Source organism: Aphelocoma coerulescens, chromosome 1A (assembly GCF_041296385.1).
Source record: "Aphelocoma coerulescens isolate FSJ_1873_10779 chromosome 1A, UR_Acoe_1.0, whole genome shotgun sequence".
Taxonomy (NCBI): Eukaryota; Metazoa; Chordata; class Aves; order Passeriformes; family Corvidae; genus Aphelocoma; species Aphelocoma coerulescens.
Genome location: NC_091014.1, coordinates 46,799,486 through 47,047,256, shown reverse-complemented (window position 1 = coordinate 47,047,256; position 247,771 = coordinate 46,799,486). Strand labels below are relative to the sequence as shown.

The 247,771-nt window shown below is 39.7% G+C and overlaps 6 protein-coding genes, 1 long non-coding RNA gene and 1 other non-coding gene across 12 annotated transcripts; 3 read left to right on the top strand and 5 right to left on the bottom strand.

Moving 5' to 3' along the window:
- Nucleotides 1-21,864: 21,864 nt before the first annotated feature.
- Nucleotides 21,865-112,457, top strand: CDK17 (cyclin dependent kinase 17). 4 transcript variants are annotated; one of them, XM_069000489.1, is made up of 18 exons: nt 21,865-21,981; nt 59,464-59,612; nt 64,016-64,054; nt 72,743-72,907; nt 79,064-79,197; nt 95,841-95,966; nt 99,899-99,955; nt 101,923-102,037; nt 102,560-102,654; nt 103,282-103,344; nt 106,022-106,145; nt 107,134-107,254; nt 107,784-107,881; nt 108,137-108,242; nt 109,021-109,063; nt 109,932-110,022; nt 110,254-110,331; nt 110,751-112,457. In XM_069000489.1, the coding sequence occupies exons 2-18, from the start codon at nt 59,495-59,497 to the stop codon at nt 110,786-110,788; spliced, it is 1,611 nt and encodes a 536-aa protein (XP_068856590.1). In that variant the 5' UTR covers nt 21,865-21,981; nt 59,464-59,494; the 3' UTR covers nt 110,789-112,457. The 4 variants fall into 4 exon arrangements, with proteins under 4 accessions (XP_068856590.1, XP_068856600.1, XP_068856596.1 ...); XM_069000495.1 differs by lacking the exon at nt 21,865-21,981 and adding an exon at nt 25,863-25,880; XM_069000491.1 differs by lacking the exon at nt 21,865-21,981 and adding an exon at nt 27,638-27,713.
- Nucleotides 112,458-117,828: 5,371 nt separating this feature from the next.
- ELK3 (ETS transcription factor ELK3) lies at nt 117,829-153,908 on the bottom strand. Of its 2 annotated transcripts, none has more exons than XM_069000477.1 (5): nt 153,482-153,908; nt 135,933-136,141; nt 126,921-127,715; nt 121,886-122,008; nt 117,829-119,444 (listed from the first exon to the last, which is right to left on the bottom strand). In XM_069000477.1, exons 2-5 carry the CDS (start codon nt 136,137-136,139, stop codon nt 119,346-119,348), a joined length of 1,224 nt encoding a protein of 407 aa, XP_068856578.1. In that variant the 5' UTR covers nt 136,140-136,141; nt 153,482-153,908; the 3' UTR covers nt 117,829-119,345. The 2 variants fall into 2 exon arrangements, with proteins under 2 accessions (XP_068856578.1, XP_068856585.1); XM_069000484.1 differs by lacking the exon at nt 153,482-153,908 and adding an exon at nt 134,476-134,522 and having other exon boundaries at nt 135,933-135,952.
- A 36,389-nt stretch (nt 153,909-190,297) lies between these two features.
- LOC138104683 (uncharacterized) lies at nt 190,298-196,342 on the bottom strand. The gene is made up of 3 exons (XR_011148218.1): nt 196,260-196,342; nt 191,965-192,083; nt 190,298-191,096 (listed from the first exon to the last, which is right to left on the bottom strand). It is a non-coding gene; the product is annotated as an uncharacterized lncRNA (long non-coding RNA).
- TRNAD-GUC (transfer RNA aspartic acid (anticodon GUC)) lies at nt 196,205-196,276 on the bottom strand. The gene has a single exon. It is a non-coding gene; the product is annotated as a tRNA-Asp (tRNA).
- Nucleotides 196,343-196,502: 160 nt separating the features above from the next.
- Nucleotides 196,503-211,442, top strand: LTA4H (leukotriene A4 hydrolase). The gene is made up of 19 exons (XM_069000456.1): nt 196,503-196,700; nt 197,664-197,794; nt 199,941-200,061; nt 200,527-200,595; nt 201,279-201,383; nt 203,629-203,681; nt 204,320-204,392; nt 204,710-204,850; nt 205,066-205,089; nt 206,068-206,138; nt 206,252-206,363; nt 207,199-207,343; nt 207,424-207,527; nt 207,881-207,951; nt 208,182-208,236; nt 209,080-209,175; nt 209,692-209,774; nt 210,507-210,611; nt 210,919-211,442. Exons 1-19 carry the CDS (start codon nt 196,554-196,556, stop codon nt 211,037-211,039), a joined length of 1,827 nt encoding a protein of 608 aa, XP_068856557.1. The 5' UTR covers nt 196,503-196,553; the 3' UTR covers nt 211,040-211,442.
- A 2,045-nt stretch (nt 211,443-213,487) lies between these two features.
- HAL (histidine ammonia-lyase) lies at nt 213,488-225,506 on the top strand. Its single transcript, XM_069000440.1, has 20 exons — nt 213,488-213,844; nt 214,278-214,338; nt 214,507-214,534; nt 214,827-214,901; nt 215,000-215,072; nt 215,157-215,223; nt 215,412-215,449; nt 215,534-215,659; nt 217,033-217,172; nt 218,626-218,673; nt 219,278-219,425; nt 219,502-219,597; nt 219,713-219,771; nt 220,532-220,612; nt 221,232-221,297; nt 221,398-221,563; nt 223,702-223,836; nt 224,410-224,518; nt 224,612-224,681; nt 225,108-225,506. Exons 1-20 carry the CDS (start codon nt 213,598-213,600, stop codon nt 225,255-225,257), a joined length of 1,983 nt encoding a protein of 660 aa, XP_068856541.1. The 5' UTR covers nt 213,488-213,597; the 3' UTR covers nt 225,258-225,506.
- Nucleotides 225,507-229,066: 3,560 nt separating this feature from the next.
- Nucleotides 229,067-238,247, bottom strand: AMDHD1 (amidohydrolase domain containing 1). Its single transcript, XM_069000465.1, has 9 exons — nt 238,078-238,247; nt 237,431-237,537; nt 236,113-236,177; nt 235,239-235,516; nt 232,294-232,519; nt 231,201-231,325; nt 230,257-230,350; nt 229,700-229,860; nt 229,067-229,323 (listed from the first exon to the last, which is right to left on the bottom strand). The coding sequence occupies exons 1-9, from the start codon at nt 238,212-238,214 to the stop codon at nt 229,209-229,211; spliced, it is 1,308 nt and encodes a 435-aa protein (XP_068856566.1). The 5' UTR covers nt 238,215-238,247; the 3' UTR covers nt 229,067-229,208.
- Nucleotides 238,248-243,450: 5,203 nt separating this feature from the next.
- SNRPF (small nuclear ribonucleoprotein polypeptide F) lies at nt 243,451-245,017 on the bottom strand. The gene is made up of 4 exons (XM_069003914.1): nt 244,908-245,017; nt 244,593-244,718; nt 244,148-244,212; nt 243,451-243,568 (listed from the first exon to the last, which is right to left on the bottom strand). Exons 1-4 carry the CDS (start codon nt 244,908-244,910, stop codon nt 243,502-243,504), a joined length of 261 nt encoding a protein of 86 aa, XP_068860015.1. The 5' UTR covers nt 244,911-245,017; the 3' UTR covers nt 243,451-243,501.
- Between the last annotated feature and the right edge of the window lie 2,754 nt (nt 245,018-247,771).

Here is a 247,771-nt window from a genome sequence, read left to right as displayed (position 1 = left end):
ATGACTAATAAAGCACTGGCCTCTTGGGAAAGGTGGCCTGTGCCACTCTAAGTATTGCTGGTGGCATCCGTTTCAAGTTCCTATGAAGCTCTGAGCTAGTTTGCCTCACTAGATGGTGCTGCATCCCAAAGGGCTGATGTTCACATTCATGGAATGCAGAGAGTGCTGTTCTCAAACCAGCAGTGCCTAGAAGCTTCAAGAGGAACTTGAGAGACTGGAAAAGAGACTGCTGAGTAAAACTTTACATATCTCTAATATTTGGGTAGCAGATGGTGGAATGAATATAACATTTGCAATCTGCATTCGTTTTTCAGCCATAGAAACAAGCTGAGTCAAGGAAAACAATAAAGGGAGGATAGCCATTCCCCAAAGGGCAAGATTGCAGAAGTGTGTAAAGATAAGGCCTTAACCACTGGGAGGTTAACCAGGGCGTAGCTGGTCAGCCAACTCATGAAGAGTGATCAGTCTAAAATTCCTGGGTGAGAGTTCAACATGATCAAAGTATGCAATCCCTGCTAGGTGGAGGTTTAATGTATGGAGGGCAGTTCTCAGCACCCAGGGTGGACCATAGCAAGGAACTACACTGCCACAAACACTATGGTGTGTATGTTATTTCAGTTTTGGATGCTTACAATATTGATTCCTATTTTACTGTTCTGGGGAAGACTCAAGTTTAAACTTCAGATAGTCTCCATCTAACATTTAGTGCATTGAACATTTAATTGGGTCCAAAAGTCAAAAAGGCTTATAGATAAATTATTAGAACCTTTTAACTTCAGAAGGAGTATAGATTCTTCAGAAACATTCAGCTTGTATAATCTGATCTTTACAGAGAAAAGCCTGGTGTATACAAAACAGTAAGAGAGTGATGGCTACTGAAGTTGCAATCATGATAGGATAATTTCCTCAAAAGATAGAGCATACCTGTATGACTTAGAAAGTTTATAGCAATTCTTTGAATTACATTACATTAGGGTCCCTACACCCTAAAAAAATGTGTTCTGTTGATTAGAAAGCTAACAATTTATTCATCATTGGTAGGTGAACATTTAGATAGCAATTTGAATTACAGTAACATTAGGGAGAAGGTAGGATAGATTATAAAGCATTGGCATGGACAGGATCCCAAGAAATGGAACTTGAGGAAATCCCCTAACCCAAGCAGAGAGGGTATAGCAACCTGTGTTTAATACCACCAGGTCAGATAGAAGGAAGCTGCCTCAGAAATAGAAGCACTCGCAAAGAGTTAACTTAGTAAAAACCCATATAGGAAGTGTCTGCTCTCATGGCTATGGGGCTAAGAGTATGCTTGAGCTGGAAAGGAGGAAAACCTTGCTGTTAACTCATCAAGCTGCCTGCTTACTTCTCATGTGTCAGTTCCACTTGTGTGAACAGCAGTGGTTACTAAGAGCAAACAAAGGGGGGAAACACTCTATGCAGAGTGTGCAGTGATACCTGGGTATAGGGGCTGAGGTAACGTCTGCTGCGTGCTATCTAGTACATCAAAGTTTGTTTCCTCTGGATAATTTGGAGATGCATGTTCAGATCCCTTTCTAGGATGCTTGCAGCAAATGTACACTTGAATTATGGTGCCTATAGACTTTGATATTCAGAGACAAGAGGCAGCCAGAGATGCTGTGTTACCAGACTTCTGCAGGGTAACTTGACAGTCCACAGAGATTTGAAAGGGCTACACTTATCATCTCCTCCTTGATGCTTTCAGGAAAAATAGTCTGAGCTGAAATGATTCTCTGCCACCACTTAGAATCTCAGGCTGATAGGCTAATGAAGACACGAGAATTTAAAATAATGATTAACACACTTATGTACTACATATTCGAAACTGGAATCTGAATTTACTCTACTTGCAGTATGCCTGCCTGGTCCTTAGAGCCAGTGGGAATCCACTTTGTGTAGGGTGTTCCCCTTTGAGTAGGAGTGAATTGTTGGATTCAAAAAGCAGAAGAAAAGCTAGAGAAAGAAGCAATAGCAGATGTGTACTGATTCTTATGGAGAAATTCAGTTTGTGAGTTAGTCAAGCAAAACAAGGTCAAGGAAACACAATGTCTAATATGACAGTACAGTATTTGCTATTCACATGCTATAGGGGAATCATATATGATACAAAGTAATAGCTCTAAGTTCCCTCATAAAGGTCCATAAAAAGCCATCAAACACCTGGAAGAAGTGAACTAAGTTGCTGAATGCCGGGAGCACTGGCACTTTACAAATGTAAAGAAGTAGTCCAATGGCAGGGGGAAAAGGAAGAACTTGTACAGAGTTTACAAGAGGCAAAACACATGGTAGAATTAATGTACCTTCCAAATAATTAACTGTACAGGAAGCAGAGAGGTGCAGCAGACCTGCAAGCTTCTTGCTACCACCTCCTGTGGCACTTGTCTATACCTACACTTATGAGACAGATACGGGAATACTGGACCTTTATGGGCAGCTATAAGAGATTAGAGTCAGCATTTCCTTCCCACCTCCTTGCTTCTGGGCTGTTTTTGGTAAAGCTGCTGGTGGCTTACTGATAGTGTCTTTAGGCTCAGATGCCTTACTTAAATCTGCCTTTACACTCAATCAGAATTTGTGGATTCCTGCCCTTATCTAAGGGCTACTTAGTACCTTCCCACAGGAAAGTTAGTAAGGAGACGAGAGTCGTGTTTTGAAAGGATTTGTGGTTTTTTGGTGCACCATGAAGAAACATGTTCTGAACTAGGAAGATACATGTCTGGTTGCAAAGGTAGGGAAATGTGAAAAGATGGTGGGAATGGCTTACTTAGGACACCATACAGCTTTTCAAACAAAATAGCAGTTCTTTACTGAGACAGTGACACATATTTGTAAAATATTTCAGTACTCTTCCTGTCAGTGAGCAGTGTACACAATTTATCCGAAAATGGCATGGTTTGTGAACTCTGGAACATAAATCAACAAAGTACCTGAGGTATGTGTGTCTTTTGACAAGCAATCGATGGTCTTTAAATATATAATGAAAGCAGATCTGGGACAGTTTTAATGCAAGTGAATCCTAAGAGAAGGAAAATGCTAAGTTTTTTACTTGAAAATGGTTCTCGACTTCCTTTCTGATCTAGTTTGTCTATGTTGTAAGAGGAAGGAAAAGGAGTGATCAACACAAGAAAGAACTGCAATGGCTGAGAACTGTGCCAGTGCCAGGTTCTTACGGAGCTGCGTTCAAGCTTGGGGTGACAGTTGTCTCTGTGTTTTTGTTGAATCATATGAAAGGCTTCAGTGCCAATCTCTAAAGATGAAGTGAGAGCTTTCAAGGTTATAATATATAAAAGTTGTTTTTTTTCTTTTAAAATCTGAGTGTGAATGCTCACAGAAAGCTTTTCTTGGTTTCCTTTTATCATTGGGAAAATATTCTTAGGCATATAAATTAATCTCAGTTGACTTGCAGAAAATGGGAGAAGTGATCTTGTTCAGCTGATTTTTCCCCCCACTGCAAAGAAAGTGTAGGAGTGTGTAATGTTTGTGTGAACAATCTGTGAGATTTGACTCACCCACTCAGGTTGTATCGTTATGCATTGAGTGGGTTAAGCAGTCTCTGGGGAGGGAGATACAGCAGGGGTTTTATATAGCTGCTTGAGTTTGTAAGAGGTTTAAATTGAAACATGACAGATTCTGAGATCTTCATTATGGACTTAAGTACCAAAGGTACCAAAGGAAATACGAAAATCCATGAGAGACTTTCCAAAAATGGAAATACTGCTTCAAGGAGAGAGTTTACCTACAGTTCATGTTATTTTCTTAATTTTTTAATGATATACTTTATTCCAGTTTACAAATAAATTCTACTCAAGTAGACATCAACTGATGATGAGGTTATTTTGCAAAGACTTCTAGGAACCTGCAAATATTTAATCTGAGAATGTACTATTTTCAGTTCACTAGACAGACCATGGAGGAAAGTTCGTGTCTCACTCAAAGATCTTGTCTCAAATCTCAGGAAGCTGTAGGGGTTCTTCTGGTGCAGAAGCTACAGCTAAGGCTAGTTTAGAGCAATAGTAAAGATGTCTTGCAAAAAAGCCCTGTAAATCCCTTCCAATCATGAAAAAGTGAAAGTATGCACAAGATTTTTAGTGATGTGCATGGAACCTGCATTTTAGAAAGACACTAAAAACGTGGAACACTTAGGTGTGTGTATAAAAAAGCTAGAGAGAGTCCTTAGCTAAAGACAACATCCACTTTATTGAGCAGAGATGGCCAAGGTAGTTTTTTGCCATGGAATGTGAAGTAGCAGAGATGGAGTGTGGAAATTATTTCTATTTTAGCTACATTCAGCTTAAGCTGATTGCTAGGAGGCCATCTAGTAGTTAGATTTGATTTTGGAAGAAAAAGTGATGGCGTGTTTTGTTTAAAATATATTTTCTCCATTTCATAAATATTCTCAAGACAAACATTAAATGAGAGAAAGTATAGCCTATTCCAAGAAATAAATTAGTTCTGAAGATCTTCCCAAATTCTCCTGAAGCCAGGTATGACAGTGCATTTTTATTCATATTCTCCTGATGCACATTTGCTGTTTATAATTCTGAGCTGCTGCAAATGCTCTAGATAGAAATGATCCTGGGGAAATTACACTATTGTTTGTATATATAACTCCTGAGTAGCCAAATGCATCCTTATCATAACTCTTTCTCTGTTGTGCATTTGGTCTGGGAGTATTCACAGGATCAAAATAGACTCTTCTAGGAATTAACTACTGGCAACAAAAGGACACCCAAAATAACCTGGTGATGCCCTCTAATATTTTTAGATCAATGCATTTCTGTTCAGGTCTTTTCTTACTGCATTGCAGTATGAATTTTGAAACTTTTTGACAACATTGCTTCCATTTTCCATTCTTACTAGTTTTGCACTTGCTTGCGAGAATATTTCACTCTTAAAATCAAAATATCTGCTGATTGAGGTTTTTTCAAGCAGCTGACAGAAGTTGTTTTGGATAATAGCCTGACCTTGGACTAGGAGATTTAGCAGCCTGGAAGTCAGCAATAGAAAATGACACAATGTGGAAGAGTAGTTATTTTTTGGTTATTTAGCATTGCTTATTCAAGGAAGTAGAAAAAAAATACTTGTTTTCACACAGTTATTTGGATTTTTCATATTTTTCAATACTTTTAAAAAATTATATGTAATTATATTTTCTAGTTTATTTTTTCTAATACTATAAACCATTCTGATCTTTTGATGTATGATTTCTAATAATTATATATGTGATTATGCAATTGTGAACTTTTATCTTAGTACTTTAGAATTTTAGAAAATTAATGTTTAAGAACAAGTAATTGTTTTGCATTCTACATACATGTGAAAAGATTAAAGAAAAATAAAGTTGTAATCTTTACCCTTTTCTCCCTCAGAATTTCAAATTAACAAAAGTGAAAAATTGTCTTTTCTCCACATGATGACACCTTAGGAAAACCAGAAATTGCTATTAGCACTTTACCATGTTTAATTGATGCAACAAAAAAAAGTGGTTAGATCTTGGCCTCACAAATGTAGATGAAACTTTCGCAGCAAGTTTTGAAAATGTTACTAAAATGCTTTCAGGTGGACATATGGCTCTTCATCTGTTAGCTATGGATACATTAAAATGGCCATTTGTTAGCTCAGTGGGTCCACTTCATATACTCTGGCATATTTATTACATTTAGAAACAAAACCATGGTATTTACCTTTGTAGAATCAAAATAAATGGGCTAGATTGTATTCCTTCTTCTGTATTGTTAGCAATAGACTTGCTTCATAAATTATCCTTAAAGAAGAAAATTTTGTTAGGTTGTACCTGTATAATTCCATTATAAGGCTGACAGAATGGTTCCTTAAAGAAGGCAGACAGAACTTCTGTGAAGTAAAGCATTATACATCCATCTGGGTAAGCACAATAAATAATTTAGATATAATTTTGTCATCAGAAACATAATCACTAGGTTTCAAACATGAATAAAAAAATTCCATGAAAATTTGGAGGTGCATCTACATTAGCAATTTGGTTGTGATCTTTTTGATCTTTTTGGTTGTACACTTTTGTAGCATCCCCAGTTCTGCACTTGTTCTGCACAAGGACAGAATGACCTTGAGTGCAAGGGTTGGACTCCCTCTGAAATGTGCTAAGCTGAAATGTGCACTCCACAAGCACATCTGACATCCCCCAACTGATACCAGAGATTCAGTCTCTAGAAACAGACTAGGTAAAACCCCCAAAATGTGTGTTATGTGAATATCCAGTCTCTGTGACTAGTTGTTTCACAGTACACATCTGCTCTGATTACTCTATTTTTCTTGTTAATATAGGTATGGACTACTTTGCTAATTGGGAAAATAATTTCTTTTGAAGCAGGATGAAAATCAATGATGCCATTTCTGGAGAGCTGTTTTTTTAAAATAGCTATACTTGAAGACACAGCCTAAGACACCACTGCTATCTCCACTTTTCTTTGCAGACAGAGGTGAGGGAAATGCTTACAAACTTTAAGCCACAAGTTAAAAATTTTCTACTTGTCACAGAACTACATCTTCTGTCTGTCTTCAAGAGCTAAAGAGAAGATTTTTAATGTCTCCTCAGTACCATTAACATAGAGAACAAAACTGCAGTGATTACAAATACCTAACAAAACGTGCCAGTGCATTGTGTATGGTACCATATCAGTTTCCAGGTTAAAGTTTACAAATAGGGCCTATGACCCTGGTTTGTAGTTTGTCTCATGATTGAGTTAAGAAAAGGACCACTTCTTTAAGCTCTGCTACAAAAAGTGTTCTCCAGCTCTAGAAAAACAACATCCATTTCTTTATATCTTTGGTGTATTTCCTTTAAATGATAAACTTAATGCATCATGTACTTTCCTAGGAGCCTCCATTTTTTCTAGGCTACCCTCCTTAGGCCATCTACATGTAAATGCTGTCCCTCAGCCAGAGACCACTGTGTCTGTGCAGGTCGGCTGATAGGCAGCAGATCAGTCACTGACTGTAGGACTCAGTGTGATGGCTCTGTTCACACTGTTTCATTACAATCATTTGCAGGGGCCAAGAGAATAGAGAGTCTGCCCTTATCATGCAGCAGATATGCCTTGTTCCTCCTGAGAACCCATAATAATTTCTTTAAAACACATACTAAGACACATGAGAGTAATGTTTATCCTACTATTATAGTGCTCCTCCTGTTTGTTCAGCAGTCCCAGCAGTACCCACCTAGCCCTTTTTACCATTTATATGATCTGTAGTTTGTAGGAATCTGATCATTCAGGGACAGTGAAAATTGGTGTGTTTTCAGGAAGGCATAAGAAGAAAAGGAAATGAGTTGATCAGTGCCATAATGCCAAATCCCAATTTCAGTGAGAGGTCAGATGACTCTGTTTCCAGTTCTGATCTGACACAAGATGTAGCATCTGAGCCAGCTCTAAGCAGGCTTAGCCACTTGGCACAGGACTGATCAGTGTGGAAATACCAAAACAATGTAATTACAGCAGAAGGATGTACCAGAACAGTCTGTCTCTGAAGTCAGTGTATCTGGGATCACGCTGTGTATTTCTGATTGGGTGCTACTTTGCATAGTGTGGGTGCACATTTAATGGCCAGTATTCACAGTACCACAGGTGCAACAGAGTGAAGGATCTGAGAATGTATAGGCATGGAGATGACAAGAGGGGAGAGACTATTGTTAATGGAATGCAGAAACTGTGATTTGCCTTGGAAAGCTCAAGGCCTGTAAGATGTGGCAGCTGGCATTACAGGGAGAAGGAAGTAAATAGATGATAGTACAACTTCTGTTGTAGTTGTACAGGATGGAAAAGGGCATGTGACTAGTATTCTTTTTTCAGGGCAGAAGAGGAGGAAGCCCAGACAGAATAAAGGTATTCACAGAAAGCACTGGACAAGAAGGCAGAGACAGAAAAAAAGAATGTAGGGACATGAGAGGAAAGGAAAACGGTCTGCAGCATCCTAAGTGCCTGTGATGTTTAAGAGTAGGGTCCTCAGGAGGAAAGTCTTCCCTTAAGAGGAAAAAAAATCATGCCTTTAACACTGATGGAAATAGGTCTCTCAAGTACACCTCCAGAGGTTGCGCAGGATAGTGAGAGACTGTCTGGACAGAAGATGAAAATACATAAAAAATTAAAAATAATACCTTCTTCAGAATCCTTCCTAAAAGAGATACTTTCATATATGTTTGTTGTGGTCAGGGGTTTTTGGGCAGAGAAAAGGATAAACTTAGCTGTGGCAACTTTAGTCCCTAGCCTCTATTTCTCAGATCAAAAGTTGGGCCAACTCACCTTTGATAACAGCAACACTGACTAGTATCTAGCTCCAGCTCCATGCCTGATAGTGATGCTGGCTGCCTTCAGACACTAACAGGGGAGTTCCAGGCTCATTTTCTAAGGAAAAGAGCCTTAATTCTCGAGGTGGTTTTTTGGTGTTTTGTGGGGGAAGGGAGGAGCTGGAAGGAGGGCTGTTTGGTTTGTTGGTTTGGGTTTTTTCCCTTTTTTTTCTTGTCTTTGGAAAAGCTTTTGCACTGTTTAAAAATAAAAATTAAGACTTCCAGCAGAGGCAAGGCTGGTGGCTAACCTTACTGCTTCTACAGTTTCCATTATCTAAGCTTTTCTTTGGAGCAGTAACTGGAAAAGAGTGGGAGTGCTGAATGGGAAGGTGAGGGGCCCTGGCAGATCTCTGCAGTGCAGGTGGAGCTCCCTCAAGCCTCTGACTTACATTTTCTGAGTCAGAGAATTCAAGGTTGATGGTGGCAATTATGTACGCTGGGTACAACAGAGATCTGAGATAAAGAGATAATGGTCTTACTTATAGTAAGAGAAAGGCAGTAGCTGAGAGCAGTAGAAGAAGAAAGCAAGAAGAAAGGAAAAACATTAAGTGGGAGTAAGTAGGTCAAGGCATATATTTTAGCAATGGTGCTGGAATTTCAGGTCTTCAAACTTCTTCAACAGGTGACACTTCCCCCCTGGGACTCTGTAGCTATTAATATGGAAGCGAGACATTAAAATGTAGAGAGACAGTCTGGCGCTTAGCCCCTGAGAAGTTTGCAGACAGGGACCTGTTGGAAACTTCCTCAAGGAAAAGTGTTTTGCCCTGAGGCTACAAATGGTGGAACATATTTGTAGGGTTGTTCCTTAGCAAAGGGACCCAGGGAGGTTCAGACCAAAATGATCTTCTCTCCCTAAGTAAGCTGTAAGAGGTCCCAGTGTGTTTTGGAAGGCTTGAAGACGTTGCTGTTCATGTTACGGGATGAATTTTCAGGTTCACCCTGTTGGAGCCTGAATGATTTGGTAACGCCTACACTACACTTCTCTTACAGCTTAGGGATATCTCTGTACTTTATTAACTTTCTCAGTAATACTTTTGTTATCCAGCTTTGGCCTGGTGACTGCATTTTGTGTTAATTTTTTATTTAATTTTATTTTACTTTTCTATTTTTTTTTCAAATGTTGCCATCTAATGTGAAGTGGTTACTGCAGTTTAATAACTGAAATTACTGTAGCATTTTGGAAGTAAACACTTGATCAGTAGTTAGGCTGAATCCAACTCCCTTTAAAAGGCCAGTTACCCAATGACAGGTCACCTGTGGAGTTAAAGAATATCAACAGTAGCCTGAAGCAATTCAACACTGTACTATTCAATGAGTAGATAAATCTGTTAGACTTCAATACTAATAGTTCCTCAGGCATCATTACTATATATAAATTTATTCCTTGGGGTTTTTTCTGTTCTATGCATTTCTGTAGCACCTCTATTACAATAATTTAGTACATCTCCGTCATTTGCTTTGACTGTTATTTTCAAGAGGTAACACCTCAAAAGTAGACACAATTAGATTACTGAATAATGCAAGCCACAAGAGACATTTATAGAGAGGAAAAAGAAAATACCAGCTAATGGCTAGTTCAACCTTCATTAAATACAAAATGTAACAATTATGGTAAGGTTTCCAAATTCCTTAAGTGTCCTATATTGCCTAAGGCCTTTTTTTTCAACCCTAGAGCTGTGCAGCCCCTGCATTTAATATGCACAAAAACTTTTCAGAGGAAAGGAGATTTTTGCATTTGCAGGTGCATATGCATTAAGTAAAACAGTCCCTAGCAAGTGGTGAGTAAAGTTCTCCAGATCATTTCTTCCTCAGTATGACCTGCAAAAGTTAGAAACACACTGATTTCTGAATGCCCCTGTAAAAGTCACTGTGATGTCAGAATTTTATTTTATCTCAACTCAGTTTATCCAGCTCAGCACCTCAGGCATCTTCTCTTTAGTAGTTATTTGACATCCATCATTAGTACACACTATCAGGATGTCCTAGTGCAAAGCACTAAAATGCATTATGGTGAATGATTGTATCACTCCAGAAGATATTATCACTGTCTTTTAAAAAACCCTTCACTGCACCTGCGACATGAGTATGTCTTAACAGGATAAACTGAAGCAAAAAAAAAACCTTTATTTTAGTTCTCTAGTTTCTGAGAAACAGGAACTACAAAAGGAAATTAGAACACCCAGCACTCTTGGTAATAATTATCATAGACATTTGGAAAACAGTCACACAGAAAAGAATATGTGCAGAGTCAGAGACTGCACTGACCTCCCACACTGCCAAGTTCTTTAGAATTGCTGAAATTATAAACAAAGTAAAAGCTCTTCTTTCCCAAACAGCCGCCTCGATGTCACTTGTTTCCACATTCCGGCTTCTGTCGCTGCAGCCCACACTTTCTCTGTTGCTAAGTGCTTTAGGCTTCTGCAATATGTTCCAGCAGCTCCCTGTTTCTCTCATATCTCCAAACGTGCTATCATCTGAGAGCAGAATATCTAGGTTTATCTGACATGGCAAGAAAAAAAGATTAAACTGTACAATTTACAGATCCTTAAAGAGCACTAAAATTTTCCATATGAAAAAATGTCTTTGTAATCTTGCATGTCGTTTCATAACATTTTGTTAGAACATGTTTTCAATTCACAGTAGGATATGTGAGGGATGAGGGCACGTTATGGCTCCTGGGAGCAGCTGTAACTAAATCTTGACTGTAAGTGACAATAGCAGCACAGAGCACCGGGTACTTGCAGACGCTTACATCAGTGCTGCCACTGAGCTATGCAAATAAAGAAGCCCATAAATAAATGGAAATCACAGGGAAAGTGGGAAAAAAAAGACAATACAGCAGTTAAGAGTTTATATAATTTTGTAATGATATTGGTAAATATAGACTGTTGCATTTTTTCATCATTCTGACTCAAACACTGTTTGGTTTCTTTTACCCTAATAGCAGGGACACAGTAGCTTCCATTAAGGAGAGAATGTTATTGTCACAGTTATTCACCCAGCTATGTCCGCCTTTTTTTGTCTTGGTGAGTAGGCATCTTACTGAGTGCAGTTTTCAGCCTGTGTGCCTTTACCCACCCTGGGGTACAATTCCACAGCTCTCCCTGTATCCTTGGCTACAGTACCAGCATACCTACTATTGTGATTGCTGGCAGATTTTGCTGTATCTTTCATTCAAGTTAGGATGAGCAACATTAGCTCTTTAATAGTGATTAAAGAGCTGTCTTTAGTGATTAAAGAGCTAACATATGTAATTAAACTGTGTGGGCATCCCCCTTATGAGATACAAGAAGCATTCTAGGTACATTTTTAGGTTAGATTTGGCATTTCCCAAAGCCAGGTCAAGGTACAGAAAAGTAAGCAGTATTTTCAGGAGAAAGTAATTCAGCACATAAGGACTGGATTGGTAGAATGGAATAGTTGATACTAAGGCACCTCATTTTTCCATGATATATGTTTTGGGGGTTTATACTGGATTATATTTAGCCTGGTCACTGGAGCCAAACACCTCCGCTACACATGTTTCAAAGCTTTCTGAGATGAAGTGTTAGGTATGTACTAGAGGACCTTGTGATGATGCAGCTCACACGCTATTTTGGAACCTCTTGTCCTCATTAGCACTAGAGTGCATGTGGAGCAGATTTGAAGCAGAGCTTCTGTTTTCATTTCCTCCTGAAGGAATTCAGTTTGTATGCACCAAAACCACTTTGAGAACTGAAACACCACATGGTAAGTGGAGACAATGACAAGATTTTCCTTCAAACCACACTGTTGCTTTGAAACCAATTGCTAATGTAGACGCAGCCTTTTTTGACAGTTGATGAGGGAGCAATCTGCAGGTTCTGCTAGGGCCTAGGAGACCAGATCAGCTGCTTTAGGCTGAATCTCTTCCCTCCATATAGACCACCTTTCAATATCACTGCAGGCCTTCCTGCTCTTCTGTCAGTGCTCTGTGTTATTCCTCTTCCCACATCCATTCTCATGCTGGAAAAGGTCCCTGGCCTGCCCCAATTACCACCCACATGGAAGGTACAGGAAGTGACCTGTGGCTGCAGAAATGATGCAGGCTGCAGAGTGAGGACAGACAGCTGCCTGAAACATGAGCATGGAGATGCCATAACCAAAGAGAAGTGACCTAAGTGTATCTCTAGGGTTAGGTGGGCATACATAGGTTGGTAGAGAGGGGTGTCAAAGCCCACATGACTTCCAAAGATCTGCTGTGTGGAAGCTGACAGCTGTTCAGAAAGCCTCACAGACATCGACTTGGACGCAATCACTATATATCCTTGAGAACTTGATTTGTACCTGTGAGAAGCCTAGTATCAACAAGAAGCAAGAAACCATAAACAACTGATGAAGAATGCACAGATGTTTTAGGGAGGCTGTTGCTTGCTTAGATTTGTTTTTTAATGGGTGTTAGCTGCAAGTAACCAGTAGTTTTGTGGGGTATTAATGTAGAAGCCAATAGAGACATAGCACGAGTGTCTAACCACTGTATAAAAGAGGCTTTATAGAAATAAAGCATGCATTTGCATTTGCCACTGCCTGGAGTTGTCAGTGTATATAGTGTCATGACCCGTCTCAACAGCGACACTGCTGCTTTTTTTTTTACACCTCAGCCTCCTAAAACATCACTGGCAGTTCACAGTACCCTGACACTTCCCTGAAACAAAAAAAATCCCCCCCTCCCAGTGTCCCCATTTCTTATTCTGAAGTAGTTCACTTGGTCCTGCTGCAAATTTAGATTAACTACACAAATACAAAATTTCTAAAACCATGTTTCAGCAAGATGCTTTCCCTCTGCCTCATTGTCCCCACACAGAGGGTAAGAGAAATTCTTGTTAAATCGCTCTGGTTTCTCTGGGTTCCTGGACCTCTTTTTTGCCTCCAGACATGTTCTTTTAATAACTGTGTGCTGAGACAAGAGATATCTTGCCTCTGCCTTCATTCCCTCAGTTAGTCTATGCCTGAAACCAAAGCTGATAACTACTCTTTTCCTTAATCAAAACCTGGGATGGGATATTCTGTTGCTTGACATCTTAAAAGCTTCTTGTGGAGGGCTGGGCTCAGGACACACTCCACTCTACCCTAGTGTTAAATGGCTGGGTTTATTTTGAAGCAGAGAAGAATACCAGTCAAGGCAGGCAATATGCAGCAAATAGCAACTATAAAGCAGTGTAAGAATCAGCTGAAAAGCATGCTTCATCCCCTTCTACCCAGACAAATAAATGGCACGGCCCCCAACAACCATGTAAGGAGGGGGACACACAGCCCCTGCATCACTCTACTTCCTCCTTCTTTTCCCCTGAAGCACTGCTTAAACTAAGTAGATTTTACAATGTAGTCATATGCTCAACTTGCTAATGATCAGCTCAGTGTAAATATCAACACATTGCTGCAGAGAAGCTCAAATGTCATCGTAACCGCTCCCTTGGATCACTTCAGCTTGGTGAGGGACAGAGAGAACAAAGGTGCCAGAAGACAAACAGGTGCCCTACAGCAAGCATGGAAGAGTAGAAAGCAAAGGCAAAACAATGAGAGAGCTGGTAAAGCCAGGGTCACCTGGAGTGTAGAAAAGTAGTTCCCCTACAGAGCAGCTGCAGATCCACACAAGGTGATACCAGCAACACAGTTTTCAAGATTTTTCCATGTAGAAAGATCTGAGATAGAAAAAAAAATACAGGAGCAGTAGTAAAAAGTTTTGAATTCAGCTGACAAGGGCCAAAGGCAAGAAGTGTTCACATAGTTCATCAACTGGCATCCAATTAAAACAAACCAAAAAGTAAACCCCCAGCTGTAAGGGACAGCCATTTGACATCTTTGCTGATATGCTCCTATGAAGGGCAAGGAATAAGGGGCAGAAGCGACCTGTATCTCATGCGTAAGGAGATCAATGTAGGAAGCACTGAGATGTTGTATTGCAGTGCTGTGCTTGCTACAACTGCAGAAAGAAAACTCTCACCTTTCCTTGTAACAACTACAAATGTCTCTTTAAGGGCAGTATATACAGATGCAGTGTATTCCCTGAACTCTATTCTTGTTATGTTACTAAGATACAACTGTTTCTACGGAGAGCTTATTGGTGGGCAAAATAAACTGTTTTGATGAATTATAAAAAAAGCTAAATTAATTTTTCAAAATAAAATATTGCATGAGAAGGCTAATGATATAAAATCACACCAATATAGAATTTCAAGTACATAGTTACTGCCTCTTTTTTTTTTTTAATTTCTAGTAGAGATTCATCCTAGGTTTTGTATGGTCTATAAACTGATATAAATTACTATCTGTAAATACTTAACTAACTCTAAAGCCATGCATGTAGTGGCTACAAAAGCTCCAACTGAATTTTTGTTTGTTTTTAAAAGGTAAGTATAATTGTGCAGCAATTTACTGTGGAGTATAAGTATCTGCATGACCAGGAATATGCCATGTTGTGAAGTGAATAAAAGAGCTTTGAAATGTAGAATGGTAAAGCAAAGAAGGAGAGAACAAATAAGTATGTTAAATAAAGCTCACCATTTAATTTTAACATGCTTCTCTGTAACAGCTAGACTCTACAGATGACAACTAATAGATATGTGGGGGATTGTGGCATTCCTGCTTCTTTTCTGTTTATAGCTCTAATTATTTTATAGTGTGCTGAAACAGATCTTGAAAACTGCTGTGCTTGACTTAGAGAATAGTTTAGTTGATCAATCGGCGATTAGGCAAAGCAAGCAGCTACACAAAAAGTAATTGGTGAGGAATTCCACACTTAAATCAATTTGAATTTGACTGACTTCTTTTTTTTTATCTTTACATCTGTAGAAATTATTAATCTCATTTGAAGATGCACTTTGATATTTTCAGTGTCAGAAATGTTCTGTAGGTTACATATCAGTTTAATCAATTGTCTTATTCAACATTAAATGCACATGTAGCTATGTAAAATTTCTCACTAGCACCTAAGAGGAAGTATTTCTTTCAATGAGCAGATAGAAGCTGCCATCTATATTCTTCTGGTTTTATGCCACCCTTTTTTCTCTCTCACTTGGATGGAGAATTCCAAATCTAGCACCAACATATAATACCACCATACATGACTGCCTAAAGCAGGAGGATTCATAGGACAGCAAGAATTAGTTAAGAGAAGTCTGACAGAGCTGTCAGACTGATTGGCTGTGCCAATCTAAAAAATTATTACAGACCTCAGCATTTTGTCCCTCCCATGTGCCAGAGGGTAATGTCCCTAGGAGGTGCATCAGAAGAAACTGTATGCATCTGACTCACCTGCCTCTATGTCCTCACTGGTGGTTAAAGCTAATTGCCAATCTATCCATGGAAATAGGTATGGTTCCATCTCCTCTCCCTCAGGGTGTAACAACTTTCTGCAGAAGGGTAGGGCAACTGGCTGGGGCAGTTAAAAAGCAACATCTTAATTCTACCTATCTCCCCAGCATAGTTAGTGTTGTCAAGATTATAAGACAGTAGAAGCCTTTGGCCTAGACTGACAGATAACGCCCTATATCTACTTGCTTCCTAGTTTCCTGCGTTCATTTTCCGTGTCTTCTCTCTTGCATTCTCTTTCATCCATCCCAGCTTGCCTCCTGTCCCCTTCTCTATCTGTAGTGCTTGTTTTGCAAAGGCTATCTCCTACTGACATATCAAAAGCTACCATTATAAATTTCAAAGCAATCAGCCTACCAGCTGCCAGTGCACAAAAAACTCCAAATTGCAGTTGATCTGAGCGTGCACAGGGATCTCTAGAATACATAAGAAAGTCTCTGCATATGAACAACATATCATATACCCTTGACCTGTGGCATACAGAACAATATTGTGCAGTACTCAGTTTTCAGTGAGGTAGCCTATGTTTCCCTCAGCCCACTTCATTCTGTCCTAGATTTCCTGTGTCTCATTTTATTCCCAGCATTCACTATGCACACTGGTTCCATTTTCATGTGTCTTTTCTCCTACTCTTCATATTCTCTACATCAGATTTTAGCTCTGGTCCCACTTCTTTTTATTCCCATGTCTCTCTATACCTGTCCAGCATTAAAGAGAGAAATTTGAGAATGATCTGGTTTCATCTTCACTGGAACAGATACCATCTTTGCTAGAACAAACAAGTTTTATGTAACAGGATTACAAGAAAGTAACCAGCTGTCATGACTGAAAGCAATTTCATTTAAGTCCGGAAAAACTCTGGAGAGAGCAACCATTACAATAAGGAAAAAACAAGATGTTTGACACCTATAGTGTTGTTACTGCATGAGTCTCTGTGTATTTTGTGCTTTAATTTCAAATCCACTAAGTAGTTTGAATTGGCAATGATACAAATCTGAGACTCAGTGCTGGCATTTCTAATAAATTCAGTGAATAATGACTCCAAATTTCTATGAAGCAATTTACTTGCCATGAAGAAGAGGAGATGCTTGCTATTCTGTCTGAGACACTGAACCTGCATGAAAGAAACAGAGAAGAATAGGAGCCTCTTCCCCTGCCATTTCAGATTTCTGTTTCATAAAGGCAGAAGTGTATCCCTGAATGGTACCTGAAAGGGACAAGCAGCAGAGGTGTGCATATACAAGCGACCAGCTTTCATTACCTGCAGATCTTCACTGTTTTGCTCCAATTCTTTTCACCAGTTTTAGTCTCCAACACAAAATGCAAACAAAATATTAAAAAAAAAAATCTTTCTTTCACTAGGCTAGAGTTTTATAGTGATCTATCATCTAAGGCACAAACCTCATTTTTAGACAATATACAGAAAATACCTCACCATTTCCTATCTGAGTATGGTAATTGCCCTAGTTGAAGTAGGCTTAATATCTTTTGTTTTGAAAAGCAGGATGTCCTGTCTTTCAGAGCAGTAATAGAGAAATAAAGGAGTGTCTAGTGTTTGTTTGCAAACCCAGGCAGAACTGTACAAAGAGTCTGTCTCCATGCTATTAACTTCCTTCTGCAAGGACTAAACTGACTCTTGCTGAAGTCAATGGAAAGACTTCATTTACATTAGCTGGAGGAATCTCCATCTGGAGAAAAAAAAATAGTCAAGAAAAAACAAGCAATGAAACTAGATTTTCCACTAAAACAATGCTCCAGATTAAAAAAATATACACAACTGGTAGACACTTTGTATGCTCAAATGCCACAAATGCCAGATATAAATAAAAGCAGCAATTCTGATATTGTAAAGATACTGAAATTATTATCTACATGACTGATAAATATTCTTCGAAATTTGGAGATACAAGGTGTAAGGAAATGAGAAACAATATTTAAGTAGCATTGTGATAGGATATTGTGAAGTTACATACAGGAACTAAAAGGTTTAGCAATATATAGGAAAAACCATTACAATGACATGTCATGTATATGTCACATCATATATTACAAATATTTATATGCTAAAAATGACAATATAGAGATAGGAACTAAGCACAGGTAATCTGCTTAGTCTTCTAGTAATTTCTGCAGCAGTTAATCAGTCTCTAAACACCTTTATAGCTACACAAATGAAAATCTCAAGTGTAGATATTGAACACCCCACTATTTGCACTTTGAGAACTCTTTCCTGCTTGCTAAAAGCAAGTTTTACAAGGACAAATAGTAACTCTCCCTGTTTCTATGTGAAATATTCACAACTAAAGCACACTAAAGTCCTACTAAAACAATGACCAGCTACCAGTTACTGATATCATGGTAGAAATAGCTACAGCTCTTGTTAGCATAAGTATATCACATTTTGCTTCTTACAAGGGTGACCTCCTTCGTGGTACTACTTCCTGCTTCCATTCATCAGAAAGGAAGGGGTTTGGTCTTCCAGTGAGGTAATAGAATTGTACTGTTTTCAGCCTAGAGGCCTTGTACTAAATCCAAGTTACCTGGAAAACACTTTATATGACTATCAGCTTGGTGTAAGAAAGCAATAAACTATCTTAATTTGATTATTTTAAATGGATTGGAGTTTTGTGTAGGTGGAAGACTATCATTACAGAAAGGAGCACTACACAGACTAATATATAAATAGCTCGTGCTGTGAGGAGAACAATAGCCCTGTTTCTTTTCTCAGAGCACAGATACAATTAGTTAGAGGATATTGCATTCTTCAGAAATTTTTGGCATTCAATAGAAAAAAACAATTGCATTTCAAAACAGAATATTGTATTTGGAAATCATTTCCTCTTTTAATAACCTGCCAAGGCTTTCAGTCTTTCCCCTGCAAACGAACACATCCCTTGTAATTTAGCACAATGCTTTCCCACACTGCCGATTGCGAGGTCGCTGACTCCTGATGCAGTGACACAAAATCCTGAGCTTGGCTCTTGGCAGGAAAATAACTGCTTTCCACATACATTGTGTTAAAAATGCATATGTTTCTGTAGGGTTTCCATCTACTGTTATGTGAACTCCACTGATTTAATTCCCATACTTTTACTGTCACAGACTATCTAGATACTTTTGTTGAAGAAATGTAGAGGCAAAGTCAATATGTTCATTTTCAAAGCAGGAAATCTCAGTCCCCTGACAGCACTGTATTCCTACTGCTGGATTTATATTCTAATGGCTGATGTAGATTTCATCAGATTGTCCAGTGGCAATAATTCATTCCATGTAACCTGGGTGTATTCCATTCTCGCTGGCTTAGAGAGAAGACCTATTGCACTCACCAGCCAATCCATCCTAAAGCTAGTTTAAAATATTAATAATCATGGTTAGCTAGATGGAAATATGATTGATTGCTACATAATCAACTAAATAATAAAACAAATCAATAGCTATAGTTACAAAACTAGACCCATGGGATAAATTAATCAAAACCAGTGCCTACATTTCAAACTTATGTCTGTCACTCTGTCTTCCTTCTGCACTGTCTTTTGCCCAGATGTGAAAATCTTTGCCTGAGGTCATGAGGTAGTGGCAGATACAAAGGCCAAATGGATATCAAGTGTTATACTGTTACAAACTCTTCCCTCTTAACAACTCATTATTCTCCCCATTACAAGTGGAAAACCCTAAAATACTCTAATTACACTGCAATCAGTGGTGACCCCTTATTTCTTGCGTGACTCATCCTATCTGCTCATTTTTTTAGTTTCTTCTTTTATTTGCCATAATTACTTTTCCTGTAATAACAGAAGTATCAACAGCAGACAAGAATATGTATCAAGTAAAACAAACATATTTTACTAATATTCTTAATATCTAAAAACACAGCTTCATAAACTTCCAACCCACCTTCTCTCTGTACTTCATATGTGAAACAGCATTTGCTTTGATGTGCTGCAATAAATGGACGTGCTGCACTCGTTGCTCTGCTGTCTCAAAAACTTGTTTTACAAACCATGCATATAATAAACTTGCACACTATCATTTATAATGTTACTACTTACCCAAAATAGCCTTCAAATTGAATAAGACAAAACAAAACATCCATCACCTAGTTAGCATTCAGAGATCAGGAGAACTGGTAGGTCTAGCAAGAACTGGTAGGTCCCGAGCTTTAAAGGAGATCTGTAAAGGGTATCTTTGCATTACCAGAAAGTTCAAAGCTTGAGTGTCTGCTTTCTCTGTGTTATTAAAAATCCCACAAGTTTTGCAAATGTAAGGCAGCTATCCTACATCTTGAAAAGATGCAAAAATACTTTGGTAATCATGTTTTGTCTGTATAAACAAAAAGTTTGTTTCTGAGTCATACTTACTTATTTTTATGGTAAACCGATTTCACTAGAAGTCTACCTCAGCATGAGCAAAGTCAATTTCTGTGCATTTAAGAAGTGGTTTCGTGCTTGCATTCCTTTTTTAGGCAAGAGCAAATGACTTCTGTTTACTGGGAAACATACTTGTCTGTTGGTTTGCTTGTGCTGTTGGAAGGGACAACAGAGCTGGAAGCAGGGGAATTTTCAGCTGGCACTGCTCCTGAGAAGGCAGGTCCCACTTGGCCCTACTGTGGAGAAGGCCTGGCTCAAATAAGATGCACATGGAGTTCCTCAAGATCAAGGATTTGCTTCTGAAAATTAAAATATACTCTAGTTTCCACCTAGACACAGCATAGTGCAGACCTGCCTGCAGAATGAAGGAGTTTTGGCCTCACTCAGCATCCACAGGAGTGTGGTGAAGCAAAGACCCATAACCCTGGTCTGCATGAAGATGGGAAAAGGCCCCATGACATCAAATTTGAGATGACAAAGCAAGAGAGAAGGTAGGCAGCAAGGATCAGCAGATGTCCAAAAGGAAAAAAACCCAAACAATTTTCCACATTCTGGCCCAAGTGTACCTATGCCCTGATACTTTAAGTTCAAACCCATGTCACTAAAATCACTCCAGATTTAGCCTTCCCGATAGATCTTATTCTTTGTGTGAGGGAAATGAGACAAAAGATAGTACCGAATAGGTGGCTCTCGAGACCACCTTTCACTTTATAGGTCTTGTTCAGTAACGCACAAAGCCTCAGAAATTTAGGGCTGGAAAAGGCTGAGAAGTGGGGAAACACAGACTAGATCATTTTGAGCGGAAAAAGATTCTATGCACACGAAGGCAGCGCGGTTGGCCCTGTCAGAGCGACCAGGAGGACAAGGGGAATGGTACGGGGATCGTGAATGCAAGAGACAAAGAAAATACCACACGAATAAATACGGAAAACATGAGTTAGAAATTGATCTAAAGAGACATCCGGCTTCCCTTAACTTCGGTTACTGATGTGTCAGCCGTAGGAAGGGGGAGCAGGGGAATGCCTCAGAGATGAGCTAAATCGCCCTGCAAACCCACGAGGAAACGCTGCCAAGGAACCGGAAAAAAGGAAGCGAGCAAACGCCCCTTTTCCACCATGCCCTAAACGAAACCGCTCGGGGAGACCCCTCGGACGGCCAGCACCACGCAGGGCCTCGGAGCGTCTTCCCGGGAGCCTCTGCCGAGGACACCCACTTCCTCCCGCGGGAGGAGGCGGCCGCGCAGGGCCGCTGAGGAGCAGCGAAACGGCAGCAGCGCCCCACTCGGCTCGGCGCGGCCGGGCTCCCCTCCAGCGGGGAGGGCGGCCCAGAAAAGCGCTGCTGCGGCGGCCCCCGCTCCCCGCGCCGCCGCCCGGGGCATTCCCCGCGCTCCGCCCTGACCCCCCCGTTCCTCGCGCAGCCGCCGGCTCAGCCGGGGCGGCCGCGGCCGCCAGGTGTCGCCGGCGCACGGGCGTCCCCGCGGCCCCTCCTGCGCCCGGAGCCGGCGGGGCTGGCTCAGTGGAGCGGGCGGAGGCGTCAGCCCGCAGCGGGGACGCGCAGCCCAGCCCGGCTCGCCTCGGCTCGCCCCAGCTCGCCCCTTCCTCGCACACCCCCGCGGCCCGGCTCGGCTGACGCTCTCGGCACCGCCAGCGGCCGGCCGGGCGGCTCCCGAGCACGGCCTGCGGCCGCTCTCCGGTGGCGGGGAGCCGCGGCGAGGAGAAAGCTGCTGCTGCGGCGGCGGCGGGGGGAGCAGCCATGTTGGAGCGGGGAATAAAGTGACTTTCCTCAGGGAGAGAGCGCGGCCGGTGGTCCGGCGAAGGCTCTCGGGCTGCGAGGGGAGGGGGGGGGGTTCGGCTCCCGGCGGCCGGATACCGCTCCTAGGCGGAGGAGAAAGGGAAGGAGAAGGGGCAACGGAACCGCCCCCGGACCCGCGAAGCTCCGGCGCTGCTGGTGAGTTGTGGCTGCTCATTGTCTCCCGGCCCTGGGGTGCGGGTCCGGCTCGCGGTGGGGTGTTGGCTCTCGGCCTGCGGTGCGTGGGACGTCGCGGGGGGTGAGGTGACAGCGCGGCCGCGGAGGAGGGGGGAAGTGATGGTGGTCGTGGGGGAGAGCCCCGCGAGGGGGCCGGGGGCTGCCCGGGGAGCCCCGGGCGCGGGGAGCACCTCTCCGCGCCCCCGGGCAGGAGCGGGCCGGGCTGCGGGGGATTTCCGCTGCCCGGTGGCGGCTGGGAGCGGCTCCGCGGCGGCTGGGGGGCAGCTCCCGGAGGCTGAGCCCTCTGCGAGCGGAGACGAGCGAAGCCGGGCCAGAGGGGTGAGCCGGGGATGCAGCCCCTGAGCGCTGCCGGATTTTTTGGTGATCCTGCGTTCGTCACCGTCCTTTCCCCACCGCCTCCTCCTCTTCAAGCGAGGCAGCGTTCTCCTGACAGCTCTTCTCCTCGCAGCCTCCGCACGTATGACACATTCGCTCCTACTGCAGGTCTCCCCCCACACGTACACCCAAAATATGTAGGTTTAAGTGCTTGGCATTAGAGTTTTTCTGCTCTGAGCTTTTGAGTTCGAAGGTGACAGGATACGTGAACATTGTCTGACCCTGAACTTCTGTGAACTCCTCCCTCCCCTTCCTTGCTCAGATATGTAATGGCTTGAGACTGGTGAGAGCAAAATGGTTCTCTTGAAAGGACGGGGAAAACCAGGTGAAATCATGTATCTTTTACATTTGTTGCAAATTTATTACGCCCCACCAGTGCCAATACCATGTTCATAGGAGTGGATTAGCTGTTGTGTTAGAAGAATGCTGACCTTGATCTCCTTTGTCTCTCCTGCAACAATTTTGGTAGCTGGCTGTAGTTGTTTTAAACTCATTGCTGTCCTTGGCACTTTGCTAATGGTTGTTAACAGTGTTGTGGGCGTTATGAGCAAAGCGGGCCTGACTTATAATCCAAACTCAGTGATTTAAAAAGCATTCATTTCGTCTTTAAATTTTTGCGAATAATTTCTATTCTTCTGTAGTTTAACAGAAGATCAGTAGCAACATTCTTGTAGGTATCACGGTATAGATATGAGAGCAAGCCTGGTTTGATGTTCTTCCATTACTTCTCTCCCCCCCACACTTCTTTTTTAATTGTATTAATTGAACTGGAAACTGTATCACCAAAGGTTAAATACTGGGAAGATGCAGGGCAGAAGAAAACATTTATGAAATTAGACTTAGTACCAGATTCAGATTTGTTTTTCTTACTAGAAATGAGAAAAAAAGGCAGTAGGTGATCTGGTATTTTAGGTGCTTAAGATGTTAAAGAAATTGCCATATTGCTTTGTTATAAGAATTCTCTGTATTCACACACAGCTCTTGTTATTTACATCTGCACTTCAGTAAGTGACATGAGAGAGGCTTGTTTTGAATAATTAATGTAGAAGTAACTGATATGAAAACATAAAATCACATGCTTGAATACATGGTGAAATTTTCCTTAAAAATTGTTGGTGCTTGAAAGAACAAACTGAATTTACTTCTCCAACATAGATAAGCCATTATAATGTTAACTTGGCATTAAAAGGGCCACTTAAATTGGAAAGATGAAAGCATCTTTTGCTGGCATTATTTAAATACTACTTTGACAATAATGAGTCTGACTTACAAAAATCTTTAGGAAGGATAACACAATGAGGTTCATACCTTGTATTTGCATATTGTGCTGTGTAGCCCTGTGTTTACCCAGGATGGAGCTCTATGCAAATCATGAGGTGGGTTCTGCCTGCATCCATACTGAAGAGTTTGCAAATTAAAGCCCTTGTTGTCTGAAGCAAATTATAGTTTGAATGTGGGGAGTCATTTATTTTAAGCTTGGCTAAGAATATAGTGTATTAATTAATCTTTTTAATATGTAAAATGCCACTAGCGTATAGTGAAATACTTAATTTATAATTGCAAATATAATTTAGATTGAGAAACAGGTCACGGCTGTGTATTTCCCCTGAATGGCTCTGGCTTCAGTTTCTGACACTGCAGTGTGTAAATATGGAGTAGCTTATGACAGGGATGTTAAGATGCTAAGTCTGCATGTGTTACTGTTATGATGTGGAGCTCTTACAGTAAAACTGTGCAGAATTTTTTGAATGGCCTAGTAACATACAAAACCTTCTAATTTCTTAAATGACTACCTGCTGCTAGGAAAAAAAAAGAATGTTTTGCTCATCTTAATAAGTTTCTGTCCAGCAGTATATTTGAGTAATTGCACCTAAAAAGTGCAGTTGGGAAGGGCTTTGTTGACATCTGATTCAGTCAACAGTCTACATTAAAATCTTTCAGTGAGTTTTCTCTTGACCCTCTTTTCATTTAGTAGAAGCTGTTGATATTCCATGTACCAATCAGCTTCTATTTTTTGTCCAAGAAAGCTAATGAGCTGTATTTTAAAAAGTTGTATATAGTAGTTGTGTGTTTATTGAATGCATTATATGCTATAATGTGAAAATGGACAAGATCATGTCTAAAAATCAAGCTCAATAATGATAAAGCTTTTCTAGCGTAAACTCTCTAAATGTTGCTTACAGTTCTTAAGTTATGGGTATCTTGTTAGCTGGATGATTTCTAATGGTTACTCTTTATTTCTGCAGCAAGCCTTGTATAGCTATTGAGGCAGCTGGATACCATCGTAATCAGTGGCAGCTCAGAGTTTTATATAATACACTACAAGTTTAGCATGTAAAAAGGCTATTAAAATGCCGAATGTTTACTCAACAGTTATGGTTCACATCTAAAAAACAAACTAAACCACTCTATTGTTAGCAATCACTGCCTTATTCTGCAGTGCACATAATCATAGCAATGGCTTTTTCCTTCTGAGTGTAAGAAGTGGGATTTTTTTTTTTTGGTGCCATTCCACATAGTGATATAGCAACTTGGATGATAGAGGTAAAAGCATTTTATATTTACATCTTTTGATCACTAGACAATAATTTGGTTTTTAAAAGTAAGTCTAGGCCTAGGGGGCTTTTAAACTTTGAATATTTTCTATCATGTTTATTCATTCCTTTGGGATCCTAGTAATGGTTTTCAGGGCTTTGTCCAGAAATGCACTCTAATGCTGTGGGATGGGGTTTTTTTCTGTTTATTTTGTGAAGAGTCATGATGCGCTTTTGACAACTTTTATCTGAAGAATCAAAGTTAATGCTTGTTTGGACAAATGACTTTTTATAATTCTGTATTGAATACAGATTTATGTATACTCATTCTTAACTAACTTGATGGATTGGCAATTCTTCCAGAGTTGTTGGTTTCCTGAACTTCTTTTGGCAGTGATGTCAACTCCAGAGTTTAGTAGAACTGGCTAATTAGAACATTTACAAACAGCAGTGTAAACCACTGATAGTCACAAGGAATAAACAAGACTGGTACTTGAGCTGATTTGTCAACTTGGAGCAGAAGAACATTGGGAAAGAAAAAAAAAAAGAGTTCTTTAGTTCTGTGATCCCTTTATGTGGAAAACAATGACCATAATGGGTGCATAAATCAGGTAATTTGCATTGGATCAGCTTTTGATACATCCATCCTTGGATAGTAAGGCTTTAGCCACATCCTTGGAAATCATTATACCCTATACCTGTATTATAAAATACAATAGACAAATTGATACTGGAAATCGTTGTAACAGTGCTTTACTGGCATATTTGGGCTTTTATGGTGTAGTGCTTGCTTTTAAAGGATTGGAAATTTCATTCACTAGGAAACATCAGTTTATCAGGGGTGCTGTGCATAAGCACGAATGTTGGAGAAAAAGGAAATGTGATAGAGCAGCATTGTCAATGCAGCACCAGAAGAAGCAGCTGTCGAGTTGCGTTTTAATTTTTCACATGGTAAGACAGAATTAGGCAAAATGACTTTAAGAAGACAGAAAAGTACCAACTTTTTAACATTTTTAACTAAACACTCAAAGGCTTCTCTGAATTTCAGGACAATTTTCTGCTTGCTTATTTCAGTAATACCTTGAAAATGCTGTAAGCTGAAGGACAGTTTTATCTTATGTTTTGATTATGACCTTTTTGGTTTCCTTTTTTATTTATATTCTCTGGAACAACTAGTTTTGCATATTTTATGGTGATCAGGGCTGTGTTATTATACCAAAACAAAGAAATGGCGTGTCTTTCAGTTGCACTCCTAGCCACAGTTCTTGCCTATCTTTGATTTTAGGTTGAACTTCTTAGGTATATTGCGTAAGTGAATGTTACTCTGTGCCCTCTAATCATATTGCATTTAATTATTTTCTATACCTCCTAATTATACTCCTTTCTCTGACTGCTGTTGTTTTCAAAGGTTTGGTAGAGTTGCACGATGGTCTCTGATTTTCAACATCTGCATTTTGTCGGCTTTGCTAAGGATGCTTGGATGCTTTCAATTTGTATTAAAGTTGTCAGAATCATGATCTCTTCTTTGCTTGGTGGATTAGAGCATTTTGCAGGCATGTAGCTGCACTGAGACAGTAATATCATAGTCAACTGTCATAACCTGTATAGTCTTTCAGAAATGTCTTTTCCCAAGTATTTCTGACCTTCTGTTCTTATCTTACTGATCTGGAAGTATCTTTGTTTGGATGTTATTCAGGTATGTGCAAGGGGTCTTTATACAGCAGTCATTAAAGTTAAGATTTTGTGAGGTTTACAGTTAATTGGTGTTCACTGAAATAAATATCTTTGCAAAATACGGGTTACTGAGAATTATCAAAGAATATTAGTCATCAGCAATACTGTTATCCTGTAATTGAGAGAAAGCTGTTTGGATTAAAAAGTTACAATGGTCTGTAGCTTAGTTTGCAAAAATGTGAAGAAGCCAGTTTACAGAAATGTAAAGAAATTGACATTGAGATCAATTGATAAAGTTTATAAGAGAGGCTAAAGGCTGTGATGAGGAAAGCCCATGCTGTCACCAGCTATTACAATTAGGTGTATTTTAGGATGAAATTGAATTCTAACAAAGCCATTAGACAGTTAGAAAAGCTAATGAAAATGTTATCATTTGATGTTCTTAGAATAGGTTGATGTTCATGAACTAGTGTTATATTCTAAAGTAAACCAGCTGATAGTCATATGTGGTTCTGAGGCATTTCCTAAGAGAACCTGAAGGTGTTAAACAGCTGTCACTGAAGTTGTGTGGTAGGAATTGTACAAGGGCAGTTTCTGGAGTGGAAATGCTGGTCATATATCTTGGTATGTCTCAGAACACTGAGAAATTATGTAATTTCAGCACAACTAAGGTTTCTTTCAGTGATTTTAGAAGTTAGTTATATGCATAGTAATGGATATTGGCAGCGCGGGAGATTAAGCAAAGAAAACAACTGTTGCTCAGCATGTATTTATAGAGGACCAATCTTGTGAAATTAGCGTCTGGTTCTCTTGATAAGATTAAATACTTCGTGTGGTATGTTGTTGATATTGCAGACAGGCGTCACTGACATTTTTTATTTGGTTCTTACGTGGCGTTTTGATTATGGAACTAAAATGGTAGATCAAGTGTCAACATATGAAATGGTTTAAAACCCAGTGGATAATGTGAATCAAGTGGTTAACTATAAATAGTTGCCGTTACATAACTGTGTGTGATGAGGGCTCCTCATCATCAAAGTACGTTCCTGGAGGAGCCCTGGGAAACCTGCTCAGTGTCAGCTGTTGGGCATTGCCACTAATGAAGTGAAAGTCAGTGAAAATTGCTCATTATTTCTGTAGCTCCAGAAAATTGGGAAAACAATAGATACTGAAGAATGAGTCATTAGCGCAGGGTGGATGCTTGGAAAAAATGGCAGCTTCCTGTTTGTTTACTTTATGTAGTATTTTATATCAGGCTTTAAAAGATTGAATACAGTGTATTAACTTTTAAAATAAATTAGTTATATTTGGTAACTATATCAAATATATGCAGCTATTAATATTAGTTTTTAGTTGGGTATTTATTTTGTGAAGGTTTGGCATGGTTTCTCATGTATAATACAGAACAGATACTAAGTGTTGATCTGCATTCAGTATGTAGGGTTTAGGTAGAGCTTTTATTTTGAAGATATAGTAACCAATAATGTAATTCGTGGTACACAAGAAGAGGAAAAACAGTTATGAAATAATAGATTACATTTTATATTTCTATCAGTTTTCTGTATATGTTGAAATGAAGTTGAGTTTCTCAATGTAGAGTTCATAAATATTCTGTGTAGGCCAAAAAAGAAGTCTGTATATACATTTAACTGGGGAAAATGAAAAGTCATTTTTTCAGTCTGTTGTTAGTTTATTGCCAGTGCAGCTTCCTCTGTCCTTTCTCTCTTTGTTGGCATGTGGTTGTCATAAACAGCAGTAGAGTATCTACATGTGCAGGAGGCCTGTTGCCTGCTTAGCTGCTATTCAGTCTTAAAGCTATGTCATAAATATCGTACTAAATGGTTCAAGCGTCTCCTTGTAAAGCGTGAAACTATTTCATAATTCACCTTATTTATGTTTGCTCTGAAACCCAAATACAAATTTAAAGACTTCCTATATGACTATGGGAGACTAAGCTTGAGCTGCTGCTGCCTGTGAATAACTTAGTTGCACCACAGAAGTTCAACCTGGCATAACTCTGGTGCTATCACTCAAAGCCACGGTGATTTTCACCTTTGCTGGCTGCCACTCTCATCCCCACACTCCTGCCTTTGTACCAGCAGGTGTCCTATGCTTCTGTCAGGGAACTGGTGCAGGTTACATTGCGTGTTTGAGTTCAGCTTTACTTTCGTGTTTACAGGTAAATAATAGTCACTTTCTGCAGTATCAATGGAAAAACAGCAGTTTGTAATTATTTATTTTTTTAAATATCCAGAGCAGATGGGAGGGGAAACTTCCTGTGTAGAGAGGAAAAGAGGTGCTCAGCTGCTAAATATATCAATCATATGTGCTGTATTAAAGTCTTTTAAAAATGAAGTGTAAAACAGCAGCTCAAAAACTTAGTTTGGTACTGGCTAAGAAAGGACAGTGTGGAAAAAATTACTGCTATATCTTATAAAATATATTCTTAATTTTTAATATGGGTACATGTTTGAGGTGAGAGTTACGAATTGAAATAGGATTTTTGGTGTGGAAATCAGTGTTGGAAGACAGACATCTAAGAAAACTAAAAATACTTTTTTTTCCCTAGTAAATAATATTTAAACACTGAACTAAATAAGCTGAAAATAAGCTACACTAGGAGTTTGAAAATATTTGGAAGATGCAACAATAAAAAAATGACTTCATAACTATAGTGCTCATATTTTAAAGGGGCCTAGTAGTGGAGTGGTGCAGGGTCCTTGTTTGTTTCTGAAGAATTGATCACCTCTAGAGAGACGAGATCATTGGCATCACTGAAGCCACAGTTTGAATTTAAATCCCTGAAATTCACACTCAGTGTTCTTGAGAATAATGACCTGTACAATACATAGGTAAAGGAATTCCAGAGGCAATTGCAAAAATTTAAGGTTTTTCATCATGTTTCATTACCTTTTTTGATAAGATTCAGTAGGTTATGGCAAAGAAGCAAATTATTTTGAAGCTTATGTTATTTACCTTCAGGATTAAACAAGATAAACAGCTTAACAGTGTTCCCATTTGCACAAGTCACAGTATTTTTAAACCTGCTGCTGGTAATTCTGGGTTGTTTATCAGGGAATACACTTAACCTAAATGTTTTTGGAGGCTTGTTTTTGATACATCTCAGTATAATTCTCAAAACCAAAAATGATTGATCAATAAGACAAGAAATAGCTTTAAAATGTATTTAGTCAAAAGGTGGCCTTTGGCTATTAAGTACAGTCTTTTTTTTCTTTTTTTCATTTTCCCTTCTGAGCTGAGGAGAAACAACAGAATGGTGTATAGTAATTAGTTTGTTCAGTAGGTGTATGCCTTTCTTCTTGAATTATGCAATTCTAGTATTTTTGAAGCAATACAAAGTAGATTATGAGTTCTGAAGATATGGATTTGATATGCTTTGGTAGTAAGCTTAATCACTGTATTTTAAAAGGTGTTTGAGTATGGTTTTGTGTATAAAACACAATGTGCTGTTAATTAAGTGTTCTGAATCTACTTCCTTTAAAAGGGGCTTTTTTTTTTTTTTCCTTTTTTTTTCTTGGTGGTCTTACATAATAGGAGTTTTGGCTTCCTGGTGTTTGGGAATATTTCTGGTAGTGGAAGAGATAGACATTAGTTGAAGGATTTAAGTCATTAGTTGTTTGCCACTGTTAAAAATTAATTTGGGCATGAATGGACAGCTAGTGATCATTTTGACCTGTAGCTGCACCTTACCAAAATACCTATATTCTTCTTAATCATCTGTTTCTAACAGTGGGTAGATAAAATCTAAATTTTTTTTCAGTAAATAAGTTATTTGCATCTAAAGTATGAATTATGCCAGATTGACGGGTGTGCACTGTGCCTTTTTTTTAATGCATATCTCTGTAATCAGTAGAAAGAAACAGATTCAGAGGGTAATCCAAAGATCTTATTACAGAGCTGTCTTTCTTTCCACGTTTACCTTGGAGGGAGCCCATAAGAACCATTGTTTTTGTATTACAGCATTACAGTTTGTGTTGAATTAAGTGCTTATTTCAGAATAATTTCTGTTGCATCAGTAAACTGAAGAGGTTTCCACACCTGTCTGCATTACAAAGTTGATGGTGAAGAAGAAAGAGAGAGACTGGCTGGGGGATGGTGCCAAGCATTTTCTTACTGGTGGTGGGAAACTGTAATGTCTCCAGCACTGGCATGAAACTTTCCCTTAAGTGCCTCAGGTGCCTAAAGATGAAGTGTGTCAATTCACGCCCCCTTCCACCTCCCCCATTTATGCTTTTAGGTCTTTTAATATGTAAGCAATAAAACATGCAGATTTTTCTTTATTCATCACTCTTGCTTGCAAGTGCTTAGCATGAATTAAAATTCTAGTCATGTGAGTAGTACTGATAGTATATTTTAATATCGAAATAGGTTCTTGAATGAACTGTGTTCATGTTATGTCTTCTGGCAATTTCAGAAGCTAGGATTGGAAGGACAAATAAAAGTGATCTGGTTTTTTGTAGTAGGAGAATCTTATTCTTTGAATATATGTGCTCTGTGATAAAATAAGGGAAGATTTGAGCATATGTTACACCTGCAGTTGATGTTCATTCTTGACTTTTTAATGATGCTATACTGCATTAAGTTAATGGTAAATTTACATCTTCACATGATTGGATTGTCATATGTGCTTTTGGTAACTGAAATTGTATCTTAGTTCAGAGTTTGTTGTTTGTTTTTACTTGGAAGATAGGATGTGGAATCTTCCTTCTATTTATAGAGAATTATTTCCATGGGTTGGTTGACGTTATTTGCCAATTTCTATGCTAGTTTGGATAACTTGTTGAACCTTTTTTAAAATAGAACCGCAACAGGTTTTGTGTGGTGACATTGGCCAGTTCTCATGAAAAGTAGGGTATCACTAGCTAAAGAAGTATGTAGGAATGGATTATGTAAATTTTTGGTTATTTAACTTGAGGCTTCTTTAAGATACTGATCTTAAGGGTATAGGTGCTGAGGATGTTTTGAAAATCAGCCTTAGTGGGGTTGTCTGCAGAGACTCATTAATAGAAATAATACCCTGACAGTGTCTGAAAACCTAGTGGCATAGATTCTGGTAAATATTTCTAAGAAAAAAATGAAGGTAAAGCAAAGATAATGTATCTATAAAATACTGCTAAGCCACCTTTATACAAACAGAATGGCCTAGCTTTTCCTTTTTCTATGGCTAGATGTTATCTTGCTCTTGTTCTGTTTATACCAATGTAAGTGAATTTAACCTGGATTATTTAATGTACATTAATGCTTTATGTCTCAGTGTAGTTAATTGCACGGGGCCTCTTCCAGTCATATGTCATACAGAACTAACATAATATGTAACCTCACTGCTTCCAGCCAGATCTGAAACACAGACTTGGAAAACAGCCCCATTAACTGTCATCGAGGGAATGTTTTCTCTTGACTATATTTGATATGCAGGGCTTCCAGTAGCAAGCTGTTTTAAAAACCCCCACAAAGGTCTTTGTCACTGAAGGAGGAAAAAAGCCTCAAACGTCTGATAAAGCACAGGAAGCAAAATTGTTGACAGAGAAAATTCCTTTTCTGTATAGTCACTTCTATGAGAAGAGCCACACCCCAAAGGTAATACATTTAACTGTTAGTGGATCCTGGTGACATAATAGATTTTTTTTTTCTCTTGTATTCAAAGGTTTAAGAGGGATAAAGAAAATTATGTATGTTAATATTCTTCCAATGTTTTTTGTGGTATTTTGCTGTGTTGTGCTATGTTCTAGTTTATAAATGTTTGCCTCTCTATGATCATAAAAGGCTTTGGAAGAAAAACATGTTCTGTTTCGTGCAGAAGGGGGAGACATATATGATAGTCTTTTCATTTTGTTTAACTCCTGTCAAAGCTCCTTCCACAGTGTGCACAAGCCTTGCTTTTTCTGCTAGATAGTAATATTATTCCAGTTGGATTGATTTATCATGGCTCTTTATTAGAAATTCTGGGAAGCTTTCTGATTAAGCAGTCTGAAATACAGAAAAGCTGCACTGTTTCACAGCATAGAAATACATTTTTATTTTTAGTAATGTCCCTTTCCCATCTTTGGATGAGTGGCTCTGTTGTATTTTTGAAACAAACCCTAGGTTTAGCAGTGGTTTTGTTGGGTAGCAAAGGGGACAGGTGTCAGAAATGGGGGAAGGAGTGCATAACCAGGACCAAAAGAGAGCTTTTTAGGTAGGGCATGGTGTTCTGTGCACTCATCCAGAATTGGGTATTACTGGAGTGTGTTCATGTGAAATACTGGGAATCTGCTGGGGTGTTGTTTCTTGGTTTTTTTAGGTTTTGTTTAACTTTTGGTGTTTGTTTGTGTTTTTTTTTTTTTTTTGTTTGCTGGTCTGGTTTGGGGTTTTTTTGATTTTAAGCCAGAAGACGACCTAGGGGTTGTCTTAGGGCTCTGCTATCTGTGCAAATATCAACAGTGTTTTGATCTAAAAAGTCAGACATTGATGTTTATCTAGTGAAACACAAGTACATCTGCTCTCAGATCCTTGTAATGCAAGTTTTCTTTGAGAGCTCATGTGTACCGTATTATTCATGATACATGCTGATTATCTCTTCTAAGAATAATTAAATGTTTTGAACTCTAGTAGGCTATAGGGATGTATCCAGGTATTCTTTTTTCTTCTCTTTTTTTTAGATTACTGTCATGAAACACTGTAGATTGAATAATACAATGTTGTAGAGAAGCTAGAGGTGATTACTGAATGATGTTGATTGATGTCAAACCCATGCTCTGCAGCATCAAAAGTTTTATGACAGAAGAGATTGAATTGACGCTAAGAAATGGTTCATGTGTGCTAATGCATTGTCTTACACTGATATTGGTTGAATCTTATCCAGGGTTCTGGCACAATTTTTGGTTGACCGGCCCTTTAGTAGAACACTGCTCACTTCTGCATCTCTACCCACGAATGGAATGCTGGGCTCAAGATTAGGTTATAAAATGCCTTGTACCAGTTCTCTTTTTTCAGTGCCTTGAAGCTTTAAGGATATGAAAGTTAGATATTGGGAATTCCATTAATAAGGCTTAAAATGCCGAAAGGCGAAAAGCAGATTTTCTCCTTATCAGTTCTGCTACCTTTTTTTGTCTGTCTGTATCTTAGGAAGTGCTGTGTTTCATCAGTAGGGGCATACTATATAGTAATTGGAGGTTTTTATATAACTAAACCTTTGCAACTTACCGGGTTTTTTGTCCTTGTCTTTTTTAGAATTTGGCTGCTACTGGAAATGACTAATATTTGAATGTGAAATTTAGATTTTTAATTTTAGAATTTTGAAGAGCCCTCTGAATTTTTTTATCTGCCATGTTGATCACAGATCTGATGGTTTTGATGTTACTTCAAGCATCCAAAATCCTTGAGAGGCAAAGTGAATTATAGAGTCTTTATCTCAGCCCAGGTTTTTCTTACTCTTTTCTGGGTTTTGCTACATATGTTGTGCAGAAAATTATTTATTTAAATAATTCCATGAGATTAGCTGTAAGAATTTGTACTGTTGTAATAAAGATGGAAACTTGCAGCTTCTGATCAGGGAAAGCTATGTGTGAAAACAGTACAAGATTGCCCTGTAGAATTACTTAGTTCTGTGTCATTTCAAAACACTACTGAGGGACAGTCCATCTATTACATTGAAGGGGAGTTTTATGTTGAATTTTGTTTTTAAAATGGTGTGCTATCTAACGCATAAATTCAAATAAGAAAAAGGAGGAAATACGACATAGATTAAACATTAATTAAATCAATAGAAAGAAGAAATGCAGATGGATAGAAATTCTGACCTTGTAGAAAACCAAAAGTATTCAGCATTATAGTAAGCATTAGTAGGCCTTTGTATGCTTTGCTTATGGAGTCTGAAAGTAACTCTAATAAATGTGACCTATTTTTAGATTTTGGACTATTGAAAATCCTACTTACGATGTATTTGAAAGTGGTCTTACTTGAAAGGTGCAATGAAAGTTTCAGGTATTTCCTTAGTGAAACTTTTTGTGTATTTTGAGAGGAAGAGGTTTAAAATTGCAGTCTTATGCCTGGGTGAAATTTGTATCTAGCAAATGAGATGTAAAGAAAGGCAACCACATATTCTTCACACATGCAAGTGCATGTTCTGTAAGCAGTTTCTGCAGTTACTTTTGTTGCACACTTCATGATTAGTTAATGCATGTTGGGCATGTTATAAATGCATGTCTGGCATATCGGAATATGATTTATACTGTGTAAATCATAAATACTTCATTCAGTATTTTTACTGCTCATTACACAGAATTGTCTAGCAGCACTTGAGAGAGTAAATGAATTCTCTTAAGACCTAAATGCTGTCATTAGCAATATCTCCATGTTTACATTCTCAGCTGCATGGACCACTTTTTGAAATTACCCACTGTGCAGATAAAGAATACCAAAGTCTTTGTCATGCTAAAGTAGGAGTTTAATACAAGCACTAAATAAATTAAAAATACCATTCTTTTCTGAAAGAAATTGATGTCACAAATTTAGATATCCAATCTCAAAGCAGCAGTATTAATCATCTAGTTGAGTTAAAGAGAAAGTTGCTCTTAAACAGCTTTTGGTAGTTACTCAAAGTTAATTGTGTATTTTAAAGGGGGAAGTGAACTTTCTTTGTATGAAATGGTGTACAATGCAGAAATTAACCTGATCTGTAGCATGTCATGTACTGTTAAACAAAATGATGCACCTTAATTTAGAATTGTTTAAGAAAATAGCAATGTCTTCTAGGTGTTTTTATTTTTACAATCGGATCAACATTAAAACCAAAATTTGAGTCTTATTCACAAGAGGTCGTGCCTCTCTAGAAATACAGGTATGTGGGAGTGACATTTCTGTCCTGGAAGGTATGAGTCTGGGTCAGGGCATGGTGGGGACCAGGCTCCTCATAGCCTGGCTGTGCCATGGGGGTTATGTGGCCACTCTGGCTTCCCTTCTGGTACCTCTGGTAGGTGTATTCTTTAATTATAAAACTAGCTTGCTACTTTAAAACTCAGAAGAGCGCCTTAAATGGTTGCTTTAATGATTTTTTTTTCAACTAGTGATGTCAGGTAAATTCTTGAGTTCTTGTTCCTGTGTGAATTCTCACTAACTTGCTAATTTCATCTTCCTAGCTGGCAGACATACACTCAGTTAAAACTTAATGTTGGTACCAATGTAAAGAGATCTCTAGGAAAGAGGCTAGGTTGAGAATAGTGTGAGCTGCAGGAGAATGAACCTTCATTTGCAGGGTATTCATCTATTTGGAGCTATACTTAAGGATAAAAAAAAGTTGTGGTTTAAGTGTAGAAAACCTTTGAAGTAAATATGTATTTGCTATCACCTCCAAATGTCTTTACTGACTAGGTTATGTACCAATGTGGAAGGGGTCCCACTGTGATTAAATGCTTTCTTAGTTAACTCTACCTGTCCGTAGAAAAGGTAGCAAATCTGTGTTACTGTGACTTCTGGGTTTAGTTCATAATGCTGTAATGTGAGGCACAAACAAAAACATTGCTGTGGTACTATAAAAACTGTTCTTGAACTGAGGATTGAACTCTAGGAACACTACCTGGTGTTAGCCCCAGCTATTCTACAGATACAGCACAAAAACTGATTCTAAGCCTGCTCTAGTAATGGTGGTAAATGTCTTTATATACAAAATCTGGATAGGGGTGTGCATGTGTTTGTTTGTTAGTAAAAGACTGTTCTGAAGCTGAACCAACTTGAGTAAATTCTTTTTTTCCTCTGCTGCACTCTGCCTGACGTTGAAAATAGCTTGCTTTAGCCTAGTCCCTATATTGTGTTTTCCATCAATGTGATGGTTGTAAGGGTGCAGTAGAAAGATGGCCTGTTCCATCACCTGATGCTCCAGGACAGACTTCCTTCCCTGCTGACTTCAGAGGACTCCCATGGTAGGGGGATAGCACACAGGGTGGTAAATACGCTGTGATTTTCTCTCTGAGTGGGAACGTTATTTAATGGCATTTAGAAGAGTTCATGTTTGTCATCTCATTTTGTTACATGAGTTATTTGCTGCGAAGCTCTTTCTTGTATATGCTCATTGACCTAAGCATTAATGTGTCAGACTGCTGTTCATCAGACCTGCACATTCCAAAAAACGGCACATTTTTGATTTGTCCTCCAAGATGCTCTGCAAAGTGCATGTAGTGTACTGCAAAACAAAGGGAGGTCCTTAGGTCTTTTAGCTGACTTGGTGATTAAATTAGGTAATTCTCATAGAGGATACTTTGGTCATAAATGAAGTGATCCCGTGAAACCTGTTCATTACAAGCCTAATTAAAAAGAAACATTTATTCTACCCTTACACCTCATGCATAGCCTCATCTTGTTTTAATAAATGTCAGCTAGTATAATACATAATTAAACTGTTTTGAACCATTTCTCAGTTACCATAATAAATTGTGAAACAAATAATGTCGATCCCTTAAGTCATATCAAAACAAGTGGTTTTGGGCTTGCTGTGCTGTCTTAAGGAAATATGTTCAATGAAAATTTTTGCTGGTGGTTTGCAAAGCATGAACTGCACAAGAAATTAAGCTTCAGAAGTTTGTTGAGCTGTAGATAGAGTAATACTGTTTTGATAGTATCAGACTTTGGTCCCTATTCTTGCTTTTATTTTATTCTGAAGACTCAGTGTTTGAGTACAAGGGGTTCAGCATGGTATTTACAACTGGACTTGTTTGTTACACCTGCGAATGGAAAGTTTACCTTTAGATGTCTTGCTAGTAATTATGACAGGAAGTATCTGTTTCGGTTCTTGCCACCCTTTTTTTTTTTTTTTTTATGTTCAATTTGCTCTGTATTCCTGTGAAGAAAATGTAGTAACATTTATTTCAAAGAGTTGATACAAGATATTTCAAGTGTTTATAAATCCTCAGATTTGGCTTTTAAAATTTACTTAGTCTGTATATACTAACTGCATCAGGATGCCACATGTATGTAGCTTAATTTACTAATCTTTGGATTGGGGATTTTTATCTCATAAGTCTTCTACCAAATGAAAGTTTACTACTGCATTTTGATATTTTACATCATCTTGCTGGGATACTCATGAGCATCTGTAAGGTTAATTTTCTTTATATTAGAATTTCTAATCAACTAAAAGTATTTTCTGCTTGACTTCTGTACTTGTTTATAACTCTGTCATGTTTCAATAGTAAGCAAGAGCTAATCTAGTGTGGAATGGAGCAGGATACCTGGTTTATGTATAGGTTTCCACAGCATGCAGAGAGTATGTGTAGCAAGAACAGGCTTTAAAAGAGTTGGTCCCAACCCTTCTTTGCTTTGTAAATCAGATTTGAATGTTTAAAATGCAAATTTAACTATAAATATAAATTCCAAACCAAATCAATGGTAATTGTATTAACCCTGTAGAGGGGAGAATCTTTAATAGAATTGTATCGGTTTTTATTTTGAAGTCTTGTTAGAGTGATCAAGAATGTGGACGATGGATGTGGGAAAAAGGGCAGCTCATCTAGATCAGTCAGTCTTACTCCTAGGGCATCCTGACTCTGTGTGTGTCACTGACATTCAGCATGTGAACTCTGCCATTTTTTTTTCTCTGATGTCTAATTTGACACAAGTAGCTAATTTTAATTGGTTTGAATTCGAAGTTTAGAGCTTTTTCTAGCAGGTTATCCGGTAGTTAGTTGTATGTTTAGTTACTTTATCTCAGAAGTTAACTATGTGACTATGTTAATTGTTTCTTGTTGAAGGGGGAAGTTGCTTTTTGGGCACTGCTTTTTCAGGTGCAGTATAAATGTATCTGCATGCATGCTGCCCTCTACACGCATCTGAGATCTGCAAGCTGCCTATAGTTATGTTTGCAGGTTCAGTATTTTTTTCTTAGTCTCTCATACTTAATGAAGTTCTTCAAGCTTGTTACAGGTACAGATTAATTCTTGGGAAGGCAGTTGATCTGCACCTACAGAATTTATGTTGCATGTGGGAATCATATTGTCTTTGTTATAAGGACCTGATTACAGTTCATGGAAGCATATAATGGGGAATTAGGTGTTGGGAAAAGAGGTCCCTCTATGCTTGGTTTGTTTCAGATTTGCTTTGGTAATGTTTGACTGTCTTTGCTTTTATGCTGTCAAAATGTCATTATTTGGATCTTTCCCAATGTTTTTATTCAAGTGATAGGAAACAGAAGGGAAGGAACTAATTGGTGCATGTCTCGGAAGCATGCTCTGAATACACGTGCAGCATTTGTGCTTTCTTATCCAGATTTCCAGCATGTGAGATGTATGATGGCAGAGGCATCGTCGACAATGTAGTTACAGCTCATGGGGAGTCCAAAATGTATTTTCATCCCTGCTGCCACTAAAGCAAAGTGTGTATATTTCTCCTTAGTGAGGTTCTCTTAAATTCTTGCTTTATAATGAGGAGCTTGTTTTGTTAGTTCATGAGTAATGGCTACATCCTACCATCTCTTTTGTCAGCAGAGGGTAGGATTTCCTCCTACACCGAGGAAAAAAGAGAAAATTAGAGTGATAGAAGGTAAAATCAAAATAAATGTGAGAATAGATAGGCCAGATTAATCACTGATTCTGTAAGACAGCAGTTCTTTCTTTAGGTGAGAAAATTACTCTATTCTTGATAGTGCTATCTTTAGGGGGCTGGGCAACACTGATGTTGCTGGGCAGAGGATACTTCCATGTATTGATGTTACATATTTGATTAAGGCAGAATAGAAAGCTACCTGCAGTTCTGAAGCACCTGATACCTTGGTTGCTTCATTGCAAGAGGCTAAGGCACTTTAAAAACTCAGTAAAATCCTAAACTGTAAAAGCTTATAATTCTATTTGTGCCTCAGCATAATTGTGAGGGTAGTATAGGTGGCAACAATTTAAATAAAAGCATGAGGGGAAATAGTTTGTGGTGGATTTTTGTGGGCGGTCTTTTTTATTATGTTCTCTGTGTACTGCAGTCACTGCAGCAGTGATACCTGAGCTGGCTATGGAGTAAATGGTATGCACATTGCTACTGACAGAAGCTTTTTGTTGGAAGTGGTTCCAAAAAATATTATAAAACTTTTTATGAAGTCTTACCAGTCAGCTCCCTCCATGACTTGAGGTTTTTTATTTCCTGCAGGTTAAAAACCTTTCACTTTTCAATGTTCCATTTAACTTCAGCATTTGGAGACTGAGTCAACGTTTTTTTCAACAATTAAACTGTTTCGTGATTCACTGACAGCAAGTGGGCAGTGAATGTTTATTTCCCCGTCACCCCAACAATTTGAAAATACAGTCTAAATACACAGAATAAAAATAGTTCATGTCATGCTGAAGTTGAGATGTTTGCTGAAGCTGTGCAAAGCAAGAGCTTGTTTGAAAACAGTGTATTTTTTTGCATTGTCATCGCCTGCTATCATATTTCAAGTTTTCAAATCTAAAATGAAAGTATTCCATTGTCAGTCCTGAAATAAGCAATATCATAATATTACCTGGGAAGTAATATTTGACAATCCTTCTGATATTCCTTTCTCTCCAGTGTTGTTATGCTAATAGGATTTTTTTCCAGTGGGGGTAGACAGCTTAAAACATCCCTGTCGGGGAAGTGTATGAGCTGAAGTGGTTATGAGCTTAAGTGGTCACAGTCTCCATTTGAATCACTGGTAAGAGTTATGTTAGAAAACAGGTAGTGTGGCATTGCTGACACTTCATTCTACTGAATGAGAAAATTGCTTGTAACTTCTTGCCTGTAAACCAAGCTTTCCCTTCCACCCCCCATCACATCTGGAAGGCCAGGTAATTGTTTTTTTGTCTTTTTTCTTCTTTATTTTTGTGTTAGCTTGGTTATTTTGTTTTTCGCTAGCCAACAGTGTCCTCAAGCATAATGACTTAGCTTTAGTTGACTTTCATATTGTCATTCTAGTGGCAAGATTTAGATGTAAGTTTATATGGAAAAGACAAATAATACTTACCAAAAATAGAGAGGGGAGAAAAAGTAGTCTTTTTTTAAAAAAAATTTTTGGTAAATATTTAGATTTAGAAAACTCCTAATATTTTTAAGGTTAAGGTGAAATATTAACACATTTCTGTTGATTTTCCAGTGTATATGATAATTATTGATTCTTGGGAGTCAGCACTTGGGCTGAATATTTTGATGGTTGATAAATTGATTCAATATTTCAGATTTGCTAAATTGCAATTTGTTAGATTTGCAAGTTACAGATTTTCACCAGAAAAATTAAATCAAATGTGATCTTTATTTTTCAAAAGGATTTGATTGTGTATATCCTTCTTATAATCCCTGTTAATTTCTTCAGCTCTTTTTTACAATAACTTACTTGATTCAAGTTTGGGAACTTCAGAAAAATGATATGATTTCTTACGTATTTCCTACGTATCCTGAAAAGGGTAGGATTTCCTACGTAATTCTCTCAGCATCTCTCAATACTAAAAATAGATCTGTGAAATTCTTCCCATTTTTTGGCAATTTTTCATTTGTGATTGTGCAATTTTGGTTATTTTTATTTCTAATAAAAATTTATAGCAGCACAAAAGTGGGAATTTTTAAAATCAAAGCTAAAAGTGGGAAAAAAAAATGCTAAAAACATTTCTCAAGATTTCAGCATTAGAGTAGTTAATTTCTGATGCTTTCAATAGAAGCCTCTCACAGATTACCATTTTGTTCTTTTTGTTTCAAGTCTTCATTGTAGCTTTGCTTATTTGACTACAACTATGTCTTTACTTCCAGAAAGGTTACCTTCAGCAGTTCAGGAGAACTTAATCCCTCGCCTATCTGGTGCAATCAGAAATAAGCTTTGACACACAGGGAAGAGTAAGCTAAAGAGCAGAAATGCATATTAAAGTACTCTTACATAAGGAGAGTATTTTTAAATGATGCTGGCTTAGTGGTGTGGATTTTGTAAAAGCACTCATATGGTCTTGTAAACACATGCAGTTAAAAAACAACACTGTCTTAAGCATGAGAATTTTTCTGTAGGGATCATGGAGGGCTGAGAGACTAAATCCATTGTCAATATTCTTTCTCATTTTACTTGGAAGGTTGGAGGGTTATTCACTGGGTTTTTTTGTTGTAGTTTTTACTTCACAGCAAGATTCAACTTGCACGCAATTTTCAAGAGCTTTCACAATTTCCTTTTTTGATGTTTTTATTAAAAGAAGAAAAAAAGGAGAGAAAATGATGAACACACGAAAAAACTCACTACCTCTAAGGCATACTCAAGAGTCTGAAAATGCTTTTCTGAGCAGTGTCCATCATAATGGAATCTGAATCAGACTAGGAGTAGCTGTAAAATCCATTTACTTTCTTCCATTGTTAGAATAGCAAGATGTGAACTTCAGCTGTGTCCTGGGCTGCATCCAAAGCAGCGTGGCCAGCAGGGCCAGGGAGATTCTGTCCCTCTGCTGTGCTCTGGTGAGACCCCACCTGCAGTGCTGCATCAGCTCTGGGGTCAGCAGCTCAGGAAGGACATCGACTTGTTGGAGTGAGTCCAGAGGAGGGACACAGAGGTGATCAAAGGGATGGAGCAGCTCTCCTACGAGGGAGGAAAGGCTGAGAGAACTGGGATTGTTCAGCCTGGAAAAGAGAAAGGCTCTGAGACGACCTGATTGCAGCCTTCCAGTACCTGAGGGAAGACAACAAGAAAGGTGGAGAGAGACTGTTTCCAAGGGCATGCAGTAACAGGACAAGGGAGTGGATTAAAACTGAGAGAAGGTTTAGGTGGGATAATGAGATGAATCTATTTATTGAGAGGATGGTGAGGCACTGGAACAGGTTGCCCAGAGCAGCTGTGAATGCCCCATTCCTGGAAGTGTTCGAGGCCAGGCTGTATGGGCTTTGAGCAACCTGGTCTAGTGAAAGGTGTCCCTGCCTATGGCAGAGAGGTTGGAACTAGATAATTTTAAGGTCTCTTATTCATAGAATCATAGAATGGCCCATTCAGTACACCTAAATGTGGCTTTAATATTTGTTGATGCTATTAAAAAAAGGTAAAATAATAATAAATTAGATAATGGGGGAAAAGATGGAAAAAATGGATTCTAAAAGATCATTCATATTTTATGCTTTGATGTCAGGCTAGTAGCTGAATTTGTAGCTAGGTTAGCAGTCCTCAAAATTGTCAGGAAAAATGGGTGTGTTTTTGTAGTATTGACTTCTAACCACTTTATGCTGTTCTCTGTTTGATTTTGATCCATAACTATTCTGAACATGTTTCGTGTTGCAGTTCTTGAAAGCTTTCATCCTAGCATTGAATCCCAATTTGTCTACTGGATGACTTAAGTGATCCCTACAGAGAACTGAGGATTGCTACACACATTTATCCAGAGCAACTACTTCTTCGAAGATTAGTTTATAGATGTGTTGTTTATATTACTTTATATCCAGAAGTATTGTTTTTGATGGCATACTTTTCAACAGTGGGAATGCAAGTACAGTGCAGTTACTTTTTTTTTCATATTAATATTTTTCTTGTTAAATTTATCCATTTGTGGCAATATGGTGAGACTGTCCACTTCCAGAGATCCGGTAGTTGGTTAATATGGCTTTTTAAATTTTATATCTATATGGCTATATATTTTTTCCATCTATTGTTTAGCCATACCTGCTCTTATATATTATGATTGAAGGCTGCAAATGTTTTCAGTAACTGTACCTTCAGTAATAATGCATTTTTTTCCAAGTAGTCTTGTTGCTCCTTTGCTGAAAGTTTTATAAAATGTGAAGCACTGAGAAAATGAACAGAAAAATCATCAGTGATTGCCATACAACCTTTAGCTGTAGTGTATTACTTTTCACAGTCAAGAAGAATCATTCTTTCTTCCAATAAATCAATTCCATTATTAATATGTATGCTTCAGCAATGTGCTATTTTGCAACTGTTAGTGTATTCATATATATGTCATATTTTATGGATTCAAACAAAAATTCGTTGTGGGTCAGTAGCTTATTGTATCAGAAATTTTAGTTGTAGTTACTTCAAAACCAGATAAAAATATGCATTGTGACAATGTTGAAATTATGTAAAATATCAAATGTGCCTATCAAACTGGCTGAGTCACATATTTATCTCAGCTTTTCTTTTTTTGTTATTTCAAATTTAAGGAACTGTTTTGCAGCATACAAGACAATTAGAAATAATAACACACTTCGGTATTTTTTCTTTGAATAGTTTCAACTGCATGAAATTTAAGTTGGCCATCTAAGGTAAAGGACTGGACACAGACAGCAGAGTAATGGCTGGCTAGTGATCTACTTCATAGTTTAAAGGAGTACTTTAATTTTACAGGCAAGGAAGTCTAGTTTTAAAAACAGACTAGAAGAATTAATTTTTTAGAGCAAGCAGTTTAAGAGCAAAAGGATACATGATATTAAAACAGAATAACTTCCAAGTGCTTTGCCTTTGCTTTAAAATATATCTGATTTACCAAAACCAGTAAATTTATTTACAGTACACATTGAAAATTTTACCTAGGCAGTGTAAGAGGTTTGCATACTGCTCTGTTTCTTACTTTGTGTAAGAGTTGGCATTTGTTTTTGTGCTGGCATCCTCATAAATCACAGCATTGGTCTTTTGCTGTTTCTGAAAAGGAAAGAAATTGTTGGTTTACCTGCAGGGGATGAGTTACAAGTCTGTTAGGAAACCGTTTCGAATATTACCTTATTCCGAATAAAACAAAATTCCACTGATTTGATAAATCTTTTTAGACTTTATTCTTTATTTCAGTTTCTCATGGTCTGACTTCTTGTTTCATCACATTTTTGGGCTTTCCACTGTTTTTGAGGATGTAATAAATGAAGAGAGTACCAAAATGGAACTTGCATAATGTATTTGTGTCTCTGAGGAATAAGACCAATTTCTGTGGTATCGGTAGTCATCATTCCTTTGACTAAATGTTCAAGTGATTTTTAGAAAATAGTAACTCTGCATTGACTGAAGGCTTCCTGTGCACAGTAAAGGAAACCAGAGATCTGGGAAGCACTGGAGACCTTGTGTGTCATTCCCTTTTGAAGATTAAAACCTGACATAGGCACTTAAGGGTTCACTAATTAGATGTGGCAAATCATTAGCATATTTTTCAATAGGCTGAAGATATATTACCGCTTTTATTCTTTCTTGCATTATTTTTATAAGAAGACTTCACAACTACAAACTAGCCCAAACTTCGTCGTTCCGTCTTTTGTGTCCTTCTTAGGAGTGATTTCTGAAGGAACAACCCCTTGCAGCTAGACACTTCATCGAGATCTGACTAATTTTGCAAAGTTAAATAAAAAGCAAAAACCATGACGCTGAGTAAAGAGGAGAGTGGTATCTTGACTGAACAATTCTTATTCCTGTGCAAGACAGAGGCTTAGTTGCAAGATGGTCTTGGTTCTTAAACTTACAAGTGGTTCTTGAACTTTCTTTTTTTTTCTTGAAAACACTTGAGAAATGGGAAGGTGAAGGTCTGGAAAACAGAAAAATTCATATTTTACTATAAAATTTCATGAGCTGATGTAAACTTTTGAAAACTTCCATTCACAAATGAAATTTAAAGCAAGGCTTTTAGTCTGAGGTGTGTTATGTTGGTCTAATGGTTCTCATGGAAGTTGATGAGAGTTTTAATGTCTGCAGTGGGAGAGTAAGTCAACGATAGAAATAAAAAGCAGGAAAAATTTTACTCAATGGTGGAAAAGATTTTTTTAAAACAAAATACAAATTAAGAATGTTAACTCATAAATGGACTTCTTGCAAACCGTTGTTTCTTTGATGTGTGGAATAAGGCTACTTAAGGAGCCATAGGGTTTTGTGGTTGCTGTTTTACTCTGGAAAACTGTCAGTACAGCTCTCCCTCTGTGGGCTCCTGTACCTCAGCTTACAGCTGCACCTCCAGCAATAGTGGATTTCTTCATTACACTCCCTGCAGGATCACCCATCAGTGCAAACTTGATCCAGATCAACTGTAAGCAAATAATAACACTTCTGTTGACTTGGTCAGAACATGCAACAATGCTGCCTTTCAGCTTTGTGGTGGCTGTGGTAGCACAGTTGATCCTCTGTTCAGTGTAGGTTTGAAACAGAGTTATACTTACAGTGTTTTGAACAAATTTCATACAGAAAAGCTGGGAAGCTGGGGTGCTATGCATCATGTGAATGTGTGGGCTTTTGATCTAGTAATTAGGCAGGCTAATACCCAGTTTACTGTCTTGAAATGTAGATCAAATCTCTGTCATTTTCCCTCTTTATTGGTGAGGGAACTTGTTGCATACAGCTTACTCTAGTCCTTTCTCTCACTGCTTTTCAATACCTTGTGAATCTTCTCTCTACTTCAGTTTCTCCTCTCTTTTCATTTTGGTTTGCATCTGGCTGTCATTCATTGCCCATTGCAGTTCCTGTCTGGAACTTAATTCTCCAGTGCTCTAGTTGCTTTGTTATGGAAACATCAATATGTGTTTAGCTTTAGAACTTGTTTTGCTATAACTTTTTAAATTGTAGATTCCAGAGTAACTTCCCTATCAAGCACGGATTTGTATGTACTGCTTCACAGTCTTTTTTAGTAAATGCTTAAATATTGGTATGATACTAACAATGAAAATAACTGATTCTTTTTTTTTTTTTTTCCTAAGAATGCAAAATGATAGGACATAATTTCTCTTTTGTAGCTTATATGCTTTAGTGGAATTGAAGACTGATCTGCTGAAGAGACAGTTGAGGTAGCTTTTATATAAATTATAATGTGGACAGCAAAATACAGATTGAGCTGTTAAAGTGAACATTACAATGAGGTTAGGATTGTGTTTAGATCATTATAATCTGTACAGTTCTTTTATATTATTTTGGTTGCTTGCCACCTTCAAAGATTTTTCTTTGAGATTTTGCTCAGTTTCTTTTATGTTTGTTTGGTTTCAGTAACAGTATACGAAGATAATACATATTTTTACTCGTTATTTCTCTGAAAATTGAATTTTTTTTTTTTTAGCAAACCCTCTTTAATTTAGCAAATTTGGTCTTGATTCTTGGAAACAACCTTCACTTTCATTAACTTGAGTATGTTTTATATTTTTTGCATAAAGCAGAAGTGATTATGCTTCTACTGCAATTTGTCTGACTCTTCATGCCTGCCACGTGTGCTGCCATCATTAAATTTCTCCTACTGTTCTTTTCTTAATAAAGCTAATGAATTCAGAAGGGAAATACTTCATAACCACATAACAATTTGTGTCTATTTTATCATTATTTGTGATAGATAGCTTCATTTTGGACCCTGCTTCCAACAGTAGAGATAGCTAAGTTGTGAAGATCCAATGGTCTCTTGATTCTGTAGGACCGATCATAGACTGGTTTGGGTTGGAAGCGACCTTAAGGATCATTTAGTTCCAACCCATCTGCTATGGGCAGGAGCACCTTGTACTAGACCACATTGCTCAAGGCCCCATCCAACCTGGTCTTGAACACAGCCAGAGGTGGGGTAGGGGTCCACAGCTTCTCTGGAATGTGCTAGGGACATACTGGGTTCATAGATGGACCTTGGAGAAATGTTATTGTAGGTGTCAGCAGTGGTGTGGAATAAAAGATACAAATATCCCAATAAACCTTGAGCAGTGAGATGGTCCCAATTGTTTGAAATTACAATAATAATAATAATAATAATAATATCCCAATAAACCTTGAGCAGTGAGATGGTCCCAATTGTTTGAAATTATAATAATAATAGTAATAATAATAATTTTTTAAAAGAGTCCATGAGATTAATCCAGTACTGATATCCAACTGTAGTATTTTTTAAGTGCAATTTCTAAATTTAATATTTTTAAAGTAACAAGATCTGGAAATAGAACCTCAGACTCGCACTCAATTCTAGTAAATTTGGTCAAAGGGTATGGCTTGTTCCAGTGAGTCGTTCTGATGCAAGAAATGGTAATGCCTAGAGGATTACTGTTAGAGATAGTACCTGTATAACATGAACCATGAAGAATAAGATATGAGTTCATTTTGCTGTATGAATATACAGTATACCTTTAGGTGCCATATTGGTTGGACTGCAACCCAACAGTTTATTTCATATGATTAAAATCAGAAATGGCAGAAAGGAGAGTGCATGTCAGCAGTTCAACAAAAGGAAGCATGCATAGTTCAGTAGACAGAAATAATTCAGTTTTTCATTTCCCTGTTGCATGGTTGCTATAACCAGGCCTTCCTTAAAACCACTATTTCTTTGTAACTAGCAAGGTTTGCTTACTGTTATCAAACACAAGCATAAAGTTACCTAACTCTGTATGTGTATCTGTATGTGAAGCAAACCTATAGTTTACTGCCGTATATGGTAATAGTGCCTCTACTAATAGAATCCTCTGCCATTCTGGTTTACCATTCAGCTGATGAGAAGTTTCATTCTCAAGTCTTGTTATAGAAGTGTATTAAAAAGATAAGAGTCCAGGGAGATAAAAAATTAAGGCTCACTTCTCACTAACAGTCTGGCAGATTTTTATTCTTCAGTTTTCATCAGAATGTAAGAGTGAAATAATTGCATAACCAGAATCTTAAAGATTTGGAGTTTTTAAGTTAAGAAACCTTCTTTAACAGCAAGTGTAGTTAGTTTTTCATAATAAAAACACTCAACAGCTTGTTTTATTTACTTCAAAGATAGATATGGTTACCAGGTATTGTGCTGAAACTGTACTCAAGATGCACAACTTAAATTTCAGTATGCTAGTTCTTGATTATTTTGTGCTTTACTAATGGGGCAGATGGCTGGTTCTTTAGAAGTCGTTTTCTTGGGTTCCTTTTTACTAAATAGTAATGTAGAAAAATTTTGAAGAAAGTAAAGCTATAAATCTGAATTACATGTATTACAAGGGAAAACTAAAAGCTTCTTGGACTGTTTAATTTCAGGCTTACGGATCCTAATTATTAAAAGGAAATAAACTGCAGTGGGAAGATTTCTGATTACTCTTCAGCATGCTTTGGTATGTTGAAAGGCAGCATACCTGGGTGGTAACACAAATACAAGCTTCCCTTAGAAATGCATGTAATATTATTTTAAAGAATATTTTGGCCAAAGGTTACTATTTTCCAAGGCTGTTGAACTGTGTAATTCAAGATCAGCTCAAGTACTTGACGTAGAAACAGTAGTTTGGTGTAAGGGTTTATAGCATGTTCTGAATTTTTAAAGAAATAGGCCTTCTGTTACATCAGTCAAAACTTGATCTTTTACTCTGAGGTGACAGATGACATCAACTGGACTTTGTATATTAAGGCCTGAATACAGGGGAAAAAACCAACAAGGGTGTTCCAAAGGAGGCTAAGGAACAAAGAACCAAATAGATAAAAATAAAATAAATTATTAAGGTAACATCTGCTGCTCTTAAACTTGGCTTATTAGTTTTGAATGTTAGTGCCACTTCAGCATGGATTTTCTCTGTCTCTCTCTATCCCAGCACATAAATTCCAGAAAGAGAAAAGCATTATGGGAACAAAGTTACTGAAGGAATGTAGTGGGAGTGGGAGGAAGGAATTAGAGGAGCTTGGCCATCTCTCTCCGTCTGAAGGGATAGTGGTCCAAATTGTCCTTGAGCCTGTTGTGATAGGACAATGGGTGGTGGTTTTAAGCTAAAAGAAAGTAGATTCAGACTAGATGAAAGGAAGAAATTTTTTGTGCTAAGAGTGGTGAAACACTGGAGCAGTTTGCCCAGGAGGTGGTAGATGCTTCATCCCTGGAAAAGCACAGTCAGGTTGGACAGGGCTCTGAGCAGCCTGGTCTACTTGAACATGTCTCTGTTTATTGCAGGGATGTTGGACTGGATGACCTTTGAGGGTCTCCTCCATCGCAAACCATTCTGTGATTCGAGCTCAACTGGACTGTTTTGAGGGTTGTGTCATCTGGTGACATTATAATAACAGGGTTCTTTTTTTCTCCCCTGAGTTTTCCAGCAAAACTGCTTCAGTACTTCTCCAAGTGAAAAACTTATTTTCAGTACAGATCTTTATTAGACCATAGTAGTAAATGATGCTGAAGTAAGATTCTGTAGGGAATTTGAGTCTATGTAGAAGCAGCAATTTAAATTTACCTTTTCATAAAACATTTTCTATTGGTGAGACAGGTCTTAGAGTTTGGAAGCTTTATCCAGATCATTGACAGTAATAGCAATATCAGCCTTTGCAACGCAATTAACACCCGGAATGGAAAGTAGTTTGCTGTGCAAGGGTTTGGCTCATTGTCCTTGCCAGGATGAGACTGTGTAAGCATTAGGCTCTAACAGCAGAGAAGTGATAGTGTTTATAGTTTGGAAGAAATTATTTTGAAGAAAAATACCAAATTTCACTTCTTTCTTCTGCCTGAGAAACAAAAGAGAGCAAATGTGTCTGCCCAGCACAAATATATATTTGGAAACAGTACTCTGTACATCCTATTTGATTGTTTCACTGGTTTTTTACAGAAATTTTTTAGTAAAATATCCATCTGTCCTTACTCTGCCTTTAAAATTTAGCTTGCAGGAGGATCCTGGGGAAATTTTGCTTTTGTTGATATCAGTGTTGCTTGCCTGGCACTAGTCACAGTTATTTTACCTTTTTATAATTCTATTAAAAACAGATTTGGAGACTACATGTCCTTCAGGTTATGTTTCCTAATTATTCGTGTCTGGTTTAATGTTATTGACTGACATTAATACTTGTTACTCTCCAAGGTTCCTACTGGTCTGACATTTACTTGCAGATACATAATTTAGTTTTCTTTTTTAGTGGTTTCTGTTTGTCTCCTCTACTGAGTCCAGCTGAAGTCTTGTCACTGACTCAGTTCTATATAACCTTTTGTTGTTGTTTCTTATCTTCCGCTGGTCTCTGTTCAAGGTCCAGAAAACTTGCTTGGATACCTCCAGGTAGAGAGTTGTTTATACTAAAAGGAGGTAATGTGAAGTTTGAGTAAGTGTCCTTTGATGTGCTAGACTGTTTGCTCTGGAAGGGGAGTGGCCTCTCAAACTGATTAACGAGTTGCCCAGATTGCATAGTGGTACTTTCGTTATTCTGCATAGTTTCAGAATCTGGGAACCTTTGTCTGGACAGCCTCAGTTGCCTAGAGGAAGAGCAGTGTGTAAGACTGTGTGTAGAAGATGCACAGGGAAGAACAATCTGCTCAGGCAAAGAAAAGGAACATCAAGTGATACCAAAAGATCTTTAGTCTCCATATCTGTTAGTCTCCACATAGGGTTCTTGTGCTTGAGCCAAGTGTGACAGTTTTGACAGCTTGATGTATGGCAGTTGCCTACATTTTTTTACAACGGTCTTCATATGTTTAAGTAAAGAGGTACCTTTTTTCCTTTCCCCTGGCTTCTTGAATCCTGAAAAATACCTGTTGTGAGGCTGCCACCTGTTGAGACTAAATTTGGGAGTAGGATGTTGGTGCAGGAGTAAGGAGACAGAAGAAGAGTCTGCATGTAGTTTTTGTGGTGGGAATCGTTATGGCCTGAACCCACTGCAGTGGATGAAGGCACTTGTGCTTTACTTTATCTCCTATCCATTTGTTATTTTCCCATGTCACTTTCCTATAACAGCCCTTGCTGTTGTCCTTTATTTTGTTCACAGATTGCTTTTATTTCAGATCCCAGGTTTTGTTTAGCTAAGCTAAATAGGCTTTAGGCAAAACTGCAGTTTTTCAGGCTATTTTTCTGGTGCACAACAATTCTATCATAGTGCTCCCTGTGATGACAGTCTTACCTTGGATTTGATGTGCACTAATGATCAGTCCTCTGCTTCTGTGGAGGTGCTGAATTGGCTTAAGCAGCCTCATGCTTTCCTCTCTGCCTCCTAGGGCATACTGCCACCACCTTGTTGCCAGCACAGCTATTTGCAAAGCTGCTTGGCAAAACATATGTTAAAACTCTTCTTTCTTTCCCAGGTTGTCAGCTAAATAATCATTTGCATTAAGAATAGTGTCATACGTGTCTAGTATCTTTGGCAATGGATACTGCAATGATCCATGTGTGTATATTTGGTTGACCATTAAATGGTAGCATGAACACTTCAGACAGATGTAGCAACATTTGTCTGAATGCTATAACAGAACAAGTTGGTGCCATGTTGGGACAATCTTGACTGCTATATAAAAATTAATACAGCAGGGAAATATTGCAATTGACTTACTGTTCAGAGATTTTTTTGTTACCGAGGAATCTCTGAAGTTTTACCAATGATGGGATTGGAGAAGGGAAGAAAAGAGAATAATTTGTGAGTCTTAAAAGAATACTGAATCAGAGATGTTTATAAGTTTGAGTAAAAGATGTTCATGAATTCGAACAGATTTTTGAACTGTAGTTCAAAGATTATTTATTGCAAGAATGAATTTACTTACTGCTCCTCTGGAATTACCTTTGAAATATCTCAGTGGAGCTGTTAAACTTACTCAGCCTGATGATAAGACACTGTTATAGGCCGTTGCTTCTGTCAGTAGCTTTCTTAGTTTTGTCCAAGGTATTCTACCTTTCTGTTATTTCAGGAATAGTAGTTGTACTGTTGACAATATCACTATCATCAGAAATCTCTAGAAAATACAGAAGAGACTGATAAATCTTATGCATTAAATGTCTCAAAAGTGTAAGTTTTATCATACCATTTCTTTCTTAATGTTTTGTGTCTCTGTGTAATGCCTTCAGTGCATCAGATCTTCTATGTGACCTGTTATTTGCTGGAAAAATATACCTACATGTCATCAGTACTGTAGTGGATGTTCTGTACCATGATGCTTATTGGTCTCTTAATTCACTAAGTGAAAACTCTTCCTGTGTTGCTAATATTGTTCTTTCTTAAGAAAAAAAAAACCTCAAAACCAAACCCTATTGTGAAAGAGCTTGTTTTTCCTGGCTTGGTTTGTTTGGGGTTTTTTGTCTTCTGCATGTACATAGAAGTGTAAGAGAAATGCATTCAAAGTTGTATGTTTTCAAACCACTCTTAGCTCTTTGATATTATTCTTAGGCACAGAGCTGTACATACAGTAATTATAGAAGGGTTTGATTTTACATTGCCTAATTGGCTTTACTGTCAGGACTTTCTGGGTTGCTTGATAGTGCTTTTTGTGTTCACACTATACAGAATGTGTATAGAGGTTCAACAATAAACCAAAAATTTGACATTTGGAGGAAAAATTGGGAGCTAGAAATCTAGTTTTTTACAACAGTCTTCATTTTGTCTGCAGACTTAACAATTGCAATTTTTTTTTCCTGGGATGAGTTCTCACTTGGTGGGTAATTTCCAGGTAGGCCATCATAAAGTTTCCTCAACACCTTCCCCAGAGCAATTTATTTCTGTTCTAAGAGAAAAAGGCCAAACTGTTTGTTTTTTTTAATCATGTTTAGAAAATTGTACCCTTGTTCTTTGTTCATCCAAACAGGTGTGTCTTTAGTTTTTGTCTCAGTTTATATTGCTCTGTCTTTGTCTCTTGGTGCTTGATTTAAGAACATCGAAATGAGTTGAAAGCTTTTCACTGCCTTAGGTCTCGGGCTGTAAATAAAACTTTTTTGTTAGCACAACTAGAAGCAAATGTTGGAGGCTCTGGTGTGGGAGTTCAGATGCTTAGAGGACAGGTCTGAGAGCTACTGGAGCTCTCTGGGCTGAGAGCTACTGGAGTTTGGGAGAAGGTTCTTTGGTATGAGATTGTTTGATTTGGTGCCTGAATTGTGAAAAAAAAAAAAAAAAAAAGTAGCCTTGAAAACTGTGCCTTTTATTGACAAAATTGCTCAGGCTCACCAAAGATTGCAGATGCTTTTCAGTCTTAGAACCAACATTGTCTTCTTTAACCCAGAAGGAATTTTCTGCTCAGTGTTCTTCCAAAGACTTGCTTGTTTGCAAGACTGAGGAAGATTGTCTCAAAAGTGATACTGCAACATTGTAAATCTGTTGCTAAAATAATCTTAGTATTAGGGAGCAGCAAGCTTTGTGTGCACAACTTTTTTTTACTTTTTTTTTTTTATTTTTTTTTCCCTGAAGGCTCTACTAAGGCTTTATGATTACTAATCAAAGCTCAAAAAATTACAGACACTGCTTTTGGTTTCCAGTGCTCATTACACCATTTGAGATCTGAAGTTCTGTGACTGTCTGGTAGTATTTATGCTACATCCATGTAACATTTTAGTTTTTGCCTTCCCCTTCAATAGAAAAGAGACTTTCAGTTTATGGGTCTGACAGCAAGTGTAGAAGCTTTGCCAGTCAGCTCATTTGTTTTCTTGGCTTAAATGTCAGCCAATCTAAGCAGACTCATACTGTGTTTTTTCACTTGGCAGTGGAGAGAACAGAGCCTTTGATAATTAACATGCAGTTATTAATCAGTATGACATATCTAATCTGGGGAGATCTATCAAATAGTACATCTCTGTTGATTTTGCTGTTTGATATTGCTTGAATCCTTGAATCTACATGGGAGTGAATACACGTCTACATTTTAAAGAATGTAAATTTGCCGTGATTACCTCAGTAAAGCTTTTTGAGTCCAGAGAAAGAAGGTAAGCATAAGATATGAAAAAAGGACTGCAAAATTTGACCTTTTGGGCAAATTTGGTGGTTTTCAGTGTTTTAAATTCTGTACCAGTTGCATAGTTAAATATGTCTATAGTAATGTTCAGTATATTTTTTTACTTAAAGAATTAATTAAAAAAAAAAAATCACGAACCCCTTTTACTAATTTCTGTCCTTCATTATTCTTTAAATGCAAAGGGATTGGGTGTGGGGGGGAGTGAAGATAAGAAAAAATATTCATCGTCTACATTAAATTAGGACAGGGTAATTTCCATATATTTCCTCTCTTTGGAGTGGTTCTTCCAGTTGATGATCTAGATCAGGAGCTGAATATAGATGCTCTCATTCACTTAGGGAGGAGCCTATTTGCCTATATTAACTAGTAAAACTATCCTCGGATAAGAAGTTAACCTTTGTGAATACCTCTGTACCTCCAATTTTGAGTAATTGTTTGGCTGTGATTCTATAAGTACATAAAAAAGGGCTTCACTGTGAAAGTTTAGTTCCATATTAAATATTGTTCATAAGGAAAAGGCTGTGAGGGTGCTTTTGCCCTTTTTGCACTGGGGAGGTCAGACTAAGCTGTGCTATTTGACTTCACAGTTTTCTTTCATCAGTAACAAAGGCCTTGTTTGTCAGGTGTCATTATATCTGTACAATGTCAATTCTTTGACCCAATGCAGCATAAAGCTAATAACTGTTTACGTAGCTGTGTTCCTGACAAGAGAGTCTAGTTGACCGGTCTCATGTTGTTTCCAAAGACCAAGTGTGGGAAAATGCAGTAGAAATTTTTTTTCACTGGTGTGAACAAATGTGAGTATAGACAAGTAGAAAGAACAGATGCAATGACTAAAATTCTGTGTTTATAATCCATTCTTGTAGAGCAGAATTGTGATTGTAAGGAGGTGCATCTGTACTTTATGTGAATTTTATGAGTGCTCAGACTGGTTGTTCGTGATCTTAGGTAAATTATCCATATATTTCTCATTATTGTAATTAATAGTTTGCTCTGTATTTGATGTGCGTCATGCTGATGTGGTCAATAGTTGCATTTATTTTTTAAATTCAGGTAGATTGAGAACAGTTTAATATAGTGGAAATCTGGTTTTCTTTTTAGAATAAGGGGACAATATCCTTGACAGGTGTTTCCTATTTCTGTTGGTAGTTAATACTGTTTGCAACACTCCTGAGTTTTTCAGGCCTCTCTTTCTGACACAAGGAGTTCATATGGAGTGCTGTTACCTGTTTTCTTTGATGTCTTGTGCCTGGGCTTTAGTTTGCTAGCCCATCTTTAAGGGCCATGCTGTATCCATGCTGTTGCTCATGCTGTTAGGTAGGATTTCTGATCCTCTCCTCCCACTTCAGCTGTTGTCTTACGGGTGAGTTTTCCGGAACAAGAACTGCTTTTAGATGTTTGGAAAATACCTACTGCCTTGTAAAGCAGCCTGTAAAAATAGTCAGGTTGCATTTTCAGTGTGTATCTAAGTGGAAAAGTAATTTTAAAGTGCTTAATCTCTATGTAGATGGGTCTCAATGCAATATAACTTAAGGAAACGGAAGCGTCATCACTTAGACTGATCCAAAGCTAACTGAAGTTGAAGGACAGGTTCCCTTTGACTTCAAAGGGCTTTGAATCAGCAAAATCTTAGTGAGCTTTCAGTATTTGTGACCCTCCTGAAATAAACTGACTAAAATTTTAGCAGTTAAATAACTTTATTGGTTTTGAAAATTTTAACTGAATTTGTTTAAATTTACAAGGATTAAGCACACATGGTAATTGTGTATGAAAATCTTAATGCATTCCTTTTTCACTTCCTAGAAACCAAGAGTATGGGAAAATTGAAGGAAGTGGTAGGGCTTTTGGAGAATTTTAGCCATTGGCAGTTTAAGACCTCTAAATTTTGGTGAATACATGAGTGCAGAATCTAGCTGAGTTACTGCTTTGGAATCAAAATGCTTTCATGTCTGTCTGCTATATAGCCTGGGTGTTGTGAACATATGTGTGTGCTAAATGAGAAGTTCTGTCCTTCAGGCATCGTGGGAAGGATTGTTGTGATTCAGAGAAAGTGAGCCAGAACACACCTGTTTAAATCTAAGCTTACCTGGATCATTTTAAAAAATTGAGTTTGTTTTCAGAACTGTATTATAAAAATCACTTTTAAAAGATGCTGGGTTCAAGAAAGGGTTTAAGACTAGTGAAGTGAACTGAGTTAATGACAGTGAATGTTGGAAAATAGAAAAGGTAAATTTTAGCATTGTTTTCAAGGATTAACTTACATGGGTTTTAAGAACAAAAAGACCAGTTTTTCAGGGTTAGACTGCAGATTGTTTTTAAGAAGCAGCAGTTCCTTTAATACAGTGTTGCTTCCTTTGTTTCATATCGGTATAAGGATTGAACAAATATGTCTCTGCCAGCTTTTGTAGGTTGTATCAGTGTCATATCAGATTGCTTGTCCTCATTCTGTCTGCAGAAGACTAGAATTTGCATTAGTTGCATTCAAGTGTATGCATCTATCTACTGTGACATCTGAAATACTTGATTTGGATATGACTTACTCAGAGTAGAGAAATTTAAAGAATAGAATAGTCAAGCCTGTGGGCTCTGTTCTAAAACTAAATATAGAAATAACTGTATTCTTCTCAAAGTTATATTACTAATCAAGTAACTCTGTTTTGGATTTAAACTAGATTTACTGTTAAAGGGAGATAAGAAGTATGCATCTGCTATTAACTGGTGAAAATGAGTATCAGACAATTTGGACTTTCCTGTGAAAGTGCTGTCATTCTCAAGAACCAGTGTTAGTTTTGGACTGTATAGATCATATTTTCAAAGCTCTGTTCACCTATGTCTTGTCTTAAACTTCCAAGATTAAGCAGGTTCTGCAACTTCGGCCATGAGAATAAAGACGTCAAAAAGAAGACTTGTCTAAGTGCTAGATTAGTCAATTCTTCCTCCTTTTTTTTTTTTTTTTCTCCTTTACAAATCTGAACTAGCAAGAATACTGGAGCTTTAAGGGAGGAAAATTTGGTTTCATATCGGTGAGCATCTTTTCCTTTAAAAAGCTGACATACATTTCAATAGAAGAAAACATTCCCTCACATGTGCATTCCCACTCCTCATCCTTTTTACTGTTAAATTATTTGAAAATCAAGCCATGAATTTATTCCGAATGTTAGCAAAAATGGTACTTCATTACTCCATGAAACCCTCCCATAACAGGAGAAATGTTATAATTATTGTTAACAAAATACTTCAGGGTTTTTTTATTAGCTTGAGATTTAGAATGTTTCCTGGATTTTCTAATCCATATATATCTGTTAATTTATATGTAATATTCTTCAGCAGTAGACCTTCTTTTTGATTTAAAAACTGTGTAGGCTCAAGTATTTGCAGGATCAAAAGGCAGGAACAGCCTGGTTCCCTTTAAAGGCACCTGTTTTTTCAGTTACTGCCCAAGTGGAAAATTGGGAAGAAATTGTTGTGCTGTCAGGTAGCTATAGGGCATTACATAGCAAAAAATGGCAAGTATCCTTTTTTGAGAATGACACATGTAGGAAGATGCAGGTTTCAAAAAATATCACGGGAGAATTGAGTAAAACTACACATAAATTATGTGTCCTTCCGAATTTTTTACGAAACTGGCCTTTTTAAAGAAACATGGGCCGTTTTTTTCAGAAAAGTTTAAATGCAGAAATAAAACAGTTTCAAGTAAGATCTTTAAAGCCTGGTCCTGAACTGAAAAGTAAATGTTCCCTTTGGAATGTCCTCTGAATGCAGTTTCTTAACAATAAGAATATCCTGCTTTTGAGTGAGAGAGAGCAGAATTATTCATACTAAGGTGTGGCTTTATTGCACAATGTGTTACAGCAATGCGTTAAAGGAGCAGTTTAAAAACTGCTGGCTTAACTGTATCTACAGCAGTATATTTTATTTCCTGTGTATCTGTACCCAGTGCCTGACTAATTCTGCTTTATAATAGCTGTGATTGTTTACGATGTTAGTTAGCCTGTCTTGTAATCCACCTCTTTCTCCTTGGATGCAGCTGTTGCTTTGCAAGTGATTTTACTGTTCATCTCAGACTTTGGAGCTTATGTCCCAAAGGTCTTGTTTTATCCAACCCTAATGTGTTAGTTGCTGTCCTAAACAACCTGGTCTTGTGAAAGTTTAGCCTCTGTATGCATTCTCCACCAGCAGCCACTTTCAGATTTGTTCTACCAATTTGTTCTCCTTTTTATTATGGAGCAGCTAAACACAGAGTAAGCTCCACAGTTGAAATGTGTACACTTAAAGGGATGCTGTCAATATAAATGTAATCATATTCACAAATTGTTATTAAATGTGAATCTTTGGCATGCTACTTCTTGCATTTCTGTGTTTAAAGGAGAACATTGAGGAAAATTTGATTTTTTGTGTGAATTACGAAGTCTGGAAGGCAAAGAAGCTCATGGGGGAAAAATTATATGAGCATTTCAGACCTAAAAGCATGCTGTGCTTGTGTTAAACACTGCACATGTGATTCTTGGAGGCTATGAGCAGATGAACAAGTTATTGCGAAATAACATCAAGGGTGAACTGTCCATATGGAGTAAGGAAAGACAGAATTGTGCCTCTTGTTATGCAAGGGCACACACGTATAGCACACCACAAAGTTCACTTACCAGCTTAGACTTGTGGCAACGTGTTTATTGACCTGGACCTTTGTTAGTATAGTTTGTTTGCTTACAACTTTCCAGGGAGAAAGTGCCGTCTGCTTTGTTCCCAGTTCCGTCCTAGGGCTTGACTCTTAAGAGAAACATCCATTCTGGTCACTGTTACCAGACCCTTGCTGTCTTATTTCCCTTGGTGGGATGGTGTTTAAGAAGTGCTTTTGTGTTTTCAGAAGCACTTTCAGCATTGTCCCCTTCTTCCATTTGTGAAAAGGGCAAAAATATAGAGGAGTTTGGTAAGTTTTCATCATAAAAAATTGGGCTGAAAAAGAGAAAAGGTTACAGTCTCCTCTTTAGTGGGATTAGTGAAAGAGACTGTGGAGGAGGCCAGAGAGCACACACAGAGCAAGTTTTCAGATGACCATTCCCTTTATTATTGGATTGTAAAACTGACAATCAAGTTAACTGTTTTCTAAAAAAAGAAAAACCCAAAGGTTCTTTTTTTTCCAAACAGAAATAAAAATTTCAAAAGTGTATGGGCATCAACCGCTGAAAACATTATTCTTCAGTCCAGTAGACTAACCTTGCTTTAAGGATACTGTTTTAAGTATAATTTGCATATTGCCCAATTTTTGTGTAAGCCTTCCTGCATTTTTATGTCAGTCAATTAAACTTCATTTTCTGATTAACTGATTTTTTTTCTCACTTTTTGTTGTTTATTTTTGTTTTCAGGCTTCCTTAAGCCAGACTTAATATCGATAGCATGAAAAAATTTAAGAGAAGACTTTCCTTAACCTTGCGAGGAAGCCAGACCATTGATGAATCGCTGTCTGAGCTAGCAGAACAAATGACAATTGAAGAAAACAGCAGCAAAGATAACGGTAAGCATATCTTTCACTTTGTGGAAAATGTAAGAATTTTGTCAGGCCCTACTCAAGTGAGCATTGCTGGGGTTCATTTCAGTTTTCACGGTTGCAGGGACTTTCTCACTAACCTTTTTTTAATTTATATTACATTCCACTGCCCTAGTTCTTTCAACAGGTTGATATGTTATTATGTATTAGTTTGGTTTGCTTTGGTATTGAACTGTTATAGAGCTATTGGTCAAAAGCTACCTAAATTTATCCTTTTATATTGTGTCCAGCAAGGCTTATAGATGCTCTTGCAGTAAACAAACCCATTGTATGAATTTAGTAGGTCTCACATCAGCTTCATATGGCTTCAAATTCAGTCTGTTCTCAAAATCATTATTTAGTAATATGATTGACTAACTGCTTAAGCATTATGTATAAAACTGTTTACCTTACATTGGTGATGCAGTGCAGTAGTCTAAATTCTGTCATCTCTGTGTCGCTCAGTAGTACTTCTCTTCACCAATATGAAGGTGACTAGAAGCATTCAGGATAACCAGCTTGTCTCTTATTCTTACATAAGTCTTTGGCTGATCCCATAAATGTGCTGGCTGCTGTAAAGTCCACGTTAATGATGATGCCGCTTTTGGATGCGATCTGCAGTAACAATGACTGGAAGAGGTTTTGTTGCTTGTTCTGTTTCCTGGGCTGCAGCATTTAAGTCATATTTCATCTTCAGTGCTGATTAGTGTTATTTTTTGCTCTGCTCATATCTAAGATTTTTCTCATTTATCAAGGGATCTGAATTTTATTTTTCTCCCACTTAACAACAGTAAAGGATTCTGAATTTTCCCACTGAAAACTGGCAGGGCCAGGAAATTTGAGCGGAGGTAGAGGCAATGGAATTTGCCTTGCAGATTTTTAAAACCCCATTCAAGATATGTTGCATACTGAGGTTTTGGAAGCAGAATTTACCTTTGGCAAAACAAAGCTAATAGTGTTTTTCATTTTTACCTTTAATCCCTGGTATATTCATTGCTATTGTCCTGTTTTTACTATGGGCCATGCCCAGTGTTTTGGGACACAAGGTTTATTACAACTTTTTATATGTTGATACAACAGGTCTACTCAGGAGCAACAATTGCAGTATTTTTGCACTGATACCTATTAAGTCCTTTCTGAGATACTGAGTTGTTCCACATGATTTCACTTGTATTTGCCTTTGTTACTGATGCATATTTTTTCAGACCTGTATGTACTTCTGCAAGATTGATTTCATTATGTAAATAAGTGCTAAGAATGTTACTTTCACACTGAGAAATGAGCATGAAAAAATTGTTACCAGCATTGAGGAGGGTAGTGAACTGGGTTGCTGAATTGATTCGTTGTAAACTGAATCCAGGAAGAATAAAGATTTTACCTTATCCCAGACAGTAGTACTTGGATGTCTGCATGCTTGTCGCCAGACTCTGACAAGCTTAACTTCTCCTAGATATTTAAAGTGTTAAAATAAATAAAACATACAATTCAAGAAAATGTTCCTAATTGCAAATTACTTATCTAGCTTTTAGTGCTGTTTTTATTTTGCTTTCCATGGTAATTCATTGGCCAAAAGGAATCTTATATGCTAAAATTGTGAAAACAATGTATGCTATGCTTATACATGCAAAATGTTGTTGATGCCTTAGTACAGTCTTCTTGGATACGCTGGAGATGTTGTCGGTCCTCTTGAAAGAAGACAAAGAATATAAACTGTACTTTTGCTGTGCCTAATCTTTAACTCATCATTTTATGCCATTAAAAAAAGTTTTACTGACACTTGCTACCTTTTTCAGATTCTTCCAGAATGCAGTTATTAGTACTTGTCCTGTCTTTGATCTTGCAGAGGTGAACAGGATACTACGTTGTGGATTTTTGTTTTCCTTTGTTTTTCCTTTCCAACCCTACTTTTCTTAGAAAGTAGGGTTGGAAAATGCTTGCTGCTCTAGCTAGTCTTGCTTTTCTAAGGGACACACTAGCTTTCCCACAGATGAAGATATTTTGGAAAGAGTATTTTTCAGACAGACCGTAGGGACTGGGCTTTGGGCAACAACAATTGTTGGAAAAAACAGCCAAGAAATTATTTTTCTCTTTTGGTGAAAGACCAGTTTGGTAAAGAACATTGCCCGGAAAAAATCCTTCAGTGGGCATTTAAAGAATTTTGCTTACAAAGGAGTGCTTAAATGAGAAAGGTTTGCCTTGGCATCTTACGAAATCCCAGTGCTAAAAAGCCTCTACTAATTGTAAATATCCAGCTGAGACACATGAGAGGATGTAGTCTCTTGAAAAATATTATATAAAGTCATAGCTGCATTAAGATCTTGAAAGTGCATCCTTTACTGTGATGGTGCTGATCTCAGGAGGCAGGAGTAACCGTCTCCTTAGTTCTGCTTAAACAGCTCCTTTACCCTGTGGAGCAGAGAGACACAAATGTGCCCAGTATAACAGGCTTTGAATCTGTTCCTAAAGAAACTTAAAAAGCACTGTCTAGTAAATCAAAGGCATGCCACTATAGTAATCTACAGAGAATCAAAGTCGGGGTACAAATAATCTTCAGAAAGTGCTTCTTCATATGTGCTTAATTTTCAAGCATTACATCATGAACTTGAGAAATAAGAGTTGAAGGGCATTGAAACTGTGCATTTCAGGTCAGAAGGCAAGACCAGGCCCTGAATGTTGAAGGCCTTTACAGCAGAATTTTCTTCCATTGTTACTGTCCAATTCTTTTGATTTAACTTTTTCTTTCTAGCAAATCGCTCATCTTGTCTCCTGTCATTCCATGCTGATGGCTGTGTTCACTGAAGGTTATCATTTTACACATGCTAGTTTTTTTCCTTCCTGGGAAACAGCTGTGTTACTGGGTTATAGAGATTGTAGAGACTGTGTCCATAGAAAACCATATCTGAGCTGACCTGGAATCCAGACTCATCTCCATCTGATTTATATCCTGTAAAATATTTATTATAAGTTGCAGTTCAGCACTGCCATTCCAGATGTAGATCACTTGTGCATAGTACCAGGGCCCTTTCCTTATGGTCACCTTTTTGCAATAACCTGTATTGTTCAGCCCCCTGTCAAATGTTTCTTCCCCCGCAATTGCCTGTAATTTCAAGTAACTGCAGCTCCCATCCAGAGGCCCACCTTGTCATTAGCTCCAGCTTTGAGTGGGTTGTTTCAAGATTCAGAGAACAGTACTCCTAAAGTAGAACAAATTGTCCCATTTGTAGTTCACGCACATAAAGATAGATCCGTAACTTTTGATTTCTTTGCAGTGCATTGATACCACTGAATCAGCTAACCTTTTGTATGCAGTCTCACTTAATACACAGCCTTCTTCATTGTGTGATGTCAGTACAATCTCAGTATGCATCACTCATCCATGAGCAGCAAAATGGGATTAGCAGGGATCAACCCATACTGTTCAATGCAGCAGCACAGAGCTGTTGCACTGAATATAGTATAACCATTGGGTATGGGTTTTTGGAACACCATCAAATTATTTAGTGACCAGAAACATATATATAATTAAATCTTTCTTACAAATTATATTCATCATGATTGGCTTCTGGGTGAGGAAGCGCTGCCAAATCATGTCATAAACCATAAAAATATGGGGACCAGTGAAATGCCTAATAATAAATCTGAAGCCTTATGAACTGTGGACTGTATGAGGTATACTTCGGGCTAGTCTTTTATCTAAATACGAAAGCTTTTCATGGTCTCTGATGTTTCAACATATAAAAACAGTTAGGTGGATTTGTTGTTTATTTTTATTTCTGCCATATTTTAATTTCTCATATTAACAGTGTGCTGGCTTGCTTTTTAAATTCTAGATTCTACCTTAATATATGTATTTAGATTAACATTAAAAATATTAAATGATAATTTTTAGGATTTGGCAACTAAATTTGCTCCTGAAACTTTTGTTTGCCAATGACATACTAATGAAATTTGGCGAGGAGTAACATCCAATCATGCATATTTAAATCCTAATTAAGTGTAAAATTTATGCAAATACCTCAAATATATTTGATCTCTAATGAAAGCAAAAAATGCAGCTGTATTGTCTAATACTATGAAGTGCATTATCACAAGCTCCAAGCATGCTTTTAAAAAGAACTGCAAGATGCGTTCCAGAATACATCCACAGCTCTTGCATTAATTTATAAGTAACTTGGAAAGCATTCTATTTTGTTATGGTTGGGTTTTTTGGGTTTTTTGGTACAGAGAAATACACATGTGCATAATAAACCAAAAAAGATGAAGTTCTGATAGAAATGGCTACATGAATTTGTAAAATAATACTTATCTCCATTTGGTCTCTTTTAGCTCAGTGATGTGATCATAGGATCCAGTCTCATGAACACTTGCATAATTTTTTTGTAATTTTACAGGTGTGAGTAATAATGGAAGGATCAGCTACGGTAAAGTGCGTAAGTGTTTTTTAGGTTTAAGGCATTAATGACTAGTTAATACTCTGATAAGAGGGATGAATGTTTATAAAAATCAACACATTGCAATACTGTCTCAGAACATCCAAAATGCCTTTGTAGTTTTAATCATTTCATATCATCTTCAACAGAGCTGAGAAATTTCCATTCCATCTGCTATGTATAATTCCTTGAGTGTGGAAGGAAAACAGTGTGTTGCAACATATTTTCAAGACAGTGTTCTTGAATTGAAAATATGAGCACAGAAATGCTTACTGGTAATAAATCAGTAAAATTTCTCTGTTGATGTTGGAGGAAAGTATCAGTATGAAGGTGTGGGTGGGTAAGGGAAGAAGAAATCCCTAGAATTGCTAGAGCTCATTTTAGAGCTACAGATTACTGTGAGACATTGGCAGTTGTCACAGCTAAACACTGATCCTTGTACTGTCCCTTACACTGTACTGGCAATGTTTTTATTATAGTCTGTACGTACCCTTCTGTGCTGTGGTATACATCCATTTTTGTTATTACTGTTCAGTATGGTTTCTCCATCCTACATACGCTGCACAACATAGTGTTCTTTCTTCCCTTCTGTTTTAATTTGCTTCTTCCCACAAAACCTAGAGTCTCTGTTCATATGTGAAAGTGCTTATAAAGCAAAATGAGCATGAAAATTCAGTGCCTGAAGCATGCTGCAGAGACCCACAGTCTTGGGGGGCTTTGTGGGGGCCTTGTCCACTCATAAGTGTTTTCCTTAAAAGCAGAATGCAAGTTCAGCAGGAGAACACAATGTTTAGATGCAGAAGTGGACTCTCTAAATACATCAGATTTCTGTTAGTGTAGGCTCACTGATGGATGTGCAGAGATTTGTTCTCAAATGGTATTCAGATGGAGTCGTTAAGTACAGAAAAGTAAAATACACATAACTAGCCAACACAATTTATTTCTGAAAGTAGGACAAAAAGGAGCCAGATCCTGTTTCCTGGTTTGGTTGGCAGTGTGGTCTCACAGATGTTTGCATTGGGAGCTCTGTGTGTGGATGCAAGGATAGAGGCCAGGGATACTTGCGTCTTGGCTGTAGTATTGACTTGCATTAATGAAATTGTAGCTGAAAAATTTTTCTGAAAGATTTGGTGTAGTGTGATGCCTTCTGCAGTTACAATTTTAAACTGATGGTGTGTTATGCTTATCTGATTTGAGGTACAGATCTACCATGCCCACGTTCCAGTACAGGTTCTGATGGCCAAAAATATTATCTGAGAATTATCTTCTAAGCAGTATGAAATACATAAATCTTAAATGCGGGGCTTTGGTTTTGAATATATTTCACTTGATTGTGATCTTTATGGTTTTGGTACCCAGACTGAAGGCAAAACCTCACTCTGTGTGAAGTCAACTTTGAAAGGTTTTTTGTAGTGTTTTTTAGATGTCTTGATCTCATTCTTGGCCTGGTGTTTATAGTTTGGTTTTTTGCATTGTTTTTGTGGTTCAAACAGACAGAAAAAGTTCTGTCGTTTCTGTCTCAAATTAAAAAAAAAAAGTTTCTAGGACGTTACAGTGCCATTTTAATAATTGAGGTACTTCATTTCTCTGAGGAAGCTGAAGGCTGTGTTTCTTCAGGGTTATATTAGCATATTTTTTCAAATGTTCTACCAATATTTTTTGGCTTGTGTTGTCCAGGTGAAGAATATTCGCTCTGGAATGACTGCTGTACTCAAATGGATTAATTTGACCAGTGGGAGGAAACCCTTGAAGTTTTGCCAAGTTTTTAAAATCTTAATATTCAACAGTTTGAAGATTTCATCTTATTGTTTAACGAAAAATACTGGTTTAAGTGGTATTGAGTGGTTGCTCTGTTTTTACAGTGACTTAATATTTTCCTGAGTATCACATAACAGAATCTTAGGAAACAACCTCATAAAATAATCTGTAACTACACAGTATTTTGTAGTGTTCCTCATCCAGCTCCTGGGGAGTACAATATAGCAAGTGTATTGCTGCTTTGGGTTATTTAAATGTATCTTTTATGGCAGCTGTCACCTGCAATCAACTAATTTTACTGAGTGGGTCTGACTGCCTTACAGCAGTGTAATTAAATATTATACAGTGCAGCATGCTAGCTCTGAAATATCAAATTCACCTGCTTGCATTCTACATTTTCTGAAGAAATAAAGGGCTCTTGACAACAGCTTCTTCAGCAGTTTGTTGGAAATATTTTGTATTTCAAGTCCAAAAAAAGTCAGGTTTTATTATGTAAAAACTGAGTAATCATTAGCAGAGCCTAACATTCAGATCAGGTAGATGAATGTGTAGTTAATGATGCTGAAATATGATTAAGCAGTATGACAGTAGCATTTGAGAAGCCTACATAAATAAACTTAAAACATTGTGATGATGCATCGCAAGCTTCATGAATGCAAAGCTGTTCAAAGAATGAATATGTAGTTTCACAAACATAGATTTTTGACACTTTTCTGTTCTCTATCAAATTGGAAATGATAAAAAACAGCCTTGGAAGTTTTCTGGAGCAAGGGTGAGGTCAAGGTGGTGGAAAAGAAACTAAATAGAGTTCTGTCCTATAAAAGCCAGTAGTGGATTCTCAAGACATTTAGTGAGATTTTGTTACACTTGAGCCAGTCCAAAGTCAAGTTGCCGTTAAAAGTGTAAAGTGAGGTTCTGCCTCCACCCTTCTGCCAGCAGCTGTGCTGTGTATACCCCATGGAGACCTAGTTCAGAAACCGAAATCAAAATTGCACTTCTTTTTTGTTGGGGGGGGGTGGGGGGGTGGAGGAGGGGGGGTGGACCTTGAGCCACATTTTTAGTAGAACCAGTAAATTGTGGCAGGCACAAAGATTCATCCTTACTTAGAATATGGAACATGCCTGGGTTCAATCCCCATTCTGTACCCAAATCAGTAATCATAAATGCTAAGTCTCCAGTATTTCTTACTTTGACTAGAAAATCTCCACATGTGTATTTTAGTTTTATTTATATGAAGTTAAAATACGTATTTATATGGTTTACATGTCCAGAATGGGTAGTGGTTGTGGAATCAAGCATTTTTTTGCAGACATACTCAGCTCTGTTTGATTTAAGGGAAAATGCCACCTTGTATGACTGTGATTTTAGTTCTTTATTAAAGCTAGATGAATCAAATTTCATTGCAAAATTTAGGCAGTGAAATCTGAAAAACAGCTTGGTCTCTTTGTCAAATAGTAGAGATACTCATGGGACATAAAAAAAGAAAGAGTTAGTTGAGTACGTGATAATATATATTCATAAAAAGTGTTTTAAAATGCATTTACATTCCTAATGAAAACACTTTCTTTCTTTAATCCACCAGCTGACTGATGTGTGACAGTATGTCAGTTGCTGAGGCCATGCAAAGAAATGCCAGGCAATTCTGCAGGCTCTCTGGAGCTCAGCTTAAGTAAATCCAGTTAAGTAAATCCAGCACAGGAAAGAAGGTGGTAGTGTGGGTCTTTGTTATCATAGATAGATGAGGAAAAGAAACATTGTGGATTAATTGAAAAATGGCTTAACTCAGAAGTAATTTGAGGTCAAGGTTTGTGGTTAATTTAAATTGCAGTTAAAGGAAGAAGAGGAAGCATCTTTATAAAATTGTTGGGTTTAGTTAATTCCTCGGCCAGGCGTCTTGTTTATACACACTGCTGTTCTAATTGTTACAGCAGTTTTCATAATTATGAAGTAAAAAAAAATTCAGTTCCACTTATGTTCAAACATAAATTTATTCCACTTCACAATTGAATAATTTCAGTGGTTCATTTGAGTTGCTTTCTGGTTTCTTATGTTTGTTAGCATTGGTGTTGGCATTATTTCAAACTTAGCAAAGCAGTGGTACCTTACTGGGTACAGTGTTTTCCTAAAATATATGTGTGTATTCTAAAACATTCCATGGTCTAGAAACTTATAATCATTATTAAGCCAGGCTGATTGCATTTTGAACTGTGTTTTCTTTGAATAGTGCTGTTGTATTTATTTTGGGTTATGCCAATAGTAACAGAAGTTTGAATGACAGAATGTGAAAAGTACAAGAAAATGCTCCAGATTATATAAAGGGTTAGCTCAGCACTCACCAAACTTGAAAATCGAGTAATACAACAGTGCACAGTCACCATGCATTGCTCAATTTTAAACTTTGCTGAAGGTGCAAGGTTAAGCTAGATGATGTGGACGTGGCATTTAAAAAAAGGGATATGCATTTTTATAGATATAAAACGAATGTGCACATCTAGGTATACTTTATTAAAGGGTGTCTATTGCAAGAATTTTTCAGGGACATTGAAAAGAAATCCATGTGGTCATCCTGTACATCAGTATAATATTTATAACTATTCTCATTGAGAATGTTGTTTAACCTTTTTCACACTTAAAGACTAGATTTGCATGATAGCTTAGTAGGCTGCCTAAGAAATGTAAGGGTTGAAATGGCATTCCTTGAAAGACGAGTCCAAGATTATATGATGGTGTTCCCAAAATAAGAAGAGACTATAAAAACTGATGAAATACAATTTAAAAAGACCACTGAGAAGTCTGTGTTTCAGCTTGTTTTCCATATCAGTTTATCAGTTTGGAGTTACAGATGAGGAAAGAGAGCTAGAGATAAATGATTAATAAGACCCTTATTGGAATGGTTGTGCCAGCGAAAGCCAACACAAGTGAACTGCCCAGGTACTGCAGAAGTCTTGTGCTGTAAGGACAGCTGGAGTTGTGCCTGTCTGTTCTCCAGACTCTGAGGATGACATTTTAGGGCAAGTCTAAGATTAGAGCCAAAAGTACAATATCATTTCCCCAGCGTATTGTATCAGTTTCTAGCTCAGAGACTTCCTGAACTAGGCTCAGTGAACAAGTCTCTGTGTGGTTAGTAACCCTGAGCAGATTGCTTGTTCAGGCTCCCCTTGAGTCTTGGAGGTTCTGGTAGTTGTAACATCCTGTGGTGAGGAGTTTCCACAGAAGAATCATTTTGTGTGCAGTATGCAACCTGCCATGGCTGGCTTTTTCACTCTTGTGCTGAAGGAGGTGGTAGATGCAGTGAGTTCCCAGGTGTCCTCTTCAGCCCTCCACTGAGTCCCTGGATTGTATCATGCTTCTATTGTTTTAATCTATATGAGAGAGGAAGATGGGAGCTGTGCATGATCTCAAAATGCAGTAGATCCACACACTTGCACAGTGAATTTTCTAGTGGTTTTTTACTCACCTTTTAATTTCCATCATTCATTTTGCCTGTGGCTGAATATTAAACCAATAGCAACATATGGTTACTGAGTTATGTTTACCAAGTACAGTGACACTAAAGTAAAGGATGTTTGTGGGTTTTATATGGGGGAAACATTTTTTTAAAGACAAATCAAACCTATAATCACAGAAATAAAATTATAAGAAGCAGTTTTTATAGATGTATGTAGTAAAGGCATTTAACTTTTACAGTTTAGATGTATTTTCAAGACCAGACAGTTGACTTAACTCACATCTTAAAACTGCAGTGTTATACTTTAAATATAGTGATTCATCGTATTAATAATTCTGGAAAAAATGAAGTGAATTAAAGGAAATTGTAACTTCAAAAGAAGTACTTGTGGGTCTTTGGAGACAGAGAGAGAGTTAAGTAGTTTTTTCAAAAGCACTTTATTTAACTCTTTTATCTCATAAGTGCATGAAAACTGTAATAAAGAGTCTTGTAAATTAATTTCCAGCAAGAGTTTGCTTGATCATCTTCAATATTGATTCCAGCTCTTGGCTGTTAACAGTCGCATTTGCAGGGAGGAGGTAATATAATGCAGAATTCATGCAACCATTTCTTTAGAAGTTCCTAGCATACAGCAATGCACACTGAATTGTTCATAGCAATTCTTCAACAATACTTTTCCAAACCATAAATCTGTACCTTATACCATCATATGCCATACGATCCCTCATTTTGGTAAATTAATGTGTATCAGGATTTTAAACCCCTATTTATAAGCAAGCAGGATTAATACTCATCTTAGTTAGAAATACAGTGTCATGTGAGTGTTTTTTGTAACCTTCACTTCATTGTCTGCCAGCAGTTATGCCTGTCCTACTATATAACCTAAATTATTGTTGCAAAATTTTATAATGGGCTCCACAATTTAGTACAGTACTTAGGACAGTGAAGGAAGGTAATAGTTGCCTATGATGACAAAAGTTATTTCTGTGTAATTGGATCTTATTATATCAACCATTTTTCTTTCATTTTTATATAAATTTACTTGATAGTGTGATCTGTATTTATCCTTATATTTGAGCTGAACTTTTCATGTGTTAGGATATTTTAGGAATTTTGTTTTAAACTGTAAAATATATACAAATTTACCAGTGCCATGAGGAAAACAGTTTTTAAATAATCATCTCTGTGCATCACACTGTCATGTTACTAATGAACATAAAACCCAATCTCTACATAGACACTTAGTGTATTCATAAATGCTGGCCTCTTTTGTGTACTTCACAGCTCATGAAGGTAGATTACTTTTAGCATGAGTAGACAAAAGCCATAACATACAAGGTACTATTCATTTGTGCACCAGCGCACATTAACTCAGTGTGAGGTGTTTAGACTCGAAACTTTATCAAATTCAAATCAAATTAGCAAGAAAGTTGGAAAGCAAAAAGCAGATGTTAACTTACCAAAAGCAGTAGTTGTGCTGAAGGTGGACCTGTGTCCTGTCATGTGGAAGTAGTAATAGATTATATTAAAAATTGCTGAGGAATTTGCTGCCTGCTGCCTTAGGATAAATCTGCTGTTGAAGGCATGCAACAAGGAAGCTGGTACCACTCTTAAGTCAAAAGGGTGATGCAAACTATTAGAACAGAAATAAGCATTTGGGGTAGAGATGTGCAGAGGTCTGAAGACCCTGGTCATACTTTACAAACATATACACAGATGTATGGTGTATTTTTCCTCATGTTCACCCGCTCTGAAGCTGTGTTTATCAAGGATGCAGGCAGGTTTGTAACAGTGCTGACATGTCCTTTCTGTTTTCTGCCTGCAGCATGTTTTTTTCCCAGGGCTTTTGTTTTTTTCCCTGCAGCAGCTGAGTTAATGTTTCTTGGGTTTTTGTCTCACTGTGTTATTCATGTTTATATGCAAAACTTCCTTGCATAATTATTTCTTAAGGTCACTGACCTGTCCTTGGGTAATTCTGTCTGTGTACTTCTGTCTCTGCTTCAGATTAATCATAATAATGTATCTAGAAGGTTTTTCTGTTTGTGGGGAGGGAGGGGGTTCCCTTCAGGATCCTGTTTCCCTTAGGTTATTAGGCATTTGTTGCTGTTCCTTTCCTTCACCATTGAAATTCTGCTTTCCATAAAATATGTTCTCCTAGCTCTATTATTCTTACTACCTTTTTTGGAGCGGAAAGCAGGATTTTGGGGTCCCTGCATGTGGGACTATAAGTTGGAGTGGTGAAATAGCATTCCAGAGTGCTCCCTGTCCCAGGAGGCATGAGTGAAGCTCTGAGCACACCCTGGGAGCAGTGCCTCTGGTGGGTGCTGCTCCATTCAGTAGCACTCATGCTGCAGTTGCTCAGTGCATGGCTGCTGCCTTTTCTGTCTTCTGAATAATACTAAACATTAATCTTTTATGTTAACAAGAGTCAAGTAATGGAAGAGTAAAATTACTTGAATCTCAGCTGTGCTTTGGGCATAGCTTCTGTTCTTTTCTGTAGTATAGGGACAGTGCTTGCATGTAGCTGCCAGATGACTCTGATCCCATTTTCTGAAGTGAGAGTATTTCATCTTTATTTTCTGTATGAATGACTCCACTGGTGGTTCTGCTAAGTCCACTGTCGAGACAGTCAATGCAAGTGGACATCTGGTTTACTTCTTTTGGGGGTAAAAAATGTCCTCGTGTTTTTAGAGTTAGCCTGCTTCTAGGACCGTGTTGATCCTTGAGGTCTAGTCCATGTGTGAGGAGTCAGGTTGCTGAGGGAACATGCATGCTCAATTTCTGTGCACACTTGTAAATAAGATTTAAAAATTTCCAACGTTTCATTCTTTTAGAAAGTGCTTATCAATGATAATAACTTTTTAAAAAAAATATCTCTGAACCATCTGAAACACAATCCAGTAGAAAGTCAAAATAAAGAATTGAACACTTAATTTTTCTGATACCCTCTAAGTTAATAACCTTAATTATAGCATGACAGGTCTGGGAGGTATAGACAGGTACATTTACTTCTAAAGATGTCCAATAGCAAGGCTTTGGTAGTAGTGACCTGTGAGAATTCTGAGAGGGAGAATATTTTCAAAGGCTTACAGTTGATTTTGCTCATCACAGTTGATCTAACAGCTGTCCTGTTTAAAAGTAAAGATGAAACATTGTGCAGTAAGACAGAAGAAAATAATTAGTGTTCTGGTTTTATTGACGTTCTAAGACTGGATATTCAGGGCATTTACTTGTCCAGCAGCAGTGACAGGATTTAGTAAAGTTAAATTTGGGTAACATTTAATGCCATGTTTTGTACTTTTTTGTTAATAGAGGAATGGCCGTAGTGTGATGGTCTGCTGTTAGCATGAAAGATAATCTTACCAGACTGGTGATTTCCTGTTTACTAATTCTTTTTTTTTCTTTCTTTTTTGTCTTCTGGCATGTTCCTGACAATCCTGCTTGCTTGTGGCAATGAATATTTTGATCCCTGTGAATTGTAGAGCCTATTGTGAAGAATGGCAGGCCTCCAACGTCTCACAGCATGCACTCATTTCTCCACCAATACACGGGATCTTTCAAGAAGCCCCCTTTACGGAGACCACACAGCGTCATAGGGGGCAGTCTCGGCTCGTTCATGGCAATGCCCAGAAATGGGAGCAGATTAGGTAATTTCCTACATTGTTTGTTTGAATTGATTTTTCTGTGAAAAATAATGTTTGTATGGATTCATAGCAAGAGGTACAGATATTCTAATGCTTTATTAAATCTCTGAATATGCAGTAATTTTTTCTGGAGTTTGAGAAATTTGTTTTTAAGGCACTGAATGTCTCTTTTAAGATTTTCAGGAAGAAAGCAATTAGAAAAACACACAGAAATCACCCATGAATTTTTGACAAGTTACAAAAGTAACAAAATAGTCTTTCTTAATACTTTGCAAGGAACTCATGTATCCATCTCAGTTAAGCATTGGCAAGAATGTAATACCAAAAAAAAAAAAAGAGGATAATCATCCTGTAATTTTAAAAGAACTGGTGTATCACTTCTCACTATTACAGAGAAAAAAAATGTTTCTGTCAGTGACAAATTAAGGTCACTCAACTATAATTATGTTTTTGTTGTGGTCCTGAGCTATATTTGTGCTTCCATGAAGCAAATAAGTTATGAAATATTTTTTCTTCTTCAAGTAATTTATCATGTTGCTGCCTCCAGTCACCATTAATGTTTTATCCTGCTTTTATGTTATTTTAAATTATGCTTAATTAATTGATACTAGAAAATGAGAGCAAGTCACAGCTTAATTAGAGTTTTATTATTTTTTCAATCTCCTGCCCTCCTTTAGAAGTGTGATAAACTGATCTTCAAGATTAAGCTGTGAATCTTCAAGATAGTAGTCAAACCACTTATATCCTCCTCTGGTGTAATACCACTCATTTTGTTCAAAACTATGCCTTTTACTGTTTGAGTTACCATTCAAACTGCGAAAAGACTTACATCCTTTTGAATTTACTATAGCAGCTGTTGCTATCACACAAGAAAATTGGTTTTAGTATGCGTGGTTTGCCTACAACATCAATTTCTGATTTCACTCAAGTCCTGTACACAGTATTTGCGTTTTCATTTTTGCCAAGCCAAGCTTTAGTTAAGTTGCCAAGAATCTAACAGGAAGAGAGAGTTTTTAAAAAAAATTAATCATGTACTTAGAGAAATCTGTGTTTAGGAATATGTAGTCTGTATGAATTATTTGTCAAGCTAGATATGTGTAAACTAAGTACAGGAGCAGCAAAGATGTTTTTGAGTACAGAGATGCCTGTACTCTCTTAATTGTGCGTTGCCTTTAACAACAATTTGCAATTTTTTTGAAGTAGTATGGAATAGATGTACAGAATGTATTGTGGAATCACAGAATTGTTTGGGTTGGAAGGGACCTCAAAGATCATCTAGTTCCATCCTCTCTGCCATGGGCAGGGACACCTTCCACTGAGCCTGGTTGCTCTGTATTTGTATGCTAAACCCCTCTTTTTGCTTTGGATACGATAATGTCTTATTTTTAATGCCTTATTTGATGTAAATACAAGCTACCTGTCCGTGTTATATAGTGGTAAAAAACAGGAGTACAAGTATGTGCAAGCATAATTCCTCTTTCTGCTCCTTTTTCACATCTTTCTTTCTTTCTTCTGTTCCTGCCATATGAGAATGGTTATTACTCATCAGGAAGCTGAGGTTTTCCCTGTTGGAATAATGACATCAGAAACAAAATGGTCAAATATGCTACACTACATGAGACTTTTATTTTCTTTGCTTTCTTCATCCACCCTCTTTTCTTTGCAGTTTTTCCTCTATTTCATAGGTAGAAAAAGGGTATCAGAGAGATGTCCTTGAAATACCACAAAATCATGGCAGGTAAAAGGATGGTTATTTGGTTAAAGAAAACCAGATTAATCTGAGACCTGCCACAAGTGCATCTTTATGCTGCCTGTGTTTGAATGAGATTATCAATATAAAAATCGATTGAGAAGCCCCAAGGTGTTTTGGAGTTTTGTTTGCTTTTTGAGCATTGAACTTGAGTTTCTGCAGTTGTGGTAACATGTAAAATCCCAAAATACTTCAGAAGTAATTTCTAGTTGGAAATTCTCTGTTAGCTTTGTTTTGTAAAATGCTGTGTAAATAAAAATTTTTGAGCCGTGCCTTTGTTTAAAAGTTTTTAGCAGTTTTTAAATTTAGTGTTCAGTTACCAGGATGATTTTAAATAACAGAGGTGTTTCTCAGGCCAAACTGTAAAAATAGGGTTTAGTTTAGCTAAACTAGAGGGTTTAGCTGAGGGATTTTTTTAGTTCACTTGTATCTGTACAGCTGCTGTAGTCTTGTTCCTCTGGAAACATTTAACTGCTGCAGTTCATGACGAAGCCAGAGCTAATAAACCTTTTTTGGACCTGACCTGGCTGAATGAAGAACAAATTTGATTGTCCTTGTTCCATATTTATATTAATGCTGCCTCTGGGGAAGCTCCTGGAATGTGCAGAACTAACTGAAGCTGGTCCTCCTGGTGAACTGTGGTAACTGCCAGGAGAGAGTTAATCCTTGCTTTTTCCAGTTACGTTGATACAGTTACGGAGAAGTTTTGTTTCATTGTCGTAAATATTAGTTGAAAGGAATGATGTTTCCATACACCTTTCATAGTTCAGTAATGGTAACAGCAAAGGCAGTTTCTCACTATGGCCTTCCTCAGTTTGCATTATATTATCAGTGAAACTAATCGTACAATGTAGACACTTCATAGAAATTAAGCTTCAGGAAAGTGCACCTTGGAAGAAATCCATTATGCAAGTCACATGATTAATCTTGCAATAATTTGAAGTAAGGTGGAGAGATCGTGCAGTCTGACTCAGTACTAATTAGTGACTTTGATTATGGCTCACTTGGAGGAGTTCTCATTTGCTGCGCTGTAGGTTCCCTGTATTAATTTCTTCTGTGATGCATTCCTCACAGCTGAAATGAGGACAGCCTTTTCCTTTAAATGTAGTTCTCTAGTTTCCTTGTTATATTATAGTCATCTACATCTAGCTTTTCATTAACTGGATATTTAATAAGGTATGTAGAGTACATTAAAATAAACATCTGTGTAAGAGAATGGCTTGGTATTGCAGTGAAAGCAACTCAATACATTAGTGAATGTTTAAAACCTCTGAAGACTATGCAAGCAAGCTTTGATGCAGGTAAACTTGTCTACAGAAAGGCTTAGAGAAATTAAAGAAATACTTGCATGGCTTTCATCATTGCTTAATCAAACATCATTGTGCACCTGTGTAAAAATGATTAAAATGTCTGGGTTAATGCCTTAGTCTGGGGTTTATGCTATTAAAATAATGAACATTAAGGCTCTATCAATGCCTTTTTAATTGAATCAAATCAAAGGATGCATTTATATCAGATGATAACACAGTCAAGTTATTTTTTAAAAAGCTTAAAATTATATCTATGTAGAAAATAATTAAAACATCTGCAAACCCTTATAAATAGGAGCAGTGGGTATTTAGCCCATTGGAAATACATCTGCTTAATGATACGTTTTTGATTGCTACAGCCAGTATTCTGCTTAAACCCTCTTGGTTGTGGGTATGTAGCTTATCCAGACTTACCAGAATTTATCATAACACAGGGGTATTCAAATCATCATCCTATGTAAGTCTGAAATACTGCACTTTTAGACTTGAATGGTAGAGACCCTTTTTGTCTTCATATTCCTGATTTATAAAGAACAGAAGCTCCTTTTGAGCTACATTATCTGTCCCAAATATATGGGTTTGTGTTGCTAGTTCTTGAAATAGTGTTTAGTTGTGTGTTGTTATGTAGCTGATAGTCTTAGCAGAAGAATTATCATTGCCGGTTAGGGTGCCCTATGTAATTCTGAGCATTGCATTTCCAATTGTCTTTTTTTACTAATTATTTCATAATATGAATGTTTTGTGGAATTAAATGTGTAAAAATATGACAGCATCAATTCCATAATTACTTTATTTAAATTACCAGTCTCTCAGAAAAGAAATCATGTAATTGCACCATGGCTTAAAATGCAGCACTGCTTTAATTTTGTCAGTTTTTATTTTGTGAGATTGGTGAGATAACTGTCCCTTGCCTAGCTTCCATAAAGAAAACAGACTTTGGGTCCCAACTGATGGTCTTGTTCTAACATGAGGATAAATAGATTGGGGAACCCCTGTCAGTAGCTGTTGCACTTCATTTTACTAACAGAATCTCAAGAGCTGTAACTGCTAAATTGGATTACATGACCTCTCAGAAAAGAGAGTTTTAATAAAAGAACCAATACGGTGAATGTGCTGTTTACCAGATATAACAGTGCTGGCATAACAGCTTTGCTGCAAGTAGTGTTTTCAATAATGCTTTTATATTACTAAAAGTAATTTTCCACAGTTTGTTAGAGATTTTTAAAAAGACAGCTGTCAAGTCACTACAGAGAGTAAGACATTTCTTAGAAACTTGGCAAAAGAGAATTACATTTTTTCTGTTTAGCTTTAAAACTAAGGCTGATCTTTAGGAACCGCTTTCTGAAAATCTTTCCCTGTGATTCAAACTGCAGTGCCTTTAGAAGCACTGATGAGTGTTTAGCTTGTTTGAAATCAGAAGATTACTTATTACATAAGGAGTGCAGGTTAATTTTTTTTTTTTATTTAGTCCAAATCTGAGCGTGACTTGCAGGGAAAATTCTGATTCAGTGTGGATTTTAAATAGAAATCCGATATAAATCTGCATCACTGCTGGAAAATTTGCTTTGTGCAAGAGATGCATGCTTAGTTTGTGTATTTAATTACAGTATTTTGAGTTAAAATATGTTGCTAATAGCTTACAAGTTAATCTTTCTTTTTATATCCATTCTGTTTTCCATAAAAGGAAACTGTTTGTACTAAGGAAGAATTTGTTCCTTTGAAGTCTGCATGATGCTATGTGAGCCAAACTAGACAAATATTTTAGAAGATCTGCAGATAACGAAACATTGCCCTAATGGCTTTTTTTTTTTTCCTAGAAAATCCAATTTTCTTGCTTGTTGATGGTGGTGAAACTTGCAATTTCTCTTTTGGTTTTGGGGGGCTTTTTAAAGTTGCTGTAATGCTTTGCAAATGTTAAATACTTTCAAATGTATTGGTGGTAAGGGTGAACTGATCTCTGTGTGTTTTGCTAATACTAGCATTTTTTAGGGATAGAGTTCTGGGATTTTTAGTTGTTCCTCAGGTTCTCTTACACCTTGTACAAAATAATGATTACTAACAAGGATCAGAAGACAGCAGGGAAACTGGTGTCTTTTGAAGCACCTACTTTATATGTATAGGTATTCAATTTCTACACTAATTTTGGAGTTCAGGTATTTCAGAGGTGATGATGGAGCATTATTCATAGTGAAGTGCTTGTATGACCAATTTCCCATGTGTCCTTTTGCAAGTCATTTGGCTCTTCATGCTATTAATGACACCACCTTTATTTTCTCGTTTGCTATAGTGTTTGTCTCCAAAGTCTGAAAAATTCCTTGGTGCTTAAAAGCAACGTACATATGTATGCATATATACATAAACTTTTATGTGCCTGAATCTTCAGGATTGTTTAAAAATTGCCAATTTCACTAGATATGAAGATCCTGCAACATCACATAACTCAAGTTGTCTGTTACGTAAATTCCTTCATAAAGTCACAGATTTCACTTAATGGCTCTTAAAAGTCAGGTCCACTTCTGAATGCACTTTTATCTTGTGAGCCTTGATTTAGATGGTCATAATACATCCCATGACTTCACACATGGATGCCTGAGGGTTTTTTATCTGAAGCTTCCATATTTGTCATTTCTCAATACTATACCTCTCAGTAGGATTTTTAAGCTTTCTGAAGATACATTTAGGTTACTAGCATCAGGTAGTCTGATTTGAAAATGTTAATTATTCTCAGTAATGTTGTATATCCAAGAATAGCTAAAAGAGAAGTGTTACTGAGAGATTTTAGGAACTGAAGCTGGGAGAGGGAGGTGGCTTTTGGGAATTACAATTGGGGTTGGAATGTCTGTCTTTTGTTTTGGAAAATTGAGTTCTGCTGCAGTTCAAATAAATTTGCATAGAACTCCTATAAAGTAATCCTGTTCATTTTGTGGTTATTACTGAGCCATATAAAGTATGTATCAAGACTGCCATGGCTGTGATGAGTCTTTCACTCTGCTGTGTAACTCAATGCATAGTAATGATTCAGTTCTTTTCTATCTGTACAAGAAAGCTATTTGATTCATTGCTGTTTAACCGTTTTCAATTCTTTGGATTATTTTAAAGATATTGTTCACGAAAATTTGAAAATGGGGTCAGATGGGGAAAGTGACCAGGCTTCTGGAACATCATCTGATGAAGTTCAGTCTCCCACAGGAGTTTGTCTCAGAAACCGGATACATAGACGAATCTCAATGGAGGTAATTCACTTTTCATATAAAGATCATTTAAATTGACAAGAGAGCTGGGGGTTGCTTTAATTGTTTGTTGTAACTGGTTGTCTTCTCAATTAACTGTAACCAGCCATTCTGCCATATCTTTCATGCAGAAAGCATTATTTGAATACTATTTAAATTTGTCTCCATTTTTCACACAGAACGATGGTTATCTTGCAGTGTTTATGAACTGTTAATTTTGAAAATCTAAATGTTTTGGAACTTGAATTTTTGGGAGGAATTTCTGAAGTGTAGCATTTGAGTAGCTTTCTCTTGCATTGTGTGCAAGCCACTGAATGTATTCAAGAAGATACATGGTTTAGACATCTTTTACTTAACACTGTTTTCTAGTCTTTGCAAAACTAATGCTACAGCAGCAGTGGTCCTGACTGCTTCAGCCTCTTCCTCTCTTCCTGTTTTTTTTCATGAACGGAACTTTACAGGATGGTAAACAAAAGGAGGAAAAGTACCTTATGAATAACTGTGCACATAATTTCCTTTATTTATGAGTCTCATTATGAATACTAGCCACCCTTGTGCTTGCTTTGTTGTCATTTCCCTTGGTGAACTAAAACAGAACACTTCCCTTTTTCTGGAGTGTATAAAAGTTACAATTATAATGATGTCTTTGTTACAGAAGCATGTAGAATTTTGTAGTTGCTGCTTTATAGTACACATAGGAATATGCATAGTTTTAAGATTTTGAATCTTCATTCAAGGCCTCATGTCAAATACTGCATTGGGAAACAGATTTGGATAAGTTACAGTAGGGTGTACATGCCAAAAATTTTTTATTTGTAAGGCATTCTGTTTTGCTTGAAATTCCAAGACTCCAAGCGTGTAGTGCAGATATGATTTCAAATATGTGTAAATTAGCTGCATTAATTATTTATATAGTTTCTTGCACCTGGGAGGTTTTGTATTCAAATTTTTAAATTTGTACATTAATCTCAGGTTTGATCTCCAAACTTTGTTCTCCCAACTTTGCTTGTTCAAGTTTACTTGAGGGAACAAAGGTGGGTCTATTGGTTTATGCAGGATACTTAAATTAGGGATAAAAGTCATTGTGAAAACTTGCTTATCAGAATGTATGCTGCAGAAACTAAAAATCAAGGATATTATTTAAAAGGATTATTTACTTTTTGTTCATTGTCTGTTTCCTCTACATTTTGAAATGCATATTTAGAACAGGAAAGAAATAAAGAAATTAATGGTACATAATGAAATTAAACAACTGAAATGGAAATCTGTCAAATCTTCCAGAGAGGGCTAAGAACCATTAAAGGATTCTCTTTTGGTTTGGAATTCAAGAACTCCAAAAGAAATTAGTAAAGAACTCAGGAATAGTAAAGGTCAGGAAATTACTGTGTAATTTTTCAGAAGGCTTTTTTTTAAATGAAAGCATCTTTTCATTTGAATCTTTAACTGTAAAACAATTCTAATATTACTGTTTAAGAGGCTTTGGGAAACTTTTAAGTTTTGTTTATGCAGTGCTAATTTTCTCATTTTCCTCCAAATTTCAAATGCTTGCTTCTGACTGTTGAAATTAACATTATTTTTTTCATTGACTGGCTCAGTCAATGAGAGCATGAATAGTTTTTTGGCATCTATTAATGTATATTCGGTGAGAATTGTAATGTTTCCCTCAAATCACCATAGTATTGATACAGTGATACGGTGACTCTTCCTGTAATATTTCATGCTGATGTCTGCAAAGAGTCTCAGCTCTGAATTTTAAGAATGCTTTCAATGAGAGATGTTTTTGGTGGCCTTCAAGTTTGCTTCTTAAAAGTGCTTTGTAGCAGAGTAGGTAGGACATGTAACTGTTTGTGCATTCCAGAGGGAGGAAAATGTAACAATCTTGTAGCTTTGGTTAAAATATCTTCCTAATGATAATCTTTTCAGTCAACTTTATCATTTCCTAAGTGAAAAGGTTTTAAGTGATTACAGTGTCTGCCTGTCTTTTCCTCCTCCTATTTATCCCTTGGGTCATTTTCTGTCAGTTTTGACAGATGGATAGAAATCTCCATTTCTAATTCTCTATTAATTTCTGTAAAAAAAACCTCTGCATTGGGAGATACTGCTGATGTATCCCCTGCTAGTTAAAAACCACACTATCCAGAGATGAGTTGAGTTGCAAGCTTTAAGTCCACAAAAACCCAGTTTTAGTCATTTTGCTCTTTGTGGAATGGAATCACTTGCTTCCTTGGCCTTTGAGGGAACCAAAGCAAGGTTTCCTCTCGTAAAAAGTTGTGCCTGTATGCCTTGTGTGATTTGTGCCATGGAGATGGCTGATTCAGTAGTAGCAATGTGATTATATAAAGAGAAAGGAACAATCTTTGTTGTGAAGTAAGTTTCTATTATTTCAGTTTTATTTTGATGGCTGGTGGGAATCTGTTGTTTCTAGAAATTGGGTAGCCTGAGGACATACTCCCTTTATAGCCATTTAGGATGAGTTATAGCTGTATGCTGTACATCACAGGTTGGAGTAAATTAGTACATGTGTGCCAGTATGTTTTTGCTGTAGTCTGCTGAGGTCATTAGTCCCAGTTGGAATCCATTGTAGAATGAATTTGATTAAATATACACAGTTGGATAAACTCGATAAAGCAATATTCCTTGTTCCTCCTAAGATGGATGTGCCTGTCACACTACGGCTGTGTCCTTCCTTGTGTTTAGTTTTACCAATATTTGCTGTATTTATAACAGTTTTGTACATAATTTCTTGGTTATATATGTTTGGTTCTCTCTGCTGAATTGACAAAAGTCAATTCAATTTTGAAGGTAACTAATCAGGTAAAGTTGAAACCTTGAAACGGTCTCTTTTACTTACAGGAATTTTGTGTATATAACCAAACTTTTGATGCTTGGCTTGACCTTCCTATAGAATTCTGAAAATTAGCAACCCAGCCAGTTTTTTTTTAAATTGCTAAAAACATGCATACTGTACTCAAAGTGCAACTTAGCAAAAAAAAAAAAAAAAAAAGTATTATTATTCCTGATGTATTTTGTCTATGAGAATACACATTCTGATTTTTAGTGCCCATCCCCACTGCAGTTAAATAATGCATAGCTACAAATAAAATGTTGTCAGAGCAGACATATTCTCTGCTGCAGAATATATGGAAGACTCTGTTGGAAAATAAAACTGGATCTTTCTAAAATTTTCATATAGAGAAATACAAAATTGACAGTGGAGAGAGAAATGGAAAATGTGTTTGTTGTAGCAGAGTCTCCATAGCAATAGAAAGCTGAAATTTCATAACCTTAAACTGCCGTGCTTTAGATAGAAAATCATACTGCAATGTAACCTAATTATGAGGCATTTTAAATATGAAGTGGTGGTAGTACAATGAGAAAAAGAATCCTGCTCTGCAGTGAAAAGTCTGCTGGGGTGAAAACTTTCTATTCACAGTAGCAGCCATGGAGATAGCAGCTTTCAGTCTGTCATATCCACCCCCCATTCCCCCATGACTTATAATTTAGGCCAGCGTGACAGGGAGATGATAATACGTTTGCTTCTGAATTCGACAACGCTGCAGTTGTGGTTCTAGATTTTTTTTTTTTTAATGATTGTTCCTTGTTATCATGTGCTTAGAAAACAAAGAGAAAATACCAGAAACTCATTGTGTTGCCTAGATAAATTTTATTTTGCTTGTAATCCACAGGCTACAAATTGTCAGTAAAGCAGTTGCTTTTTCTTTCTCTTTCCTTCCACTTGTTCAGGCAGGAACCATGCTGACAGTAGGTGTGAGCATCTATTGTGTGAAGAGTTTGGCTTCAAGCAGCTGTTAGGTTTTAATTAAAATGTCTTGTAGTCTCATGCTAATATTAATGATTATTTAGTAAGTCAGTAAAATCATTTATCAGACAAAACGGATGGAATATTTTTTTCAAGCAATACAGCTTAAGAATCTCTACATATTTCTCGATTTTATAAAGTGCAGGTCATGCAATAGGAAACACTTCTGCAGATCATGGGACTATAGCTTAAAGCATTTTCAGTTTGATTTTGCTGGAAAAGAAGACATGGACAGTAATGCATTAATATAACTTCATGTTACAAGCTGTAAGTGTTCACTGGGGGTCCTGTGCCCATGCACTGGATAGCGAGTGCATCATTAAGAGCTGTGGTGGATAAAAAATAAGGAGAAACAGTCTGTGCAAATTGAAACATCTGTTTCCCTTTCCCAGAAGTCCAAGGTCTGTTAGCTGTCTTAGCATGTGAACTGGCGGAGGGCCATAACCTGCTGTTCACCAGCCTGTTTCCCAGATATTTTATCCTGAGAAACAGTTCTTATCCATCCGACTGTCACATTAGTGACAGAAGTGTGTTCCAGATCAGACTGCTCCTACCACACTGCTATAGGGTATAATTCTCCCCTGGGAGGATTAGCTCCAGGGTTAGTACTTGTAGCTGAACAGAAGGAAATACGAAGGCTATGAACTGAAGCTGTAGGCAGGTGCGTGTTGTGCTGGTCACCTTCCAAAAGAAAGAATGTAGATGAGAAATAAGTTTTTATGAGCTTCACTCTTTACCAGGGGTGTAACTGCTTAGGGGGTCTTGACACAGCCCGAGTAACTCAACATGCTGCTGGTCCACCTGGGCAAGCGTACCTTCTAAGAAAAACGCACAAAGTTAATTGATGTTTCAACTGATAGAAGTGTTAAGAATTGGTTCATAGGTTTCAGATTAGAATGTGTGTGTAGGTCCCCATTCTCACGTGCAAATAGTGCACTCTCAGCTCCGTTCAATTGTTTAAATGCTTGAAAAGCAGACTGGATGCAGTACTGACCCAGGGTTTTGGTCAGGGGCAGTACAGCATTTTTTTCTGCCATTAGTTTTGGAAGCAGGAAGCTACTTTTTCCAGGATAGCCTGAGAATTCAGCCCTACGTATCTTGCCATCCAGGAGGCTTCCTTTTATACCAAGCAGGCACTACTACCTGGGGCCTTCTCTAAGCAAAGTTTCTTCCTTCCCCCTTCCTTCTGTTCTTGGCAGCTACAGGACCCTCTCTGTCTAATTTACTGGCTTTTGTCTAATTTACATCTCTCCAACTCCTGAGAAAGCAATAGCTTTTTTTCTGATTGTCTCTTCTACGAATCTAAGCACGTGATCATCTACCAGAAGATTTCAGTACTAGACAGAAAAAAAATTGAAGCTTGATACAGTCAAGACTTCTTTTGCTTTTCAGTGGTCACTGTAATTATCTCCATTCAGTCGTGCTTGGCTCATTTTTTTCAACCTTTTCCAAGGTTACACTAGAAAATATGTTATCATTTTTATAAACTCCCACTTTCATGTTTCCATGAAGCTTGGTGATTTCAAAATCCCTCTTCTAAAAACCCAAGTGTATATTCTAAATTACTAGGATGGTTGTGATTAAACTGACGGACCTCCTTTTGATTGGCAGACTCATTTCCGCAGAAGAAAACTGACACTGCAACAAGAAAAATAATTTCAGCTTAGATAACAGATGACTTTAACATGCCTTTTACTAGACTTTTTAAAGGGTAACTGCCTTTGTTATCAGCAGTTAGCACTTTTTTTGCCCTTCTGTTAGGAGCCTTTGGCATTTTGGTGCTAAAGTTCATGCATTCCACTTGCAAATGCTCCTTTAGGAAAGTTACTGCACTAGGCAATATTCTTTCTTAAAAGGGTGGAATAGATGCTTTTTTGGTTTTGTGTCTTCATGACTTGGATTTCCTTTTAAGTTCCATTTAGGAGTAGTCTAGTATCACGTTGGATGTGTTCAGACACCTATAAAACACAGAAATTTCTCAGATGAGAAGTCAGTAACTGGGTGCAGTTTCATACCCAGTACTCCAGCCACACTTTCGTCAAGGAAGGTCAGATTTCCCATTTTCATATTCAAGAAGCTGGTTTCTTTTTAATTAGCCTGTTTTTTCATGGGACTTCCCTTTTGGTACTTGAAGCGCTGTTGATGATGTAAATGCTAGTGGTAGTAATGAACATTACACAGAACTGTTTCAAAGGTCCAAGTTTACATTTTTGCAGTGATATGTTCTGTTTATCCTTTTCCTTCATCTTTGCCTTGTTTTTCTTACAAGCTGGTAAACTTACATTACCTTTTTTCTTCCAGGGCAGTTTCTCTTACTACTGTGTTACAGAAACTGATGAAAACATAGAGAAATCCATGTTTACAAATCAGGAGGATGTAGTAGTAGATGAGGCAGAGCTTGCTTTGTTAGCTTCTGTTCCTGCCCAGCACCTACCACTGAGTCAAACAGCCACAGACCTTGGATTTTTGTTGAGGCTAATGTGCAGAGTGATATCTTGATAGGTGATAATTTAGCAGGCAAACAAAATCAGACATGATATTTTTATGGTTATTATTATTATTTTTCATAGTCTTCCTTCTATTCTCTAAGTTCACTTCCTTACAAGCTTTCTGATGCAATAAATAATAATAAAACAAAAAACAAGCACAAACAAACAAAACCCCAAATAAAACAAAAGCAAAACCAAAAAACCAACCAACCAAAAAAAAAAACCCCAGACGAAGAATTTTCAAGTGTTTCTGGTATAATCTGTCACAAATTCCCTGGGTATTTACATACTTGCTGAAAGGAAAGTTAATGTCTCACATTTGGTTTTCATTTCTCCTTTCTCATATTTTTCAAAACTGGTTTTATGACACATGTGTTTGTTTTGGTTTGGTTTCATTGATTGTGAATAGAAGCTCCTGGAATGCAGTTTGTGAATACTGTGTTTGTGCTGATCAGTTTAAACCTCTCTCTTTAAAACTAATAGGAGATACGAAGTAAATAAAATAACAGCCTGTGTTTTTTTTGAAAAATGAGTGAAAGAGCCGGTTTTATTCAGCCAGTTGGTAGCCTAAGTAGCATATCCATGAAATGAAAATTCTTACTAAAAGTATTTTGAAAAAGAAAGTTCTCAGAATTCATATTTTTGCGTGCTTAAAAAACCTGTTGGCCTGTAATTCTAGTTTTGTGCCTTCAAAAATACTAATGGTTGCAAATACTACTGAAAAAGATGCTTAGCATATTTCAGAGTTTTTCGTGCTGCTAAAGTAAATAAAAAGAAAGATATCTGCTTGCAGTGCTGGTTTCTATGCCTTTAATTTTTATATTATTTATTTTATATTTTTATTTGAGGGCCATAGCTACTGTAGATATTGGCAATAATTTTCTTCAGCTACTGTCAGTAAAGTCCTTGCTTTGTTGGTTGATGATAGTAGATGTGCTGGGAAAATGAGACACCTAGTCCCAAAACAGAGATTAAACCCTAGAATTCATGGTAATAATATTTCACCGATTACACTTGGCTCATTGTCTTTTCTTGGCATGTCAGAATCAAATCTGACAAACTGTGTTTATGTTGGGCAGGAGGCAGAGAACATGCATTGTCTGTGACCAGTGGTATTTCTTGTGAGTCTGAAATAGCCTGTGGACCCAATCTCATGATAAAATCCCTGAAAGTGCTTTGTGTATTCGATTAGCATATTTGGAAAAAAACCCTTTTGATTTAATTGATGAATGAATTCTACCATTATTTGGGGTCAATTCTGTCACAAATGTAAAAAGCCACTTGACTCAGTACTTAAAATTGACACTTTCTCTGAAATTGTGTGCATTTCGACAGACTGGCTGAAAAACAGCATGGATTTGTGGTGTGAGATGTAGCAGTGATCCTTCGTAGATGGATCTTAAGACTGTGTTTTCATTATTGCTACTAACAGAAGAAAAGGTTCTTTGGTGACCCTGTCCTCAAATTTAGCAGAATAGTAATTGATTAATTGTGAGTTAATGTTTTCAGTAAAATAATAGCAACATTGAAGTATAAGGGAAAAATGTAATATTTCGGTATGAATCACGCTACTGAAGGCAGAAAAAAATGCACTTTATGCATCATAATGAAATTATAGCTAAACCTGTCAGTTGTGTGGAGGAATGATGATGGCTTTATATACATATAAGGAAGACTGGTATAGATAACTCATCCCAGCTGTTAAAATCTTTTTTTTGGCTACAGTAATTGAAGCCTATCTATAAAGGTGTTAAAATAGTGTGCTGCAAGGATGCTATAGGTTTCTTTTGGTGGATGTATATGCTGATGTTTTTCTTTGAGACCTTGAAGGTCTACAGAACTGTAACCAAACAACACAGTTTTTTACAAATATGTTCTCGTTTTTGGGGCTGGCTTTTTTTTTTTATATATATTTATTTTTGCCTCTAGCAGTCTTGTTGTATGTCATAATTCTGTAGAGGATCCAGTTGGCTTCAACTGTGCTAACTGTCATTTGACAAAAATGCACTGAAATTTGATAAGGCAACCTTCAGAAAAAAACTCCACATGGTATCTGATACTGAAATGATACAGTAAGTACATGCTTAAAAATTGTGTATTAGCATGTTTAAGTTTTCACTGGCATAAGCTAATGTCTTAAAAGTAGTGTGTTTGCTTTGTGTATCGTGTGGTAGCACATAGTACACGTTCTTAGTTAAAATATGCAGGGAAAGAATAGCATAAAAATTTGATTGGTTTTGGGTTGTTTTTTTTTACCGTAAGCGTGTCATGAAGTTGAACTGCGTTGCATAGAGGGTTATAGGATGCAGCATTTCAAATGTCATTAAGCATGTGAACAAAAGCACAATGACTTACTAGTGAACAGCCTGTGGTTGCAGCTGAGATGTCTCACTGGTGCTCACTAAAGCTGGTGAGAAGGCTAATTCAGACTGATGCTTACACAAGAGAGCATTTTCATTTGATCCAGAGTGGATTGTTTGGGCCATAAGACTGATGTGTGTAGGCTTACAAGAACAATTCTTTCTTCTTTGTGAGGCTGTAACAAAATTTTATGGATGGAATTTAGCAGAATCAACTCTTAAAAGATAAACTAAAATTTAAGGGAGAGGTGACCAGCAAGTTGTCTGTTGCCATATAGTAAGTACATACCTTAAGTAATGGTTGGTCTCAAAATGTAGCTCACCAATAAACAGAGTAGCCAAAGCAATAAGGATTGGTATATAATGACGTAGCTTGGCAGTATAGTTTGTGTCATCCACTGACAGAGACAGCTTCCTACTCCTGGGCTCCTAACCTTGTATCAGTGGATAATTACTTCCTTTTTTTGCAAGGGGTAGTTACCAGACTTTCTTACACCCAGCCCATTCTCCTCCAAAAGCAATGGGAACATCTGGCCACAGGCAATGAAATACTGGCTTTGGAGATACTCAGCTGTTAGGTTTGCTAAATGAAACATTCAGTAAGAGTGAACTGAGGCTGATGTTATCAGGGTTTTCTCTTCCAGTTTTTTTTGACAAGAGGCATTAATCTTCCTTCTCTTGCTGCAGTTGCAGTTGTGAGTGTGGTAGCAGTCTGAAATGGCTTGTCAGTTCAAAGATTAGTAGCATTTGTAGCCCAGTAGACACAAGAGAGACTTCCTGTTGGAGGAAGAAAGAAGCACTCTGCAAATTGGCACATTTGTTACAGGTTAAAAGTAAAAATAGTCTGGTTTTCGTTTTTGCTTTTTGTAGTGTAGTAAAAATTGGACTTGGGAAGACCTCAGCAAATCCTTCCCTGGGGCAATTTTCTGGTTATGTATTTTTTGTGGTTAATGATGTTTTTTTCTGTTTTGTCAAAAATATTAGTGTTTATTGTCTAAATGTGCTATGTAAGTCAAACACATAATGACTTGAGTTGACAGAAGACAGCCTAAGAAATGTGAATGTTTCAAGTTGCTTCTTTTTAGAGCAATTATAACATGAAGAGTTCAAACATTGTCTATCCGGAGTTAGAATCATCTTTATCAACGTCAGTGAAATTAACTGAAGTCTGTAGTGCATCTTAGTCAAAAAAAATTGTGAGTTAAGGATATCCAGAAGTTTTTTTGTTATAATACCTGATTTTAAGTGGAAAACGTTAACAGTGTTGTTTCCACAAATAAAGATAGGTTTATTCTGTAAAACAATGTACTTTTTTTGACAGGGTTTAAGAGGAGTGAAGATTTACCTGTTGGTCAGGAATGAGGCTTTCTGAGAAGTGGCACTAAATAATATTAAATTAGACAAGTCAGGCAATTATAAAGGAGAATAGCTGGTAAGTTTGTATTATGGAGAGTAGGAGATGAGAAAAGGCTAGGTAGCTAAGGAAGAAGTTGACAGAGGTGAAAAACAGAATGTGGTAACAAAATTCTAGTATTAAAGTCTTGTGAATGGTTTGCTGTGAGTAGCAAGTCAAGAAGCTGATGTTTGCAGCAGTATTTTAGGCCATCCAGAAGGGGACCAGAGGTAATGAAATAAAAAAAGTTAGGATTTTTGGGGTTTACTTATATGTGTGAAAAACAGGCCAGGTTTGGGGGCAAGGTGGTTGTTTGTTTTTCATTTAGAAGACAGGTTTGTTTACTTAAAATGTCAAATTCCTCAGCTCACAGGACCTGCAGGATTTAAGTTGGAATTCCTGCTTCCTTTTCTTGTGCCCGTGTAAGTAGTTGGTGGTAGACAGAACTTCCACATCAAGGAACACACTTGGCTGTTAGATGAAAGAAAAGGCTGGACAAAGTGTAGCTCTTCCTAGAGCATTTGCTGTAGCTGGCATTAGAAATAGATGGTAAAGATAAGCACAAGTTAGGGTAGTTCATCTCCATGGAAAACAAAGTGGTATTAGTGTCACAAGTGCTTACATGTTTATCTGCCATGAAGCAGAGTAGGACAAATGTGAAACTCATTTCAGACAAATTATAAAAATAGATTACATTTCTCTGCCAGTAATACCAGTAGTAAAGCAAAACTGAGAATAAGCCTTGCATATGAAGATAGAAAATGTGTTTTTAAGTTGTAGAAGGAAAATGCTACAAGCATTCCGGTTCCCCTAACAAATCAAATGGTGCCTAAATATGTTCCCAGAGTATAGCTTGGAACTGGATTAAAAACCAGCTCATTAAGTAACATACAGTTAACCACAGGCATTTGATAATTTAGAGTACTGCATTTATTGAATACTGATATATTTTGTTGCAAGTTGACCCTAAAGATAACTGTAAAGGAATTAACTAGAAAATGCTGTGAATTGACTGAAGTTTTTTCATAAATTAGACCTCATTTAGAAAAATAAATCTTAAGTGATATACAAGAAAATAATATAGTTTCAATTCTCTAAAAGATTGTTTGTTTTACCTGAAGTACTTTGTTGCCCCCAAAAGCTAAGGTTTTGCATTCCAGTAAACCCTTGCTTCTTAAGAGTTACAGAGGAATGTACCCAGATTCCCTCTGCATAATTGAGGATCTGTGTACACCACTTACACACCTGTTATGTTTAAAAAAGGATATATAAAATAACACAGGGAGTTGCTCCAATTTACTACCTTTAAATATTTAGATTTATAAGGGGATGCAAAATTAGTGTTTAAAAAGGACACTAAACTTTAGTGTTGACAGTCTCAAAGAGCATAGGGAAAATTCAGTCCTGCCATTAATTTTACATGCTTCCTTATTACTTCTTTAAACAGCATTGTAGCAAGGTATTTTATACCTTGGTTTAAGTTGTTCAGTTTTTTCTTTTCTATGGGAAATGCTAACAGGTTATTATATTCAGTTGGTCATTGAAATAAGTGTGAGCAAAGTCCTCTGTCCAGAAAGTCTCTCACTGCTTCACAGGATTCCACAGAGATTTAAGACAATTAGAAATTCTTAAAAATCTGTTTCCTACTGTTGCTGGCCCCTCCAGCCTGGTGTCACACCAAAATAGCAGCAAGCCATGTGGTTTAGAAGAGCAGGTTTTGCTGCTGGTAAATCAGCAGTAGCAGGATTGCAGTGGGATGGCTGCAGGGGCAGCTTGGGGAGCGGAGATGGCAACTGCATTTAACGGGCAGTTCCAGGCCTCATATACCAAGGCCAGACTCGCCCTGAAGGCTGGTCAGCACCAGCAGGGAAACAGGTTGTTTCCCCTGGGCTCAACAGCCAACCCAAACTGGCCAAAGGGCTATTCTATGCCATCTGGCATGGCATTTGGCAATAGAAGCTGAAGCAGGAGGGAGGAAGGAGGGACATTTGTGGCTATGGCATTTGTCTTCCACTTCTTGAGCCGCATGCATGCTGAAGCGCAGCTTTCCGGGAAGCACTTGGACACCTGCATGCTGATAGGAAGCTGTGAATCAGTTCCTTTTCCCATTCTGCTAGGGCACACAGCTTTTGCTTTCCTTATTGAACTGCCATTACCTACACCCACATCTCCTCACCATCCTTCAGTCTTCTCTGCATTTTGTGGGAGCAGAGAGTGAGTGCTCCACTAGGTGAAGGCTTGACTGTTCACCAGGATCAGTCCACAGTGGGGGAACAAGTGTCCTGCCATCAGATGACCAGGATGCCCAAGTGTCAGCAGACTGCCTGGTCTTGAACACTTAAGCCTCAAAATTAGTAGGTGTGGGGTAGGTTCTTGCTTTTCTTTTAGCATTATCTCAGTTAAATTAACTGGGATTTTCAGCTGTGTCAGACTGATGCAATTTTAGTTTCCAGTTTTTCTATTTAGCCACTATGAAACGTTGTGCTTATTCCTCTCATGCACATCTAACGAATCCCCTTTCATGTTACTGTATAGCATTTAATTATAATTGCTTGCTTTTCCCAAGAGGTAGTTGCTTCAATTATTGCAAAAACTGGGAGGAATTAAGTTGGTACAGACAAACAAGGCATAATAATTTCCTTCTTTCAGATATTTGTGTTTGTGGACTAAATTACTTTCTTCAGTTTTGTCTATTTTAAGCAGTTAGGTAAAGAAAAATTGTAATACAAAGAAGACTTCTTATATATAAATCTATGATCTTTCAAATATTGGTGTCATAAAAGGTTTCTGTCTGGTAGGTAACAATATATGGTTTTAAAACAGAAGTCTTGGCTTGGTTGACATTCTAACATAGCCAAATATGCATGAGTTTTGGAAGTACAGTAGTGTAAATCATTAGGAGGAAAAATCTATAAAATACCTGCTGCAGATTCCATGAAATCATGGCTTTCTGAGAGAAAAGAACCTTTCTTCAGCTCAAGAAATTTAAGGTGAATAGATACTGTTTTGAAAACATGGCAAAAATTTAGATTTTCAGCACTTAATAATCCTTTTTTTTTTTTTTTCTGAGGGGGAAAAAAAGAGCAATTGCTGTCATGTATTGTCTATTACATTACAAATGTGGGAAAGGAAGTGTTACTAACATCAGGTATTCCAGTTCTGAAAAAAATGTCTCCTTCTCCCATCAGGTTGTGGTGTGTTGTTCGGGGTTTTTTTAAAGACATTGCGGGGGGTGGAGGTGAGGGTTGTTGTTTTATGTAAAAATAGATTACTGTTTGTGGGGGAGTTACCCAAATTGGAACAGATTTTGGCCTTTGCAGCAGTAAGTACTTACATTCAAACTGTACTACCTACTGTGGAGCACCAAATATAAGTTTACAGATTAAGCTTGGTATAGAACTGAGAATGTCACGTGAATCTCTGAAGTGAAGTCATGGTGCCTATTGCAAAAATGGCATAGGCAGAGGTTTTGAGAATGAAGGAATGGGAATTCTGTAATAGAATTACATCTGCCTCCCATTATCATGTTTTCTGCACCAAAAATAATGTTATCTTCAGCCTCTGTGATAGTTGGGCTTCAAAGTAATGGATTCTTTGTACCTGTGTAGAATCTTAGACTTTCTTTGTTCCCCTTGCCCTCCATCTCAAAAGGTGTGTGTTTGACAGGTGCAGTGCACACTTAATGGCATAGTTTTCAAATTGCCGTCACAGCCTAAAGGCTGCCTTTGCTTCCATCTTCCTATATACCCATCAACTCTGTATGCTTGGGAATGCTTCTTGGAGGCTGTGGAGGTGGGTTTCACTCACGGAGAGCTTTGGGGTACAATCAGGTCAGTATTTCATGAAGCCTTTGAGTTGAGGTCCATAACTTCAATATCCCTATAAACATTTTCTGTTAGAATTCCTATAAACAGACTTGTTGAACAAGCACTGTGGGACAGTGAGAACAGAGCAGTACAACAGGTTTCTGTGCTGTAAGAGTTAATAGGTAAGAGTAGGAGAAAGCTATTTTGTCACAGAGTTTATAGGATAATGGTGGTATCTCTTGTGTTCAGGAAGTTATATTGAAAAACTCAGCTCACTGATCTTTTCTTCTGGTCTTTTAGTATTTGCAAATTGTTCTTCAGCCATCAGAAAAAGCAAAAAGCCAGTATATTGGCCCAGTGTTGATCTGGGATTATATTAGGAAGGTGAAGTAGAGATTGATGCTGATCCTTTTCCTGTCATCCCTGTCTTGTTCCAGCAGTTTCATGGTTTTACTCTGCAGTGAGATGTCAAAGCTACTTTCTTTAAGTCAATGTGGCATGCTCAACTGTTTTGAACAGCTACCAGAATTTTCTGAAGAATGCAGTAAATCATAGGAGAGATAATTTTTTTTTCATAATCTGAAACCCTCTTCAGTAGGAGAGAGGCATTAGCACAGCCTGGCAGAAAGAAAGAAAATACTGTAGAGGAAAATACCATTTTACTCCAGGGAATACTTGTAGGTCCTGTTACAATTAGCTCCACCACTCTCCCAAAAAAACCACACGGGCAGTTTTACAATTGCCAATGTTTTAAAAAATTTAAAATACACAAGTTGAAAATGAGTTAATAAACTAGAAAGTATGCTAAAACTGAGCCATACTTTTTCTATTCTTCTAATTTAGCTTCAAAATGTCGGTCAAAGCTGCCATTCTGTGAACAGCACTTCTTTTTGTTTAAAGACGATTAAAAAATTCTGTACTAGATAAAAAATAGGCACTGATTTTTCCAGTTGCGCAAAGAAGCTCATGTTTGGCAGCAAAGCAGAAGCTAACAGACTTGATGCTCTGTACCTAAGGAGGTGTGAGGAGCAAAAGGAGAACAGGAGGATCAGCTGCCAGAAATTAGAGCTTTTCTGGCCTCTCTCCTAAAAATTCTGCCTTTATCAGGTGGCCATAGCGAATAGCATATGTAAATCATCCTGGAGGGTATATTATCATTTCAATCGTACCTGAGATTCAACTAATTCCCAAATTTCATAGGTTTTTTCAAAGTGTATTTCTTTAACTGGTATTTTTTCCTTAGCTTTTGCTCCAGGTATGTATACAGGTCATGCATATACATGGTTCAAATACATTCTCATCACTGAAAGCTTAGCAAGTTGTTCACCAAGATCTCAAGTCCTGAAAAGTCTGATGATCCAGTTCTTCGTCAACCTAAGCCAATTTGGCTGCTGGCTTCCTGGGCTTGCCCTGCTGTGCCTCTCTTGCCCTGCATTCAGGCTGTGAGCTTGTCTGACCTTACACTGAACCTGTTTGGAGCACAAAGCTGGCAGGAAGCTATGCACTTCGCCTGAGATAGTTTCTTGGTGATTTAGCATGCTGAAATAGTTCAAAGCTGCTGCAAAGACATGAGCAGAAGCACATGGTCAAGCCTGAGGGGAACCGAGCTGGGATACAGCTGCCAACATTTGGGTTAGCTCAGGATGCCCAGCTGGAGGTGATAGTTAAAGATAGAAAAGGGTACCTTCAAGAAGGGTTTACAGCCCTCAGGTCAGTATTGATTGAATCTGAGGTCTATCAGCAGAAATACAGAGTTGCCTCCTGTGCTGGAGAAAAGTGTGAAAACAGTGATGCTTCCAGAGATGTCATCTTCAGGGTAGAATCTTTGGGGGTGGATTGTACACTTGATGTTGAGCATGACTTTCTTTACTTGGATAAACTACCTAGACTTAAAAACAATTCCCACTGTTTCAGAAATTCCTTCCCATTTTTTGTGAGTCTGGCTATGTTGTCCTTTTGTCTCATGCGATGGTGACTGGCCATTTTAAGACAATATTTAATATTTTGGGGGTTTTGCATGTTTGAGATGAAAGCCAAACTAAAAATAAAAACAATAAGAATGTGCAGTCACCCCAAAAAAATCTTCTTTCCCCCCTCCCGTTTGGTAAAAGATGAAGTGATCTTATTTCCCTCTTGCCTTAGAAATAATGTAAGTTGTTCTTGGAAAAATTTACTGGGGAAAAATAGAATCTGATGCAGAGAGAATGGCTTTTATGTAATAGCATTTTCATTTTCAAAAGATCCTGTAGTAAAGAGTTATAAAAAACCAAATGTAATAGTATTTGTAATAGTTGGCTCTAATAATGAAGTGATTCTGTTTTGTGAGACTGGAAAAAATGGACTAAGTTTGTAGCTTTTTGTAGTCAAGAGAAAGAGAGGGTGATATATTTTGAGTTCTGGAAATCTCTTCTTATACTAAAGTAACTGCTATATGAAAAGAAATGCATCCACAAGTCTCTGAATTCTCAGATTCTGGTATTCCAGGTCTCTCTAAGTATTCAACTAAACTCAATACACTTATCCACAATGTAGTTATTTGCATTTTAATATTTCATTCCTCTTGTCAGAGTAATAAGTTTGCACAGGTTTTTTAACCTGTTATATAAGCAAATTGAGGTATTTTAAGAAGAGAATATGTTTTTAAAACAATTTCTCTGAGATTATTTTCCATTGTATAAATATTTAAGTTTTAAATAGTAACACTATGGATGTTAAAAGATGTTTTAGGAAATTCTGAACTCTACTTGTCCCTTCTCTTTTTACCATTATTTGCTGCAGGATTTGAACAAGCGCTTGTCCCTGCCTGCTGACATCAGGATACCTGATGTCTACCTGGAGAAGCTGCAGATTAACAGCCCGCCCTTTGACCAGCCGATGAGTCGGCGTTCTCGTCGAGCATCCCTCGTAAGTGTAGTGCACCCGCCTTTCGAACCAACCTCTCAGGTCTTCAGAACCCATTTAATGCACAGGCCTGTATTCCATAGGTATATTTCAGCTTCATTCGCACTTGGACTTTTTATTCCTGAACATCAGCATGTACCTGTCAAAATCCAATGAAGAACTTCACACTTTCTTTCATTTTCTTCTGCTAACTTGATCCTGTTGTATTTCTCACTGAAGGTCTTGGCCTATTGAAATCAGTGGCTAAACTCAACTCCCGAAGTACGTACTTAAATCCTTCTGCTTTTTAGAGCAGGGATGATCTGTTTGAGCAAATAGGCCACACAGTTTTAGGTCAAGGCTGGGTCCCCTTGTGATTTAGTAGGAAGGCCCTAAAAGCAGCATAATATGAAGGCAAGTCCTCCTCACTGTTTTTTTTATATTTGATAACAATTCTTCCTCAGAATTGCTGCAGAGACGATAGTGGATGTTTAGTGGGGTTTTTTGTTTTCTTTTTTGAAGCACATGTGATTTCCTAAAAGAATGAAGGAATAAATCCACATATACCTTTTTAGATTATTGTGTTACTTTAAAAAATAAGTCTTTTCCTTAGAGATGACAGAATGAGGATACCTATACTGTAATTAAAGTGCTAGAAAACATGGATATTTGTACATATAAATTATACACATCCCTGGAATAATAAAAAACAAACATTATTGTCTTTATTTTTTAAAAAATTGCTGTGTTTCAGTCAGTTTCAGCTATCAGTGTTCTTTAGTGTTGCGATCTTAAAGGGTTGCTAGACTGTTACTGACATCCTCAGTAAATTCATTGGTGAGAAATCTGTCCCAGAGTAAAACTGAATAGGTTTAGGAACTGCACATTGTTGCTTTCTTGATTTAATTACTTATTTGCTGAAAAATAAATGTGAAAGTACATGTAGTGAAATAGGTTTCACTACAACTGAAACTGTACAATATCTTTGTTTTATTCATTATAAATAATATCTATAACAAAGCACTGTTTGAGTTCTATCATGCATTTTTACCCATAAAGAAAAAAATTAGTGTGCTGGATTAATTAAGCTCTGATCTGCATGTCACTTTCTGCAAGAACAGTATTAAAACCAGAAAATATTTGAGTGAAGCTCTGGAAGTAATGATTATGTATCAGGCTTAAAAACCCGTGCTAGAATTTTGTAGCTCCTTCACCACTTAGTTGCTACTGTAGCATGGAACTGAGGAACAGACTTCCCCGAACCTCTCTTCAGGTGCTGGCAAGATACCTTTTCAGTAGAACCTTGCCAGTGGAGTTAAGTATTTGGGGGCTGAGGGAATTTTTCCTGTGAATCTGAATCCCCTTGCTCATTTAACGGTGACCCCTGAGAGTAGTTGAAGTTCTCTCCTCTTTACCTCTGAGAAGACTGACAGAAAAACAGTGCCCTCTAATGAATGTGGTGTGTGGTCCTGGAATCAGCTTCCTGTCACAAGGTTGTTTTGTTTCTCCTTTTTAAATGCTTTCACTTTTATGGGGCTTAAAAGTCCAAAGTGAAACCTACCAGCACTGCTGTGGTATGCAGGCATACATTTGCTATGATTTCAAACTAAGCTTTCAAAAAAAGAAACCCAAGGACTCATTACTCTAAAATTGTTATTGAAAGCCTGCTAGTAGACTTTTACTTACAACAGATGAGTATTGTGCTCTGCTTCAAAGGCATGTCTCTTTTCCAGACTTAATAGGAAACACAGGAAAAAGGCTATAAAAAGTACCAGGTGAGGACTTGTTATATTTTAGGTCTGGTGTTCTTTCTTTGAGATACAAGAAAAAAATTAATATTTACAGTAATTGTATTTTGTGTATACATGTGCAGTATTGTATGCACAGTCATTAGAAGTAAAAGACCATAAATATGGTGCATCAATGTTTCTGTGTAAAGTCAAGATAGATGCATATTGCAGAAAAAGATGAAACAGATCAAAAATCATTTTGAAGAAAAGATGAAACTGATCTTTGTTTGAGGACTGTAAAACTTAATTTTTCTTAGGAGTGATAAGGAAGCAAGACGTAATAAAAAATTTAAAACACATTAAAGCAGATCTTGAAGAATACCTGTCTTCTGTATGTAAGAAATACTGTATGATTTTTTGTATTAAAAAGATATTAAGTTTATGAGTCTTAATGAAAAACATTGAGGTTTCTTAGAAATCAAGCTTTTAAATTCCAGACTGTCTGGTGACAGCAAGACCAATGGCTATGAGTTCTTCTTTAGTTTCTCCAATAAACTAAGCAGCCTGTCTTTTTTATTCTAATACCATCTAATACTCACTTCAAGATATGTTTGTTTAAGTAGGTCAAAATACACAGTGGAAACATAATATTTATTTTGCTAACATTGTACCTATATCAGTGATATGTTTAAAATCTCACTGGAGTTACAAGGTTAGCAAATACCAACTTCACTTGTGTTTTGAGATAAACAGTTTGTCTTCAACGAGCTCCTGAATATGCATGATGCTAAAGTCTCTTTACCCAGTTCTAAAACATTTCAGTTCTAACACTAGTTTCATAAAGCAAAATTGCTCTTAATGTTATATTAATGTAATTATACATCCTTTTTTCCCCCCTAGATATATCAAATATGTTTGCAGACAAGATCTTACCTTTAGTTTAGATGTATTTTCATACATGCGTTCTGAAAACTAAGAATTAATCAAACTTTTCTGACCTTCAGATATTGACAATGACATTATTGTCAAATCTTAATACAGTCAGCAGTATTTATGTTACACTGTGTTACCATGAAAGGGTAAAAAACTTTAATATCCATCAGGTTTTTAGGAGCAAATGAACATGTGACATGTGGATCTAGGTGCTGAAGACAGCTAAGGTTCAAAGCATTGTTCCTTGGAAAGAAACAGCCAGTGAAGAGCTATGTTTGGAAGTGAAAGGAGGGGGTGATGATAGGGAGAAAACCTGGCTCTTTTGTCACAATGTGTGTTCAGTTGTCAGTAAAGCATAATCCCATGAAGCCTATAAATTTTGGAGTTTGACAGGTTACAAGCTATATACATTTTGTAAATTGCTTCAAGAATTTGCATGTTTACATCTTTATTTTCAGCATTCTTTACACTGCAGGAACAATAGGAAGCTTTGGTGTAATTGACAGTGGTCTTAGGAGAAAATAACTAAGAGATAACCATGTTAAATATGAGAGTAGCAGTGGATTTGAACAGGAAAAGAGTAATGATCTTAGTGTCTTCAGAAGTAAATCTGTTACATAGGCAGGCACATCCTTCTGGCTTGCATCGCGGAGCTAAGTTGGTGACAAAAAAAGAGAAGGTGAATAAGTAGATCCAAGTAAAATACACAAAGATTTGGAGTTAAGAGGTATCAAATGTAAACTGTTGAGACAAAGCTGAAACTTGCAGAGAGTGATGTTTAGGGATTTTCTTGCTAAAGTTTTAGTCCAAAAGATGAGCTGTCAGAATGGGAGAGGAAACTTGGAGCTAAGATCTTGAACACAGCAAACAAATAAGGTTACTTTGAAAAAAGAAGCAGCATATGGTTCTGCTGAGCAAGAGAAAGGATGGACTAGTTTGAGATTACTTCTGTGCTTTAAGCTGTAACAACCTCATTAGTAGTAATCAGATCAGAAGAATGGAGAAGACCTAAGTAGGTGTTAGGTTAAAGTCAGGTTTTGGTCTAAGTGTAACTCAGCTCACAATCCCTGCAGGATACACAGTAGACTGTCCAACAGGCTGAGCACTGGGCTTGGATGCTGGGATGCATTTATATCATACTGTGCTAATTTGTTCTTAAAATACCAGAATCATGCCGTTTTAGTCAAGTATTGTCGGGTAATTTTCATAAACGAAGTTCAGCTTGTTCATTAACTGATGTATAAATGAAGTGTTTGGTTTTAGTGATCAATTTGCCATTTCTTTTCATTGCAGTCAGAAATTGGATTTGGAAAAATGGAAACCTATATCAAGTTAGAAAAGCTTGGAGAGGTATGTGTAATTTTCTTTTGGAATGATGACAGTGTGCTGTTTAAAATTTTGCATAAGTGTTAACTGAAATTTTCCATATCCTTCAAAATACCCGTTGAATTTATCTTTTCAGTAAACCGAACACATTCAACAAGTAACAATGTCACAACCACACAAATGTTTATGCAAATATAATAAGCAAAAGAAAAAAAAAAAAGCAGGAAAACTGTCATAGAGCTGGGGAGGAGCAAGACTTCATTAGCAAATGTGCTGTGATCTTCTTACATAGGCTGGCTTTTTTTTGCATAGACAAAATCATTCTGTTGATGATAACAATAGTTAAGTCTGGTGTCCTCCTGGCATGACTTAGGTGTTGGAACACTCATGATAGACTAGAGACCAGTGCTTTTAAGGAGCAGGCAGTAGCTATGCATGTTCTGGTAAAGAAGCCTGCACACCTGGGCTGGGCAGCCAGCCAGGTGCTGCCAAGTGAAGTATGTAACACTTGGATTTTGTCTGTCCTTCTGTGGGGAGCAGCAATGTGGCTTTCCCCCTCCACTCAGCCTCTGACTTCCAGAGAAACAGTGGAATTCAGGAGGGTCCGAGTGTCATTCCTGTCCAGTTTGATTGAGGTTGACCAATGGGATCGAAAATGGACAAGGAGCACTGAAATGGGATATAGTGAACATTGCAGAAGGAGGCAGGACTGGTCAGCATCTCTGCTGTGAATATTGCAGTCAGTCCTTCCTTTAAAACAATTCAATTTCCTGTTATCAAATCTAAGCCTGCCTGATGCAACTTCAAACCTATTCCTGTTTTCCTATCTCATGTTACCTGGGAGTAGAGGCTGACACCCACGTGGCTACAGCCTCCTTTCAAGCAGCTGTAGAGAGTGATAAGATCCCCCTGAGCTTCCTTTTGTGCAGGCTAAACACCCCCAGCTCCCTCAGCTGCTCCTTGTAGGACTTTGTGCTCCAGACCCTTCACCAGCTCCTTCCCTGGACACTCCAGCACCTCAATGTCGTTCTTGCAGTGAGGGGCCCAGAACTGGATACAGGATTTGAGGTGTTGCCTCACAAGTGCTGAGTATTGGGGGACAGTCACTTCCCTGAAATTGCTGGCCACACTGTTGCTGACACAGGCCAGGATGTCATTGCCTTTTTGGCCACCTGGCCGCATGCTGGCTCATGTTCAGCTGCTGTCAGCCAGCACCCCAGGGTCCTTACCTTCTGAGCATCTTTCCAGTCACTCTTCCCCAAGCCCATAGCACTGCATGGGGTTGTTGTGACCCAAGAGCAGAACCTGGCACTCAGTCTTGTTGAACCTCATAAAATTGTCCTCAGCCCATGGATCCAGCCTGTCCAGATCCCTCTGCAGAGTCTTACAGTACTGTAGTGATCTAGGGCAGTTTCTGTACCTTCGTTGCTTCTTCGTGGCATTTGTAGGGATTAGTTTTTCGTACTTGTCAGAATTTTTTGTCTTAATTTAACATGCCTTTAGAGTTTGAATCTCTTGCTGTCTAAAAATACATAATGATGACAAGAAGCTATCAAAAAGAGTTACATGTTTTCTTTAAGGTTGTGGAAGAGTGTGTCTGCAGCCTTTGGAAACATAACTGCAGCATAGTATAGAGATACCCAAGCTAGGTATCCATAGTCAGAGAGAGGCTTTCAGGAGTGTAAATGATCCCAGCAGTGAACTTAGTGAACTTAATGATACCTGATCTGACTTCTTTGGTAGCTCTGTGGTATTTAGGTTTCCATGTAATTTCCAGAGCTGCTAAGCATATACATCCCTTGTGAGTTCAGTCCTGTGCTTAAAAAATATTTCTGTGCTTTTACATATGTCAAAAGAATATAATGTAAAAACTGTTCATATCCAAAACAGAATCTATGAGATCCTCAGACAGAAGTTAATATTTTCTTATTTAACTAATGTTTTGATGAAGGAACAACTTGTAAAAGTTCCCTTCTTTTTCCATTTTATAGGGTACTTATGCAACAGTTTATAAGGGGAGAAGTAAATTGACAGAGAATCTGGTAGCTCTGAAAGAAATCCGCCTGGAACATGAAGAGGGAGCACCATGCACAGCCATAAGAGAAGGTGTAACTTCTTTTCTTAATTCTTAGAATTTCAGATACTTCTAGATTTCTTTTTGACCAAAACTTTTTGACCATCAGTACTTGGAAATATATAGGCTACATAGGACATTAGTGAAATTGCTATTACTATTGATCAGGAAAATTATAGTCCAGACATATTCAGAGTTTTGTTTCAAATTTGTTTTCCTTATGGGGGGTGATTGTGATCTCAAAGGCAGTGGGTGATTTAATACTGAATTAAACTGCTGTTAGTGAATAACTTTCAGGTACTCAGAACACATTTTTCAAAATTCCTTCTGTCTGAAATGTATAGGAAATACTTACAAGCTTGTTACTCAAGTGGGTGTTTGGTGTTTTGATTAAATACCTTTCTTATTAACTTGATCTGTATGAGTATTATGTTCTTAAAAATAGGTTTTTCATTAAAAACCTCACATAGCTTATATGTGTGAATTTAACTAGAAATTGCATTTACTCCTCATGGGTTTTGCACTTATTTTGTTCTTCCTATTCTCTGTTGCAGTGTCATTATTAAAAGATCTGAAACATGCAAATATTGTTACATTGCATGATATTGTGCACACAGACAAGTCTTTGACTCTTGTTTTTGAATACCTGGTAAGTCTTAAACAATTAGTGAGCTTTACATTTTATTTATTGTTTCTAAGAAACAGAAACACAACAGAATTCTGTACTTTTTTAAAAAATACTGGGACTATTCGAGTTTTCTCCTGCATCTACAGTCCTTCAGCTAAAAATGAGAAAAGTATATTCAGTTCTTAAATTGCTGTAAATTAGTAAATACTGTTGTGATCATTTCAGAGTTTCGTTAATAGCAGATAGTGGTGGTCTGCCTGAGCAAACTGTCTACTTGTCCAAAATCATTAACTGTATAAAATGGTAATCACACTATAGTTCCAATGATACTTTTCTGTTGTGACATAGCTGACTTTCAATGTAATTGGAGAATATACCAATTCTATAAAATACTGTGCCACACACAGATGGAGGAGAAGGCAACAGCAGATAATGTTGCCTGAGACAGTACAGCTTGCTAGAAAATGGGTCTTTCTATCCTCTGGAAAGCCAGGGGTATTTGTGTCCAGGCTTTTGGGTTTTTTATCATTTAATATCTTTTGCAGAAATCTCATTTTTCTGATAATCATTTCAGTTCCAACGATAAGTAATGTTCATGTAATCTACTGCCCATAATTTTACTGAGCCATGATGATGGTGTTTTAATAGGACAAGGACCTGAAGCAGTACATGGATGACTGTGGTAACATCATGAGTATGCACAATGTAAAGGTGAGTGTTTTTAGTGACAGTGACTGCCTTCCAGCTTTGTCCTAAGAATTTCAGAGAGCTAAATAATCAGGAGCTATATAGTTTAGTCTCTTTAAAAATAATTTAACTTCCTTTTTAGCCTGACTTAGCTACATTTGACATCGGATGGTATCTTTTTGTTTTAAGTGTTTAAAACATTGAAAAGAGATTATATAACTTCATATGTTTTCATTCTCTTTGAAGTTACATATCTAAAATTTTAAAATTCCTAAAAAATAATACATTCCTAACTCTTTTGACTTTTTCTTGTCCTCCCATTATTTTATACTCATTTACTAAGTCTGTAGTTTGGTATATCCTCAAATTTATATATGGACATTGAGTAAAATGTAGCCTCAATCATGAATATGTTTTTGGGTGCTGCTGCCTACCACACAAGTAATAAATTAAAAATATATATTTAAGAATTAGTAATTTTCATCTTTCCTTTAGTAAGAAAATGGAAATAATTTTCCTTAAGGCCTAATTTGATTTTTCTTTTAGCTATGGTTGTGGCCAGGTCAAGTGACTCAGTTTCCAATCTGGCCTGCTGAAACTAACTCAGGGTCAAGTGTTAACTTCTCTTGTAAGAAGCAGGCTTTTATTTGGAAAACTGGCATAACTCGTTGTGCTCTTTAATACTTAGGGCTTTGGAAGAGACCAAACAGAGTACAGTACTGTCGTGAAATGATTTGGTACTGAAGCTAGATATTGGTTACTGTTTGGTGAGCTTTTCCTTTCATTCCGTTGCCAAGTGTCTTTAGGGAAAGACATCTGCCCATAACCTACTTTGTTGGTTCCTCTGAGAGTCTGCAAAGGGAAATTCTTTAATCTGTTTCTACTTCAGAGAGACAACCAAAAATCATAATTACGCTTGTGTTTTTAATTATCTGCAAGTTATTAAGCAGTGCTTTAAGCTTAAAAAAAACCCCAGAAAAGCTGTAAGTGAGAACCTGATTCTTACAGTAAGTGTAGTTAGAGAACAAGCCAGAATCTGCTTGTGGTAATCTGAGCTAAGCAGAGGAACTGTTTTTCCTTGTTTGCCTATGGTTTAAGCTATGCTCGAAGAGAAAATTTATATGGTCAGTACCTTTGGCACTGGGAAACCAGAACAGCTGCTTAGCTGTGGTAGCTGTAGGTGCTTACCTTTTAATAACTATAGGGGTTTGAGTCATCATTAACATTTGAGAGACCTCCTTGTCATCACTTCCCTCACATTCCTCGGCTAATTTTAGGTTTTTGTGTTTTGACAAAATGAAGGTATGTGTGATCTCTGCAGGTATTAGTGTTTTAACCAAAATTTTGAGCTAATACATGGCGTCCTGTGCATTTCCAAAAGGATCCCTGCTAACTGTGGTGAAGCTTCACCGTTTCTGTAGAGCAATCTGCTTTGCATTCTTGACTAATCCTTGCAGTCCCAGTGTACACTACAGAAGGCCGTTGATTTCTATTGAAGTCCTGCTAATAAAGCTTGGGGACTGATTACTCCTGCAACAGTATGGGCATGAGTAGATGGAACAAGACTTGTTGCTTCTCATTCTGCTCTTCAGAAAAGAAAGCAAAGAGAAAGAAATCAATCTCAATTCCTGTTTTTCTAGCACAGATGAATCCCATGTCAGCAGACTGGGAACAGATGGATGTAACTACACCTGCTGTGTATTTGTCCAGTTTATGAAAAAGAATTTGGTGGTGTCACTTGGTGCAAAAATAAACTGATATGTTAGAACATGGTCATATAAAAACATTCTAGTGTTTTTCCTCAGAGGTCCTGTTACATGATGAATTTGTCACATTGTTTTCTGCAATGCTCTGTATTTTTTCATTGTACATTTGATTACCTGTGCTGAGGACTGCTGTGTGGTAAATGCCAGCAATGGCTACCCAAAAGTTCTATGTTCAAGATCAGACCCTTTATACATACAGAAACTGCAAAGTATTTGCAGCAATACATTAAACTTGCTTGGCTGCCCACTGCTAAACCTTTCTTTGCCCCATACTGCTTTTGTATCTATGTATGTGCAGGATTGATATGCATGACTGAAGTTGTTGCTTGGCTTGCTATTCTAAAGGATTAAAATAAACCTGTGTGTGTCAAGGTGAAGGGATGAATGTAAATACCAGAGGCAGTTGGGCTGTTTTAATAATGCTCATTTACCCATTTATCCATCTTCCCTAAGCTTGTGAATCTATGTGTATTTTTCCAGTAGCATGCCAAGATATTCTTTACGTAGTTTAGCACAGTTGGATAGAAACACTGCTGAGCTGCATTTTCAGAAGAGACTCTGCGGCAGAAGGGAACTTGAGTATATAGTCAGAGACAGTTATCTTTAAAGACATTAGTGGGGAGAAGTGGTAAATGCTTACTTTAAAAATAAACAGCCCTGTGTTCCTCTTCAGTTAAACAGAACAAATTGCTCTTAAAAGTCTTTGTTGTGAAGTATGGTGTTAAAGCAGTGCATTAGCATAAAAAGATTTTAAATCTTTGAACAATAATGATGATGTCCAGAATTTGCTCATAAGGAGAATAACTCACTTTTTGAGAAGTAATTTTGTCCTGCTTTCAGTACTTAACTCTCCAGTGCCCAAGTGGGCTGTTCTAGTCATGTAATCTGTAGATTAACATTGTTTGTCTAATTTATATGAATGTTCTCTTTTGTAGCTATTTTTATATCAGATTCTTCGTGGTTTGGCATACTGTCATAGGAGAAAGGTGTTACATCGAGATTTGAAGCCGCAAAATCTACTAATTAATGAGAAAGGAGAACTGAAGCTTGCAGACTTCGGTATGGCCTGAAATTACTCTGTAATGACTTTCTTTTTGTCTCAGCAAAGGCAACTAATTTTGCCTTATAAAGGAGAAATGAGTACCTTGGGTCTGTAGTGAATTTGGCTGTTCTCAAATGGAAAATGAAAATCAGTCTTTTACAGGGTATAAATAATCAGAGTAATACCTCTGTAGGTAATACTGTCACTCGACTTGCAATTTGAAAGTAGTCTTACAGCTTCCTGTGAAATTGATACTTAGTCAAATCCCTAAGGTGGAGCTCACATTGCTTCTCCTAACACTCCACAGTCACTTTAAAGCAGGGTAACCATGACAGGAGAGAGGATGGGCTTGTTCATGTGCTAAATTGTCAGGTGTTACACTGTCAGTGATACACCAAATTCCTTGGGATTTACAGAAGAGTGGGGCATTCACATTTTCCTGTTACCTTCTGTATCTGGAAGATCCTTTGAAAGTTGTGCTCTGTGCCTCTGATTTTACCCCTTCTGTGTGAATGGAAGTTGCTCAGAAGATTGCATCTAACATAATAGACCTGAATTTTATTGAAGATATTGCTGACAAATTGACAGTGTTAGGATGGAAAACCCCTGCTGATCCAACACTTATTTGGTCTGTTTCCATCATTTAGTTATTTGTTTGTTGCCTTCTGCCTTTTGCAATGTAATTTTCCAGAAGCAGTGTAGAAGGTTTTTGCAGCAAGTTGTCGTCGTATTGATCTAATGCTATACCAGTTTAATGAAATTTACAGAATTAGTCTAGGTTTTGATCTGTTTACCTTTCTTCTGTGCTTAAAAATGCTGACCGTGAGATTGCCATACATACCAAAAGGCAATCACAAGTTGTAGAAATCTATTTATTAGGGCCTTAAATAACATTAAGAGACAATATTTAGCAAGTATAATAAGGTCTTTAAAATAGGTTGTCAGTTTCATACAAAAAGGATTTCAGCAAGCTGTGCATGACTCTTCATTTCCCTTTTTATCAAGGATTGGCTAGAGCAAAGTCTGTTCCTACAAAGACCTATTCCAATGAAGTTGTCACATTATGGTACAGACCACCTGATGTTCTCCTTGGATCTTCAGAGTATTCAACTCAAATTGACATGTGGTTTGTATAGCTTTGTCTAATTTAAATTTTTGTTCTGAGTCAAGTTGAAAAAATGTCAACTTTGCTGTTAAATAGTAACATTCAAATACTCAACCTTTGAATTTTTATAGGCTGCAACTGAGTTGGATTTTTAGGGAAAGGATTGTTAGACTGGGAAGATGCTATTATTCCTCTCTGAAAATGCAGAGTACTTTTTTATTGCTCAGAGTAAGCAAGCATTAGGCCCACAGTATTAGGGAAAAAAACTGCTGCCTTTTCCTAATGACAGGGTAACATGGTATTTTACCATGAACTTTAATAAAATTGATTAACGCAACATGTGAAGGAAGAGGATGTAATATAGCTATGACACAAGTTTTGTTTCAGCTTTGACAGCTCTTCTGTTGCTACACATCTTTCTAAATATTTTAATAGCAGGGCGTGGCTAACAACCAATCATTTATTTTAATTGAAGAGAAATCCCAGAAGCCTTTATGAGCTGAAATTACAGGGTTATTGCTGCTTTATCTTTTTCTCTGTCTTTATAAAGGGGCGTCGGATGCATATTTTTTGAAATGGCATCAGGAAGGCCTCTTTTTCCTGGTTCAACTGTTGAAGATGAACTGCACTTAATTTTCAGACTTCTTGGTAAATGGATACTTTTAGCAATGTTAATGTTAATGCACCATGGTTGTATGAGAACTGTAGAATAATATTATATATTGCATTGTAATCAAGGTTATGAAAAATGATTCAGCTGAGTGTACAGCTGAGTGTGCACAATATGGGCTTATTGAATGATTTTTACCTTTCTCCTTTAAATTACAGGATTAAATGCTTTTTTATGTCAAAGTTGTTTGTTTCCATTTTTTAAGTTGAATTTGTTACTGCTTCTAAATGCAGGAACTCCATGTCAAGAAACATGGCCAGGCATTTCTTCCAGTGATGAATTTAGAAACTACAACTTTCCTAAGTATAAACCACAACCTCTCATCAACCATGCACCAAGGTACTTTGTGTTTTATTAATAGAAAATACACATCCCTGTGGCTTTGCATATTCCTAAGTGGGAATGCATTTCCAAGTACAATCTGCTACTGAATAGTGTAAAACTATTCATCAGTTGTGTTACTGTGGGCAGATGATAATGCAGAGCAGAACCTGGTACTGTGTGATTGCTTTCTCTAATACCATTGTAGGTACCACAGCTCCTTAATGACCTATGGAACAATAAACTCTGATTAATGATGTCTCCATAGTAGAAGAATTCACACAGCATTTCCCAAAAAGCACTACTTCTCTTCTGGTTATATACTAGGCCTAGGCCATTTGTTAAAATGGCCAGGTTTCCTGTAATCATTTTAAAACCATAATGACGAAGTTGAAGGATCTGTGCAGTTATTACAAATAAACTTAATAACAAAGACATTTGTTGTTGACTTTGAAGAAGGTCTAACATTGTGTCCATCTAGTAAATGAGTATTATTAAGCTTAAAAGAAATAATTTTAAAAATTTAAATAAATGATCCATGTCAACCTAGTAAAAGACAATCCAAACTAAGGATTTGTGTGTCCCCAGTGTTTTCCAAATAGTCTTGTTCCTAGATATTAGGACTCATATGTATTCACATTAACATGAATAAATGTTGTTTGGATGAAAGCATTTCCATGTTTAGATATAATTTTCATGTTTGATATCATTTAATGAAGTCAGGTCCTCTGCAGTTTTACTTTCATAAATACAATTCCATAACTGTTTTAACTTTTTAAAATATTTTTCTTTTTAGGCTAGACACAGAAGGAATTGAATTGATAGCGAAGTTCCTTCAAGTAAGATGTGTTTTGTGGCTTTACTTTATAAAAGTGAAAGTTTCAAGTTTTAATATATTATATACAAAATGTAATAGAAGCCAGAGTATTTAGATCTATCTCAAAGTGGAATGTGCTGCTGAGTCTGTTGTGGGTGACAGATGTGGGAAGAAGCCAGTCTAGTGGGAGAATTAAAAAACTGATGCTTGTTTTTTTTTCCCTCAGAACTGATTTCTTCTCTTACTACCTTTTGTAAAAATAGAATTATTCTATTAGCCCTGAAAAAACTTAATCTCTTGTGAAATATGGTATTAAACCAAAACTTTTATATAAAAATGCTAGATTTCTTTAATAATAAACTGAGTTTAGTACTAAAGAAAGAGTTCCTAAGGTGTAATATTACTCCTTGATGTTGCAACTGTATTCAAAAGCTGAAGTGGTATGTGGGTTTTATCTTTGAATCTGCATTAAAAAGGAGCTGGAAGCAAGATGGAAGGCCAACTCCAGCATCTTTGAGTAGATGCAGCACTGTAACTTACTTGTATGCAGCTTTTAAATGTCTGCAGCCTTGTCCAAAATTGCACAGATGCCAAGCAGGAGACATCTAATCATTGTACCATCTATAAATAAAGAGTAGGTGTAGTTTTGACCTGCATCCATTTGCAGAAGTTGTTTTTACTATTTTAGTGATCTTGTTACATGTTGGCAGTACTGATTCTGATACAACGTTAGATTGTCATGTATGAAATGAAAGTAATGAAAAATATTTGTCCTAGTGAATAATGGGAAATATTGAGCAAATAGAACTCTTTCTCCCTTTGATGAAATCACTTGATGCAAAGAGATTTTTAATGGAAGCCAACACACTTGTATGCTTTTATATTAATAGTATGAATCAAAGAAGAGAATTTCAGCAGAAGAGGCCATGAAACATGCATACTTCAGAAGTCTTGGAACAAGAATACACACTCTGCCTGAAAGTAAGAGGAGTAGAAAAGTAGCAGACTGTTGTTAAGATAGTGCATTAAAGCTAAGTACATGGTGTAAGGAAAAGCTCTCTAATCTATTAAAGAATTCTGATATCTAGTGACTTATATATTTGTGAATTGGAAACATTTTTTTATCTAAACTGTGTAATTAAGAATATCATTTTGATCAATAAAACATAGTTTTACATTTGTATATGAATTAATTTCTTTGTTACATTTCAGGTGTTTCAATATTCAGTCTAAAAGAGATTCAATTGCAAAAAGATCCTGGCTTTAGAAATTCCACTTACCCAGAGACCGGTATGGAAAGCTTTATTTTTTCTCATGCTTGCTAAAAGAATGCTGTGCCAGAGGCATTCGGAATTGAAAAATGCTTTGTTAAATGGGTTTGTGTGAATAGTGTCACAAAAATCCAGAATGATTTACTGAGATTCCTGTAGAGACATATAAGCTAAGTGCACAGAAAGATGTGAGTTTTACAAGGGATGGTCAGGGACTGTGAAGGTGAGAACTTTTCGGAGTTCCAAACCAGTACTGTGTGGGGGTGAATGGTGGCAAAGTGAAAAACCAATGCAATGAGCACCGTTAAAAGAAAGATGCTGATGTTGGGTGAAGCACAAGGGGAGTTGCCTTGAAGTAGGACAAAGATCTTGGTAATAACTTAATACTCTGTTGTGCAAGTGCTTCGGTTTCTTACCATGGTCCGTGTTGTGTTGCAGGACATGGGAAGAACAGAAGGCAGAGCATGCTTTTCTAAAGGGGGCAGTGCAGAGTCAAGGCCAAGCCTATCCTGTCAGTCAAGGACTCGGATCCATCCGAAGGCAGTGCTTTTTCTTGGTGGACTTGGAATCGCAGTTTGTCTACACTGTCCTCTTAACAGTGGAGTCTTTTTATTTCCAACCTGCAAATTATGTTTTTATATTTGTTGTCACAGTGTGACAATTTTTTGTACAGTTGGTTTTAAGGTCTCCTCTGCCACTAGAGCCAGTAGGTTACAGCTGTTGATGTAACTGTAGCTGCAATTTTTGTGCAGGACTGAGAAACACAGTGCATTATTTATTGCGGAATCATTGCTGCTAAATAACTACTGTCTGTATAGTTAACACAACAGTTCCATGCCTGAAGAAGTTGCAATGGCTTTATAATATGTGAATGCATCTGTTTCTCTTGATAAAATGTTCTACTGCTGCAGGGCTTTTTTGTATTTCTTAAACTGCAGTGTTTCCTGGAATGTAAACATAGCTTTGCTTGGCTATAGGTGAGCCATCTTTAATGCTCTAAGTTCTTGGCACTTAATTCCTTATTTAACATTGGAAGTATGTGTTGAAATAGTTGAAAAATTATAATGCATATTATGTTTTTGAAAAGCACATGGTGTGAAGGTTGATTCAAACAAGTGAAAAGTAACTATGATTTGCTCTCAGATCCTATGTTAGTTATCGATGAATTAGAGCATGGAGGCTGGACATTTTGTCAGGCTTACTCCAGCATAACATATTTGCACATTGTTGTGCATATGGGGCCTGCAGAAACAATAACTTTTTTACCTTGTTTTTAACTTAGAAATACAAATAGTAAAAAGACAATTGTTGGACCCTGGCTTACTTCTCATTACAGAGGAACAGGACAACTAATTACACAAACATGGGAATAATGTCACACTTTTCCCACCTTGTTGGTCTCCCATTTGTGCATTATTCACTTGAAATCAACTGGAAAGATGCAAGTTTGTACTTGAGAAGAACTCACTATGCTAACAGAGCTTTTACAATGGGAACTTAGAGAGTTTTTCAGATCTTAGATGTTACCTGTTTTCCAGAGATAGTAAACATATTACTACTATGCTTATGCATCTCAGTGAGTATCATAAGTACACCCTTGGTGATGGTTACAGTATTTTTAAGCATTTGTGTTCACCTTTATGAACCTATTTGTTTAGTGCATCTTAAAGAGACTGTAAATCTTTATTGGTATATTTTGAAATGGTCATGTAAATCTTTGGCTGGTATATCATGAAAATAGTCATAGGTAACTTAATTTTTCCTGACATTCACTGTAAAACGTTCAGGGGTCCTACCATTTCTGTTCAGGAAATCTCGTAGTTTATTGTTATTTAACAGTATTAAGTGAATTTTTGTATATTTCATTTTAACTTTATTTGTGAATAGTGATTGTGGCATGTTTGGGGGTGTTTTATTAATATTTCATTGATACTAGTAAATTTGAATTGGGATTTTTTTTTTTTTTATTTTATTTTCTGGAAGAGAGAAATTCATGTGTAACGGTGACTATTGGACCACTACTGCTTTTCAGCATTTGTAAACCGGTTTTACGTTAAATCTTGTAGACCTAACAAACTGCTGTTATTTCTAACTGACCGACCTGTATTAATATTGTACTTTTGAAAGTATAAATATTATGTGGAATTCTTTGGTTTTGTTTTGAAATTTATAATAACAAAAACCCTGTGTTGTTAAAAATACAGACTAAGTGAACTTGCGGTTCTTGGGGCATTGTTGGCAGCGTTTAGCGAGGTCCGTGTGTTGTGGGAGCCCCCAGGGTCACCTTTGGCTGCTCCTTTAGTTCCTTCAGTGCAGTGGCAGTGAAAGTGACGTGACTCGTCCGTGACTGAGGCTGCTCGGGACCTTCTCAGTAGCGTGGTCCAGAGTGTCACTGCTGGTGAGCCAGTGTCACACGGGCTGGGAGCATGACACAAGCCTTGGACACAGGCATGGGGCTCCCCTGATCCCAGCATGAGCACTACATGTGTGGCAGAGGCACAGTTGGCACTGATGACAAACCTTGTCCTGAAATAGTTATTATATATTTTTTTATAGTTGCTATGGATCTGATCTAGATTTTATACCAATTAACTTTGTAGGAAATACGTTGTAGATGTGACAGTGTTGAAGAAAGAAGTATCAGAAAAACATCTCCTTTTTTTACAGAAGTAGTGAAGGTAGACTAAATGTTCACTGTGGATAAATGTGGGATTTAGCATTTCTAGAACAGTAATACTTCATAGGTCATAAAAGAACAGGTAATAATGTGACACTAATTAGTAAAGGACTTAAAGGTTTACCTGGTAAAATGAAGTGCATTAATAAACTTAGAAAGGGATCAGCCGGAGCTAACAAAAGGATGTTCCATTTTAAGTAGGAATTCAGCTTTTTTGTTACAGATGAAAAGATCTTCCATAAAATTAAAGCAGTCTGTTTATAAAGAAATTTTTTCTAAGGACCTACAAGTGAATCTGTGTTCTTTGTTAGGAGGTAGCTTTAAAGAACATATTTAAGAAACTTGGCATCTGTGGTCAAGCCAGTTTGGGGCTTTTAAAAATTGTCTATTACTGAAATTCCTGCGTCAGCAGAGACAGTTCTGTGGCAGTTGCCTCTTTGGGGCAGTAGTCAACAAGTCTGAAGTTGCTGGGCATCTCTGACATCCTTTCTATGGAATTCGGTGCTCCGCCTCCTGTCTGGCAGAGTCAGGTACTACGGACTTGGTTTCACTGTCCCCAAGAACTGTAGGAGTGTTGGCCGTTTTGAGAGAAGACCTCAGGTGTGGCAAAAACCAAGCAGAGAGTTGGTGAAAGTGGATGGTTTTCAGTGTTTGGTATGACCACCTTTGCTTGACGATGAGCAATCAGTTAATGAGAAATGGCCTGCAAGTCGTGGCTGATTTTAGGTAGTTATTTTTAGATGATACCTGATGTGTCCCACCTAGCCCAGGGTAGGGATGGCAAGGTGTGGGTGTAGGTGTGTGTCAGAGTCAGGTGGGCTGGAAGCCAGGACAGAGGCAAGTGCTGGTGATATGGTTGCATTCACGTGCAGGTGAAGGTTGAAGGGGAGAGGGTGGGTGGAGGATGGAAATTGACAGGACAGGGTTAGGAGAGGAAAGGGGCAAACCAACAGCTCAGCAATGCTCTAGTGGAACGTGCATCTCAACATGGCTGTGTTATTTTTGTGCTGCTTTACCACAGCATTCAGTAGCCAGAGTGTATCCCTGAATTGGGCAATAAAAGTTAAAATAAACAATTATTAAAGAATCAACATACTTTGTATTTGCAAATCATTTGAAAAACTGCAAGGTAGCGTTCTTGGGGCTGCTTGCTTGTTGTTTGTGCATGAGTTTTTCAGTGCAATAAAGGTACATGGTTTCTGTTCAGCAATGTTAAAATGGAATTAGGGTTAAGAATACAATTTCATTATTGAGGACAAAATATATGAAATGTATGTACATATCCCCAGTCTAAGTATTATAAACCCAGGAAATACTCGGAATTAAGGTCAGACTTGAAAGAAATCCAAACAAATCAGGGTATGGAAATACAGAGCTATAGCACATTGTGACACTGAAGAGAAATCAGAACTTGCCTTGTCTGTCACGTGATCATTTTGTCTGGTCACTAATGAGCAAAGTTCAAATAATTCATGCACCTTATTAGCACATTTCAGTACCTTACTTACCTTCTGAAATTTTGGCTTTAAAACAAATGTAACATCTCTATGAAATGCTTTAATTTTGGGAAGGAACTTGAATGCTTACTTTATGCAGTTTGGGGGTTTTATTTTTTCAGAGGTTGGGCTGTTAGAGATTTAATGCTCCCATTTGGCCTTTGTGTTGTTCAGTAACATCCTTGTGTCTCACCGGTATCTATATCATACCAGTCTAGGAGATGGGCAAGGGCAACAAGTGTAATTGTGAAACATAAAGGAGGTGTGCAGCAGTTGGAACATTGTAGGTAAGCTCTGACTGTACAGGTGGGATGATTGTGGAAAGTATAAAAGCCAAGCAGATATATGGACTTTGGAGTTCCTACCATGCACCTTCTTCATCTGTGGCGTTCAGCTGCACAGAAATCATAGTCCTGTTCTCAGCCATAGTGGGAACCTGTTTTCAGAACTGGGATTAGAGTTCAGCTATTCCAGATTGGTTTTTTAATCTCTTGTATGTTAGTTTCACTGGGCAGTACTGTGCCTCTTCCAGTAACAGAGTAAGATTGATGTCAATGGAAAACGTGAACAATTTCTGATTATTTTTGCATGTTTTCTAAAATCCCCTGACTCGTTTAAGTTCTGTAACTTTTGAGCAAACTTAAACTGTGAATGCAGACATACACACATGCTACTGTGGTAAATGACTGCTTCATTTATTGTGCTGGCTGCATCCTCCAAAGCTCACTCAAGAAGCAGGCCTACCAGAGTGCATCACTTTCATGGTGCTCCTATTGAAATACAACTCTTACTTGGCTCAGATGCCCTGCCTTGAAACATATTTTTTTCCCAGAGAGCTATGAAATTCCTTCATTTGTTGCAGTGGGATCTTTCTGCTGATGGAATTACCATGGCTGTGGATTGCAAACCAGCAAAAATGCTCTTCCCTGTCTCTTCCCCAACGTGCTCTTGCAGAGCACCTCCCTCCAGGCTTTGTATGGCAGCGTCTGCGCTGTCACCTGCCCCTCCTCTTTCACACCCTGAGTTTGTATTTTCAAAGACTGGTTTTTTTGTTTTTTCACTGTCTTGTTATATGATTTGCAGGAGGGGGTAGCTGGCCTGGAGCCCTGTTAGGAATAATTAAGTTTACATTTATGCATTTGCACTTCTTGCAGAGTGAATGTGAACTGATGGGAATCTTTCACAAAAGAACTCCAACGTATCCTAGAATCCTCTCTTCTAGGATGCTTTCTTCAAATAACAGCCCCCACCCAAGGCAGGCCACGCTGCTGATTGCTCCAGAGTCCTTGCTTGAGGTTCAGTCTGCTTTTTTCATTTAAATAAATTCATACTGCTTCTCACTCGTGCTGTCAGTCTCTTTGCCCTCAAGAAATAGGTTTGTCTCCATCTGTGTAGGCAGAGCACTCCCACATTAATTGGTAAAAGCAGTTACAATTCAGGGCTGAAACGGATTTTAAAAGTTGTAGTCTTCTGATGACTTTGGAGGGATATGCTTAAATCTGAGGCCTGTGTTTGTTTATCCTACAGGATATGCAGACAGTCTGAAGATCAGAAGGGAATAGCTATGCCCTTACATAAAAGACTACCTGTAGTTACTGTGCCTTTTCTAAGTTCATTTGGGTGTCATAATGGCTTCTGATGATGTTTCCTGTAGGCACGAGATCACACAGCCTCTTAATGCAGAGATGTTGTGTTAAAATTAACCCTATGGTCTTGTTTGAAAGGACCACCACCTCCCCTTTAAACAGAAATCTTAGTGACAGTTCTTCACTTCTTTGGTAGGTATTTCCAGATGGGTGCGTGCCTGTCTCATGATAGGACATCATGCACCCACTCTGTAAAGTAAATGGGAACTTCTTGTGTATTGCTGGAGCATGAATAAAGTGCAACTCTTATAATAAATCCCCCAAGTATGATCAAATTGCAGTTACTACCAAGAATACTGAAGTGAGAATAAACTCCCATTTTGTTCCCCAGGACTGCTGACTTGGAAGCTCTCCATGCCACAGAAATACTGACACGTCCACAGTGTTTATTTAAAAACATTTATTTGATTTTTCTCTACAGTTAAAAAGATACCTGTTAATAAAATTCAGTAGATTACCAATAGAATATTGTCTTCAAAGCACAAGGCACAACAGTCTAGTGTTTCATGTAAGTGTTAGACTTGAGAGGCTGGACTTTATTTGTATAAATACCTCCCAAAAGCAAAATTTTTTGTTTCACATTATTGACTGCTTTAGAAGGCAGATTTTGACAACCTATTTTTTTTCAACTGAAAAGTCAACTAGCAGAAGATGTGTTCTCTTGCTATGTTTATTCTCTCAAAGATGAGAAGACAGCACTTCTTTGCACTTTCTGTGTCTTCCATTGTTTTTTGGATTCTCCCAGATCTTTTCCAGTAATTTTTTGAAATAGGATTTTGTCCCAGAATTGTTGCTTTCTGCTATCTTTTTAAAAAGTCCAAAATCATTTAAGGGCTGGAGGGTGGGAGGGAAGCTGTGGGTGTGTTGAGCCTTTTGAGAAGAAAAAATTCTGCCTTATTAATAGTAAAACCTTGGAAGAAAAGATCATGGGATTCCGGGTACTTCCAAGAAGCTCTTCTCTGTCACATACTCCCTTCTCTCGTGGTCAACTGGTTTTTTTGCAGTGTAATATTCAACACTAGTATGTTTTCATCTTTACTTTTTAAACTTATAGTGAGGAACACTGTCTTGATGCCGGGTTCTTCCATTAGCTACGGTGGCACGTACAAGACAAGACCCAATGCTGCTGTTCATGCCTTGTAGGTGTAAGTAGGTATTCATTTTAAATTTTTAGGTTTTTTAAAAATGAGGCAGGAGTCAGCTCTGCAGTGTGAAATAATTGCCTCTGTAACTTTGATATTGAAAACTATTCCATGTACCTGGGAGGAATGCACAGGAAGAGAAATGTTCAGTCTGCAAGCCCATGTGATTTATCTCCACTAACAGCACCAGTCCCATCAGTTACACACTGTCCTTTCTTCCAACCTATTCTGATTTTACTTTGTATAAAATTTGTGTTCACTCATAAATTTTGCATAGGTTCATGTTCTGTTTTTGACTCGGGGGGTGGCACGTCTTGAGCTCTTGAAATGCTGAGTCGAGCAAATGATGTCCCAGGTGCTTCATTCGTTCTCCTCATGTCTGGCATTTAATTGCTGTGTTTATCAGCTGGTACTTACATGGATACAGCAGGTTTGTATCACTGCAAGTGGAACTGATGAGTCATTTTTGGTTGTGCCAGCCAGGAGCCTGAAGAAAATTCCTGCTGTCTTTTGTCAACCACCTCTGCCCCAAAAATGGCTTTTCAACATCAGAACTGCATTAATAAAACGTTTATTTAGCACCTTTCAGGTTGAAGGATCCAAAAGCACTTTACAAATAACTACACACATCATCACTGAAATGCATCCAAGCAGAAAATCAGCAGACAACTCACTGCATACATTTCAAAAAGAATGGACTGTGGCCAGCTGCTCGGCCAGAAAGCGAAGTAGAGGTTTGAATGACCTGTCACAAACAGGAATCGGATTGGGGGCTGGCTTTTAGGGTCTCATCTGAAAAACCAACACAGTAAAGCTGCATTCAAGCCAATTTAGCCACCTCAGGAAACTGAAGATTTGCATCAGCCCTGCCAGGATTAGAGTCTGTGGTGCCAGGGAGTCTGGCCTAATCCTAACCTGACATTTAGATGACTAAGCCATCCCCTCAAGGTAGAGGACATACTCAGTAAGTCCAAGTAGCAAGTATATAGTAACACAGTGCTGTTTTTTCATCCAGAATTCATCTGTTTATACATAAACATCCCACATGTACAGTTTCTGCCTCTTTGCAAGCACCAGGCATCAATTTACAGACCTGTAACTTTTCCAGCTTTGGGGGAAGGGGAAATGTGACCTTCTGAGCTTGAGTAGCTACAATAGTCTTTCCAGGGAAGTAGTACAAGGCACTTGGCACAGCTGAATAAAGCACCTGGAAGTTATCAGGAATGATCCTCATTCCCTGGGAGGACAGAGATTACTTGCACTCTTTCCAGCTGTAATGGTGACAGTTCATGAGAAGTATAGGCCAAATAAATTGTGAGCAATGTCTCCTTTTCCACAGAAGTACTCTCAAATGCTGGAAACATGTCATGAACATACACAGCCCAGTTCCTCCCTTTTGCAACTTGTCAGAAGAACTTGGGCATAAATGTGGCTTTGTTACTCTGAACTACATCTGGCTGTAACATGGATTACGTTTTTCACTTCAGCAAAGAAAAATTATAAGGCTATTTTTATACAATTTGAAAGCACTTAATACAAAGTTACATTAATACACTGCATCATATGGCCTATCTGTGGAGAAAATACTGAAATACTACCATAGGGCTGTTCAATACTAGTTTTTTTCTTTCAACTTTTTATCTTAATACTAGAAAATATATAAATCATTTACATGACTTTATGCAAAAGAAGGCACAGCCGGTTATAGTTTACACAAGCACAATGCATAATATGCAGAAAAAGGGATTAAAAAGAAGCTTCACATCCCTATTAGGTACATTGTTGCAATCCATTACGAAAAGTACTTCATCAACAACAGAAGTGTTCAACACTTGAGAGCTATGATATAAAAAATTATAATTCATTTAATGCATAACAGATTTATATATACTTTTATATATAAACACTGTTGAAAAATGCTAACATAATAAAAGTAGATTATCCATGTAATGAAAAGTGCAAACCAAAATAATAAAGGGTTTCACAATGTCCTTCTCATGACACAGGAAAAACTAGCCCATAGGAATGAAGTGTTAAATCCACCAATACATCCTTGGTGTGATGAGGCATCATCAGGATTTCTGAGCATTTGGAGGAAGCAGTACTGGTGAAGAGGCTCTGTCCAGACTGGGGAGTGGCACTGGTATGTGACCATTTAGCAGAGTTGGAAACTGTTAAGAGGCCAAAAGGTAAAAATCATTCTTTATCTCAAAACGTTCAGCCCAAGAAGCACATGGATTTAGCATTTGCAAATGGCTCCAGATGGTTTCAAGAGTTGTGATGTCTATACAGTAAGACATACATCAAATGCTTACATCAACCATTAGGAATGCAAAATAGAGGACAAAACCTGAATAATTTGTAAATGCATGAGGATATAAAAATCTGTTATTGGCCATTTTATATATAAAAGTTCACATAATACATTTATCATCACCCTGGGAAAGTGAACACTACAGAACAGTCTTTGCCATCCATTCTGCTTCCAAAAATGTTCTTCAGTCTACATTCTATTAATTACAATACATCCTTTTTGTCTGTCTTTTATGCAGGAAAGAGTTTGGCAGAAGTGAAAGTTGAGATGTAGTTTTAGGGCAGAAAAAGTACAACTGGGGGTACAAAGCATGGGGAAAATTACTCTCAAGTAATTACAGTTTCTGCATTCACTCAGAAACTACAAATGAGCTACGCTGGGTCATTCAGCATGCGAAGCACAATGTATTGTCATTTAGATTAACCTGCTGCAAGTACTGTGCAAAAAAACTTATTCAATACAGAAGCTGTATATTCCTAGTTCATGATGGCATCATGACAGCACCTTGCCTGCAGTGGTGGGTATTGACTAGTTCTTAACTTCTGACCTGAGAAAAAGTAAAGCAAGTAGGTGGAATAAACTTGCTGCAGCATGAGGCAGGAATTACCCCAGTGGTAGATACTGATCTGGCCTCGAGGCCCAGCTCCATGAGCTGTGCTGGGTTTCTGTTGGCTTGAGGGAGACAGAGCTGAAGAACTTTAAGCATCTGATGTATTTTTACCCCGTATCAGATCAGTCCTTGGACAGACAACTGTGGTAACCACCCCCTCCACATGCATGTAATAATGTGCTCATAACAAGTTTACTCTTCCACTCAGATGGTAGTGGGTGATTCCTGTCTGCCCCACTCCGTGTAAGGCCGGGCTGAGCACTGTGGTGCTGCAGGGGGTCTGGCACCGTGCTCCTGGTGTGGCCCGGACTGGCTGATACCTCTGCTTTAACCACACCAAACCTCAGGAAATGCTTCCATCACTTCTGCCAAGATTCATTGAAACACGGAACCTGATTACAAGCTCTTCCCTGGGTATGCATGGAGTGTGGGCTGGCCTGTGCAGGCAGCTCTGCCCTGGCGCCTACACTGGCTGACCCATCAGTTCTCAGTGGGCCTGACTGGGCCTCAGCTGTGGTTTTCATTTCCTATTTACTGTTAAAATAAGGCTTTGTGCTCTACAACTTGTCATCGTGGCCTTGGCTTGACTCAAACATAATTTATAAGGTCCTTTGGGTCTCTCAGAAGGGAAAGCCAGGGCCACTCCTCACTTTCAGTTCCCCCAGGGAATGGCCAGCATGTGTCCATATGAGCTCATCCCAGGCCTTGGTGCAGGCACTTCTCAGATGAAATGTCTGGCTGTTTCTAACCATGTGTGCAAAACTAAGGTCCAGTAGGGATTACTGAGTTTATCTGAAACACAGATAAGGAGCCCTGAGCCCCATGTGCAGCTGGAGGTGGAAAGACTTCACTATCCCAGTGCAGACAGTCCCTGACCAACTACTTGAACTTAAGCCCAGCCCTGGATTTGGGCAGTCAGCCTTCCTGAAGGTTCACAGACTAACACAGGTCCCTGTCTTTGCTGGAGCTGCAAATACCATCCCCACCATCTTCTTCCTGAGCCTCAGGCAAATGCTGCAGCTGAGTGCTGTGGCCATCATGGCTTATTTAATAACTTTTGTATTTACCACATCTCTATAAAACTTTGAGAATTTTACTCTGCCTATACTCAGGAGAGAGTGGACCCAGTGCTGCCTTTCTGCAGTTACATATGGCGAGGTCATGTGCGGAGGTATGTCCTTGGTTGAGGACACATGGATAATTGGCAGGAGAACTGGAAATGGAGCCTTTAGGTTCAGAGTGCCTTGTCTTTCTGAGTGAGAAGTAGCTCATTAGGACAAAAGGATAAACCTACATCCACCTCACTGAGTAAGACCCAAACTGTCTTGGTTTTCCCAGAGTCTGTGTTCCAGCCCTCTCCTGGCTGGCCACTGACTGGTCTGCACTCTCTTCCTGCAACTCTGAGAGCTCTGTTACCTGTTCTCTCAGGGGTCCAGCATTTATTTCTCTTTCCTTCACACAGTACGTGTGTGCTTGCTGCAGCAGACACTGCCTTGTAGGTTCTGACTGTGCTTCCAAGGACTGGAAGAGGGTACAAGTAAGTAGGCCTCTCGTTAAAAGTGCCTGGTAATGCCCATATTTTCTTGATCTGTTTGAAAAGCTTCAGGATGATGTGAGGAGATGTTCCCCCAATGTCTCTTCCATGTGTGCACATTTAGCAATGAAAGCTGTGCATTGGGAAGACCTACCTGGAACAGAGTGTTTGGTCCCTGCAGCCTGGCAGGACTCAGAGGAGCAACAGGACTGAGGCTGCTCCAGAAGTGAATGCTAGACAGCAGTGGGCTGGGGGTCAGCAATAATCCACTGGGGGTCTGCAAGACAAAAAACACCCCATCATGCACCGCTCACAGTTACAGCTCCATGCAGCACTCACCACCCCTAAAGCTTTACACATCATCTACTGGCTCTGTTTCCCAGTGAATTCAGACATACAGCATGGTCAGCAGCAGCTGCCCATCCAGCCCTGCATCCTGTCTCCACAGTGGTCAGTACTGGATACTTGCACATTTAATATTCTTTCATATGTAAATTGATTTAATTTGCTTAACAAGATGCACAGTTACTGTTTATTTGAACCACACTCATGCATTGTAACATACAGAATTAATACCATGAGTGCCCCAGTGCCTGCAACCGTCACCTAGTCTCCTTCAGAATCAGTTTTTGCCTTTTGAAGGGCAGCAATTCCTTGACCTGACTGCAGCTTTTGAAGCATTACTGCAATTGTGTGTGGAGCTGAAAGAATCACTGCTGGCCTTGGACGTTTAGTCCCCTGATGGCACCTCTTCATAATGGAAGAGGCTTCAAGAAGCTAGGAATGCATGGGTTGAGCAGGGAGAGGCAGGTGTATGGGCCAGGTGCCCAGGGGGACAGCAGAGAGCACCGCTAGTTGTTTGAAAAGAACCAAAATGGCAAGAACTTAGAATCCAAGGCTTTTCCCAACTCAGAGGTGCCTCCTTCCAGTGACATGATTCACAAGAATTGCTGGGATTGCCCTCAGCATTCTTAAAGCACAACTGGAGGGGAGGTAGAGTTGGAGCACATGCAAATCTTCATTTCAATGAAGAATTATGTGAATTGTTCTGTATTCAGAATAACTTTCATCATGCTAAAAAAGAACATGTGACAGTTTTGAAAAAAGTATATGGCATAATGAGTTAATTTCACCAGCAATCTTGATGCCAATTATCAAAATCAGTCCTATTTAGTAAAGCACTTAATGGAATTTGAGTACACACTTAGCAAGCAAGCATGTGCTTTGCTGTGTAGAACAACTGCCTCGGTGCTCTGCTGAACTGGGCCATCCTTTTGTCCAGAGTTTAAAATATGTAAAGAGAAGATAGAAGATAGAGAGTATCTGCATCTCCCTGTAGTAACAGCAGGTCATGTATTCTGGTGCTCCCCACTGGGCCAGAACTACGAATTCCCACGTAGGGCAGTCGCAGCCAGGGGTCTCCCTTACCAGCTGCTGACTCCAGGGCCCATCACACCCCGCTGCCTGCCAGCCCCTGCAGAGAGCAGGCTCACACAGGCACTGCCACAACTCACGTGCATTTCGAGTATCACAGACTTCATTCGCCAAGCAGTGCCTGAGGCTCTGTGCAGACACACAGAACACAGACCTGCTGTGACATGCTTGCACTGCAGTTCACAACAAGGTCAAACAGTTAGTTTGGCACCAGCAGAAGAGATGGGAAAGACAAGGAGCAGCAAACATTAAAGTTATCCTGGTGATTCTGAAAGGCTGTTTAAGCAAAGACCTTGGCTGCTCTTGAATGGTGTTGCTAAGGAATCTCAGAAGAAGTGAGGTTTGTGGAGAAATGTGCAGGGAAAGGACCCTGCCACCTTCCTTGTGCTGAAGAAGGTGGATCAGAAACATGAAACGCCATGGAAGAAACCACAGTTATGTCCCAAGGAGTAATAAACCCATGGTATCACTGGGAAAGCAAAAGGTGTTGATGCAGTAAATCAGCAGGTCACAGGAGTACCAGTCAGGGCTGGGATATATCTGCATGACAACAAAAGGAGCAAAGAGTGGATGGAGGCCTGGCAGGGAGAAGACCTCAGTCTTGATCTCAGTAAGTGACAGCTCTTGTCAAAAAAAACCCAAAAAAAACCAAAACACTTGACAAGCAGGCACTTGTCAAAAGTCCTTTACAAAACACTCTCTTCCCAGGACCATGTTGCTTTCATGGAGAAAGAAATCAGCAGCACCAGTGAGAGCCCCTTTCCTGTGCTGCATTTCAAGCTGATATTCCATTGGCAGGCGGCTACTGATGGAGATTTTTGAGGCTGACAACACACTGAATTAGGTCAGGATAAATACTCAGATCTACTTACAGAAGAGCCTACTAACCTTAAAACCAAAGATGTAAGCAGCAAGACCCAACAACACTCAACTAAGGACACAGTACTGTGCCAGCTGTACCAAGAACTCCAGTGAGCAGCCTCCATTCTTTATTTTTTCTTTAAGAAGCTGCAGATATCCAGAACTGAAAGTGCAGTTCTTGAGGGGGTCTTTTGAAAATAATGAGGAAAATTTGGAGGTGTTTATTCCTATCTAGATGCAGCCAGAGCAAGTCTTCAGAGAGACCTGAAATTGAGCTGCCCTCTGTTCATCTCTGGAAGTGTGCTAGCACGACTAACAACAGTGCTAAGCAAAAGCTCACGTCCTTTGATGAGCAGAGCACTAACATCTGCAAGTTCTGCCAGAACCAAGAGCCAGCCAAAGCAAGCCTCCAAATCTGTTTAATATTTAGTGTAAAAAGAGCAGAGGGCCTCCCAGGCTTGTTCTCAGTATTGCCATCAGCCAAGCATCAAAACCACCAGAGGAAACTTAAGTGTAAACAACACCACAGGACAGGCTATCCCTAAATTACATGCGGAAGTTGATGTGTCACTTCATTTTCTGCCTGCATGCAGCTGTACATCTGGTCGTAGATGTGGAGCCCATTGGGAAGTTGCTACTTTAAAAATGTCATTATAATCTAAGCACAGGAACAGTTTAAGTAGAAATCATTCATTGCACAGGATTATGTTAAGCAATGACGCTCATGGCTCCTGACTTCTGTGACAATGTGTGTAAGTACAATCTTGTCACTTCTAGCTGTTAGGTAACAGGCAAGTGCTGTCACACATACATTTCTGTTCTGAAATTGATTGTGTGTATCATGTGGCCTTTCACAGCATTCCACCTGACGGTATTCCTCATGACCAGCAGGTACAGTGGAAAGCCATTTGAAATACCCTCTCAGGCAGCAGGACCTTCTCAGAACCTACATCACTCCTGCAGCAGACATTCTGTTCTGCACCTGCCCATGGCAGCAGGTGTTTCACGCTGGGATCTGGTAAATCAGATACCATTTGAGATATAATGCATGTTCTTCCTTGGGTAATGGGATGAGCAGCAGATTTCCAGTCTAAATTATGGTTTTAGTTATTTTGCATTGTGATATTACAGTTATCTGAATACAGCTGTTATGTAATTTTCAGTTTATATTCACTAGGACAAGCGTTTAGGATGCAGGGTGCTTCTTATCCACACTAGAATAAGGAGGCTAAAGGAGAGGATAAAAGCTATGTTGCTGTATAGCCAAAAGTTTAAATAATTAGACCCAGAAACTATCCTACACAGATGCCATATGCCTCTTCTGTGATAGGACAACCTGTAAAAAAGGTTTGTGATGGCTTTAAGTTGGGTAACACTCATCCCAGCCTTAGCTATCCTTCCTGCTAAAGGAGTGCCACAATCCTCAACATAATTCCCTTCTACATCTTTCAGGGCAGTAAGTACACCAGTTTATAGATTAATGGGAAAGTTAAATATTCAAAGAAATAATTACAAAATGAGGAAACAAATCTCTGTTCATCCTGTGGTTTGGGGCAGCAGCACATTAAAGTGGGTTTGAAACAACTCACACTGTTGTTGTGTCTGGTTGGCATCTGATGTGATTTGCTCCCAACAAACAAAATACTGTGGTTATACCACAGTTAGAGGTTATACGTTTGTCAATCCATCTCAGTTTTGGTTTGCCACACTTCTGTTCTTCCTGTCAAACATAACTTCCCTTAAAGGCTTTATGATGTCAAAAATGGCAAAAATGACAGGTGTTAGCCCACAACTCCTCTTTCTTGGTGACACACTTTGTATCTCAGTGGCTTACAGGTGTGCCTGAGCTGCACAAACTCACTCTGCAGCCAGCTGAAAAGCTCAGAAGAGCAAGTGCTGTGCTGGCTGAGAGCACTTGCCAACATTCATTTCTGCCAGGCCTTTGTGCCATGCAGGCACACAATGCCTGCATCAAACGCCTCCAACACCTTCCAACAGGGAAGAGGTGACAGGATTCTGGATACCATGTGTGTCCTAGACAGTCTGAAATGAGTGAGAGCTTGTAATACACCTTTGTACGTATTTTTTACTGTCTGGTTTGCTACATTCAATGCTAGTATTTGCATCAACTGCTATTTCAAGGCTGGGGATCTTGGGGGATATTCCACATTGGGATGATTTTACTCTTGGATTTTTTTTTTGTCTAATTCTGAGGTGATATTGTGAGACAAAACTCACTAATGAACATACAGAGTCATATCTATATGATTTTCCTCTTCTGCTCTGAACTCCTGGGGTTTTTTTCACAGACTTGCTTGAAAATGAGGACTTGCTGTTGACATTACCACAAATATGTTATTAAAAAGAACAAAATAACCTGGTTATTCACTAGGTCTGTGCTGAAGGGAAGCTCTGGCAAGTACTCTGTGGATCTGTACAACTTCAGAAATTGAAACTGACTTCAGAGCCTGTCTTAGGAATCACTTAATTTGCTCTGCATTCAAAAATTAACAAAAAGGTCACTCTGTTTGAATGGATGCAACATCTAGTAGAGAAATCCCACATGCTCAAGTTGTGACCTACAAAACCCCTGTGGTTTTCTTTTTGGCTTTTTCCTGCTTGTTTTGTAGATCTGGAGGCTGGTTTGAACTGATTCACTAATGGCTGCCCATCTCCTTATCCTTCCAGGCAGTCTGCAAACAGCTACGGCTTTTCCCACACTCAATTAGGAACAAACCCCAGGAGAGACCTACTTTCCACCCCTTGTTCAGAGCACTGCTGTGTTTCCCTCTTTCCCATGTGTTGGGGTTTTGTTCCCATCAGGTGGTGACAGACCCATAGAACTAACACTCTTGGCCACAAGGAGGGAATACCTGGAGACAGGCAGGTCTTACCTGTGCAGTGAAGAAAGCTGGAGTCAGGGATCCCGAAGGAAGCGCAGGGCTGTTGAGGGCGATGGAACCGATGTCAGTGCTGGAGAGAATCATAGGTGGGGCAGAGATTTCCAAGCCTTTGGGTTTTTTAGCCTTTGGGGGAAGAGATGGGGATTTGGCCTTGGAGCCTGAGGAGAGGTTCAGAGGCTCAAGGGAATCTGAGTCGTGGCAACTGGACTCAAGGAAGAAGCTCCTGTGTTCTGTAGGGAGGGGTGAGGTGGGAGACAGAGATGGTGACCTGGAGGAGGATGATGACGGAGATGAAATGCTGGCACTGTTGGGTAGCATTAAGGAAGATATTTTAGCTGATACTGAAGAGTTGAGGAAAGCAGAGGCAGCTGCTGTTTCAGAAGTAGAAGGCAACGACACCATGGGCCTTGTAACTTGTTTGTCTGTTTTGTTTGTCACAAATCTGATAACAGTCCGGACTTCTTCAACTGGTGTGTTTCCTTCTGACTTCTCCTCCAGTTTTTCTGTTTTGATTGTCTTGTAAGGGTCTGGCTGGTTCTGTAGAGAGTTGATAGTGAAAGAGGAGTACAGGCCAGAGTGGATATATTCATTACGGCTTGTGCTTTTCAGTGCTGACAAGCTGTGCTTGTGCTGATCCCTGCTCTCCGAAGGCATCTTACAGTCGCTGTCCTGCAGCAAAAGGCTCTCTCTGCTGATTTCCACAGCATGTGGATCCATTTTTAAAATCTCAGGAAAGGAGACAAACTTGTATACAAATTTTTGTCCGATTACTTTCTTTATGATGTTCTGCAAATACAAAGAAGGTGCTAGAAAGATCAGCATTTTAGAGGCAACCAGTACTGTAAACACAAGGGCAGGAGGCAGTGCTCCCTTGTCAAGCTAAGCAGGTCATTTTGCAGGGCTCCAAATGCTGATCACCCTTGACTTACTCCAGTACCTCTTTCTGCTCAGCCAAGGAGTCCACTCCCGGCTCCTCATGGTTTCCAACAAAATCACCATCATTAGGTGACAAAGACCTTCTGGTGGCCTGTTTTACTTCTGCTTCCTCTGAAGCAGCTTGGGAATATTTTCTTCCCAGTAAAAGCAATTCTGCTGCCTTTGTGGATTCAAGCCATGCCACCACTTGCATACTGCAATAAAGGCAAACTACTTCATTTATGCCTCCTAAAACTGACACCAACTCCCCTGAGGATGAAGTACTCTCAGAATGTCTGCAAGGGACAAAACCACCTCAGCCTCCTGGCCCCAGTTATTTACCCTCTGTTCCCTACCACATAAGGAAAGGATTGAGCTAAACTGACAGTGACTGTCTTTCTGTCAATGATCATGAACTTATGTCTGCAAAAATGCAACCCATTGCATGTGCTGGAAAAGTACTTATGTCCTGTGGTATCCCCTGCACTACCTCCAGGCCTGCATTAGGCTCTGGATGCTCACTGCTGCAGGCAGAAGGTTTTCATCAGTCTAAGCTGACTATGGAAATTAATTATTGAAAAAATCCCAAACCTTTTAAAGGTTTGTAGAGCCATGTATTTTTTTCTTAAAGTGTCCCCTTTGTGGAAAGAACTGATTCCTTTTGAGACTTTTTATGAGCATCCTTTTTCTAGTCCTAGCTCTCCTCCTGCAAACCCAGGCTTGCTGCCTGCTCTAACACAAAGCCTGACATCCCCAAGGATATGTGAGCATATCCTTGTGTGCCACAAAGGCACTATGGCTCAGGCCTGCCCTAGGGACTGGAACATTTACCACCCTAAGCCAAGTGCTGCAGAACAAAAGAAGAAATATGTCCTGAGATTTCCATGCTAATTTCTCACTCCTTGAAGCCCCTGGTGGAGAATTTAAATTGCCTCTGAAAAACCCTTTCCAAGAGGCTTCCCTTTAGTCCAGCACATCTGCTGCACCTCCAGCTGCTCTTCTGCAGACATCTGCTTTGCTGTACATATGGGAATGTAAATATTTACAAATTTCCTAAAAATCTAATTGGTTTTTCATTCTACCACAGCTTCTGACACCAATAGTGGAAACATTTGTTAAACTGAATGAAAATTTTTAAAAAATTAAGGAAAAGGAAAAGAAACATCATCTCTCTCTATGTATGGACAATATGTAGGGCTGGGTGCTTGTAGTGCCTGCACTACACCTTGTTCAGTCACAAAAGCAAGGATCCTTTTGTGAAAGAATCTGCACTTGGGTATCAGAACCTCTTCTGTCTTTCAGCTGAGCTACTGCACTCTGTAATTCATCTGTTTGAATGTCCTGGCATTTCATTCAGGCACCTTCTTGAATACAAAACTAACCCTACAAAGGACCCTGGGATGCAGCTTTGCATCACAGGTCAGGAGCTGTGTCACAAATAGAAGATGTTTTTTCCCAAGTTGATAACAGGGATCTGTAGCAAAGAGAAGAATTAAATTCAGCAAGCTCAGACTAAAGGCACAAAAAAGCTGCCCTCTTCCATGCTGAACTGTACACACATTTACCCACCTAGCAGATGCTGCAGTGTCTTTTTTTGCCCTCCAAAGGTTCAGGACAAATAGTTAGCCCACAGAATCTCAATCTGCATGATCTTTGCCCATGGCTTTGGGCTTGGCCTAGATTTTCTTTCACTGCTAACTAGATGCAACATTGGATGAATGCACTTCTTCTGCACTCTCAGTATTGCATTCTTTTTCCAAAAAGCAAAACCTCCAAACTACTCACAAATGAAAAAAACCATCCCAACCAGACTTTTGTTTTCTTTCTATAATATATATACTAATTTAAAATAATGCCTCCCCTCTGCTCCTGGCAGCTTTGAGTTATTGTAACATCAAGCACTAGCAACTGAGATCTTCCTTGGAAAATGTGACTCCCAGCAGAACAAGATTAACTGTATTTAAGGGTTGCACTTTAACACTGATGCAGGATTGAAATGGGGGAACATTGCTATAAAAAGCAACTGAACAGGCTGGGGAGTTTATACTTCCTTTGTTATTATTAAGTATAGTTATATTTTAAGAACATTGCAGTGCTGCTCCTCCGACTCTGCCAGCCTGCAGCAAAGGCCCACTTAGCGATGGCTGGAGATGAAAAGATTCAAGTGCAGATCCCCCAAGTGCTTTTCAGGTTTCTCTTAAATGTGTAGCCTGAGGAAATCTCCACCAGCGTGCAAGAGAAAATAAGGACACAAATTAATTAAGTGCCTCGGAAAGGCATCAACTTTTCTATATTTTTTGACAAATAATTGAAGGTAAAAAGCAGCATATTTTTACCATCACATCAGTGATCTGTCAGAATCATTCTAAGCTATGATGGCTCAAACAGAAGACAGTGACGGGTACCACAACAAGCAGTTTGAAAGGGCAAAGAATGTATCTGCAGGAAGACTAGACCACTTGCTTGGTAGCAGGACAGTAAGTGTATGTGAACATTTAGCCCTATTTTATTGCTGTTGTTTGAATTTCCTAGGTAAATTCCCTCACGAACAGGCTTGCAATGAGTGCTAGTGGCTGCTGGGCAGGGCTGCAGGGAGCCAACAAAGGACTGCTGGGTCCATGCAGCTGCTGCAGAGAAGAAATGAGCAACTAGGACAAGAGCAGGGGCTCTAGTCCAACAGCTTAAAAAAACCTCTTATCAACAGACAGCACTCTGACACTGGGAGAGAGGGCAGGCAGCAGGGAATGCCCCTCTTCTGTTGGCTTCTTGACTGTTCCTCACTTGAACACTTTACACTTTCCCTCCTCTGCCCCCAGTGTACAAAACAGTGACTACAGCAAACGCGATCACCCCACCCTGTTGAGAAGTGCTGAGAAAGCTGCTGATACGAGCTGGGCAGAGCACTGCCTGCTGCCTGCTCCAGCACATCAGCCATGTTAGGGAACTCAGGCTTATTCACACCCCAGCACTTCAGGAACTCGCTTTATGAACCCTCCAAAACCAGCCTCACCCGAGAGCTCTGAATCACCAGCTGCAGGGATGGGTCTCCTCTGCCCCTGTCCTGCTCCACAGAGCAGCTGGCTGAGCTGGATACCACAGGCTCGGTGGACTGGTTCCTCTGCAGCTTAAACTAGACTATACTACGGCGGGGTTGTGTCAACTGTGCATATGCACTACTGAAATCTATCATGTGTTTGTGTTTTATTTTCATCAGCTCTGACTCCTACTCCCTGTTTGAGCCATTTAGAGCAAATGTGTAACTATACTACCAGCGTGACTGAAGGACTTTAGTGGCTTGGCCCAAACCTGTTAGCTAGCAAGTTTGCTGGCTGCAGGAGCCACTTGGGAGACTGAGCTGAGAAAAGGGATCCACTTCCTAGTTGAACTTCAAACAAATGAGGGACCTCAGGAGCAGGAAGACCATCTTCCCCTCCTCCCGGGAAGTGATCTATAATTAGGATGCCTGAGATCACAAAATTTTTGACAGAGCAGGATGAACTTGTCTGTAGGTACTAAGCATCCCTGGTCAGGAAAGAAGAAAGATCAGAACTGTAGCTGCTGCTCTTAAGTCCAACTTGGACGTGTTGGAAGTTCCCTGGCTCCAAGAGTCCTGAGGGGTGCAACACGTGTTAAAACACAGGCTACGAATTCCTCACAGAACTCTACCCAGGCTGCTTCCAGCTATTGGGATCCCTACCCAGACAGAGGGCTGCTCACACTCCAGTGTCTGAAGTACATGTGCTGGCAGGGGTACCTGTGGCAGGACAGTTTGCTCTGAAAAATGGGGGTGTGTCCACATCAGCATGTGCAGGCAGGCAGATTCTGCTAACATCACAGATTATGGAGGTATGCTTATTATACTGTGTGTGTAGAAGCCAGATTTTGTAAAATTTTTGATGCAGGCACAGGTGCTACTACACTGTGCACCTGTACTGACCTTTGGAAGACCAAGGTTCTCATTTAGCTGGATTTCAGTCTTTCCTCACTCACCTCCACTCATCTGGAAGACAAAGGCTATTTCTCTGGCTGGCACCTATGACCAGGTTCTCTGCTCTCTCTACTGCAGTTCACTGGACATCCCTTTCCTCTCACATCAAACATGAACTATTTTATGTCTCTTTTTGAGGCAGGTGTTCTTGGTTTTTCTCCTCTACCCATCACCTCTTACTGAGAATCAAATTCTTTACTCCCATCTTTCCATATGGATATCACTATATAACCACTTATGCCAGTTCAGCCAAGCACTTTCTTGACTTCCACAAATCACTTTTGGATGAAGCTCCTCCCAGTTTCCTATAAAGGTACTTTCTAATGCTCCTTAAAGTATTTCCTTGGAACACCTCTTACCTGCACCACTACAAAATGTCTAGTTGACTCCAGCACAATCACACTACTATTGTTTCATTGTAGGATTCTATTTCCCCTGAGGTATCTTAAGAGAAGACCTTCCCGAAAGCAAAATAATAGTTTTCATTATCACTTTATGCCCTGAAGGTCTGTAAGCACCCAAGCAAAGGACCCTTGCCCAAAACAATTTTTCCATGCTGCCACCTACACTTGAACATTAAAAGTAGGAAGCAGTAACCAGGTTACTGGGTTTGACCTGTTATGGGAGGGGAGTGAATGCGCTGGAACCTCTGAATCCTGAGAGCACCTGAGAAGCCCTGTCCCCCACACTGCAATAAGCACAAAGCAGCCCATATTATTTTAATACCACTGCCAAGCCATCTAAACAAGTGGGCAGCCATTAACTGAAACTAAACCTGAAACCGACTGAATAGCACTCACTGAGTAAAGCCTGGGCTCACATACTGTTCAGAGAGGATGCAAAAATACTGAATAGCTGCTCATTACAACAGAATGTGACTGTGTAATTAAAGATGCAACATAACTCATGCAAACATTAGGGTTATCCAGGGAACTTTGACTCTTGTATTTCCTAACTTCTGAGGACTTGACTTCCACAATTGCTACATCCTATTACTGTCAGTATCTGCATGTAATTCCCTGGATTCACTCTCCTTTCCTCAAAAAGAAAAACCCTCATGGGAAAACTCACTAGCTTCTCTCTTGTGGTGTCATCTTGAAATATTCACAGGGACTTTCAGTAGTCTTGAAACCCCTGGTGACTTCTAAAAGATATGTTCCATTACAGCTACCGGAAAAACAAAATAACTGGGCAACTTGAGAAAAAAAAAGAAACTTATTAACCTTACTTTTAAAGGTATTTTACTTCAAGCTAAAGTGCTCTGTGTGGGAATAGTGCCAAAGCATTTCCTTGCCTGAAAGCATTACAAGAGATTTTTGGACCGGCAGAAGTGTGTGACAGGACGGACACAAGCTGTAGGTAGGGTGCAGGATGCCTTTCCTCAGTGCTATCTGTCATTTGTGCCGCTGCTCTGTTGAGGCAATAGGGGAAGTGCATTAAATAAAAATAAGAGGGGGGAGCAGGGGGAGGAATTTGGGGAACAAATGAAACAGGAAATGGGGTCTTCAGATTATCTACAAACCTTTAGCATCTATAATCATGGTAGCAAATTACAATCAAGACATGCCATACTCTACATTTCCTGGGGTGCTTTTTATGTGAATTTAACATAAATCTAGCCATCAGCCTCAGCAGCATGTCATGCTAGCTTTCAAAGCCAGGCTAAGGAACTTGTCCTAATTGTGTTATTTTTCTCCAATACTGGAATTAATTTACTTTTAAGTTCAGATGAATCAGATGATGAATTTTAACAAGCTAGTGTTTCCCCCAAGCAAAAGGCAGAGCTCATAAACCCCCATTTATCCAGCGATCAGGTTTTATTTCTCCATGGTGAATAATTTCAAAGATAGACCACGAAACATTAGTTCAGTGTCGGCTGTATGCAGTAAGAGCAGAGGGCAGTCCAAAAAAGGAAGGTCCAGCCCATGTGCTACCATAATTTCTAAAAAATCACTGACCCCTGTCTCAAACTCATATGCTGCCAGATCACTTAGGTTATAGGTAGAGAAATTCCTATCAATAATTCCACAATGCAAATGAAGTCTTGTCCAGAGTTCGGCTTCATCTTTCCTGCTGCCACTCCCCCATCTGCAGCTCAATGTTTGTCCCATTTGTTCAGTGTGCATCCCATTTGCCCCAACACCCACAGCTGCCAACACATCCATCACTGCACACAAGTAGAGAGAGGACAAGGATCTTAGAAGGCTCCTTAAGGCTACCTCAGCTCTTTCACCTCCCCAGTCCTTCCCCTTTTGTTCTGCACGGGGGAAGGAAGAGTGTAAGGGGAGCCTTTCCTCCTCTTCCTTTCTGTGCTATGCAGTATAGACTGAACTGAAGGCAGAGAAGGCATTTAGGACTGAACCCACTGCCAGTCTACAAGGACTCACTATCTGCTATCTTATGCCATTATCTTTCACACTTTAAAACCTGCAGCAGGTTGCTCTGTCCCTTTGCACTCTCCCAGTAATCCACCTTTCTCCCCTGTCTGGGAACCTACAGGACACAAAACACTATACTCACAGAATGAGAAGCTCCCACTCTTTTGTTGTAAAGGAGTTACTCTTTCAACTTAAATAGGAATAGCCACAGGTCTGGGTTGGGGTGCAAACCCTGATTGCAATACATGGCGAAGAAAGAACTTACTCTTCTTTCCATCTAGGAGCTCCAACCTCCACTGGACTGCAGAATGCCTGAAAAATGGCCAAAATCTTTGTGCCACACTTAGGTAAAACTGTCAGACAGAAGACCATCTCTACAAACAGCAAGCAGCCACCTCAGCCAGAGCCCTGGTGAAGAAATTGTACAGCCACTCTGGCAGATGATACTTGAGACACAACAGATGACAAAGGTGTGTGTGTGTACTGGAGCAGGGGAACCGAAAACAGAACAGGGGTTTAAAAAAAAAGGTAAAGGGATAAAAGAAACAAGAGAGTCTGAGGTAAGGAGCCATTATATTCCATTACATCAAAGAGATCAGAGAGAGCTCAAAGCACAAGTGCTACAAACATCTTATTCCTTGTTTTTAAGCAATGTCTGTTCAGTCACTAACTACATATTAGGGCTCTGCCTGGCTGTGCTGCTCATGCACCAGCAGGCACTCTGTCTCCATTGATCCCAGTCAAGTTTATAACCAGAGGGGTTGGAGTCATATAATGAAGCAAGCTTCCCCATGCTGAGCAGAAGTCTTTTTAGCACTTAGTGAAGGGGATTCATCACACCAGCTGCTCGGAACAGCCACTGCACTGTCCTCGCCAAATCCTTTTGTGCCTTCTCAATCAGGCCACCTTGGAAACACGTGAAGTGGGAAAATCTGACTTCTAGTGGACAAAACACTTACAGCTCTAAATCTGAAACGAAAAAATTTTTTCAGGAGAAGGAGTCCTTGTGAGTCATCAAATTGTTCATTGTTAATTTGCAGTCAACGTGTTTTTTGATCGTGGTGTTAGATTGACAGCATAGGCTCAGCCCCACTGTGCCCTGCAAGAATTACTGCACTACAAATAATACATGACAACAGTACTCTTAAGTCAGTCCAGAAAAAATATCTACTCTCCTCTGCCTTGTGCAGGCAGCAAACATGCCCTAACTGCTGAACACTGTCATTACTCACTGTATAATCCCATCTCACCCCCTTTTCTGAAAATCAAGATGAGAACAGGGTACTAAGCATGGCTATGAAGTTTTCCTTTTTAATATACAAAATCTGTAACAGTCTTTGTTATTAATATTTAATCTTAAAGAATATAGGAAATAGTAAAACCTAATAACTTGGAATTTAGATAGTCTATTGAAAAATATCAATTTAAAGAGAGCTAATCCTGAAAAGATTTAATATCGATTAGTAAAAACAATATAATATTCATCCAAAAAAGGGTGCAGAAACAATTTGGAAACTCCTTGAATTTACTGGAGTCTAAAATTGAGAAATGTGAATATGCAAGATTTGTGTTCTACAATATTTGTGTATTTGTGTTCTACAATCTTTTCCTTCTAGTATCTTGACTAGTTAGAGGAACTTTTGAATAGCTTCCACACAGAGGAGAAATATTAACTGGTATCATTTCTATTTTATTAGTCTGCATGAGAATAACAAAATTTACCTTGTCATAATAGTATCTGAGCGCTCGGCTCAGCTTGTCATAATTCATATTAGTTTTGTTTTTTCTGAGTCCCCACAGCTTAGCCACTTCTTCTGCCTTGAGTAGCTTGAATTCGCCATCATTAGACGTCCAGCAAATGAGGTGCTCGTGTTTCTGGTCTAGCAGCAACTGCAAAAGGAACTGCCACAGTGTGATTGCACTCTCCATACCTACAAGGGACAAAGGAGAGCAACAGTGTGAAAAACATTTGGGAGCAAGTGTTCCACCCAACGTTCATTTCAGTAATAAGCTCTGTGCAGGAGTCATCCTACGTAATTGAGAAAAGGAAGCTACCACATCACTTACAACCAAACAAGCACAAGACCTACAGGTCTTCCACTGCTTTTTCAGTATTTTTCCCACTGCTGTTTTCTGAAGGACACACAAAATAGAGGAAGTATTTAGAAAAGCACTGCCCACATAGTTCACATTGTACGAGGTCGCCACCAGTTGGCGTCTTCCATTCAGTGTAAGCAATCACTCTACAAAGGAACACATAAGGGCGGGGAAAGGACTTATATAACTATCCACTGAAATTATATTAAAATCCTGCTGTTTACTGCTGTTTTTCCCAGGAGGATTATACTGGGCTTCTTTAGATATGTCACTGTGAAAAGGGGGGGGACGAGGGAAGACCAGAGCAATTGCCTTTGATTAGAGGACCAGAAGCCACATCCCTTCCCCCTCCCACCACCATACAGCCTTTGCCTATTTTGTTTTTTCCAGGACCTGAAATTACTCTTGCTGATTCTGCCTGTCAATTCAAATAGTTCAAAGATATTCTTTATTTTTTAGAAAAGCTGGAAGTTCAGTACACTTAAGCACAGTAAAATAAGTGATGTTTACCCTGAACTCTCTTTTCTTTCATTATCATATGTACTACTGAGAATTAGAAATATTTTTAACAGTGCCTGAGTCTCACATCTGAGGTTGTTTGAGGTTTTTTTTTTCTCTGCTAAAGGTTGTTTGAATATCTTTTTCTTCTGCTAACTGCCTGTGCTACTGAGCCCTCCCTAGAACAAACCATTTGTTCAGGTACTGCAATAAAAGGATAAACTAAAGGCTGGCTGTATTCTAACTCAGCACAGGTATATACACAACTTAAAAATTGGGAGCATTATCACTGCTAAAAACTTATCATTTTCATGAAGATGCAGCTAAAGTTGACCTTTTAAACTACAGAATCAGAAAATGAAATTTTCACCACTTTCAAAAACATTCCAGATTTATCATGCTAACACTGGATCAAATTATTTTTTTCTTGGCCTCTTCTGATTCTTAACTTGGGTATGTTATGTCACACAGATTTATTGCTGGTATTGATTAATTGACTATGGTGCTAATGGGGCTAATTATTACCTGACTTACCTCTCTGCATGAAACAATGGATATTTTTGTCTTTATCTAGACAAGCTCACGATTTTTAGCGCCCTTGTTCATTTTGTTTCCCAATATATTGTTGTTTGTGCCCTAGCAGATGACACGGAGAGGAAGCCAGGCTTGCTGCCTGACGCTTCCCTGGATGTGCGTACCACAAGAGGGCACAAGACTTCCAGCTATCCACGGCAGGGAACGAACGGAACAGCAGACGGCTGCGGGAACAGCTGCCTCTTCAGCTCTGCCCCAGCATGAAGGAAATCACCGTGCATAAGGTTCACGAGTATAAAGAAAAATAAATTGCACGAGCTTCACTAGTGTAAAGCAACTTAATGATACTAGAGAACACTGTCAACAGTTTTACGGAAAAACAGGATTTGGAACTATGTTTTGGTCCAAATAATTTCTAAGTACACTGTCCAAACAAGGGTCGGCAGAATTAATGATGGTTCTACTATCTCTTCAAAATCTTCATTTCTCTAATTAACTGAGAGTCCCGTCTGAATGACAAAGACAAAACCACTGACACCCAGCTGAGTGATACCATAACGACGCAGCACTTTCAGAGGTCATTTGAGGCTCCTAGGACTGTTAGGGATCCTGGAAACAGAACTCCCCATATGGATGGTTGGGCACTTTCAAAGGTTTGCATTTACTTCATTGCATTTTGATACAAATCCTTTCCCACACAGCATAAGGCAAGAAAAAAATTCATAGCTAGAATTAAATATACCTGACAGTTACTCGCTTTACAGCCTTTAAAAGTTCCTTTAAACTACACCCTCTGTGCAGGTATTAGCATCTTTAACAGATTATTTATCTATAACTTCATAGATAATAAAGTGTCCCTATTAATCTGGTATAATAAATATACAGATACACATCATATATATATATACACTTTCTAATACTTGTAAGTTTTGCAATTTACTTTGCTAAAAAGGCGTATTTATATACAATCATATTCCTCTTAAATAATCCTATTTTCTGTATATCACATATTTTGCAGCCATACCCTGCATAATTTCAACTTGCATCATACAACTCTTCCTAACAAGAAATCACAAACAGAACTTTTGTTGCTCTGGAAAATTTTAAGTAACTTGCAAATACCTTGCTTCAAAATTGTACTAAAATGTGTCCCATGCTACAAAGACCTGTAAGGAGAACTTCAGCTGAGGAAAGTAAAGATGGATGAGAATTATAGAAGTACCAATACAAACTTCACCACCATTATCATCACCCAAAACAGTGTAATACCTCACAGATACAATTCTCTCATCCAGATCTTAAACTACAAGATCAGCCATTGTGACTCTTCAGAGAGGTTAGGTGGAACTGAACTAAAAGCGAAGAACATTTTGTTGCAGCCTGCTCCATCCCCATTCACCTCTGCCCATGAACTCTCACAGGGTAATCTCCAGCTAACTTTGTACTACGCTTTCCATTATGAACCTGTTTTCTGATGCTTATCATCTGTAAAATGTAAACAGTTTTGGATTCCATTTTATCTACTGAGTGTGGTGTTCATGGTGACTCAGCCATAGGCATAATGTAAAATGCATGAACAGCACAAGCCTGGGCAAGAGAATCTGACAGGAATACTCACTCCACAAACCGTCCATGCCAGCGAGTAAGGAGAGGTGACTCCCATCAGGTTATTACATGAAAGGTTACTGCCACCTTTCTGGAAGTGGCTCAGTTATTCCAGCTGAGATGCATGGATAATCTCTGGGGGTCACTTCAGGTGATGGATCCAGGGCAGATGGCTGTGCTGGGATTACATTTAGGCAGCTCCTCACAACCCTGTCTTGCCTGACCATCAACTCTCCAAGCATGTGGCTCTGAACAGGCTTTTATAAAGGACCTGTGTGTTGGAATTGTAAAAAGGAGAAGGGGCCCGGCGACTCCGGCGGGGGGAGGAATATGCAGTCCAAAGCCAATGTGGTTGATAAGAGCAAAACTCCGTTTATTAGCAATCTAGAGGCACTCATATAGTATACCAGCTTGTTAACTCCTAAGTGGCTTAAAACTTATCAAAGCGCATTTCTACTTCTACCTAATTGGACTTACATTGGCAAGCTTTTACTAGTTATGTTATGATTAAAAGAATTCAAAGTTTACCTCCCTTCTCCGGGTCTTACCTGGACACCTGCAAGTCTTCAAACTCCCTCTTTGTTCCCCAGGCCTTTTCTCACACAAGAATTTTCTCATGGAGAGTTTTTCTCACACAGGCCTTTTGCTTGCAGGCTCTTGCTACAGGTCTTTTATTGATCCCAATAATTCTATTTCCCAACACCTGTGTACCTCAGAATTCAGTGTCAATGTGCTCTGTTGGTACATGCATAAATCTTCTACAGGTATGACCCAAGTCTGCCCCTACAGAAATGAGATTAAAACAGCTCAGTGCTGCATTGTGCTTCATCCCTCCATCTGCCACCGAGTTCCTGTATAAAGCTTCCCATATTGCTGGTACAGCAACTGTATGTATGATCCCTACATGAGGCAAATCATGCTAATTACCTTTTCAGCTGATCATTAATTGTATGGTTCTACTGTTCTAATCACCACACTTGAGGTGTTCAGGTCTGAGTTGCACTGACTATTCACACCTGTAACTACCTATAACAGAACCCTTGTTCTAAGCATATACGGTTTAGTAAAATCTCAGATTCCTTGAATTTGGTAAACTGGTGTTAACCTCATTTCCATTCTGTAAAATGTGATTTGCAGGGGAATAGTTGTAGCAGGATGCTGTGCCTGGACTCCTCTCTGAGAAGGTGTTTGTAAAGCAAAGGGGTCCCTTCTGCATGCCGTGACTCAGTGGGAAGGCTTCTCTAATAAACTTTGTCTGAAGCTCCCATTCTGCCCATGGCAAATTCCCATTCTGCCCACAACAACAGTTAAAAATTTAAGATCCTACAGTGACAGGATTTTTTAACTGATACAAAATATTTAATTTCCAAACAGGCCAATAGAAGTATTAACCTGCCTTTCTCTGTGGGAACCATTTGGGGTTCCACAAGGCAATAACTGTCCCCTTGGGAAGACAGAATGGCCACACAGTTTACTAGGGCTTAACTTGTGCCTCATTTGAGTGGTCAAGCAAGAGAATTGTGACAGATGTACTGGATTTATTACAGGACATGTAATTCAACCAAAAATCTGGTAGCTGTATTAGAAGTCATAATAAATTATGACTGTGAGGAGTGGGAGATCGTCAAGAAAACATTATATTTCATTTATGTATTTTCTAATTCTTTTGAATTTTTACTGACTCAAAGGGAATTCAGTGTCTTGCCTTACTTTGACAGAAAGGGTTGTTAGGATGTAGTCACTTCCTACAGTGACCACATTTCATTCAACTCTTTATTAATATTACATAGTAATAAAAACTATTCCTCTTACTTCTGTTCTCAGTACAAGATTTGAATGCAGGGCAATAAATAACACATGGAACCACATACTGAATTACATGGATTAGCAGAAAAAATAGTTTTAAAAAAACCCTTATCAATGAGTGTTTAAAAAACACTCATCAATTGGACAGAATGAGAAACAGAACCTATGTTAGAAATATATATCCTATGTCATGGAGAGCCTTATTGAAATTCATATAGACAAGAGTTGATTTTTTAATTCATTAACTCTGACATATCTGATTTTGCCATCTTACCATTTTTTAAAAAATTATTCAATGCATTTGACAGTCAAAGATGCTTTCTAAGCCATGAAACAAAATTTGCTAGTTTGACCTGACCTAGATAGCCAAGTAATTTTACTTTGTGATTAGTTCCACTACCACTGATGCAAATAATCATGGGCATAGTTAGAAGGAATTATACTTGGAAATGCTGTGTTAGACAGCAAAATCATATTTTGAGGACTGAGTTTTCTGAAAATCCATTTCTCTGGCAGCTGTGACATGGAACCACACTAACACCATCTGCATTAGCAATTTACATTCCTTGCAATGTGCTTCCCCCCATACAAACCCTTAGCAACTGCATGATCAGTGTGACGTAACATGCTCTCCACACACCAAATTTTAAGTTTAGGTCTGATGCCAGAAGGTGGCAAATCAGAGTACCTGTGCTGATAATTCTGCTCCTATTTCAACCAAACTGAGGAACTAACAGAAATGCCTAAACTTGGAGCAGCAGCAGAGTCAACACCGTAAGATCACCCTGAGAAGGATAATGGAAATGGACAGAGACATCCATAGGGCAAAGTGTCCCATCTGAGAGATGATTTTCCTGTAAAGGGGCTACCCAAATTCTTCACTTAGGCAAGGGACCTCCATGCCAAACATTCTCTCTCCCTTTAGCATATGAAGACTGGCTTCAACCAGCATGAAAAAACACTATGAAAACATCATTCAAGTTACACTAGAAATAGTTAAGATGTGATAATATATGTGCTGATGAGCTGCATAGGCTTTGTTTTTATTACCAAGAAAATACTTATGAAATTCCACGTGCTAAAATGGCAGTCAGTAAACTGGCATTAAAATACAAAAATACAGTTATTAATCTGCTGGTCAAAATAAAACAAATAAGCAAGGCATCTTAAATCCAAGCAGGAGAAAACCAGGAGGCTCAGAGACAAATCTAGCTAAGTAAAATCTCAGTATTGGAAAGATTTATGACATGAACTGTGAAATAAGCAGGATAGTCTTTGAAGCATTAAGTTTTGTAGGACTCTTGGATAGGAAAACCCAAATGAAAAAGGCAAAAAGCTGGAAAGCAGCTCTGTAGCAATTGAGAACTTCTGTAGAGCTCCTTAGTTTCCATACAACTATGTTACAGCTGTAACATAGCTCTGCTCTCCAAAGTAGTCCAGGTTTCCTACTTAGATTTTTTTCTCCATGTTAGCTCCCCTAGAGCCTTTCTAAAATAGAGATAAACTGCTGATCCTGGACAATCAACATGAACAAGTTCTGAAGGCTAAAACTAGGAATCCCTCCAGGCACTAGGATCAAAACCAGTCCCTTTTACTTTAGAGGTCTGCAGAGGAACAACATCTGGGAGCCTGAGCTATAAACCAGGTCATGGGACTTGGGGCAGAGGAGGAACAGCTGAGTGGGACAAACTGACTGGGGTGCCCAGAGGCTGAAAAAAAACAGCTGGAGATCAATTAAATCAGGAAGACATAAAAGGTGTTAGCCAGCATTAAGCCATATAGCTAGTCACAAAAAGATGGTGATCAGACATGTACATGAAAAGGATTAAGAGGCTGAGTCAGGACAGGGAAATGAATTTCCCTTAGCATATGAAGAAACTGCTGATTCCTTCTGTAGCCAAAGCAGCTGCAAAAGATTCAGCTCCTTTTTGTATGCCCCATCACAGCGGGCACACACCTCCACTTCCATTTCCCTTACAGGCACGTGTGTGCTCTTGCAAGCACACAGCATTTCTCAGTAACAGATGCCTTTTTTACCATTTCAACTACTCTGGAAAACATGTGTACATTTTTTGTATGTCCATTTTCTGCTTTTGTATCCTAATTCTGTCCAGCACATTTCTCTGAGCAGCGTGATGTGGGGCATTGTTAGTTTCTCATTCACGTTAGCATTTGGCTTCCTTTATTTCTGCAGGTTGCAGCCAGGAAACTGGAAAATGGGCCACAGGAAACCTGGCCTCCTACATCTGTCCCAGTTTGTAATAGCAGCTCTGGTTTTATTTTTCTAAGTGTCTCAGGTTCATTTTAACCCTTGAGATGACTGCTGCAATACCATGTGCAAGAATGTGACTGTTTTGCCATTTTTTTTTAACCACCATTTCTCAATACTAGAAATGGAGATTTTTACTTAATTAATTTTAAAGGCTATTAATACTTACTTAGAAAATAAACAGTTATATGAGTTTTTTAAAAAAACTCTTGTTGAAAATTACCAAAACAAATCCATATATAAATTTCATGCTATATAAAATATCAAAGAGTATATATAGTGAAAAATATGGAATAAGGCAGTGTCTATATACATCCTAAACATAGTTCTAAAGTGAATGTCCATATGAAATGTTGAAGAGCTTATAAATCCTCTAGTACTATTTTTCTATTTCACATTTTAGTTTCCATAAATAATTGAAGTACACTTGTTTTGCATTTAATTACAGAAGCAAGAGCGTCAATCAACAAAAGGAGCTTTCCTAAAATAATTAAAAAATCAGTCAGCCACAACATTTTTCACTGAAAATTCATCTGTGTAACTATGAGTATATCATGAGAGGTTAATGACAATTGCCAAATCTTCCCAAATGTTTGCTCAGAACTATTTGAAAGAAAAGGCTGAGTCAGTCCTAACACTTTATTTCTCAACAGAGATGCTTCAAGGGTGATAAATAGGATGTGGTTGCTGAGGAGTTAGTGATTCTGCCAGAAAGGAGGAAAAACAAATATCAATTTGTTTACTCAGAAAGTTTTCAAATATTCATCAAAGGAGATCTTACTGCTAATTTAATTGGGCTTGAAAAAATAAGCTCTCAACTACGTGTGTAAATATACCTTGTTTCATTTGATGCAGAACTTTCTCTATTCAAGGTAATAAATCAAACTAGTGGTGCAATCCATACCCAGGACACTTTAGGGAACCAACTGTGTGTATGATACAGTATGCTGGTAGTTTTTCCACATCCAGCAACCAGGACACTTCCTGTCAGAGCATCCTCCAAGTCCTTCCATTGTGTTGAAACTGCAAAAACTTTCTAAATCAGGACTTCCTCCTATTATATTTTAGAGGCGTCTTTCTGGGAAATGCAGATTCAAGTGAAAAAAAAAAAAAAAAAAAAAAAAAAAAAAAAGGGAATTCCTGCAGCACCACCCAGTGGAAACATTAGAAAAAGCTACAGGGTGCCCCAGAGCACAAGTTCCGATTTACTGCAAAACTACAGTAATATTGCCACAAAACCAGACTGGTTTAAGGATGTGCCGAAAAAACACAGTGTTTTGCTGGCCGACGTACTTAACAGAGGCATACAAGGTATGACTACTCTGCTACTCCTGCCTAACAGTCATCTTTTTACTTTAAATTCTAATTGCAAAGATTATTTACAGTAAAAATTTACAAGGTCTCCTTCTCAAGCAAGAATACCCACTGTTATGACCCAGCACGTAAAAAAAATAAATAGACTCCTGTGATTAAGAGCAACACAAAAGAGACAGTAGCACAATCTTGCAAAATATTAAGGGATAACATCGAGTTCCACTGCAGAGAAGAAAGCACTCACACATATGTCCAGTAATGCTGCAAGTAGATACGTTTGGTAATACAGTGTTTGCAGTTTTTAATTTTTCTACCTAAGTCAAATAAAAGTGGAGACAGATGTCCATGGGAAGAAAGTTCTGCAATCTCCAAACTAATACAACAAAGGACTGGTTGCCTGCCAAGCAGAGGTGTGATGACATTGCCTTTACAACACGAGTGTTTTCACATTTTCTGTAAGGATGCAGTTCAAGAAACCGTTTTAATCCCACTGGAGTAAAAGCCCTTAGCAGGAGGGGAAATGGCTAGTTGCTTCCCTGTGAAGGCTTAAAAAATAACCTGCTCAATTATTTCTAAAGCTAGCCATAAATAAAACTACATAAATCTGTAATGGCTCCAACCCTTCACCTTGGGACAGACATAAAATGAGTGCAGACTCCTCACACTGCTTTCTGTCTGCTCATGTGGTGCACATCTGTGGCATGCTGGCAACACGCTACGCTGCAATCTGAGGGACTCCTGCTTTCAAAGCCAGTGCTATATGTTTATTTTCCCCATATGACTTTCTCTTATATTTTTGTTGGCATCAGTAGGACGCAGATCATGATTACCTGACCGTCCTATATAAAACTTCTGATGTTCCCAGAGCTGAAGAGGGCAGAGGTTCCAACCTCCAGGAACAGTGGCTATTCTAAAAGTTTACTTGATATATCAGGTGATGATTACTCCCAGATGTAAATGCTTCATCTGTACTCTCTTCTTTAAATGAAGTATTAAAATTTTCAATTTTGCAACAACATACCAAATGCTTTGTAAGTTGTGCAGTGGCTCTAATATGTCAAATGGTATACTATTACTATCTGCTGCCTCAAATGCTGCTTTAATACATTTCATATCCAGATGTTTAAACTAATATTCCCCTTGCCGTTGATTTTTCCTAGACTAAAACTCAGATAAAAAAGCAGGTCTCTTTCATAGTGTGAACAGAGAGGAACCTGGCCAAAAGGACAGGAAACAGTCCTTGGAGTTCTGTTAAAGAAAACCAAGGTTGCTGGCAATTTTCATGAAACCTGAAGCACAGCAAGACCATCACAGCTTAGACTGGTAATCAGACTTGCCTTACTATGCAAACAAAATTTTCAGAATTTGCTGGATTAGCAAGATGAGCCATTGAACTATTAACATTCAGGCTTACCTGCATATTGTCATGTTGCAAGGGGAATCAGTTATAGCATTATACCAAAAATGGTATAACACAATTCAGCAGATGGTAACCTACAAATATGGAATCATTTTACCTGGACAGTTTGTTCCCAAAACATTGGCTCTATTGCAGTAGTTCTTGTAGCACAATACAGAGTATAAGTTCCTTAGCCATAAAAAATAAGCACCTAGGCACAGCACTAGTCAAGGTCTGTATTTTTATTATCTCATAGTAAAAACATAAATTAAGAATCACTCTTACATGTAAAAATCTCAAAGATCTGGTATTCTTCTTTCTCAGTGCTAATCAAAGTTCTGATATGTGTGTTAATCATGCACTAAGCTAAACCAAAGCCCAATTAAAAGATTTTTACCTTCTGACATTATTCATTTGCCTACTACACCAACAAGGACCTGCAGATCACACCTACACATTTCACCTAGCATTCTTCATTAAACACTGGAATACCCCACAGAATGCATCATGGAATACATGAGATTTCAGCCAGGAGAAGATCTGATTGTCACTCTCCTGTACTGTGGCCTGTGTGCTTAAACTAATTCCCACAGCTGCTGCAAACTATGAATGAGAGACAAATGAGACACTATTTCAATGATTACAGCAAACTTTGCTGTACACAAAGTGCTCAGATTGCACATGTTTAGAAGTGACATCAATACACCAACTGGTTTGTGAATGTCTCTGCTGCTCAGGATTACGTAACAGCCACTCTTTTGACTTGTATGCTGAATCCTGTAAAAAAATGACACATTTAAATAAAATGCAAAGACTCTCTTTCCTCTCCTCAACTTGGATGAGACTGCACAGTCAGCATTATTGTTCCCTGCTCCCAGGGAATCAAACTGCTCTGTTTTGTAAGGGTTTTTATCACAGAGCTCCAGCACTGAAGTGGCAGCACTGAAGGAGTGCTACAGTCATACTTCCTATACCAGCTCTATTCCACACTCGCAGTTTGCTAAACTAACCACACACACCACTTGCTCTGAGTCTGCTCTGAGTCACCAGACTTCACAGAGGTCTATATCCAGAACCTAAACCCACATTCCCATCTCAGCTATGTTAGTGTAGCATGGAAGAAATTCTCTGAAGGTAGTCAACTTTCTCCAGATTTCACTAAATCAGCTGCAAAAGTAATTCGTTCTTATTTTCTAAATGCTTTTTAAAGATTATTTCTTCACATGAATTACTGTTAATTGCTAGGAAGAGATAATGGTGGTACTTCAGTCTATAAACTTTTTGTTTGTGCCGTATTCTGACTTGATACAGCAAAGGCCACTCAACATTACCGCAATATAAACATTTAAAAACAATAACAGACATTAGCATCCTTCTCAAAAAGCCTAAACTGAAATACATCTGATCAATTTTCATTAAAAAAACAACAACAAAAAAGAAGAAATATACAGAGACACAGTAAAGAGGTGCTGTCACCACATTAAAGGCAAATGGATGTGGAATAGAAATCTGTTTTCCAGATGAACTATCAGCTGTGTTGCAAAATGAGGATGGGAAACTTATAGGAAGACATTTGATTAAAAACATTTAGGTTCTTTAGATGAAGGATATAATCCAAGTCTACTCTTATGTGTACAACTGCAAAAGCATGTTTAACACAAACATCTTTGCTTGTTCACTAATGTTTTCAGAAAAAGACCCATCTTGTAAAATTGTATTAATGGGACTTAATACTTAGGTTAGAGCCTAGAAATCTTTTACCAATTTTGAATGATTGGTAATAATCATAAAAATTACATATTATTCATTACATAATTAAATAACAGTGAAAACTAAAAGGCAATGTGTAAGACACGAGTTTTCCCCTCATAGTACTTCAAATGATCTTCAAGTTAGGATCCACAAGATAAGGAAATTGTATACTTTAAAGCTCAAAATCTAAGACAGGATTGTTTGCACAAGAACCAAAATATAATAACGTAGTAAACTGGTATTTGCAAAGATCATCCAAGTTATCTTCTGAATCTTCAAATATTGGGCAGTAAATTGGTAAGACACAGACGTGGTTGAAATGACTCTCTGAAATGGGTCTGGGGGAAGCCATGGAAGGGGCAGTATCATTCACACACTCAGTACACCCTGACACCGCAAAATTTACAGCAAAGCTATGGAAGACTAGGAGGACCCTTCCACAGAGCAAGCAGGAGCTACTGCAGTGCCTTAGCTACGTTCAACATGCAGCTAGTCTCCATGCATTAAGAGAAGTGCTGACACACTCGAAAGTAAATACATGCCTAAGTGCTTTAAAAGATCAAAACAAAGTAAGTTTGCGGCTTCCTACAGAGACTCTTCTCCTGAAGATCCTGAGCTGTGCCTAACTGCTCAGATGTAGACAGATCACATGCTATAGTCTTCAAAAACCTTTCTTTACATAGTTGATTGATATTTATCTTAGAAGTCCATAGGTGTCATGTCCATAACTGTCATCATATAGCTGAACAGTTTTCAACACTTGGCCAATGCACGTGGGGGTCAATGGACCTTTCTCCTGACAGCAAGGCAGAAGCACTGCAGCACTACTGCTGTAGGCACAACTGCTCAGAAATAATGATGGATCCACAGATAGGAGAAGGACAAACCCCATTGCTCCAGATAATCACAGCAATGCTACTTGAGCAAGCTGCCCAAAATCAGACATGGTGTTGAGAACTGTAACTCTCCTACAGTAAAAAGAAGTATCATTTTCAGCTGAGTTGTACCTGCCTAGCACATGGCAAAATTGGCCTCCTATGTTCTTACACTCCAATATAACTTTAAAATGTTACTTAAATATTTAGTTGTCCATTATAATGTGAGATACTGCCCATGAACTGCACCTATCAAACAGATCGACAGCTCCAGGGTACATTTTGGTAGTGCAAAAAACCTACAACAGTATTCATAAAAAATTTAAAATGCAGAATTGACTATACAGGTATTAACTGGCATTGATTTAGCTGGCAAGTAATGCCTTTATGATATTCTTGTATCAATGTTTATTGGCAGGTGTTTTCTCTAGTTCTTGCTTTTAGAAAAGCAAGTCTCCTTCAAAGAGCTTTTGAATTAAAATCCACTCTTAACAAGAGACCCTTAAGAACCTGAAATCTGATATAATTACTGGCACATAAAATCACAATGCATTAAAGAAAGTTTTAAGGACAAAGATTAATTTCTTTTTGTTAAGTGCACAAATGAGAGGCACTTTGTACTTCATCTGCTTTGTTTCCATCCATCCAGCCTGGTATTTTGTGGTGCAGTGAGCTGGACTTCCTGTGCCTACACCTTGACATTCTCCTCAAAATCATGACTGAATCCTTAATCATTCATTATTCAACAAAATACTTCAACATGAGAACAGACATATTCGGTCTTTCAAGGGCTCTCAACAGCCTCCAGAATACCCATTGATTCATTTAACAAGCCACAGATGAAGTAAACATGTGTCTAATGATTCAAGGCTATGACATTCCCTATTGTGGGAAACACCAAGGAGAAAGCCGCGGTGAATCAATCCAAGGATACACGGCGCAACAGGACTTTCACAGGCCCGTCAGTGACAGCCCGTGGCATGAGCCATTGGGTGTGGTTACCAAGCACAGACTGCAGCTCAAAACCAGCAGTGCTCTTTGAAACTGGCCCAGGATAACTGTCCTATAATCAGTGTCACAGCTCCAAAATGGATTCCAGCAGCAGCGTCCAGGCGCACCGTGCACTGGAGCCACCTCCACCAGAAGCAAGCCACAGGCTGATAAATCACCTCAATTGCACTAATGAGTGCAGCCTGCTATATCTTTATGGAAAGAACCAGCTAATTTATCAGTTCTTCTCTTTCTTAGATTATTTAGCATTGTGACAGAGAACCACTCAGAGAGATAATGGTAACTACATGAACTTACAAATTTTACAGGACGTCACCAAAACATACTAATTAAAATCCTTTTTTATAAATACATGCATCACAAGTAACTATGTGTTGGTGCTCCCACTCGTATTCCATGCTCCCTTTAGTGGCCAAATGTCTGTTTATTTTGGTACCTATTTATTTCTTCTGAAGCAACATGTTGTCACATGATTGCATTCCCAAGGCTAAGCTTTGTATTTTCCGTACAGCTGATGGACCTCCATGTCTGTATTAGGTATAGCTACCTTCCTACATGTAAACATATGAGCCTCAGAGCAAGCAACAAGCTCCATGCACCTTGGTGAACCTGAAAACTGACTTTCATTCTGTGCTAAGTCTTGCAGAACCAGTTTTTGATCAATATTTGTGTTCACTTGACCAAAAATACTTGCCCCTACAAATAACTCTGTCATAAGAATACCCCCACCCCAAGATGGGCATTACAACAAGAAGGTAAAGTTTACATAACTGGACTTTCTGCACAACAAAAAGGAAATACTTCAGTCTTTGGAGTGATAGACTTGATTTCTTTCCATGACTTAAGTTTAATGAAATAACATTAAGTAACAGGAGCAAAGAACCACTGTGAATCAGTAAGCACTGAGAATGGCTAATGACTAAAACAAAATGCACTTTTGTTTCTACATAAAAGTGTCCGTGTGTGGTGTTATAAACAGTTACGAGGAAGGCTGTAGCTGAGTTTCTCCCCTGAGACTGAGTTGCTTATTTCAGCTGTTGCATCTAGGTGGAGTCGGTGATATCAGAAAGGATGTAAGCCTGTGGGTTTTTTCTTTTTAGGAACAACTCACGCAGCTGATTTGGAAAAATCAAGATGTAAGCAATGATGATAACTCTTAGAAGACAATATATATTCCTAACACATTTTTGGGCAGGTGAAGAATAAAATCATATTTACAATAAAAGCACCTTTAATACTTTTTTATTTTTTGAGTGGAAACTAACATGCATTATATGATATTTGGATTTTTTTTTATTCCAGACAGAACCGTTCTATCTTTAACACATCTATGTATTACTTCTCATTCAGTCTTTCAAATTTACAGAACACACAACACAAAGTACACTACTACTGCATCTGTCTTCCTGAGGACATCAGGATGTTTTACACTTACGTCAAATGAACACAACATACAAATTCTTATAGTGTGGATAGACTACATATATATATATGTGTATGTACGTATGAATGTATGTGCTTCATCTACTCTGATCAGCAGACAGCACACTGAAATTCCAGCAATATTTAATGGAGTAAGTGAACAATTTAATGTCCGTATTTCAAAGAGAGACAGTAAGAGCCAGGAAACACTCTTCAGCAGGTTTTGGTGTTGCACACCACACTAACAGCTCCATAACATAATCAACAGGTTTTTGAATACTATGTCCAGAAATGCACTTCTTTCTTTAAAACTTAAGAATTTCACAAAAGAAGTAAACGTCCAAAACTGAAAAAGAATCTCTGGCTTCCTGATGACTGCATTTGATTGAGACAGAGATTAGGCATTGTCTGGTTTGTACACTATTCTAAAAATTCTTCACTGCCCGGCTAGAAAATCAAGAGGCATCTGTGTCTGGAGATTGTGTCACTAATCCACTAATAGAAGTCCTCTGTAAAGTGATGTTAATGAAGAACTTTTCTGTGTCACTTGGACATAGGAAGTGCAGGAAACACTGCAGATCCTCAGAGGTAAACACGTGGTATACTGCAAGCACTATTTTTTCGCATAATGTTTGCCAGTTTAATGCTATCACATAGTAATTCAAGTAGGTAGCTAAGTGTTATTTCCTATTGCATACCATTTTATTCACATTTATTGACATTTCCTTTAGCTAAAATTCACTTGCAAGCAAGAATCCATTTTCTTTGTTTAATCCAGACTTTTGCAAAAAGTTTTTAACTTCTAATTTAAAGATTGGTGGGGCACGGCAAAAATCTTTCAGTTCTGAAAATAGATTTCTTTCATGACCACTATGAAAGCAAATCATCATGAAATAATTACACAAACCACTAAATCAAAACTGGTATGTACAAAATCACTTGAAATCTAGATATGAAAAGCATCAATACAGGAAGGCTATGCGCATGAATATATTTTTCAAATATGGCCATCATCTCAGTATCTTGGCACAAAAGTCCTCTAACTTTGCAAATACATGCAACTGTCAGACATGCACAGAACATGTTTATCATAACACAGACTTCTGCTACCCCATTTCTATGCTTCACCCTATGGAAATATTTATGCATAAATTAATCTGAAATGATTGAAAAGTCTTTATGAGCAAAATACGAGATGAATCACGACTTTCTGCTTGAAATGAAACGCAGCGATTGACTTTTGGAGTCCTCATGACCTAAAAGATGCTACATTATATAAATTGTCATAGCACTACACTCCTAAGTAAATAAAGATGTAACTTGTCTCCCTTTCAACTGCAACGTTAGAAAGGCTGACAGGGCTTCACAAAACCCTCCTGTGTTAGGGAACGGAAACTCCTAATGAGATTAGTTGGTGTGTGTGCAGACATTACTTAGCCATGACTAAATGGGCTCTCTTCCTGCAGCCAGTGGAAAATTCAGGGAACTTTTTCCCCCTGCAGCATCAGAGTCCCTCTAACCTTCAGCAAAGCCAGATCCAACAACAACTCTCCACTTTCTCTCCCTTTCTCTTTCTTTTTTTTTTTTTTTTCCCTTCCCTTACAAACATTTTTTGTGTTTTTCTTTTCTTCAGTTGGTCGTGGAAACTATCCACGTCGGCCAAGGGGTCTGGGGGCGGCTAAGAAAAGCGGGTGGGGGGAGGTCCGGGGAGAAGGCTGAAGACTACAAAGGAAACTGTAAAAAGGAGCAAATACATAAACCTGAGAGGGAGAAAACCACAGAGTTTCTTTGTGAGCTGCAGTGACTCATTTTCAAGATGTTGTCTGCTGCCAGTTTCAAACCGGAAGCGCATGGCAATTAGTCTTGCTGTTTCCAGACAAGCCAGAAACTCTCCCGACACTTTTTTTTTTTTTCTTTTTTCCTTTTTAAAGCCCCTTCTGCAGTTTCTGCAGGAGCTTTCCCTTCCCTCCCCCCGCGCCCTCCCCGGCCCCGCTCGGCCTCGCAGCGCCGCCGGGGACCCCGCGGCGCCCCCGCCGCCCTGACAGGCACCGGGCGGCCCCCGCCGCCCCGAGCGCCGTGCCCGGGATGCCGCTGGGAGGGGGCAGCCCCACGGCACTGCCAGCGGGCACCGGCGGGGAGGGGGGAGCACCATACGCTCCGGCACCGCCGAGGGGCTGCGGGGCGGCGCGGGGTCCCCGGGTTCCCCGCGACCCCCGGCCCCTCCTTCCCGGCCCTGCCCCTCCTCACGCCCCGGCTCCTTCTCCCGTGTCCCCCCCGCCCACACATACACACGGTCCGTCCCCTCACCTGCACTCGCAGCTCCCGGGGGACAGCAGGGCCCCCGGGGAAACCCTCCACCGGGGCGGGGGGCCCCTACGGCGGCGGGAGCCTCCTCCGGCATCCTGCTCCCCCGACCACCGCCCCCTGCCTCGTTACCGCCGCGCTGGCCGGGCCCGACCCCGGGGCAGGACCCCTGGGCTCCCCGGCCCCGTGCGGGGCTGCGAGCCCCCTCCCCGCGGTGCCCGGCAGCCTCACCTCCCTCCCGCGGGCTGCCCCGCGCTGTCCCCGCTGCCGCCCCACCAGCGAGCGGAGCGCGGCCCTGCAGCAGCCGCCGGCCTCCCCTTCCCCTGCCCGCAGCCCCCCGAAACTTTGCGGGACCCGGGGCGGGCGCAGCAGCACTTGTACCTACCCAGCGGCTGAGGGACTTCTCCGCTCTCTCCTGGTAGTCTAGAGGGAGCTGAGTAAAATTCCCTGGTTCTCCATGCTGACAGTCTTCTGCAGGCGCTCTGTTGCTCTAGTAATGAGATCCTGATTTTGTTTTCCCTTTCTTCTTTTTTTTTCCCCTTGGGTCGGTGTGTGTGTGTGTGTGTGTGTGTGTGTGTGAGCGCCTGCCCGTGTGAGGGAGCGAGCAGGAAGCCGGGGCAGTCAGACAGCGGCCCGGCTCACTTCCTCTCCCGCACTATTCCCCGGGCGGTTTGCAGTCTGTGTAAACAGCCTTTTCCTCCCCGCGCCCCTCGCTCTGGCCGCCGATGTGCAGCATGGCTGTAACACAAGACACACGCATAGTAAAGCGGACAGCGGGGACTCCGACGGCTCGCAGGGAGCTCCCCGGCTCCCCCGACCGCCACCCCTTCCTGTGCTACACCCCTGGGGAGGAGCTTCCCGCCGGCCGCCCCAGCTGCTTGGGCCAAAATATCCCCGTGTTTCCCCGTGAGACACTGGAGAGATGCTTATGAACACCTTACGAGCGGTGCTTCGCCATCCCGGAGGATGGTGACGGCCTTTGGCCCCTGGAGAGATGGCCGCCTTTGTCCCACCATGCTGGGACTGAGGTCACTGTGGAGGGGAGCCTTGGGCACCTCTGGCTGGGCTCATTGGGGGCTAAGGGGCTGGTGGGGTGCAGTAGCTCACTGGACACTCGCTGGCCACCTTCCCGAGCTGAACCTTACATGGACAGCAAAGTACAAGTGCAATGCAACACGGTGCAACAACTTAAATCAAGGGAAATAACATGTTAAAAATCAAGGAGCACTCAAATCGTAGAATCATTAAATGGTTTGATTTGGTTTGGAAGGGACCTTTAAAGATCATCCTGTCCACCTCCTTTGCAATGAGCAGGGACATCATCGACTTGACCAGGTTGCTCAGAGCTACTGCTCTAACCTGACCTTGAATGTTTTCAGGGACGGAGCACCTCTACCTGCCTGGGCAAACCTGTGCCAGTGCCTTACCTCTGTCATTATCAAAAATGTTTTCCTTATATCCAGTCTGAATCTATCCTCTTTTAGTTTAAAATTATTACCCCTTTTCCTATTGCAAATCATCAAATACAAGCTGGATCTTGCAGCTCTACGTCCTGTCTCAAGAGTCAACCAGTGGTAGTTTGCTGATTGAGATTTAGGTTTTGACCTTCAAGCTGTAGACCTCAGATCTAAGCTGTTGGTTTGGATTTATTAAAAGGGACACATTTCCAGTATTTGAAGTTTACATCAATTTTGTCTTTTCTTGTGTCTCATATATCAGCATTTCTAACTTTATTTGGAAATTTTCAGAGTGCGTGACATTATCTTCTGTTTGCCTAGAACATCAGTGACATTCAAGGCATAATACTTCAAAGTCAATGCTGCTATTTCTTTTAATAGTAATGAGATTTATCATTCCAGCACTGTAACTGCAGTTCAGAATGTTTTTGATGAGCACTGACATAGAAGCTGTGATTACTTTTTATCACTCTATTGGTTTGTTGCTTGCAATGTCATTGGGAACAAAAGTATGTTTTGATGGAGTTAAAGAGATTGTATGAATTGGCCACTAAGCATCAGTCAATAGCATCTGAACAGAGGTACAGGATCAAATTCAGTCTTTTGTGGAAGTCCATCAAATTTCTTCCTTCTCGTCTTCAAACAAGCCATAGAGGAGTAACAATAACTTGGTACCAACACCAAATAATGTAACTTTGTTATTTTTCTTAAATCATTCCCTTTTAGAAGTCATTCTGAATTTCAGAATACAGATATGAGGTCTAATTAATCCTCATTTTGTGTTTCCCAAATAAAGAAGCATTAAAATTTTTTATTTCAGATAGTATATTTCCTAGATTAAATGGACAGTGGATAAAGTCCTTTCTGTAAGCACTAGTTGAAGTCATTAGGAGGCAGGAATCAATCTTTTTTTGGGAACTACAACTGAAGACCCAGTTTTGCAAAGCAGGACAGTCAGAGAAGTTTTTATGGTGTCAAAATGAAACATTGGACTGACAGCTGGGGGTGCCAGTATTCATCTTCTACATTTATCTTTCATTGGCTTTCTGACCAAGAGCTGAAGTAGAGATATAGGAGACTTACCTTACCAGCTATTGGTGTGGAGATCTGAGAGAACACTCTCAAAAGCAATACAAGTTCTTTTCTTTTACAAATAACACTACATCTCTAAAAAATGTTTAAAACTTAAAAATTTTTTTCTCCAATTTCCTATGCTGCACCAGTTTACAGTACTTTTTAATTTTTTTTTTTTAATAGCAGTCCTTTTTTTGTCTAGTGAGGTAGAAACCTAAATAAGGCTGCCATGCTGGAGATCAGATGACCACTGGATGAGGTCTCTTCATAATTACCCTACAAAAGCTGGAGTAAAAAGTGCAGAACTCTTTAACAGAATTAAGACACCAGGATGTGTTGGAAACACAAGCTTCAGAGAGCTCTGAAGGAAGTGGAAGAAAATGGGAGTTTTTGGCCAGGGCTACTGATCCTAGCACTATGGATATCATAGGAAAAGTATTTTTGGAAACTACATCTGTGTCTTGATAAAAACACTGTGCTTTACAGAATGATTGCTGAAACTCGCCTCTGCAATAGCTGCCTGGCTCGATTAATCTACACTTAGAGTTACCCTTAAGGATTATCTGATGCAAAAATACAAGATGATGAATGAGGAAAACTGTGTGTTTGTATTGTGTAGGAGCTTTTTTCTTCTGTTTTTCAGAAAACCTGTTGGTTGACATAGTTATAAAAATTGCCAGTTATATTTTTAGCAGTCACTAGTCAGCTTCTGTGTCTCATTTCACATCCATTCATCGGCACATGATATCATTACAACTATTAATTGTAAAGCTTTAGTTCTGTCCTCAAGCTATGAAGATCTGAGGGTTTAGCTTTGGAAATTGTTTTTCCTTGCTCAGTGTTGGTCCAGACAACAGCTGTTCTACTTTTAAAGGACTAAGTTTAACTGAGACAGCTCCCCTTCGACCAGAAAGGCAGGTTACTGCTGCTGAAAGTCCTAATCTGATGGGTTCAGGCAATCCTTGAACAAACATATGCACCCAGGATGTCTCTGTTTACCTAGAGACAGGGCAATTTGTAGAAGAGCCTGTATTTATAAGCCTCTCCTGCTGAAAAAATTGCCCCAAAGCATTCCTAAGAATAGTGACTATAATTCTGCCTCATTTTATTAGATTACATCAATTAAGAAACCAGGCTTTGTCTGTCTTTTGAGATTGTTTCTCCTGCATTTTTAAACTGTTCATAAATCAAATGTGCTGCAGTAATTAAACAATCTAAGAGAAGGAAACAAAAAAGTAAAGGTAGATTTGCTGTCCTCCAGATCTCTGTTTAAAGCTCTTCAGGCTGAGACTCATAAATGGGTTGGTCTAGGTTTTAGTGTAATTTCACTCTGAGACGTGAGTCCCTCTTTAATTAAATTATTAAAATAAATTATATAATTGTAATGTCACTTTGCAGTATACAATTTTCCTTAAGTGTACATACATGCTTATAATCGTGTGTAATTATCAAGAACAAAGTTGAAAGCATTGGAAATAATTGTTGTTTCATTTAATATTTTAAGTCCTAATATATTTAATGAATGTATACATTGTTTCATCTTCTCTAATAGTTTTTTATTTCTTTCTGGATTACAGGCACTGCCGTGAAGAGGCTTCAGATTTGTGTCTGCCTTTATGACAATGAGCACAATAGTTCTGTAGGAGAATCACTCTTAACCATCATTCTCTCTTACTTTCTAGCAATTCTAACTTGAATAACAACCTGATGAGTTATAGGAGGATTTCCAGGGAATTTTGGAAACTGGGTAAATAGAAACTAATTACCTCAGCTGAAATAACAGTCTAATTCATGTAAGATTCGTGGTTGCCCTTCACAACACATTATTTGAATGTCTTGCGAATGTTGCATCAATACTGATGAATGTTCTCTAGGAGGTTTGGCTTTTCTCTTTCACACTCTCCTGTAGCTGAACGAGCACAGGCTTTAGAGCCAACAACTTCATTATTGCAAAAAGCCCTGGGGGATCCATACTGCTCACAAAGTGGTCAGGTCCTCAGTTTTATCTCATCTCACAGGCAGCTTCATTGGCAAGAAAAGTTCTGTGTGCAATACTGTAGCTCCAGCACGTAACACTGACTCTAAAGCCATGGAAACCCAAGGGACCAGGTTGCACAGTGTTTCCCATAAGCATTTCTTCCTGGGCTTGTTGCTGAGCTATCTAGAGTAAAATAGTGAACTTAGAAGAGGTGATGGCAGACATCAACAAAACTGCATTTGTTCTTAAAAAACCTCTTGTTCAAATTGGTTCAGATTAATGGAAAAAACATTGCATGTTACCATCAAAAGCTTCAAAACCTCATGTCACGTTTTGTGAAACAAAGGAGTCCTGCAAGTTTTAACCTAAAATATTTCCTGTCAGAGGCAGGAGGAGGGCTAAGTTCTTCTTCACACCATGAAACAAGTATACTGTACAGATGGTAGGACTTTGGCAAGGAAGTGGGAGCCTCTTCTGTCTTCCCAGGGACTTCTTTTTCCCTTAGGGAGCATGTTCTAGTCCCTCATGACTGTCTGTGAATGAGATTTGTTGTTAGGGTGCAGTTAGAAATCTGCCTTCAGTCTTAAGAGAATGATGTTTTAGAGACCCCAAAGTTTTCTTCTTCTTCCCTATCCACCCCCGGAAGGCTGTGGTGCTTGATCAGGAAGGAGTGTTTGAGGGAAATGAATGCTTTTACACTCCTCTTCCTCTGGCACATTTTGCTTTCCTGAATGTTTTGCTTTGCCTGTGTGCTGTGGAAGAAAACACATGACCCAACATGTTTCAAGTAAAAGTATCATTGCGTGTACAATTTCATTAGGTTTGCCTTCTTAGTGAAAGATTTATAAGGAATTACATCCTGTGTGCACTGTAATTGCCTATGATATTTTTTGTCATTAAAGGAGTGTGGTGTCACTGTGTACTGAAGGAGCCTAGAGCACCTAAATGAGCAACCCATGAAAACAGGGAAAGAGGATTCCATGAATCCCGACTAACCATAAAGTCTAATCTAACTGCAAAGATTATCTATTTCAGAGGTCACCAGGCTTCTCTTAAGTCTTTCAATCTGTTCTGCTGCAATTTCTCTTCCAGGCTAATTAACTAAAGGTCTGTGCTAGAACTTTAGTTGCATTTTATTGGTCTCTTTTTTCCTCCCCCCCTACCCCCCCCATTTCCCATCTGTCTATTTTATCCTAACCTAATCTCTGAATATAACTGATCCAAGGTAATTCTACTGCCAAATATCACCATAGCATCTGAACATAATTAAACTGCTTTTACTGTTCTCAAATGCTTTTGGCCAAAAGGAGCACAACTCACTGCCACTTCTGTTCAGCCCACACTAATTCTAAGAATTTTAAATGATGAATGAAATTGAACACATTTTACGTGTTTTACCATGTGACCTTATAGTTTTTATGTTTCCAAGTGTGACAAACACTTTGGGACACAGTTCTACTTAAAAATTTTCAGATAGGTGAATATGACAATTTTTTTCTCTTCTAATTACTGTGTATTTTATTATAATGTTCCAGTTAATGTATTTTTGTATGTTATAGCTACAAAGTTAATTATGCATGTTCTTGGTGATGTGCATTTTCTAATAAAATAACTGATGTTTTCTTAAAGCCCTTCCTGTTCTCATACTCCATAGCCATAATTATAAACCTCATATAAAAGACACTTTGGAAAAGCAAAGTCTTCAAAATATGCTTGGTTTTGAGAAGTCAAAACTAACCCCTCAACCAGTCATTGGTGCAGACCATAAAGTACACAGATTATGTGTTTCTTACGGGAAATGACTGCTATTAGCATAACTGTAGCTCCATTCTGCTTGTCAGAAAATCCTTTTTTCCAAGTCACGTTACACAAAAAGAGTTTAAAAATTAATGTGTCTTAATACCTTTACCTTGCGTGTGCATGTGCACTCCTTTTTCTTGAATGGTAATGGAGAAAGATTTTGGAAAATAATTCAAGGCATGTAAGTTAGAACCCTGATATGAATGATCTGGAGGTACCTGCTTCTCCCTGATGACTATGCAGGGATCCCGGAAAGCTTCTCCAGATAACTCAGCCACCCTAACTACATGCTTAGGGTTAGAAGACATAGGTATATCTTTGCTTCATATTCTGCCTTCTGTATGGCTGAAATGTGGAATCACTTTTCATCTGTTTATGAGATTTTATTTGCTACACATTTTACCTGCAAGTGTGAAAGGTTTTCAGTGTAGACATACATCTAAGTATTTAAAAGTGACAGCATTTTGATCCTTCTGAAAACTCAATTAATGTAGGCTTGCAATGCAGACTTGATCTTGTTCCTCAAAAAAATTCCCTGTTTATAAATCTTTCATATATTCGCTTGCTCTATAATAGATCATGACTGCTGTCCTACCTGTACCTTTAATGTACACACTGAAAAGCCAATACCCATTAGCCCAGCTGATACCCTTTCATCACATGCTTGTGGTAGTTGCAGTTCTAAGAGAAATGATGACGGACAGCCAAATCTACAGTTGTATGAATATTGCCTTGGCTGTTGTTTTGTGCTCCTGACTGGGTGCTATCAAAAGATGCCACATTTATATAGAAAGCTCTTTTGATGCAAACCATAGGCCCCTTCATAGCCAGACTAGCAAAAGGCCGTGAACACAAGCCGAAGTCCATACTTACTGATCAAATTCTTAGGAGCTAACCGTGTGCTCTTATGTTTTGCTTAACACAAAATGTATTCAAGCAACTACATGTTGAGGAATGCATTTAATGCAGGTAGCTCGGGGTGCAGCTGCACTTCAAGCTGCGGGTTGAGCTCTGGGTGGCTGGAGCCCCAGGCAAGGGGCTGTGAAGTGCGTAACAAAGGGTCCAGGGACATGTGGCACCAGCCAGGGAATCAGACACTCAGAGACACAGCAGGAGCCGACGACCCTCAGACTTCCCCGTGCTTAGGCTGTGAGGGGATAAAAGCAAAGCGGCTCCTTTTTTTCGGGTCCCTCCTCAGAGATGCCAGCTCCAGTTGGTGTTTTGTTAATTAGTTATTGCATCAAGATTAAATTATTTTAAGGATCATCTGAGACTCTGCTAAAGGAAACCTGGGGTCGAGCTGGTGTGAATGTAGCTGGGAAGGGGCTCCAGTCTCAGCTCAGGTGGTACGAGTGTGACTGCCAGGTTGGCTCCTGGATGGCCAGACAGGGATGTTTCCTTTACATACAAGCCTATGGGAACAGCTAACATGGATGTGTCCCACCATTGGCACCATCCCACCATGGCTGCTCCAGGTGATAGGTCAGGTCTTTGGCTAAACTCTCTCATACGTATTTCAGCTGCCTGCAACACCAGGTTTAAGCATGTTCTTAACCTTTACTAAAGCAAGGTCTTCCATCCTTCTGTAAAAGGTGTTGAGGTTATGTTAAGTTTTCTTTTTGGTGGATTCTAACCAGAGGTCTGTTGTGGAAGTGGTCTTCAGGGGGACTTTGGTTAAATACCAAGTTTCTTCAAAGTTCTACATAGATTGTAGTATTAACTTGTTAGTCTGACACTTGCTCATTCTGTTAAAAGGAGGATGCTATCCCAAATAGATTATTGCATACATTACTCTTATAAAGCTTTCACAATTCATGTTAAAAATTGCTTTGAGATATCATTGCAAGAGAAATTGTAAAAATACTTACACATCGAAATGTGTAGTAAACTATACTGTAATGTAACTGTCCTTAAACATTTAAAAAGAAAAAGGAAACGTTATAAAGTGTTGGTAAATTTTTTGGATGCTGTTTATGTTTGAACTTTTCTCTGTTTTCCTGTAGAAACTTCCGTATCCTCTTCCTGTGTCCCCACAAAGTTTTGTACAATGCAGAACAAGAAATGCTACAGGGATTGTGCTCCACCTTTCTCCTTCCTGCTGGGATATCCTTTCTGTAGAGAAATGTAAAATATGTAATATTCAAGTAAAAATGTTATATTATTCTTTATCTCAGTAATTTTCTGTAATCTACAACATTTCAAGCTGAGTGGCAGAAGTGCACCGCTATTTTTATGTTTTTATGACATATGAGTTTGTCAGCCAAAGGTAGCTAAAATCTATTAGAAAGTTTCTTGCTTTCCACAGTCTTATCAAGGGTTCATGTCTAAGCCAAACAAGACAAGGGTGGGTTGGGTTTTTCTCTTCATTGTTTCAACTGAATTAACAGGAAGGGGGGAGTGCTTTACCTGTCTGACACTGGAGCAATATTCATTAGCTTCCACTTTTCACTTGTCTGTCTGTCCAGACTCTGTCTGCATCCTTGTGGGAATTGTAGGGGAATTTCCTAACTCCCAGTAATAAAAAAGGAAATTAGTAAAGGCTTTTGATCCAAGTTCCAGTTTTAATTCATTCTTAAAGTTAATACTTACAATAAAATAAAGGAACAGGACTTTAGAAGCATAGGCAATGCTAATGGACCATGTTCCTGAGCAATCAGTTCCTGAGCTTTAACCATTGTACTCTTCCTCTGTATGTTGGAAGCCTGTTTTATAACCCCACACACATATAAATGCAGATGTATATATTAATGTTTCTCATTTGGATCATTTAGCAGTTATTCCCTAGCAAGAGCAATAAGGCATGATGCTGGTTACAATGGAAGAGAATTATTGCATCGTCTGGTAGACAGGGAAGATCAGAAAACAAACATTTTAACTGAAGTTCATGTATGCAAAATAATAAATAATCCATAGGGCTAAGAAGCTAAAAACAATGTAAAAAGGCAGAAACTTTAAGAAATATGCAGATGTTTCAGACGATTTGTTGAAACACATAGCAAACAGTAAGTAGTTGGTTTAAAATTTACTTTTAAAATAATACAGAACAAAACTCCTACCTCTGCATGGATAAGATCTGCTGAGTTAAGTTCCCTGTAGTTATCAGTCTTTTATTTTCCCTCTACCTTTTCTGATAATGTATATATTTAATTGGGTTGATTATCTTTCTTTTTGTGCTAAATAGAAAAAGCAAACAAAATAAAGTGAAGTGTTTTGACTTGCAGGAAATAATTAGCATGAAGAGCAAAATAACAATGTAGCCAGCAAAATTCATGATTTCAAGTTTGTGTCCTCACTGATTACCAAAATGATTAAGAAGTATATATCAATTTAACATTTATTTTAGTTATGATACCTATTTATATTATAATGTTCTTGCCTGGCCTTTACTTCTATAAAAATTATGTCTTTAATAATAAGTAATTTAGCACAAGGCTAATACGTGGCAAGGAATGGTCCCTAAAAAACCCCTTGTGTTTAAAATTGATGCAATGACACTGTAAATTAGCGAGTGGGTTTTTTCTAATCAAATCTCAAGAGCACAGTTAGCAGTGGGAAGTATAGTTTTGCATGTGGCAAGTATTTATGACTGTGTTAGAGCATTCTGCTTCAATGGTTAATGGATTTGTTTCCAACTCCTGTCCTGCTCAGGCTCCCTCATGTCTAAATTAACAGATCGTTACTAAAATCATTGGTGTTACTCTGAATTTTCATTGGGCTAATTACAATTTCAGAGCCTTGTTGATGTTTCAGAAATAAATATTGGCTTCCCAATCCCAGAAACAGAAATAACTTAAACCCATTTTTTGGAAAGGATGAGTCTTTTCTGAACACACACCATGCAAGTGCAAGTTAGAGAACCAATGTGTGTGTGACTGTAGATTTGCACACTTTGATGAGTTTGAATGGCATCTGTCAGCTCTCCCTGCTAACAGGTAACCCAGACTTCCCATTTCAGCCAAATTGACAGAAATGGTCGCAATGGTCCAACCAACATTAAACTCATAGAAGCATAGAATAGTTTGGGTTGGAAGGGACCTTAATTATCTAGTTCCAACCCATCTGCCATGGGCAGGGACACCTCCCACTAAACCAGGTTGCTTGAAGCCCCATCCAACCTGGCCTTGAACTTCCAGAGATGAGGCATCCAGAGCTTCTCCAGGCAACCTGTTCCAGTGCCTTACCACCCTCACAGTAAAGAATTTTTCCTAACATCTAATCTAAACCTACTCTCACTTTGAAGCCATTCCCCCTTGTCCTGTCACTACAGTTCCTGACCTAAGAGTCCCTCTCCCGCTTCCCCATCAGATACAGTGACCAATAAACAGCTGGACTAGAAGGCAATCTGGGAAAATCTGCCTCTTGGATCCAACTCTGCTGCCAAATGGTAGAGAACTCAAAGTACTTAGAACATGGAGACTCGTTGGTCTGTATCTCATTTCCCCATTAAGTACTGGAAGGTTGCTATGAGGTCTCCACTCAATCTTTTCTTCTCCAGACTGCACAGCCCCAAATTCCTCAGCCTTTCTTGATAGGGAAGCTGTTTGGTCCCCTCATCATCTTTGTTCCTTCCTCTGGACTTTCTCCAACAATTCAATATCCTTCTTATTTTGGGGGCACAGAGCTGGATACAGTACTCCAGATGAGTTCCTTGCCACATATTAGCCTTGTGCTAAATTACTTATTATTAAAGACATAGTTTTTATAGAAGTAAAGGCCAGGCAAGAACATTATAATATAAATAGTTATGATAACTAAAATAAATGTTAAAGTGATATATACTTTTTAATCATTTTGGTAATCAGTTACACTTCTGATCAGCTTTATTAGATGAGACAGATAAGACCTGGGCTCCATGGAAGTAGACATGGGCTGCTCTAGTGAAAGACTTACTAAAGAACAGTGTCTTGAATGTTTAATAGCTACTTCAGAGCCTGCATTTTCAGGTATGCTTGTTTGTTTAAACCTCATTATAAGTAATTCCAAACAATTATTTCTTCACCCCAGAAAAACTGCTTCATAATTTGATTCAATAAAAAAAAAAGTGGGTGTTTCTATGAGGAGTTTATTGAGGTAAAGAAACAAAGAAAAGATGAGTGTTCTGTGTAATTCTGTAAACAGTGAAGTCAGAATCATGACTTGTGTCTCCTGCGGGAGGTATCCAAGTTGGGCATTTACCATGTTGCTGATTGAGTTTCCTTCCTCTTCCCTGTGCTTCCCCAATTAGCATGGTCAGCAAGACCTCCATGCACTCAAGTGCCACATCATTCAATCATGGCTCTAAGTCATATTTAGAGTAGGGCTGCATCTGCCCCTCCAAGTTCCACAGTCTTCACTTCCATTTGTCTCCCACAGCAAAAACCTTCCTTTGGCGCCTGATACTTTCCCTACTTGAGCAGAACAGCTGCCAAGGGAGTTTATGTTTGTGAAAAAACAAAAATGAGTCACAGGCAGAAGATTAATTTAATAATCTAGAAACAGATGCCCTCGAGGATGTGTGGTATAGAAGAGGAAACAGCAACTTCTATGATGCCTGTCTTTCTTCCAGCAAGAATCACCTCTGTCTTTCCTCACTGCAGCTTTGCCAGCTACTTTTAAGGCACGACTGCTAGCTTAGAGATGTCTAGGCACAAAGCAAATCTGGAATTGTAGTATTTTGGTCCTTTTTAATGAGTTTTTCTTCTGACAAGACTGCTTAATTTCCATGGAACTGTATGGAAATAGAGGTGGTATCTTTTTTCCAAGATACTTGTTGTTTCATCACTTCTCTTCAAAGTTCTGTGTAACAGTTGAGTGGAGTGAAACAGGAAACTGAGATGTTGTGGGTCTCCTGGCAAGGGTTCCAGGAAGTGATGAACAGTTATTGATAATGGTCCTTTGCTTTAGGAAGGGAGAACTTACTTAGCTGTTTTAAGATCTTTGCCGAATTGTGAAAGTATTTTATATCTTTCAGGGAATATTATCTTGCAGTGATTTGTATTGTCAGCCTTCTCAGGTCTGGAGAAAAAGGGAGGTCATCTGTCTGGAAAACATCTGTTTGAGAAGGTGGAGCCCCAGATGTTGAAGCTAAGGCTTCTGGCATTATCTGTCTGGGTTTTTTCCTGTGAAATTGCTTAGAAAGGGGTAGGCAAACTCTGCAGGTAAGATATCAATCACCCTGTCACTCTGTAACAGGTATTTGCTATTTAAGTGACTTCAAGCAAGACTTACACTGAGTCATCTGTCTGGAGATGACAAGGAGTCATCTGTCTGTGACATGAGGATGGGATTCTTCCAGGGTATAGAAGAGAAAAAATAACAAAGATGGAAAGGAGACAAAAGACATTTCATCTAGTATCACCAGCTTCCTCGAATGCAGAATGGAGGGCTGTAAAGTGAACAGCACATGTGAGAAGAGAGAAGAGAAGAGAAGAGAAGAGAAGAGAAGAGAAGAGAAGAGAAGAGAAGACAAGACAAGACAAGACAAGACAAGACAAGACAAGACAAGACAAGACAAGACAAGACAAGACAAGACAAGAGATTTAAACTGTGTTCAGTTTTATCTAAGAGTTTACACTACCTATACAAATATCCTCATTTAGGAGTTATACCCTCAAATATTTGTGAGCTTATACACCCAGTGGATATTCTATATGTTCGCTAACATTAATGCTTATATACAGGGCTGCTCTGTACTGATTATGCTACCGTATGAGGTTACAGTGCATTACTGGGTCCAACATTAGATGTTGCAGAAAATTATTGGTCTGTGAGATACGAACTGAAGAAATTTTAGAAGTGTTTGCTTTGGGCTGTCACCATTGCTTAAGAAGTTTCATAAAGACCTTGCGCTGATGTCCTAATTTTAAAAGTTTGGGCTTGTTTAGGGTTTTTTGTCAATGGCACTAATGAAATTTCTGCAAATAAAATTATAACTTGTCACCTTTTTTCCCCCCGATATTTTGGCAGTTGGCATCTTGCATATTGTAAGCCAAATGAATTTGAAGAATTAGAATCTGTACCTGTGTGCACAACATCTTACATGTCTTGAAATCATGAAGAAGAAAATCAACCAAACCTGTTTTCTATCAGATACACACTTGAGATTTTTGAGTGAGCCTGTATTTTAAAATTCACTGAGAATGAGGATTAATTTCCTAGAGGGAATAAGGATTGTAGCTGTTTGTGCTTAAGTTTTCAACAACTACAGATGAAGCCCCTAACCCCACAGCTTTTCAGGTGTGGCTTTCACAATATTCTTCCTCAAAATAGAGAGAAAAAAAACCCCAGTTTGTGTTACTTATATTAAATTCATTAACTTATAGAATTTACTGGGATGAATTTTATGTTTAGGAGTTTAGTTGTACACCCTTTCTAAACCTTTCAGCCTGGAAACAACCCACACACTGCAAAGGAGTGTATGTGCCGTTACTGTCTGGAAACTTCAAACTAGCCTTGGTCTCTGTTGATAGAAAACAAACAAACACCCTTTTAAGTAGCATGCTGATCAGCTGCAGAAATTATTTACTACAGCCTGTTTGGGGGCAGAATTTAGGAAATTCCTGATGAAGATAACACATCATCTCTTGAAGTGTCATCTCTCCAGCTTTCTTTCAGCTGATGCAGAGACTACCTTTTCCTAGGTAAGATTATTTTATCTGCTCTCTTCAAGTCCAGGCAGCATTTATTTGGCTTCTCCAAATCCTCACTCACTTTGTTCTTTTCACAAAACATTTTTTGATTTTTTTTTTAGACCTATGATGCTGTATTTTCACCTTATTTTTCACTTTTCCAAGTAAGTTGTTTCCATATTTTGAGGATATTTAACAAAAATCTGGCTTTCTTTACCAAAAAAAAAAAAAAAAAAAAAAAAAAAAAAAAAAAAAAAAAAAAAAAAAGGATTTGCAGGTCTGGATTTTATTTTATATTCACATTTAGAATTTTTCACATCTGTTTCTTTTTTTGCAAGAATTCTGAGGGGAACCACTTTGCTTGAATTTTTTTTCATTATAAAAGACCTCAAATTCTGTTCCTATGGATTTTAAATATTTTCATGTTCAGTTATCTGCAAAATTGAAATTAGTCTTCGACTCAATATTGTTTCAAAATAAAAAAGACTATGGTTTTAGGAGGCAGACAGGAAGTTATGCCCTTTTGACCCAAAGAACTAAGAGGAAGGTTGGGAGGAAGATGATAAAGAAAAAGAAAAGGAGAATACAATTTGTATGCCCTGGTCATAGATGTTAAAAGTTTTAAATCATCCCAGTAGGAGGTACTTGGGGAGCAATCCCAGGCAGAATGTGGAAACATGTTGTAGTGCACCAGACTGGATTGACTTTTTCTCCTTGTCCCCTGGAACTCTGGATATAGCTGTTCCCAGACATCTCACAGAAGACTGGGTTTTTGTGATCCTTTCAACTGGTTATGTGCAGAATTAGTGTTTATGAGGAGAAAATGTTCCTGCATAGTTTTGTCAATCTAGGAAGCGCACATTACTGTGGAAGTCTCAGCTATGGAAATACTTGGGATCATGGCTTCTTTTCTGTACCTTTGTTTTTTCTCTCTTTCTTATTTCATACTATTTTTTTTCCTATTTTATTTTTTCCTATATTCTTCTCTGGCTTGCAGGTTTTTATCTTTCGTTTTTAATCTGTTTTTCCTAAACTATTTGTATTTATGCTTTTTTATATCCCCCAGCCCTCCTCATAACCTGCCAGTGCCTATGGGAAAGGGAAATGGGGAAAAGCTTATTTTTTTCCATTCTGCAGATGAGAATCCACAGGTTGCACACAGAGAGATCCAGAGAGATAGGGGAAGGAATGCTGTTGCTAAAGGAGTCTTCTTTACTTCCTCTCTTCTGCAAGAGCTTGTCCTTAGAGAGTCTGGGGGACTCAGGATAGGAAAAGGCTCTGAAATTCTTGCCAGAAATAGAAAACAGGTAACTTGATCTTCCTTTTATCCCACAGAAACCTGAGGAGGAATGGGTGTGCCCAGTGTGACAGCAAGGCAAGAAATTAGAAACAGTCCCGTGAATGAGGAGAATAAAAGAGAAGAATGGACAGAGACACCAGGACCGCACATTTTACATCTCCTTGGCATGTAGAAGGACAGGGAAAGGCAAAGAATTGCACTGACCCCCTGTTGCATCAGCCAAAATGTACAGCTGGATGATGAGATAAATTACTCCCACAACCAAGCAGATGAGTCTCACTGTCAGTGTGTCCCAGTGCTCCTCCTGGCCAGGGGCAGCTGAATGCAGAGTCCTCCTGAGACCTCAGATCAGGCAGAAGGGTCTAGCTAGTAAAGCAAAGTGACAAATGTATATGGACATTTCTCATAAACCTAGCAATATTTTCGACGTCTATGTCATGACATTTCATGCCTTGCCATAAATACGTGTCAAACACCTTGTACAAGCAAATCATTAGCTGCTGCAGAGTGCAAAACTTGTCTTTAATTAAAATTTATTCCACATATCCTGGACATTTGAATTTGTGACCCTTACATTTATTAAAACAAACTTTCTTACATCTGTTGGGTTGAAGTGTTATTGGAGCTTATGTTTTCAGGCACTTACACCAGGCAAATCTGAGCTTAATAAATGTCTGAAGACTGATGAAATTGTGATAGAGAAGAATTTGGTCCAGTCTCTTCAGAATCAGGAGATCTATAGGTGGATGTAATAGCCCTACTTCATATTTGCAGGGGTAGATGCACATGAGTTTCTGTTAAATTCAATTACTTCATTGTTTTTATAATATTTGACAACTTGTCCTCTTTATATCTTATATCTTTCCAGTACATCTAACAATGAATACAATGTAAAGCTGCTGATAAGCTGAATTGCATGTTTCCACTTAAATGTGCATTCCTTGTTGGATTTTTTTGTTATTTTTCTTTAGAAATGTCCCAATATTTTGCCTACCACATTTCCAGTATACCTGTACTTAATGCTCTTTCATTTCCTTTGTCTAGCACAAGATGCTGTTATTCCACAAAGTCCCAGGGAGAGTAGGAAAAAAAAAAGAGGGAAAAATGTTAATTTAGGAAATAAATCTGCTCAGTGTTTTATCCCAGCATCCTGTCCTCCTACTGCTTTTCATACGACCTTTTGTGCTGCACAGAATTCATTACTATTGTAAAAACCACGGTTATGCTTCTCACAAAATTTCGAGAAATCCATGCCCTGTTTTAAAGTAGATGGGATTCACAAATGACAAACCATGCTCTCTTTGAAATCCTTTTCATTCAGTAGCAACTCTGGAAGTTTGCTAATTAGACCCACTAAACCAAAACACAGCAATAGCACCGTGCAGAAGGACAGGAGAAGACATCATTATCACTCTATTATTTACCATTTCACTGCAAGACAGAACAGGAACCCTACTCAGGTCACACCTACATTGTGTCAGGTGCTGTACACAACAAAGAGCAGTTCCTGCTTCAGGAAACATGAAATTTGTGAATATATTTATAGGCAGGTTTGTGGCACCATGGTAACTCCTTTCATGGTTACCTGGACAAATAAATGCTAGTGTAGGAATCCAGAAATGTTTGCTGCAGGATACAAACAGCTGTGGTTTTCTCCGGGCTCAAGCCCAGTACAGTTTCACCTCCATGGAAGAGTAATAGCACCATAGTGTAAACAGAGTAGAATAAGACCCAAGACACTTTGTGTTCTTTATATGAAAGGCCTTCCAAAGAGGCATAATTATGTAGGAATCTTTGTAATATGCCTGGGTCAATGCTAGTGTTAGACAGTACTTATTCTGTGGGGCAGATGTATTGCTGCTGTATGCAGTCCTGACCTGTCGGTCTGTAATGAATCAATCTGCAGAAGAACTAGACTAACCTGTATCTGTCTCAGCTTTCTTAATTGCAGACCACAAACACTGATAGAACCTAAAATGTTTGCTCAGTGTAGATTGAGCAGAGAAACAAAGGAGCACATTGAATGTGCCCTTTGGGGAGCACCTTCAGCTCCTTTTAAGGAGGCAAAGCCTACATTTGGCACCAGAAATTCAGACTGTATACAAAAGCAACAAGTACTAATAATTGGCTCCTTAAAAATAATTTAAACTAATACAAAATAATCAGGTTTGTGTGTGCTAAAACTTGGGAATGCATTTAGCATCTCTGGATGTGCTGGCTAGACCATCCACCACAAATACGAGCAGCAGGTGAGACACTGCCATCTCCCTTGTCCCATCCTAGAGGGGACAGGTCCTTTGCTTGCTGAAATGACCCCAGAGCTGCAAAGGCTGACATCAAAGACACACCAAGTTATCCTGTCCCCAGTGTCCCTTCCTGCACCCCCAGCTCCCGCAAGGAGAGGCTTTCAGGAAGAGCCATCCCAACTGACTGGCCAACAGAGGAGAACCTGCAACCTGAACCAGCAGCCTATGGTCACATTGCTGTCATGAGGTCTCTTTGTGCAGACAGGCAGGAATGTGATCTCACTCCTCCAGAGAACAGGGCAAGGAGAGCCCTGTGGGCTGGGGTGGGACAGGGCTGCTGCTTCCCTCTGCTTGGAAGCTGGGCATTCCATTTTACTGGAGCTACATTAAAAATGGCAGCCAAAGCCAAGTGCTGGGATATTTACAATCCAAAAGTCTCAATGGCATCCAAGAACACTTGGCTTTGGGTGCCAGGAAGGGCCATGCTGGGCTATGAGTCAGCGTCACCCTCACAAGCCTCAGCAAGCCCATGGCCACTGTTTGAGGGAGACAGTCCCCACCTTGAATCCCAGTGCAGGTGGCCTGGTCTCGCCCTTTCACCGGCAGCATGCATGTCCTTCTCTCAGCGCCTCAGCTCTTCTTGGTGCAAATGGCATCTTCCACTGGAAGTTAGAAGTCACTTTCTAGCTCTGATGGAGCCAGTGCAAAGCCCAATGTGACTAAAGGGCTCAGGAGCCAGCAGGAAAATCCAACTGCCAGTGTTAGTGTGGGCTTTTTCCAAGTGCTCTCCATCCCAGAGAAGGCACATCCATGGTTTCCCCAAGGCAGGGTTGGCTGTGGAATGGGGTATCAAGGCCTTCACCTTTCCTGGGCTGAAATGCTGCTGACAGAGAGGCAGGCAGTGGAAAGTGTGCTGCCTTGTTGGGAATGAGGCGTGCTTGGAGCTGAGGTTGCTCATGGTTTTGCCTGGCATCCAGCTTGGGCACATATTTTGGGTATGGAGATGCATATCTGGCCACCTGCCCTTTTTCCTGTGATTTCCACATGGGGAACATTGAAGGCCTTTCTAAGAGTCCTCGGAGCAGTTGTTTAAGGTGCCAGCAGCTGTGGGGAAGCGCCTTGACGGGAGCATTCCACGCAAAGCAGGACACCTGGAACAGGATCCTTGCAGCCCTGATGCTCCCATCTGTGCCAGCCACCAGCACTAGCCACTATGGGGGCCTCTCATGCTGCAGCGAAGCTGGAAGCTGAAGGCAGGAATTCCTGACTTGGCTGTCCTGAATCCAAAAATCTGAGATTTAGAATGAAAAAAAGAAATAAATAAAAAGCAGTTAGCTCTTCTCAATTGAATTAATAATTAATGAATTTTCCAGGCTTGTCTCGTCTGCCAGAGAACAGGAAGCAATGCCCCTGAAAAACTTCAATTTTCACATATTGCCTTGGTCCATGAGGGTCACAGAAACAGCCTTTCACCTGGGATAATCCAGGGCTGCTCATCCTGTGCAAACACAAGCAGCCAGCTCCCCTGTGTCCCTTTGCAGTGCCTGGGATCAATAGGCATCACTCTGGAGAAGGCTTTAAAGGGTTACCAGGCTGTGAGAGGGAAGGGTGGGGAGCGGAAGGAGCAGGAAGGCGCGGGGGAACCGCAGTTCTCTTACAATCATCAGATCAAGTCACAGGGTGGAGGAGGATTTTCCAGATCCTCTGACCTTAAGGTTGGGGAGTGAAAGGAAGAGGAAGCACATTTGCACAGATCCTCTGTCAGAGCTTCCTCAGGGAGGGGCTCGGCCCTTCTGGCCCTTTGCTACATGCAGGGCCATGCACACACATATGCACAGCTAAATAAACACGGGAATGAAGTTCAAAGTAGACCTAAGAGAGAAAATATAATCTATGGGAACCTGTAATTAACCCTTGTGTTCACCAGCCCCTCATATCTTAAGCATTAAGTGTGTAACTGGCCATAAAAGAAGATTTTTGCTGGGTAAGGGGAATACTTTGCAGTCCTATAGCACTTCCTAAGATCTTACAATCACAGTATGAGACATTAAGCCTGATTATGCCTTTGGGCAGGAACTTTAACAGACTCAGAAAAGCAGGGAAACTGAGGCATAAAGCATAAATTAATAGCTGGGATCACTTGGAAATCCTGTGGTAGAGTTGGACAGGTGGCAGAGACCCCATAGTTCCCCATCACTTACTTTGTGCCTGATTCTATGCCTATTGAAAACACCAGGAGATTTTTTAATTGACTTTAATATCTTTTGGCTTAACCTCTTCTGCCACAAAGACATCCTCATTTGTATTTTATAGGGCACCTGTCCTGCAGAACAGATATCTGAATCCTCAGCATAGGTTTCTGAGACAGTAAGACATACTAGAAATAGGCATGAGAGAATCTTTTTTTTCTCAAAAAGTAAGCATCAAAAATAGGAATTCAAAGGTTTGTTAATGATAGAACCAAATCTCTCCTATGTTTTTCTTCTTTTTCTCCTCTTGGTCATGTTTTTTGTCCCCCCCTTCATTTTGTTTTCAAGCTACAGGAAGTTTTAGTTTGGACCATTTTAGATTGGACACAGGATTCAGTGGGTGAGACCTTCCCTTCAGCAGATTTCAAATAATGTTATCACTGTAAAGATGAACTCAGAGCTGCAAAATTGACCAGTAGTTTATGTTTCCTAATCCTTAATAATTCCCCTCCTGAAGAACATTAAAAATAATAACCTAGCATGCAAGAAATTAATCTTCTTACAGTGGCAGATGAACTGCCCAAAGTGTCAAATTCAGTAAGACCTCTTTTCACAAGCATTTTTTTCTGTTACACACATCATAATTGTGTGTGAGTGCAGCAGTGTGGTCCACTGGTAAGTGAGCCAGCTCTAGGTAGCTGAAACTTTTTCTAGAGTCACTAAGCTAATTTGCCAAGGGTAGCAGCCATGTTGGCATCTCCATTGGCCCTGTGGCTGGATTTTTATCTCAATGGGAAGGCAGTTCATCTCCTTCACTGTTAGTCTGATCACTTCTCAGCATTTGCTCATTGTTTGTCAGTCTTTTTATGGCACATCTAAGCCATTTTTTTTCCTATCCACCTGTACTCCTACATCTCTTTCTTTTATTGCTCCTATGATGCTGATACAAGGAAATAATAAAACTCTTCTAGTGACCACATATTTTCTTCTTTTGGCACTACACAGCATTCTGTTCACCATAACAGGGGAGAAACAGACCCTTTAAACAGTGCTTTACAAACTCTTCAATCTGTCATTTTTATATCCAAGAACCACTGGTTCTGACAAATGAGCCAACAATCTGAACATTGGTACATTCTGTATTTTTGACGTTTCTTTTCTTCCAATCATCAGCTTTGATTTAGACTATGTATTTCTTCCTCTTTCTTTTGAGTGCTTTACTCCTGTGAAAAAGATAATGCTATTTATTGATTATTACCTTCTGGAAGTCTAAATTTTATTCCTACAAGCTAACAAATATGGCAATAGACCACTTGTGATTACATATCATCTCTGCCCATCAGAAAAAAATGCAGAATTTGCAGAGATAAAGGGATCTAGACAGATGGAGAGCATTGAATACAATTGCCTTTCTGGTTTACAACTAAAAGGGCTCTGCCATCAGGAGGTCTGCAGGTAGTGAAACCCAGGTGCCAGCACATCCTGCTCACTGCTGGATTTCTATGAGCCATGGTGTAGATGCAGCACTTGAAATGCTGGTGACTGGCCTCTTCCAGGTCTACTCCATCCAGCCCCAGCCTGCAGAAAGTCTCCAGGGTGTTCAGTATGGGTCATCTTCAGGAGGCTCCAGGGTGAGGAAAAATGGCAGGAATTGGCTATCTTAGACTGAAATCAATGCATGAGTGGCAACACTCCCTTAATCTTTCTGGAACATGCAGAACAAAAAGTCAGCCTCCCAGTTCTTGATAATGCCTGTTGTCACTTGATGCCATCTTGGTAAATGTTGTATGTATGACCTAAGTATCTACCGAGTGTTGACCTGCTTAGACTCCTGGATGCTTTTGAATAACCCAAATATTCAAGACAGCTAAAACTTCATGTTCACTCTGTAGCTTCTGAGAAAATTGCAACCCTAAAATAACCTGGACTTCTGGACACAGTGTCAGAACATCTTTAGCACCAGCAATTCATCCAGTATTTGAAATTTTTTGGAGGTGTACCTTACTTGTGCAGTGGTAAAAAGCTCCCTTCAGTCCTTCCTGACAAGGTCACTCCTTTCTGTCTGTGACAGCACCTGTCTTTAAGATTTGCATCCTCTTGGAGTGCTGATGTTACTACCAATAGGAGGAAAGAGCCAGGACTAGATTAAACCATACCCCTTACTACATCAGAGACAGGAACAACTGCAGGGTTTGCAGGAGGAAACCAAAGGCAAATCTAATTCCTTCAATTTAGCATTTCTTTAGTAGCATTTTGGGCATATAACAGGGAATTTCAAGCAGTGATACCTCACTGCATGTTCCAAAGCTTAGTCCTGTGGGTGAGGGGAGGAGGAGGAGGAGGACAGACAGTATTTTTTTCTGGAGGTGTGTATTCCAACTGCCTTATCCTGGGGAGGCTTTCCTGAGCCTGGTGTCACAGGCTCTCCCATCAGCAGCCTCTGAATGATGCTGGTGACAGCTTCCTCTCCCCTCTCCACACCCACCTGGAATTGGGCACAGCTGGATGGGGTTCCCACAGGAGGACTTTGTGATGTGAAGGATCTATTGTGAAAATTGAAAACCTAAGTTTTTAAAAGCAAAGCTAAAAGGAGCTTGGTGCTTCCTCCCCAAGGACAGGAAGAAAAGCTTCCAACTTGTCAGTCGTGTGTTTTTGCTCTGCCTTGTGTGGACAGAGTAGTCATACTTGTCTTCTTTCAAGGCTCCCAAGAGAGGCTAAAACTAAGTTACAACAGATTTTTGCATTTCAGGAAGAACGTATGGTCTTTCAAGGAAAAGAATAAACAGTGCTGCTGTTCACATCTTGAGCTCCCACGGCAATGTCTTTTCATAAACCAACCTCTCTTTACTTACTAACTGAACCAGTGCTCTCATAGGAAGTCAGACAGCTTGTGCTTTGGGCTCTGTGAAGCTTGCATCTTGTTACCTGCAAAAAGCACTCCACTGGATTTGGTCATGGTCCTATGCATGGGGTCCTTTACTTTCTGCCAGTTAATGAGGCTTTTAATGCTCTCCAGGCAGAAATTTGAGGCAAAATCTCATATCACATTTTAGAAATTATTTGTTTGCCACTCCAGGGTCAGATGTCTGCTGCTAGCTGAGCATTTTTAGTTATGAAAAGTCGTGGCCATGGCTTAGAGGGATTGTGTTCTTAAATAATTTGCAAAAAAACTAGTATGGAATTGAAATGTTTTTGAAATGTTTTCTGTTTTCTGTTCTCCACTTGATTCCCATATAGCTGTCTCAGAAGGGTAAAGAGCAATCTTCTAATAGTGAGGTCAAAATCTAATAGTATGGTCAAATCTTCTAGTAGTCCAAGCTCTGTCATAGTGGTGTACAATCAATTATAGCTATCAATCTGGAAATCTGAGATAAGCCTTAAAATACATTTGGGCATAATTTCTGAGAGGAAGAGGTAAGTGTCTGGGGAAATCCCTCTGTGTGAATCCTCATTACTCCTAAATTTTCTGCTCTTCTTATAAAAAAGTATTGTGACCCAGACTTGGATACAATTTTCATTTTCAAATTTCCATGCCTTGTAGAACACCTGGCTAGCTGCTGACTTCTCAGGAGTGGGTTGAAGCATTTAAAGGTGCTCCTGATGAAATAGCAGTGCCTGGCACCCATGTCAGAGGGTAGAAGTGGCTGGAGGGGTGCCAGCAGGAGTGCAGAGGAGGGACACAGGCCAGCACCACTGCTCGGGCACACTGCTGAGTGTGCACTCGCACTGGGGCAGGAGAAGGCAGCAACAGCCCCAAACTGGGAGTGTGCTGGCAGACTGCCTTCCTGCCCAGCTGCAGGAAAGGTGGATGTGATTAAGAAAACTGTCCTGCCCATTAAATGCACTGGTACAGCAATTGCAGAGTGAAGGTCAGCCTGAGCCACAACTGTGGGACACTTGGATGTCATGGATTTATTTACCTCATCACAGGAGTGGAGGCTAGTGTTAAAATTTGAAGTGTACTGGTCTCTGCAAACAGTATGTTTCCTAGTTTGTGATTTCCATTAGAAAGATCTTTCATCCTCTTATTGTTTGGTTGTTTGTTGGTGTGGATTTTTTTACCAGACGAGAACACCTGTACACTGGCATTGGAAAGGAGAGGGAATTATCCTGTAGCAGGAGACAATAATGAATGAATTGATCAATTTTTCTTTTGGAGAGGAGGGAACAGAGGGTAGGCAGACATGGGTGGGAGGAAGTGCTAAATGTTCAATTAATCAAATGAACTAGCAGGTTCAACTTTAGGGAGTGCTTTATATGATATATTACCATGCAATTAAATGGCAGTATGGTGTGTTTTGGGTTACATCACATTCAATTTTATTTCCTGTAAGCTGTCGTGATGACAATGAAGGCAAAAGCTGATTCTGTTGATCTCTTTTGCTCTAACCTACTGGACAGCTCCTCAGTGGACAAATGACTGTTTTCCTTGGGTTAGCTATATATGAATATCATCTAAACTTAAACACTGTGAGGTAATGACTTGCTCATGTAAATGGCTTCACTGCATGCCTTTGGGACATATTTAGGATGTCATCTGATTGAATGTATGATGTGTATAGCTTAGTATGTGATGCTAAATTTTTGTTGCTCTTTGTTTTCTTTCCTTTCACTATTGCCAAAATCCATGATGGTGACTACTTTTTTTCCAAATGCAGAAATGAGTCACTTTTTAAAGTGGTTGAAAACCAAAGATTGGGGTGGGGGGGGTGGGGGGGTGGAAATTAGTGCTGCAAGCTTAAACAGGTTCTTTTTGCCACTTTGTATCAGTCTTCAGTCACTAACACACCCTTCATCTAAGGACTGAGTCTTGCAATCACATTCCCCTAAAGCATAAACAATTAATATGGTTGTGTGAATGAGGGGGCTTAAACCAACACAGGAATGCATTGCAAAGTAGGGATCTACCTAAGTACATTCTTAAATGCTCACGGCTGTAATGAAAGTCGTGATTGTTGGCCAGGTACTACAGCGCTGAAGTGTTATTATTTCATATTCCTCTCATTATAAGAAACTCCAGTGGGTTCGCTAGCCTTAAATTACACAAAGTGAGTAATTCTTCAGTTCTTGCAGCATCTGCAGTTCCTGTTACCACCACAGTCAGTCTGCAAAGGAGCGTAACCTGGAGGAGGGAAGGAGCACAGCCGGCCAGAGCCGAGCTGAGAGGGAGAGCTAGGACAGACACTACCCGAGATACACCGAGACCATGTTAGCTCCTACTTACTGATGCTAATTTGTAATTTTCATGAGCGCTGTGATCAAATAAATTTACAAAAACATAATCCAGATTGCTGGGGCAGAGGAACACTGAACACAGGGCTGTTCAAACATCCTGTGTATTATTGGCCCTGAGCCATTGCCAGCTGCAACATTTTTCTGTTAGAGAGATGAAATTGCTGCTCCTGAATGCACACAAATATTTAAACAACCAACACAATATAAAGTAATGGATATAAGGATCTAGAAGTAAATCAGCCTTTTGGCAATATATCTTGACAGGAGAGCAACAACCTAGTAAATCCCATCTAGCTTTTGGCAGAGCCTTAGCCCTAACACTGGCCTCTAAAAATACATTTGTGTATAGACTTGATAGCAATCCCAACATCTTGGGTCTTGGTTTTCCTTTCACCAAGTTATTACTAATACAGCACATTTGACGTGACTGTTCCACTTCATCTGAGACCTGCAAAATAAATATTCTCTTTCATTTACATTGAGTAATAACTATAAATAATTTTCATTTACAGCACCTTCTCTTGAAAACTGAAGGCACTTCATAAGTAGGAGGATCAGAGCCCCTTAGTACTTCTGAGAGGCAGTGTATTATTTTCCCTGTTCAAAACTACAGAAGTTATTGCAGAGAAAATGTCACATTTGGTGTTACGGCTGAAAGAGAAAGGCAGAGCCTTGAGGAGATGTCAAACTCCTTGAGTGCTTTTGCCACAAAACCACCCCGCAGTAAATGAGAAAACTGCATGCACCATAAAAAGGGTAGTCACTCTGAATGAAGCCAGTAGCAGTACCTCTGAAATACTAAGCCATTTTAGAGTCAAAGGATTTTTATGAAACCTGTTCATTTGAAGTACTTCCCATGAGACATTTTGAGTCAGATTCAACCTGCTAAACAGGGGGGGAAAATGCTAACTCACATTAAGGGAAAGGTCAAAACTGCAAATGTGGGAAATAACCAGGCTGTCTACAGCTCAACCCGAGGAATGCTGATAACTGGAGACCTCAGTCCTCCCACTCCGTGTGCCTCAGCAGACTCCTGCTTACTTGATGCTCCTCACAGCGGCAGAGATCTTCTCTCACAAAGGCGCTTTATGGCACTGAAGTGTTCAGAAGGCTCCCTCTTCTGCACCGCACGGGTGGAGGGAGCTGGGCTGATACGAAGCCGGGTTTGTGCCATCTCAGTGTCTTGTGACTGGAACTACAGCAACATGTTGCCTAGTAATGATCTTTCCAGGGACTCAAAAGGCTCTATAAATTTTTAATGCTCCAAATTCGTTTTCTGATAGCCTTAATACAGGTTTATGATTTCAGTCTGTGAAACAAAAGCTAGTGCATGTTCCCAGTTATTAAGGTCCTACATTTTTTTGTTTAATTTTCAGTAGTATCACAATGTGATACTTGTGTGAAGCTGCTTTTTTAGCAAGAGACTTGGCAATTTTTATCAATCTCAGCTCACTGTTCTGTGCTGGCCACAACACAGGGTGATTCAGGTCTCGTGCAAATGAGTTTTAGAGTGGATTTAACTTCTGAGCTCCCTGTGGAGTGACTCCTCTTTACACTATGGTTAGTGCAGGATATGGATCAAGCTATTGATATTTACAACTTTTCTTCCCTAGGAACTGTGCACCAGAGTCTACCGCTGTGATATGGGTAGTGAATGTATCCATTCTGCTCCACTTACAGGCATTCATTCCCTGTAATATAATTTATAAGGTAGTTCAGTGAAAAGATATTTTTTTCTTTTCTTTTTGATCTCTCTTAAAAGCCTATTACTACTTTTAGTTACTGTTGTTTAATTTTTAAGGACAGAAAGCAGACTCGTTGAGCTGCTTAAGACTCTCGTTAATCACTTCAAGTCAGCATGGTTTGTGTCAGCTGCAAGCCTAATGCAGAAGAGGGCAGCAGAGGCAGGGACCGTGCATCTACCCACGTGTCTCTTTGTGGCATGCTTTTACCAGTGCTTCCCTGGGCTTTTGTCATTTTAGTCCTGCACCAATTGCATCGTGGACACATTGTCACCATAAGATCTGCAGAATCAAGAGTCTTTGCCTCTGCCTATGGCATATCAAGACCCCAGGCCTCCACCAACATGGATGAAGTGAGCAAAGTTAGATGCAGAGCCAGAGAACAGAGTACACGGTGGGAAAAAAGGGCTTGTCTTCACCCTGCCTGGCTGCAGCAAGCTGTGAAGCACGTAAGAACACTGGGAGAGCATTGGTGCTCCTGGCTCCTACACAAGTCACTTGTGACAGTTTGCTCTCTGTCACTAACAACCACTGGTCATCATGGATGAAAACTCCTTCTGCTCCCCAAGGAGGAGCTAGATTGGATGCTCTGCCATGGGCAATAAAATAGACATAGAGATGGTTGATTTTCTCCTATCTGAAGGACGTAGATAGGGGTGCCCTGTCTGCAGCTTTCCCCCTCCTTTACACTTCTTTCTTTACATTTCTTCCTTTCTCCTCTAAGAAAACTTTACTGAGGAAAGTGTATGTTAGGCAACTGCTCACTTCTATCAGTGCTTCTTGAAGAGCTCATGATTCCTGGTTATTTATCTGGTTTGTGTAAATGAGAATGTGTCACTGCAGTTTGGACGGAGAGAACAAAATAAGTAATGGTATGATGTGTTAGGCAGTTTTTCCTCTTGAAGTCATAATGAGGCTGTTTACTGCTGGATCATTGTTTCTTCCTGCAAGCTCTGTTGTAAAACCTCTTGCTGCCACCATCAGGACATCAAAATATAAAATACTTTTTTTTCCCCTTTTTTTACATTACACAGCATCAAATAAGTCAGTAGAACCAATAAAAATGTCACTGAGACATAAATCTTTTGAATGTACACAACAATATGTACTGGATTGTTGTCTCTCCAGGGAGAAGTGTGTGTCAGGGGATATGTCTATTATTTGTGCAATGGTCATCTGGTAAATAAAAATCTAATTAAAATAACGTGCATTGCACATATTCATGGACGTGAATTAAAGGGACATTTAATTATAACATTGTAAAAATGTTAAGAATATTTTTGCCTGTACTTCAGTACATGATGTATGGCTCATTGAATACTGTCTTCTTTCCATGTTGATGCTGACTGTATTCACGAATTCTCAGAGAGCTTTTGTGTATAACCTGGAAACCTAAATTCTTAAAACATTATTTCTGCCACTTTGCAAATTCAGTCTCAATTTTCTATGAAATATTTAACTATCTAACACCAAATATAGCCAGGAAGTACCACATTGATATGGTATCACTTGGCTAACACCAGGAATGGTTGCTGGAGGCTGGACTGGGCAGAGTGTCAGGAAATGGAAATGGTCTCCTTCTAATGTGATGTATATTAGCAGAGAATTTGGTATTCTCTGTAGAGATTTGTGTAGTAGCTTTGTGTAGTCCAAGCAAAGAGTCACTAACACAACAATACATAATAAAGGCATTGCAGAATACATTGCAATGCAACACACCAGACAGCTTTTGCAGCCAAGGATGTGGAACAGCATGTGCTCCACCATCCCATCTGCAGTAAATTTTTATTTACTCCTATTCTATTACTAATAAATTATATCGCGATCCAGGTGAATATGGTTTGGATGTTTTCAATTAAAATTATATCAGCCTTAAATCAAACTGTCTTCCCTGAAGAAGTTAAGCTACCCTCCTTCAATGTCAGTAACTCTCTACCTACTGTGCAGTTTCTCCAGTCCACTTCTGCGCTCTTCCTGCTGTGGCTAAGGACCCCAGGACCCCCACGGGTGTAAAAGCAAATCAAGTACATAAAGAATTTACAGGCACACTAAAGGTAAGTAGATATTTACTGTCAGCAATTATGTGCATACCTGCATCCTCATTGTCCAATGACATCACTGATGGTGATGCCCTTGTGACTTTACTGCTTTAATGTGTGTAACCCAGCATTAAAAAAATTGTAGGAACAGCCTTTGCTTTCCTGAATGAAGTCTTTGATAGCAAGTTGTTCTGGGACTTGTTTGTTCTTATATGGCTGTCTCAAAAAGAACTTTCTGTAATTCCCAGTAATTCTTTTAAAAGGAGAGGCAAATTAAAGTGGAAAGCAGTGGGATTACCAGGGGAGTGAAGAGCCATTCCTTATGGTCATATGTGGGAACAGTTTTGAGAACATATAGGGGTTTCTCCACAGCTCGGTAAAGGGAAGCATTTGGCCCTGATGGGGTTATAGAAGAGATCACAGGGAAGTCCATGGAGGAAGAGGCTAGGGGAAATGAAAAGAGGTGCAGAGTGAGGACAAGCAGTCCTCACAATGCAGCCTTGCATCTCACAGCTGACAATCTCTTGTGGGATGGATGCAGATTTCTTCTGGACTACATTTCTTGAAGTGCTGGGGAAATATTCTGGTCATCAAGGAGGCTGGAGAATACAGGCTACAGGAGAGCTGGCAGGTTTGAGGTCTAGGTCTGAGACTGGCAGAGGTCTTCCAGTCTTAGGAATGGGGCAGGAATGTTCCTGGGTGGGGGACTCCTATAGATGAATTTTAACGTTGGAAGAACTTTATACCAAAGGAGCACAAAGCACAACAGCAACTTCCCAGCCTGCTTAGGGTGTCTGATCCAAATGCGGAATCAAGGCAGGATGTCAGCTAGCTATGTGTTACTGCAGACCAGTAAGGACCGTCAGGCTGCTGGGAGGGTGGTGTTGCACAGCTGTGGTCGTGCTGAAAATTACTCGTGTTCTGCATGAACATTTACAGACTTTCAGGAAAAATACTTTCAATTATCTGAGTTTCCATGGAGGTCTGTGGAGGAAGACATGGTCCTTCGAGACCAGCCTGTAAACCATTTAGCATCCATCCAGTTTCATACAGCTCTAACAGCTCAGATTACATCCAGATGGGGAAATGGTGTGGCTGTGCCACTCCTTCAGCCAGTTCTCCCCAGCGTGGAAACAGGTGACTGGCTTTGCTGTATTGTCACTTGCACCAGGCATGGTCTGATAAGTAACTAAATGCAGGAGGAGAAGTTTTGTGTGAGGTGGAACAATGAAGGTCCAGTACAGTTTGATGTCTGAATTACCTGGAATCTAAGGAGACATGAACTCTAGCAGATGATTTTCCTCTACTTGAGAAGAAATGGTTCATAATGTTTCTCCTCCATGATGCTAAAGAGGGCAAAATGTCACAGCCTTCCCCTCAATAGAGGCACTAGTAGGATTTTTCTTCCCTTCCCAGTTATTTATTTTCATTTAATTATACTAAGCATCATTTTTTCAACTCACAGTAGCTGGGTTAAGCATACTTGGTTGTTACTCTCCTGCTTGTGACCAGTCTCAAACCCACTGAGAGGGTTTCATTTTGTAGGTGTTCACCTCCAAAACAAACAAATGAATCTGTCTGCCTGCACCAGCATAGCATGTGCTAGCCTTCCAGCAAAGAGCTAGAAGAAGTCAAAATTAGAGGAAGGCTGTATTCCTGATATAGCTGAGTAATGAGATCTGTAAGCAGGTATTTGTGACCCTCGAAGGATGCTCTTTGCAGGAAAGGTACCCAAGTAATCAGAGTACTGGGAGTCTAACTCTCAGCTCTGGAGAACATGTTGGGATCATACTGAGAGTAAGGCTGTGGAAAGCTGCTATTCTCTACACTGAGAGCAATACAGGACAATCTGAAACAAAATTTTAGTAGGAACAACCACTCTTGTTTTGTGCTTTCCAGAACCAGAGGCAAAAATGCTTCCTTCTTTTATTAATGCACTGGGTATGTGGATGGTTGCCTTTTGTCTCTTTCCACATTTTAGGTATGTTTGCATATTGTATTACAATTACCTGCAAATGGATTTGATAGGGACAGATTGGAATATTTAAATAGTCAGACTGGATTGATGTATCTCTTTGTGCAAAGATGAGATTCTCTTTCTTTTCCATGCAAAGGCACAGAAGGGCATGGGGGGAAGGCAAAGGAGAATGTGGGAAAGGCATGAAAAATGAGGAAAATGGCACCTGGAAAGGGCAAAGGGAAATGGAAAGCGCTCCACACACAAGCCCTCTTTGGCTCATGAATTTAACATATGTGTAATGTTTCTTATGAGAAGTCATGTGAGCAATTTAAACTAGCCCCTAGGCAAGTCTAATCTGAACAAGCTGCTCTGAGACAAGCTACAAATTGCAGGATTTAATAAAAAGGGTTAGCAGAACAGAGGATAACACAGGAGGGGAAATGCTAATATAATATCAGAACTAGAAATGAAGTCTCTATGAGCAGATCTTAAAAATACATTACACTGAGGTAGCCAAAGCTGAAAAGGAGATATTGCATCAAAATTCTGCCCAGTTGGGGGTGTACATTGCATAAAGCATCGTGACATTGACTTCCTATCCATGAAGAGTGATACAGTTCTTATATCTCATTTGCACCCCTGCTGTGTCCTTGTCTTACATTCTGGCGCTACCATTAGGTGTCACCACTCCACAGCAGCAGATTTCTGAGGAGATAAACCAGAAACTCACATCTCATATGACAGATGCAGTCTTTCTTTCTTAAGGGTTCCTCTACTCCTACAAAAGGATTTTCCTGGCCAATGAGCAGAGCTACTGCAGCAGACAGCAAGAGTGGCACTGGATGAGACTGAGCAGATCCTGAAAGTCCCTGGCATTGCTGGAACAGTTTGGTTTCAGGCTCTTAATATTGAGGTTCAACTTCTGTGTAGGTTCAGCCTCAACACTGCAAAGCAAGGCTCCCACCTAGCCTTTAGAATGCCTCGCTTGCCTTGCTCGGGACTCGCTTGGCTGGAATGAGCGGGGTCTGAGCCGTTGCCACTGCACCTGCACGTGGTGCATCTTGGCTTCACATCATCCGTGCTCGTCCAACAGACCGAGACTCTACCTGTGGGTTCACAGCAGCCAAAGCAATGGGGCTAACGTGGCTAGTTGTGTTTCATGAGGAAAACAGAGCTGGAAATGTGTTCTTTCCTTTCTGCCTCATGTACCGTAATCCTCTACACCTTCCCCGCGAGAAAAGATTGTACAACAGGGGATCGAACACTGGTACAACATTTCTCCTGGGACATACAAGCGTAATCTGCTTGGAAAAACAGATTTTGGAAATATCAAAATTATTTGTTAACTGGTCACAATTACAGGGATGGCCAGCAAACCTCACTCAAGTTTTCATGGAGTTAAACAACTCTTTACGCAGACATTTTCATAATAAACTGTTAACAACAGCTGAAATGTCTAGTTCAACTAGTTTAGGTCTGTGCAAGCCTGGCTTTCAAGCAAATCCTCAAGCAAAGACAGTAAGTTCCTGGCTCCTAGAGCTGCTGTCTGACCCCACTTCTTGAAGAGTGGGAGGGCTCCAGACCCCTGAGCACAGTGGCCAGGGCAGGGCATGAATTGCCAGGCTGCAACCAGCAACATCTTTCCAATTAATTCAATACCTTCAAAAAACCAAAAAATTTTTTTGAAATTCAAAGTTCAATTTTTCACCTGTAACTTCACCTGATATTTCCTTAGCAACATAAACAAGTGACTGAAGGAGAGAACATGAGTCACAATGTGAAATTAATACTATTTGTAATTTTTGCTGACAGGTGAGCGCTCTGTCACGCTGACTGCAGCTGCCGAGATCATTTTGGCTGGAGACTGTTCAGATGCATTTCTTGGATGTGACAACCTCTTCTGTACTATTGGGAGAGTAACACCAACTGAGCCAAGTGTGTGGGCCCCATGGTAATAATCTTCTCTTCCTACCTTTCAGCCTTCTCCCATCAGGGGAGAAAGATAGAGGGGTTTCTTTCCTTTCCATGTTCTCTTGCTCTTTAATTAAGTTATATCCAAAGAGGTTGCAGGGACCCTGTGATGCTAGGCCCTGCAACCATATGCCTTCCCCACAAAGCTTTGTAGTTGAAATCACAAGCAAGATGAAGGGGAAACTACTCTCATTTAGCAAAACTTTTGAAATGAGCTACATGAAGAGCCTGTGGCAGAGCCCAGAAGAGCATCATGTTCTGTGAAATCCCAGTCAGTGCCTGAGACAAGATCCGCACTGAGCAGACCCCTATCCTTCCAGTCAGACACTACACTTCCCAGTGGGATATATGGCTTGCCAGGGACAAAAATTATATATCTAACTAGAAATACAATCGATTAAGAGGGTCCAGAAGCAGGCTGAACCAATGGCTCACCTCACTCAGTACCTTTGTCCTGTTTAAGGAAAACAGCATAAGATGAAGTACGGAGTGATTTTTACCCCTGCTGTAATCTCCCAGGTTATGGAAACCTGCACTTTACAGATTTCAGGAGCTAGAAGCTGCACCCACTCAGAAGTGTTTTAAAGCACTGTTAGATCTGGATTTCACAACTGTTTAACTCTTTTGAATCTGTTTATGGTCCCAGTGTCCACAACATCCTGTGACAATGAGTTTCATAGTTAAAATGGCTGCATTTAACTCAACTGCATGAAAAACTGCTTTCTTTTTCATACCTGCTTGCCAAAAATTCCATTGTGTGCCTCCTAGTTCTCCTTTTATGAGTTCATCTTCCCCAGACCACTTGTGATTTTATAGACATCTATTTTAAAAAAATGTTTAAAAATACATTCCTTGAGCTTTCACTGACGTCTTCACAGAAATATATAAGACCTGTTTCATATTGAAGGTTGAAGCTTGCTGTGGCTATTTTCCAGCTACATATTTTAGCAACGAAAGTAAATATATTCAGCTCAGCCTCTTGCATCATTTTGTGTATTTGTCTGGCAATATTGCTTCCTCCTTTTTAGGGTTTGGCAGGAAGTATTTATTTAAAAGCAAGACTGGATGAATACTTTCTTCATGGGACTGTCTCAGACACTCAAGGATACTCCAGAGATCAACTGGAGGAAAATTGGGGGGAAGGGGGGAATCCTGCTGGATACAGGCAGTGGAAGAAGGGCAAGCACTGCACTTCCCATGAGTTGGACTGATGGCTGGAATATATCACCTGTCAGTGAACACAGGTCCTCAAAGGGTGACTAAACTTCCAGCACCTCTTTGTGTGCATGGGGATTCACCCCATGGTTTGAGGTTTGCTGTCAGCTGCAAATAGGAATGGGGTGCAGTTATACGTTCAATACAAGCTCAAGTCAAAACCAGTGTAACTGCTTACTTCTAATAAATTTTGGGAGAGAGGCTGTGCAATGTGAAAGGTCATATGCAGGATTTCCTTTCCTTTCCCTTTCCTTTCCTTTCCTTTCCTTTCCTTTCCTTTCCTTTCCTTTCCTTTCCTTTCCTTTCCTTTCCTTTCCTTTCCTTTCCCTTTCCTTTCCTTTCCTTTCCTTTCCTTTCCTTTCCTTTCCTTTCCTTTCCTTTCCTTTCCTTTCCTTTCCTTTCCTTTCCTTTCCTTTCCTTTCCTTTCCTTTCCTTTCCTTTCCTTTCCTTTCCTTTCCTTTCCTTTCCTTTCCTTTCCTTTCCTTTCCTTTCCTTTCCTTTCCTTTCCTTTCCTTTCCTTTCCTTTCCTTTCCTTTCCTTTCTTCCTGTTACTGCCCTAGTGGAAAGAGAGACTGCCCAGCATGTCTGTGCTCGCTTGTTTGTTCATTTCTTTGAGGTGCTTGGCACACTTTTAGCCTCCTTTTGGCAGCCCATACACTGATGCAAAATTTACCCTGCCAGGAGATGCTGGTAAGCTAATGAGGGCAATCAGACAGGAAAAAAAAAAGGTAAAAAAAAAAATAAATACCCCACAACTGAAAAAAGAAATCTATTGATTCCTGGTAGAAATGGTGCATTTTGTATTCTGTGAGTGGGATGATGTTGAGAAGGCTTTGTGCTGTGCTTTGTAAAAAGCAGGAGAGAAGGGATGTTGGGAAGATTGAAGCTGCTATACCTGCACCAGACCACATGTGGTCAGTCTGCACTGCTTCTGAGAACCATGTCAGTGGGTATGGCCAAGGCTCGGTGGGTGCATGGGCTCCGTGGAGAGTGGCTGGGTTATCCCATCAGCCTTGCGTGGTACTCCTGACAGCCTAGCCCTGGCTAATAGGGGCAAGATGGTGAAAGGTGTCAGTCTGGAAAGCTGGGGTGCTTTCTTCCTGACAAAATCACAAATCCTTCATTGCTGACTGTTTGCTCTCCTGGCTCACAGAGAGCATGGCTGAAGGAAGGTCTTACCACTGGTCCTGGCAAATTCCAATTCCCAGAACTACAAAGGGGATGCAGCCCCCTTGGCCACCCTGGAGTGCCTGAAACCAGATCCCAGAGAGCTAAATTGGCTCCATGGGACTTCAAGCAGAAACTTGCAGAGGTCAGGCTCTTGCAAAATAAATGTATTTGAACATGTCTTCTGATGAAGTATTTCAGACTTATTATTTCTCCTTAAAGAGATTATTTGAGCCAAAATTACATCAGGGTCTGCTAAAGAGAGCTGTCTATGCTGTTTCTTCAGTCCAGACTGTGCAGTGTTTGCCCAAGCACCCTGGTGTGTGTTCAGGATGAGAAGATCCCACTCCTCTGAGGAGTCCCAGCAGTTACAAGAAGTATTTCTTGCCATGCCTGAGGGACTGCCTGTATCTTAGTGCAGTTCTTGATCATCCAGAGGTTTTGGCACTGGCCTCTTGGTCTTTCTTGAGCCTTTGTCTCTACTGAAGATGGCCTTGGACAACTCAGCAAAGACTTTCCTTCAGGTCATGTGATGAGTAAAGTGAAAAAGCATCTCAGTCCACCCCAGTTATCTGATCTTAATCAGACTCAGGGAGTAAGGATGCAGCCCCAAAGTTTTCCCTTGCACTGGGGATATCCCTCACCTATTTCAGCAGGGAAACCAAGGAGGGGAGGTGGAAAGGTCTGCAGTTCATGGCCCTGAATGAAACCTGCACAGGACCCCTTTCCTCTTGGTGTGAGGCCTTTCCCAAGAAGGTCCTGTTTCCCAGGTCTGGAGCTCTCTGCACAGAAAGGGCAGGGCTGCAGACATCATGCTGTAGTAACGTCACATAGCTGAGGTTACTCCAAGAGGAGGAGATCAGTGCCTCCACTGAGAGCACCACACGTGGAAACCTAGATGGATGGGATGCTCCATAGGTTTTTAGGGAACAGACTTCCACCTGAATAGCATGTTTAATCAGTTCCTGTATTATGTTCCTTGTTATGCAATAAACTGTGAGAGAAGTAGGAAGATATTTCACACTTCTGCCGTATGAAATATCCATGGCAAAAAAACACTATGCAAGAAGTATGGAGATTACTTCCTGTGTTGTGAAAGGCTGGCTGTGCCTGTGGTAAGGGTCTCCAGTGGTTCTCAGACTTGGGGCATCCACATACAGACAAAGGGGGAAGTCTGCTAGTACATCTATTTAGAGAGACTTCACTTTATGGCCAGAACACTGTAGGCTTTGTGGGTATTTCTGCAAAGGAGCTGAGATATCCAGAGCAAAGAAAAGGCAGAGACAACTAACAAAGAGCATTGCAGGGAGCAGCTTATCATGCAGAGTAAACACTGGTACTTATTGACCAGTAGCTGAAATGAGGATAAGGAAAGGCTTGCCTGTGTTTGAGAAATAGAGGACAACAAACTGTGAACAAGCAATTTCTGTTCACACCCTTACAGCCCTTCACTGAGGAGTGATAAAGAATCACATTATCATTCAGTGATTCTGAAGAAAGCATTTGTCTTTGACTCTTTCGATAATTCTTATGCTTCCTTTCTGTCTTTTTTTTTTTTCTCCTCTATAATAATGTTTGATTAAACTTCTTTCATTGCTTATTGTGAAAAAGCAGAGTTTTTTAAGTATTGGCATAGAATAACTCCATTTTTTCAGCTTGAACTGTACAAATTGACACCAATGCTGCTGCTAGAAAAGTCACCGAGGGAAATTCAGGCATAAAAAGATGAGATTCTTATGCATCCAACACAGAGCTTTTGAAATTTGGAGAGACTGACAATATCACATAAGGCTGCATGGTAATATAAACATTGCTCTAATAAGTAGTCTTCAGCTCACCCCCTAAGTCGATGCATAAGAGGGGGCAGAAATGTAATATCAAATGGTTTGCAAAAATTTCCATTTGTTGGTGCTGCATCAGCAGCAGAATGCTGTAGGTGGTGTGACTTCAGGAAACCAGGCAGAAGAAATAAGCAATGCCTTTTCAACCCCAAAAGTTACAGGGATACTGTTGCCCTAACTGACAAGAGGAAAGCACATGACTGAGCTTTTCTCGAAAAATTGTAGTAGAAGCTTTTGCTGTTTAATAAATATTTCTTCTCTGCTCCCACTCTTGATTAAAGACATCTTTAATTGCGATGTATAAGACTTCTGCTGTTTGATTACATCTTCGAGTAATAAAGTATTTTTTCTGCACAATTATTTTGTTTCTACTTGTGGTTTTGCTCTGGTTTTTATTCCTGCTCTGAATACAGATGTGAGGGACAAATATCCAGATAATTACTTGCACCATTTCCCTGAAGAATCAAAGAAAGGTTCCAAGAAGCCAATCTAAGTGTAAAAAAATCAAGCCTAGTTAAGTCAGCTACTGATCTACAGAAGTAGGCCTGACAATGAGCTCAAAAGCAGCCAAATTGCTGCGTGTTACAGTGACCTGATGGCATGGCCTGGTGCAGAAGCAGGAGGTGGTGGATGCCTTTCTGTGCATCTGTTGGTGAAAGTCAGCAGCAGATCTAGGTGCAATTCCATAGCACTCCTGTAAAACGAGAAGCCTCTGCCCAAGCACTCTCACACCATTCCAGCAGCTGCACACACCACCTGAGACTGTAACTCCTGGGACTGGAGTCCCATCACAGTGAGCAGCTCCATGAGCAATGGGTGACCCTTTCAACTCATCGCTCACACATCCCCCCACTCTCAGGTGCACTTCCTCCTCCTTTGGGCTAGACCCTAGATTTCTCAGCCATCAGAATTTATAAAAATAAACAATTCAATAGAGTGGTACAGAAGCAGATCAGCTTGAGCTGGATTACTTTGGAGACACTCCCCCAACCCCCCCGTCACATGCCTTTCTTGGTCCAATGGTGATTTTCGGTCTGGGGTCGTCTAACACCTTATTGGATTCTTTCTCTGTGTCCATGCAGGCAGGCCATTCACTGCTCTTATATTGTCAAGTTGTGGTTTCTGCTGAGAGGTGTAGCCTCCTTATCTTGTGGTTTACACTTGTGGTGCACCTCCTCACTGGCAGAGCATGGGAAGCAAAAAAGTTCTACGCTTAGGATAAACATCACTTAGCAACAACCAAACCATCGGTGTGTTATCAATATTCTTCTCATACTAAAGACAAAACACAGCACAGTACCAGCTACTAAAAAAGTTACTAATAAAATTATCAACAATTAGTATCTCTCAACACTCCTAACTCTAAAACAATACCCCAAGTTTATCCAGAGGCCAGTTTGTATTGATCTCCAGAGAAAAGCTCTCTCAAAGTTGAATGCTAAGTAAACAAGATGAAATCTCATCTTGGAAAGCTTTAGATATTAAACAACAGGAAAAAAACATCCCTTTTGTGATCACTGAGTTTATGCGGCATGAAGATGAGCATCTGCACCCTGTTCAAGTGAGCATGCGTTGTGTGAAACATATATACCATCTCTTTTTTTTCAATGTTAATTCTTAAAAGTTAGTATGAGCTGGTTTGTTTGGTACCTCATGGCACAGGAAGGACCCAATCACCCAGAAGCAGAAGTTATTAAAAGTGATCGCCGAGAAGATTGTGAAGCTAGTAATAGCCATAGAAATACGTAAAACATAGATGATTTCTTCATATGCCACAATTCTGTCTGTATAATAAATTTTGCATGCACTAGGGTTCTCAGATGGAGAAGGATGTTGTAACCCACTGCTGCTACCTACAAGTAACATGACCAGAAAGAGGAAGTGCTGTCATCCACAGTATTTCAAAACATTTAACAAAGGAAAAATTTAAGACAAAGCAAAATCCTGAATAGGCAAAATGGTGTAATAGACATTTAGCATCAAATGAGTAGAAGAGTTAACTGTGCATCATCTAGATTTTTGGGTTTGGGGCAGGAATTATCCTTACTTGAGCCAGTCATGATGACACCCTGAGGTTGCCAGATCTCCAAGTACAGTTAAATAACATCCTCTGGAGAAGAAAACACACTGCATACCTTGAAGTGGTAAAAAGGAATTGTGCCATAACTGTAAAGAAATATAAATATAGTCAGTTCAAGTAGCAATTTTAAAGTTAGTTACTTAATAGTGTACCCCAAAGTTGTAGGTTAGCATTATCAAATGTGTATTGTGATTTTTGGATGCTTTCCTTTTGAAATAATATGAGTGAATCTGAACATCAGGTCTCTGTAGTAGCTTAAACATATCCTAAAAGACATAGCCTAAAAGCTGGGGCTAATTTTTCTGGTGGTGTAATCTGTGGGTATGTCTAGAAACATGGAAATTACATTTAACAGACTATCTGACAGGTAGGTATGTAACTGCATGAAGTGTTTGCTCACTTTTACAGAAAAGACAGCACTGAGGAACTGTCTTGCTAAGGAAAAATAAAAGAAATAGAATAGACATTCTAAAGCATTGTAAAAAATAAATAAATGGAGAATAAACTACTACTAAGATATTGCTTTAAGATGTTTTCCATCTATATGTCGCAGGAAACTGGATCCATTAATGGTCATTCAGATACAAAGTGGAACAGTTCCTTGTACATCATTATGCTCAAGTATTAAGTGCTCAAGATGTTAAGAACTACTGGAGAAAAAGTGGACATCTAATTTACCCTTCTTATAAGCTCATGTGGAGAGATGCCAGGCTAGTCTGGAGGAGCCATAAAACCACAGCATGCACTGGGATCGAATGCCTGGGTATTTTTAACTGACAGGTAGGTCAGTGTCCTGTCTGGTTTATATTAGTGTTGTTCCAGCAACCCGAGTGGAGCTGCAGAAACATGCAGCACCTGAATGCCCAGGCCTGTGTAAAGACATTGGAAATTCTCTGTGAAGAACCAAAGTGGAGTAAAGGGCTCATATCCTTCTAAATTGTCAGGTCATCATGTTTACACTGGAGGTCCTGACCTGCAAGAAAACTTGTGAACAATTTGTCATTGTCTATTCATGCTACTGCCCCTTGATGAGCATTTATAGTGACATTTTCTAATCTGCTCCACCTGATCTCCCTATTCATTGATTAGTTTGCTTCCAAATGATATGCAATTAACATAAGTTATTAAGTTTGAGAAGGGGGTCCTATCTTCTTTTCCTTGTCCTTAGAGTAAGCATCAATATAAAACTTCCAAGATACTCAGTTCTCCTACGTTTGTGTTTCATCGTTACTAATGACATAAAGTGGTTTTTAACATTTGCAAGCAATATTTTGCTTTTCAAAAATCTCCTTGACAAAGGTTAATTAAAATGTTTGGCAAAATTAGGCATACATAAAATGCACTTATTTAAATACACATATGAATACAACATTCAGAGGACAGAAGACTTGAAATTACACAGTCCCCAGGACTCGAACACACTTAAACCAGATGCTTTAGCAAGATGCTATTAACATGCTTATGCTGACACTCCAGCCCACACTTCCCCTCAGTGCTGCTTTGCTACCAGCCGATGAATTCAGCAAGACAGGAACTGGTAATTTGCTCTCCAACCTGCTCTTGTCCTGCTGGTTTGGCCACAAACCAGCCTCAATAGTGGCTCTCCATGAACTTTTGATAAATTGAGGATAACAAAACACACACATGATGGCAAGCCAAGTGGGAGGACTAGAAGCATCAGAAGAGATGAAGGTTAAAGCTGTGTGTGGATAATTAAAAAGGCATTTGAAGAAGAAATCCGAGCAAGAATTCTACTATCAATACTGAATAGTTTGCTCCTCCAGATTTCATTAGTGCTCATTCAAATTCCCCTTCTGCAATCAACTGCAGAAGTCTTCCAGCCAAGCAATCCCTCACCTTGTGCCTCCTGTGGACTTTGCCCATGAGGAAGCCATCCTGAACTGCGCTAGAATTCTCAGGGAGGTCTGAAATGTGTGGGGAGCTGTGTCTCGGTTCGCTGGCATTCCAGCTGTCCTGGCTCCACACTGCCAGCTGGGGAGCAACAGCACCATGGAGGTGTGTGGGGAGGATTTGGTAGCACAGAAGAAGGGAAAGAGGTTGAGCTGACCTGGATGACTCAGGTGAGAACAAAGTACCCTGCAAGTGGAGAGAGGCTGACCTTGTAAAACCCTGCTCAATGCCCTGAGCTCCTTGTTCCTCTTCCTTTCACCTTTGCCCATGCACAAATGAGAATGGCTTTCTGGGACTTTAGAAAATGTAGGTTTACAGCAAAACTTTGCCTCTTGGGTAGTGGCTTGTGCACTGTGAAAGCTAAATCTGAAAACAAGAACCACGACTAAGCAGGTATGAAATTGCTTACAAGACTCTTTTTTTTATGACTAAAAACACTGTCAGCAGAGTTCTGTTTTGAATTAATTGCTTTTCTAATCCCTTATTGTTTTATGACACCTGAAATTGCCTGACTAGATGCCAACACACATGAACTACTAAATGGTTCCTGCATCTTATTTTATGGTCTGACCTCTGTTTTGAAATAAACTGCCTACTAAACAAAATAAGTTCCCTTGATTTTCTGATGACATATATATGTATATTTTGAGAAAGGGAAGTAAGCGTGGCAGGAAATTCAGAAATCACGAAAGGAAAAATGTTATGGTTATTTTTTCTTCTTTTAAAATACAGCAATAGACCTACTGAAACTCCTTTCCAGTCCTGAGCTAGTTTGGCCATGTGGCTCTAGTCTAGCCAGTTTATACAAAGCTCCAGGGTGTCATTGTGGATGGTGCTCACATCCCCTCTTCTTCATATGCTTCTCACATTGCCATCTCAGATTCACGTCCAGATGGGACAGCTGGGGCAGTGGGATGATCTTGAGAGGCCCATGAGCTTTGCCATCAGCTGGTGAGCCCACAGAAAGCACCTCTTGGTCTTGCACAGTACATCACGCCTAGCATTCCTCCTGTGCCCTCAGCTCCCCACAGCTCCTGTTGTGCTGCTGTCTTGGCTGTGCACACTTGGGCTGAAGGTGTGCTGCTTCAGGAACAAATTTCAAAGGATGATAGGGGTTAGATTCTGCATTTGCTATTACATGTCTGTGCTTTCCAGCAACGTTGTGTCGAGAGTAATTGCCCTTTGTTGCCAAACTTTGCTGTCAAGTTCCCTCTTAGCTCTTATTACACAGAGAAAATTTCTCTTGCGTATATCCTCACTTGAGTGCTTGCTGCTGTTTGTGTGACTAATGCAAGGTCGCTTATGATACACAACAATTTGCTTTCAGTGTGCAGTTCAGGGCATCAAATTAGTTTTACTGAAACTGTCTGAGTGCATAAAGCCAGGGCCAGAGCAGGGCTCACCAACCTCCTGCTCTGAACACTAGGCACATGCATCCTGCACCCCTCGCAGCTGGGTGTCTTGGCCTTTTGCCTCGGGTCCTAATTCCTTACTCCTTTTATGTGCAATTGGCCATGATGCTATTTCCTGACTTGGAAAAAGAGAAATTTGGGCAATCATATTTAACTGCTCAGCATCTGCTGACCTCCCACAGACAGGAGGAGATCTCTTTTAGTATCTTTTTGCTGAACTGTGTAATAAATAAATAAATAAATAAATACATTTGTGGCAAAAGGATTAAAAAAGAGGGGGTGCCTAAAAAAGCATTTTCAGTAATACTAAGTAAAGGTAAGCAGGGATGCTGGAGTCTCACAGCTGTTCTGCAAGCTACTCTTAGCTAGTGCACATACAGGCTCCAGCCAGGATCCAGTGAAGCCTCGGGGCTTTCCAATCACCAAAGTTCTCCCTTCGAGGACAAAAATGTCAGGCTGTGTTACCACAAGCCAGGACATGGCCTCAGGTCTTCCCTCTTCTGCTGTGCCTGTTTGACCTGTCCCCCTTCCCATTCTTTCTAACTGAGGTGAGGCTGGGTTAGGTTTTTTCCACCTTGGTTTAAGAAAAAGGACGAATGTTTTTGAAAGGTTTAATCCCTTTGCTCAGCTGTTTGAGCCATTAAAATATGAAAATACTTTCCTTGCACCTGCTCTCAGTTCTGCAGTTGATCTTGTGAGACCCTGCACCCGCTCCTGCCCTGGAGCAGGTAGGCAGCCAGATCCGGACGGGTTTTTTCTCTGTTCTTCCAGTTTCAGAGTCGCAACGCTTTTCCTACGGCTGTCTAGGAAGAGCTTTGATTTCCCAAAAAATTTATTTTGTCTGTGGGGTAGAGACAGCTAGCAGAGAACCAAAATCACTGTACCTCCCCGTCGGGGAATCGAACCCCGGTCTCCCGCGTGACAGGCGGGGATACTTACCACTATACTAACGAGGAACTGTACTGGTCGTTTTCCTTCCGTGGCGATTATATTCTGTTTGGTCGCTCGCAGCCTGGTAAAGGCCAACTCGGGCCAACCATGCTTCTTTGTTCGCCCACCCCTCCTTCCCTCGCAATGCACCATGGGTTCTGTAGTTTTTTCGCCGTGCTTCCCCCCTCTCCGCGCGGAGGGCGGCACTACACCTCCCAGGGGCCTCCCCTCCGCGCTCGGCGGCGGGCTCTGTGCTGCCCGCGGTGGCCCGGCCGGGCAGGGCGGGCAGACGGCGCGTGAGCGATGGCGGACCCGAGCTCGTTCGCGTCTCCCGCGTGCTGTCTCACGCGGCACTTCTACCTGCGCTGCCGCGCGGACTTCGGCGCGCGGGCGCTGCGGGGCACGGTCGCCCTCACCGCGCGCGCGGAGCGCGAGGCGCTGCGCTGCCTGGTAACGGGGGGCGGGGGGGGGGGGGGGTAAGGGCGGGGGGCGCGAGGGGACCCCGCGGACCGTGAGGGGCGAGCCCGGAGCCCGCGCTGCCGCCGCCTTCCCTCTCCCCCGTCTTTCCATCGGCCGCCGTCCCGCTCCTTCTTTCCTTCCTCCCCTGCCGCCGCTTGGCTCTCCCCGGACCCTCCGCCCCTGCCTGCGGCTCGGCTGGAGACTGACACCGCCTCGCAGCCCCCGGTTCCCGCTTAGCCCCCCAGAGCCGGCGCGGTGCGCAAGGGACTGTGTCTCTTCCCTTTAAAACGGCAAAGAGCATGCTACCGAAAAGATAGGAATAAATCACTGGAAATCTAAATTTAGGGCTTTTTTCACCTGTGTGTTTCGTTATGCCGGCTGCTTTCTCTGTTATCTCTGCAAATAGGCATATGAACCTCTTAAGCTTCTCATTATATGCGAAGTTTGGGGTGTGGTGGGCTTTTCTCATGCTGACTCCATAAAATTCCTTGTGGTTGGCGCTTATTTTTTTAGGAAAAGAGCCCAGTCCTGTTAGTAATAAAGAGTAACGCCTTGTTCGTGCTGGAAATGAGTACTGCGCTCTTTAATTCATCTTCCATTGCATGAAGGTCTGGATTCTCAGTGACGTGTTCCAGGATGGAAGCTTTAGCAGGGGCTTTTATACTCTTCTCCTCATTTCATAGCAGTACTGTGGAGTTGCTACCCTTGTAGTTTGTTTAATAATCTTACTTTTATGGTTAGAAGTTAAGTTTTCTTCCTCTTTCCCTTCCAGCTTTCCCACATCAGTGCTGCTCTCTTAAAATGCTGATTCCCGGTGGTCAACAGAGTTAGTCAGCTTTTCTGCTTTTACTTAGCAAATACTTTTTCCTTCAGAGAGACTTGTGTTTAAGATTTCATAGTGCTGTATTTATTATTACATTATTTAACTGGTATGCAATATGTTCTTTATCACAGGTCCTGGATACAAGAGATGTACAGGTATTTAAAGTGACTGTAAATGGACAAGATGCACAATTTGCTTTTGGAGAAAAGCACAGTTTCAAGGGGACTCCCCTAGAAATCACGTTTCCTAATGAACTAAGAAGGTATGCACTTTTGCCTGTTCCTTTAGGTTGTTTTTAAAATGCACTGTATAAGCTACTTGTCTGCCTGTAGGGTTGTTGAGTAAAGCTTGCAAAGGGACTTATAAATTAGAATTTAGGATATTGCATTCATTTGGTATGATCTTGTAGATTACTGTCATATTTGGCTTTCATTAGTCAAAACTTTGGGAGTCTTTGTACCTGTCCCCAGATTTTATATCTTGTACAAAATTACTTATTAAACTGAGTAGCAAAATGATGTGTAATGTATCACATTTTTTCCAGTGCTTATCATCAGTAACATTGTTTCGGCTTTAACTACCTGAATTTTCTCTAGCTCAGAATTGTTACAGTGCAGTGCTCACAGAGCTACAGCCCCTGTTGGATCTTCTTTTATACAAGGGCTGGTTCTGCACTCTGTAGAACTTTGGGGTATTGCTATGATTAGATAGAAGCATGTTTTCAAATCATGAAAGTTTTATTTTGCTGACTAGGCTAAGGCAAAGTCCCTGAAAACTGGAGCTTGAGTTTCGGCAGCATGATGGAGAGTGAACTAACCATTGTCTACCTCTTAAGCTGAATGAATTAAAAAGCTGTTGAAAATTTACAGTATGCTTTTTGGCAGTTTGCTTTGCATGTTGTAACTCGATAGCTCAGTCCTCTGTGGTGCCAAAGCTGAAAGCTGTGATTGTATAAGGAAGTTCCCTTGTTTGAATACAATTGAATACTAAGTTGCTTCTTACTTCTTATTGTTTGGTTTTTAGAACTCATTACTACCTCTAGAAACTCTTTCAGTTTAGTCTGGTTTCCAAGTTGGTTTTTTTTTTAGTGTTGTACTCTGAATTAGTGCAATTAAGAAACACAAATAATGAGGAAGAGAAAGGAATGATATAAAATAGCTGTCCCTTCTGGAGAAATACTTATGGTCTGTTATGAAATTGAACAAATGAAGTACTTGAGCAAACAGGCCACATCAGAAATATGCACCTGTTTCTTTTGCTGTCTTTTTTTTTTTTTTTTAGTGCTTATTTTCTTCAGCCGCCTTTTTTTTTTTTTTAAGTGCTAAATTTCCTGGTAAGAAAAAAAAAGAGAGGGAGGTATGAGTTGTGATCGTAAGATTTGTAATCTTGTGTGAGACATAGTCCCCAATGTAACTATCAATAAAACAGCAATAGGAAAGGGTAGGAGTTACAACTGAAAGTTTGATTGTTCAGAAAGCAATGTGCCTTATGGTAATACCAATTATTTTCCCTTTTCTTGTCTAATATGTACTTTGGAATACTGGTTATAAACCAGATGTGTACACCTGGTCAGTTTATCTAGTGTCCAACTCCTGTGATTAGCTGAAGTTTGTTCTGATTTATGGCTGTATTGTTTATTCCAAGAGTTGCATGTATAATCTGGAACTTTCTGAGAACAGAAGCAAGTACTTCCATGTGCTTTTAGTGTCAGTGATAGTTAAGATATGTTTTTAATAAGTAAGAATATGAATGTGTCAGGTTTGCATGTGTTGTCTTGTTAGCAAACTGACACGTGTTTTGCACATAACTGTTAGTTTTTACTTGACACCAGTTCTGAAACCCTGAATAAAATTTGAACATTATTTATTTTTCTTGTGAACCCCTACTGTTAATAGGAATTTTCTGTAATTGCTGATAATTTTCAGGGTGTTTTTTTCTTCTTAAGGATAATACTTGCAGAACATTAACATCAGATGCAAAATCTAATTTTTTTTTATCTACAGAATACACATTCTATGTTATTCAGTCATGTATCTTCTTATGTAGGGTTTTGCACCTTTTTGTGTATTGCAGAGGGGTTTTAATACTTACATGTACAAGGTTAGTTATATGCATGTAGCTGGTCCAAACAGTTTAAAGAAAAGGCCTGTACTCTTCTTGAAGAGAGAAGAGGAAAAGTTTCTGGTTAGTAAAAACAATAATAAAAGTGCCTTGGGACGTAAAAATTGAAATAAACTAGCCATTTTTTAATATCATTATTGAAAGGGAATAATTGCTTATATGATGCTTACTCTCATTTTTAATGCTTTTGAGACAGTGCTGCAGACCTATTTTCCCGACATCTTTGCAGAGGAATTTCAGTGTGATCAGGATTTGTGTCAAAACAGTCTGTGTTCTTTATTATACAGGGGACAAGAAGCAATTGTTGAAATCTCTTTTGAAAGCTCTCCACAGTCTTCAGCTCTCCAGTGGTTTACTCCAGAGCAAACTTCTGGAAAGAAACACCCATTTCTCTTCAGCCAGTGCCAGGTTGAGTTCATTTTTTCCAAACTTGTTGACATACCACTGTAATTTCCCTTGGTTTCTAAACAGCTGAAGTGAAAGGCTAGAAAGGGAAAGAACAGTAGCCTGTAACTTCTAGTTGCATTGTCAAAGGTCCTAAATGAAAACACTTAATGTCAGGGCATTGAGATTTTGTTATATGTTCGCAGTTAGTAATTCTGGAACTGCTTCACCTGCTCCAGTATTGTTGTCAAAGAACATATGGTCCTTTACAACCAATATATGTGTCTGTTGATCTGTCTTACCTGCTATTATTCCTTTTACAGAGATCTGTAAGCTCTAAGTGATAGAAGTACTGTCTTATAGATAATGAATTCTCTGGAGGAGTTGTATAGATTTCCACTATAGTGTATTAGTTGATTTATTTCTAGTCCTCTACATTAGAAAGACTGTTTTGTTTCATCTTTTTTCTTTTCCTTTCTCCCTCTCTAGGCTACCCACTGCAGAGCCATTTTCCCATGCCAAGACACACCTGCTGTGAAACTAACCTACTATGCAGAGGTAGATGAACCTAAGTCATGTGTGTTAACTAAAGACAACTGCTACAATGGGTGAATTTATATTGGTCGGGGTCTTTTGGTAGCTGCCAGCATGTGGCATGATATGAAAACAGAATATTGACTTTTAGCTTAATGTGAGAGGAAAGAACTGCTGATCTTCCCTGTGGCAATTCTCTAACTTTACCACTTCCTTTTTGTATATATCAACTCCTTTTTCACTGATATGTGTGTATATGTGAAAGGAAATAGAAGTGCAGTAGTAAGAAAGAAATATGCTCTAAAATCAGGAAAAGCTGACAGTAAGACAGCAAAGAGTGCTGTAAAGTAAAAAATACCTGAAATGGCTCTCATGTATGCCTTAAGTAATATAGTTTGGTACATAGTTAGGCAATTTTGCAGACCTGGCACAAATAGCTTTAAGGAAGCAAAAAGCAAGGCGTGTGCTGTGACATTACAATTCAGTTGTCTGAAGAAAGTGAGCCTTTTGACTTCTGTCAGAGGTACTCCTCTGATTAATTCAATATTGCCAGTCTTCAAGACATTTTCAATATGTCTTATGTTCTACTTAACAGAGATGACTTAACAACAGAACAAATCTGGGTTACTCTTTGTTATCAGCTGCTTGTGGTATGGAGCATAATGCTGAGTGCCAGTTGTGTTGCTCATAGTTGGGTGCCCTTTCAGATATCCGTCCCAAAGGAGCTGGTGGCTCTGATGAGCGCTAATCGCGATGGAGAGGCGCTCGATCCAGAGGACAGCACTCACAAGATTTACCGTTTCAGCCAGAACGTAAGTGCTCCAGGCTAGGGAATGGCTGCACAAGGTCTCATTCCTGACCTGTGCAGCTCACAATTGTCTCAGATATGCTTTTGATGTCATTGATAAGTAATGTGATTCATGATGGGTCTTTGCCACTTTAGAAATATGAGGTATTATGGAACTCCAACTCTGAGAAGACAACCAGTAAGTGCTGGTGGTCTTTTTTGGCATTCCCGGAAAAGCCAAATTTGAATTTTGAAAATGTTTCATATACTCAAGACTAGTCCTGTCAAAACCCTTTCTGTCTGCACTGATTCCTGGAAAATAATGCAGATACAAATAATATGGGAGCAAGTCTTGGAAAACAGACCCTGCAAATATTAAGCTCACTAAGATCTAAACAGTGAAACTCAGCATTGGGACCAGTTTTTAGCTGGATGTTAGGCAAATTCCTACTACAGGTTTTTTTAAATTTTTTTTTGAATGTGAAAACTTTGGTTTCTATGGAAGGTATCTCCAACTAATTAAAGATTACTGTTCTCTGGAAGTTTTGTTAAGTGCTGCAGCTAGTCTAATGATTCCACTGCTCATAAAGCAGCAGTCTTGATTTACTCTTCTAGCATTTTTGTTCTCACAGTTTTTTGGGTTACAGTTCTGGTGTTTATGGGGTCTCTTGGTGAGCCTAGTTAATTTATCTGAACAAGCAGATAAAATTAACCTGAGATCTGGGCTGGTGAGGCTAAATGACTGCAAAGAGGGATGGGATGATGTGATTGGAGGAGAGGAGGGGAACCTACTCTGAACTGCAGCAGCTGTCAGGTTTGATTTGGCTGCTGTGTGAAACCTGAGAGAGGCAAGAGGGGAGAGAGCGGAAAAAACGTGTGAGCTCATCAGTAGGCAGTGCTCTGCCCTCTGCTCTGCCCTCTCCGTGGAGCCAAAATATTTGCCACTCTCAGTCTAGTACAGAAGACTTCTATGCTGTGTGTAAATGTTATCTAGAAATACACTATTGATAAGCATGGTGGACCTGTACTAGAAATAAGATTTAGCGTAATTGAAATTATACTACACTTTCTGATCTAGAAAACCATTAGTTTTTTAGAAAAGACATGTTTTTCTTTAAACAAAAAAAGATGCATTAAGCCCAAAATAATTTAAAAAGATAAATGCATGAAAAAGGACATGCACATCATCTGATGTACAAAACCACATTGATTTGTTAGAAGTCTGTTTCCTTAGATGAAAAAGGCAAATGCATCAAGCTCTTGGATATGTATGTACACTGAACTTGCCTAAAACTACCTTTTTGCTCCTGCATAGCCAGGCTGGTAAGAAGGGTAGTGGAGAGCAACCTCTGTACAACTGAGTTTACAGCCCAACAGTCATTGACACTTGAATTTAAAAATGGCAAAATGGCAAATTGGCCATCAAAATGTGGGGTTGTATTGGTAGTCTTTTAATAACTTGTCTATAACATAAGTCAATGGACTTTGTTCTTATCAAGAATATGTTCTGTGGGTTAATAGATAAAATTAACACATGCATGATGATATGGTATTTTAATAAACAATACTTAATTTTGTCTCCAACTAATAATAGTTTAAAATCTTTCTTATTTAACATTGTTTAGTCAGATAAAGTGGAATTTTTACAGGGATGGCTGTATTATCCCTTTTTCTTTCCAGAGCACTTGGAGAAAGCATTTCTCTATAAAGATTCTTCAGTCAGGAGTTTTTTCATTAAAATAACAAATACTTAGATTTTATTTTAATTCCAAACATGGAAATCAAATATATGCATTTTGATTTTTCCTGAATCTTTTGTCTCTAATGTATTTATATCCATAAATATTCTTGTTTACTTCATTAAAGCTCTTCCTGCATCTTTCTGTGTGACAGAACTGCCTTTTATCTGAGCAGTATCTCTTAACTTCTCCTTCCATTAAATTTAATGGAACTGAAATGGATATGGAAAACTTACTTTCTTCTGAAGAGAAACCAAACCAGCAGGAATTTTGTGTGCAGATTTTTTCAAAGAGAGATGATATTTACAGTTTTGTGGGTTTTGCCTGAAATATTTGTGAAGCAAGTACATCCTGTAGATAAAGGAGTATCATCTGGGGAGAAAGAACAATGTTTTTGAAAAAACAATGCCTGCCTTTAAGGCAGGAAACTATGGAGGAAAACTTCTTTATTTACATACCTTTGTTCTTCTCTGAGTCAGTAGTCTGATAACTGACACAAATAAGATTTCTTTTTCTCATGTTCTCCACTAGGTTCCCATACCTTGCTACTTGTTTGCTTTAGTGGTTGGAGCTTTAGAAAGTAGGTGAGTGAATCTGTACAATGTATAAATATTAATAACTATAATAAATATTCAGTGTTTTTTAAAATTTGTTTCTTGGTTTATTTCTGAATTTAAAGGGTCTTAGAGGTTCAGTTAACCTGTTTATTTGTATCAAACTGCATGTATCTTGATCTGGTTTTGAATAATTTTTTTAGTTTTGCTGTAAATTAGAGAAACAGCATAAAGAGTTTGGACCTAAAAAAGCCCTTAGTGGTTACAATTTAGCACAGGGAATAGATCTTCTTTCTTAGGTAGCAGATAAGCCTTGTCATGTACAAAAGGCAAAAAAATACGGCTTCAGCTTCATTTCTGATGAGCACAAGGTTGTGTTAATCTAGGCCACGATAATGCCTTTATGTTAGGGCTTGACAGCATTTAAAAATCTCTAAGTGGTTTTCCTAGTCTTTGTGCTGAACAGTGCGTGCATGTTGTTTGTTTTGTTTTCTAAGGCTTTGCTTCAGCAGTGGAGAGGAAAAGCAGACAAAGATTCTCTTAATGAGTTTCCTCTGCAACATGGGTTACTCAAGAGCAGAGTTACACATACACTCCCGGTATTAGTTTCCCATAAAATTATTTCTGGCTCATAGTGTTTTATTGGCATTTATTTTTACTTTCAACAGAAAGATTGGCCCAAGGACACTGGTGTGGGCTGAAAAGGAACTAGTAGATAAATCAGCCTATGAATTTTCTGAGGTGAGTATTTAACAACAACAAAAACCAATGTTGTAAGATAACTATTTCACATAGTATTGGAAAAGAAACAGATTGCAGGTCACTGTTTTGTTCATCTTTAGTTCTTTCTCTACCTCACATCCCCCAAAATGCTGCTATTCTATTGCAGTACAAACTTAGTACTGAAAATACATACTGATATATATAGTCCCATATTTATTTTACATGTGGGACTTGCCAAGGTGAAAGAGAACAAAATATGGGATCAAGAGCTTATTATCTGTTCAGTGTTTGTAGTCAGAAGTCATCTTAGAAACTAATGTGAATTCTTGTTTCAGGCTGAAGCTATGCTGAAAACAGCAGAAGATTTGGCAGGACCTTATGTGTGGGGACAGTACGATTTGTTAGTCTTACCACCTTCTTTTCCTTATGGTGGTATGGAAAATCCTTGTCTTACTTTTGTAACTCCAACACTACTGGTAAGTATAGCAGTGGTAAAAGTCAGTTTTTCCCTAGGACTTGCTTATCAATCAGGTGTTGGATATTAATGCACAAATTGGTTTAGTGTTCTTCCTAGAAAGACCGTAAATGTTCCTGCCTCCTTTGGAGGAATCATACAAGAAACTGCATAAAGTGGTCTGTTTTGAGGTTGACTTGGACTGACAACTAACTTGTCTTTCCCTTTTCTTTTTAGGCAGGTGATCGATCTCTATCAAATGTAAGTCAAAAATAGGTTCATCTCTTCAAGTAGAACACAACTTGAAGTTGTATCTTAATTCCTTTATAATAAATACCTGAAAACTTGGTCTCTTTTCATTGGGGAAATTAAAAGTTAAGGGAGTAACTCAAGAAGTCCTACAAAAGTGAGTGTTAGTTTTAAGTGAACTCTATAAAACTGGAGACAGTTATTTTGTATAATGGACAGATGGAAATAACATGGGTGCCTGTAAACATAGGGAGCTGACTGAGCTTAACTGCTCAGTAGCTCTTTTCATGTCCTGTTAAACCACAACACCTGTGTATAGATAAGTTTAAAAATCGCAACTGAATTGGCCTCATCGAGATTGTTACTAGATAACTTCTTCTTCTGTGTGTCTGTGCACTAGAACTCATATTATATACAGTTTTCTTCAAAGTGTAAATAGTGAGTACAATTTGAGTAAATTAATTTTTTTTTCTGCAAAGTTGTGTACTCTGAACACAGCTTTATTGCCTGTGTCTTTCTAATAGATTGATGTACTGCTAAATTAAAAAAAAAGATTGTCTTAAACCAAGAATACTGGTATATTTGACATGGATACTTTTTAATGTATCATGCCTCATATCACCTTTTTCACTGCAGAAGTTGCTTAGGTGGGAAAGCAGTACTAGTCCATCACTTGGTATTCTGTATTCTGAAATGTGATTTCATAAAAAAGTTACCTACACCAAGCTACCAGAGGAATTATTTTTGTTCATCAGTGTGGCTCTGTGGCTTGCAGGCTGGACATGGAAAATTATTTCTGTCAGCTAGGGTAATGTTGGTCCTCTGCTTAAAATTTTTATGGATAGGTCTACATAACTGTGAATGCTAACTGGCTTTGTGAACATAACATAGTAAATGAGATCTCATTAGCATTTTATTCTTTCAGTTGGGACTTGACTTCTTTTTTCCAAAGGAGTCTAAATGGTAGATCTTGTGTTTTTTGTGTTTTAGGTTATTGCTCATGAAATTTCTCATAGCTGGACAGGAAACTTGGTAACCAACAAAACATGGGAGCATTTTTGGTGGGTATGACGTTCAATGCAATGCAAATCATATCTTAAATTTAATCTGTAAAGAGACTGACTAAATTCATTTTGCCATCCTACCAGTGCTGACTTTCTCAATGTCTTTCCAGGCTGAACGAGGGTCATACTGTATACCTGGAACGCAGGATTGGTGGTCGGTTGTTTGGTGAGCAGTTCAGGCACTTTCAGGCCCTAGGAGGTTGGCGAGAACTGCAGAATACGGTAAACAGTTCTAAAGTTACAATACGTGCTTCCCACAAATCCAGTTTGTCTAGTCAGCTTCCCTAATGCTTTCTTATTAGAGGATGAAAAACTTTGATTCCAAGGTGTTTGATTGCTACCCAAAGTAATATCTTAATATACCCAGATTAGATAAAGCTTTCTGAATTGTTTTAAGCTTTTCTGTATGGATGAACATCTTTACAGCTTCTTTTGGTTTTCTGGGTATGGCTAAATTGCAGTATTATCTGTTAGCATACTGGTAAGCAGCTGAAAGCTTATCAAACTTATCTGCAACCATGACCATCAGAATTTCCAGTGCCTCATGCAAGCAACTGATTTCTTACTGTCTAAGAGGGTTGTTTAGTTTTGTGTTTTGGTAGCATAGTCAAACTTTAGTTTTCAGATTTCTAGTCTCTGATATCTTCCTAGTTCCCTGAGCAGCCTGAAGTCTGTTCTCTTCATATCCAGAGCTGAAGTTTTGCTGGCACTTCTCCCTCTCTCAACAGAGGTTTTAAATTTAAAGGCTTAATGATGTAGTTCAAATAGTTTGTTAATAAAGGGCTAAATACAGCTAGACTAATAGTTGCTCATGGTTATGATAGGCATGATAATAATTATTTGCTTTGAGACAGTTGGAGCACAGCGTGGTTGATTCTGAATTTTAGTAAACTAAGGTTCTGTGCAGATTCAGAACTTCAGGAAAAAGGAGGAGAATGCTTTGAAAAGAAGCTGTCTCAGTTTTGGATGGTTTATACCTTTATAAATAGAATTGGTACAGATCTGCAGGAGTGCTAGTTTTCCTAGATTAATATGTGTTCTTGTGGTTTTGACACAGATAAATACTCTTGGAGATAAAAATCCTGTAACTAACCTCGTCATTAATCTGGATGAAGTAGATCCTGATGTTGCCTATTCATCTGTGCCATATGAGAAAGGCTTTGCTTTGCTTTTTTACCTTGAACAACTCCTTGGAGGGCCAGGTAAGCGTTAGTCAGATTTTATATGTTTTTGTTTTCCACCTTAGTTTCAAACACTAAACATTTTCTTTTTTAACTGTTAGATGTCTTCATTGGCTTCTTGAAGGCTTATGTTCAGCAGTTTGCTTATAAGAGCATTGTAACAGAGGACTGGAAGAATTTCTTGTACTCCTACTTCAAGGATAAGGTTGGGTAGTATTTAAAACTGATTGCTTGAAACCTTTCAATTATGTTAAATTATTACTTAGGTCAGAACTTATTTAAAGACCAGTTCTTTATATTTCTTTTCTTTATTTCAAGAACTTAATAAGATGTAATCTGGCATCTTATGAAAATGGGTTTGCATTATGATGGCTTTTTTTTTTCTTTCCTTAGAGGGGATTGCTTTGTTTTGAAGTAATTTGTGTAGGATTCTCCAGGGTAATTAGAGGAATGTTATCAAAACAAATAAAAAGATTGAAACTAGATTTCATTTTCTCAAAAAAAAAAAAATCCTAAAATCACATTTAAAATTTAATAAGGTTTTATGTTGCTTTGTAGGTAGATGTTCTTGATAAAGTTGACTGGAACTCGTGGTTTCATGCTCCAGGAATGCCACCGGTGAAGCCTACGTAAGCTGCATTCTTCTGTAGTTCATCTTTTCCTTCTCCAGATTGCATGTGATTTTCCTGTCATGAAGTAGGCTGTAAACAGGGTGAAAGTGTTCTTATAAATGTTTATTTGAAAATGGCCTAGTACTATGTAATTGTATAAAGGAGTAAAAATAGTCACTCTTAATATTTTCAGTCTTTTATTCTGTGATTATTTCATTGTATGAACCTTTGTTTTTAATATTTGACAGGTATGATATGACACTATCAAATGCTTGCGTTGCCTTGAGCCAAAGATGGATCCAAGTGAGTGGTTAAAGAAAGCTGAGGTGTCTCTATCTTGAAAAGCTAATTCTCTATTACACAAAGTGAGCCATTCTTTCCTGAAATCTCTCATTTGCTGAGAGTGTGTGTATTTATAGTCATAGTATGGCTGCCAGGGATTTTGCATTTCCTAGACTAGACCTTCATCATAGCCTGGGGATTAGCTGTGACTTCTGTCTGTGAAGTGCAGTCCATATTTTAACAAGGTACAGAGCCAGATTCTTGTTATACATATGTAGTAACCAAGTAGAAAATACTCTTTTTGAAACCCTGATATTATGGCTTGATTTAAAAACAAGTGCCCAGGTACCTCTACATTACTTATTTTATTGTATTAGCAGTAGTTCCCCTATGGTATACTGGAGTTAGTATGCATTTCCCATCAAAAACTTGTACATAAATTATATTAATTAATACCACATAATTTTCTCCTAATTTTAAGCATAAAAGTCATACAGCTAATAGAGGATTCAGCATAGCTTCCTTTTGTTGCCTCTTTGGCTTTGCGCTGTACTTGCATGCTATCTTTTAACTTTCTTCTTCTTAATGTTACTTTTTATAAAAAAAGTACTTGATTTTTCACTTAACTAACAGAAAGACAGTGGAGATAAAAAGATCAGTGGAGAGAAAATAAGTGAAGAATACAAACATCAGACAGCACCTTAAGTCCCTCCCTCCCCCTTATTGTAATATCCTGCCCAGATACAAATCAGTATCTTCTTTATGTGAAATGACTCAACAGTAAGTGTGAATGTCAAAACAGAAAATTACACCTGATGGTACTTTGAAATACCGATTAAAAATTAAGTAACTGTTTTCTTTTAGGCAAAAGAAAGTGATTTGGGCTCATTCAGCTCGGCAGACCTGAAGGAAATGTCATCTCATCAGTTAATCGAGTTCCTGGCACTGTTGCTTCTGGAGGTAAATGCACACCTGGGATGACTTGATTCTGGTATCACAAAAGCAGACACAGAAGCTCTACTGTGCTTTGAAATTAAGTTACTCTTTTTCTTTTCAGTTTTGTTAAATTAATCTGCTCTCACCATACATAGTTACTGAAACCTTCAACCTTTGCCTCCCTTACTATGTCTGGCTCTTCAGCTAATGAGCAACATACAGAGTATTTTGTATTGAAAGCTACAAACAAAACCATGAGGTGTTTGAATCCATCTGTATTGGATGTTATAGCAAATAAGCTATAAATAAAATTGAACAAAAATACTTTGTTTTGAATGTTTCAGTAGTACTGAATGTAGGAATTATTTATTCCTTACCCCTTCCCATACACTATGAAAAGAAGAAAGGAACAAATGAAATATTTATCATGGTAAGACTTCAATTTCTTTGTAGCATCCATCTTCTTGAATTACTCTCTTTATTTTTGAAGTGTCTGGCTTGAAGTCTTCCTCTGGCTTATTCTGGCAATTTCTTTTTCAGGCACCTCTTCCATTGTCACATGTCCAACGCATGCAGGAAGTATATGATTTCAATGCTATAAACAACTCTGAAATAAGATTCAGGTTTGTTCTAATATGGGCACTTTTCAAATCTTAAATGCTTTCTTGAAACAAGGTGTCCTGCTTCATCTGAGACATCCTGTTTTACAGAACTGGTGCAGGATTTGGGTTTGGGGTTTTTGTTGTGGCTTTGTAAATGCATGTGCAAGCATCATGCTTACCAGAGTGGTATCCTGCTATTTATGAATTGGGCAAATATAACCTAGTAGAAGAACTCAGTGGACAGTGGATTAGCTGTTCTTTATTTTCATCTGGCATGCTAGCAAAGGAACCTGATGACCTGATAACAAATTATTTTGAACAATATTGTATACTTTGTATTTCTTGTAATAAGATCAATTCCTTTTTGAAACAAAACAAGCACACGCCAGTATGGTGACATTTTATTTGGGTGTTTGTTTGTTTGTTTTACCTATTGGTCAAATGGGACAAGTGCTGTATAATTCAGTTCTGAGTGATGCAACTGGGCACTATTGTAATATAAAACAATACATAGCTGCAGAAAATAATCCTCCATTCCAGAGGAACTGCATTCTTTTCCTGTTTTACAAAAAAGTTGATGTTTGTAATGTGCTAGTCAAAGACTGAATATTTTAGGTCGAACTTAGCTAGAATCTCATTCCCATGATGACACAGCAGTGGCCAAAGCATTTATGGGAACAGAATCGTTAGATAAGCAACTACCACACTACCACAAATGAAATTAAAAGTGCACATTTTTTCTTCTGCCTCCAGATGGCTGCGCCTCTGTATCAGGTCCAAGTGGGAAGAAGCTATTCCTCTGGCTCTAAAAATGGCAACAGATCAGGGCAGGATGAAGTTTACTCGACCATTGTTCAGGTAAAAGTAATCTCCAAATTGCAGGAGCTCGTGCTGTTGGCATTTCTAGTATAATGGAATGTATAATACTTGAAATGCATTTCTGGTACATGTTGAAGTGGTACAGAATTCTCTGTATACTCTGAACAAGCTTATCTTCAGAGGCGCTTTCCACTTGCTGACATTTTTTTGCATAGAAGAAAGCTTAGTCCCAGTATGCACCTTAAGGCGAGGCTTTCAAGGGAAAAGTAAAACCTTGGGGAAATTCCTGTTGTATTATTTTCCTGGATTTTTGTAATGGTGCCTCCCCCTACTCCTTCTTTTACAGGGACCTTTACAGTTTTGACAAGAGTCAGGATCTGGCTGTCAAGACATTTTTGGAGCATAGAGCCTCTATGCACCCCGTCACTTCAATGCTTGTGGGCAAAGACTTGAAGCAGGACCAGTGACAAATGTACTGATTTCTTTGAGATTTTCTTTTGAGATTGTTGCTGAAAGAAGAGACTGATTGTCCAAGCTGTTGATATGTGTGCCTGATTATGCCATAAAATGCTCTGCTGCTTTGATACTAATGTAACTTAAAATTAATTTTCCAAATCAAGTTCAGTACTTTCTATTTTGCATTTCCAACTAAAGCAGAAAAATTGCTACATCTCTGGAATTGAGAAAATGTTTTTGTTACAAGCAATTTTTAGAATACACAAAAACTGTTCTGTGATCATTTGTCAGTGATAGAACTGAAAAACATGGAAAATTAATTGGTGGATGGTATGGCTCCTTGTGCACAACATTCTTTTCCATAGCAGTGGTTGAAACTTTAAGTATTTAAAAAATAAATCTTTTCACTCCCTACTTGTCTGTGTATTGATCTGTACAAAAAGTTTTGATTTAGTAGTTCTATTTATTCTTCTTTGTTGTGGGAGAAATTTTTATTATGAGTCCAAGAGGACAATGAAGACCGAAATGATTTTTCAACTCAGTATATATTTTCAAAACTTATTATTGCAGGGGGGGCTAAAGCCCAAGTCTTTCCTTACCCAGTTTGATTTTTTTAATATTTCCATTTCTTAACCAGTTGTGGGCACTACCCCTTATATAACAACTTAGAGATAAGTTTAAAAACAATGGGAGAGCTGTTTTTCCTGTATTTGTCAAGCAGTTCAAGCCAATGGTTTCGATGATGCTGTGGAGAATGCTGCCATCTCTAGGTTGGGTTTTGCAGCGAGTTTGACAAGAGCTGCTTTTCGTGGAGATGATCAGTTTGGATAAGTTAAATCTGTTGACATAGGGATAACCCTGTCAAGGAGTGACAAAACCAAAAAGTGCTGGTTTAGGGGAAGAGGGTGGAAATATAAGTCGTGGCAAAAGGTTTGGTTTAATACTAGCACTTAGGATGAGAGGGGAGAGCCTTTCAGCTGATTTATTTCTGAGTTTTGATCCGTATAAGCTTTCAACTTGTGGTTTAAACCCAGGCAGTAACTAATCCCCACGCAGGTGCTCACTAACTCCCCCTATGGGATGAGAGAGAGAATTGGAAGAGTAAAAGTGAGAAAACTCACGGGTTGAGATAGACAGTTTAACAGATAAAGCAAAAGCTGTGCACACAAGCAAAGCCAAACAAGGAATTTATTCACTGCTTCCCAAGGGCAGGCACGTGTTCAACCTTCTCCAGGAGAGCAGGGTTACTCAGGGACACAAATGCCATCACTCCAAAAGTCCTCCTGCTTCTTCCTCCTTCCCCCAACTGTGTATGTGAGCATGAGCTCTGGTCAGAGGAAGCGATATCTGATGTTAACAGGCTCTGGCTTCAGCTGTCAGATTGCAATGAAAATTGTTTATAAAGGCATTAGGTCACTAGTGTTGGGGTAAATTGCATTTTGTTGTAAAAGCCCATGTATCGTATATAGTGCTTTGGTAGTTAGAGTCCATGCTGCCAGATAATCCTGGTTTCTTGGTGTCAGAGGCAGAAAAAAGAAAATTGTGTCAGGCATGGCTTTCTCTGGCATGATTCTAGGTAGCTCTGCTGGGACAGTGTCTCCCACCAGTGGGACCCAAGTTAACATTTCCTACAATAATTAATCCCTAGGTAGTCCCTTTGTTTGGGAGCATTAGTGTGGGTAGCATGGACTGTGAGTGGTGTTGCTGTTTTGCCTTTAAAAAACAGAGGTATTTTCAGATTCTGTGTGTACATGGTTATTGCTAAACTTTTTTTTTGGCACCGTCTTAAACAGGTATCTCCATGTCTTTTCCTCTGCACCTTCTGCCTGCAAAAAAGCATCACATAGCAGCACTGGGCTTGATAGTGTGCAGCTGTGGCCTAGTATTTGTTGATACCTGTTCTAGTAACATCTTCCAGAGCATAAGGGGAAAGGCTATAGAAATTAATTCATCTTTTCCTTACCTACAATAAAAAAATTAAGTTTTCAAACTTGACCATGGGACTGATGAAAGCAGGCTTGCTGCTTCTGCTGCCTGCTTTTATCCTGCTCTGGATAGAGATGTAAAACTATAATATAATCTTCTTTCAGTCCTAAGAGCCATGAGCAACCCATATTCCCAAGGTGCCTCTCTTGCAGCCCTGTCCCTTGTGGAGGTTTTTGTTAGGCGATAGCTGTTAACTCTTGTTAAACCCTTACATTTTTAGAACAGTTGCACTGCAGCTTAGTCCAATATATCTATTCCTGCTACATAAACTCAGCTCCTGGATTTTCATGTCTATATTCCTTATGTGATCTTCAGAATAAAATTCCTGTGGCAATAGCTGGGGGGTGTGTGCCTTTCTGTGAAAAGGGTGTGTTCCCTGGGTTTGTTTTGATTGGATGAAGTCAGCCAAACACATTGATCTCATGTATTTACAAAGGTGAGGATTTTGAGCGTGGATTTTTGCCTCTATCTGATTGCAACACTGGGCTCCAGACAGGCACAGCTCTTCAGGCTATTGTGTGGTAAATGTGAGGCTGCTGCACGCTGCAGCCCTTGGTCAAGGAACAAGTTTTGGAGAGAAAACATGCCGAGGTACACGGTGCATGTCCGAGGAGAATGGCTGGCAGTGCCATGCCTAAACTCCACAACCACCATTGAGTGGCTGGGAAAGGAAGCTGTGAGACGGTACATGAAAAACAAGCCTGACAATGGGGGATTTGCCTCGGTGGAAGAAGTAAAGTTTTACATTCGAAGGTGCAAGGGACTTGGCTTGCTGGATCTTGATGATACCGTGGGGGATGCTCTAGAGGACAATGAATTTGTTGAAGTTGGTAAGCAAAACCTTAAGCATTGCATTGCAGAGTGACTGTGTTGTCATCTGAGTCAGCAAACTGTGGTTTTATCTAGATTCATCTAAAATTACACCTGAGAGATTGTCTACAGTTTTTATGGGAAAATGCCCAATAATTTAAGAATATTTAATTTTTAGGAACAGAACTACACAGAAGTTAGAAGGTATAGGATTCTATATACATCTTCTGTATCTGCTGTCATATATAGTGTAAGCTGCTCTGCCTTTGCTTTTGGAATACCTTAAATAAATACATACTTCCTTGTTATTTTCCCAGAAGTGAACAAGTATGTTCAGGAATGATAACTGGAAATCAGAATTCTTACTGCTGTGAATTGTAATAAATAACAAATTAACTTACCTGAAGAATGCAATTTAATCCTGTATGTGCTTATTCTGCATATTTCTTCTAGTTATAGAAGGAGATATAATGTCTCCAGATTTCATACCATCTCAACCAGAAGGAGTTCATTTGTATCCTTTTTGAGTGCTTTGTGAAGGTTTACAATTACAGATTTGTAATTTTCCAGATTGCCTGTTTTTTTTAGAGTTCCTTCATTCTTAAAACACATTGCCAGCTGTAACTGAGTACTCACTACCTGTGAAATCCTGTCTGCCCTTTTTCCTTTACAAAACTTTCAGATACAGCAAATACAGAGAACCTGAACAGGTAAGAATAACCAATGATTTTACAACTTGGTAACAAATCCTGCTACTCACCAGAAAATGCTGAGTTCAGCCAGTGCAGCATTCACAAAAGCAGGGGCTATTAGATTGGCTGGGTCTAGAAAACTAAACTATAATGTACTTATGTTTTTGTTACCTGGGTTCCTGTCTTATGAATAAGCATGAAGAAGCTTCCTGTCATTGCTGAGTTTTGACTGTATTTTTTATTATTACTGATTGTAAAGCAACATTATATGTATCCATATCCCAAACTAAAATGTGGTTCTTTGGTGTAGTATATTTCTTTAGATGGCAACAGCTTAACAACAGAGGACTTGGTCAATTTAGGAAAGGGACTCTACAAGATAAAGGTAAAAATTCTGAACAAATGCAGCTAAAAATTATATGTTTATTTTTCTACAACTAAATAATGAGAAATAAGCTAATATTTAAACTACTTATGTTTTAGCTCACACCCGAAGCTGAAGCTAAAGTCAAACAATCACGAGAAGTGATTGAAAGGATCGTAAAGGAACAGACGGGTAAATAATTTTGCTTTTAACTATTAATTGTTTAGAAGACTTCATCAGGTTCCCTCCTTAACCAGCAGTGTACATTTCTTGCAGTTGTTTATGGCATCACCACGGGTTTTGGAAAGTTTGCCAGGACTGTCATCCCAAACAGTAACCTGAGGTATGTTGTGTGTGCAGCCTTCTCTGCCCTTTCTTTTCAGGAAAGGAAGAAGAGGGAGCAGTTCGACCCTGTAGTTGTATAGTTTGGGGTTAAATGAGAGAGCTGCTTCAGGACTTCCTTCTGTTTTGTGCAAAATAAAACCTGATTATACTTTTTTTGAGGTTTAACATATTTTTTTTTTTCTGTAGGGAGCTTCAAGTGAACTTGGTTCGTTCACATTCTGCAGGTAATGAGAGATTGCTTGGTGTTTCCCTTTTCTGCCCTTGTTGGTAGCAGGTAAGTAACCAAGAGGGTTCTGTTACTGTTTCAGGTGTGGGGAAACCTTTGACCCCAGAGAGATCTCGCATGCTGTTGGCACTGAGAATCAATGTCCTAGCCAAAGGATACAGTGGAATATCCCTAGAAACCCTCGAGCAAGTTATTAAAGCGTTTAATGGTAAAAAGATGTTTAAAGAAAATCTTCCTTTCCCTTTTGTTTTTCCTTTTAACTGTTTTGTTAAAAGGTGTAGCTCAATGGGTCAAGCTACAGATGCTGGTCTTTCAGTTTGGTAGTTGTGAGAGATCAGGGCTAGAGCTTGGCTGTAAAAGCTCACAACTGGAGACCATTGCTCTGTTGAAGGACATGGGGTATGAGCTTAACTGACTGGAAAGGCTGAGAGAAAGGAATGCAACAGGCAGAAATTTGGGAAATGAGCTTCTGAAAGGTCAGATAATTAGTTCAAGGCTAAGCTTGACTAAGAGCATGGCTCTGGGAAAGCTTTTTTACAAAGGCTCAAGTCTCTGTCCTCTCTCTTCTGTCTCTTCTGTCCTGTCGGGTGGTATTGTGTGTGTCACCATCTCTAGGAATACAGGGATTTAGGGAGGAGGGGGCTATTACCATACAGAGCACTGCATGTGTTGGTGTTTGTGAAGCAGACCCACTTAAGCACCACCTGGTTTTGGGAGCAGACCCCCTGAGACCTACAGAAGTGTTTGTACACAAGGGCTACAAGGCAGCCACACAGAAGCCCATGGCCAGTCAGCATCTTACATGGCCACAACTGCCGCAGCAGTTCCAGCTGGGTGGCCTTCCCTCCCTTGCCAGATGCTGTGGCAGAGAACCCAAAGCAGTGGCTGATGTTCATTAGCTGATGACCACTGATGGCCCCTCTGGTGGGGCCTGCCAGGCAAAGAGCACCTTCTGTCTAAAGTCAGTGTTAGGATCAACTTTCCTTCTCTTCTTTTCCTAAACTGTAGATTGGGAAGATTGTTCTGAGACCACAGACCACGTGTATGAGAGAAGAGCCATGTTCATTTATGTGAGCCCCAAAAACAGTCTTTGTGCTGCACTCTGTAACACCCTCCTCCTCCTCCTGCAGTGTGTGAAGGAGCTGCAATTCAGTGTTTAGCTCTGCAAAAGAGGAGGAACAGACAGGTTCCCTCCTTGCTTCTTCTGATATTTCCCAGGCTCCATTTCTTCATTTCCACGTTTCAGTGCCCAGAGGAGTAGGATGGGGAGAAGAGGGCTCAAAGATGGTTTCTAAGAATAGCCCAGTGTTTAGTAGAGTAAGAAATTAGGAGATAGCTGTGTCCACACCAGGTGGTCACCCTGTGATGGAGAGCTGAGACAAGAAGCATTGTAGCTGCCTTGCTGTAGGTGCAATCACCCTGGGCTGTGTCCCCCAGGCTGCAGCGAGAGTAGTCCTGTTGGTGACATTGTCCATGATTGCAGGATGTTACTGTGACCACACTTACAAGCTGGCTTCTCTGTTTTCCAAGAAGTGTATCAAGGGAAGGCTCTAAAATGAGTGATTTTTGTTTTCTTTCTAGCATCCTGCCTTCCTTATATCCCAGAGAAAGGGACAGTTGGAGCCAGCGGAGACTTGGCCCCTCTCTCTCATCTTGCTCTGGGATTAATTGGAGAGGGAAAGATGTGGTCCCCGAAGAGTGGCTGGGCTGATGCTAAATATGTAAGATTCGTGCAGCTGATTGGTTTTTTTTCTGCTTGCTGACTCATTTTTCAAATTGCATGTAGCTTTGAGAGAAAGAGAGCTTTTGCTCAGATTAATAACATGTAAAAGTCTTTGGATTTTCTATACTAGTTTGAATTAGGACTAGGTTGTCTTTAGCTACTCATCCTCTAATTTGAGGAAGGTGGGTCCATGAAGTATGTAATAACTGACCCACATGTCACTGGAGGAGACATAAATAAGCAGCATGTTATTGAGCCCTAAAGACATATCATGCCATAGTATTGCAATACAAGATAGCACAGTGACATCATTTATGAACTGGAGAAAGGGACAGGATATGATACCAACTCTGAAAGAATTATTACTGTATCTTCAGCTCCATGAACATCAACACTTTTCTAAAAAACCCAAGATCACCTCTCAAATGCAGAGAGTACCTGGAGATTTACTGGAGGCAAGATATTCACAGTAAAATTTCTACTGATTTTATAAGGGATTTAAGTAAATACATAGATTTGGATATTTTATTTTTGATAAACTAACTAGGGTTACAAGGAGCCTTTATATCATTCTCCTTCACAAGACGGAAGTGTTAAAATGGAATTAGGTTTTAATCAATGGTTATTCTGTCACTAACACATCAGCAGATTGATCTTGTGTTAAGTATCTCCAAGTCCAGCCCCTCCAAAGTCTTTCATGGTAGTTTGTTCTGCTACACCTATCACTCCTATCCATGAATATTTAAATACCAGACTTGTTCGTGAATTGATAGGTGTACATCACTATAGACTGGAGAAGGATTGAGGACTACACAGGGAGAGGAGTAGAGAGGAAGCAGACCAGTGTGTTCTGGACCTTCAAAATCAGAAGCTATAGCTGTACACTTCTGAGATGCATTACCTCTTCTGTTGGAAAGGGTGAGAGGATTAAATGAGAAATAGGTTATGCTGTTTCTCCATTTACTACAAGAGCAATTGCCCTCTAGAATAGACATGTATAGAATAAACTGGATAGGACTCCTCTTGCCACTAGAGATTTTCTATTGAAAGGATTAGGGGATCATTTAAAAAGGAATAATTTATGCCAAGCCAAAATGCTGTGAGGCAGGGTGTAGGCAGAATTGCCTTCCCAAGAGGTTTCCAGCCTTCTTTACTGTTGCCCTCTCCCATCATCTAGAACACAGTAGATGTTAATGGGCTGTGACAGTATCTTGCTTAAGTGCTCCTGCTACCTTCTTGTACTGGCAATAGGAAATAAGGTGCTAGTTTGGAAGCCCTTTATTTAGCCCAGCAGAAAAAAATATGTTATATGTTTGTGATATAAAGCTCTTTTTCTCCCATCACTTAAGAAATTTGTTAGTATTTCTGTTCATGGAAACATTTAAATTTTAGTGACTTAGTTACTGAAGAGTATTTTTCATTAATTACCTTGGCATTGAACTCCTTCACAGGTCCTGGAAGCCCATGGACTGAAACCAATTACCTTGAAACCTAAAGAGGTAATAAAGTATAATGATGTCAGCTGATGAAAACGAGCACAGTCAATCACTATTTGCTTTATATGTACAATAAAAGCATTAAATGAATTAATAATTTTAAAGCAAGCTTCAGAAGGATATTGATGAAGGGTTGTCAGGAGTGGGATTCACTCCTCCTAGTGTCACCCTGCTTGACCTGAAATGTCAGACCCAAGCTTGGTGTTCAGATTGGCTGTGTGGTCAGTGGAGAGAGACAGGCCCCTTCAGAAAGCACTTTATGCCATCCTGAAACAGCTGTCTAAGAGGGACCTTCAAGGTACCTATCTGCTCTTTGGCCATAACAGGAGGTCAGATGACTGACTTGAAGCAGGTGTCTGACTTACTTGGAACTACTGGTGCCCCAAGGGTGTCTGCAGTGACTTAGTGGGGTCATGAGCATTGACACTTTACATAGCAAAGATGCTCAGTCAAGCTGTGCATTTTATGATTTCAGGATGGTCCAAGAAGCTAGGCAAAGGTCTTTAACTTCTTCATGTGGGAAGGAGAATTGTCACAGATATGGGGAATTGTCACAGTGCGTGGAATGCTGCAATGACTTTGCTTAACACCTGCTCTCCCTTTGAAGGGTCTGGCCCTCATCAATGGGACACAAATGATCACCTCATTGGGCTGTGAGGCAGTTGAAAGAGCAGGGGCCATAGCAAGGCAAGCTGACATCATTGCTGCCCTTACACTCGAAGTCCTGAAGGGTACAACAAGGGCCTTTGACACTGGTGGGTACTGGGCCTTCCCTGTCTGTTTGCTGAACAAAAGCTTTGCAAAGCCTAACCATCTAACTGGTCTTACTAGATATCCATGCAGTGCGCCCACATCGAGGGCAGGCTGAAGTGGCCTTTCGATTCAGGTCCCTTCTAGATTCTGACCATCATCCATCAGAAATAGCAGGTGAACAATCTTAACCTTCACCCTCTCAGATTACCAGGACAAGCTGGGTCCTTCAACAGGACACAATGCTTTTGTGTAAGGAATATTTGGGTTTTGCCCCCCTTTTTTCTTCCAGAGAGCCATAGATTCTGTGACCGAGTTCAGGATGCGTACACAATGCGCTGCTGCCCTCAGGTAAAAACTGACTTTTATATCCTTCTATAATAATAGATAAATGATGGTGAAGTTTCCACCTCAGAAATACTGTCAGTTATGTGCTGTCTGACTCTGTCTGACTCTTATTTTGCTTCTTCTTCACTTCAGAATTGTAATAATGGAGGCATGTAATTTGTTGATTGCGAGCATGTACCCATCAGCAGCATCTAACAAAGCAGTGTTCAGATCTGGAAGAGGCCAGGGCTCAGAAGCAAAGTGCTAGTTTCCATGCTTGCAGATTTTGTAGGGACTTTCTTCTGCATTGGTGTTAAGAACATGAACTAGCTGTTTCCAAAAGCCAACAGAGTGTAGTATCTCAAACATGTTGGAAGAAGTCAATCGTATGTGTTTTAACAGGAACATAACTATTAAATCAGTGGAATTAATGGAAGTCAATTAATTAATAAGAGGTTTTCTGTGAGTCTTTGTAAGGCTACTTCTTCCCTCATAACACTTCTGCCACTGAATGAATATCTTCCATTTAGGTAAACCAACTCAAACAAGTAAAGAATGTCATATTCAGATTACTCTTTTGGCAAAACTGCCACAATAATAGTGAATATCATCTTTCAAATGTCTAGGATTGGCAGTGAAGCTCCTCATGTTCAATCCAAGACTGTCTTCCATGTGTGAAGGTCGAGTGGGATGATGGGAAAGAGGGTCCCTGCAACTCAGTCAGCATCCTGAAGGTGAACTAAGTGCAGATACTAAGCTCAGGCACAAATGTCTTTTGTTCTAGGTCCATGGAATTGTAAATGATACAATTGCTTTTGTGAAGGACATAATAACGACCGAAATCAACAGTGCCACGGACAACCCTGTATCTTTTCGATTACTTTAATACTTTGTAAAATCCTGCTTGGCCTTTTTTATTCTTTTCTTCAGTATAATTACTCTCACAGGAGGCAAAAAAGTCATAACTGGCTTTGGTCAATAACTGCCATTGTTTGCAACAGTAACCTCTCTTCCTTTCCTATGACTGCACGGGAGGATTTCTGTCAGCGCTGCAATGCAAGGCTGCATTTCTGTCACCACTGTAATGATGCTGTACATAGCATCATATCAATTGCTGATAAGCATTATGGCTTCTAATCTGTCCAAAATTGTAACTGTCATGGAGAGGATCTATCAAGGAACTGAAAATCTATGCTAGGATCTGAACAGATGGGTTTCTTTGCACCCCTCCCCACTCTCCATCAAAGACCTCCCTTTATGTAGCTTATTTGAAAAAAATACATATCAAAATTGTATGTACAAATTTGAAGAACTGAGATTGTGTCTTCATTTCCTGAAAAGTGGAAGTGTGGATGCAATATAAAGTGCTTGCACATAAAAGCCTATGAGCACAAATACTCCTTCAGTTAAGATATTCCAATTACCGCAGATATCTCTCATGTAAACTGTATTTCACTTGTGTGTGCCTCAACTTCTCCTTAAAGATGGTGTTTGCTGAAAGAGAAGAGACCATTTCTGGAGGAAATTTTCATGGGGAATATCCTGCAAAGGTAATTCAGCATTTGAAAAAAGGAAAAAAACTTTGTTTCTGTTTTGGTTTTTTTGCTTGCTTGTTTCTGTCATCTGGTTTAATGAGATCTTTTTTTGTAGGCTCTGGACTATTTGGCAATTGGTGTGCATGAACTCGCTGCAATCAGTGAAAGAAGAATTGAGAGGCTCTGCAACCCCTCACTGAGCGAACTGCCTGCATTTTTAGTCACTGAAGGAGGTCTGAACTCAGGCTTCATGATTGCACACTGCACAGCAGCTGCCCTGGGTGAGTGCTTGAGCAATTACCACAGGGAGAGCAAGCTAGAAAGACTGATTTCTTTCAAGACAGATGTAATCTAATAGTAGACACAAAGGTATCTGGCTCCTGTTTTCTGTCTCTTCTCCGCGTGTTTTTTGCTGTCTCGTAAAGCGTGACTTTTGAGTGCAGCTGCAATTATTTCAGCTCAGGCTTCCTTACTCTGCACTGACCCTTGGGTATGTTCAGTGCTCTGAGCGTGCAAACTCTTAAGTGGACTTTGGTGGGCAGGCTTGTCTCAAAGGTGGCCTGATGCCCTCAGTACTGGGTGTCTCCATTTGACAGCCTGGTCTGTACATCAGTATTAGACCCCACAGTCCTCAGCAGACCGGAGTTTGCAGGGCTGGCTGTTGGGGGAGCACACTGAAATTAGACATCAGTTCAGTGTTTCCTCTAGTACCCGTGACTAAGGCAACAAGAAACCTGATGGCTGCTGGGATACCACAGTTCATAGGTTCAGGGAAGCATGAGCCAATATAAAGATAAACATGCTATGAGAAGAGAGTAAATTTTAAGATACAAACAAACACAGGAACAGAGGATATCAGATAAACATGTAGATAAACATTCTGCAGAAAAACAAGTGAATTAACTAAATCAATATGCTAAAGGAACCCTGCCTAGAGGCTGGTTTGGCAAGTGGGCCTGGAAGAGAAGCTGAAATGCTCATTCCCCCTCGTTTAAGGGCTGGAAGCTTTACCTTTTGGCTGGGGAGCGTTTAGGATGGCTCCAGGCCTCAGCTGGTTACACAGCATCAGGTTTCACTGCACACTTCTGCAATCTGGTGTGACAGATTCTGGGGTGTTTGTGATTTCTGCTGTGGGAAATGAAAATTATAGCCCTGCCTCTGCTGACACTAGGAGTCCATGGGTCAAAATCATCTCATCCTGATCAAAATAGCCAGGATTTTATCTGAATTGAAGTTTGAGTGCCTTTTATTTTTTTTAACCTATTTTTTAATCATTAATATTTTTTTAATCACTCTGCCATTTTCTGGGTTGTTTGTGTATCAGCTAATGTTTTTCACTCCCAGGGTTAATATTAAGATAAAGCTGCAAAAAATTTGCAGACATTTTGCAGCACCACTGGATGTGTCTGTCTGACCCTGTTCCAGCAGCTCTGTGCCTGCCAGACCGAGCTGTTTGCAATGGCCACATGCAGCCTCTCTGGGACCTGCTGTCACCTGCCTGAATGTGCCAGCTGGGCTCTGGTCCTAGACTGTGTCACTCCAGCCTGTTTGCAATTGGTGTCACCACCTCTCTGTCGCTCTTGTAGCTTTTCTGAAGCCACTAATTTGGCAGGGGCATTACACGGCATCCTGCTGGGCTTCAGAAAGAAAAGGCCCAGTGCAGCCAGAGTGCTGTGAATTCAGACCTCAATTTTTCTCTTATAAAGAGCAATTCTCAACCTCAAATTGTCATTGAATGGTGCCTAAGGCCTTTGCTGCAGCCAAATTGCCATTGCTTTTGGGTGCAGCATGAGAATTTACTCCAGAGCTTGCACCTGGCTCTCAAAGCTGGAGTGGTGTCATGCTCACGGACATGGGCAGCCTTGTAGCAAGAAGAGAGTGGGAGAAGATTTGTATCACACTCCTGCATTTTTGTACAGGAAGTTCTGAAAGTGCCTCAGCTGCAATGAGCAGACCAGATGCTGATCTCTAGCTGTGCTCTTGAAAACAGGGGAGGGGCGATATTCGTGACCAAAACCAGAGGGAGCCAATGCCCTTTACAGAGAGTTGCCCTAGAGCAACAGGCAGCACCAGGCTTGTGTTTCAGTTATGCTGTCTGCTCTTCTTCTTCAGTTTCCTTCAGGCCTTTTAGCCACAGCAACTCAAGCCTGGAGATGGGGGAGTGAAGAGTGAGCAGTCGTTCCATATTTGATTAATATTTGTGTCTAAAGACTGATGTTGGTTAGTTTTCAGAGGCAATGGTAGATTTTCAAGGTGGTTATTACAAATTACTCAGTCCAGGTAAAATACTGATGCATCCTCAAAAGAGAAGCAATAGTTGGACCCAAGGTGGTAGATAGGCTCTTATCTCCACGTTGTCCATTGCTTCGGCTGTCTCATGCCCATTCCACCCAACATTCATTGTGCTGGATTTTTGCAGTTTCTGAAAACAAAGCCTTGTGCCACCCCTCTTCTGTGGATTCTCTCTCAACCAGTGCTGCTACAGAGGATCACGTGTCCATGGGAGGATGGGCTGCAAGAAAAGCTTTGAGAGTTATTGAACACGTGGAACAAGGTAAAATTAAAATCCTGATTTCCAGACAGACCTTGACTCACGAAAATGAGAAGCTAATACAAATAATGATCAGGTGTGAGGTAAGCAGATACAATGCAAACATCTCCAGACAGAAGACTCTCTTCCAAAGCAGTCATTTTACCAGTGTTTTCATGTGGGCTCTTGCAAGCTTCATAGGGAGAACTTTCATTTTTAGCTCAGGCCCCTCTTTTTTCAGTGCTAAAGAAGTTTTCTGATTTATGATGGACATTAATTTGAGTATTCAAGTTAACCTGGAAAAGATTCTTAGGGATTTAAGACTCTGGTGACCAGGATTTCCTGGTACACTTGAAAGGTCTGTACAACAGAGCACCCAAAATCTGCTTGCTGAAATGCTTGATACTGCCCCCAGCATCATCCATGAAATGGTCCTGCCACTGGGCTGGCTCTCTGGGGCATGTGGATCCACTGGTTTTTCACATTGCCTGAAACCATATCATATTAGTGAGAACAAAGGCCAGGGATAGCTTTACATAGGAAACCTCGCCTTGAGCTGTACCTGCCAAACATCCCTTTCGCTGTTCTGTTTCCTAGTTCTGGCTATCGAGCTGCTCGCTGCCTGCCAGGGCATTGAATTCCTACGCCCTCTGAGAACAACAACCCCATTGGAGAAGGTCTACGACCTTGTGCGCTCCGTGGTGAGGTAAGATCAGATAAACACCTTCCTCAGAGGTTGCCTGCCTGGAGAGCAGCTGCTGGCAGTGGTGGTTAATGTTTCCCCAATGTCTTGTTACAGGCCCTGGATAAAGGATCGCTTCATGGCCCCAGACATTGAAGCAGCTCACAGGCTGCTCGTGGACCAGAAGGTAAGTGCTGGCTTTTGGCTTGTGCCATAGGATTGTCTAGAACCCTTTTTCTTTGTCCATGCCAGCTGCTGTTCTTGCTGCTCTACCCTCTTCATGGTCAAGTGGTTTTGTAGCAAGTGCAGTGATTCTCTCCCAGCTATTGCACACAGAGCATTAGCCTGGTAACAAGACAAGACAAAGTATTTTTCACCTTGTCCCCTTGGAGCTGTATCTTTTCCCATCCCTTGTCAACTCCATCCATGTGCTCTTCCCTAAACCTCACTCTATCTGCCTCTCTGGTTCTGCTCATCCCATATAGCATATCTACATAGCTTTGCCACCTCTATCCCAATAACTTTTCTATAAGGTTTCCTGAACTCGTGTTGATGTCTTAGCTGACCTTTTGTCTTGCCTCTGACTCTGCTGTTTCACATCCTTGTTTCACAGGTGTGGGAAGTGGCTAAACCTTACATTGAAAAGTACAGGAGGGAACACATCCCTGAATCAAGACCCATTTCACCTACAGCTTTCTCCCTAGGATCACTGAGAATGAGTGCAGATGATAGTCATGACCACAGGCATCAGAATGAACTTTAAGAGTTGCAATCCTCTGGAAGAGAGCAGATCCTTTCCAGAACCTTACCTGAGCATGGCTGTTCTACTCAAACTCAATGTGGTTTCTCCAGGTGACCCAGAGGACCTGTCTGTCTAGCTCAGGAGCAAATAGATAGTAAAGAAAAATCTCACTGCTTTCCTCACATGTGAAAGACAACTTTGTCATGATAGTGTGGTTTTGACTGAATTTCATGAACTTCTGAACACAAATCATTCAGACTCCTGCTGAAACCAGTGTTTGTTTTGTCAACTCTTCGTTTGTTTTCTCTTCATCTGTTCCAATGATATCAAACAGCCTAAGTTCAATATTCTTGATACCTTTTTTTTTCCCCTTTAGGGTAATTGCTGTGATCCCCTTCATTTTGCCACAAGCAAAATTATCTTTACACTTAATTCTTCTCTCTTTTGCAGATCGTATGTGAGGTACAGGTTCTTGCATAACAGGAGCATTTTTAGAGCAGGTGCTTCACAAATCAGAAAAGCTGTGAGCATAGGAGTGTGCTATGGAGATCATTGCTCCAAAGCAAATATATTATATTCTGGTGATGGACTACACTTAATGCAGCTTTCCAAGAGCTGTGGGCTGTCACCTGCAATTAATAAACTGAGGCTTCATATATGGCTGTAGCCATCTATTCTCCTGTCATGTGTGTGATAATGAAAATGTAAAGCAAAAGCTTAATTTGGAAATAATAGGACATGGGCCAGAAAAGGGGGAAGAGGTGTAGGAGTGGTGAATGTGAACCAGTGCTGAGGCAATAGCACCAAGACCTACACTCACATGGCTCACCAGGGCTCTGCCTGTGTGCCAAGGGCCCTGTCCCCATAGATGGGATTATGACAGAGTGTGCTCTGTGTTACAGCACTGACCTCTGGCACAGGCTTGATTTTGCAAGGGAAGAGTCAGGACATGGATTTCACATCATGGTGCAGTGATCACGTGGCAGTACTGATCTGGCTGTGGGGCATTCAGCACGAGCTTTGGCTAGGCTGCACGGGCAGCCAACGCACCAGTGTGGGGCTGCCTTTGGGTGTCCGAGACCTGCCATGTTACATGTGCCCTGAGGAGAGGGCTCATGCCTGCTGGCAACCTAGCAGGGAGACACCTATCCTGGCCAGAAGATCTGGGAACTAGGACACCCATGGCACATGAGCTCCCAGCTAAGCTCCTTCCTTCTGCACCTGATGCACAACATCTCCATCCTGTCTCTCCCTCATGTGCCAAGAAAGTCTCTATTCCTTCAGTGTGAGGCTCTCTGTAGCAGGCAGGTCTCAATCTCCCCCTGAAACTGTTTCAATTAGTATAAAATCAGGTATTAAGTAAAAACAAGTGTGTGAACAAACAGACAGGCTTCTATCTTGTGGGATCCACCATTTGCCTTCAGCCATGTGTTAAGGCTGATGGGTCCTTCAGCAGCGAGGCTGGCAGAAGTTCCAATGCCCACGTTACCTATGTCCTGCTCCCCGTGCTGTGGGAGCCAGCACTGTGCATGTCATCACTGAAGTGAGCCAGGCTAAAAACAAAACAACTTCCTGCATCCGGAGGGGTGTGCCTTCCCTGGCAGCTGTGGGGACAACAGTGCCACAAACTGCAGGACCACATAGCTGCCTGTTGGGAACCACTCAAGCCAGCTGTGCCCCTGAAGTAAAATCGCATGCTCTGACTGCAAACTGCCCCTAGTTACAGCCCTGGGGCACATTCCCAAATGGCTGCTGGATTCACCCGAGCTGGCCGGGCAAACTCATGGTTCAGGTTCCCGTGAGATCTCGTGCATGAGAGCAGAATTCCCTCACATCAGTAGTTTCAGGCCACAAATGCCTATTCCTGTCCAGAAAGAGAATATTTGAGGCTTTCCTTTATGCAGTCTTGGGCCCCAAACACCATAGGCATTCAGAGAAGAGATTCTGGGCCTTGCTTCCCGCTCACCTCTGCTTTTGGCTGCCTGGGACCAAGGGACCCCCAGCACACACTGCAGCATGGTGGCCTCAGGTTTTGCACCGTGCCTGTGCAGAACTGAGAGACACCACTCTGCCTGCACGCTGCATGCAAGAAATGTCGGTGCTCCTTCCCTGACAGCCTTCTCAAATCCCTGTATAAACATTATTTATGAAGGCTGTCTTGGGCAGAATGGACCCTGCAATCGCATATTTCAGATGTTCTTTCAAGCTTTATGAAAACAAAGTCCCACACCCACATCTGGTACAACATCTGTTTGCAGGAAAACACGTCAGGTGGCAGGAATGCTATTGTATTGTTTAAAAAACTGATTTAGTTGGCTAGCCTGGATCAAATAAAGCATGAAGAAAGATACTACAGGGGATGGCTTGCATATTTTAGGTGTTAACAGATATGCCCAAGGCCCAGGGAGATCAGGAGGTCATAATAATGCTCATACATATTTGTGATGGCTTTCAAATACCTGTTAATCAGAATGAGACCATTGTCCTTCCTCAAAGGTCTGGTTCACTAAAGCACTGTGCTCTGTATTGCAGGTTATGTCACCTGCTCATGTCAGCACTTATTTTTAATGTGAAGTTCTTCATGCTTGTCAGGTGTAGTTTTATGACTTCACCTCCAGAAAGTAAATCCCTTTTGCTTCTGCAGCCACCATCCATTTGAAAATTTGAAGAAAAATCCCAGTCCATGTGTATTCAGAGACACTCCTACCACAGACCCTCTGCTTAAATACTGCAAAAGCTTCAACTCTCCAGAGCTGTATCATCCTTTTTTCTACATACTGCATTCCTAAATGATGGTGCAAGCTGTGGGGAAAAAAATAGTAGCTGAAAGAGTGCTTTAAAAAAATTAAGCTCCTAAGCTTCAACATGGCTTTGAGTAGGAGATACCATACTTAACTTACCAGAATCCCATTCAAACTCCCACAAACAATTACGTCCCATGTTATTTCAGATTCAGCCTAAAATAAATAAAATTGGGTCTTTTCTGGAACATCTGTATGACACTGCATGTGATCTCCCAGCACAGCCAAGGGCCATCCCAAATGTGCATGCCTGAGCCCCTGGCCCTCTGTCACACTCCCCAGTAAATCTTACCTGGATCCAAACTTTGTTTACTCATTGCCAGTTTGTTTGGGTTATTTTCAAATATAGTAATATTATAGATTACTTGTATAGGAAAACATTTTTGGAAACTGTCTTATTTAAGATGGATACAATTAGAAATTATTTTATTGTGCTGGAGAGAAGGACTATTGTACTAGTTTGAAAACAAACCAGTGAGAGGCACCAAGTCAGAATAACAATTTAATGGAAATTAAAGAAAAGGAAAAGAAAGTAAAAGAAAACACTGACAGAGTCAAGATACAACCTGAGTCCCTATTAGGCAGGGTAGTGGTAGCAGTCTGGTAGAATGGTGGCTGCAATCCTCTGAAGTGGTGATCCTGTAGTAGAAGGGGTCTGCTCTTCCTCAGAAAATCCAGCGGTGGCTGTGTAGCTCCTGTCCTCTGGAAATCCAGTGGAGTCCCTTTGATGCTCAGAGTCCCAGTTATATCCATGATGGGATGCTTGGTTCCTCCCTCTGGGTGGAGCATCTCACAATGGGGTAATGAGTCATGAGGCCAGGTGTTGATTGGGCTCGTTAACAGAAGATAGTCCAGAAGGAGTTATCTCTGAGTCATGCAGCAGGACAATGATGGGCCATTAACAGAAAGATAGTCTGGGGGGAGGAGGCAAGGAGACACTGCCCCACCTGATTTCAACAGCTCATGAGGATGGTAATAGAATACACCTCAACCCAGGACAACTATGGACATGGAGATGCACCAAATGGGTAATGCTTCGTAAGGTTTATTTGAATAAGAGTAAGGTGAGCAGGCAAACAATTTACTGGTAAATACAAATCTGATTTGTCTGTTGCTTTGAAATACTCCATACTAATTTGATTTTAGTAGTTTACTAAATTACTGCCTTCTCTCAGTAACTGCTCATTGTCTCACACCTCTCATTTTCATAGACGACTTTTCCTTTAATTATAACGTAGTTGATCAATGTTTCATGTCCACCAAACTGGTAAATCAAGTGCTCCCACCTAAAAACACAAGATGTTTAAGAATACATAAACTTGCATAAGAACAGGTCACATGCCCAGCATACCTGGCAATTTTATAAGATTTGCCTGGAAATGGGAAAACACTATTCCATGTCTACATGTTGTCTCTTGCTGCATGAATACAGTGAGTCTATCAGTAGAGAATTTCTTCCACAAAATAAACACATATTCTCTTTAGATAATTTGTAATTAGGCATGGATTACTTGTAATAACAGCCCCAAAAGTCTTAGGCTTTATTTCCTGCTGGAGTAATTAAGGAAAATGAAAGAGGGTCTGAAATGCTACCAGTGTCCCTTTACTCAGTGAGGACAACTACTGTTAAAGCACATTGCAAATGCCAATGGAAGAACAAACCTTGATGAATTTATGATAAGAAGATCCCCCTGCTTGCCGACTTCCAAGGAGCCATGGGTGTCTGATTTGCCCAGAGCATAAGCTGCATTAATGGTGGCGGCTGCCAGTGCTTCATTCATTGACATCTTCATGTTTACACAAGCCAGATGCATCACCATAGGCTGTAGGCAAGGAAGGGGACAATGGGAGTGACCAGGAACACAAAGCTGTTTATGCTTCAAATCCCTAAGCACTCTCCTTCTTCCTTGCACAACAGAAGGAGTTCTTCTGCACAACATAAATCTTGTCAACTCCAAAGCAAGAATTCTAAAATCAGTAGCTTTGAGAGCATTTTGAATAGGCCTCTCAGTGCACATGAAGGATGGGACCCATTCTGGTTTCAAGAATTTCTGGCGAAAACTCCCAGTACACACAAACAAGCACAGGCAGATGTCTGTGTGGGGCATACAGCTCTCCTTGTGCATATGAAACCAGTTTTAAGTGTGCAAGACCTACACACAAGTTGTACTAGTAAGAAATTTCATAATTCTGTGGTTTCAGTATTAGGATTATCTTACCATTGAAAAACAGTATGCATTAGGATTAAAGTCACTGCCAAGAGCAACTATAACACCTTCTTCCAACATTTTTCTTGCTTGAGGTTGCTTCAGTCTAGAGGGAAAAAGAAACTTATCAGTACTATTTGCTTAGTTATCATACAATGATTTACAAGGGCAAAAGTCATCTCTCAGTTTGGCTACATTCATGCATTCAGTTACACTGATCCTTTTGGAGATGAAAGCCCAAATTCTCCTCTTGCATCCCTACCTATCACCCTATGGACAACATAAATGGGGAGTGTGCACCACAACTTTTGCAGTGACAGCATGTGGCAGCAGCCAGTATCAACCGTCAGGCTGCAGGCCACTGAAATTCTGGTGTTTATCCAGTCCTCAGACACTTCAGAATTTACAAGATGAAAATCTTCATTTCACTAAAAACCTGATTTTCTAGTTCTTACAGCTTCAAAGATAGGCTCCCAAATATGAGCAGTGGCACATGCAATGCAACAGTCGCTTCCCAATTATTGAGACTGTGCGTTTAATCTGCATACATTAGAGATATTTTCACTTAGCAATTATAATGCAAAAGATGTTTTCAATAATTTCAATATCTGGAATAGCCATTTCAAAATTGTTCAGCCCCTGGATTAATCTGTGTAGGTGTTTGCAGGGTGGGCACTAGGAAATACACTCTCTAGGAAGTTTTAGCCATAGCTGCTCTAAAGCCATTCTAAATCTACTGCGTGACTTTTCAATAATCTCACAGATTTTTTGTGGATTTCCAGCAGAAATAAGACACAAGGAGGCTCATTCAGTTTCTCTGTACTTGTGATTGTCTCCACTGACTCCGACTGATCCTTAAAGCATAGACAGATGCTTGTTTTTACATCAAAAGACCCTAAAACCACACACATGGACCTGCAGTTACAAAAGTTTCCCCTTCAATCTAGTGGCCTTACCTTAGCATGTAGGCTGTTGTTGGTAAAAGGACAGCAGCACACTTAGCTCTTGCCATCGCCACGATACCTTCATCACTAACTTCTTCCAGATGGCTGATGGCCCGGGCTCCTAGTTCAGCTCCAAGCTAAGTAAATTTTCAAGCAATTACTCACTATTCTCAATTAATTCAGTAAAAAAAAAGTTGTTTCCAAATAACTGGAGGAGACAATTCACTATTAATGCAAAATTTACCAGAAGAGAAATAGAAAAGAATGCTTGGAAGAACAATCAGAATACAGAGAAAAATATTTGTTAATTTACTGCAGGAAAAGTTGATCACTTTATCCACCCACGGAGCAGAAGCACACCTTCAGTGGTGTTTTTAACAGCCAAACACACAAACTGTGTGAGAGCCATGGATGAAAACATTACCAACTCCTGTTCATAAAGGATCCATCAGAAAATAGTTCACAAAACTGAATGATGCCTTCAATAGGGAAGCCAAAGAGGTTTTTATAATCATCCAAGTTTTTGGTTTGGTGGCATTTTTTTTTAAATACAGCAGAGAATAACCATGGGAAGACCCCACAAGGAGGAAGCAGTGTTTAAATGATGGTGAAACATGGTCTCAAAGTGACTTCCTTTATCAAGACATTTGGGAACCTAGCCTTGACTAAACCACCCCTCTGAGTGTGCTCAGATATACTGATATCTGAGTAATGAGACTGCTGAGTGTGCTCACTGCAATTTGACTTGTTGCTTCTAACAGCACATTTAACGAACAAAATATTTTTCAAGTTGCATAGAAACCATGTTTTTGTCTTTCTTGGGTTCATGGATATCCACATTCCCAGTCTGTATCCCATGTGGAAGATAAGCAAAGTCAATGTTTGTTTAGCCAGTGCACGTTAGTCCCAGAGGTCAAGGCTTTCTCTCATGTCCTTAACTCCAAAGCTGCACATGGACTGCTCTTCCTATCTTCTGATAGAAACGATGCCTATGAATGGTCTGTTTCATAAAGTCTTAGAAAAAACAACCTCAGTTTTGAAAACTGCAATTCTTTCACAGATTGGGCTCTCACCGGAGCAAAAATGAATGTTAAGAAAGACGTACCTCAGCAGATTTCATCGGATGGAGTTCATCACCATGGAAGTTAATCTGTAACCCTATATCTTTTCCAGCTTGAAGTATTCTCCTTGTAGACTCCAGATCAAAGACTCCTTTCTCACAGAACACATCTATATTGTTAACATGTATTTCACCACTTAGTTTGAGTTCTTTCAGTTTAGGAAGGTGGTTATTGATAATGTCATCTGTGGCTTCAGTAGCAGTTTTCCCTCTAATGAAAAGACAATGTTACAGAGCCATATGAGTAACATCCTTCAAGCCTGGCACACATTGAAGCCATACATGCAATTACTAGATTACTTAGGAAATGATGTAAATATGAATTCCTCAAATAAACTTCTTAAAAAATTAAGCCCGATTGTAATTCATGTGCCCTCCAACATGAGTTACTTTCCATTCAAAGAATATTAGATTGTATTACTTAATATTTTTAATAAGGTTGGCATGTTGGATGCTAACAAAGATATGGGATACTTTAAAACAAATTCTTCTGCTTTCCTATTCATATATTCTGACCTCCTTATACTGTATTCTAAAATACAACTATTTAAAATATGTAAATGAATATTTAAATATGTTAAATTGTATTAATGCAAAATTTTTTTGCAAGTATCAAAACTCAAAGGGGATATGCAGCATAAGTCATTATTTTTAATTTACCTCTCCTCCTTTTACATCATGAAGAGTGAGGGACAGATAACTGTTTCTAATCAAAGGGACTTCCCAAGGTTTGGTTTGCCAAAGTCAGAATCATTTATGAATCCTCTATTACATAAAGATAACCCAGGAGAGATCACTAAACACCTTGGAAAGAGCAAAAAGTCCCAAAACATGCAGTTGATTTAGCATTCTTGAATTTTAATATCTGAAGACAAGGGATGTGCAGCAGCCAAATGTCTGAGAACCCCAGTGCTCGTTTCAGGCACCGTAAGGCCTGCAGACACCGGTGTTATGGAGTGCTGCACATGGCTGAGCTGGGAGTCGTGCAATGGCAATAAAGTAAAGAAGCCAAACTCTGCCTGAATTTATAAACAAGGTTAGAAAGCAGAGCCCTTCTTCCACTCACTTCTCACTGAAACAGTCATTGGGGTTGCTCAGCCTCTGACCATGCCAAGGCTTATCCCTTTTCTCTTTCTACTCAGCAGCCTTTGGAGGAATTTGGGCTGAAAGAATTAGGGTCAGAGCCAAGACAAACCAGAGGGAAACACTAAGTATTAGTTTCACTTTTTGATGGATATAGTGCCCCAAAATGCAAAACAAAACTGCTGTTGTTTTAATGCAGAAGATTTCTGCTCAGGAAACCACTTTGAAAATTTCCTGCTAAAGTTTAAAAGGGCCCAATAAACACTTGCCAATTAAAAAAAATAATAATTTTTAAAAATCAGACATTCCCCAAATCATGCGTTGGATGCAAAATGATGACTGGAGGGACCAAGGAAGAACTGCAGATTTCCTCCTGGTCAAAATGAAAACCCAAGCCAGAGTCTAAGTTGGAGGGGTAGCATAAAATTCAAGCAAAATATGCTAGACACAAACATTTGACTGAAAAGAGAAGAGAGGATTTAAAAAGTCACAAACTGGGAAACACAGATAACTCAGTATTTCCTTCAGGAAATTTCCTCAAATGCCCAATTACCTTTTCTCCTTACTTAAAATACAATATCCTTACTACTACTACATTTTATTATGCTTGATGTGCTTCAGAGGGGACAGAAGTGTGCAGAGAATGAGAAGGTACATCTGTCTTTCTAACACAAGAGTTGATATGTTTGTAAAAACACTGGAATTTATTTAATTGGTTTATAGAAATGCTCAAACCATTTTGGTGGGAAAGACTATTAATCAGGATTTTGATTGAGATCCTGCCAAAGCTTTTTAGGGGAGGGAAAAAGGAAGGACTAAGAAATATATGTATCATTTGGGGTGAAAGGTCAATTTTATTTTACCATAAGTCCTCTAAATTTTAGTAGAACTTCTTGAAAGAAGTAGTTGGTGCTTTCAGCTGATTTTAGTTACTTTATTCTTAACCATCTTCCAGTTGCTGAAGATGATACAGGATTCATTTTCCATAGTTAAATTGACAAAAGATAATTTACCATCCTGCTCCAAATACACAAGAATTAGATTGCAAAAAATATTTTCTGGGTCATGTTTTCTTGAATTTTTCAAGAGAGGTTGGGGTTTTTTTGGAGTATGCTTTTTTTTTCTTTTAATGAACATCTCTTGAATATTGCCACATAATAAGCCTGCCTCTATCTCACATGCCTTGTCTTGCAGCAGCCTACCACTTAGTATGTCAAAATATCTAGCTAAAACTCCTTGTTAATTCCTTCATACACTGAAATCTGGTAGCATGAAGATGTTATTTTCATCATAGCAAAATAAAAATCAAAAGTGAGAAAGGACTTTTATGATACCTCTAATTGAGCCATCAGAATAATTGGGATTAAACACAGTTTAATCTTCTACTCATCTCACAGCTATAAGATATATGCAAGTCTTCACTGAATGGAAGCATAATTAAACTTTGTTTATGGAGGTATATAAGGATTAAATAAGGTATTTTTTGTTGTTTGCTGGCCAAAATAAAATCTCATGGCAGAGACTAAGCTTGAAGGATAGCAGCAAATGCAAGCAGAAGAACTTCTGTACAGGAAACCTTCTAATTTGTGCTATGTTCAGTGTGAGCATTGGCTGGAGGCAGGGGTTCTGCACTAAGCCTGTGCTGGCATTTAGGAGTCATTAAATAACGTTCCCCTGCCTTCCTTCAAATTAAAATTTAGGAGAGCCTCCTATAAATACTGGCTGTTTTTTCTCAAGTAGGTTGTATTTTAGGAGTGAGGTAGAAGAAACCTTCCTGAAAACAGCAGCCAATTTTCAATGCCAAGCAGCAGTACTTAACAAGAGAAAGACAAGTCAAGTCCTGTTACTTGGGCACAGCGTGAGCTCCGCAGTACGTTGAGGAAATGCCAATATCCATGGATTTCTTAGCACGTTCAATCACCCTGAGCATTTTGAGCTCCGTTTCCAAGTTCAAGCCATATCCACTCTTGCACTCCACCAGCGTGGATCCTGCTCTGAGCATGCGCTCGAGGCGCTGCTGGAAAGTGGTGAACAGCTCGTCCTCCGTGGCCTTCCGAGTGTGCTCCACAGTAAAATGTATCCCTCCCCCAGCCTGGTGGATCTCCATATAGGATGCACCTGCCAGCTTAGGTTAAAGAAAAGAAAACAAACAACACCCCCCCATATAATTAGCTATGAACCATGCATTTTCCATCCAAGAGATACTGGAAAGTGCCTTGAGGTCTCTTTGCAGTGAGAGAGACAAGGAGAAGAGAAAAAAAAAACCACATTAGTTCTTCCTCCCCCTTTTCTTCTCTCTCCCCTCCACTTAAGTGAAGAAATGATGTAAGAAGTGGCACAAAGAGAATTACTCTGAAGACTTGCTTTCCCCCGAGCCCAAGGGGAAAACCAATCTCTAGCTAAAAATTCATTTATGTGGAAAAGAATAAGGGAGAAAAAAAATCAATATTTAGATGGTGATAGAAGGCAGCACTCCTATATTGCTTCAATTAATGTAAAAATATATCAAGGCTGGCTGCAAAGGATGCAGGTACACTCCCCTCTCAGCCTACCAGTATTCAAAAATCATCCCTCCTCCCTCAAGCAGATTTTCTAACAGAAATTATATATTTTTCTATAAAAGAAAGATGAGAGTCACTAGGAAGCAGAAATCGTTATACATTAAAAAAAAAAAAAAAAGAGGAGGAAGAAAAATCCATCTGTGCAATTTTATGCTGTTACCTTCATTGCAAACTCGTGAACCCTGTCACCAGCCCACACTGGATGTGTATGTGCATCTACCAGGCCTAAAGAAAACAAAGTAAATGTACACTTGGGTTACTTCACTGTGTAAGAGAAAAGATTATGAACATGCAAGCAAATTAAATAGACAGCAGAAGTTCCCCTAAAAAGTCTCTGTTGCTTAGAAAAAAATAAAAATCCAACCAGCCAAATATCTAGGATTTTCTTCAGAGGCTATTTTATTGCAATTTTTTTTAGGTCTGACACCTTATGCATTTATCCAGGTAAATGCCTCAGTTGCTGAGTTTTTCATGTTATTTTGATAATGTTTTCAAACTGTGGAAGAAAGGACAAATAATAAACTGTGAAAGAGTTCATTAGACTTTAAGCCTGTACTCTTTAAAAAAAGGCAAACTGCTTAGGCTGGGCTTAGCACACTAGACTTCATCAAACAACTCTTACAACAGTGTGAACCTTTCTACACTTTGACACTGCTGAATGGCAAGGGCACTGTAAGAGAAACAGAGGTCTGACAGCTCATGTGCTAACACCATTTGGATAGTTTAGCATGCAATAGACTTGCCCAGCTTTGGGGTTTTTTTTATCAGGCAAAGTTGCAGAGTATGTGACTTAAAATCTCTTTTGTCTCCAAACATCTGTGGCCAGGATGGACAGACTGAGCTCTGTGGCTGAATGGCTGATAGGTTGAGAGAGAACAGAAAAGAGCAGTGAATCTAAAGAGTCACTCTGTGGAGCCAGCTACATCCCTGTTGTGATCTACGACAGAGGAACAAATCTAAAGACAAAACAGGAGGAGACAGAGCTCCACCAAGAATCCCAAAAGAATCCTTGAATATCTCCAGTGAGGGAAACTCCACCACCTCTCTGGGCAGCCTGTTCCAGTGTTCAGTCACCTCCACAGTAAAAAAGTTCTTCCTCATGTTCAGGCGCAACTTTCTGTGCATCAGTTTCTGCCCATTGCCTCTTGTCCTGCTTGGCATCACTGAGAAGAGCCTGGCTCCATCCTCTTGACACCCTCCCATCAGTACTTACAGACAATGATGAGGTCCCCTTTCAGTCGTCTTTCCTTGAGGCTGAACAGACCCAGCTCCCTCAGCCCTTCCTCATAAGTGAGGTGTTGCAGTCCCCTCATCATCTTTGTTGCCACTCCAGGAGCTCCATGTCTCTCTTGTACTGTGGAGCCCAGAACTGGGCACAGCACTCCAAATGTAGCCTCACTAGGGCTGAGGGGCAGGATCACCTCCCTCAACCTGCTGGAAATGCTCTTCCTTTGTATCATTATGAAAAATACACCTACCTGGTAACACACACTTCCCAGAGCAGTCAATTATCCTTTCAAACGTTGCTTCCGAAAACTGATTGCGAATAACATCTGCCTGGCCCACAGCCTTGATACAACCATCCCTGCAAACCACGGACAACGAAGAAAGAACATGCGAGACTATTTAAAAGTCAAGCGCTCAGCGACAGGGCTCCTGGGACAACAGGGGCAGGACCTTCAGCAGGACTGAAGATGCACATGTGGAGGTGGTTTGCTGGTTTTACAGACGCACAGCAAACACTGGGGTAATGCCACGCGTTTCAAGCTGTTTGCCATAACGCTTGTCCTCTGCTTAGACCCCTCTGGACAACACCTTGGTACTCTTCTGTTCTAATTCCTGCTAGGTAACATTGTTTTCCTGCAGTGGATCAGCGAGCATACAGCATTGCTCCATCAGGTATCTATCTGCAGGGCACTCTTCCCCTCACAGAAATCAAACTGCCATCGACTGCCTGGACCTCAATCACGCCCCGTGCCCTGGGAAGCCACAGCCTCTTTGGGGCTGTTCTCCCAGTGGAGTTTGAGGATGCTACCGGGAGCCCTGGACGGCGCTTGGGGGATGCGTTCCACCCTCGCACGGAGCTCCCCACTCTCCCCCCGCGCCCCGCCGGCCCCGCACTCACAGCCCCACCACCAGGCTGGCGCCCCGCAGCACGCCCAGGCCGGCAGCGCCTTCCCGCCGCAGGCACGGCTCCCGCCGGCCGCACACCAGCACCAGCTGCTCGGCGTTCTCCAGCAGCAGCCGCTGCCGGCCCGCCATGGCCGCGGGCACCGAGTGCCGGGGCCGCTCGGCTCAAAGTCCCCCGGGGCGGTGCGGCCGAGCGCCCCTCCTGCCCCCGCCCTGCCCCGCCTCGCCCGGCACCAGCCCCAGCCCGACCCCGACCCCGGCTCCGGACCCGGACCCGGCCTGGGCCCTGCCCGGCTTGGTCTGCCCTAATTTTGCCGCAGCCCGCTCCAGGCGCCGGATGCTGTGCTTGATTCGGTCCAGGATAGCGTGACAACATCCGTGCATCGCGCTGGTTCATGATCAGCTCCGAAACACCGGTTTTTCCAGCTGGGGCTTCCCGGAGCTCTCAGTCCTCACAGCACCACCTGGAGATTTCCCTTTGCCAGGAAAATAGGAGCCTCTGATGTGGGAGCGTTTGTTTGGCCACGTGCCCTGTTCCCTGCGTCCATCACCTCTCCAGCATCCATCAGTTTACCAGCGCTCACCTCCTTGTCCGCATCCCAGCAACAACCCCCGAGGTACCATAACACCTCCCACCCACCGCGCCAGATGTTCAGGCAGACACTCATTTGTCCAGGCAGATACTAATCAATCCCATTCCAATAACCAAAGGTTTGTGCGATTCTGCTGCCCCCTACAGAACGAGGGCTTGGAGAATCAGGGAGCAAATATTTACTCCCAACACGGATTTTTTTGTTTTCTTCTCGCTTCACATATTCATAGCGTCTATAGGACTCCAGTATTTCCCAGCTGGAAAATGGAGTGTCTTTCTGAACGAGTGGTCCCTCAAACACTTTTCCCGGAGTGGCAATCTTCTTTAGACACTTTCTTTTCTTTTAAAAAGAGAATCGATTTAAAATGCTGGTAACACATCTATGTGCATATACATACTACTGGTCAGCAGAAACAGTTGGCTCTTTGAACGAGCCTTTCTGGTGAAGTCTTGTTTGCAAATGAGGCAAGATTTGCATCTACAGCCCAGTAATTTGTATTTAATATCAAACCTGAAAAGTGAGTAAAACTACAATAGTGTTAGGTGTTATCTTTTGATGCTGCTCTACTGGCTTAATGCTGCACCGCCACGTAACCTTTGTCTTCCTCCTAAGCTCTCACTAGGCCTGCAGAAGATCGGCAGGAGAGCTGGTAGAGGGTGCTTTACCGCCTCCAGGAGTTCCTGCTGCTGACTTTGGCATTCCCCAGCAGTATCACAATACGTTTGAAAGCAGAAATCAAAGAGGAACCTTGCAACAGCATCATAACAAGGGCAGAAGGACACCCCATTGTGGGGGATGCTTAAGTAGTGGTGGTGGGCTGAGAGCTGTTGCATCAGGAACGAAACACGGCCTGCTGCGGTGGAGGGGGGGAAAAGAAAGATCCATGCACCTGTGAGCTGTGTTGTTACACTTTTAAAGAAAAAAATCAGTTTTGTGTTCTAGGCTTCTCCAAGAATCAAGGTCAGATCCTGATCCTGAATCACTGATTCTCAGGTGAAGATCCTGATCTTCACCTGAGAATCAGTGAAGATTTTATGCTTAGTAAGATAGGGGTGTATTTCATTCTAAGACTTATATTCTGTTTGCAGAAAACTTACAGATGTGCTTGTGTATTTCTATATGCCCTGGTTCTTTTCTGGTGAAGAATTTTCTCTGCAATAGATTAGCATATGAAAAAAAAAGGTCAATCCACTGCAGTTCTGACATGATGTGCCTGATCTATTTTTAAGAACACTGCCCAGAAAGGTAAGTGCAGGAATAGTTTCTAGGTTGCATCCTCAGGAAATTCTAGAGTTTGATTCAAAAAGTTCAGATTCTAAATACTCTTCTGTGTTTTCGAAATGCTGGCAGAATTCACTGGATGTAAACAGAGGACCGTAGGGTGCTAGAGAAACCCTGCCTAACTCAGAGCTTTTAAATCACCATAATGTTCCAGTGAAAGTTCTCTTTGAAAATAATTTTTAAATGTGGCATTTTCAGTAATAATGAGAGAAATAATCCCAGGAAAAGTAGAGGTTAAAAAGTTGAGTATCAGGTTATTGATTTAAGGGATTTCATCTCTTCTTGCTGGTGCTTTACATGAGAATGTGATACACTTATTCCTCAAGGACCACTTTTCAAATCCACTGTCAGAGCTACATTAGAATGTCTGTTCTTGTAAACAACTTGTAACTAAATAAAAAGGGCCCAAAGTTAGAGACAAGTCTCAGATCAAATATTGGCTAAATTTTCCTTAAATTTGTATATTAGTTTTTTCATCCACTAAATAGGCCTTTCCAATAATACACTTAGCATGATGAGATGTCCTGAAAGTGGACACTATGCATGCCTTAATACAAGTTAATTACTAGTGAAATTTGCTGAATGCTGTTTCCCTGTTTACAAAAGCAGCAGAGGTCACTGGACTGTCAGGATCAAACATAGAAATTGCATCACATGGATGAAAGTGACTTGCAAATGTGGAATAGATCCAAACTAAATTGCAAATCTGTTATGTACCTTTGGCTTCCCTCGCGTCGGATTCAGCTTAACATCACATTTACAAATACTTTTTGCATAGTTTTGCAAAAGTGAAAGTGAATTCTGCAATATTTTTTTTTTTCTGTGTAGAACAACCTGGCACCTCTCAAACCATGGAAACACTGCATTTGCTCAGATGAGCTTTCTGAATCTTCTGTTCCCAGATCTGTCTTTGGCAAACTTCATTATGGCCCAGGGAAGGGGAAACCTTTTGGGGAAACACCACAATTTGCTCCAGGGGACACAAATTGGTTCTCCCTGAGCATAGTGCAACCATGCCAACCTGTGTGCCTTGGTTTCCTTTCCACAAAACCTGCAGCTAAGGAAAAGGAGAGCTTGTGTGCACCTGTGTCCTCTCAGGAGTGGGATGTGGGCAGCTCCAGCCATAGAAACTGGTACAATTCCAGCATCTGGGCTTATGGCCAAAGCTTGTCATTCTTTGCAGTCTGTGATCTGCACAACACAGAACTGGAGTTTGCAGAATTTTGTCTCTGAGCAATAAGGATTTAGGGTCTTCTTTTTTGCATACTCCTAGGAATGGGAAGGTTTCCAAGTAAAAAATAAACAGCAAGCAACCTATACTCAAATGAGAAACACACAAAAAGAAGCTCAAAACTACATGTGGTATCTGTTATGCCTTACTATTTCTAGGCTCTTTTTGACCACCTAACTTTTTTACCATATTTAATACATGGTTTTCCAGGGCATAATCTTCCTGATGGAATGTTTTGCTACTTTGTCTCCAATTTCTTTTATCCTATAAACGATTTGAACGACTTAATCACATGAAAGCACTTTTTAGTTACATTAAGTAACCTTATATTACATTAAGTACCTTATATTTAACATGTAAAATCACAAGCCCTTTTATTTGTGTCTTTAATACACACGTAAGTGAATATTTGCTCCAGAGATGAAAAATCTGTATTTGTGGAGCTTACTCCATACCAGCTAAGGACCAGCTCCAACTATTTTGATATATTCAGAGTACTTTATCTTCACCTGCACTGCAACTCTTACCACACTGTTTAGGACCAAGATGTGAGTTAAGCATATATTTAAGTTGTTGTCCAACTTTATCTGCATGGGTTCTTCCACTGAAATGAATGGAACACTTGATGGTAGCAAAGAGAAACACATGCCTGCATTTTTGCAGCATAACTAAACTAAGATTAGTTCTCAAGTTATGCACCAAGGTATTAGTTAGTCAAAGTGATGCCTGGTGCTATGCAAAAGTAAAACGGTCTGAGTTTGAAGTCTAAGGAATGTAACTTTCAAAAAAACATGTATAACAAAAAAATCTCGTAACAATGCAAACCTGCGTGAGGGATCACTTTTGTTGAGGATGAAAACTCAAGACTATAAAGCAGCTTATCTGTCTGAAAGAGGGAGATAGATTACATGAGAAAAGTATGTTTTCTTAGTTCTGAGTTCTTGCTTTTCCAAAATATAAGTCCACTTGTCTTTCCTATTATTCATCTTACTGTACATTTTCAGGGGTTTCTTTTTGTTTTTGTTTTTTTTACTTTTTTCTAGATAAGAGTATTCATCAGCTGTGTCTTCTGAAAGGTCATAATAAATATCTCAGTATTTTGATTCATTTCTCAACAGCCTCCTGCAAAACCAGATGTGGCATCATGAAGTCGTTAACAGGATGTGCTGCATTGCAAACCAGAGATGGTTTTTTTGCCTCTCATTCCTGCCAAAAGTGTTTTAAGAACACATCTCCTTGTTCTGAGGTTTCCTAAGCTCATTGCCAATTTTAAAGTACTCATTTATCCTGGTGATAGTACTGATTTTAGTTTAAATAGTTCTTTTCCCTTTCCCAATGGGACTGCAGAGTACTTCAGCAGAGCCGCGAAGCCTCAACGCTGCCAAAAAGAAGGGTCTGGTTTAAGTAATGAAAGACCTTTGCAAGTACATCCAAAATGATTTTTCACTCTTTATGGACTTACATATGCAAATATTAAAGGGACACATGGATAGCTACAGGGATGACTTCCAACATGAGAAAGAAACAGGTTGGTGTTTCTCTGCAGGATCTATCCTGACAAGCTGGTGTCCTTCCCCCAGTTCACGTAACCAGTGTTCTATCCTAAAGCAGCCCCAAGCAACCACCACTCCAGTTGTCTCTGAAAGGATGTGTGATCCCAGCCAACAGGCCTGGAGATCTGCACTCCATACACACCTACTGCAGCCACAACCAGCGCAGCTTTTATCCAGAACATCTTCTCTTACTTCACAACACACCAAGGAGGAGCACAGGATCCTTTCCGTTCTTCAGCACAGACTCACAAAGCACACTCCCATTCTGCAGTCTCTTGTCTCAACTCTATTAATGCCACTGAAGTCTGTGGATCTCTACAGCTGCCAGGAGGCTTTTGTCTGTCTGTGTGGCTACTAAGTCAATACAAATTTGTCCTTCCTTAATGTCTGTACTGCCACACTTCAAGCTTCATGCCTCAAAGCAGCAGAACATTCCTGAGAGATACTGGGGTATAACAGATCTCCACACCTCACCTGCAGTGAAGTCTTCCCGGCTAATTCCATATGGCTTATAAACAGGTTTAAAGATTAAATGTATTTAAATAGTAGTTTTCATTTTAATATTTTCAGCCTTAAATTAAAACAATTACCTGGTTTTCCTCCAGCATTAGTTTTTCAGACACCAGTAAAAGATTAAAGACCTTTTAAAGGGTTAACTTCCCCCATACTAAAACACAATGGGAAAAAAAGTAAACACCTTACTACAAAAATACAAAAAACAAAAAAAAGAAAAAAAAGTTTATTTCCAGAAATACAAAACACTATTCTCTCATTTCTCCATCTTCTTCCTCTTCTTCCACACCTCTGATGTACAAAACATTATTGCACCTGTAAATAGAACCAAAAGTTCCCTTAGCTATAAATGTTATAATTTTCCCCACATAAAACACGCTTTAAGCATTTTTATTGAATGCAGCCTGGCAACAGCCAAATTCTACCAAACAAAATGCCGCTGTTGACTTTGTACACCTTTACCACATAGTACATTAAACTGTGCAACTTTATACATATATACTGGTTGCCAATGCTGTACAAAAAATTTTTTACTTTTGGGTGGACAGTTACGGTCAAGTGTGACTTCCAAGCATGTGAAATGTTTTCAGTTGCAATGCACTAGTATATACTGCCAAAGGATTCATAGATATACAATCATGTGGAAAACTAAAGTACTTAGTCACCACAAAAGGGATAGTAAATGCGTCATTAAATATATTCAAAAATTCATTTTTCCTCCTCTCAGAAGGGACTTCAATATAAAAGACAAACTCATAGCCTTCCTGTAAGAGCTACACTTGACATCTTAATTGGATAAGAAACACAGCACCCACCCGTATAACTTTTAATTCTGCAAGTGCTGAGACGATTTAGAAAGAGCCTTTCCCCACCATAAATAAATACCCCAATTACCTTATCAAAACTTCACCCAGGTGTCCAGACAACGCACCGTCTATGTACTCCTCTGTGTTTGCAAGCTTGAAAGGAAAATGAGGAAAAAATCAAATGATATTAATAAAAGTAGCTTCACAAAGCACATACGGTTCTGCCCCCAGCCCAGGGCTCGGCTACAGCGACTAGGAAGGGCCGCGCGGCCCCGCTCCCAGCCGGTACCGCATCCCCACCAAGGAACCGGCCATCATCCCAGCTCACAGCGGCTATGGGCGGGAAAGGTCCTTAAGCACCACCTCATTCCAACCCCCTGTCATGGACAGGGACACCTTCCACAGGACCAGATTGCTCAGAGACCCATCAAACCTGGCCTCGGATACTTCCAGGGATGAGGCATACGTAATTTCTCCATCCACAGTGCCGGGGGCCGGCACCGCCCCCGCCCCAGGCACCCCCGGCCCCTCACCTGCATGTTCATGTAGCCGTCCACGGAGACGAGGTAGCCCTTGTACTCCATCCCCCACTTCAGCTTCACCATCACCGGCTTCCCCGTCAGCCCGTTCAGGAACGGCTTGGGATTGAGGGGCAGGCTCTGGCGGGAGAAGCACAGGGTCAGCGCCGCCCGCCTCCCGCTCCGCCTCGCCCGTCCGCCTCAGGCCCGTAACGGCGCGGCTCCCGCCCCTCGCGGCTCCCGCCCCTCCCGGCTCCCGGGCCTCTCAGCTCTCGGCTTCCGCCCCTCTCGGCTCCCGCTGCCCTCCAGCGCGCTCCCGCCTGCGCTCACCATGGCGGGAGAAGCGCAGGCCCACGCGGGAACCACTCGTGCGCGCCGCGGGACAACGGGAGGCAACGGGAAGCGGCTCCGCTCCGGCTTTCAGTTCCGGGGGCGCCGCCCCCCCGCTCTGACCTCTCACCCGCGCCGCGCTCCCCATAGGCTGGCGGGTCCCGACGCGCCGAGCCGCAGCCGCAGCCGCCCATTCGCTCACCGGCGCCGCGGGCCTCTCTCATTGGCCGAGCCGCTCGGCCGCTCCCCCGTCCCAACCCATCGCTGTTGCCGCGAGGCGCGCCGCGGTCGCGCGATGGGGACCAGTCCGGAGGTGTGAGCGCGTGCCCCCTGCGCGCGCCCGTGCCCCTGCCCCCTCCGCGCGCGCCCGCCCTGTGCGCGCACCCGCGCGCTGTGCCCGTGCCCCGTGCGCGGCCCCGTGTCCGTGCCTGCGGGGCAGCGCTGCGCGCCCCCTCGGGCTGTGCCCGCCCCGCCGGCCGCGGTCAGCTCCCGGCTGCTCCGCACGGGCACGTCCCCACGAGGTGGCAGCGCCTGACCGGTGCAGTGGCCGTGGCACCGGACGGGAGGGCTCTGACGGCCTCTCCTGCTGGAGCCTGCGAGCCCCGCAGGCGGTGAAAGCCTGGCGGTGTCCATCCGTCTGAGAAAATAAATCCGCGGACCAGCACCTTTTCGTGACTCCACACGCAAGGATCGGAAATCTCAGAGTTTATAAGACACATAAGTGCGAATTCCCTGTCAGTGTCATTTGACTCCCAGGCAACGATGTTCCGGAGGTTTTCTTGGGTGTAGAGAGAGTCGTGAAACGTCAGTCCTGCACTGGCTATAATATGTGACTCTTAACCTTTGACAAGCAAGTATGTTGAACCAATGTCTGTACTGTTTACCAATTTGACGCACCCTCACTAATGTTTTCTACTACTCTAGGTATAAATCCATCAAATGCCACAATGTGTGTTTCTGTGCCTGCGTACAGCATATTCCCTTGATCTTCAGTGTATTGGGTGCTGAATGTGGAAAACACACATTCAGGAAACGTAACATGTCAGTGACAGAACTATTACAGACCACTTCTAAAATGCACTTCACTTTCTAAAGGTGAGTCTAGTGCCCTAGTGTTGAAAGCAAAGCCATTATCACCTCCTCAAATCTGCGCGTTTAAAGCTGTTGACGCAACAAGCCATCTTCTCCAGACCCAGACTGTCCTTACGCACAGGGGCACCGTGAGTGGGTAGGAGTGAAGCAGATGGAATTGTAATTCCTGTTAACTAGCATATATGAAAAGTGCAGTTACAGAATCACAGAATTGTTAGGGTTGGAAGGGACCTCTGAAGATCATCCAGCCAACCCTCCTGCCAAGGCAAGGTCACCTGCAGCAGGTGACACAGGAACGTGTCCAGGTGGGTTTGGAATGTTTCCAGAGAGACTCCACAACCTCCCTGGACAGCCTGTTCCAGTGCTCTGCCACCTTCAACATGGAGTTCTTCCTCAAGCTGAGGTGAAACTTCTTGTGAAGATATTTAGTGCACATTTCCATGGCCATTAGAAATAAGTGTGATTTTCTTTTAGGGTGAGCAACAGAAACAATGTCAAAATCATGGTAATTATCCTTCTGATAGCAGGGCTCACTATGGGCCAGCTGAAAGAGTAACCAAGTTATAAGATTTTGTTGTAAGGAAGTCTGTGTGTATGTAGGTAAAATATGAGTACAATGGGAAATGGTATATATAGCAAAATGTTTCATGCCATTTGCAGAATAAAATAGCTGATTTCACATGATAACTTGTATAATGTGGCAGAATGCAATGAGCTTAGAGCGAGTGTCTTGAATAAAATCATACTGTGAGAGCAATTTGTTCTGACAAGGATAAACACGTATGTTTGTGAATGGCAATATAACAGGCTTGATATGTTATCCATAAATAGCACTACCTATTTTTACATATGGAACCTATTTTGACCACAATGTCTCCTGCTCATGTTGGGAAAACTTTTTGTGTACCAAGAAACAGGAGCATTTATATTCTATTTACACTCTGTTCCTCAGGTGGGTAAGTATTCCAGCCCTGTTGTTAGAAGAAACAAGCATTTCCCAGAGTCATCGATCTCCGTGTAGAAGTCAGAGAGCGAAAGTGCTTGACTTCTAGTTTCATAGTTGGTCCATGAATTCACATGTCAATGATCTCATCAGCTGCAGACTGGGTCTGCAGCAATTTTGTGTGGTGGTAGGGTAGAAAGGAGCACAGAATGCATGACTACATCTGATGTAGTTAACTGCATAACTCCATTAATCAGGAAATGAAATAGCTGCTGGTTTTCTTTCCCCCTTATGAGGAATTTGCTGTTTACCTTGTTGACTGAATCATTCTGACTCAGAGACAGTCTTCTTACACTGATCTTCGGACCTTCAGCACAGGGGTGAAGTTCACCTTTCGTCCTCTTTGTATTTCCCATGTAATAGGGGAAGTAATAATTTGCATTCTTTTCTGCCTTTGGGTCAGGGTATTTAGGTTGTTGCTCAACAGGAAGTGAACAGGAAAAAGTTGTTGTAACAGATTAATCCAAACCTTAGCTCCTGGGTGGATGGATAGTATATTCTCTTACAGCTCAGGGGTGGGAATTTAACACAAATGACTACACTCTGTTCCTAAGGAAACACATTAAGCAGCTGGACATTCAAGGGCAGCAGCATTTCTGGTGAGGGACGGGTTACATGGTGTTGTCTGTGTAAGTGCAAATGCTCACTGACATCACTAACACACTGTGTTGCCATAAACCAGGCTGAGAAGTCCCCTGCACCATCACATTGCTGAAAGAAACCTCAGCAGCCCAGAACTCCTTCCTGATTCAGCTGAGTTTGCTGAGAC

Bases quoted from the DNA above. Each gene is read 5' to 3' on its own strand.
- HAL (XM_069000440.1), top strand. From the start codon at position 213,598: ATGCCGAGGTACACGGTGCATGTCCGAGGAGAATGGCTGGCAGTGCCA. The intron at 214,339-214,506 runs GTATCCTTTTTG...CAAAACTTTCAG, and splicing joins CAACCAGAAGGAGTTCATTT to ATACAGCAAATACAGAGAAC. The intron at 221,298-221,397 runs GTAATTCAGCAT...CTTTTTTTGTAG, and splicing joins ATGGGGAATATCCTGCAAAG to GCTCTGGACTATTTGGCAAT.
- LTA4H (XM_069000456.1), top strand. From the start codon at position 196,554: ATGGCGGACCCGAGCTCGTTCGCGTCTCCCGCGTGCTGTCTCACGCGG. The intron at 207,952-208,181 runs GTAAGCTGCATT...AATATTTGACAG, and splicing joins ATGCCACCGGTGAAGCCTAC to GTATGATATGACACTATCAA. The intron at 209,176-209,691 runs GTAAATGCACAC...TTTCTTTTTCAG, and splicing joins TGGCACTGTTGCTTCTGGAG to GCACCTCTTCCATTGTCACA.
- CDK17 (XM_069000489.1), top strand. From the start codon at position 59,495: ATGAAAAAATTTAAGAGAAGACTTTCCTTAACCTTGCGAGGAAGCCAG. The intron at 107,255-107,783 runs GTTTGTATAGCT...GTCTTTATAAAG, and splicing joins TCAACTCAAATTGACATGTG to GGGCGTCGGATGCATATTTT. The intron at 107,882-108,136 runs GTAAATGGATAC...TTCTAAATGCAG, and splicing joins CTTAATTTTCAGACTTCTTG to GAACTCCATGTCAAGAAACA.
- SNRPF (XM_069003914.1), bottom strand. The intron at 244,213-244,592 runs GTGAGGGGCCGG...TTTCCTTTCAAG, and splicing joins ACGGCTACATGAACATGCAG to CTTGCAAACACAGAGGAGTA. The intron at 243,569-244,147 runs GTAATTGGGGTA...TTCTATTTACAG, and splicing joins CTGGGTGAAGTTTTGATAAG to GTGCAATAATGTTTTGTACA.
- ELK3 (XM_069000477.1), bottom strand. From the start codon at position 136,139: ATGGAGAGTGCAATCACACTGTGGCAGTTCCTTTTGCAGTTGCTGCTA. The intron at 127,716-135,932 runs GTAAATTTTGTT...TTGTATTTGCAG, and splicing joins TCAGATACTATTATGACAAG to AACATCATAAAGAAAGTAAT. The intron at 119,445-121,885 runs GTAGGTCTTCCC...GCCTCTTAACAG, and splicing joins GACCAAACACTCTGTTCCAG to TTTCCAACTCTGCTAAATGG.
- AMDHD1 (XM_069000465.1), bottom strand. From the start codon at position 238,214: ATGGCGGGCCGGCAGCGGCTGCTGCTGGAGAACGCCGAGCAGCTGGTG. The intron at 236,178-237,430 runs GTAGGTGTATTT...TGTTTTCTTTAG, and splicing joins TGGGAAGTGTGTGTTACCAG to GCCTGGTAGATGCACATACA. The intron at 235,517-236,112 runs GTAACAGCATAA...CTTTAACCTAAG, and splicing joins TTCACGAGTTTGCAATGAAG to CTGGCAGGTGCATCCTATAT.